The following is a 229,863-nucleotide window of genomic DNA, read 5'->3' as shown; positions in this document are numbered from 1 at the left end:
TGTTCATATGGTGTTTACACAGGGCCAAAGAAAACCCTACATTGTTAATACTCAAGACTTGACAGGTCCCTTTGTGCAACTAGGTCTTGAACATTACATTGTCTTGGGTGAATTGTTGTGCTCTGCACTGAAGCCCTGATTGGTTTCTTGCAAAGTGTGAAATCCAATTCTGCCTGGTTTCAGAGCTAGATACATTTTTCTTTTCTATGGCTTCAATTCTTAAACGGCTTTTTGTGTTCAGGCCAATTGATTGCGCTGGGACTGGAAGATGGGTCTGAGAAATGAACTTTATAAATCTCCCTGAACTGCAATCTTGAAATGTTATGTTGCGTTTTTTCTTTCTTTCTGGAAAGAGTTCCTATTGATTCTGCTTCACTGAAGCCATATATGGAGTAAATTCGGTTGATTGTGTTTTCCCAATACCACAAAACCGTGCAACTTATCTGCTTCTCGGCTGGAAGTACTGAAACCAAGTTAAAATCGCCTTCTGCCTGCACTGAGGTTCTGTAATCAAGCCAGTGGTTTTAAAGGCACCTCGGTTTCACCAGTTCTCTGAACTCACTGCTGTACTTATTCCAGACTGCCCTGGAGTGTCTACACCTGTTACGTGTCATAACCCAGATTGCTGTGTGAGCACCATCATCACACACATACCACAGAAGTGTAGATAAGATTCATATACAGTGGTACCTCGGGTTACAGACGCTTCAGGTTACAGACTCTGCTAACCCAGAAATAGTACCTTGGGTTAAGAACTTTGCTTCAGGATGAGAACAGAAATTGTATGGCGGCAGCAGCGGGAGGCCCCATTAGCTAAAGTGGTACCTCAGGTTAAGAACAGTTTCAGGTTAAGAACAGACCTCCAGAATGAATTAACCCGAGGTACCACTGTATTATCATTTGCACCGGCACCTACGGGCCAATGTTTTTTTGAGGGGGCTGCCCCCGCTCAGTGTTCAGAGGGTGCTGGGCTTGTCCCCCTGGCTCCTCAAGACGTCATACATGTGATGTCAGGATGTGGTTCTTTTGCTTATTTCCTCTACTATTGCCCTCCAGAAGGGTGCAATTTCTTCACATAACACCACATAGAAACATGGTTCCCCATTCTTTACATCCTCTCCAACCCTGGGTGAGAAGATCCCATTACTCTGCTATGTGCACATGGAATAAGATACCACCCAAGTATTCATTTTAATTCTAAAATAAATAGATTCCATTTCATTTAAACAGCCTAAAACTGATTTGCTCTACCATTCAGCTAAAACGCCTTCATACTTTCTATTGCCTTGAACACTCTTTAGCCTCAGAATACCAGGCAAAGCAGACAGAATACAAACAGCTATTAGAACGAGCCATCACTGGGCCTTACACGGAAAAATGTCTTTGGCTCTGCTTCGCTCGTGATGAGTAATGCTTTGTATGGGGACTTTAGGAAATTGAGGGCTGAAAGAACAGGAATCAGGACTTACTTAGCAGGTCCACGGCTGCGAAAACAACATTCCTGACTGTAGCCTTTGTTTACTGTCCCCCTTCTAAAACAGCTCCTTTCCTCCTTCTTGATGTGTGGCTATAAAAAGGTCATATATATAAACTCAGTGGGGTTGCTGATTTCAGCACACATTTTCCATTCCTGTCTGAGTTTTAAAAAGCTGCATTTTGCTTTTCCCTTTTAAACGTATTTCTCAAAATTGACCAATTTGTGGGGGTTGGGGGGGGGGGAACCACACACAACAACACAAAGCATTTGACAGGTTCTTATAGTCACTGTTGTTTGGGAAGTTGTTGTGTTGGCAGGGTGACCTTAGCTGCAGAACGCACTAATTGTCGGTAACATTTAATTAAAAGCTCGCTGCTGATGAAGTTTCCTTGACAAGCCTCAACTTCACCTGTTTTGTAGAACTGATTTAAGAAATTGCGCAGTGTGAGACTTACAGTTCGGTCCCACTGTTTTGCACATGTCCCTGTGGGGTAGGAAGGTTTATTCATATCATCAATGCTTACCAACAGATTTTCTAAAGGACAATGACCACGAAAGACATATGACTTATATGTAAGTCATATAAGATTGTTTCTGACTAATATGCCACAATTTATAATTCTATATCAGGCAGGGCTAGTTGCGGTGGCGTAGAATCGGGGTGGAGGGTGGGGCTGAGGGAACCATCACCCAAGGTGCAATTTTTTGGGGGCTTTTGCGAGCAGTGCTGTGAGTTGGTGAGGACAAAGAAGTCTGCGCAGGGACTACTGAGCTGCTAAATGAGGTTACGATTACAATTGTGGTTTAAAGGTGGGAGAGGGAAAAGAGGAATGAAGTATGTTGACATTACATAACAGGAGGAGTAGGGGGAAAATGGTTAAGTTGCCTAGGTAACTAGTCTTCCAGAAATGACTTCACACTTAAGATATGGCTTAAAACATTCACAATGCTTTTATTTTAATGAAACTTTTTGTTCTCTGGAAAGAACCGGTATACAACAGGGGTTCCAGCAAATCAAAAGGTTTTTGTTAATTTCTATGCCACACACACATCCTACGTTCAACGATATGTTCTTTAAAAAGGATATTGCAAGATTCCTGTTTACTGTCTCAATCATTCTTTTATATATTTAATATAAATACTGCGATATAAACACAATATAAATATTGTGATATAAATACAATATAAATATATGATATAAATACAATTTAAAAATTCATTCCTATCCCACGTCATCAAAATAATTTTTCAATACGGCTTACTTCATAAAGCCATTTATTTATTAATAGCATAATCCTATGTGTGTCTTCTCAGAAGTAAGTTCCACTGGGTTCAGTTGGTGTGACTCTCAGGTACATGTGCACAATAGGATTAGAGCATAATTTATTTAAAGTATGTATAAGCCACCGTTTTGACTTAAAATATCCAAAGCAGTTTACAACATAAAGGATTATTTAGAAAAGAAAAGAAATTATTAGCAACATGCTACCTAGAAGCCATATTAAAATGGTGAGAATAGTAGCAATAATAAATGACACTTTAAAATCCTAAAGACAGCAATCGATAAACACAAAAAACCCCAACACAAATTAAAACGTAGGAGCAAATGTTAACATTTTTTCCTGGTGCCTAAAACTCATGATCTCAAGTCCCAGCCTATTGATCAAAGTAGGGTGTTTCACAGCTAGGGTCCTACAATGCATTGTAGTAGTCAACACATTGCTCTTCTGGTTTATTGTTGTTATGGTACGGTTGTACTCACTTCCATTTGTGAGTACATTTGTGAATGTAGCTTGCATTCATTTCAGTGGGACACATGTGTATTCTGCGTAACATTTGCAGCCGAAAGAACAACAGGCACATTAGTTGGAAGAGAACAGAGAATTGTACTGAGATCCACTATGGTGTAGCAATTGGATTGCTGATTCAGGGTATGAACACCCAAGTTCATATCCCCACTTGGCCATGAAGTTCACGGGATGACATTGGCCAGCAACACTCTCTCTCTCTCTCTCTCTCTCTCTCTCTCTCTCTCTCTGCCTAACCTACCTCACAGGGTTGTTGTGAAGGTACTTACAGGGAAAGAAAATCAGTTATGCTGCCTCGAGGTTGCTTGAAATCTATATGCTACGAAAATACCTTCACATACCCACACCCAAACAGAGCATAACCTGGAAGGAAGATGCAGTAACAACTGTGCCATTGTTGCAGTTAAAAATCACTTGCAAAGCTCCCAAGTCACACACATATGAGCTGTCATGTGCAGAAGCCTTCCCTGTAAACATGTTGTGAGAACCTTCCGCGGCACTTGCAGTCAAGAGCTGACTGTTGGTGTCTCTGCTGTCATAGCGTGATCTGGTGGGAATGAATGACAAGGCAGAGTCTAGGAACTGGAGCTTTAATAGAGTGCTTGAGCAGTGATGTCATCAGCATGCAGTTCTTTTCTGTTATATTTATTATTAGGACTTGGCTGGACTTCGTCAGTTTCTTGTCAAACCTAATTATCATCGTGATTTCAGCAAGGGGCATTAGAGAAACTTGTCACTGGGTTGGACAGAGTTGACTGGTTTGCTTCCTCTGGCATTTCAAAAGGATAGACAACCTGAACTGAACAGGAGGACTTAATATCTTCCTGAATGAGAGTGTGGCCGCGCTTTCCCAGAATCTTTGCATATTAGCATCTTTTTAGAAAACGTGCAGAGAGTATGGGACAGAAAACAACGGTTCCATTTAAGACAGATCTTTGCTCTGAAGTGGAGGGTTAGGACACTTCATCACCTGAAACACAGCCATGCTTTGAAATTCACACTTCTTTGAATTTTGCAAGTAATGCATTTGCCAAGTAATGTGCACAAAAATGCATATGCTAGGTTAAAGTGTGCATGTTACTGGAAAATAGCATAAAGATATGCATAACAGTAGGGGAAATTGCTTGGCAAAAATATGTATACAGTGGTAACTCGGGTTAAGAACTTAATTCGTTCTGGAGGCCCGTTCTTAACCTGAAACTGTTCTTAACCTGAGGTACCACTTTAGCTAATGGGGCCTCCCACTGCCGCCGCGCAATTTCTGTTCTCATCCTGAAGCAAAGTTCTTAACCCGAGGTACTATTTCTGGGTTAGCGGAGTCTGTAACCTGAAGCGTCTGTAACCTGAAGCGTCTGTAACCCGAGGTACCACTGTATTGTGGAACAGAAATGTTTATATTTTGGTGGGACATTAACACTAAAATGCTGATGAATATTCATGATAAGTTTTTAAAAACAACAACACAGAGAATGATGCGGAAATGTGGAGAACTGTACTTAAAAACGATGAACTGAAATGGGAAGATTTGCCCTTCCTTGCTGGGCATACGTGAAAGCTAACGGGGAGCCTAAGCCCTGCCTCTTCTGCACTGGACCACAGATCTCCTACCTACCCTTTTAAAACTTTGCTTACAGGTTTGTTGGCTGCCCTGCAAAGTACAGTGCTGGTGAGACCCTCCCTAGCCCCCTGCCATCTTCAGTGGCCCACTGGAAATTCTGTCATGGGCCAGTGACCCACGACTTTTCAGTGCCTCACAGTGCCCCTGCCCCCAGATGAGCAGAAAGGACTGGAGCCTTTCTTCTACGAGAGCAATTATGGATTCCTGGCATGGCTCAATGTATCTTGCTTGAAAAAACAAGGCTGTGCTTAGCTCTCATGCATGCTAGTCTGACTCAGAAGTAAGTGTCGCTGTGCACAATGGAGCCTACTCCCAGATAACTGTGCAGAGGGTTGCAGAGTAGGAGATCACCAAATAGTGACATGTCACCCCCCCCTCCTTCCTCGAGTTTCTTTGTAACTTGCAGCTTCCCTCCCTTTGTCCTGCTTCTTTTGGCCTTGACTGAGCAGCTGGCTGACCTTTTATTTCGTTTTCCTGGATAGGTTGGCCTGTTGTGCAGCCAATATCCTTGGTCCAAGGGGGCCTCTTGCTATTTTTGTTCCAGTCACAAAACATTATTTCCACCCTTCCCCCTCCTTGAGTTGTACTCACCCCCAGCCTCCCATGCTGGGCTGGGCTGCCCCCCCCCCCCCCGATACTGCTTGTCGAAACAGCATCCTGCCTGACTTTTCACATTTATTTGATTCTCCCCCTTTCTTCCACGCAGCCCGCTGAAAAATCCAGAAGAAAGGAGGTGGCCTTTCTTCTCAAAAAAAGAGAAAGTATTTATTTGCATATTGGCCTCCTCCCAAGGAGCAGGCAACTAGGTATGACAGCCCAGCTCTCTCTCTCTCTATTCCATCCATCACAAGCAGGGGAGGTTGTGATGGTGCTGGAGCCTTGCCTGGAAGCACCGGGGGGCTAGATGGGGGCCAAAAAATGGGGCTGAATCCTGGTAAGCTGAAGGGGGTTGGGGGGTTGGGGCTCCCACAGTCTGGGAGTTAGGCATGCTACCTGCTCTCAGAGGTGAGGTGTTTTCCTGATGATAATGCATAAGGTAAATAAACATTATAGTTCAAATTGTTGAAAATGCCAGAAGACTCACTGCTCTACTTTGATGCCCTTTCCCTGTGGAAATATTTTCAATCTGAAAGAGGATGGCTGGGTACCACTAAAGAGCTCTAGTGCTTCCACACTGTGAAAGCACTGCTTTCCCACAATTAGCTGGAAGCAGAATTAAATGGCACTGCCTCCCAGTACTTAATACTGTGCTATATCGTTTAGCAATCCCACGTCCAAGTATCATGTTTACTCACAAGTAAGTCATTTACAGGAAGAGGCTTCTATATTGTTGATTAAATGTTTCCTTCTTTCAGGTTCAGTCCTGTCTGGCATGGCTGGGGGATTTGTGATGACTTGACCCTTAATTATTCATTTTCTGTCTATCAGGAAAGGACTTTAATGCAGGTTTCCTTGTTTTGATAAAAAATAAACGGGGAAATTCATCAACCAAACAAGTAATCCTCCCCTGGGTAGAAACTGATGAATTAAAGGGCATCACGTGCAGTTGAACGGAATAGGAAGCAATTGCATGAGCTGAACATGCAAGAAGGAGGTTTTTGTTTAAAGGCACAATTCTATACCAAAGGACTAATATACAAGCAATCTGGTCCAAGAAGTGCAAAATGGTCCTGAGTTCAGTGGCTCTCTACTGCTGCAAATTACAATGCAGTGATGAACTTCCATTAGCCAGAGTTTCTTTACACATTAAATACTTTTTCATTGCCTCATGAGACCAGGGCCCTGCAGGATCTGATTTCTTTCCGCAGGGCCTGTAAGACAGAGTTGTTCCGCCTGGCCTTTGGCTTGGAGCCAATTTATTCCCTCCCTCCCTCCCTCTCTCTTTTTTCTTTTTTCTTTTCCTTCTCCTCCTGCGATGAGGCTACATTTTAATATTTTAATGTTCCATTATTTTAGTGTTGTATTTTATTTTTGTTTTTAAATTGTAATCATTCATCTTGTTTTTATTTTGCTTGTAAGCCGCTCTGAGCCCGGCCTTGGCTGGGGAGGGCGGGGTATAAATAAATAATAATAATAATAATAATAATAATAATAATAATAATAATAATTATTTTGTGGTTAATGGTCAGGATCTGCTGTAAAACCTCTGTTATGTATGCAGTGCCAATATTTTCGCTTTGGCCATTGAGCTGCTTAAGGGTGGCTCTGGCTGCAACTGATTTCCATGCTTTATTCATTCCTAATTACAGGCTATTTGCATGAATACAGGTTTTCATGCTTGTAGAAGAACCGAATAGGCTTCAGAATACAATTGTCTCATTAATCTACTCAACGTAAAACAAATGTTTTCCTAATTATCTCAGTTCCCAAGAGAGGTTTTTGGAGGCAGGATAATATTTATAGGAAAACTACAGGAGGTGTGATGTATGTATAATACAGTTTATATTCCTATGCATATTGCCGGTATACAAATTAAGAGAGATATGCATATGTATTGACAGTCACCCACCTATAAAGAAATGACAGGTAATATTCATTCATTCTTTCATTTACTACCCTTTTGTCTACCTTGATCACATCCTTGGTTTTTATTTCCACATCCAAGATGATTACTCTGCAGAGACTCCAATTAGCACAAGGTCTGGGCTGACTTTCCTCTTCTGGAGCTTTGCATCAAAGACTTAAGAGATTTCAAAGAGAACCTTGATGTGAGCAGGGTCCTGATTGCATATGAACGACCCAACATTTCAGAAATGAAAACAGGGACTTGCTTGTAACTCTCCTAAGCATCACTGTCTGAACCACCAAAACAGCCAGCACTGTTACACATTGCTGAACCTCCGCTGTCTCTTGTATACTGTATTCATTTACCCTGCAACAGTCTGATCTCTGGTAATTTAAAAGGCAAAGCAGTACTTGTTCTTTTGGTTAAAGATGTACTAGAAAAACACGATCTGTTCAAAAGTTGTAGCAGCAACTGCAGCTGTAATAGCAGGCTGTATAACGTACAATGCTTGGGTGTTCGTAGCCATTTATACGCAGGACTTCATAGCCATTTATATAATAATAATAATAATAATAATAATAATAATAATAATAATAATAATTTATTATTTATACCCCGCCCATCTGGCTGGGCTTCCCCATCCACTCTGGGCAGCTTCCAAAAAAATATTAAAATACTGTAATACATCAAACATTAAAAGCTTCCCTAAACAGGGCTGCCTTCAAATGTCTTCTAAAATCTGGTAGTTGTTGTTCTCTTTGACATCTGGTGGGAGGGCGTTCCACAGGGAGGGTGCCACTACCGAGAAGGCCCTCTACCTGGTTCCCTGCATCCAGAATTTGCTGGAACTCAGTTCCGGCACCTCTTTTTCTACAAAAATAGCACTGTTGTACTCACATTTGGCCAGGACAAGAAGCACACACTGCCATCCTCACTCAGAGATTTGCAGTGCAATCCTATATACAGCTGCTCAAATTGCATTGACTTCAGCGGGCTCACTCCCAGGTAAGTAGGGGTAGCCCAGCCCGTTTCACCACCTGAGACAAAACAAGAATTGCCATCTCCTGACCTGCCACACTGTGCTCGACTTCTGCTGCCACTGCTGCACCCCAGCTCTTGTCAAACCGAAGGGAGTAGGGGGAGCCAAGGAGAAAATGGTGCACTGCATAGGAACACCAGTGGCAGATCCACGTGCCGGAACACCTCCCTCATGGTGGTGGAAGTGGTGAGGCAGGTGGAGAGCCACCACTTTCGCTTTTGCTGCCGTCTCTGCAGGCAAGTGTACAGTTCCCTCATCCCTGAGCATTGGCAATGCTGACTGGGAATGGTAGGAGTTATAGTCTGACATCTTGAGGGCCACAGTTTCCTCACCCCAGATTTGGTAACTGAACGGTGGAGTCCAGGGTTGTCCATTCCACGTTTAAACAAAACAAAACACCATGCATTGACTTAACATTTCTTTTGGCTAGAAGAGTCTTCTTTTCTCAGGAACTGCAGCAGCAATAGTGGCAACTGTCAAGTTGTAGGTGAACATATCAGATGACACAGCGATTCTTCAAACAGCTCTTGTTTATTCACAGGCCAGAACAGAACTGAACTGAAGGGTTCCACCAGCCTGCTTATCTAGAGCTCCACTAGAACGCAACAGTAACCACTTTCTGTAACTATCCAATCACTGAACGTCACTTTCAATCCCTTATTTGCATATGTGGACCTGAGTGAAAACTATCTACAGTATCCCCCTGCTGGCCCAGGGTGAGAACTTCAGTACATAACAGCAACAGCAAAAAAGAAAAGAAAAGAAAAGAAAAGAAAAGAAAAGAAAAGAAAAGAAAAGAAAAGAAAAAGAAAAAGTGGGCAGTTGAAGAACCCCCAGTGTTGACAGTGAGAACCTACCAGATCTCTACTGGTTCCTGAACCTAGATTTCTTCTCTGTTCTTTCTTCTCCCTTCCCAAGCATTTTTCTTTACTGCTTGGAAACAGAACTGAGTGCGCATTCCAAGGGGGAAATGTGCAAAACTACCTTGCCCCCCCCCTCTCTCTCTTTCTTTCTTTCTTTCTTTCTTTCTTTCTTTCTTTCTTTCTGTGTCTATATCTGTACAAAGCTTGTGCCCTTTTGTTCAGCTTTAAGAATACATCCCAGCAGTAAAATCTGGGGGATGCAATTGCAAGAGAGGAGAGAGCCTTTTTGTGACTTTGGGGACACCAGCGACACTAACAGATCAGGGTGATTAAATAATGGCGCGTTTTGATAGAATAAAAATGCCACTTATTTCATGGCTGAAAACCATTAGTGCAGAATGCTTTCAGGGCAGACAGCTAGGAGACTTCTAGGCATTTGTGTGAATTTGTCTGCTCTTAAAATAGCTTACAGGAACAAAGAGGAGGTAAAATGACTTCAGCTAATATTTCCCATTCTCCGTCACTCATCTGGCTGATCTGCTCTGGTTCAGGAATGGTATATCTTCTGTTTGTCTAGAAATTGACTCTGAAAAGCTTTTTTTTTTAAAGAAGAAAAAAGCTGTGCTGTGGTGCTTTTGCTTGAATGAGAAGGGATAGGGAGTCTTAGTGCACATTTTCACAAGCAATTTCCCCATAAAGATGCATTTTCAACATTATATTTTCACCCTGACATGTTAATGCACACTTATGCAGACATGGCTGAAAGTTCAAATTAGGCAGTGTTGATGGAAATGGCAGAAATGACGGGCAGAATACGAGATCAGGGAGAAGAGTTGTTGGAAGAAGATTGGAAGAAATTTAAAATCTACCTACAAAAACACTGTAAAATTTTTGAATGTTGATAACATTGAAATGAAATGAAGGGGTTCTAGTAAAAAAAGGTAAAAATATGAAAGAAGGGATAGATATTAGACAAAAATTAGGAACTAACAATATGAGAAGAGAGATAATCAAGGATAAAATTAATAAGAAGGAATTTGCTAATTAATTTTAAATTGGAATACAAGAAAGGGGGGCGTGAGGAAGTCAGGAAAATAGGTTTATGAATGGTAAGAAATTAAAGAGAGGGATTTTCTTTCTTTTTTTCTTTTTTTGATTTTTTCTTTTTTTATGTGTTAACTGTCTGTTTTATTGTACTCTGATGTTCTTTGTTGTTTATATATTTTATGTTTTTCTTTATGTAACTTTTTTCTCTGATAAAACTTAATAAAATATTATTAAAAACACACACAAATTAGGCAGTGTTGCATTAAAATTAAAACCAAAGCAGATCTCTCCCCCATCCTTAGCCTTGACCCTCCCCCATTGCTTCAGCTGGAATGTCTGCCTTAAACAGATGAAACATTTGTTACCTTAAAAAAATACCCAGCCCATTCTAACCAAATTACAAAACTTTCTTCAGAGAAGAGGCAAGGAGTTTAGTTTGTGGCACTCTACTAGGCTCTCTGCACAGCCAATTTTTGGAGCAAATTTGCAGAAATAGGTTTTTTTATGGATGCCAACTTTGGAAAAAGTTCTCCAAGAAGAACACAGTGCACACATTTTCAGACCAACCCTGCTATGCAGAGTAAGTTTTTATTCGTACACTGCCGAAGAATCACCAACCACCAAAGAGTAATTGAGAGTGTGAATGTTCAGTGAGGCGCCAGTTTCTAGGGTCTTGGAATCCCACTTTCTGTGCTGTAGCCAATCTAGTTTCTTTCTGGGTCAGCCAAGTAAGAATCAATGTTTTGGCTGCTTGAGCATTGCAGATCCCCAGCAGCTGGGCCCCAGGCAAGCCTGATTAACAAATCTAGGTCACCTGCCCCCAAGCATCAGAGCTCCAAGGGTCTGAATTTTGAAAAATTAACTGCTAACGAATTTTCATATTTTTAGCTATATCAGTGCCACCCACATAAGATCTCTTGCCACTCTAGTCATTCTGTCTTGCAGTGTCTCGAAATGCAGCTGTGGTGGCGGCCTCCTCACCCCCCCCCATTATCTGACCTTTTCTGTCCATATTTCAATACTGAAGCAGATGTTAGGAAGTTGGAAGTGCTGAATGACCCTGGGGGGTGGAGATCCTAGTGGTACAGGGCAGATGATATTGGGATCCAAGAAGTGCTTGAGCCTCAGGAGAGGGCCAGTAATCCAGTTTAGACCTCACTTTTGGGGATTTCTGTAATAGCAATCTCTAAGAGTAGTCTCTGGGCAAATAATGTGCATTCACACACATGCACATGACCAGTAAACATGTTTTTTTAAATATATATATATATATCTCACATCATACATATAGTTGTTCTTTCTCTTCTGTGGATGATGAAACTGCTCAAAGTGATCTTTTAAATTTTGATAGCTGCCACTTCACTTTTAGGTCTATGGCATTGCCCATTCAGTTGTCTGTTAGAGTTTCATTGTTTATATAGGCTGACAAGGTCAGAGAGGGGGGTTGATGCACATTTGCAAAGCTGTGTCCCTCATGAACAGAATGACAGTATCCTCCAAAAGAGTTCTAAGGAACAGCGCCAACAAAAATCTTCACATGACAACATCCTGCAGGCCCTGTAGCAAAGTTACAATATGTCAAACCGCTATGGTGAGCATATTTGCATTATTTTTTTATTTAAAATGACCTTCCCTGTAAACAAATCCCCACTCTATTGTACACACATGCAGTTGAGCCTTCTGATTATGTTTTATCGCGAACATGTTGAAAAGAAGGAAAGACCAAGATTACAAATAATGACTGCAATGGCACTAGAATCTGAGTTCAGCAGTGTGGTAAGGAAAAATTATCTGAAGTGGATACAATGCAAAGAAAGGAGTCATAGCAGGTTCCTTCCCTGAGGCAGGAGCCCACATTCGTATGACAGATGTGCTTACCCATGAAGTGTATACTTCTTCAGCTGTCAGTCTTGCCATCTACCCCACCCCCATCGTGTTTCAAAAGTATCTGTGTTGATGGAGAATCTCTACCACTTTTCAAACTTGTATTTGTCCACTTACTCAAGACTTCATGGTATGGTGTACACATACATACACACACATGCATGCACACACGTATACTAAAAAACAAACAAACCACAAGCTAGGTGCCCACTCCAGCACGAAATTGGGTATGACAAAATCCCATCTCAGTAGGACTTACTTGTGACCATCTTTTGCTGAATTATGCCTTTGCAAAGGATGAGGTTTGCATGCTGGTATGGTTACATTATTTGAAATTACAGTCATATCTCGGAAGTCGAACGCCTTGCAAGTCAATCATTTTGGCTCCCAAACGCCGCAAACCCAGAAGTGAGTGTTCCAGTTTGTGAACGTTCTTTGGAACCCGAACTTCTGACGCGGGTTCCATGGGTTCCGATTGGCTTCAGCAGCTTCTTGCAGCCAATCGGAAGCTGCACCTTGGTTTCTTTTTTTTCTTTTTTCATAAATTTTATTTTCAGTGCAAAATTACAACAAAAATTACAAACATTGAATCCAAAATAAAACTATACAAACAAGAAAGAAAAACAGAACACAAAAAAGATAACAAAAGAAAAAGCAAACATCTACAAATAAAACCATAACTTCATTCTAATCTAGTCATTACATACATATATACATATATTGACTTCCTTTGTTCTAAGACCTCAAGAAATTTACTCTTTCTAAATTGTTGTGTCTAATCTTGGTGACTTCCTTTCTTGTAAGCTCTTCTCTTTCTCATCTGTATATATAATGATAATGTGTATACCGCTTAATGCCAAAGCAGACCATTAGTGAATCTAATATCTGCTGTTGACTCCTCTTTTTTTTTTTAATAATTTTTTATTAAACTTTTCCATAAAATCTCCAATCATACATAATTCCACATCACATATTTTAGCTTATTGGACCTCCCTCAACTTCTCTGACAATCATTCGTAGTTAAATTTCTATCTTCACATTCCTTAATTTTGATATTGCCTTTAAGTACAATATTTCTGTCCTCATTTACATTCTTGCAATATTCCTTATTTTTTTCACAAAGCTTCTTTAAAACACACTAGCGTTGTATGTTCCTCACATACAGTTTTCAAATATTCTCTAAATTTTCCCCAGTCCTCTAAAAACTTATGGTCCCTTTGAAATCTGATTTTTCCAGTTAGTTTATCCAGTTCTGCATAGTCTATTAGTTTTGTTCTCCATTCTTCCAAGGTCGGTACTTCTTGTTTCCATTTTTGAGCCATCAATATTCACGCTGCTGTTGTTGCATACTGAAAGAGTTTACAGTCCCTCTTATTTATGTTCGTTCTAGTTATTCCCAGCAAGAAGGTTTCTGGTTTCTTAACAAAGCTATATTTCAGCATTTTCTTTAACTCGTTATAAATCATTTCCCAGAACCCCTTTACTTTCTTACATTCCCACCACATATGCATAAATGTACCTTCTTTCTCTTTACATTTCCAACATTTGTTACAAGTTTTGTACATTTTTGCTAATTTGGCTGGTGTCATATACCAACTATATACCATTTTCATAACATTTTCTTTTAATGTAGTACATGCTGTAAACCTCAGATTTCCATTCCATATTTTTTGCCAGTCATCCATATCTATATTATACCCTAAATCTCTGGCCCATTGAATCATTACCACTTTTACTTCCTCATCTAACGTGTGCCATTCCAATAAAATTTTGTACATTTTTGAAATTATCTTACAATCATTATTGACAATTTCTGTTTGGAATTTTGAATCTTTTTCTTTATACCCTTTTTCTTTCACATCTTTTTTAAACATATCACTTATCTGGTAATAGTGCAACCAATCATATACATGTTCTTTTACTTGCTCATATGGTTTCAGTCTCCATTTCTCTCCTTCTTTCACCACCAAATCTCCATAAGTAATCCATTCACTCCTCATATTAATTTTTTTAATACCTATAACCTCTAATGGGGATAACCAATGTGGGACCCCCATTTCTAGTATATTTTTGTATCTGTCCCAAACTTCAATTAACGATCTCCGGAAGATATGGTTTTCAAACGATTTGTAACACTTTTTCTTTTCTTTCCATAGATGCGCATGCCACCCAAATCTGTTATCAAATCCTTCTAAGTCCAGGAGTTTTGTGTTTTTAAGTTTTATCCATTCTTTTAACCAGCAAAGACATGATGCCTCATAGTATAGCTTCAGATCTGGCAGGGTAAAGCCTCCTCTTTCTTTTGCATCTGTTAATAATTTATATTTAATTCTCGGCTTTTTACCCTGCCAGATATATCTTGAAATCATTCTTTGCCATTCCTTGAAAATCGTCACTCCTTTTAGTATTGGGATCATCTGAAATAAGAATAACATCTTTGGTAGCACCGACATCTTAACCATTGAAATTCTACCCCAAAAGGATGGTTTTAACCTTCCCCATACCTCCAGATCCTTCTTAATACCATTCCAGACCGGAACGTAATTATTTTGAAACAAGTCAGTATTTTTTGGAGTTAACCATATTCCCAAATATTTAACCTTTTTAACAATTTCAATACCCGTTTGTTGTTGCAACACTTCCATCATTGTTTTTTCCATATTTTTGGTTATAATTTTTGTTTTCTTCCTGTTTATTATGAAACCTGCCACCTCACCAAATTTTTCAATTTCCTCTAATATCTCAGCTGCATTCTCCATCGGTTCTTCCACCGTTATAACCAAATCATCGGCAAAGGCTTTAACTTTATATTGATTTTGGCCTACTGTCACCCCCTTTATCCTTTCATTTTTCCTAATTGAGTGCAGAAAGACTTCCAGGACCATTATAAACAGTAGTGGTGAGAGCGGACAACCCTGTCTAGTGCCTTTTGATATTTTAATTTCTTCTGTTATCACATTGTTTACTATCAGCTTCGCCCTTTGTTCTGAATATATTGCCTTAATCCCATTAAGGAAGTCATTCCCCATTTCCCTCTGTTCTATATTTTTCAGCATAAAATCCCATGATACATTATCGAATGCTTTTTCGGCGTCCACAAACATTAACATTGCTTGTTTCTCATTCCTGGCTGTCAGGTATTCCAAAATATTTATAATGTTCCTCACGTTATCTCTCATTTGTCTGCCAGGAAGGAAACCCGCTTGATCCTCATGAATGATTTCTTGTAAAACCTTTTTTAGTCTTTTTGCCATTATTCCTGCAAAGATTTTATAGTCCGTATTTAATAAAGAAATTGGTCTGTAATTCTTTACTTCTGGTAAGTCCGCATCCTCTTTTGGGATCAAGGTTATAAATGCATCTTTCCAAGTCTCCGGAATCTCTCTCTCCTTTAAGATATTGTTCATTACTACTTTTAATGGTGTCATTAGGATTGTTCTCATCTCTTTATAATACCTTGCTGTAAAACCATCTGGCCCTGGGGCTTTCCCATTTTTCAGTTCTATTATTACTTCCTTGATCTCCTCGATGTCAATTGGGGTATTCAGCCTCTCTATTGCTTCTGTCGGGATCTTTTGCACCTCTTTCTCTTTTAGATATCTTTCTATTTTCCTCATATTGTTCTTTTCTTTGTGTCTATACAGTTGTCTGTAAAAGTCCAAGAATCCTTTTCTAATATCTTTAGGGTTGGTTATCTCTTCTCCTTCCACTTTAATTTTATTTATTGTACTTTGCTCTTTTCTTTTCTTAATCTGCCAAGCAAGCCACTTTCCTGATTTATTTGCGAATTCAAAATTCTTCTGTCTTAGTTTTTTAATATTCCATTCCACCTCTTTGTTTATTATCATTGCAAATTGGGTTTGTAAAACCTTAATACTTTGTTTAATTCTCACATTGTTTGGTTTTTGGATTAGTTTTTGTTCGTTTTCCATGATTTGTTTTAAGATCTCTTTCTTTTCTTTCTCTCTCTTTTTTTTTAATTGAATTCTGTTGTATAAAAAACCCTCTCATCACCGCCTTGCTTGCATCCCACACTATACTCATCTTCGTTCCTTTGTTGCAATTGTCCTCAAAATATTCTTTCAGTTTCTTCTGTGCCTTTTGTACAACTTTTTGGTCGTCAAATAGAAAATCATTCATTCTCCATCTGAATGTTCTTTCTTCAAAGCCTTTGAGTTCTAACTTGATAGGGCTATGATCTGAGATTACTCTTGGTTCAATTTCCACTTGAAGAATTCTTGGAGTTAATTCATTTGAAATCCAGATTTGATCAATTCTAGACATTGACTGATTTGGTTCTGAATAGAATGTAAATTGTTTTCCCAGTGGGTGTCTTAACATCCAGATGTCTATTAAATTGCAATTTTTAACCATTTCAAAGAATGTTTTGGGTAGTTTACCTTCTTTCGATCCATTGTTTCTCAGTCTATCCATTTCTGAAGAAACTACCCCATTCATATCTCCCATCACAATTATTTTTTGATCCACATATTCCAACAATTTTTCTTCCAAATTTTTATAAAAATCAGTTTTATTTCCATTAGGTGCGTAGATCCCGACAATTATTAATTTTTCACCTTGCCAATTAATTTGAACAGCAATGATTCTTCCTTCATCATCCTTAAAAATTTGCTGGGCTTCAATTTTACTTTTTACATACAGAATCACTCCTCTTTTCTTTTCCTTATCTGAAGATATAAATTCATTTCCAAGTCTTTTATTAATCAGAATTTTCCTGTGCCTTTTTGCTACGTGTGTCTCCTGCAGACAAATTATATCTAAATTCTTTTTCTTTAAAAATTGTTCCACCTTATTCCGTTTTTTTTTTCATTCAATCCGTTAATATTCCAGTTCCATATCTTTAGTGCCATATTGTTTCCAATTAATAAAAATAAAAATTCCTCTAATTTATTTTGTTATAATCTTTCCTCTTCTTCCTCTTCTTCTTCTCCTTCTTCTATCTCCTCTTCTTCATCTAGTTGTCCTCCAATTTTCTTCTTTACATCCACTCCTCCTGTTGCTCCTTTAACTTCTTCTTCTTCCTCAGCTGTTAATTCTTTGTATTTTCTCTGGAATTTGCCTATCTCCTCCGGGCTGGTCAATCTGTGTCTCTTATTTTTGTAAATAAAAGAGATCCCTTCCGGGAACTCCCACTTGAATTCTATGTTGTTCTTTTTGAGCACTTGCACTTGTGATTTGTAAGGGTCTCTCCGTTTCAACAGTCTAATTGGAATGTCTTTAAAGATAATTATGTAGCAACCATCTATAGACAATCTTTTTTCTCTGTTTTTCTGAAGAACCAAATTTCTCATATCTCTATCCTTAAAAGTTATAAGGCAATCCCCTGGAAATTTCCTTGCTTTGGTCGTTCTCACTTTCATTCTGAAAGCATTCTGCACTGTATTTGCCACCTCCTTTTCCTGAAGCTCCAACCACTGTGCCAATTCTATTTTTTGTCTAATATTCTCACCTTGACTTTCTGGTATCCCTCTCAACCTTAAGTTAACTTCCCATTGTCGAAGTTCATTCATGGAGATCGCATCCCACATTTCTTCTTGTGATTTATTAGTTTCCAGGAGACCAACCCTGATTTTGTCATCTTCACGTTTTAGCTCCTTCATTTCCAATTTTGTCCTTTTCATTCCTTCTTCTAACACATGGGTTCTTTTAGATACCTCTTTAATTTGTCCTTTCAACTCATTTACTGTTTCGTCTATTTTCTTATCCATTTTCCCAATCTTTGAGTCCACCTGTTCAATCTTAGTTTCTAAGTTCTTCTCACTCTGTCTGATCTCTGCAAACATTTTTAGTATTTCAGATCTAAATTCTGATTCTTGCTTGGACCCCTTTCTTTCTGCCGGGGTCCCCCCATCCGCACCTTTCTTTGGTACATGCGACATTTTACACAATTATATTAATAACACATCAATTAAATATAAAGCCTATTTCAATATTCAAATTCCAATTACCTATCCCGAAAAAAGGAAATTATAAATTAATTTTTCCAATTTTTCCAAAATTCAAATCAAAATTCAATCATTTAAGATCAAAAAAGATCATCAGAGTTCAATATATTTTGTCCTAATATGGTTATAATAAGTCTTTTTAATTAAATGTCCAATATTTTCATCTTCTTGCCACCAATTAGGCTAATCCACCAAATAAGATAATCCAAGAGCCAAAGAAAGGTTTAGGTTATTCCTTACAGAGTAACTTGTTTATTTTTTTTTTAAACCACTCTTAATCTTCTTGCCCTCAATTGGGCTAAATCCCACAGAGACTCAGATTGGCGAAAAGTTCCGAAAAAGATACAGGCAGGTTGGAATTCCTCACCCAAAAGTCAAAAATAAAAAAAAACCGGCTTCAAACACAGCAGGCCAGTCCAGAGAATCAAACCAAAACCAGAAAAACAACTTGTAGTTTCTCCCTCATCCACCAGGAGTCCACCATCCGACACAAAGGAAAAAAAAGAAGAGAACAAAAAAAGAAAAATGCCCAACTTTTAATTTAGATTTCCCAAGACAATGGCAGTAATAGCCTGTCAGTAAAAGTTATTTAAAGTTGTTTGAAGTTATTTAAAGTTGTTTGAAGTTATTTAAAGTAAAGGTACTGTACAAAACAAGGCTTCTTCCCCCTCCTTCTTCTTCCAGGCACACGAAAACAGTGAGCAATGGAGTCTCATTAACACAGTGGAATCTTCCGTTGCGCAGAACTTTCAAAAGTGAAACTAAGTTTCCCTTCTTTTCCCACCGTCACAAAGAGGACTGAAAGTAGCAAAAGAAAGATAGCTAAAAATAGCAAAATATTGTCCTTTTGATCCCCCTCTACTTTCCTCTTCTGTCAGTTATTTTGTTTCTTCAAATATAATCCGGAAAAGTTAGAGAGGAGAGAGAAACTTATCCGCTAGCGTCACTCACATTTTTCACCGCTTTGTTTAGATCTCTGCGTCCGCGATGATTCCAGATGGAAATTGAGCTCTGTTTGACTTCCTTTTGTTCGAATCTTTCCTTAAATAAAGTCCGCATTAATCCATCCTTATTTGAGCTCAAATTTGGTTTTTTTGAGAATCCAGCGCTTCTTCTACAGGCTCGGGGCTTCACTTTTTCGGAGACAGCTATGGCTTCCCTTAGCCCGCTTCTCCCCCCCGCCGTACTCTTCACTCCAAAACGGAGCTACCTGACGGCCGAGAGGTCAGCGATTTGGCTCCGTGGGAACCAGTGTATCTGAACACCCTCCAGATACTTTTCAGGGGACCACGGCGCCCTGTGGAACCCCTATTTTCTCCAAAAAGCTCGGGATTCTCCGCTAGGAAGAAATCCCCGGCTGAGTCGGAGTCGCGCTGAACCGGAAGTCCAGCTGCACCTTGGTTTCTGCATGTTTTGGAAGTCGAATGGACTTCCAGAATGGATTCCGTTCGACTTCCGGTACGACTGTAGACGCACAAATTCATCATAACAATTTAAAAATAAATAAAGAATGTTATCCCTCTTTTCAGCCTGAGTGACTTACATAAAGTCAGTTAAAACAGTGTCTCCTTACAGGCTTACAACCTAAAGGCTACAACCCCCAAGGGGGTGGGGAAAAGCAAACTCAATCACCAGTTTCTAAAGTGATGTGGTTCTTATAATGACCAGCTGAATTAGCTACAGTTCCAGAGAGAGAAGAAGTCAAATGTAGTCTCTTGGCAGAGTCAACAGAATGCAGGCTCATGGGAAATAAATTCAGGAGTAATTTAATTATCCTGTGTTCTCCCTCCTAGGGCTAATAATCTGTTGGGAGACCTTGCAGGTGGTTGCCAGACTTAAGAACTACTTTGTGTGTAGTAAGACCCTTGGGTAAAGGCCTTCCCTTTAAATAAGCTGTCTTATTATTTAGCTACCAAGATTTAGTGCTTGCCTGTTTTAATAACGGATGGTGGAGTTTCATTCTTCTTGCTGTTTTTAACTGATTTTTTTTACTTCCTTTATTTTATTGTTCACTTTACACTGCTGCTAGGAGACAGTTACGGGATGAGTCTGATGGGTCTAGACTCTCAGCAGAGCCAATGGCGAGGCCTTGTGGTCCCAATCTCTTGCTCCTCTATCAGACTATAGCGGAGTGAGAGATGGGACTGCAAAGCCTCTCAATTGGTTCTGCTGAGAGCCCAATTCCATCAGGCTCATCCCGCAACTGTCGCTTAGCAACAGCCATTCCATGAGGCTGTGCGGCGAAGGGAGACCAGAAACCTTTGTGTGCTCACTTCGGCAGCACATATACTAAAATTGGAATGATACAGAGAAGATTAGCATGGCCCCTGTGCAAGAATGACACGCAAATTTGTGAAGCGTTCCATATTTTTAAGTTTAAAGTATATTTGAAAAAATATGTTAATATTTAAATCTTAGAATAGCTTTGGAAGGGAATATAAGCTGTAGGGTTAGAAGTAGAAGACAGTGTATTTTAAAATATTATTATTTGGTTTTTTTTTTTCTTTTCCAAGTAAATTTTTATTGTTTTCCTTACATATTCTTTTCCAACAAACCATATTAATGCCATACATTTCCTTTGACTCTGCCGAGTCGCAACTCCCCCCCTCCCTGCAATTGGTATATTTAACCCCTTTCTATCGCGCAAATCATTCTCACAATAGTACTATTATACATTGAAGGTATTATGTCAATCCTGCTAGTGTCTTGACCTCTTTACAATTCTCCTTTAAATATTCAATAAATTTACTCCAGTTATTTTGGTATCTTTGGTCTTCCTGGTCCCGGATCCTTCCTGACAATTTGGCAAGTTCTGCATATTCTGTCAACTTCACCTGCCACTCCTGGATGGTTGGTATGTCTTGTGTTTTCCATCTTTGGGCCTAAAATAGTATTATTTGTAAGTGATAATATGTGAAGATTTTTATGGTACAAGTAAGCGTGATTTTAAAAAACGGTTAGAAATTATGATATATGTAAACTGCTAAAGATGAGGTAAAATGAAAATCAGATAGGGGGGACTTGGGGAAGCCCACGTAACAATGTTTAGAAAAAATAAGGATAAGACAAGAATTTGTTTGTATTGTTTGTTTTTCTGTTTGTGTCCTTTGGTTGCGTTATAAAATGAATAAAAAAATTGGGGGGGGGAGAGAGAGACAATAAACCTTTGGCTCCTCCTCTTCTGGAACTGTTTCCATTTCTAGCTGTTCACTACAAGAATGGAGTTTTGTTTTTTCCCTTCTCCCTCACAACCACTTTACTTTTTGTGGAGTGTTTCTTTTTTCACGTTGTAAACTTGCAGGCAGAGATAGAATTATCATTAATACCTGTAAGCCGCTCTGGGAGCCTCTTTCGGCTGAAGGTCGAGATTTAAAAAGGAGAGCTTCAATTAAATAAATAAACACATCCTGTGTTATTATCGTACGGCTTAGCCAGGAAATTGAGTATAAATAAGAGAAAATGAACAATAAACATCTTAGCGTCGTTCTGTTCTTTGAACACTACTGGGCATTCCCAATCGCCACTTCCAATCTCCCAAAATCAGATATAATTTTGCTTTCCCTTGCTCTGTAAATATAATTATTTGTTTTTTAAAGTAATTTTAATGAAGGAAAATTCATTAAGTCATGGCAGATTTGCCTCTGGGTTCCATTTGGTAGATTCTAATTGACAGGAGCCAGATAAGTTCTCTGACAATAAGTAAAAGAAATTGCCTTTATTAGTCTTAAATGACTAGCTGAGACAACATTGCCTCTCCTATTTGCAGCTTTGGAGTGTTTTTCGTAGCTCTTTTATGTTTAATTAGCTATTGTCAGGATCAAAGATAACCATTGTTATAGGAATACTTATAACACCACCGTGTTCATAAAAGTGTGAACATTGACTTCTCTTTTATAGCAGACGATGTATCTATCTAGAAATATCTATCCAAAGAGTCTCTTCCTTTCTGGGGTAACTTGTGACTCATTTTAACTCCCTTCACTATTTAGACCCTCATTTTCAGTTTTGCTCCTATGCTTCCTGTGTTATTGTTGCTAATCGACAAAGAGGCCAGTAATTCAATAAAACTGGCCTCCTGGCAGCATGAAACTCACAGGCATATGCATGTAGACATTCGTCCTCAGTTAATTTCCCCCCCAGCAGGTTGAATTTTGGATCTTTTCTTTATTTTTCCATTGTGTGGTTCTTAAAACGTGTATTGCAGAGGGTGAAATAACTGCCCACCAGGCAACTCTTTTTGTACCTTTTATGTATTTGTTTTTTCTGGCTTCCTTAAATGTGCTTCTGAGCCTTCACAAACTCTCTAGCAAGGAATGAGATATTATTAAGCAAAAAGGCTGGGCTTACAGCTAGCTCTATGCACAGACGAAAAATAAAAACATTTCATCAAGTGAACAAGTATATGGCAGGCTCTAAATGTGAGGGTCTGGGGCTTGTGGCCAAACACTTAAAAATGAAGTTTACACAATGGAGACCTGCGGCCAAAGATTTCAGCGGACAGTTTAAATCAATGTGTGAGCCTCTCAGACTCCAAAGCTGGCTTGTCTGATCTTCTGTTCCTAGTAAAGAGCTAGTGTGATATTGGTGGTTAGGTCATCAGAGGAGGACTGGGAGTTCAATGTTCAAATGCTCTCTCAGCCATGAAACACACGATCTCTCAAATGGAATCTACACACATATAAAAATGCTGTGAAAATGCTTTTAAAAAAAAAGTTTTGAAAAATATATTGAATTTGCCATAGCTCACTCTCGCCATCTAGTGTCACATTTGTATATTGCACTTTACAACACACTTAAAACGTTTTATTTGCAGCTTTATAGCTGAGTCCTCAGCCTAAATGGGAACCATGTGCGGTGTCTTGAGTTCCTTGGAGAAAAGCTGGGATACAGATGAAATACTTTTATTTACTTTCTTATAACCTGCCCCTCATCATTCACACTATCCCATGGAGAGAGGCACAGGAAGCGTACAGCTTCCGGGTCATGTTACCAGCATGACTAAGCTGCTTCTGGCGAACCAGACCAGTGCACGGAAACACCATTTACCTTCCCGCCGGAGCGGTGCCTATTTATCTACTTGCACTTTGACGTACTTTCAAACTGCTGGGTTGGCAGGAGCAGGGACCGAGCAACGGGAGCTCACCCCGTCACGGGGATTCAAACCGCCGACCTTCTGATCGGCAAGCCCTAGGCTCTGTGGTTTAACCCACAGTGCCTAGAGAGACTTAAAAAGGATGACATTTGGCCCTCAGCTCTCTTGTTCATAGCTCCTACATTGTCTCCAACCTACCTTTATAATCTCTCCCTCTCTCCCTCAACTCTTTTTCTCCTCTCCTATGTTTATCTTGACTTCCGTCACCTCTACTTCCTCAAGTAGTTGTGTGCCACACCTGCAAGAGAAATGCCAGCTGCAATTCCATTCCCCCCGCCCAACACCACATTTTCCATGGAAAATGCATTGAGCTGTTCAGATTCTGGCCAGTCCTGGTTGCATTTCCCTTCCGTCAATATTTTATCAACTCCTTCACAGCACCTGCCCTTAATCCAGTATGCCAAACCAGTTCTCTTGTTTGTTTTGGATATCCTTCTTTGGATACCCTATCTAGACTTTAGGCTGATTTTGTGCACATGTCAGGTAGTTTTTTCTTTAATAAATAGACTCACAGGCATCTGTGCATGCCAGCTTTACTGAAGTGCCAAATATGGGGAAAGGGAATCTGAGGCTCTGTGAGATTTGGAAAGAGTGTGCTATGCACAGTGCTAGGAAGGCTAAGAAAGGGCAGAAAATAAAATTTAGAAGCACTATTGTGCAGATATTTTACTTTCTATCTTTAAAAAGGCCAGTCCTTCAAAAATTAAAATATCATTTAAAAATAAAATAGAATCGAACAAATGTCTATTTAAGATGGCAATCTGCAGTTTATGTGCTGTTTACTGGTACATGGAATAATTATTGCTCTGCTAACTCATCCGCTGCTCTGCATCCATCCCCGTTTCAAAACAAAACCAAACCTCAAAATGTTCATCATGGGATGCAGGTTGCAATAATCATTCAGGTAATTTTCTGCTACAAAATGAAAGAACAAGCAAAAAAGCCGGTGCAGATATTCATATCTTAAATCAAGGTGGGGAGGGGAAATGGATTTCATCCTTGCAGTTTTAGAGAATGGAGGGAGACTGTAAACATAACAAGATAATGAAGGAAATGCAATTGCAAAGAGAAGTTCTTGCAGATAGACGTTAAGGGGATTGTAAGGGGAGCAGCTAATGTGCACAGCAACTGGCCATTGTGCACACCCATGAGGCCTCATGGAGAATGTGCACATAACCCTTTCATGAAGAGGGACTTGTGCGCATTTCCTGGTCAATATACATAATCTCCAGCAGGCATGGGAAATGTGCATATTTCGGCTGAATTTTGCACATTCTATAGCCAACATATAGTGGTTAGAATGCTGGAATAGGATGCAGGAGAACAATGTTCAAATCCTCACTCAGCCTTGAAGCTCACTGGGTGTCCTTGGACTGTCCTAACCTACCTCACACGGTTGTCACAGTGATAAAATGGAGATCAGGGTAGAGAACTACGTGTGCAATCTGGAGCTTCTTGGAGGATAGGTGGGATGTAGGTGTAATAAATACTGTAAACAACTCATGTAGAACTCTGGAAGTTCAGGGCTCTAAATCACATGGGGAGCTTACTCAAGAGCATCAGGCTCCCCAGTGGACATCACAGAACGGCCTCTACCACAGATCACAGTGAGCTGGGCAGCCTGTATGGGAGAAGACAACCATTCATAGAATCATAGAATCATAGAATCATAGAGTTGGAAGAGACCACAAGGGCCATCGAGTCCAACCCCCTGCCAAGCAGGAAACACCATCAGAGCACTCCTGACATTCAGATAACCTGCTCCCAAGGTGTTTAGGGCCTTATGAGTCAAAATTAATACCTTAAACCATGGGTAGCCAACCTGATTCCCTACAGATGTTATGGACTACAGCCCCATTCCGCATTGCCAATGGCCGGGGGTGCTAATAGTTGTCATCTAAAACATCTGGAGCAGACCATGTTGGCTACCCCAGCCTTAAAGCTAATATCCATTTGATTGGATTCCACATTGCTTGTGTTGTGCCTGGTACAACGAAGCACCAACAGTGCGGTATTTATTCTCTTGCTTGGCTTTTAAAAAACCTTCAAGAAATACCTGTCCACTTAGATAGCTTTCAGGGGGTACCTACCTACAGGATACCTACCCACTTCATGCATCTGTCAAAATAGACTCAAGTCCATAGAGGTTTTTGGCTCAAAGTGAATTTTACCTTCTAAAAATGTGTTTTTATTGAAGGAGCCCCCACAGTCTTGTTTTTGTTCAGCCACCACTTTGGAAAAGAGAATTAGTTATCTCAGGCTAGTGAATGGGTGGCTGTGGATCATGGTTTTTAGAGCCTTTTCAAACTTTTACTTAGCACTGTTTCTGCAATGAACCTGTTAGCTTTTGAACATTATGCGTAAAAATATCCTTTTGCTAGACAGTAAGGGGGATGGCTATTCAATTGACACTCCAAACCAGATGCCTCATGCTTCTTCTTCTTCCATTATTATTTCCTCTGTGGATTCTACATGATGTGACATTTTATCTGTTATCTTTCCAGGCACGGGGGAAGCAAACGAGGGAGCTGATTAACAGAACCCCGTGCGCAACTAGGAAGCACCGTTCCTCAAGTGCTGAGATGCACAACTGAGCTTTTCAGGCTAATTTGAATGGTGGTGATTGTGTAATGAGAAGGAAGAAAACTGAGAAACATTTATGATTTACTCCGACAGCTGGAATGTACTTATCCAGCCAACGGAGAGGGGGGAAATATTGCTGCTTTTAGTGAAGAAGAGCATAAGTCAAAGTGAAGAAAAACACAGCAATGTTGTGATCAGCACAGGGAAGGAGAAAACAGCCTCAGTTGGTTGGGGTGTCCAAATTCAATACAGATGATATTTGTCTCCGTTAGCTAAAGAATGCCTTAGGAGACAGAGTGAAAGGTCAGGATAGATGTAATCGAGAGAGACAGCAGTTACTCCATTTTCTCATAATAGGGATTCCATTGATAGCTTGCTCACACATCTGTACACACTCGTTTGAAGCGATTCCAGATAATTGGCTAGGTGCTGGCCTCGCTGTGATGGAAATGGCTCAACATGGCCAAATGTTTCTCACAATGGAACATACAGAAAGCAAAGTGTGAAAAATATCCTGGGTAAAGGGAAAAACCTTGTTGAATATGCTTTAGGTGGGAAGCTAACTCCTGATCAGTGCCCTTGGAGGGCCAGTGGGGCCTTCAGAATCATAGCTTACCTGCCTGGGTGTGAACAGCAATTCTGGCAATTTGAATTTTGAGTTACTGGCCCCTCCAGTCTCTGCCAAGAGGTGCAAGATTACAGAGATTTTGGCACTTAACCATGGTTTGTGTTTCCAATGGAAAATGAGGCACAGCGGAGACTGTAGTGTCTTTATGAATTTTTTTTTTGCACATATTTACATCTGAGTTTCGATGAGGAGTGGGTTCTGAGCATCCCAACTCCAGAGGGGCTTGCTCCCTGCAGCGGAGCAACATTCGATTCAAAGGCACCCAAAACACTATCTCTGTGTCTCCTCCACATGATTTGTACGTCCATTGGCCTGCATGCCATCTGGCTCTACCCTTCTTTTTCTCATATCCCCTTGCTAAAATGCAACCCAAGCCTCTTGAAAAAAAGAAGACTTTCTGTGGTGACATCACACCCCCTGTGACCCTGGCAACCTTCCTCTCCCAACTCTGCTCTTGTATTTTGCTAACTAACACATAACTGGGGGAGGGACTCCATTTTGTCTCAATGGTTCACTTTTTGTCAGGGTAATGACTCTGCCATCACCTCTTTTGTTCTTTGATGGTACCTCTCTCAGCCGATCTCCTGAGGAAGCTGGTTTGACTTCTTTTTTAGGCCTTGTGAAATCCATTAATCAAACCCTACATTGACTAATTTCAGAAATTATGGGGACAACCTGGCAGCCAGGAATCTTAGGGGATCCTTGTACCCTGCAAACCCATTATACTAGGTAGAGAAAAGCAGTCTGAAGGTGGCTCCATACTGTCAGTATTTTGGAGCGGGGATTCAAGTGAAAGTTGGTCATTCCCTGTGTTGGCGAGGCTCATTTGACAACAACAAGAAACCAAGCCTTCGTGTCATTGACCCAGCATTGTGGAACACTCTGCCAACAGAGATTCAGCAGGTGTCTTCAAGTTTTAAATGCATGCTGAAAACTTGTCTATTCCATTGGGCTTTTACAGGCGGTTAAGAATAACTCCACAATACATAGGTGATTTTTGATTTCAACTTTCTATATGGTTTTTATTGTGTGGTTTGATGTGCTATTGTTGCAAACCACTCTGATTTTTTATGAATAGTGGTATATAAAGTTTAATATATAAGTAAAAGCAAAAGAATAGATTGTGTAGCTGTCTATCATTCTACGTGCACGCACACACACATACACATTGCTATTAATAACTTCTTTCTCTTTGCAATAACCTTACTGTGAGCCACAAATCTCAGAAGCAAATACAAACATATTGCCACATTAGAGACAGTGGGAATAAAGTGCTCCTGAGTGGCTTGTGGACAGCAGCCTGCCGTTTGTGACTCTTTGACCAGCCATAAAGCTTAAGCGCTGGTGCTGACCACCCATGAGCTGGTTGCAACATTTCTGCAGAGGATTTTAAAATGTTTCTCATTGCCAAGAGCTAATCTGTCTTTAAGTGCTTTAGAGTAATGGAAAGTCCTGTGCCAGAAGCGAGAAAGGAAACATAGCATAACATGCTTGGGTCTGGATGTGGTCAATTAAGCATAGCAGCTAAAAAAGGCTGCTAACTTGCTTTCTTAAAATAAAAACAGGCGATCAGTGGGCCAGTTTATGTAAGCACGCTGTGCGATGCAAAACAGAATGTGAGCATTGGGAAAATTCATAAATGTTAAGTAATACTTGCTGTTTAAATATGATCCATATACATGTATAAGTATACTAGTACACATATATACACAATAAGCAAGTACAGGTTTAGGTAAGCGATGTTCCAGAAGACCACCTTGTGGTTGCCACTAATTATTATTATTATTATTATTATTATTATTATTATTATTATTATTATTATTACAGTGGTACCTCAGGTTACATACGCTTACATGTTGTTGTTGTTTAGTCGTTTAGTCGTGTCCGACTCTTTGTGACCCCATGGACCAGAGAACGCCAGGCACTCCTGTCTTCCACTGCCTCCCGCAGCTTGGTCAGACTCATGCTGGTAACCTCGAAAACACTTCTCCTTGTGCCCTCCATCTTTCCCAACATCAGGGTCTTCTCCAGGGAGTCTTCTCTTCTCAACGTGATCCACCTGGAGGAGGAACCGGCAAGCCACTCCAGTATCCCTGCCAAGAAAACTCCATGGACAAAGACAACAGGCATACGCTTACATAGACTCCGCTAACCCAAAAATAGTTCCTCGGGTTAAGAACTTTGCTTCAGGATGAGAACAGAAATCGTGCTCTGGTGGCGTGGTGGCACAGGAGGCCCCATTAGCTAAAGTGGTGCTTTAGGTTAAGAACAGTTTCAGGTTAAGAACAGGCCTCCGAAATGAATTAAGTACTTAACCCGAGGTACCAGTGTATTATATTGCATTTGCACCCCACCTTTTTCTCCAATGAACTCAAAGTGGCACCTACAGTTATCCCCCTCCTCATTCAATCCCCACAACAACTCTGTAAAGTTGGTTAGGCTAAGAAGTAGTGACTGGCCCAAGGTGAGCTTCAAAGCCAAGTGGGGATTTGAATCCTGGTCTCCCAGGCTGTAACCCAACACTTTGGTCTTGCTTAATTTAAAGCAACACCCCAAGAAAGAGGGGGGGGAGCAGGGGAGAGTGCCAGCATGGTATGGTGGTTAAGAGCGGTAGTCTTGTAATCTGGTGAACCGGGTTCGCGTCTCCGCTCCTCCACCTGCAGCTGCTGGGTGACCTTGGGCTAGTCACACTTCTCTGAAGTCTCTCAGCCCCACTCACCTCATAGAGTGTTTGTTGTGGGGGAGGAAGGGAAAGGAGAATGTTAGCCGCTTTGAGACTCCTTCGGGTAGTGATAAAGCGGGATATCAAATCCAAACTCCTCTTCTTCTTCTCTAAGATTGTTCTTCCTACCTGCACTTTTTAATAAGCACTTGTATTAAACAATTATGCTGTCCGATTAATCACAACACTTTTAAATCCATTTTGCTTTTGGCATGTGGTCCCCAGAAGGTTGCTTATAAAGTTCATCTTCTTCTATGGTGATCACTAAAAGCTGAATAAGATTGTCTTCCATGAGCACGGTCTTAACAGTGACTGTGGAGGCCAGTTCTGGATCCACACATCCTTCCACAGTGGGGACATAGGTTTCCGGGCAGGAGTTGATCACGGTGATGGTTTGCCAAGCGGGTTTGTAGCTTACAAAGTTATATGGCCCTTGGCCATAGGAAAACCGCCTTCATATGGTTCCCTTCCCTGGTCATAATGGAACAACCCAACAGAACCATGAGGTTTGTGCATAGTTATCATAACCATGGAATGTTGGGGGGGGGGGGAGGAGAGAGAAAAGAAAAGTGGGTGAATAATACATCCTATTTGAGCTCCTTACAGCTTATATTACCCTGGAGAAGGGAATGAACAGGAGCTCTCCTGCTAAAGAGCGAGGAAGATACACACTGCAACATTTTGTTGCAACTTGTTTCTCCTATAACAGTAATACCTTAAAACAGGGCAGTTCTCTTCTTTTCCAAGAAAGATTTCCAGCTACAACTCTCCCACAATACAGCTGGTCCATAGCTATAAGTACAAATGGTGGCTCATCAGAGAATAGCTCCCTGGGAACTGAAAGCAGCAGTACTATAGGCAGGAACCAAAATGGTTAGCTTGGGACTTTCCTTAAAGTGCTGTATTCATAGGGGATTACCTTCCACCTGAGTTGACTCAAACAGTCATTCCTTTATCAGAAAATATACAGCATATGAAAAACCACGATTTTTAAAATAGCTTTTGTTTCAAAGCTTTCATGGCTTGAAACACCTTCTTACCTGTCTGATAAAATAAAATGCATTTTCTTAACCCAAGGTACCACTGTATTGTGATGGTATAAAATCTCTATCCAATCTCTTTATTGCAACAAATCCAGTTATGCCATTTTAGACACAATGTTACTGATAAGAATGTCAAATTTACGCATTGGCTTTGGGTACAGAACACTTTGTGCACTTTGCATACAAAAAAAGTTATTCTTAATAGTTGTTGTATTTTTTAAAAATGTTTGCCCTGCCAGTTACTTTTAGTATTCGAGAGGCATGGTTATTCTATAAAGTGAGATACACACCTACAAGTTTTGTGCTTTGCATATACAGTGGTACCTCGGGTTAAGTACTTAATTCGTTCCGGAGGTCCGTTCTTAACCTGAAACTGTTCTTAACCTGAAGCACCACTTTAGCTAATGGGGCCTCCTGCTGCTGCCGCGCCTCTGGAGCATGATTTCTGTTCTCATCCTGAAGCAAAGTTCTTAACCTGAAGTACTATTTCTGGGTTAATGGAGTCTGTAACCTGAAGCATATGTAACCTGAAGCGTATGTAACCCGTGGTACCACTGTAGAAGTAGACAAGCTCCCATCTTTAGGTTAAGGGCAGAAGGAAGCAGAAAGTGAGGAGTGGGCTGCTCAGCTGTGCAGATGGTAAAATTGTTCTTTGGTTGTATCAGTTCAGAATGTAGAGCAGGAGGAGTGGAAGACACATGTCTGAATGTTCTCCCAAGCAAATTATTATTATTATTATTATTATTATTATTATTATTATTATTATTATTATTCACATGGAAGACTAACAAGACTGGGGAGCAGTAGGTTTAGAACTATTCTCTATAATATCTTATCTAGATATCTATGGGACCCTCCAAGCATCCTTTCTATAATACGTTCATGATTATTTGTGCTCAGAATGATATTGAGGTTGTTATACACAATCCTGCTTTCAATACTATTTGTACCTGAAAAAAATTCAGGGTTCATTTGCAATCAGTGCATGTTTTATACCTTCCTGCTGAAATCCTGGAACTGTTCATTCTACAAATTTTCCAGGGTGGGTTGTGGTGGGGTTGTTTTTTTTTGGGGGGGGGTGTTCCACTTTTGTTGTGCTATAGTGCAAGAGTCCCCCTCCAGTTGGCAATAATGCAGTAACACTGAAGAAGCATCACAGAAGAACATGTGGACTATCCAGTATAAATCCACCACTAGTACACTATTATTGCAGCAGCCAGGATCGTCTTGGGGCTCAATTCCCACATATTTTGTAGAGAAAAGAGATGATTCAAATGAGGGCTGCAAGAATGATTGGAATCAGTTTTTTAATCAATGGCAATTTTAACTGATTCATCAGTGAAGGTCAAATTTAATCACTGGGACTGCGAGTTATCTTGCTGCCGCCCAGGTTGTGTTGACCCTGTAACAAGTGGTTGTAAGCACAACTTCCGTTTCGAGGCAATGTTGCAGGGAATGCCTGCTTCGGACATGAACAAAGACTAAAGACCACGCATCCTGCCTGCCAGACCAGCAGGAAATAGATAAAGTCAAAACACCTTGTAAGGGGGAGTAAGACAGTTTGAGGTATCAGGCGTGATCCTGCCCAGTCAGCAAGCCTTGAGGGCTCAAATTTCAGTGGCAACCTGTGTGACACCAAAATTTGGTGCCCTCCTGCCTCTCAACTTCCATTCTACATTATAGTTGTGATGCCCCTGAGGTTCAGCACTAGGACTGGGCGATACATCAATATATGAGAAGCATATGTATGATGTATGATGATATGTATTGATGTATGAGAAGCAGACTGCGATGTCGGTTTCACTCAGCCGTATATCGCTGGTGAAACCGCCGCCGCCACTCCTGAGTCTCTCTGCTAGCAGCATCCACTGTAGGGAGTCAAGATTTTCTTCCTCTCCAGTGGGCACTGCTAGCAGAGGAACTCAGGAGCGGCAGCGGTTTCACCAGCGATATATCGCTGGTGAAACCTCCATCCTACTCTGCCCTCATACAATGAAGAGGGAGAAACAAGTTGTATCGGCAAGGCTCCAATACAGCTTCTTCTTCCCTCTGCATCTTTAAACTGCTCAACGGAGGAGTGTGTAGCTGCCCCTGCCTCAGTCAAGCAGTTAAAGGAGCCCCCAGTCCAGTGCTGGCTTCTGCAAGCCTGCAATGGGGTGGGGGCTCTGTGAAAATGCTCAGCTGAGGGGAGTGTGTCACCGCTCCCTGCAGTGAGCAGTTAAAGGAGCCCCAATGCTTCGCCCGCTCGCAGCAAGAGCACTAGGGCTGTCTCAGCTGGGGGGGGAGGGACATTCCCTCCCCGCAGCTGAACAGCACAAACAAGCTGTGTTGTCCCAGCTTGCAAGCCTGGGTGAAACCAACTCTGCTCTCGAGGTGAGGGCTGGGGCAGTTTCACCCGCTGTCTCGCGGGCAGAGGCCAATGCACCTTGTTTTTTCAACATTGCGGTGTATCGCCAAACCATGATGTTTGGTTGGCAAATACACTGCTGTGTTGAAAAGCTGATATCTCCCAGGCCTACCGAGCATCCAGTGCTACCAAAGTGCTCGTGCTTCCCTAAATCTGCCTCTGCTGCCTGGCCTTGAGGAAAGGTGTGTAATACAATTTGGGTATTGATGAGGAGTTTCTCTCTGCCTGTCAGGTCGAAGAGGAGCACCACCAGCTCCCCTGACCAGAAAAGGTGGGAGCCAGAAAAAGACAGCGCTGGACACTGAGGGAACACTGCACACTTGCCTGACCCGGAAAAGGGCAAGCCAGAAGCAGAGGTTCAGGGCTTCCTGTTTCCGGTGGTGAGAAATGGCTGACTCCCACATGATCGGACCTCAGTTGTGCCGGTAGTTCAGGGTGATATGGGGGTAATTAGCCCTGGCAGACTCCCCAGGGTGGGGGAGGACTGTCTCATAGACCCGCAGATCGTCCGAGATTGTCAGCTGGCATCAAGGTGCAAGTGGCAGGACCCTGGGTCCCAGAGCACGACATGGCTGGCACTCTCCTATATATCATTCTCATAGCCGGAAATATCTCTTTGATAAAATGATTGAATTTGGACAATAAACAGACATAGTCTGGACCGAAGAAAACTAAGGAAAAACCTGCATAACTGTACAGTCCCTGGTGTTTAAGTTTAAGCTCAGACTTCAAAGAGATTCTCATCATGGTGTGTGGATTACAGAGATGTTTGGTGTGTCTTTTGTTTCTTCTTAACAACTACAACTAGTTTTCTATGCCAAGCCTCATTAAGAAACCTTTAAAAAAAACGGAGTACATATGGACTTCTATTTATGATTAAGTATTCAGCTGCACAGCTTTACTTAGACTTGATAAAGATAAAAGAAGAAACAAGATGGCGTTTGTTAGTATGACGCAGCACGGGAAAATGAGAATTCTTCCCTTTTTTGAGGGAAGTGGGAAATACAATGGTACCTCGGGTTACATACGCTTCAGATTACATACACTTCAGGTTACAGACTCCGCTAACCTAGAAATATTACCTCGGGTTAAGAACTTTGCTTCAGGATAAGAACAGAAATCGTGCTCCGGTGGCACGGCGGCAGCAGGAGGCCCCATTAGCTAAAAAAATGCCCTACTCGAGAAATAATAGTTAAGAGTAAAGAGGGTGGAGGCAAAGGAAACTTCTTATTGTGTCAAGAATGGCTCAACCTGCTATAACTTGGTTATGAGCAAAATGAAAAGCCAGGTTGCCACACCTACCACCCCCCCCCCCGAAGTGAGAGGCAAGGGGGAGGAAAAAAATTTTGGAAATGATTTTTATTGGTTTTACAAAATAAATCTCACAGTTAGCACATTTAAGTTTTAAAATCAAGCAAGACTCTTCAGACTTCCCTCCTCCCCTCCGTGGGTCCCTTGTATATCTAAATCAACTGCATATTATAATTCATCTGCATTATAGTCTTCCAAAATATCCAAAGTCTATGTAACGTTGCAAGAGTTATTTTAAGCCTGCCAAAGAGCTCAAATGATTACAGTGTTCTTTTAAGTACAATCTGTATTTGCCCCATTCTCTATTGAAGTTTTGATCCTCCCAATTTCTGATTTTTCCAGTCAGTCTCGCCATCTCTGCATAATCTAGTATTTTCATCTGCCAGTCCGCTTTTGTCGGCATCTTATCCTCTTTCCGATCAAGCGATGTAAATTTGTGTGTGTGAAATACCATAAATAAACAAATGACAATGATCCAGGAGGCAAGTAGATGTATCCCTCACCACTTACAAATTCCTTAATATGGCATCCCAAGATGAAGAAAATAAAACGGATATATAATGGACCACTTACACTATGGGAGGAGAATTTCTATTGAAGATTCGTAAGTAAAATTTCCCAAAATACAGAGGGCGCATGCTGGATTTGTGCACATCGTCCGACCCATTAAATAGAACAGGGGTCAGCAAACATTTTCAGCAGGGGCCAGTCCACTGTCCCTCAGACCTTGGGGGGGGCTATATTTTTTGGGGGGGAAATGAACGAATTCCTATGCCCCACAAATAACCCAGAGATGCATTTTAAATAAAAGCACACATTCTACTCATGTAAAAACATGCTGATTCCTGGACAGTCTATGGGCTGGATTTAGAAGGCGATTGGGCCGGATCCGGGCCCCGGGCCTTAGCTTGCCTACCCATGAAATAGAAGGAACCCTTCTAGTAGGGATACCTGTGTCTTTGTCAGATTCTGTTCTTGAATTTCCACTAAACTGGAATTTAACACCCCTAAATATGACTAAGGACAGTATCTGGTTCTAGGTGGAAAGACTGTTGGACCAGAAAATTCATTGGAAAAGGGTGGATCCAATGAATCCAATCAGGTTATCAAATGGCACCAACTATGTTCTCAAACATAACCTTCATATCCCCGAGGATGAAGAGTCAGAGCCAGCGGATTGGTGGTGGGACACTGAGGAGAGGTCAGAGGGAGAAGATTGGGAGGAGGGGCTGGATGCTGAAGGGGCAACAGGGTTTAGTGAGCAGGAAGAGCCTGCGGCAGGGAGCAGTTCAGACTCTGAGGCTGAAGCAGAGGAAGGGGATCAAGAGGCTGCTGAAGAATCTAGGGAGTCTCCTTCTCCCGCTGCAACAAGCTCCCCTCTCCCCTGGTCTCCATGAAAGCACAGAATAATGAGGAGAACAGACCAGAGGCGCACAGATACAGTTTGAGACTGCTTGGAAAACATCCAGGAGAGGAGACACTGTAGAGAAGGTGGAAGAGTGGGTTTTCAGTCCTGGCAACTGCTCCATAGGGGCAAGACCTACTGGGAATTGCTGTTGAGACCACTAGGTTGAGTTGTATGTTCATTTCCTTGAATAGTTAACTTCATTGTCAATGCAGATCTCCTTCCTTTATTGCTGACCTGAGTCTGACTCCAGCTGTTACACATACGTTCAGATTGCTTGATCGCGGTCAGGGCCTTTTTTCATCTGAAACCCCCTGGAACTGAGTCCCAGCACCTCTTTGTAGCGTACCAGCAGCTGTATAACGGCATGGCGCCCCGGGCTGCATGTCAGAGGCTTCGGGCTACATGCCTTTCATGGCTTTGTGTCAGAGGTTATGGGGCAGCGAGGCGGAGGCGACGCTTTAATGTGGCCGCAGCGGGTTGTCCATCAAAAAAAAAAAAAAAAAGTGGGAGTTCCTGCACCTTTTTCTAGAAAAAATAATACAGCATAATACCGTACTTTTGGAAAGTAAGATGCAAGCTAGTTTGTTGACATTTATCTCAAATCTCAGGTGCCTGGAATAGCATTTTTCTGAGGGCTGCCCATCATTTCATGTTCTGTACTCCTGGTACAGATACCCACACAAAAGCACATCTAATAATGTATGTGCGGCACACGTCCGTTTAAATTCTGTCAACTGAATAAAGGCCTTCTGTCGTTGTTTTAAACCTATCTGAGGCTGATTATTTAATTTTAGGCTGTGCATACCTTCCTTGAAACCAAAGGTAACACACATCACTAACCACCTTTAGTTCTTCCTAGTTTCATCTGATCAGGCTGTGGGACATTCTATCAGTGGACGTATTTCTGAGATTTTATACCTTGCTTTTCTATCTGATGCTTTTCATTCATTTCTTTTTAGATTAACATTTATAAGCTGCTTTCCCCATCTCCCGAAAAGTGCAAAGCAAGATGCGGCAGCATAACGAAACGAAATGGGATTAAAAAAGAACCTCACACACCCAATTAAACAGATGCAATATAAAAAAATAAAAAGTAAAATCTGGCTTGTACGTTCCCGACCGTGGGCTTTGGTCTGCCTGCCTGTTGGAAGACTTCCTCCTGGACAACATTTCTGGTCCCTTGCCGTGGAGTAGCCCGACCAGATCCCCGGACGGGTTCCAACGTGCACACACACCCGTGCACACACACCCGCGTGTGTGTGTGTGTGTGTGTGTGACAAACGACCTATTGAAATGGCTTCCGCGCGCCGTGCTGCGGTTGCCACGACAACCAATGCTCTTTTGGTTTTGCATCGGGCCATGTGACAGCGACTTTGACGTCAGCCGGAGGCAGGCGATGTGGTGGGAGCTTGGCGAGCCGGGGGAGAGTGAGAATCTCTCCGCTGGCGGTGGAGGCTGCCGGGCTTATCTCGCTCGCTCGCTCTTGCGCGCGCTCGCCGCCGCCTGCCTGCCTGCCTGCCTGCCTCGGGCTGCCGGAGCATGGAGCACTGAAGAGCTGCCTTTCTGCACGGTGAGGTAAAGAAAGCATTATTAGTATTAGTATTATTATTAGCATTGTTCTCTCCCCGCGCGCCAGGGCAATTCCACGCCTCGCTTTCCTGCCCGCCACTATTGCGCTTGTTTCGGCTGCTTGGCGAGTTTCCCGCTAGAGGAGCCGCGGAAGAGGCGCTTGGACTTCTCCCTCCACGCACTTGAACCGGCGGCAGCGGCGGAGGGAAATGAAGCGGAGGGATCCCAGGCGGGACACTTCTCAAGCCTCCCGGGATAAAGCGCGTGTGTATGTCTGGGTGGGGGAAACACGAGTTGTGTCTGGAGCCACGCTTCCGCCCAGCTTCCCCAAGGCTTCGGGGGAGCCTCGGAGCTTTAGGTCGAGGCTTTCAGTGCGCGCTCATGAATTTGCCTTCCTGATCCGACTTGGCCGAGGGCTCTCTTTTTACGCAGCGCCTTGGCGGCGCTTGCCCGAAGGGGGCCCCGATCCTCGGTGTGTGGGGGGCTTCCTCGCCCAGGTTACGGGCTAGACTGCAACCTGAGCAGGGGTTTCCTGGGGAGGAAGTCCCGTTGAATGCCCTGGGAGCGAACTTCTCAGGGCGCGCAAGTGTAAGGAGGCACCACCGGCTGATGGGGAAAGGAAGGAGGTTAGCAAAACCAACGCTGGAAGCTGCATTCTCTCCCCTTCCCCGGTAGGCGAGATTTTGTTTCAGTTTGCAGAAGCATCTTATTTTTGCAAGGGGAAAGGGTGGTAAACAGGCTGTAAGCAGCAGGGAAGGGGGTCTCAGGAGCAGCCTGACAGCGTAATCTGAAATGTGTGCTGCTGAGATACTAGATGAAAAGTAGTGAACTGTGTGGCTCTTTTCCCACTCTGCCAATCCCACTTGTAGCTTCGCCTTTCAAGTTCTTCTGCGGCGGAAAAGTTGCAAGAGCTAAAAAAAGGATACCTCAGTGGAACATTATTTTCTTCTTTGAATAAGTAGAAGGCTGCTTCCTCCAGTCCCCTTTGTTAAAGGAAGGGTGGGGGAAGATGGTTGTATTATGTGCAGAAATATTATTTGCAGAAACCTTGATAATGGAGGGTATGAATATGATTGGATATGGGTGTTTGCCGATGTTTTCCACCTTCAGAACGGAGGAAGGCTCATGAATTAGAACAAAGATACAATGCACTGCTTGTCTTTTTCTAACCAAAAGTGTAGGGCTTTATTATTACTAGCAATAAAAGAAACCACATTTCTTTGAAAAGTCTTGTGGATCTCTACACTGCATTTGAAACATAGCTGGCAATTTAAGTGTGCACGCATGCACTAGTTAAACAAAGGTGTGAAAGTAATGTGGTTAAACTTTTCAGGGATATGAATGAAAGCAGCTTTGAAAAATTATTGCAAGTTATCTTGCTTTGGTGTGAAGATTTAAGTGAGAAAGCAACTGTAGATTTGATTTTCTGGGAGTTGGAGAAATAAATGCATCGTCTTTCTCAACATGCTTATGCTGAAACTTATTCAAGTTGTTGTTTTATATTAACTTGTGAATGGTGTTCTTTTTTAAAACTGCATTTTTTTGTGTTTGGCCCATTTGTGAACATTGGGGGTTGCTGCCCAGCTTCCCTGCTTAGGTAAAATGTAGCTAAGCAATCTCAATGATTGCAGCTGTTTCAAAGTACCACAGGGAATGTAATTTTACTGATCTATTAAAATTCTACATGGAGTCCCTCCAGGGACAAACAAAGCCTTTTAAACGCCCCACTGTGTGTATTAATCAGTTCCTAGACTTGAAGGCAGGACTGTGAGCCCCTTTTGCCTACAAACAGTAGACCAGTTGTTCAGTTGTAGGGAAATATTGCTTTGAATAATTGCTTTCAAGTGTAGAAACTTTATACAGTAGTCTAGCCCTTTGACTTCCTGAATTGCTGCACAGTACTTGAAATCCACAGTCCTTTATTTGCTTGAAAATAGTCCTGTTGGGTTGCATCCTCAGCTCTGTATTTACTCTGAAGTAGCCCTGCTCCAAAGCAGTGAGTTGTGGAACTGAAATGAATGTAGGAGTTGTAGCAACTAGCTCAACATTTATTAAACCTCAGACTTCTGGGCTTGTGGCCAGACCTTGTAAACTCACACTTTTGAATACAACCACACTCTGCATCTGAAGTTCAGTTGAGCAGATGAGTTATTTGGTTTATTATTGAAATCCTTTTTGTGGCTAGTGCACATGTATGTTGTAGATTTATAGAATTTCTATCTGAAGTCCACTAAAAGGGTTCCCTTGAAACAAGGATGGGGAACCTGCTTGGGAATTCAACACCCACCAGCCCTGACCAGTATGGGCATTGCTAAGACAGGAGCCGTCATGCAACAACCTCAGGAGTGCCACAGGTTCCCCATTCTTGAAACTGAAGTGGCTGTTTAACACAACCCACACCTAATCCCAGATTGGTCCCTTTGTTGGAGGACAAATGTTGTTGTAGTTGCTCACCAAGTGTTAGATTTGCTGGTTGGAAACAGAAGTAACTGTGGGCGCTTATGTTCTCAATCAGGGTTTCACAAACCTGGGTCTCCAGCTGTTTTTGGACTACAGTTCCCATCATCCCTGACCACTGGTCCTGCTAGCTAGGGGTGATGAGAGTTGTAGTAAAAAAAAACAAAACAGCTGGAGACCCAAGTTTTGGAAACCCTGTTCTAAATCCAAAAAGTATTCAGACACCAGAGTTCTTCCACTCTGCCAGCTCCTGTTGTATAATAACCCCAAGTTCCAATGGATGTTATGCAGGGAACATGGGATGAGTTTGTGATTTTTTTTCAGGGTTACAACATCAGAAAGCGATGGAGTGCTGTCTCCCTGGAATGGGGGATGCTGTGATGTGGACGTCAAACCTGTTGCATGTCAACCAGTCATGTCCTAGTGAAGAAGCTGGGGAGGGGTGGGGGACCATCTTAACCATACCTCCTCCTTTATCATGCAGCATGGCATGCTTGCTTGAAACATCTATTTTTGTTCTACTATGCCCAGTTTCAAAAACTTCAATTCAAAAACTTCTGAATAGTGGTAACCCTGTCTAGGGGGCACCATGCATGCCATCCACGTCTCGTGTGAATTTGCCCGCTTGCGTAGTTAAGCCAAACCTGGACTATTGGTGGTGGCATGGAGCCTGTGCACGAGGCTGGGCAATCCAGATGGGCAAAACGATTAACTATATTGCAGTGTCCATATTGCAGCTTCCATAAAATGGACCAAGCCAGCTTTCACCCACCTGGTGCCCTCCAGGTGTTTTGGATTACAACTCCCATCTGCTCTGGGTTCAGTAGAGTTTGATAGGGATTTCTACCTTGTATCTAGACAGGGTCTGTTTGTGAGACATCATTGGACAATAATACACTGTCACTTGGTCAGACATGTTCCAGTGTGCTCGATCCTCCTTAAATTCTTGTTGGCAGGAGTAGATGAGATCATTTCAGTATATTTCAAAAACCTAACGATGCCACTCATGATTATTATTCATGTATAATTCAGTTTGGTTTCATTTCCATATTGGCCACCGGCTATAATAGAAATGCAAAACGCAATGCATAACATTTTAACAAAATCCATATTTTACAGATTGTTATGAAGGGCAACGGAAGTGTCAACCAAAATTAATTGTCATCATAGCAGCCGCAGCTTGAATTTCAATGAAAGTTGTATGAGTTGAATGTAAGCTGCTGACTTGAGTGATACTTCTTGATATCTGTTAGCTAACAAAATTAATGAGCTGATCAAAGCATGATTAAGCATGATTAAGTAGGATTAAACATGTTTGGTTTGTACTAACAAAGTAGGTGCTCATTTTGTGTATGTGGAAAAACAGTCATTGTGTTGTCCTACTTGCAAGTGATTTGAAAGCAAAACTAGTCATTTCTTTTGGCTGTGTTCACACATAACATTAAACCATAGTTAATGTTTAATTATGTTTAACTGTGTCTCAATAAAATGAGCAGTGTCCCTACCTCATTCCTCTCTTCCTCGCCACAACTTTTGGCCTGTCACACCACTTGAAACTGAGCTCAGGGTTTGTTTTCCCCAAATAAATGATGAGCAGGAAGCCAGCAACAAACTATGGCTACCACCTGCAGCTTGCTTGGAGAGCCGTAAACCATGAGCCCAAGTTCAGATAACAAAGACTCGTCATTTGTCGTTCATGGTGTGACCAAGATTGGGGGAGAAGAGAAATAGGGATATTTAAACACTGTGTGCCATCTTGCTGCTTGTTCATGTTGAACCATAGCTAAACATAAAATGTTAAACTTTGATACGATGTGTGAACCATTCCATAGACTGGTAAGAGAGTGCAACCAACCAAATGTTATGCAACCTTCATTCACTTCCATGGGCCTAAAATCCCATTCAAATGGGAGGCTGCACATTTGGGAGGCTGCACCATATGTGTTATCAATTTCTGCATAATTCCAGCTAGTTATGGGGCTTTGTTACTGTGGCTTTATTGCTGCTATGATCGTACGAAACAAGCAGTGGTCATCCAACAGGGATAGAGAGAGCTGGAACAAACCAGGCACATGGCTGCCCAGCATCTAATTATTTGAAGCTGTTGCCTTAGCATTTGAGCAGTTAGTTCAACTGTGGATAGAGCTATCCCCCTCTGCCCCAATGCAATGGTGGCTCCTAGGAGTCAGAAGAGTTTCTACACCTGTGTTCAAAGTGGGATGGGCTGGTGGGTGGTTCTCAAAAGACTTCAGTAAGGAATAACCCAAAAATTCTTCTTCTTCTTCTTCTTCTTCTTCTTCTTCTTCTTCTTCTTCGGCGATCACTCGTAGCCAAGTAAGATTGTCTTCCATAAACACGGTTTTAACAATGAGTCCGTAAGTGACTGTGGAGGCCAATTCTGGATCCACACATCCTTCCACAGCGGGGACATTGGTTTCCGGGTGGGAGTTGATCACAGTGTGGATTTGCCAATCGTGCCTTCCTCTTAGCACGTTTCTCCCTTGTGTCCTGAGTTTGAGTGTCTTCAAAGCCCATGACATCTTTGATAAAGGCTGTTCTCCAACTGGAGCACTCGTTTCCCAGTTGTCAGTGTTTATACTACATTTTTTTTTTTAGATTTGCCTTGAGACAGTCTTTAAACCTCTTTTGTTGACCACCAGCTGTTTCCCAGGTATAATAAGCATCAGCATTGCACAGGACAGAAATGACTTCTGGCAATCAGATTTCTTACCATATAGTGAAACCAAGTTTGTCTGCAAGTACAGCACTGGTTCCTGCAGATTTAGTCCAGGAGGCAATGGCCATGGGATAGACTGTACTTCTCAGGGGTGGCGTGTCTTGGGAGAAGAATACCACGTTGCCATCTCCCTTATGGTGCAGACACCACCTGGCAATTATGCAAGTATGTACCCATTTGTCTACTGTGCATCCCTGTGTGGGGACATATTATAGAAGTCAACCCACTTGGTTGTGGCTCACCATGATTTTATAGCCTGATTTGCAAGTAAGGCTGGATACTGTAGAGTTTCTTGGAGTTCTTCAGTGGGATAGACCCCCCCCTCCCCAGTTTATTTTATAAATACCAGGGCTTGCTGTTTTGGCAAAATATTGAGTACTTAAGAAAGCTGGCTATTGGACCATTTAGCTCAGTGTTGTCTGCACTGATTGACAGTAGCTTTCCAGCATTTCGTACAGGGGTTCCCCCCACCCCAGCCGTCCCTTGAAATGTCCGGGGTTGAATCTAAGGCCCTTTTCAAGGAAAACATTTGGTCCTTCATAGAACTGCAGCCCCCTGGTCTTATCTAACAGGGTTCTGAAGTGTGGGCACAATTCTCACACATATGGTGAAAGCTATATATACTTGTTAACCCTGCTTTTAATTTTTGCCTTCAACTGCATAATCATTTGCATCAATGGAGTCACAAAAGAATGTTACATTTAATGATTTTTTATGTCCGCATGTTCCTGTGCATTTTGGGGAGGAGGCCATGCTGCTGATAGTCCATGGCAAAGACCTGTTAGCTTGCCAAAGCCCATACTCCAGACCTCTGAGGTGGTCTGCTGTATACCATGCTCTCTGCCACAGGGCTGTGCAACTCTTCACCGAGAGTGGTTTTGAACATTATGGAATAGCAGGTGAGGAGGAGGAATTTGTATCCAATTTTTAATTTATTACTTATTTACGATATTTGTAGCCCAGTCTTCATTGAACATTTCCTGTCCCAGAGTGGGAAAGTAAAGTAATAAAAATAAACCAAGATACAAAAAAAAAAGATACAAAAATTACCAAATCATATAAGCAGGTCCAGTAAATAACATATTAACAGTTTTGTCCTAAGATAAACAAGCAAAAACAAAACAACAAGCATTAAAATTCCCAGTTCAGATACCTAGGTGAACACACACACACACACACACACACACACACACACACACACGATTCAAACGGATTAAGCAACTAGCATTCTTAGCAGCAGTTCCCACCCTGTTTTCCCCTCATGGCAGCCCACTCACTTCCCCTCTGTCTTTCACATTAAGAGGGCCCCACTCTGTGGCATCTGACTATCGGTAAATCTGGCTCCTTCTGCACTACACAGTTAAAGCAACATCATACAACTATAAACAGTCATGTCTTCCTGGGAACTGTGGATTGTTAAGAGTGCTGAGAGTTGTTAGGAGACCCCCCCCCCAAGCTACAATTCCCAAAGTAGGATAATAGTTAATCCCTCGCCCCAAGGAACTCTGGCATAGCAAAAGGATTAAATTTATTTATTTATTTATTTCTTGAATGCAAAAAAACCCCCCTCTTGCATTGACTTAGTGCACTAGCAAACATTACTTGGGGCAGGATTCTCCCCTTCCCCCCACACCTCCAAAATTGGCAGGGGGACCCCCATATCAGTGTGTGGGGAGAGAGGAGGAAGAATTCTTCCATCTGGCAAGCTGATTTTCTTGCACATACAGAATGTCTGCAATAGCGTGACGTTGAATTTCACTTGGTCACTATTCTGTGACATATTGGTTGCTCCTACCAAAGGGGTTACAGTTGAGGATTCTGGGTTGCCCCCTTCTATGGACCATCATGGCTGTCTATGTATTCCCTAGATAAAAACACGGTCCTCCCCCACCTTTCTATATGGCTTCCTTGGCATTATTTATCCCACAGGTTACACAAGGATTTGGCACGTGTCCCTCCCATTAGTCTTAATTCGAGGTGCACGTGCCAATCCTTTGCACGCACTCTGGGATGAATCTGCCTGCTTCACATATCACCTCTTTTTATCCATGGAGATGACAGAGTCTTAGTCATCATTATAAGAGACACGGAGCATGGTTTATAGCGCTTTCCCTTAAATAAAATATCAGCCAAAAAAACAAAACAAAACAAAACCCATCATAAAATCTCACCTGCTCTCATACACTGAGTTTATTAAAACCAGACAGAATTTGCAAACAGGCTCAAATTCTGAACGTAGTTGACCTGGTTATTACTGTGCTTTGTTTAATAGGTGTATGCATGTGATGACCTTTGATGGGGGAGGTCAGTGGCAATAAATAAAACGTCAGTCCGGTTTCTCAGCTACATAGGAAGCTGCCTTTATACTAAGTCAGACCATTGGTACTGTATAGCAGTGGCTTTCGTTGGATTTCAGACAGGAGTATTTCCCAGCCTTACCTGGAGATTCAGGGATTGAATCCAGGGGCTTCTGCAGTTTCAGCCTTTCTGCAAATAGCACAAGTAACCCACACATTTGTGCATGGGATGGAGCAGGACTGCAAGGTATCACCATGTGAGGTATAGATGGGTCTCACATTCAGTGTGCTTGGCCTGAATTAAGGGGTGAAAGGCGGCGCGAGTTAAGAGTTTCAAATGGCTCAATAGGGCCCTGTGGGGATCTGCAACCATGTGTACACAATGTATCATCTATGTGTTGTTGTTGTTGTTTAGTCGTTCAGTCGTGTCCGACTCTTCGTGACCCCATGGACCAGAGCACGCCAGGCACTTCTGTCTTCCACTGCCTCCCGCAGTTTGGTCAAACTCATGCTGGTAGCTTCGAGAACACTATCCAACCGTCTCGTCCTCTGTCATCCCCTTCTCCTTGTGCCCTCCATCTTTCCCAACATCCAGGTCTTTTCCAGGGAGTCTTCTCTTCTCATGAGGTGGCCAAAGTATTGGAGCCTCAGTTTCACAATCTGTCCTTCCAGTGAGCACTCAAGGCTGATTTCCTTGTTTTAAGGAAATCATCTATGTAGTTTTATGTATATTTTAAGAAGAAGCCTTTCGATAATATTTTTGTTGAGCTTGCAAAGGCAGTCGGTTCCGTACTTAGTTGCACCTGTTTCATTTATTGCCTTTTCTAATAAGTGTGTAACTAGGCTGTTATAAGGAAACTTAATTTTAACAAGTGTAACTTAGCATACCAGGAGAATGAAAGGAATCTAATACTTTTTTTGAGTTTTAAAAAATGAGCAGATATTTGACGCCTTTCACCAACCAGTTTTAACCACAACCGGACCTCTGTGGAGTTTGCAACAATCAAGACTCACTTTATAAATCAATCCCAGATGCAGTGCATCTGGCATTCAGTCATTACCTCATGGTCTCTTGGAACCCCAAGTACAAAAATTGAACCCCGGAATATTTTTGGTTTTCATCTCCTCAGGAGACTGTTCTGCAGAAGTCTCTGCTGCGACAGTTGATTGCTGCAACAGATTATTAGGAAAAGAGGCTGTTGGGGCTGTATTCTTGCTGCAGTTTAATAGAGCAATACCATTTTGCCAAGGCAGGAGGGAATTGCCTTGTTACTACATCAATGAAAGGGCTGCTGTATCCCATACATGCCCAGGGGGAAACTAGAAAAGACCAAAATGACCATCTGCCATCCCTGGAAACTTCACCAGTGCCCACCAATCAGGAGTTATGCTGGCAATGAGGTCACACATAGTGGGAATCAGTTAACTCCTTCCTTCCTTCCTTCCTTCCTTCCTTCTATATAATGCTTAACACTCTGCTCTCTAAGCAATACACAATGGATTTCAAAATATAAGATCAGTTAAAACTAACCACAAAATCAGAAAAGCTTGCTTAAGATTCCTGCTGATTTTTTAAAAAGTCTTCACCAAGTGCCTGAAGTTTAGTTGGGAGAAGGTGTCTCTCTGATAACAGCTGGGTGGGAGTTCCACAGAACTGAAACCACAAGACAGAATTGCACAGCATCCTGGCTCTGTACATCTGAGCCAAGTCACTGACCGTGACTCTCCCGAAGACCTCAGTGACTGGTCAGGCATACAAGGAATAAGGCAGTATCCCAGGCCCAAGTTATTTAGGACCTTGTAGATTAATTCAAGAACCTTGAACTTGGCCAAGAAGATTAATGTGCTGGAGACTCCTATTTTGAGTCTCCCTACAGCAGGAGAGAAAGAAGTTCCCCTTCAATGCCACACTAAAGCCTATCGACAGGACGACACCATGAACCTGTAACCTGGCTCCCCTTGCAGCCCCTCTGCCCTGGCCATCCATGTAAGCACTTTCTGTTTCGCCTAACAGACCAGCCCAACCACCAGTGGTGAGTCCCACCAGCATGACTGAAGTGTTCTGCTGATGAGTTGTCTTGGCAATGGCCAAGAAGCTTGCTATTTGCTTCTGCCAAATCCACCTCAGCTGGTGGATCTTGAGTATAGCGTTTCATCTCCCTAAACAGTAGGGAATAAAAACTGAAGTTAGAAGATCAGCAATTTTGCAATCATTTTATACCCATCCAATAATTTATGTAGTCAGATTTGCATTTCAGAAAGAGATATGTTATGGAAATATAATTAGAAACCGGAGCTCAAGGATGATGGAATGTAGCATTTCCCAGAGGAAGCCTTGTGGAGAAGCATCTCTCATCATAATACGGGCTGAAATTCTATAGTTAGAGGAAAGGAATGTGCTCTTATGGTATTCCTTTCTTTTATGTGATCTCCCTGTTTCTTTTGGCTGGTTTATCTTCATTCTTTGGGTAAACTTTACATCCACAAAATCATTTATATAACATTCAAGATCCCCCTCCCCATACTGGCGTTCACCTTGATGTTTGCGACAGGATTTCAGTTGTCGCTATAGTGTTGGAGATTCTAGTTACAGGTAGGTAGCCGTGTTGGTCTGCCGTAGTCGAAACAAAATAAAAAATTTCCTTCCAGTAGCACCTTAGAGACCAACTAAGTTTGTTATTGGTAAGAGCTTTCCACACAAAAACTCATACCAATAACAAACTTGGTCTCTAAGGTGCTACTGGAAGGAAATTTTTTATTTTGTGTTGGAGCTTGTTAGGAGTTTGACTAGCAGCCTGATTTTAGCAGCTCTCTGAATACAACTGAACTATTACAATCTTTCCCAGATTTTGCTTTGGTGCAGTGGTTACTCACTTGCGGTGCATCATCTAGACCAGGGGGAGCTAACATGGTTCCTTCCAGAGATTGATGGCCTACAAATCCCATCATTTCTGACCATTGGCCATGCTGACTGAGGCCGATGAGAGTTGTAGCTCAACAACTTCCAGAAGACACTCAGTTTGTGGATACATTGCAAGTGGGAGAAGTAGCTCTCAGAACTCAGGAAGTACAGAAGTTGTTTGGAAATTGCTGCATTAGTGCCATGGGTCTTCGCCAGCTGATACCTGTATAGTTGCCCTGGGCAAGGCAAGCTGGAAAGTGGATTTGTGCATACCTGGTCATATGTATATTAGGACTGAGTAATATTTGGTTGTGATATATCACCAGCTAAACATCGCGATATACCAATATATCACAGTGTCTGACATAAGGATGCTATATAGAGGCACTGGCTGGCTTCACGGCTTTCCCCACATTGTGTTTTTATCACAACACACACACACACACACACACACACATCATGATTCACAATATATTGCCAGGTCAAAAATTATGAAACCGATACCACGATATGGACTTCAAATTGGTTTTGGATGATATATCACCCAACCCAAATGTATACAGTTGCTGCATCAGGCAGAGAGAACAATTTCCATGAAATAAATATAGAGCAGCCCTGCCCAACTTCTGACCTCCAGTCCTGAATTCAGCCCATCTGCTGTGTGCCTTCTCTATGATTTTACAACTCCTCTATGCTTATGCTCATGCTTGCTCCAAGTGCCGGGCTGATAACACAGTAAGAATATCAAGCCCTATACAGGGCTGCTGAGCTCCATACAGCCTTCTGGGTCAAAAGCTGGGTGGGCCTGGGATAGTAGATGCATAAAGTTATCTGCCAGTTTGGACTCCTTGGGAAAACCTGCCTTGAGTAAACATGGGAGGGCTATGGGCCGATGGATGTGAAAACCTGATGTTGCAATTGGTGTGCCTGCACAGAATGGCATTTTATCTTTTCTGCAGTTGTGCTATATTACTTTTCTGGGCTCAAATCCGACATGAAACATAAAGCTAACTGAAATACACAAGAAAGCAGCCCAAACTTCTGTAGCTTTTAGTGAGTTGCAAATGTACAAATAGCTCAATGCTATCTTCCTGGGAATGTTTAAAATAGAAACATTCTATTTATTCCAGAGCTCAAAAAACAGTGGTGAACTCCAAACATAATAGCTCTAGCAGGTGCTGCTGAGGAACTATTTGCTTCATGCTGTCCTACGTGATATTTTTTTTAACAGTGGGAATCTGAAATGACACCATTAATTATAGGTATCAATTATATTATATAATTAGGCAAGGATGTAAAACAATTCCAGTTGCCAGCCCTTCTGTTGCTGAGTAGAAGATGGAAATGTTGAATCTAGATCATCGCTGAATTTTTGGTATTTAAGATTCTTTCTTTTTAAAAAATAATAATAATAATATTTATTCGAATTTTAAGAATTACAAAAAGAAAAAAAGAGAAAAAAGAAAAACAAACAAAAACAGAAAAAATACAAACAATAAAAAAGAACAGATCAAACCTTTACATGGCTTTCTTTCCTTTACTTATTTCCTTGACCTCCTCACACCTCCCATTTTTGTATTCTAAATCAATTTGTTATTTCAGCAAATCCTTCCAACCTTGTTTTTATCTTAATAATTTATCTTAATATACTATAGTTTTACATTCTCTCTTTCACCAATTCATTTTTACTTAATCCTTTATGTCATTTCTGCTAAAACGACATAATTTTCTTTTCCCAACATCTTTCTAGCAATCCTTAATTTTACAATATTTTTGAAGATAAACTTTAAATTTTTTCCAATCTTCTTCCACCGACTCTTCTCCTTGGTCCTGGATTCTGCCAGTCATCTCAGCCAATTCCATGTATTCCATCACCTTCACCTGCCATTCTTCCCGGGTGGGTAGATCTTGTGTTTTCCAATACTTTGCAATGAGTATTCTTGCTGCTGTTGTGGCGTACATAAAAAAAGTTCTATCCTCCTTTCGCACCAATTGGCCGACCATGCCCAAGAGAAAGGCCTCTGGTTTCTTCTGGAAGGTATATTTAAATACCTTTTTCATTTTGTTATAGATCATCTCCCAGAAGGTCTTAATCTTTGGGCATGTCCACCAAAGGTGAAAGAATGTACCTTCAATCTCTTTACATTTCCAACATTTATTATCGGGCAAATGATAAATTTTTGCAAGCTTGACTGGTGTCAAGTACCACCTGTACATCATTTTCATTATATTCTCTCTTAAGGCATTACATGCCGTAAACTTCATACCTGTGGTCCATAACTTTTCCCAGTCAGCCATCATAATGTTATGTCCAACGTCTTGTGCCCATTTAATCATAACAGATTTAACCATTTCATCCTGTGTATTCCATTTCAACAGCAAGGTATTTAGGATTCTTTCTACTAGCAAAGGCAGAGTCATGGAAACAAATGTTCTGAACCAACTGGCAGGTGTTTTTTGTTTTTGTTTTAATAAAAAAAAGGGTTTTAGAATTTTCAAATACTCCCCAGGAAGTTGAGCCCTTGAAATATTTCCTTTCGATAAAGAAATCCCTCATGAGCTTGTGTTGCCAGTGTTTGAAACTCCCATTGTTCTAGGCACATTTTGTGACACAGAATTTCATTAGCTCAAGCAGTTTCTGAGCTCTGGGCACATTACTACACCTAAGATTTCAGATTAAAACTACAGAGTGGAAGGAAAGGAGGACCTTTTTCTGCCTCCCGACTTCCCGCTACTCTCTGAAGGCTGGAGAAGAGACTCCCTTAAGAATATTAGTGGGGTGGGCAGGGGAAGGACTAGACAATATGAAAAATGAACATAATTTTAAAGCTGCATTTCATTCATTTTCAGTTTTGTATTCTTGTTATAAAAAAGCACGCCTAGACATTCCGTTGTTATGCCCATAACCTAAGTTTAAGGTGCTGTTTAGCTCCTAGCTTTCATATCTCGGTTTCTAACACTGTGTGTTGCGTAATAAATTCCAGTTCCATGTTGTTGGAGAAATGGAAGCTGAGGTTGTTGATGCGTTCTCCAACTCATTTGTGCACCATCCATTCCTCTGTTCTTTTGTGTGGAGCGACAGCTGCGTAACAGGGTTCTCTCAATCACTGGCTTTGCCGTTTGGGTTAATGCAAGTCCAATTAGTGCAATTATATTTCGGCAGTGAAGCTAGACTCTGCCTTCTGTCAAGGCCTTCCCTGCCCTCATCACAGTTGTTTGACGGGTCACTGAGAAACCATTTTGACCTCGTTGATATATTCTCATTGAGAAGCTGGTTTGTGTTTTTTATACATGGTCTCTTATGGCCAAGGTCTTCTTTAAGGAAGAAAAATGGTTGGCCTTTTGTAAGAAACCTGAGCCCTGTTCATTTGTTCGAAGAATGCATGGAAGTGGGGGTTTTTTTCCAGCTGGAACATGCCGGAACTCAGTTCTGACACCTCTCAGGTAGGTATCATTGTCATTATGAGAGAACAAGGGAGAACAATGAAGGCATTCATTGTGAGTTCTGGCACCTCTTTTTCTAGAGAAATAGCACTGCGTGGAAGTATAAAGTTTGAAGGGGATGTGATGCTGCATGTGCCAGCCTTGCTCCCAAGATCACCATCTTCACCGATGGTACCTATGACCTTCCTGCATTGAACAGGAATGTCTGAAGGAGGGTTTCCTTTGTTTGGGTGGACATGCTTGCAGTCCTCCCCCTATAATTGGAAACCCTACATTATATGGGTTCCCAGTCACATGGAGGATTCTTAGCACATCCAGCCAACTCCACAAAGAATCCCCCTTCATCTTTCCACTCACCGTGGGACGTTCAGAGTGGTGCCAGTGAGGACAGAGTCACTGGGGGCAGTAGGAGTTTGTGTGGTGATGGCAGAGCTGTACCTGACACTGGTGTTGATGCAACTTGCCTGGATGAAGCTGAGACGGGACACGGTGGCAGTGAGATCAAAGATCCTTGATTGGAGCTGTGATAAAGCCAGTCTACCACTCCTGCTAGGGCACCCAGGCATCCCCAAACCGGCCACCACCCCCTGCCATCCCCAGCATCAACCAGGAAACCTGCAACAATGCTGGTGTTGGGAGGGTGGCTCTGTCTCATCATCCAGGCTGCTACTGATCGTGCACAGGGATAGGCCCACTTCCCTTCCCAACTCTATGCCCCCCTATGACCACATCCTTTGATGAAAAGTCTCCTGCTAAAAGCCAACTCATGCAATGCTTGACTTTATTCCAAACCACTTGGGTTTTGGTTTGTCACCTAGGCTCGAACTGGTTCATAGCGATTGGTTGCGTGAATAAAAGTTTGTTATAATTGCCTCCCAAAGCAATAAGGGAGGCATAGGCTCAGCCCTCAGGTTTGTGAACTAAGAAGAAGGCAGAAAACAGAAAGGGAAGGGGGAGTAGAGGGGAAAGGTAGATGAAGGAGATCAGTTTGGCAAATCCTGGATGAAGTAAAAGGTAAAGGGACCCCTGACCATTAGGTCCAGCCATGGCTGACTCTGGGATTGCGGTTCTCATCTTGCTTTATTGGCCGAGGGAGCCGGTGTACAGCTTCCGGGTCATGTGGCCAGCATGACTAAGCTGCTTCTGGTGAACCAGAGCAGCGCACGGAAATGCTGTTTACCTACCTATTTATCTACTTGCACTTTGATGTGCTTTCAAACTGCTTGGTTGGCAGGAGCAGGGACCAAGCAACGGGAGCTCACCCCATCACGGGTATTCAAACCACCAACCTTCTGATTGGCAAGTCCTAGGCTCTGTGGTTTAACCCACAGCATCCCTCTGGATGAAGTAGTGAGTTGTATATAGACATTTGGCTTGTAACCTCTTGAGACCTGGCTGATATTCCCTTGCTGGTCCAGAATGTTCTTCCCATCAGACTGGGATGCAGCCATTAGCCTCTTGCCTGTGCAGGTGGAGCCACAGTTTTAGCTTCTCAACAGCTCTTTACTGGGAGGGGACAGGTTGAAATGCCAGGGAGAACAGTGCAGATTTGATTGGCTCAGCTGATGTGCCCACCTTTAGATCAGGCGACTCTCAAGGCAGTTTTACAACAGATTGCAACAATGCAAAGCAAACGATTAGAAATGGATATGCAGCCCAGCATCTTTCCCACCGTACATTTAAAGCACAAAGCTACATATTCCAGCCCCCTGAACAAACTACAGTCCCAGGATTCTTTGGAGGAAGGCATGTGCTTTAATTGTATGCGTGGATGTGACCTGCTTCCCTTCAGCTCTTTGGATTTTCCAAGAGCACCTGAGCACTGATGTAAAAATCTGTAAAATCTCTATTTTGCCCAACATGGGGCTCAAATCCATGACCTGGAGATTTAAGAGTCTCATGTTCTACCAACTGAGCTATCAAGGTGGAATTTCTGGCAGAGAAAAGGGAAGTCAAGCTCCCGACAGCTGCTCTGTCTCTAGATGATGAATAGGGTCTGGCTGGTCTTCTCCTTGCCTTGATGTTCTTTCTGGGAGGCCAGTGGTTCAATCTCCCAGTGGACATTAGATCTATGACTGAGGGATGAAGCCAGAGTGTGTTTTCCTTCAGATCAGTATCAGATTTTCTTTCATGCCAAACTTAGACCCTTTGTGAAATGCTTTACCTAGTTTTCTGTTTCTTCTTACTCTTGGGTGTGGGTGTGGTATTTATTTGTTTACAGCATTTATGACCCCACCCTCTAGCCAAAAAGACTTTCAGAGTAGCTTAAAAAAAAAAAAAACCTGTTCTAAGATGGTCCCTACCCAGGTTCACAGTCTTAAGAGACATGACACATGAGGAAAAAGAAACAGGAGGGAGAAGGGAAAACCAGGCTCAAACACAGTTTAAAGTGGCAGTGCTTAAAGTTATGGGCAAAGTCAACTGCAGTTCCGACTGTCCTGCCCTTGATAAAGAGCAGTCCCTCCCCTGAAGCACTTGCCCCCCCAGAGCAGATCCAGGAGCATTCCTGGTGACAACAGGGCAGCTCCTGCCCCATAGTTCTTCCCTCTGACAGCTGACTTGATGGCAGTTACAATAGTCACAGGAGAGGGCTTGTTCTTGGAGGCAACCTCCTGCAGAGCAGCTGTCTTACCTATATTGAATTGTATTGTTTTTGTGGTGGCGAAACCTGTGACTGATGGCTTGACCTGGTACCTGCTGCAATGTCACAGAACCTTCATGAATATTCCTGCTTCTCAGTGTTATCGGAATGTTTGCGTTTGGATTCTGTGAGGGGAAGTTGTCAGTTTGGCTGGGATTAAAACTCATTCAAAGCCCAGGGGACTTGAATCTGGTTGTACCTCCTATGCAAAAAGCCATGGCCCTCTTTCTTTTGTTTTTGTTCTTACCTTTACCTTCTAGCTCCAGGTCATTCTAGGACTGGGTGGTGGTGCTAAGACATCATAGAAATGGGGGATGTAAAAGATAGCACCAGCACATTCATTTACATATAATTAGCATCTTTAATGGAGACATTTATCGTGTATCATGGTTGGCTCTTTTCCCAAACATGTTTCTACCTGTGGTTTCAATGCAGGCGTATACAGAGGAGTTTTATTAGTTTTGTTTGAAGATCACTTAATCTTATTTCCCTGTGTTGTGGTAAAGGGCACCCTTCAGGTGTTCTCGTTTATTGTTCTAAGGATCCACTTTATGGAGGAAGCAAATACAGAAACATGAGCAAAGGCAATTAAATAGTATCACACCCTTTCGTACTTTGTAGTTGTTCTACAGAAGACTATTTTTAAACTTGTTGCCGTGATAGGCGTGTTTTATTCCGTAAAGACAAGGACCCAGTTCCTCATTGTCCGTTCTATTGATGTCATATAGACTTCCACTACATTGTGCGCAACTTGGTCTAACATATATTACAACAAATGACAGGGCCAATGTGTAATCTTCTGTTCTGTTTTGGCAGCGCTTGCATGTCTCTCTCTAATAAATCAGTATTTGAGTTCACAGTGAGGCACATGATGTTATTTGCCAAAGTATTCACACCAGTACGTAGCTGCCCCATCTACATTCCTGGAAAAATATGGTCTTCCCTAATCATAACAAAAGGTTAAACAATGAGAGCCCAAGATAATGGTTTGTAGGGAGAGTGGGCTCACTACTAATCTCAGTCTCCCTTCAGCCAGCCTCTGTCTGCCTGCCTTCTTATTTACAACCAGAAGAGAGAGTGGCACTGCCGGTTAGTTCTTTCTCCTTAGTCTCAGTGTTGCAGTGGTAGAACTGAATAGGAAGGAGGTTGGGAACCAATTTAGAATTAGTTGGCTCTGTCTGTCATTGTGTCATGGGGGCGTGTGGATCAGTAATCACCCAGTTGAAAGATGGAGTTAACTTTTTATTAGCAAAACCACAATCTCCATAGACTTGGTTGAGTGTCAGGCCTAATGAGCAGAGCAGATCATTCCCAGTGGTGGTCCTCCATGAAAATCAGTTGCGTAGATTGAAAGTCTCTGCCTCCTCACAGCCATCTAAATCCTTTCCTCTCCAAGGCCTTTTCCAAACAATTGGAAACCATGCCTGTGTGTAGCCTCTGCTCTGCCCTTTTCATGCCTCTTCTGGTATGGGAAACCAGGGGAGAAGGCACCTTGTCACAGCAGGAGGGGGAGACACTCATGACTCTTCACCAGCCAAACTCATGTCTGCCTCTTGGCTTCCCAATTTCCTGCTTCAGCTTCAGCTTCAGCTTCTGCCTCTGATTCTGGACTTCTTTCTGCCACAGACTCTTCTCTGCTCTCTAAGCCCAGTTACCTCTTTAGCTTCCAACACTGCCTCCTCCCAGTCTTCTCCCTCTGACCCCTCATCATTGTCCCACCACCACTCCCCAGGCTCTGAGCCTCCACCTTCTGAGGCTTCCCCAGCTGGTTTCTCCTACTATTCCTCTGCATCCAACCAGTCCATGATGCATTGACTCTGACTGCATCTATGGCTGGTCTTCCTACCTTCTGACTTATGAGTGCCAGTGGGCACCAGATGCCACTGCCAGACCCAGAGGGCACAAATTCCAGCCATGTTCTGAAACCCAAGCTTTAAAAACATTAAATTCGCCCCCCTCCATTTTAAAATTAAGTTGTTTGCAGTAGCTGCCCTGGGAATGATGGAAATTTGGAAACAATACACGACAGTGATACATTTGGTAATAAAACCTTGTCATCTGCCCTTCTGTTTCATTGGTGTGTTAGTACACGTTGTTCTTCACAAATTAAATTTAGCTGAGGCCTTTCTGTTAAGCTGACAGTATTAACCAACTTGCAAATGATTCACTGTCCATCATTCACTATTCCTTCTTAATTAAGTGTGCCTGCTTTTGCAGGTGGACATTGTTGTTGTTGTTGTTTATATCATATTGGTTCTAAATTCATATATGTTAACAAAATGATTGTGTGCTCTCTCTCCTCCTGCCTCAGTATGGTGATAGTTTGCTTCTTCTTTCAGTACTTCTTCTACGGCTAAGCAATGATACCTTGAGAGGTAAATATTAGAGATTTCCATAAAAGGCTCTGGGAGGCAGGGAAAGTACTCATTGGCTCGGGGGTGGGGGAAGTACTCATTGGCTATGATTTTATTGACTATCCAACAAAATGGGCAGGTTTCATTTATTTGAAACATTTCGACACCACCTTTCCATAACAGCTCCCAACCCTGGAATGAAACCACAATGAAACAATAAAACCAACTGCTCAAACAAATCTATATGACAAAACGGTGCTGGAGAACATTACTCGCGAAGCCACTTCAGGCAGCCATAGATAGCTGGCAGCAAAGAGGCAGCGTTATTATATGCTCAGATTTGTTCTGGGGTGGAATCTACACACACATTAAAAACGTTCTGAAAATGCTTTTTTTACAGTGTTTTTTTAAAAAACACATTGCTCACCATCACCACCTAGTGTTACATTGTATATTACGCTTAAAACACACTTTGAACATTTTATTTGCAGCTGAGTAGCTGAATCCTTAGTATCTCATAATTGCCTAAAGACCAGGACAGAGGACACCTTGTTCTCGCATGCCCTTGATTTAGCTCCTCTTGGGGGGCAGGGGGGGTGCGTGAGAAAGAGAAAGAGAGAGAGGAAGAGAGAAAAGAAAGGGAGCAGGGGACATTCATTGCCACTAACCCTCAGGTGTTTCAATGGGACAGTGTAGCCCCTTGGCCGGAAAAGATTAGCCATTCTTGTTCTAAGATATCAAGGTCCCAGGTTGTGATTGGCATTTGATGACCAAAGGTAGCACCTTGAATTGGACCTGGAAGCCAACTGTTGGCCTGTGCAGTTGCTGTCAAACCATCATATTGATCTGCACACATCTAAAAGTATCCAGCAGCATTCTGCACTAGCTGCTTACATCATAATAATGGGATATTTGGCCTCAACAAGCAGAAACAGAGGAAATCTAACTCCCCAATCAGTACGAAAACAGTACCGTGAATAAAGCCCAATTTTTAAAATCCCGGTGTGTGGCTGTTTGGGCCTGGGGGTCAAATACAGACCTCCAGATCTCTCTTCCTGGCCCTTGGGACTCTCCTCAGTGACACCCCGCACTGGTGCTGCTCTGCACCCCTTTCTAGTGCTTTAGCCTGGCTGGATTGTGTATTTCAAATGGTAATAATGCCTCTTGCTTGGATGGATGGATGGATGGATGGATGGATGGATGGATTTAGAAACCTGTGACTGGCTGCGTGGATTTAGAAACCTGTGACTGGCTGGAGTGTAACTGTGCAAAGGTAAAATATGCATTGGTTGCCCCACCCACTTCTGCCTCTGGCCCAATCCACCATTGGCATGGAGCCCCTGGAAGATTGCCCACCAGGGAATGACACCCTCAGGCTGAAGAAGAAGAAAGGCTTTTCACCCCTGCTTTTAAGCCGTTGAAACATGACCCTTAATCTCTGCGTTACAGCCCGCCGAACTTCGATTCCAAATACCGTTGTCTCAGACAGACAGTAGTAAAATTGCCTGTTGAACAACAGAGGAACCTTGTCCATAAAGCGTGCTAAAACTAATTGGGTTTTGGCTATCTAATGGGAACACTGGATAATTCAATTACACTCTCCCTGTAAGACATTGGCATCAGTTGGGCTCCTTTACCTTTTTGTTTGCTTCGTTTTTTTGTTTGCTTGATAATGGCTTGCTACTGAATGGATTAATAGTTGCCAACAGTACAACCCCCCCCCCCCCGCCACCTCCCGCCTTGGAGAAATTAATTAATTTGGGCAGTGTTACTTTGCCAACAGGAATGCATAATGTTCAGCTGCTACCTTACTCCTTGGTTCAACCAAGTTCAATTTCAGGAGTTGACATTGATTAGTGTCCATTTAAATCAATGACCCTAAACCAGCTTAAGTCCTAGTACTTTGCAGCTGATTTTTTTGTTTTTAAAAAAGAATTCAGTAAGCTGTATTGTGTTGGCCCCATATCCCTGTAAAATAGTAACATGCTTTGTGTGTTTGGACTAGAACATACCCCCCAACATTTCTCTGATGAAAATAGGAACATCCTATTTAATAATAATAATAATAATAATAATAATAATAATAATTTGTATTCCATGCCCATCTGACTGGGTTGCTGCAGCCACTCTGGGTGGCTTACAACATATATAAAAGCATAATAAAACATTAAACAACTTCCCTTCAGATGTTTTATAATGGTTGTAAAGGTACTTATCTACTTGGCTTGGGGGGTCACCTAACTTCATGCCCTCCAACTTTTCTCCAGTGAAAATAGGGATGTCCTAAGGAAAAGTTGGATTTTCCGGGATCAAATCAGAAACCGAGACAGCTTCTGCATATCTGGAACTTTTGGAGTTTCCAGGAGGTACAGGGGTAGGTTGGGAGAATTGAACCCCTAGCAAATCGCAGTTTGTGTGTGCGTTTGGAAAAATTTCGGGAGGGCAAACTCACCATCCTCTGCCTGGGCTCCTCCTTCTGCTGGCTTGTGGCCAGTCCTAGTTTTTCCCCCAAGCCCCTGTGAATGATAGTGCTCAGGATGCTGTAGTGTCACTCTGATAGGAGCTTCTGATGGGGGTGGGCGGAGATGGCAGGTTCCACTGCAGGAACTTTGTCAGAGAGCACCTGTAAACATTTCCATAAAAATCAGGCAAAATGTCCTCCTCATTTCACTGCCTGTAAATGGAATGGTGCCACTTGGTGGTGCATTTCGACTGGGCCCTAGTGTTAAGTGTACCCCCCCAAAAAAAAACCAAGCAAAGATTTGGTTTTATAATTAAAGGCAGATTGGGCACAATCCTGCCAGAATTAAGCCCTTGAAAGTCTTCTTGCTTTCAATGAGAGAATCAAGCTTTTGTGACCGTTCTCTGCCTTTGTAGTCAATGGGACTCAGAAGCACTTCCCTTGGGCTGGATTGCGTCCATCGGTTTTGCAAACTTGGACAGTGCATTGTAAAATGCCACGTTGGTGCCAAGGGTTAAGTCTGTCCGGCTGTGTTTTTGTTTGAGATTACTTTAAATCCTAATTTCAATTAAATTTTGTACTAATGGCATTGCCACATCTAATGCTCTCTAATGCTTGAACTGACACAACATGCCGACTCTTTTGACCTTTCCACTTCGCTTTGGCATGCAACCCTCCTCTTACGTAATGCTGCTTGTGCACTTCCAGTGCAATGCTGCGTTTGTTGGCTTATAATGATTAGAAGCCTGTCCGTTGGCGGAATAGGGTATCACGAAGAAACCAAAATAAAAATAATTTAAGACGCGTTACTGGTGCTGGGATAGGCTGTTGAGTGGCAGTTGTGGAAACACTGCCGAAGTGGCTCCATGTTTGCAAGTCGCTTCTAGTTTGTGGACTGGAATGCAGAAAAATGAGGAACCATTTTTCTGGTGTGCTTATTCTGTTTGAAACTCTAGCAGTTGATGCTTTACATTCATTATTGCTAATAGAAAATTTTCATTTAGTACAGGGAGCTTTGTTCATAATTTGCCCAATTTGTTGTGCTTTTCTTATTCAAACATCTGTTGTTTCACTCTGTCATTTTCTTCGCTACTTCAAAAAAGGCTGTTAAGACAAAACTGAATAGATCTGTTGCCGATCTTCTTCAGGAAGACGTAAGGTGGACCTGGGGGTCCCTAATGACTCTGTGGCCCAAATCAGATGTGCTGCTACACTCATAGCATTATGAAAATAGGTCTCCGTGAGTCTTGGGCTCAAGCCCTTTCTGCAAGAGAGGAGGAAATGTAAATGTCTATCTCATCCAAATAAGAGAAACCGTATCAGAAGCTATTCTATGAGATCCAGCCTGGTGTCATGCATAGGTGGGGAACCCCACAAATGATGTCATATATAACATCAAGCAGGTGGAGACACAGCTGCCAATGTGCTCCCTGTTGTGCATTGGCAAGAGAGGCTTGTCCTCAGCACCAATCAGCTGATTGGTGGTGTCAGCAAGGCAGCTAGGTTTGGCTGTGCTGCTGAGTTTCCCCATGGGGAACTTGGTAGCCAGCTGGTACTTGAAGAAAAATGGAGCTTGAAGTGAGCTGATTGGTGCTCACTGCAAGCTCCCTAGGATTGGCTGCACTACAGGGTTCCCCATGGGCAACTCAGTAGCGCAGCCGAACTTAGCTGGCTTACTCTCACTACCAATCAGCTGGGAATTGCCTGTGCAATCAGCACAGCCCTGTTAGCTGGGGCTGATGGGAGTTGTAGTCCAAAATGATCTGGAGGGCACCAAGTTGACAAAGGCTGCGCTAGGCAGTCCACAACATTGATGCTGTATGTTGAGTGGTCTTTTTCTATCTCCGTGGTTTTCCAAATACAAACACAGCTGGTCCTTGCACTTCCTGCCGTGCTGGGACAGCAGAAAAGGAAAAGGCAGGCGCAGCCTAATAACTTTACAACAGGCATGGCAGCTCCAAACTACCCTCTATTTTTAGAATGAAGATCCATCAGTAGTTTACCTCTCACAGAGTTACAATTCCCAGCAAACTACTCTTAACAAACCACAGTGCATAGAATTCTTTGAGGGGAATGATGTGCTTTGAGTGTGCTTTTAAAGGTATGGCGCGTGCACTGCCCTAGTCCCAATTCTCTTTGCTCACACCAGCTCTCCATTGGTGCTTGGTCCCATCCAGTGAATAAAACAAAGCAAGCCGTGGGGCTTCCCAAAGCTCCTGAACCCTAGGCTAGACTGAGGCACTCTGAAGGCTGTGCAAACTTTCTTGGTTCCCTTTCTTAACTCCCTCAGCCCCAGACTGATTGGAGAAGAACGGAAACCGGCAACTGGCTTTTCTGTTGCCAGAAAGTGGAAATACTTTTTCAACATGCATAAAAAGGGGTGGTGGTGAGTGAATGGAATCCAGGGTTAAAAGGAGAAGGAATGAGGTGCACCAGCAACCCCAAAACAAAACCTGCCCTCACCTTATTGACAGAATGAGTTCATGTTTCCATCCATTATAGGCATTGCTAGGAGATTCAGCTGCTAGGCCAATACATTTGCTGACCTAATTCTGAGAATCACAAATGCTTCAGTTAAGCAGTGGGCAGGGGGAGGGCTCACAGCCTCCAATTTCCCCCTATTCATAATGCTTCAGAGGAGCAGTAAACCCAGGCTTCCCCCAGGTAGCTGTTAAGCCGCTAGAATGTCCTCTTTGTTGCAATGAGGGGGAAACATAAGTCTGTCTCGCAGGAGAAAGTAAATAGAGCAGCAATAAAAAGTCCCCTCCCTTTGCACCTTAGCATCTGCTGTAACTTTTTGACAGCTCAGATCTGAGAGTAAAATGCAGAGCAAAGGAACAGTAGGGGTGGTTCCCTGTGGATAAAAGTCATCCCAGGCTTCTCTCCATTCAAGATAACGGAAGCAACAATGTGGGTTTTTTAAGGTTCAGAACACAAACACTTCTGTTGTCTTCACCTTCATTTCCAACATAGGAATGTGCTGAACTCAGGCCATTGGCCCGATATTAGTCTGCTTTGAGTGGTAGCAGCATTTCATGGATCTCGTCGGACAAAGGTCTCCCTTTGCCAGGCTAAGCTGAGATCCTCTGACTGGGAAGATGCCAGACTCACCTACAGTCCACACTAGACTCAGTATACCTTGTTTATGCAAACGAGGCTTTGATGGCCAAAGTACAACTGGATAACATACCCCTCAACTGTCCTGATTTGACTGAGACATTTCAGAATTACAGAAGCCATCCCGGAATTGGATCCCGGAATGTCCCATTTTGGCTTCCATGAGAGTGTGGCCCCAAAGGATGTCTGTCACCACAGATCTGATCTAGAGTGCCGCCACCCCCAGTAGCTAATTGCATCAGGCTTGCCATCGCCTCCTGCTGTTGAATTCATACATAGCATTAGGGATACCCAAGGAAGTGGATACCTGCCTATTTTGATGCATACCTACCTGATCGGTATCTACCTCCTGGACAAAGATGCAGATGAGAGCATATGTCTTTCGGATTTTGCACTTCCCCAAATTTTGTGATAGTTCTTGGCTTAGAATACTGAAATGCATTAAAATTCATATTTTAGGATAAAAAGTGTAGAAATTCATACATACATATATGTATGTATTTTATGATTTAAAGGTAAAGGTATCCCTGCCCGTACGGGCCAGTCTTGACAGACTCTAGGGTTGTGTGCTCATCTCACTCTAGAGGCCGGGAGCCAGCACTGTCCGCAGACACTTCCGGGTCACGTGGCCAGCGTGACAAAGCTGCTCTGGCGAACCGGCACCAGAGCAGCACATGGAAACGCCATTTACCTTCCCACTATAAAGCGGTACCTATTTATCTACTTGCACTTAAGGGTGCTTTCGAACTGCTAGGTGGGCAGGAGCTGGGACCGAACGACGGGAGCTCACCCCGCTGCAGGGATTCGAACCGCCGACCATGCGATCGGCAAGTCCTAGGCACTGAGGTTTTACCACAGCGCCACCCGCGTCCCTTTTTTTTGGGGGGGGGCGGTTTATGATATAGTACTTCCATAAACAATTTTTGTGTGCCTCTAAATACCAGTTGCTGGGGATCATAAACAGGTCTGGGTGATACTTGGTTTTCAACATCATGACATATCGATACATCAGGATGTCTGAAATAAGGATGGAACTACCTAGCGAACAGTAGGGCTGGGCGATACCTGTTTTTCAGCATCGTGATATATCACCAGCTAAACATTGCAATATACTGATACATCGCAATGTCTGAAATAAGGATGGAGCTCTGTAGAGGGATTGGTTAGCTTCATGGTTTCCCCCACTTTTTGATTTTTTTTCATACCACACACACACATCAAGATTTGCGATATATTGCCAGCTCAAAAATTATGAAACCGATATCACGAAATGGATTTGAAACCAGTTTTGGATGATATATCAATATATAGCCCAGCCCTAATCATAAATGGGAGCATGTGTGCTCATGCCCATGTCTTGCTTGTGGGCTTCCCAAAGGCATTTGGTTGGCAACTGTGAGAACAGAATGCTGGACTAGGTGGTCCTTTGGGATCCAGTGGAACTCTTCCTACGTAGCATTGTTTTGTACCACCTAAGGCAGGGAACTGGACTGTAGCTCCCATCATCCTCAACCATTGGCTATGTTGTTTGGGGTTGATGGGAGTTGGAGTCCAACAACGTAAGAACATACAGAGAGGCTGCTGGGTTAGGTTAATGGCCCACAGGGCCACAGGTTCTCTAGCCCTCACCTAAAAGGTCCTATATCTGTTTACATATTTTCTCTACATTCCTATTCTTTCGGAATCCTTAGCATTACTACCATCATCCACCAATACAAATAATTTTTATTTATTTTTTGGTGTAGTATTAAAAGGAAAGGCATTTATTCTTCCATGTTGGGTTTTTTTTTTCCTACCTGGGAAAAAAATGAGATGTTTTACCTTGAATAGTCATTGCATTTTTCTCCATATTGCTTAGGCTAGTGTGTCTGTTACCATGACTACAACCTTCACCATATTGTGCTTGTTTTACAGTCATTAATAAGAGTAAAAGAGCAGATGTATAATTATGCTGTTCTTATTTAATCCATTAGACTGCAGATGGCATTAGAAAAACCTTTCCATTTAAAAGAATTCATTTTTGGAGGGGTTTTTTTTTATTAAATACGGTAATTCTGTACTGACAGATGCTTCACTTAACTCCAGAAGTACTTGTAGAGAGATTTCTACATACGACGTAAAGGTGAGAGGAAGATGCAGCATAATCTGCTTAATATCCCCCCAACCCCACCCCGCAAAAAGAAAACAAAGCCTTCAAAATAATTCTCTTTTCAGATTTTGCACTGTGACTGCTAGGGAAGAATCAGTTTATTTCCAGTGAGTGTTAGTTTTGCATGCATTCATTGCCTAAATCTGGACCCGTCTGCACTATAAATTAAAAGAAGTATAATACCACTTTAAACACTCATAACTTCCCCCTAAGAATCCTGTTGTCTGTTAAAGGAGCTGAGAGTTGATATGACACCCCTATTCCTCACATAGAAAGGCAATTCCCAGGGTAGATTAACAATCAATCCCTCTTCCCAGGAAACTCTGGGATGTGTAGCTCTGCGTCATAATGTCTAGCGGTGAAATAGACCCACATGATGAGGAAACAACTGATGGGCCAGCCAGAGTCCTTGCGTTCTTAGGGGTGACTTCACATGTACCATCTGGGTTTATTTTTTGTCTGGGTTTCGCTACCGACCATGTAGAGGAGTCTTGGTTGCACATAGGAGATACCTCACCAAAGATAATTTGCTCTGTATACACACAGAGAGAGACACATATACACCTGTGGACATTTGCTTCTTCTGTGAGCAAAATCCAGAAGATTTTGTGAATAAGTTGGCTTTACTTATTTCTGTCTTGCTATGCTATGGTTCCGATTTAGCCAAAGCATGAACCTGTGTAAAAGGTAAAGGGACCCCTGATCATTAGGTCCAGTTGTGGCCGACTCTGGGGTTGCGGCGCTCATCTCGCTTTATTGGCCAAGGGAGCCGGCGTACAGCTTCCGGGTCATGTGGCCAGCATGACTAAGCCGCTTCTGGCGAACCAGAGCAGCGCACGGAAACGCCGTTTACCTTCCCACTGGAGCGGTACCTATTTATCTACTTGCACTTTGACGTGCTTTTGAACTGCTAGGTTGACAGGAGCAGGGACCGAGCAACAGGAGCTCACCCCGTTGCGGGGATTTGAACTGCCGACCTTCTGATCAGCAAGTCCTAGGCTCTGTGGTTTAACCCACAGCGCCACCCACGTCCTTAAAACCTCGTGTAGGTCCATACAATTATCCATAACTCATAGAAGGGAGAAGTTACATAAATCATCATCTGTGGCTGAAGTTGCAGTGATATTAGAGGTTCTTGGTGTGCAACTGATGAATTCCAAACTGGAAACGAAATGGAGAAGCCATCCATTTAGTGCTTATTCAACAACAGAACAGAACAATGGAAGTTAGGCAAGATTCTCAGCCGGGCAGAAACGTGAGCTTCCAACTGAATGCATCTTTATTCACTAGTAATTGGGCAACTATAATGATATATCCTATTATTAGTCTAAGTAGTAGGCGGAATGAGATGGCTGCTAATTTCAGACTGAAAGATTTTGATCCTTATTAAAATTAAAGATGCGGAGCCAAGCCTGCCATTTGGGTTATTGCTGTAACTCTTACTTCCTTCTCTCACATCTCTGAACCTAAGGCTGTACTACTAAACATATACAGTGGTACCACAGGTTACAGACGCTTCAGGTTACAGACTCCGCTAAACCAGAAATAGTACCTCGGGTTAAGAACTTTGCTTCAGGATGAGAACAGAAATTGTGGGGCGGCGGTGGTGGAAGGCCCCATTAGCTAAAGTGGTACCTCAGGTTAAGGACAGTCTCAGGTTAAGAACAGACCTCCAGAATGAATTAAGTTCTTAACCCAAGGTACCACTGTATTTAAAAGCAACATCCATTACAGTAAATGAAAGCTTTCTCACATAGCTGTGCCTCCCTAATGCTCAGGAGTGACTCGGGAATGTTAGGAAATGTATCAGGTCAGGTCAATAAACCATCTAGCCTAGTAGTATTCACCCCATTGCCAGCAGGTCTCTAAGATCAGTAGAGCAGTTGCTCTACCACCAAACTGTGGTCTCTATGTGTGTAAGAGCAGGGACTTCTCAGTGGTGGTGCAGTTGTGAAAGAATTTTGGTACCCTGTTTGGAAATAGTATTTTTATGTTGTGTGCATACTGCTCTATTGATGATGTGATTTTAGATGTTTTAAGTTATAATAGTATAACACTGCTTCAAGCATTTTAAGAACAGGCATGCCAACAAAAACTAAATGCATTAGTGTACTGAGGATCAGGGTGCAAAAATCCTGACTTTACTGTTTTTGGAGTGGTTAAAATGGAGATACACAGACTTGCTCCATAGGACTTGGGAAGCAGCAGCAGCAACGAATGAAGTGGGCTCTTCTTGTAGGATGACTAGATGCAGAGAGGGACAGGGCACCTGCCCATTTCAAACCTGTGTAAAAGATGGAATTTTGGCAGCTGAGGAATCCCAGGAATGCTATTTGTTAGCTTGGCTCTCTGAGCTCTTTTTTTCGTGGAGTTACTTAATTTATTATTGTAATTGGTGGGGTGACCAGGTGCAAATGAGGGCAGGGATCTTGCACCATTAATAGTTTTGTGGAAGAAGGCATTTCAGCAGTTGTAGCTTGTTGTGATAAATACATAAACAGTATACTATTAAAGGTGTACAAACCCTGACCTTTTTAAAATAGGACTGCAGCCTTGGTCTCTTTTCAGAATGCATAACTGAACTGACTTGTCACTTTCCCAGTCAAAACAACAGCCCAAACTAGATACGCTCCATTTTCAACCAGGTGACTAAATATGAAGGATTCTGGGGCTCTTAAAAGTTGTAGAAGAAGGAAATTGGGTAAGCACAGCTCATCCTGCAGTATGATGAAGAAAACTGCAAAGATCATTTCAAAAAACTGAAATGTTTCAAGACTGCAGTTCTGAAAGACACCGGAACTCTGTTTTCATTTGCATTCTTCCTCACCATTTTGTTGACCGGTCTGATTGGAGATCAGCCCCAGTCTTAACTTGAATTCACCTCTCACTCAGAGCAAATTATTTCGCTGGGTAGCTGTAATGGGTTTATTTATTTGCTCCCACCTGACATTACGAGGGCAACTGCACTGCAGAAGCTTGGCGGATCTGCGGCTTGAAGGTCATGTCAAGGCTCACTCAGCTCTTGAGAAAGCAGCTTTGGCAGTTAACCTCAGACCTGGCCTCCTCCAGGAGATTTGCAAAAGCCTCGTGTGCCTCTCCTCTCACGCTGGCAATGCATTACTGCCAGGGCTTGGCAGTGCCCAGTCAGGAGGCGCCAGTGTTACAGGATGTATTTTGACCTCCATTATTCAAGTTCCCGTGCCCTCTAAGTAGGGATGGGCAAATATGTTGCTTTCAGTTTCTCATTTCCCCAATCTTCACTTCTCATAATGTCAGCATCAGTTTGTGATCTATTTATTTTTTGATTTTTTTAGTTCTCACGAAAACTCATCAGCATTTTTGTGCAAATCTCTTCTAACATTTCCATTTCTGTGTGCAGTTTTGCCTAATACAGTGATACCTCGCGTTACATACGCTTCAGGTTATAGACTCCGCTAACCCAGAAATAGTACCTCGGGTTAAGAACTTTGCTTCAGGATAAGAACAGAAATCGTGCTCCGGCGGCGCAGCAGCAGTGGGAGGCCCCATGAAGTGGTACTTCAGGTTAAGAACAGTTTCAGGTTAAGAACGGACCTCTGGAACAAATTAAGTACTTAACCTGAGGTACCACTGTATAATGCACTTTTGCCACGCAGTCATCCCTAATATAATGCATTGGTGCATCTTATTTTCACTATTATATGCATTTATACGCAGTTTTCTCTACTACGTATGCATTTGTGCACACATTTCTTGGCTGGAGAACAGCTTTGCAAAATTCAGGGAAGGGCAAATATCAAAGGATGACATTGCTTTGGATAGTGTGATTTAGGCAAGTTTGCCTTTCCTATCTCTGGAGCAGCCTTTACCAACCTACTGCTCTTGCATGCCACCTCTTCCTTTCTCTGTGTCACGTGTTTTCATTTCCTGTACTTCTGCTTCTCTCTCTCTCTCTCTCTCTCTCTCTCTCTCTCTCTCGTTAGCACGGGACAGGAAGAGGTGCAAGGAAAGCGAAACCAAAACGACGACATGAGTTAAAAAAAAGACAAATGAAGGGAGGATGGGTAGCAGAGGTTTAGGGAGCAATCCTGTGCACCAGGAGCTGACGAAAAGTAAGCCAGTGTAAATTAAGCTTGGTGGTAAAGGTAAAAGTAAAGGGACCCCTGACCATTAGGTCCAGTCATGACCGACTCTGGGGTTGTGGCGCTCATCTCGCTTTATTGGCCGAGAAAGCTGGCGTACAGCTTCCAGGTCATGTGGCCAGCATGACTAAGCCGCTTCTGGCGAACCAGAGCAGCGAACGGAAACGGTACCTTCCCGCTGGATGTGCTTTCGAACTGCTAGATTGGCAGGAGCAGGGACCGAGCAACGGGAGCTCACCCCGTCACGGGGATTCAAACCGCCAGCCTTCTGATCAGCAAGCCCTAGGCTTTGTGGTTTAACCCACAGAGCCACCCACGTCCCTAAGCTTGGTGTTACACTAGAGCTAAACCACATTCAATATCCAGGCTGCGGCTGCTGCTCTGCCTAAGCCTGTCAGAAGGAAAACAAGCCTTTAAAATAGTGTTTTGGGTTGGTTTGCCAGGTCACATGGCCATGGTGAATCAGCTTAGGGTCCAACCTAAGTCCCTTTCCCTCTGGTCCCGCCCCCATCACACCCCTGGAACACCCCTTTTGGGGGGACTTACACCAGATTTGACTCAGCCAGCTTTGGCTCAGGTTAACCCAGTGTATCTTTAACTGAGCTTTGGTTGGGGACCTAATGGCACCTGAGACCAGCTGAGCCATGAATCAGCTGAATGAGTTGGAGATCCACTGCACCCTAAGTTGTTCATTCCTGTGGACAGGCCCATGCAGAGGGAGGCGGGCAGCCAGGTACACCGGCTGCTTTTTTTGTTTGAGTTTATAACCCTTTATAACCCTTTTACCAAGACTCTCGGCCCTGGGAAGAGACAAGATCAATATTTTTTTAAAAAAAACCCCAGACACATACACAACAAAATTACATGTCTAAGCATGTGATAAAAGGGATTTTAGCAGGCTTCAAAAAACCATATAGCAAAGGTGCCTGCCTAATTTTAAAAGAGAGTAGGAGCTGCCACACTAAAAAAAATAAATCAATTTATTGCAAGTGCTGAATAAACACCAAGTTTTAGTTTTACAGACTGAAGCAGTCAAGTAGGCATATCATTTATAAAATTATAGATAGTGCGGAGAAAACCTTCGCTCTTCCTCTCTCACAGTATGAGAAGAGCGGCTGAAGGAAAAAAAGAAATGTTCTTCAAACGGTATGTAGATAATTTGTGAAATTTGCTGTCACAAAAGCCCAGATCTGGCATCCAGAATCTGTGAAGAAGAATGACGTGAGGGGAAGTCATGTGCTCTAGCAGGTCTCCTTGCTGTTTTCACTGCCTTCTGCAAGTTGGAGGGCAATGTTCTTGCTCCTGGAACATTCTGGAACTCAGAGGGAGCCTAGATGGTTGGAAGGCTCCTTCTTTTCCATGCTTCAGAAGGTCACCCACCAACTTGTGGGGGACAGCCGAGATGATGAGATGGGGGTGAGGTGGAGCCAGCATGCTCATCCCTATGGTTGTCCCTTGTGTGATTACTTCACAGATTCTGAACACCTTTAGGAGGGCCAAGATGTGGTGGTGATGGCTGCTGCCTCAGAGAGCTTTAATAGAGGAGGAAGCTCCCAGAAGCCACTAGCCATGATAGCTAAATGTCCAGAGGCCATTGGTTGAATGCCAGTTGTGGGAGCAGTATCTGAGAACAGAAGAGACAGTGGGGTCCCTGTGGGGTTCAGGGAGAAGAAGATACAGTGCTACAGAGTAGAGCGAGGCAAAGCAAAAACAACACCACAGTGAGAGGTTCAGAGAGATCTGTAGTGGTATAGAAAGAAGAGAACCCTCAGGATGAGAGATGGTTAAAATTTAAAAAAAATGGATTAAAATTTAACAAAATGCCTCCCCGCATCCATGGTTAATGCATTTGTGTTAGCACAAACACAGAATTGGCCTTCAGAGTGATCTGAGTTGTGTACCCTTTACCAACACTAATAAGAGCTTAAGGGCAGTAACTAGACAATCCGTCATTGTCATCTACAAAGTGCAAATTGTTGCTTTAGCTCATGCAAATGAATTGTTATTGTCAACACACCAATAATTTTACTTCAGCGATGCTGTGCATTTGTTAAGAGTTCCGGGCTGATTTTCAAATTCAGTCTTTTTACATTTTTTTATATATAAAAACACACCCTTTGAGCCAGTGTCGGCTCATGGGCTAGAACACAGGACATTTCCTGAAGGAGTCCTCTCATATACTAGCGATTTGCAAAGGACAATATACACATTAATCTGTTGTAGCAAAACCAAGAGTGTCCTCAGGTATCTTTAAATCTAATGGGGCACTCCTATGCATGTTTTGTCAGACGCAAGTAAGGTGGTCAGAGACATAGGAGGACAGGGCTCTTGCATCTTGGATGGTTGTATAGAAGATGGAATTTCAGCAGGTGTAGCTTGCATGACAAGTTTGCCTCTCGCTGTCCTATCTACGGATGTCAGAGAATTGTGTCAGAAACGTAAATCTCTGTAATTCACATATTTGCCCCAGTCAATAATGGAAATCTTACAAGCAAACAGTTATTGTAATATTTGATTTTTTAAAAAATGTATTTATTAAACATCAAGTTGGCATATACAGAGTATTTATACTTACATTACACCAGCAAACTCTCATTTTGCGTAAGTTGAAACTAAAATTCAATAAAGAAGAAAAAGCAACAAAAGAACGAAATAAAGAATAGTCTACCTGTTTATGCTTCTCCTTTTGCTCTTATTATTTTGTTCAATGGAAACAGTGAACTCACATGAAAATTAAGATTTGCAGCCAGGCAAAATAGAAGATGAAATGATTAAGTAGGCTTGGTCTTGCCGCTGAATAGGTATGGAGAGGCTCCGAATATCATGAAACTGTGGGCTTGTGTGCTATGAGATGAACTTGCACAGTTCTCCTGAAGGTTTCTTGAGAGTTCCCCAGGTTGGCTGATGCAAGGAACCAATGGTCCGGTGCAGATTACATGCTACATGTTGGCTTCAGTTGATACCCAACAGCTCCTGCAAAAGAACCGAGACATCATTAAGCACCGGAAGGAAAAATGAAGATCAGAATATCAGTAGGCCTCGAGTGCGTTACAATTTTTTCCTTTTACATTGAGGAGGAAGTTTCGAATAACGGCCTTTGATTGTATGTCTGTGTCAGACAATGGCTTCTCAGGCAACCCAATCAGGGCAGGATTTGGGGGCAGTGGGGCTAGCTTACTACAGTTTAAAGCAAGTGAAGCAGCGCACATTTAACCTCTGAAGGGGTGGAGGGTGAGGTTCCCTGTAAGACTGCTAAGTCCAGAATCTACAATTACCTAGCTGAACCACTGGTATTGGATCCTGAGCCCTTGGGAGTGTATCCTTGGTCGTTTGGAAGAGTTTTCTAAATTAATTGTCTAAAGCCATTCAGGTTCCTAAGTTTTTCCCATCACAGAAGCCAGAAGGAATCACTTTTTCTTCTTTTTTTAAAAGCACCTGTCAGTGTGGCCTTGATACACAGCCTTCTTTTGAAAGCATGGCACAAGTCATGGCCAGCTGGAATGAGGAGAGGGGTTTTGCCAGCTCCCCTGCTGTGATCTTGACTCTCCTGCCTTTCCTGCGCTTTAGCGAAACAGATGAAGGTACAAAAGTTGTGCGCGTTCCCATCAGAGTTCCCATCATATAGTATTATGGTCCGACAGTCACTTTGTTCCCTGTAATGATCAGCCTGTAGCAACGGATTCTATAAAAACAGCTGATTTTCTAGTATCTTAAAACCCAGCTCTCCGGGAGACAGAAAAGCATTTTGTGTTTATTCACATGACCACATAGATTTCCTTTAGACATTGCAATGCTCTTGCTGCTTGGGTCTTAAATTCTGTTTTTAGATTGTGTGTGTGGGGGGGGGGTTCAACTTTGTTTTAATGCCACAGCACTAATTTAGTTGCTGCTTTGTTGTGTTTTTATGATTGGAGTCTTTGGGGTTTTTTATTTTGAATATATCTTACCTTTCCCCCCATAACCAGGACTCAAGGCAGCTCACAAAAATTAAAACGCACATGGCTAAAAACATTAAAAGTTATGGTTGAAAAATAATTAAACTATCTGTGCTTTGAAGATTGCGCAGTTGAAAAAAGTGGCATATCAATATTTTGCTAAGTTTATCCCATGGAACTCCTACAACAATGAACAGCTCCTCATTCTATGGATAGGGCCATCATACCTCAGGTTACAGACACTTTGGGTTGTGTGACTTCGGGTTGCGCACCACGCCAAACCCGGAAGTACCGGAACGGGTTACTTCCAGGTTTTGGCGCTTGCGCAGAAGTGCTAAATCCCACTTTGCGCATGCGCAGAAGTGCCGAATTGCAATCCGCGTGTGTGCAGATGCGACACTGCGGGTTGCGGGCATGCTTCCTGCACGGATCACGTTCGCAACCCGAGCATCCACTGTATATCGTTTGAGATCTCTCTCTCTCTCTCTCTCTCTCTCTCTCTCTCTCACACACACACACACACACACACACACACACTGGCAGGATGACAATTTCTGATCCATGTTTTTTCATACATAAGTTTGATTTATTCATATAATCTGTGGAAATACATAATTCAAATATTATTAGTACTACGGTACTGTCATTATTGTTTAAATAACTGTTCTCACGAAGTAAGCATTTCTAAATGTAATGTAATCCTTATATACATTTTATATGCATTTTGGTACATTTATTCTGAGCTGAGAATTGCATAACAAAATTCAGAGAAGGGCAGAGTCTGCAGGGTAGCAGCTGTATTCTGATCCACGGGTTAGGAGTCCAGGAGGTATAGCTCAGGCCGATTCACATTGGAATTTACAAACAATAAAAAATGGTTTGAGTAACCTTAAGGTCCTGCATTTCAACTTTTCAGCAGGTGCATAGGATGATCCCACAGAAAAGCAGCTTCCACAGCCCAGCTGTGATATCGGAAGGGCACCTTGCTCTATTGTTAGCAGTTGATTGCTCTTAGCAAGTTAAAGCCGGGCTTTATAGATTCGTTCCTGTGCAGCCTGGGCCAATCAACAAATAAGATCTGCAGGCAACAGGGAAGAATTTGCTAATCTACACTTGGGAAAAGATAGTTCTATGGTGGGGGACTGGGGATCTCTAGCAGAGACTTCTCAGCACACTCACCAAACTACAGTCCCCCAAGATTCTTTGGAAGAAACCATAACATACTGGTATCAAAAGAGATACAAAATGGTCATGTTAGATGTACCCCAATGGTGATGGGCTGTGGGAACATGGGTGATTCTCAGCTGGTTGACAAGAGTATTTTATAGCAGTGTGCATTCCTGCTTCTCTGCTATTTTCATGGTGAGGAAATTAGAGAGCAAAATTATGTCTGAAGGACCACAACTAAGTTTTTATCCCATATGTTTGAGAGAGTAGAACAGATTTTCATGAAATCTGCCCAAGCAGTGTTTGGGGGAATCAAGCTAAGCTTGTCAAGATTGAACTCTGATTATGACAATATGTTGGGGTTTTCTCTACATTAGCTTTATTCCCACTGGAGAATTTTGAGTCCGCATGCTCAAGAATGTTAGTTCAATCTCCAAAAAGTACCATATTTGCTGAATGCCGGAAGGGTAGCTGTACTGTATTCATCTGTTATGAAACACACACACACACACAGTGGCACCTTAAAAATCTAGCAGATTTATTGTGGCATGTGTTACATGAAGCTGTTATCCTCAAGCCTTTGGGTCTCACTGTTTACAGCTCCCTGACACACACACACACACACACACACACACACACGTGTGTGTGTGTATCTATCTGTCTATAACACTTCGTGCATTCAAGGAAATTTAATCTAGCCCACAAAAGGTGACTCCACTATGTGTCTTTTACGCTGGCAGTCCTTTAGAAACTGTTTCTTATATTTACTTTGAAATCTCGAAAATGGATTCAATCTCCATCAGAGTTAGCTGCAGAGGCTAGATTTTCTATCTAACAAAAATGAAAACACTGTTAAAATTATGTGGAGATTAGGGAGGAGCTGAAATTGCTCAGAAGATGACATTCTTCTGAGAAAATTGCTTACCTGCTTGAAAAAGAAAAGCCACGCTGTACAGAATATTCCTTTGAAAATTCCACGCCATTTTTTGTGTGGTGGTTGCTATTCACCTCCCCTCCAATACCCCAGAACGATGCTTAGTCTTGGCCCTTTCGGATGATGCAAAACAGCGGACAGGGTAACAATGCATTTCCTGTAAAGAAAGAATGACAACCTACATAAAAAGGGAGGGGGGAAACTTATGCCACTGCTGCTGGGAGAACTTCCCCTCTCCCTGCAGAAATTCATTTTGATTCCTACCCCCACTCATTTCTGGAGTATTTCATGAGACCATTTCAGCAAGGCTGTGGTAGGATCTACAACAGCAAGAAATCAATGTGCATGTTAGGCTTTAACAAATTTAGTCTGTAATAAACTTACATTGTGAGGTGGCCTGTTTTGCTAGTGCTTGGTGCATCAGTACCAGCAATGCAAGCGTGAATGGGATTGACAATGATTTGAAATGAGCTGGTGGATGTCTAAGTTGCAGAGTACTGCCATCCTGCCATATCCAACTGTAATATTATAGCCATGAATGAAAGAATATAGTGAGCAACTGAAATAATGGGAGTTCCTAAGTTTTAATCAGAGTAGACCCACTAAGATGAGCAGACATGAAGAAGTTAGCTCCATTAATTTCAGTGGGCTCCTGAGTAAAACTTAGCTTAATACTTCCCAATGTTTAATATTGTATTTTTAAATTGCTGTAGCCTATCCCAGGACCTTATGGTGAGGGACAGGTAAGAAATCAAATACCAGTAAATAAATAGGTCACCAAACTGATTGAGGCTGTTAAGAAATATCTTCTATAAATTGAATTGCAATAGAAAGCAAGAAATCATCGACTGCAAAAAGATTTTCAGGGGGAAAAGAAAAGTAATGGGGGGGGGGGGAGACTACAATGGAAAGTGCAATCACTTGAGGGCAGAGGCACCAGCTTCTCCAGAGGACCAGCAGGGGCTGATGCATCGTGACGCAACATCCTCTGAATATTGATGGAGCCTGGAAGCCTGGATCCCTAAAAAAATATGGGGGGATGAAACTGCCTCAGCCCCTAGGAGCCAGCACCTATGCTTGAGTGCAAACATGGTATAACCCTCTGCAGATTTTGTGCAAAACCAATCAATATGTGTTTCAACTGGAAGCAAGCTATGGGTTGTATTCGGAGCTGATCCACCGAAATTAATGAACGTAAGTTAGTCAGGTCCATTAACTGTTCTGAGTAGGACTAGCGTTGAATACCACCCTGTGTACCTGCATCCGTGAAGTCTGAAAACTCTTTGCTACACAGTACTCAGGTGATCTGTCCTGATTCTAAAGTCGCATCCTCCCCGCTGATGAAAGCACTGCTGCTGCTGCTGCTGCTGTTCCCCAGCCTCCTGCCAGGAGAGCACAAAAGAATGATAAGGAGAAGTAAGAGACAGCATAGAGCAGCTGTAGCACATCCATGCCAGAGTAAATCTAAAGGGACAAAGGCTTCTCTTTTGATGTTGGAATCCATAAACATCCCTAAGCTGGTTAAAAAAAGAAGAAGATGGATGTGTGCAGCTGCTCCTGTTTGAACTATCCTCTTTTCCCCCTTCTTTTTTAAAGGACAAAGACTTGGGAGCTGGGGGGGGGGTTTGCTTTTAGGTTGTGCACAGCGTGAGCCAACATGAGCAAATAACAATGTGCAATTTCATGGTAGCAACACAGTTCCTGCCCAGAGGAACGGTAAACATGCACACTTTTAACGAGTGGAGAATCTTTCTTCCTTTATATGATGTTACAGTCTTATTTCCTAGCATTTCATTGGAGCTATAAGGGGGGAAATCTTTGCATGATGTGAATTACCGCTAGAGTTTTGTTTGTTTCTTAAGTCTTAATTTTAAGAACACGTTTTAGCTTTCTAAAAATGTAGTTCAACCACAGTGTGGCATTTATTGCTCTTCTGGCAGTGTAGCTGCCTGTGCTTGGTTCATATTGTGCCATTATCTAAATGTCTAGGGTAGGAAATACTGGGAAAACACAGACAATATTTTATTATTACTTGGCAAGCTCAGCCATTGTATTGTCCTACCAAGCACCAAGAAAGGAAATCCTACACCAGTTCAGAAATCTGGAAAACAGGGACCCTGTTCAGAAGTAATGCTCATGCAGGGCTGTCGACTCCTAGGGGCCGAGGCAGTTTTGGGCCCCTGAATATATTTTTTGAGGTGGCTGGGCCCTGAGCTTCCCTTCCAGTCCCTCACAGCAAGTGAGCAGCTGAGAGCAACTTCTAGGCAGCAGCCCCAAGCAAGGGAAGGTGTGCAGTCTCCCATCTATTTATTTATTTAGCGGCAACCCTCTTAAAAGCGGCCGTGCACAAGTATAGCATGTGTAATACAATATTCCTGTATTGGAATAAGATGGGGAATGACGGTAACGTTCCATTCAACATATGGCAGGAAGCTACAGATGATGGATTTTTTTGTTGGGGTTATGTGCAGCGAGGCAAATTTCTGCTATGCTGGCACAATTAATACTCAAAGCATTGCAATTACAAGGATGCTAATGCCATCACTATAGGCTGCTAGGAACAAAACACTTATAATAGTTGGGTACAATTCATAAATCCTCCTAATCTTTGCTTAGAGCAGAGCTGCTGAAATAAATGGACCTACGTTAAGTCATGTTGGTTGATTCCAATGGGAGCACTGTGAGTAGGATTATCGTTGGAGCCAGCCTTATATCTCCCGTGTTGCCGGCCACCATGGGGCTTGGAGTCCCAAATGTTTTTTTCTTCTGGTGTTGTTTTCATTCTGCTTGTTTTTCATCCATAGCAAATGCTTCTTGTTTGCCACTTGTGGTGGGAGAAAGACTTGCCACTAGGAATGCATGGGCGTTGCTGGTGTAATAAATGCAGTGCTAGAAGTAAAAAGGTAAAGGACCCCTGACAGTTAAGTCCAATCGCAAACAACTCTGGGGTTGCGGCGCTCATCTCGCTTTACAGGCCGAGGGAGCCATTGTTTGTCTGCTCTGCAGACAGTTTTTCCGGGTCATGTGGCCAGCATGACTAAGCCGCTTCTGGCGCAACGGAACACTGAAACCAGAGCAGCGCACGGAAACGCCGTTTACCTTCCTGCCAGAGCAGTATCCATTTATCTACTTGCACTTTTTGGGGAGCTTTCGAACTTCTAGGTTAACAGGAGCTGGGACAGAGCAACAGGAGCTCACCCCGTTGCAGGGATTTGAACTGCTGACCTCCTGATCTAATCTGGTCCGTGACCGTTTAATAAAATTTGATTTGATTTGATTTGATTTGATTTGACCTCCTGATCGGGAAGCCCAAGAGGCTCAGTGGTTTAGACCACAGCGCCACCCATGTCCCATGTTAGAAGTAGATTTAAAGTAAAGGCTTTCAATATATTATGAGATTTCACCTTTGTTAAAAGCACTTTTTCCATAAGCAGGCTAAATTCTCCTCTGAAAACACCAGGCTGGAAAATTAAGCAGACCCCCTTAAACTCCAGTGGAAATTCTGGAGTGGATCTGAAGTGCTTGTAATGGACTGAAACATTAAGTCCTGGGAAGCCTTGCCAGACATCGTTTCCAGTTTGTTAGCTGTGCTTTGGTTGAGCGCCCCTCCCCGAAGCAGAAGTGAGCAGCTGCTAAAGGTAATAATACCCTGAGCTTATGAACAGCGACAAGATAGAGAATGAGAGGAGAAACTGGAGAGCTTGAAATTTACTCCGATAGCCTGTTGTGAATTATTGACACACATTCTTTTGGATTGGTTTGCAGTGTTAATTGTCCTATCTCGGAGAGCGAGAGTTTGTGGTGTGCAATGGCTCGATGTACTGCACATGATGAGGTGCAGAGAGCATTGACTGTGTGCTGTTGGAGTGAGTCTGCATTAACGATCAAGTCCCGGACACATCAGAATTAGAAGCTATTGGGAGAGAAAGGAAGAAGCTGTTTGAGAGGAAAATATATTGATGTCGCTAGGTGCATCGTTTGAACAGAGAAGCCATGTTGAGCATCATTAAGCAGCTCAAGGCAGTGAATGCTACCGCCAAAACCCTCTATGTACGGCATTGCCTGGTCTAGTTCTACAAAGGAACTGCAAGTATTTTGGAAGGGGAAGTAGAAGGGGAATATCCTACACACACTCACCCAATAAACTGTTGGGGTCCAAAGGAGATGTGCAATTGTTATCACAGAGCAAAATGCTTCAGAGGATCAATCTACTCTTAAGAGGTGATGCAAGGACAGTGATTTGATGGATTCTTGTCTGTGCCCTTTTCCTGATGACTTTGCTCACACAGTGACTCAGTATCTGGTTCTCTCCAGATTTTGTGGACTACAACTCCCATCAGCCATAGCCAGCATGGCTAATGGCTTGGGATGATGGGAACTGCAATTCAACAATACCTGGGAAGGCCCCACATTGACTACCCCTGTGATAAATATGGTTCTTGATCGTTGGCTGTGGAGCTCAGTCAGAGATCTATGCCTGTCTCCAAATGCCTGGTGCACTAGCTGTGATGATATCTGGAGCCAAAGTTCACGAAAACACCTTAGTGCAAATGTGTTGTAAGTGGCTGTGGCGAGAGGCTTGTGTTCAGTGTGGCCATGGGCTCCTGGAAGGAGGGGTCAGATTGGCTGAGCAATTTGCCTTTTCAAGCAGGCAATCTGTGATCCTAGGCAGTGTTTCTCAAACTTGGGTCCCCAGCTGTTGTTGGACTACAACTCCCATCATCCCTGACTATTAGCCTTTTTAGTTGTGGATGATGGGAGTTGTAGTCCAACAACAGCTGGAGACCCAAGTTTGAGAAACACTTTGGCAGAATATGGTTCTATCTTCAAAAGCCCTCTGCCTGAGATGCAGAATAAGACAGCACCTTTATTTCAGATACGGAAGATTGTTGGGTTGGCAGTTGAATCGGATTTTGACACTGGTTGTGGGCCATTCTCCTTCTGAGAGTAACACGGCAGCTTAGGGGGCAGAGGGGGGCTATCTTCCCACACTGCCCCTCCCTGTCCCGCAAGATCTTCCCCCTGAAGCAACCCCCTGACTCTGCCTTATGAGAGGGCCGGCCCTCGATCTTTGGGCTCTCATCCTGATTAAGCACAGCATTGGAGGGATGCACAATCGGAGGTAGCAGGTTACTTTAGGTTTATGTCTATGCCCATTGTTTTCCTTCTAGCCTTTTGTAGTGGGTTACCTGAGCTGCCCCTGTGAGGTAGGTTCTGCTGAAACTTGGCATTTGGTTTCCTCGTGTTTCCTTCCTTTGCTGCTGAGTTTTCTTGGTTGGAGAAATGCACTGCATAGCAACCACACCTGCCCTGTCCTGGCTTAGCTTAAGGCATCCAGGAGAGCCTCGATTGAAGCTGTGGCACTTACTGGAACGGCAAGCAGGTCACATCCAGGAGAACAGAGTCAAGCCAAGGTAGGCTGTGCCAGATCACAACCAGCAGAGCTCTATCTGTCCAGATCCTATGTAGGTCACTTTGGCTTAAACTCACCCACTGAGAACTGATATCTCAGTAGCGTGGAGAGGCCTTACCAGTGTCAGCTGGTCTGGACCTGCTGTCAAGTGCACCCCTTCTGAGGACCTTTCTGTTTCTTCAAGGTCCATTGCCCGATTCTCTAGCTTTTGGCCCAGACAGCGTGGCAGCAATGAGGATTGCATTGGGTTGGGTGTTCTCTGATCTGAAGACTCAAATGTAAAGTAAAGGTAAAGGTAAAGGTACCCCTGCCCGTACGGGCCAGTCTTGACAGACTCTGGGGTTGTGCGCCCATCTCACTTAAGAGGCCAGGGGCCAGCGCTGTCCGGAGACACTTCCGGGTCACGTGGCCAGCGTGACATCACTGCTCTGGCAAGCCAGAGCCGCACACGGAAACGCCGTTTACCTTCCCGCTAGTAAGCGGTCCCTATTTATCTACTTGCACCCAGGGGTGCTTTCGAACTGCTAGGTTGGCAGGCGCTGGGACTGAACGACGGGAGCGCACCCCGCCGCAGGGATTCGAACTGCCGACCTTTCGATCGGCAAGCCCTAGGCGCTGAGGCTTTTACCCACAGCGCCACCTGCGTCCCTCTCAAATGTAAAGTAGGGTTGCCATATTTCAAAAAGTGAAAATCCTTACACAAAAGTTGTTGAGCTTTAAATCACCCCCCAAAAATGAAGTTTTTGCGCTATTTTTTAGGAAATTGGCCAAAATATCAACACTTCCAACATGGGTTCCAATATGGCTGGGTTTTCCGAAGAATGCATCCCGGATATATCTGGGAAATCCCAGACGTATGGCAGCCCTAGGTGAAGTCTGTCCTCTGACCTAGAATCCTGGAATGGGGGCAAGGGGGTTATGGGTGATGCCTCCCCCCCTTCTGAGTCTTCCTCTGAGCCAAAGGGGGGCATTGAGGCCAGAGGCTATGACAAGAGCTGCTTTGAGAGTCAATCCAGTTGCTGTAAGGAAGGGTTGCTGAGTGAGACCTCAGTGGTGGTGACCCAGTGCTCAAGTGGAGATAGAAAAGTTAGACAGATAGAGTTTTGCTGCAAGCAGGGAAGGCCAAGAAAATAAAGACAGAATTTTAGCAAACATTTCCTAGATTTCTTGAGCCTGCCCTCACATACTAAAATCAAATAAATAAACATTAAAAACCCAGTAAGAGTCGGTGTGATGTAGCTTAACGTGTCAGACTGGAACTCCTGGGCTGCAGTCTCCAATTGGCCATGAAATTATCTCAGTGACCATAGGCCAGTCGCCACTTCTCAGGCTACCCTACCTCAAAGGTTTGGAGGAAAGTGGGATATTTATGGAATGAAAAATAGAAGATCTGCTGGGTGGGGGCAATTCAGTGTTTTTGCCTTCAGAGTCACATGTACACAACTTGCTGATAGTCCCCACTTTAAAATACATTTAATTATAAATGTGCTTTTAATACACAATTTGTGGCATTCATTTGTCCAATTCATTTTTTTCTGATCACAGGGGAAAAAAGTACATTGGTACCTTGGGTTACAGATGCTTCAGGTTACAGACACTTCAGATTACAGACTCCACTAACCCAGAAATAGTACCTCGGGTTAAGAACTTTGCTTCAGGGTGAGAACAGAAATCATGCTCCGGTGACGCGGCAGCAGCAGGAGGCCCCATTAGCTAAAGTGGTACCTCAGGTTAAGAACAGTTTCAGGTTAAGAACGGACCCCCGGAACGAATTAAGTTCTTAACCCGAGGTACCACTGTATTCCATAAGGTAGTTATGTCCTGGGAGATGGCAGAACTAATTACTGGGGAATAATCAGTATCCAAAGGAATGTTGTTGTGTTTTTTAAAAACAACAACAACAACAATGGAATTGAGGGGCCCTTTCTAAGCGTCCTGTTTTTGGAACTCTTTGGAAAATTAATTAAACTGCCCTTTAATGCAAAGAGTTTGCCTTCTGAAACAATGTTTAATGGTTGAAGGCACTGCTCTTTGCTGGACCCATTTTGCAACGTGGATGTAGCAATTTTCGTTCCATGGAAGTAGCTCTGATGATTTAATTGAAAAAATTGGATATTAGAGCTGCATTTGGGTATTTAATGGTTAATTTAAGGAAAAAAGGCTTTCCAGTTTTATCAGTGCTATACTTCTTATTGGCTGGGCTTTTTAAAAAAGAGATTTTTAAAGAATCTTGCCTAAACCAATTATAGCTACTAATTGGTTTTGAAACCTGACCCATGAGGGATATGCAGGGAATGAAAAATACATTTCATGTTTAATCCTTAATCTTCTGCCCTAATGACATCCCATAACTTTGATTTCTACCTTAAAAGAATTATGCATAAGAAAAAAGTAATCTCATGAGCTTCTGACTGTAATATTTATAGGAGCCTGATGAAGAACATAATCTTGGTATTGGTATTTGAAATAACATTCCACATTCTACAGTGGAAATGTAATTTTTACAGCAGATTAGTATTGCTAGACCAATTGGTGCTTAGTATGATTTTGCAATAATTTATATAGCTGTCAAAAGAGCATAGAAAGAAACTGCTTAAATCCTGAGTCAGACGACTGCTCCACCACCCAGCTCAGCATTATTTACAATCTTTGCAGTGACTGGCAGTGGCCCTCCAAGATTTCCAGTGGGAATCTTCCCCACTGCTGCTTGGAGTTGCTGCAGATTCAACCAAGAACCTCTTGCATGCAAAGGCCATGTTCTACCACTAAAGCATAGAATCGAGGGGTTGGAAGGGACCCAAGGATCATCTAGTCCAAACCCCTGCAATACAGGGATCTCAGCATAACATTCAGCCACTTTTGAAACTCCAAAAAAGGAGGGCGACAGAAGACGCAGATTTGCATAAAACGTGTGTGCTGATTTATATGTACAAATTCAAACTTGGAAATAAGTGCAGTACAGTGGTACCTTGGGTTACAGATGCTTACAGACTATGCTAACCCAGAAATATTACCTCGGGTTAAGAACTTTGCTTCAGGATGAGAACAGAAATCGTGCGGCGGTGGCAGTGGGAGGCCCCATTAGCTAAAGTGGTACCTCAGGTTAAGAACAGTTTCAGGTTAAGAAAGGACCTCCAGAACAAATTAAGTTCTTAACCTGAGGTACCACTGTAGTTTAAATAGAAATACAACGTTCCATTGTAGTGAGGAAATCTCACCGGCTGACAACTCAGTCTGCTGTCCAGGGTCTAGCTGTTGATGGACAACTTCAAGGCCTTGTTAGCTGGGCTGATCCTGCCTTGCCCAGGGCCTCACCTCAAGAAATGTCTTCTTCTTGTATGAAGAAAGCAGAAAGACTGGGGGGGGGGGGCACAGTTATTTGGCCAGAGAGACTGAGAGGCAGAATTTTGCATATTGATTCAAATGACTAGTGGGGAAATCTTAGTGGCAGTCTTGTATTCAGTTTTTAAAGCTAGTATTTTATTGAAGCCTCCTATATCATTGTATTACACAGTGGTACCTCGGGTTACAGACACTTCAAAACATAGATGCTTCAGGTTACAGACTCTGCTAACCCAGAAATAGTACCTCGGGTTAAGAACTTTGCTTCAGGGTGTGAACAGAAATCGCGCAGCAGTGGCGCAGCGGCAGCGGGAGGCCCCATTAGCTAAAGTGGTGCTTCAGGTTAAGAACAGTTTCAGGTTAAGAAGGGACCTTTGGAACAAATTAAGTACCGTATTTTTTGCTCTATAACACGCACCTGACCATAACACGCACGTAGTTTTTAGAGGAGGAAAATCCGTAGGCATGCCACCCGTAGGCATTTCCTCCATAACACGCACAGACATTTCCCCTTACTTTCTAGGAGGAAAAAAGTGAGTGTTATGGTGCAAAAAATACGGTACTTAACCCGAGGTACCACTGTACAGGAACTTGCAATGTGCCCTATTTTGCAATCAATCATTAATTGAAGTGTGGTCTCCTTGCAATACATAGTGCTTTACTTGTAGGCGCCAGGACATCCCCAGCTGCTTCCTACTGCAATCTCTCATGACACCACCCAAGTCTCCTGAAGTAGCTTTTGAGGGGAAATAGTCAGCAATGAAGGTCAGCTTGTCTTCATTTGCAGACACAGGCCTCTTTGAGATCCTGGCTTGAGATGCTACACCAAGGGGCACCCTGAGCTGGTTCAACAAAACTGTTAATTCAAATCAACCCTTTATCAGACTGTTTGAAGGCCCACAACGTTCATCACCGGCCTCCGGTTTTGTAAGCAATTCATTAACTTGCTTTTCTCTCCACCTCCCTTCCTTAGATAAGATCCCGACTTCAACATGGGGAAACAGAACAGCAAGTTGCGCCCCGAAGTCATGCAGGATTTGCTAGAAAGCACAGATTTTACAGAACACGAAATCCAGGAATGGTACAAAGGCTTTCTGAGAGACTGTCCAAGCGGACATTTGTCCATGGAGGAGTTTAAGAAAATCTATGGGAATTTTTTCCCTTACGGGGACGCTTCTAAATTTGCCGAACACGTCTTCCGCACGTTTGATGCGAACGGCGACGGAACGATAGACTTCAGAGAATTTATCATTGCCTTGAGCGTAACATCCCGAGGGAAACTGGAGCAGAAGCTGAAATGGGCATTCAGCATGTATGACCTGGATGGAAATGGCTACATCAGCAAGGCAGAGATGTTGGAAATAGTTCAGGTAGGTGTTACTTCCAAGATGTTTGTTCTTTCCTTCAAAAAGAAAAAGAAAGAAAGAATGCCGTTTAATGAACAATGATTGAGCAATAAAGCCTTCAGTATGCTTGGTCTTCCATAGGTTTTTGTTGTTGTTTAGTCGTTTAGTCGTGTCCGACTCTTCGTGACCCCATGGACCAGAGCATGCCAGGCACTCCTGTCTTCCACTGCCTCCCGCAGTTTGGTGAAACTCATGCTGGTAGCTTTGAGAACACCATCCAACCATCTCGTCCTCTGTCGTCCCCTTCTCCTTGTGCCCTCCATCTTTCCCAACATCAGGGTCTTTTCCAGGGAGTCTTCTCTTCTCATGAGGTGGCCAAAGTATTGGAGCCTCAGCTTCAGGATCTGTCCTTCCAGTGAGCACTCAGGGCTGATTTCTTTAAGAATGGAGAGGTTTGATCTTCTTGCAGTCCATGGGACTCTCAAGAGTCTCCTCCAGCACCATAATTCAAAAGCATCAATTCTTCGGCGATCAGCCTTCTTTATGGTCCAGCTCTCACTTCCATACTGGGAAAACCATAGCTTTTACTATACGGACATTTGTTGGCAAGGTGATGTCTCTACTTCTTAAGATGCTGTCTAGGTTTGTCATTGCTCATCTTTAACAACTGCAGGGCTGGAGAACCCGTGGCCCACCAGAGAGTGTTGAGCTCCCAACTCCCTTCAATCGTAGCCAGTATGACCATTGTTTAGGGATGATGGGATCTGAAGTCCAACAGTCTGGATGACCACAGGTTTCCCCATACCTGAAAAGTAAAACACCCAGACCTGCCTAGATCTTTGAATATGCACCTCCCTGGAGTTGTACCTGTCACTGCAAATAGACTCTTGGAATAAGCTGTGTCTTACCTAACAGCTTCCTTCCTCTGGTTCAACACATCAAGCTAATAAATTGTAAGGCTCTTTGTCAGCTAGAATTCCTATCTCTGTGACCGCAGGACAGATCTCTTGTCTGTTTCATGAATAGGGATGGACAAATCTGTCCATTTTGGTTTCTTTCCACTTCTCATTTTCTCAATCTTAAATTCAGCTCTCCCCATTTCCACAGTTTCCTAATTTTTATTTTGAAAGACCATGTAAAAAATTTATATGCATGTGTGTGTGTGTGTGTGTGTGTGTGTGTGTGTTTGTTTGTTTCTCCTTCGTGCTCAATGCTCAATCATTGCAAGCAATTTCCTCTAATATAATTTGCACTAATAAAGGAATATTTGTGTGCACTTTAAGTAATTTCCCCTCCCCCCAAACCTTAGTTGTTGATGGAATATTAATTGCACATCTGTAGAAATGATTTTCTTGTGTTTAGAAAGTGTTTTTTTTTTTGTATTTTATCTTTATCTTTTTTATCATGATCCTTTATTTTTGACTGCTTTGATGGCCTCAGGCTGTGGAGCAGCTTATCAATTTGAAAAGTAAATAAAACAAAATACACTTTATCTGATTCAGAGAAAGCCGTGTTACCCTTAGTTAGAAAAATACGTTGTCGTTCTTGTTTCCAAATGGGAGTTTAATCAGAAAAAAACTATAGTAGAAAGCAGCCATAAAACTCTTGGTACCCTTTCAAAGTGTGAGAGCCAATGAATGACTGTTTATACTGGTGTATGCCTGGAACCCTGGGCTGTATGTAGAAGGGGAGGAGGAATCTACTCTGCTCAGATTCCAAAGTGGATTCATCTGATCTCATCCAGGTGCACCATGACCCAGGTTGCATCAGTGGTCCATTTCAGAATCCACAGGATGCTGAACTAGATGGGTGTTAGTCGGATCCAGCAGGGATCTTCCTAACATTCTTATCTAGCTAATTCTATCCAGTACAGTGGTACTTCGGGTTCCATACGCTTCAGCTTACAGACTCCGCTAACCCAGAAATAGTACCTCGGCTTAAGAACTTTGCTTCAGGATGAGAACAGAAATTGCGCAGCAGTGGCGCGGCGGCAGCGGAAGACCCCATTAGCTAAAGTGGTGTTTCAGGTTAAGAACAGTTTCAGGTTAAGAACGGACCTCCAGAACAAATTAAGTATGTAACCAGAGGTACCACTGTATCCTGAACCCCATTCGGAGTGAAGATTGCTGTGCAGCTCATCTGCTGTAGATAGCAAACCTCTCCAGCTTGTTCTCATGCACACAACAGAGTTTGTCTTGAGTTTCATTACTTTTGACAGTCTGTGCCATGCTGGTTTAAATTTTCCCAAGGTAATGGCAGGAGCTAGAGGAGCACTGGAGCAGAGCATCTGCTCCTGCCCAGCAGGTAGCACTCACCAATCTTTCACCTGCTCCACATTGTTCTAAACTCTGTGGAGCAAGTTTGCCTTTTCGGGTAAGTTTGCATAGCAGTCATAGATTGCAGGGTCACGATTTATGAAATATGCATATGTGTGTGTGTGCCAATTTAGAAAAGAGTGCTATAACTTAAATAGAAATGCAATACCTCTTGCCATGGTGGGGAAGACTGGACAGAAGAGCCCTTCAAATAAAGGCTGCCTTCAGATAGAAAAGTGGGGCGCTTGGCCACCCTGATATGTTGCAGTGGGTTGAAATAGAAATCAACATGCTCTGGATAAAACATAGTGACTGCCTTGGAATCTTTTTTCCCCTGTATCTCTGCTGCATTTTGCTTTTGAAACTGTTTTTGTGGGTTTCGGGCCATAATAAAGAATGTATGTGTACAATGGGAAGAAACTTAAAACAGCTCAGGACCTCAGGGACTGCCTCTCCCCGTATAAACACACCGGGACTCTGTGTTCATCATCTGAGGCCCTTTTGGTGTGCCTCCTTTATTACGTTGTGGGTGGACATGGCAGTCAACACAGAGATTTCTCCAAGTAGTTCTTTATAGTAAGTTGGAACTGAACTAAACAGCTCAGCCGGCCTGCTTTTATAGGCTTTCCCGCCTAAATTAACTTACGTGGACCTGAGTGAAAACTATATACAGTGATACCTCGGGTTACATATGCTTCAGGTTACATACGCTTCAGGTTACAGACTCCGCTAACCCAGAAATAGTACCTCGGGTTAAGAACTTTGCTTCAGGATGAGAACAGAAATCGTGCTCCGGCGGCGCAGCGGCAGCAGGAGGCCCCATTAGCTAAAGTGGTGCTTCAGGTTCAGAACAGTTTCAGGTTAAGAACGGACCTCCAGAACGAATTAAGTACTTAACCCGAGGTACCACTGTACACAATACCCCTGGTGACCAGGGTGAGAACTTCAATGCATAACATCCTTTAAATGTATTTGTAGGAGACGGGGTTATTTTTGTTGGTTTGTTCCTGTTTTAACTATTTATTTGTGCTTTTATTGCGTGTTTTTATCTTGTGAACTGGCCTAAGATCTTTTGATGAAGGGCAGTGTATAAATCCAATAGACCGACCGACAGATAGATAGATATGTGCTCCTGAAGAGGCACGGTAGACCACATTTTACAGTAGATTTAAAGGATAGTACAGCGGACTTAAGGGGCAATCCTATGCATAAGAAGCTGGCATAAAACAAGCCATTGTAAGTTAAGCCAGTTAAAAGTTACACCTGTCTCAAACACCGCTTAGTGGTGTCTCTACTGCTGCTGCTTCTGCTATGCCTAAGCGTGGCAGAGGGGAAACAAGCCTTTAAAATAGTGTTCTATGATTCTTTGGGGAAAACTTACATTGGCCTTGGCTCAGCCAGCTGAGCTGGGATGAGCAAGGTACACAGAGGTATTTTTGGATGAGCCAGGGTTGGAGACTTAACACCAGCTGAGCTAGGATCCAGCCCATTGTATCAGAGATCAGTTGTATCCAGAGTTGCTCATCCTGGTGGATCTTCCTTGTTCCTTAATGGAAAAGAACAGAACTGCTCATGGGTTGGAGAGCTCTGGGTAGTCATCAGAGCCTCTGGAACATGTAAGAGATAGCAGTTGTTCAAGCTGGTACAATTTTAACATGCTTATGAGTCTTCATCAAAACGATTAAAAAAAAAAGATTAAAAAACACACACAAGTCAGATAAGGTGTTATTTGTTTTATGGTTGCATATTTTGTAAGCTGCCTTGAAAATATTAATTTAATGGCAGGATAGAACAAATCCTTAAATATATAAATGCTGTTGCCTCCAACAAATAACGATAATTTTAATTGCAGAATATGCCTGTTGTTTCTGCACCTGGCTTCAATTAATGCCAATATTTCATTTGCTCATCCCACATTATTTTTCATAACTTTGGGGTGACTGAAGGAAAACTGTTGTTACAATGCCAGCTGCTGATGGAGGCAAGAGAGAAATACTTGACTATATTAACCAAGCATTAATTTTCCATTAAACTGATAAATGCCTTTCTGCGCACATATTGGTCCTCTCTGTTTAAAGTATAACAGGGCTGGAAGGTGTACTGGGTCGGTAAGCAGAAGTAAAAAAGCTAGAAATCTGGGGTAGTTGTGAGCTTGGTGGGAATTAAGGCTTGCAATCCTATGCATGTTTAATTTGGGAGTAAGCCTCATTGAATTCAATAGGACCTGCTTCTGAGTAAACATGCATTGCATTGCCCTGCGCTTGTTCCCCAGTGCTGCACCAACAGTCCCTGATTAACATTGTCTTCCGTCATGTCACTTAACTTGCTGTTCTGCATCTCCCAGAAAATATGATTTAATAAGGTCGACTGGAGCAGTGACATTTTCTCGTTTGATGAAGACAATATTTTATTGAGGCAAAGCTATTTTGGATTAAATTTTGCATAAATGAGAACTTCAGGCTAATTTGGAGAATCTTGCTTGAACAAAACTTCAGAGTTTCCATTCGGCTGGTTCCAAGTAGCAGCTTTCTGGACTTACTGAAATTCTCAAGAGGTCTTCAAAGGCTGATTCATTTTCATGACAACTTTTTTTTTTAAAAGCACAGCACAAACTGATGTGGAAATGTGGAGGACTGAATTTAATATTAGAAAAATCAGGAACTGAGAGAAACTTTGTCCCACCCTTACCTGGGCGCCACCCAAGAGGAGGGACATTGCTAGGCACTTAGGCAGTTTGAGATGCTGATCCTTGACACAAACAGGCATAAAATTTGCATATGCTAATTGGTACTCATAGATGCCTTTGAGCAAATTAGATTGAGGAGAGGCCAGGGTCTCCTTCAGCAATGTAATGTGCCTTGCTGCCCTGGGAGCAAAGTAATGATGAATAAATAAATGGGAAAGGAACAGGCAATTGGGGTCCAGCGTAAAGGAATGGGGGCACGGACCCCCCACATCCTAGAGTAGTCTCTGGAATCACAACAGTGATCATCACTACCTTGTGTCCCACTTCTTAGGCAATCTACAAGATGGTTTCTTCGGTTATGAAGATGCCAGAAGACGAATCGACACCCGAGAAAAGAACAGAGAAAATCTTCCGCCAGATGGACACCAACCGGGACGGTAAATAGCCTTTGTATGCTCTCTCTTTAGCTTGCTGGCCTCTGCTTGTTCTGATCTCTCAAACACCTGTCAAACAGCTGGAGTGACTGAATAAACAGAAGGAAGTCCATGCTAATGAGGCCCCTGATATGTATGTAGCAATTGGGCTCTCAAGGTTCTGTGCAGTGCTGACTGTTTACACTATTATGAGAAAGCCGTAGAAGGTCAAACTATGCTTTTTTGGGTAGCTTTTGCAGGTTAGCAGTTTGGCCCATAATTTCTGGAAGCAATCACAGCTGAATAGAAGCCTACAGGAAGCACAGGTCACAAATCAGGGCTCTGATGGCACAACAGGAGGCTGTCTTGGGAGTTATTGTGCTAGAAACCTCCTTCCTGGTCCTTCGAACCCTGGATCTGCTCCCAGGTCAGGTGCTAGGAAACCACTCTAAATGTTTTTTCCTTCTTTCTCCAATTCATCCCAAGCCCACTGTCACTCAGAGCTGAACCAAATTTTACTAAACTCTGGGAAAGTGACTGGTGCCCACATATTTATCTTACAACGCTGGTGATGTTGAGATCTGAAGTCAGAAATATATTAAAAGTCTATGAAAGGTGTAGGTGTCCTTGTTGTGGGGGAGGGAGGGAGGGAGAAAAGAAAGGGAAGGGAAGGGAAGGGAAGGGAAGGGAAGGGAAGGGAAGGGAAGGGAGTCAATCCTGGTGTAAGAGTTTTTATAATGCCTTGGCTGACTCAAAATATTATTTTTCTCCTGTATTATAGATAATTCCTAATGCAGCAGATCAGTTTCAGAAAGGCTTTTGGAAGTGGGTTAAAGGTGATAGTGCTCATTGGTTTAGTGGTGGGATAAACCTTTGCTGAGTTGCAGCCTGTGAGAATTGCCCAATCAGAACTGTTTCAACAAAAAAGAAACCATGCATTTTGTGAATGAGAAGCTTTCGTATGCATGGGAGTCATCCCAGGTGCATTTACCTATGGCAGCGTCTTCAGTCTTTTCCGAAACATGCAGGAATGAATGTTGTGTGTGAAGTGGCTCTTAAGATGCTTTGTCCACTATAGAATTCCAAAACAGCATCTCTGTTTATTTTCTAGGAAAACTTTCTCTGGAAGAGTTTATTCGAGGAGCCAAGAGTGACCCATCCATCGTCCGTCTCCTTCAGTGTGACCCCAGCAGCGCTGGGCAGTTCTAAAACAGTTGCTTGGATTATTTCATGTCTCTGGGGGTTTTTTTTATTTCTTTTCTCTCTCTCTCTCTCTCTCTCTCTCTCTCTCTCTCTCTCTCTTTTTGCCAAAACAACATTCATGGTGGCATTGCCTCTGTCTGGCCAACTATGCCTTCTTTTGTGGCACCTTTCGCTTTCGTTGTGGCAGATCAGGTAGAAGTTGTGCTAGGAAAACACTCTCCCAAATGCATCCTGGGACACAGAGAGAGCTGCCTGCACAACTATGTCAGTTTTCAAATGGTTGTCACAATCTGCACAGCCTGGTCCTCAATCAGTTTGCCTGGGAGCAAATCCCACTGGGTTTGAACAGGACTTCCTTCCAAGCATGCTTAGGACTGAAGCCTTAAGTTTTGATTTGTCTGTCAATTCCAAGCTAAAAAAAAGAAATGCGGAAGGGACGAGAGCCCTTTGCCAGAAGTATGTAGGGTTCTGAGGCATGCATGGAGTAGTGTGCAAGAAATATCTCCCGTGTTCCCTTCAGTGCTGGGGAATGCTGAAGAACATTCTCTGGCATTGCAGCAAATGAAGAAGCCTCTTTCAGAGCTCCATGTGTGCACCAGTGATGCTAGCAGCAGGGTTTGGATCACAGTCAGACCAAGTAATTTAACATTCCTGGCGGCATTCAGCTACGTTTTAATCAGAATGGACCCACTGAGATTCATAGAATTGTAGAGTTGGAAGAGACCCCAAGGGTCATCTAGTCCAACCCCCCGCAACGCAGGAATCACAACTAAAGCATCCCTCACTGATGTCCCTCAAACTTCTGCTTAAAAACCTTCAGTGAAGGGAGAGTCCACCACCTTCCGAAGGGGTCCACACCAACATCAAATAGCTTTTGCCGTCTGAAAGGTCTTCCTAAAGTTTAGTCAGAATCTCCTTTCTTGTCATTTGAATTGATTGGTTTGGGTCATGCCCCCTGGAGCAGGAGAAAACAAGCTTCCAACTTCCATGTGATCCCCTTCAGATATTTGAAGATGGCTATCGTATCGCCTCCTTTTCTCCAGGCTTAAGCATTCTTCACAAGGCTTGGTTTCCAGACCCTTGCTCATCTTGGTCACCTAACATGACTAATGTCCATTCCTTTCAATGGGTCTACTCCGAGTAAAGCATAGTTGAATGCCACCATCTGTCTCCATGTTATGCAAGAGATGGGCTGCTGCAACAAACCTCTGTAAGGTCCCTGCTTATCTCTAATAAAATTACCTGTGGTCACTGCTTAGAGGTAAGCATGAAGGTTTCTAGAGTTAAACACAGCCCTTAGTTCCTAGTACAGCAGCCAAATGAGTTCTGTGCACAAATCCTAAGTAATGTGTGCCTGGCAGGTGTGAAATTTGCTGTTCTAATCATTCAGCCTCAATAAACACAATCAGGGGTGCCATTTGATACATTGGGTGTAGATTTAACCCATGGACAATTCCTTTTGGCGGCCAAGGTGCGAGTTAGAGGAGAAGGCAGGGGGGAAAGCGATAGGCACCAGTGCTAACATGACACACACAAAGGACAGCGCACCTTGCCTATCGGTGATGCCTTCACAGCGCTGGGAAGCTCTGAATGCTTCTGTAAGATGAAGGTGCAGTGGGTGGGGGAGAGAGAAGAAAGGTTGTTCAGCTGCCTTCTCTGGGTGATGCGACTGCATTTCTTCTTAAAAGGAGGACATGCATTTGGAGAGAGGGCAGAAGAAAATGCCACGCGGCAGTTGTGATGCTGGTCGTTGGTTACCATTTGGGATCAGGGAAGGCAACTTGTGTATTTGGAAAACTTGAGTTGAGGAAATCCATCCCTTGGAGCAAAGTGAATGTTTTGGTGGGCTGATGATAAAGAAGAAGCACCTACAACTCAAAGGCCACTTGCAGGGAAGAGAGCAACAAGGAAATGGCAGGATTTGGTGGTTAGAAGACAGAGAAATATTTGAGAAGGTGTTCTTTTTCTCTTAGACAGAAGAAAGTTGACGAGAGTCGGGTGGATCTATGGTATGCCAGCAAACGTGTTTCCTAAACACGTGCCTGCCAACTTTTGGGAAGGCAGGATGCAGTTTTCAGGGGGAGAATAGCTTAGCACTCCTTGCACTTGCCAATTCTCCCCTACAAACGCCCCTCCAAGGTCGTAGAAATCATAGCGTCAGAAGGCACCTTGGAGGTCATATTGTCCAACTCCCTGCTTTTGCAAAGCAGAATGCAGCTCATCATCTCTGCCAGATGTTCACCCAGCTTCTGCATCAATACCTCTAGCAAAGAAGAGCTTGTTGCCTACTGAGGCAGGCTGTTCCGCTGTTCCATTTTCCCCTGCCTTCTTCTGGGCTTGGAACCAGATTGGCGGAAGAACAGTGGGATCGATAGGGCAGCATTTGCAGAGGAGAATCAGCAGAGTTAAATCCCCCCCCCCCCACGCACACCACTTCCCTCCTGCAAATGCTCTGCCCCTGCATCAGAGATAAACTCAGTACTGGGAACCTGGTGTTTGATTTGTAACGTGGTTCTGTCCTGAAGAAGCAGCAGAAAAACCCCCCCACAAAATTGCATGTGGAAGAAAAGCAGTGGAGGAGTCACTTCAGCTCAAGCTCTCAAAATCACAGCACAATTTGAGCAGCTGACACGGAGGGAAGCATGTTGATTTGGGTGCGGTTTGGTTTCACCATTGCAGAGGGGAGAAAACTCACCAGCCAGGTGTCTCTTTCTCCCTGGGTGTCCACATTGTAAAGTGGTCTTGTGAAATGGCTAGGTTTGTTTTGGTTTCTGGTTTTCACGTGATCTCGCCATGTGGTTGCACTTTCACAACACCATCTGAATCACACCTCAGAAGTGGCTGTGTGAATCAGCCTCAAAACTTATCTATATCCTGGGTTGGTTGGTTGGTTTTTTTAGGCAGGGCACACCTGGGACCATGGGAAACGCTAGCATCCCGTATTGTTCAGATATTAAATTGTAGGACTCATGCATCAGTACACCACCATGGTCTGTACTGAAACATGGAAATGGTACCATTTGTGATATATTTATATATACTTAAATATATATTAAAATATTTTTTTAAAATATAAAAAAACTATAGGAGAAAGATTTTGGATTTTTATCTCTTTTTTTACTTTCTTTTGCCTGAAGGCAATTGATTATTTTGTTTTTCCTCTTCTTCTTCTTTAGACCTCAGATAGTTAGATGGGGAAAAGCAGAATCAAAAGAATAAGCACAATTTAAGCTCACAAACAAGAATATGAAAACCCCCCAGTTGCTCGGGAAAAGGGTTGGAGGAACCTGTGCCCCCCCCCATTTTTTGGTTAGATTCCAACTCCTGTTCATCCCAGCCAGCATAGCCAATGGTCAGGGATGAGGGGACTTGCCATTCATCAGCATCTACATTGCACCAGAATGAAGGTTGGCAGAAGGTAGATCAGAAACTGTCGGTTGATCTTGGGGTGATTTGCAGGAGATTGGCAGGTGTTTCTTCTCTCCCAACGGTTTGTTTAACAATAGCAAAGGCTAGCATGACCCTCTCCTGCAGCCCCACCTGAAATTAGGCTGTTTTGATGAATGGAGCTTGAAGAGAAGGCAGCTGTGAATCCCTCTGTGTGTGAAAGAGCTGTGAGATCAGTCCCTGGCCCTTAACACAAAGCATACAGAAGCCTAGCCAACTCTCCATTTTGTGCCAGCGGATGGACCTCCCAAGTTCCAGTAAAAATGAAATGGATCCATCAAGCCTCAAGCCCGGAGCCATCTGGCCAGCTGTTCTGATGCAGGGTAAGGGAATAGAGCTGCTTGATTATGGGAGCATCCACAGGGGTCTACGGGTGCTGCATGGGAGTGCTGGCATCTGCAAGTGCTCCATCTTTTGCTCTGGCACCTAGAGGGAAGAATGCCAGGGTCGGTTGCATCTGCAGGTGTGATGGGGGAGCTAGCAGAGTGCTGTCTTGCAGGCTGACGGGGGTCTCATTTGAGAACTGTATGCACAATGGGGGTGAAAGCTGGCAATGGCTCCTCTCCCTTCAGACTCTCACAGTTGCTTAGCTAGGAAAACCAGAACCCCAAACTCTGCACCACTTGGGTCACAGGGGCACCATTTCACATCACAGTGGAGGAGAGATTCCCAGCAAGATTAGATTGCAGAAACTAAAGCAGTGAGTTTTAGGAACATTTCTTGCGGCCACAGGGTACCTTGTAAGAGAACAGCAGCTATGTTATTAACAAAAGCAAAGCGGGCATTGCCTACCTTCTTAAGTGAGGGATTCTTTTTTTGCTTCTGACTTGCAAACCTAATCCATGGGTCCATTTCATTGGTGTGATAACAAAGGCCAGTGAACTGGTCCGATATTGGTCTTCCTGAGGAATAGTCCAGTGTGATCTAAAACAGGGCACCTGTCTTTCATTTCCCCCCTCCCCATATGCAAATCTGGCAGACTTTTGAGATAGTTTGTCACTTATTGAGGCTATATATCTATAGAACTAGCCATATGCCCTGAGAGGAGGAGGAGAAGGAGCTTCCTGGGATTTGTCAAAAGTGACCTTGTGGAGACAGAGTGCAGCTGAGCCTTAATGCAAAGCAAGGTTAGTTCTGCTGCTGCTGACATTACATGGTCTATCCTGGAGTATAAGCAGCAACTATTGTTGACTAGATGTTTAGTGAGACTGGCAGTGATCCTTTGTACCATGTGGGTAGCAGAACATATATTCACTCCCAAAGCAACCAAGTCCCCGAAGAGATGTCCCAGTGCAATGTGTTCTTCTCTACCATCCAAGCTGCCTACTGGCTGTTTATCAGAGCCAAAACAAAGCTTCTCCCGATGATTCCTGTCTAGAAATAACTAACAAGGTGATAGTCAAGTCATACTAAACTAAGGCAACTGCTATGCCCCTAACCTTAGGGGCCGTGTCAAAATTACTCAACGGTATTGCTAGGGGACGTTCCCCAAATACCCATCACAGATACATCCGCATGATACAACCCTCTGCCTTGCTAGTTCCAAATTATTCTTTTGCCAGCAGCTTGTGGCCATGTGACTCCAGAATAGGGTTGCCACCTGTCCTGTGTGATACAGGATCATCCTGTATTTCAGTGTAAAATGCTATGTCCTATGTTGATTCAATACAAGACACAATTTGCCCTGTATTTCCTCTATTTCTGTTTTGTTGTGCTCTTTTGCTTTCACTCCCTTGGCCAAGTTAGGGATCTCCCCCCCCCCCCGCCTCACCCTCTTTCTTGGCCATGTTAGGGTTCTTCTCCACATGCCCCCCTCTGCTACTGCAGGGAAGGCATGGATCCAAGTGGTTTTTCTTTGGTCCCGCCATTTTCCCTGGGAAAACCCGCTGTTTCCCCCTGAATTGAAACAAAGGTTAATTGGGTTTTCAACAGATTGACAATTCTTCCAATTCAGCAGTAAATGGCGGGCTTACCAGGGGAAAGCAGTGAGACAAAAAAGCAAAACTGTTCAGACCCCATCCACTGTCCTGTGCCAAGAAATTGTGGCATGAACAGAAGTCTGAATGAGCCCTCAGACGTATCATGAAACACATGTCATTGTTTCCAGTAGCTAACTGACTTGTAAAGTCATTTTTAGTGGCCACACACAAATTGACACTGGTATAATTCTAAATGAATACAGTGGTACCTCAGGTTAAGAACTTAATTCATTCTGGAAATCCGTTCTTAACCTGAAACTGTTCTTAACCTGAGGTGCCACTTTAGCTAATGGGGCCTCCTGCTGCTGCTGCGCCGTTGTCTGTTCTCGTCCTGAAGCAAAGTTCTTAACCCGAGGTATTATTTCTGGGTTAGCGGAGTCTGTAACCGGAAGCATCTGTAACCTGAAGCATCTGTAACCCAAGGTACCACTGTAGTTTGCATGGAGCAATAAGCAAGGCATTAGCATATATATGTATAGATATCATTGCAGTTACGTTGGTTTTTTTTGTATCTGTTCCTGTAGTCGCTGGGAAATTCTGTTTAAATTCCCACTGCCTCGCATAGCTTGCATGCAGCAATGGTGACCTATTAGGCAACCGTTACTTGGATGGTACCACAGGGTTTGACTTGAGCATAGATAGCCATTCTTCATTTCATATAACGTAGGGCCAGAAACACACCCTTCATTATTTTTATGTCTTGAAAACTTGTGCGACTATTATGAAATAGTAAGAGTTTGGCCCATCCTGTTTGATAAAATCTTGAGAGATGTTCCTGACTGCAGAGGCCTGAGTTTGGGCATATTGGTTAGTATATAGAGAATGATCACCTCTGAAACTTCCGCCAGTGTCTTCCCATGCGTTTTGTCAATTCCACCAGAGTGGCAGTTGATTGATGCCACCATACACATGTTTGTACCGGGGTTACAAAACCGAGAGTCTCTTTTATTAATTTCATAGTTCCAAATTAGACTAAAAGCCCATCTTGAAGTTGCATCCAATCTAGCTATGAAGCCACGTTGTAAACGGTGTTTGTCACATGGCAAGTTCTTCTGCTGCCTGTTGGAAAACAGGATTTTGACACACGTAGTAATTCAACTGGATGAGGCGGCTGCTACAGCAGAGCTACAAAATTTGTGAAGGAGGTTTCTGATGGAGAGCCTATGGTTGTTTTTTTCAAAATGCCACACATCCTCCTGCTATCATTCATCAGCAGGAACAGGGGAGTGTTGCTTCCCAATGCAAAGGTTGCCGCTGCTAACTAAGGGGTGATGTGGCAGGGAGGTCCATGTGGGCAATGTGGCAGAGCCAATCTGTCACTCCCGAGGCTGCCCCTTGCCCCTCTCCCTCTTGGTTGCCGACAGCGACTTCTGCATTGGGAAGCCAAGTAAGTAACCTGTTTGGAAATGTGCTCCAAGTGCCATCACAAAATGGCTGCCGTGGTGTGCGGCATAACACAAAATGGCTGCCACATCTAAAAGAGCGGGGAGGGGAGAGGAACACAAAATGGTGTGGGCATGTTTCTCCTCAATGAGAAAAAGCATTTACACCAGCTACCTACCTCCATGCTTGCTCACAGAGAGGAAGTGTTTTGCTCTGTTCTGAAGGAAGGGTGGGAATGAAATGTCATGTTGAAGGAAGCATATTCAGTGTGGGAGAAACCAAACCAGGGCAAAGAGGAATTGAGCAGGAAGAGCAAATAGTCTGCCACGCATTGTGGATTTTTGAGGGGATAATTACTGAGATCCTTCACAGCTGGCATAGGAGGTAATTGTGGGCACACTGGCACCAGGTTGGTAACCGTCGAATTGATCCAATTGCCTGTTGCGTTTGGAGCACACACTCTTTTCCAAAGGTGGCAAAATTAGCTCTCAAAGTCTAAATTACTTCCATCCTATTGTAATTCCCATAAATGCTTTAGGGTAGGATCTAGCCACATCTTCACTGATGGAATTTCCAAAACATGAAGCATAACCCTGTCACGAAGTGTTTTAAAGCCCCATCATCGCTGGAGCATGGAGAAAGGGCTCTGTTTGTACGGAGGCTTAAGACTTGACCTGAGGGGAGATTCAGTTCGGTTCTCATTTAAACACAGGTCTGTGTAATTTGCACTTCCTGAAACGCACAAACTGATACACAGCCGTCCTTCAAGATTTGCACTCCTTTGAATTTTGCAATGCAGTTCCCCAGCCAAATACAAAAGATGTATATATTAGGGGAAAGTGTGCATTAAAATGCATATATTAGTGAAAATGACATAGAGGAATGTGTATATTTGACTAAACTGCATACAGAAATGTGTGTATTAGGAGAAATTCACATTAAAATGCTGGAAAATATTTCATGAGGACTCATTTGGGGGGTGGGAATTGTGAAATGTGGAAATGTGAAGAGCTGCACTTGAGACTGGGAAAATGAGAAACACTCTTAGTTTCTCTAAAATTAACAGATTTGTCTGTCCATCATCAAGAATCATACAATTATTAGTTTCAACCCTAGGCCATCAGTGCAGACTTGGAAGATACAAAGTAAAGCTAATAGACCTTTAGTTGAAATCACAAAAGGCCGTGGCCACAAGGCGTTGCTTCTAAAAGGCAAGCAGATGTCTTCTTAAAATGTTGCTTTTCATTAAGCAGCTCACCCATTTTGGCTCAGAGCCTTGTTGCCCACTTTAGGGACACGGCATGTGGTTCCTTCTCTGCTATGTTAAAACCAGAATAGAGTCAATTTTGATATTCATATGTGAAAACAGGCCAAAGGCAGAAGGCCAGAAACAGCTGCACATAACAGAAATAGGTGGAGTTGTTTTTTACACACATTTTGCAGCCCAAGCCTATACACAATTACAGTGGTACTTCGGTTTTCGAATGTAATCCATTCTGGAAGACCGTTCGAGTTCCAAAACGTTTGAAAACCAAAAACTCAATACGGAAGCCTCAATATGGAAAACTCAATATGGAAGCTGCGTTTTATGTTTGACTTCTGAGGTACGTTCGAAAACCGAAACATTTATTTCTGGGCTTAGAGTGTTCGAGTTCCAAAATGTTCCTCAACGGATGGAGCCCTGCTTGTCACATGGCCAGATGTGGCCCCCCAAAAATAGTTGATTTAAAGTCATTGCTGTTTCTAGATGGAGGTTTATAGTGGGATCAGGACTCCTTTCTACGGGGGGCGGGGACTGTGGTCAATGGCAACAATATGCAATAGCCCAATGATCAGTTTGCAAATTAAGTCCCCATATGGAAGCACCCTGCAAATCATGCCTTCCTTGTAGCAATGAATGACACTTCTCCTTCCTGTTGCATGCCCCCCACAGCTACTTTTGAGGTGGGTGACCCTCTGGAATGCCATGGGATGTGGCATGGGGGGCGGGACTATAGCAGGAAGGGAAAATGGATGCATACTGCTTGCATAAAAAGTGGTTTCTGCTAACATCGTGGGATCCAAACCAATCTCTTTTGCGTCTCCCCTAGTTCTCATGTGAAAATCCACAAACTATATGAAGATCCCAATTCCTGCTTTTTTAAGAGTTCATGACCCCAGTACAGAAAGGCACATATACACCTTGCTAGATGAGGAAGTCTGTGTGTAATGGTGCAGCACTCACCTGCCTTGGTTCAACCCATCACCCAAGGTAGCAGTAGCACCTATCAGCACTTCCAGAGGGGGAAGCATCAGACTGCATTTGGTTCCATCTCTTGTCACACTGGTAGAAGAGCTGGAGAAAGCATTTTAGCAGCTACTGGGTTGTTTCCAAGACCAACAATGAGCCCTGTCTAACTTGAAAGCTTGCATACTCACTCTGACCTTGTTCCAATAAAAGAGATAGCTGCTGAGAATCCAGTGGGAATAAATTGCGGGCGCCTACTGACTTTCCTGTTGTGCCTCCTTGTTTCTTATGCAGCCTAAAGGCAAGCCATCAGATGAACATTTTGGAGCGCAGGCAGCTGTGTTATAGACACCTAGGCCTTGTGCAGACCCATGGTTAATTGACTAATAAATCATCCTAGCTGATGTGCCATCAGAGAGACAGTTGGCTCTTGATCATAGCTGTCTTTGCTTAGATAAATTGGCTGTGGTGGTGACAAAGGCTGAGGAGATGTAATGGTATTTCCCCTTCCTTCCTTCCTTCCTTCCTTCCTTCCTTCCTTCCTTCCTTCCTTCCTTCCTTCCTTCCTTCCTTCCTTGCCAGTCCAGTGAGAACAAGCACTTTCAGGTCAAGTCTTTAGCAGTTTTGACACATGCATGCGTACACAGGCATGTCCACACACAGGCACGCTACGAAGACATTTAGCATTCTTTAAACAAGTATTAAATCTATAATACTGATGGTGAATAGACTTCCAGTTGTCTCTGTAGCATTTTATTAAAGCCTTTTGGAATTGCTAGGTAGTAGGGATGTCGTTTTTTTGTGGGGTCATACGTTTCCTCCATTCTCATGTTTATGGGCATGAACCACAAAATCACAGAGCTGCACCAGGTAGGCTCGGGAACAAACTCAGGATATAAGTCAGGCTGCTTCACGGGTTACCAGATTTCCATTTCAGTGACGACAGAAACATGCACTTAGACCCATGCTGGCCTCAACCCAGAGATACCTGATCGGGATTAAGTTTCACTGAAGGGAGCAAATTAGTCGTGACTTGGATCACCCGATCTGGATCAGGGCACAAGAGCAATGCAAATGGGGGACTGCATCTCATGCCTGAAATTTGAATGTGCATCTGCCATGCCTCAATTTGCATGTTGCAAATTAGCCATGCATCCATTTGCTCATCAATATACCCTATCTGCTTAGCATGGTTCCAGATCTAGCAAGGCCTGGAAAACCACCTGTGGACATTGCTTCTGTTGGTGTATCTCCCTTCTTGCGTCAGGTTGAAGTATATCTCGTTTTTAAATGTTCAGCATGATGGGTTAAAGCCAACCTGTAGAACAAGCACGGTATAGTCAGTCAAAGAATAGAGAAGATTTGGTGAATGGTAGTAAATTCTGTGTTCCCAAGCATGGCCACTGTTTTATGCGTCCTTTTCTAGAGTTCTGTGTGTGGAAGGAACGAATTTTTTTTTCTTATATACTGACAAATGCACTTGTATTTATTGTTCAGAGAATGACTTTGATCTGTACCCATTGTAGTTTCCTATCAGTTGAGACTCCCCAACCCCTCCCTCCCTATACATATAATATGCAGATTCTGTGCCAGTCTTACCAGTATTGGTTGCATTTTTAAGACAGTACTTCTGTGTGATCCTACTGTGTGTCGGTAGCGGCAACTTTGTTGTAAAATGTAAGCGGGGGGAAGAAACTTAAAACTGAATTCTTGTGTTCGTGTTTGGCTTGTAGAAACAGTACTGAGACTTGCATGTTCATGATATTGCAGCCTTCACCACCCTGAGGCCCTCCAAATGTTTTGGACTACAAAACCCAGTACCCCTTGCCAGCGCATGCGCTGATGGGTTTGGTAGTCCAAAGCATCTGGAGAGTCCCAAGTTGGCGAAAGCTATTGTACCGATTATTTCCCCTCCTCATTGCTAGTTGTTGCACAGTTATGCAATTGTTTTCAGTTGTATAGGAAACTTGCGTTCCTTGTTTGTTTGCTTGTTTGTTTTAAAATGGGGATTTGTTACAATCTAATTTTTTTAATAATCTGTTTGATTGCGTTTGTGTGTGTGTTTTTTAAACCACACCTGCTCTTTGCTGCTCAGGGGTTGTTGCCAGGAGAACATTTTGTTCCCCAAACATGGTGGTTTTCATGGATTCCTATCTTGCATGGTAGGGCGACACCACTGCTTTGCTCAAAGTTAGAGGAGGTCCCTGTCCATGGGACGTTGGCTCTAGGTTTTCCTTGTGCCGGTAGCTGAGACTGGGAACCAGCCACCCTTGTCAATTTCCCACAATGCTTTGGGACAGCCTTTTCTGACCTTGGGTCCTCGGGTGTTGTTGGACCTCAACTCCCATCAGCCCCAGCCAGCATGGCCAATAGTCATGAATGATTGGCACTGTAGTTCCACAATATCTGGGGAAGGCCTGCTCTAGGGCACTGTGGACTATCTGAACTGGCAGGCAGGTTCATAAAACAAGGGCGGGAAGAAGGGCTAAAGGAAGAGGCTTGTGAAGTCTGCTGAACTGCTGGGGATCTCATGTAATGGTGCCAAGCCTAGCTTCATTCAACAGCCTCCCCAATAAGAACGTAAGAGTCTGTTGGATCAGGCCCTTGTAGTCCAGTATCCTGATCAGACAGTGGCGAATCAGATGCCCATCGGGAAACCATAAGCAGGGTCCCCAAAGCCCCCATCCCTTTCATGATCTCACACACAAATATTCCATCACCAGCCACTCAATCGCTTGCTCAGCTCTATCCGGTCTCCTCATTCTTAGGAAGGCTGTAGATTAGAGCTGGAGCTTTCGTTCCCCCTTGCTTAACTTCTGTGGTTAAAAAAAGTACATACTTTAGGAATTGAATGCAGACTTACTATGCTGTCCCAACCAAGCTCTATTGAATTCAATGGGACTTGCTCCCAGGTAAGTGAGACTAGGCTTGCAGCCTTAATCATAGACCCCCTGAAAACCATAAGCCTACTCTAAGTGTGACTTAAGTATGAATCCAACCCATTAAAAAGGGTTGCCCAGGGTGTTTTGCCCAGTGTAACATTTCTGAGATGTTTGCTCGGTTATCACCATGTTAACTTTTGACATGTAAAGTTGCCATACACAGTTATTTTTCAATCATTCCAGGTTCCTAAATTAAGTATTTTTAATCCGTCATCCTTATCAGACAAGAGGCAGTATTTACAATGCGCATGATCCAAATCAAAATGAAGCACCTTTAAGGCTACAATCCTACGCACACTTATTCAGTGGAACTTGCTGCAAAGGAAATGCATATTATGGAGTGGCAAAGGCATCAGCTGGTGGGGGGACTGTGAGGTGAGGGCCTCCAAGTGCCCACATGCTCAACCTATGGGGAGTTTGGATCCAAACTTTTTGGAGTGGGCCTATTGTTTAATTCACCTGTTTCCGCACTTGGATGGAATCCCTTGTGGACTGCATGCTACGGTCAGGCATAATGTCTGTTGTTGTTGTTGTTGTTTTAAAATGTGAAAATTGTAGCCAAGTATAGCCCATAAATATTTTGAAAGCAGCAAAGTGTGTTGGTTTAAAAAAAGAAGAGGGAGATGCATTTGTGACAATGTCTTTTACAGTGCCAAACAGATGAACAGTATTGTTTTGAAGGAAGTTGAGACTTTTTTTACTGTATTATTGAACAAATATTGTTTTTAAATGTTAGATTTTGAATAATTTTGTATTGTAAACTTGTTTTGTGACATGGTGCTTTTTCATACTGGAATTACTGATTGCACCTGACTATAATTATTCTGTTTTCTTATATGAATACATAACCTCAAACAAATCTTTATGAAAACCAGTGTATGGCTGAGACCTGAGGTTTGCAAATATAAAGTCCTCCATAAAGCCCCTAAATGTTATTGCCTCTAATAAATATTCTGCTGCAGCCAGGCTTTCTGGAAAGTTCCACTGCATTTCTCTGGGGGAGGGAGGAAACAGGCAAAGAATATAGTAGCCATTGTGAGGAAACAGCTAGGTAACTCCCATGATTCTGACCCTGCCAATGCCAGTGAAGCCCCCTCTTCAATAATAATAATAATAATAATAATGATAAATATTTGTACCCCATCCATCTGACTGGATTGCCCCAATCACTCTGGGCGGCTTCCAACAAATATAAAAGCTTAATAAAACATCCAACATTAAAAGCTTTCCTATACAGGACTGCCTTCAGATGTCATCTAAAAGTCGAAGTTATTTATCTTCTTGACATCTGATGGGGGGGGGTATTCCACAGGGCAGGCGCCACTACTGAGAAGGCCTTCTGCCTGGTTCCCTGTAACCTCACTTCTCACAATGAGGGAACCGCCAGAAGGCCCTTGGCGCTGGACCTCAGTGTCCGGGCAGTGTCCTGGACTGAGACCATTTAGGGTTTTAAAGGCCAGCACCAACATTTATTGATTTAGTAATTCATTAACATTTTTATCCCACTCTTCCTCCAAAGAACTCAGGGCAGCTGACATGGTTCTTACCTCTACCTCTTAAAAACAGAATAAAATCCTTTCAACAACCCTGTGACGTAGGTTAGGAAGAGAGAGAAGAGGGTTGGCTCAATATCACCCACATGAGCAGGTTCAAATCCGGGTCATCTGTAGAAATTTCAGTACTGTGCCAATATGTAATTGCTCCGTAAGAGAAAAAGGAGAAATGGGAGTTGGAATATGAGAACTCACTTACATGCCGCCTCCTTGCTTTTGCTGCCTCTTCTTCAAGTACAAGAAGAGTGGGAAGACAAGGAGAAGGTACAGCCACCTCTCTTTCCAGGTAGTGGTACAAGCATTAACTACAGTGGTACCTCGGGTTAAGTATTTAATTCGTTCCAGAGGTCCGTTCTTAACCTGAAACTGTTCTTAGCCTGAAGCACCACTTTAGCTAATGGGGCCTCCTGCTGCCACTGCGCCACTGCCGGAGCACAATTCCTGTTCTCATCCTGAAGCAAAGTTCTTAACCTAAGGTACTATTTCTGGGTTAGCGGAGTCTGTAACCTGAAGCGTATGTAACCTGAAGCGTATGTAACCCGAGGTACCACTGTAATGTGAAGCACTTGCTTGATACAAAGTCATGAATGGACATTTTCTCTTGCCTCCAATCTTCCACTCCAGCACCTATACTCAGGGGTGTGGGGGTGTGTATTCTGTGTGCGCGCGCACACACACACACACACACATGGGTGATCTTAACTTTTGTGTTTCAGGACCAAATATGTCCAAGGCTGGCCCAACACCCCCCCCCCAAACCGTGCACTGGAGGATTAGCTTTCATTTACTTAATAAAGGACAAGGTGGCAAATTCAGTAAGTTCCCCATCACAAAAGTGCAAGCCCGTTCAAGCAAATCTGAGTCAATATTCAAAATGCTTCAGTGTGGGGCCAAATTATCAAACACCAGTAAGGAAAGAAAGAAAAGAAAAGGTGGTTATATCTTACGAATATTTATTTCTTTCCCTCTTAAAAATGTACAAAAAATAAAATAAACCTGTATGTTTATAGATTTCCCTCTCCCATTTACAAAAAAAACTATTAAGTTACACAGACTAGTTTTCTTAGAATAAAATAGCACACAGTGTTTATACATGGAGTTTTCTAGCTTTCCAGCTAATGGGAACTATGCACAGATTTATTTATTTTTTTGGCACAAACAAATCCTCCTGTTTGCATCATGTCACCCTAATCTGGGAGAAACATTGAGGGGAGGCAGGGAAGGGGAAGGGTTACAAGAAAAACAAACATTTTACATGGCTGCACACTTTTAAAAACTTTAAACAAGTCTATTCATTTCCAGTCCTGCATGATGCTGCTGATTGAATCCATAACAACAGCTTTTCAGTTTCCTCTCTAATAATAATAAAAACTCAAGCAGCTATGTTAATTTTGCAACTTTCCAACTGGTCTACAGAGATCAGAACAACAGGACCAAGTGCTGGGGGAAATGGCTTAATTCATAAATCACATGTTTCTGTGTACATATCTAAGTCATTTATGTTTAGGAACAGACATTTGTTAGCAACAATGAAAGATGGTAAAAGCTCCCTCTTCTTTTATGCCCATCAAAAGTAAAATATGATTTTTTTAAAAATTGGTAGGCTAGGTAGACTCTATGTGATTTATTTAAAATGTGTGTATAGGAAGAAGACTGAAGCAGGCCTTATTACCCTAGTAATTGTTATAGCCATGTCAATATTAGTAACGTATCAGTGGATGGACAAGCAGAACATCTACATATAATTGCAGCCTGTGATAGTCAGAGTGTTATCACTCTGCAGTTCTTATACAAATGCAGCTTATATAGGACTAGGTGTTTTCTTTCCTCTCTGAAAACAAACAAACACCTAAGTTTCTAGCCCTTATTGACTAGAAAGGCACAGAGGGCTAAACTCATTAAATACAACAATATTTATCTCTGGATAGATAAAGGGGGCACCAGCCAGTCTCAAAAAATAGGCACAGTCTTCACAGGGTAGAGCTTTATTTCAGAAGACAGCAGTAAGGGTGATTTTTGTTATGTGGCCTTCTTCAAATTTTTCACCTTTCTAAAATGTCTGGCATGCCAAGGTACTCATGAAGATTTACCCCTCAACACCCGTAAATGGTTCTGAGGCCAGTGATCTGAGAGCGAAACCTTGCGCATACCTGATCTTTGTCTGTCTAAGGCTACCCATTGTTTGAGGTCAGTAATGGAAGGACAGCTACCAAATTGGCCCTTGGGGACTGCTTGAAGATACCCAAGCTTCTAAGGGATCCTATTGGCTCCCCAAAACAAAGTCTGAATGCCCACTTTTAGATTGCTTTGGAATGATCATTATGCTTAAGTGCTAAACCACAGAACAGAAGGGGTAAGTTATCATTTCTTTCTGGGTTGCATGGCAACGCCATGGTTACATAGAACATTGGGAGCTGCGCCTTTGCCAGCCACCAAGAGATGTTCAACAGGTGCAATTTTACCTATCACTCCATGATGGGCATAAAGAAGAAGAAGAAGAATGCAATTCTTGATTTTCACCCTGCCAGGCAGTTTGGCAGTGAATTATCAGTTTGCTGTAAAAATGGCTCTGTAAGCTCAATTGATTCTGAAGCAATGCTAAATCAGCATGTTATTCACTTCAGATATATCAGTCAGCATAGCTTTACATGACTACAAGGGACATACATGCTTATGCAAGTATACACAAATGAAGAGGGTGTTTATTCTCTCATGCATTTTGCATACAGTGCAGATTTAGGACAACTATTCTGGCTCCTCTCCCCCTTTGAGAATCAATATTGGTGGAACTCAGAAATGCAAGATAGAGACCAAAATAAATTGACCTTAAAACCATTGAACGAAACAGTTTTTTTAAAAAATGCATGCATCTCATAATGCAGCGTTTGGCATTTTTCCTGTAACATTTGAAACTTTGAAGAAATAGAAAAGGACTAAGCTGCTAAAAGAGTATCGGCAGAAGCAAACACTCCTGAAATTTAGGCCAAGTTAATTTACATACCAGAAACCTTTTAAGAAACATTCATCTCCATAGCACCATTTTGCTTGAGCAAGGAACCTCACTCTTTGAAGCTCTGACTGCCCCAATCAAAGGAGTGCTTGAACTACATTTGCTTTCCAAAGTTATTAAACGAATTACAGGGTTTCATCTCAGATTCCTATTTCATAATCTCAGGGTTGCCTTAAAAAAGCCTTAAACAGAGTCCGGCTGCTCAGTATCTACAGGTGTTGTTGGATTGCAAGTGCTATCATTCCTAGCTGGCTTAGGGATGATGAGAGTTGTAGTCCTGGGTTGAAGAAGGCTGACCAACACTGGCTGGCAGCAAGTCTCCAGGGTTTCAGCCAGAAGCACTGCTGGAAATAGTGGCAATCAACTCTTTGACCTTATCCAAGCAAACCACGTTTTGCTACCAATCTCTGGCCATTCCCAGCAGCCCCATGGATGGAAGTGCAATGAAAAAAATGTCTACTACATACCGATTAAGACAGGCTGAGTAATATGATCATACAAAAACAAAGTCTATAGAGTCAGGACTTGATATGTACATTCAGACCAAAGTCAAGGGAGGCTTATGTACATTTTTACATTTACAGCGAGACCCATCAGGGGGCACGAGGACGTTCAACAAAATGAGCAGAGGATCCATTCATCCAAGAAATTTGTTCCATTCCTGCCACAACTCCTGGGAAGTTGAATGGGCAAGGGAATGGCAACCAGGGATGAGGTGGGTTGGGGGAGTGTCAGAAGGGCAGGGAAAGGAGACAGCAAAGATTAAAGGAGCTGAACAAGGGGCAGGGAAGCTGAGGTGAGTCCCCAGGGCATGGGAGCATAGGCTGCATCCTTTTTCAACTGCAACAAAACTGCCCTGCCTCTCTGGCTTCCTGGGACTGTAGGGATGGACTGTAGGGATGCAGTTCCCAACATCAGCTCTTCTGAGGATGGGAGGGATAGAACAATGCCTCTTCAGGCACATGTCACCCATCCCCATCATGACCAGACGTGTCCAGATTCCCTTTCTTGGCACCATTCACGCTGTGCACATGCATGCAGATTGCATCCCCAGATCTGTTCCTGAAATTTGTACATTGTGCGAACGGGGATCTTGGCTATTCATTGATTTCATTAAAAAAAGAAAAGGTATACCAGCAAGCACCTGCTCAGCTGGTCTCGAACGGTGTTTGCTGAACCAAATCCACCCACCTATTAAGGGGGGACACGATGGCTGTCTTCAAATACCTGAAGGGCTGTGATGAAGAAGAGGGAGCAGAGTTGAACTCCATTGCTGCTCCGGACAGCAGGATTAGGAGCAACGGGTGGGAATTGCAGGGAACTGGATTTCAACTGAACATTCGAAGAAGCTTCCTAAAAGGACAAGCTGCAGAACAGGCTGCCTCAGGAAGTGGTGGGTTCTCCTTTGCTGGAGGATAGAAGCAAAAATGTCCATCTGTTGCAGGTGTTGTAGTTGCACCTTGCAAGCTGCATGCAGATCCTGCAATGAGCAACAGGCTGGACTCGATGACCTCCAGCTCTACGGTTTCATGTTTTTATGACTTGCTATAAATAATAATAATAATAATAAGAAAGACCTTCTGGCTCAGTTTAGGCTTGGCTCCAGCTTGCCAGAGGCTCCCAAGGAAGAGGTGAGCTGAATGGAGATATATCTTCTGAAAGCCCAAAGTCAGAATCGGAAGCAGGCATGGAGGGAGGAGAGTGTTGGTGGTATTGGCACTGCCTCAGTTCTCGCTGCATGCAGAAAATGGAGGGTCTCATCCAACAAGGATGCAGAAGACCAAAGGCTGAAATCCAAGGGTGCAAAGAAAGCATAAATATTTCAGAAACCGGAAGACAAATAATTTGGAAACTAGAAGACAATGTGGTATCCTTGCACAGAAATGGGCACGAGGGGGTGAACGAGACCCACAAGCTGGTGGTGCAAATGTCGGATGTACCACTGGAAGGAGAATTTTAACGTTCTAATACGGATGCTGGAGAAGCCACTCAAGAAAAGGTATGGAAACGTCACTGAATAGCTAATGGCAGAATCTCTCTCCTCAGCGAGAGTTGCCTGACAGCTTCTAATCCCAGGATTAGAAACAAGAGTGGCAGTAAACACATCCACACAGGTAGGAAAAATATATTATTACATATTATAAACATTATATACAAAGGTTAAAACGGATGGTGCTTTACTTACAAATGACACGCCATCCAAGTCCCTTACTTACAGTCCTCAATTGCCCTGTGCTGGGAAGGATATGGCTAACCTACACCTACACATTTGTTTGCTGGTAGTTTTGTACCAGTGAACATGATCGACCAGTTTCCTTGCCATGGATTAGAAGATCAAATCTTCAAGCAATTTATTCTTGAAACTTTCAGTTTTAACTATTAAGTCCCAGGTGAACTAATGCAATTCCACAATTTCATTTTCTTCCACATTAACTCTTTTTTAAAAAGTCACCGTTTCTCCCCTGCGGTGGGCGAGAGGCGATGTCTGCAGTCTGCTATGTACAGATTGCAGCGTGAGGAGCAATAAATAAGGAACTTTGTAGAGGTATGTTAGTTCATCTTGAACGGACTGGTCAATGACAACTGGGCTTGTTTCCTCGCTTCCAGTGGAGTTTTGTAACAGCCTCTCTTCTTGGCATCCATGAGTCATCAGGGCTTTAGAAGAATGGTCCCCTTCCTTAAGATGAGGGTGAAATGCTATGACTTCACTAGGCTGCGTTCTGATCTGGGCTAGATTTCCGTCAACGTGACCTTGTAGCCTTCCCCCAGGCTCTCCATGTTGAGGATGAACGTGTCTTCATTGGAATAATGTTCAATGATGTTATCATCCATATTTACCAAAATCCTGGAATCGGAAAGGAGTGTCAGTAAAATCCCCCTAGTTTCACATATCAGGATAGATTCAGATGGCGAATCTGCCATGGGGTAAGGGATGTGTCTGTCTGTCTGTGTATTTGCCATTTGTGTGAATGCTTTGACACAAGCCATAGCACAGCTCATTGTCTCCAGGAGGTTCCAGCGAACTTTTAAGTGTCAGTGAACAAAGTAGTACTTCTTTTTGAGTAAATATGCATAGGATTCTAAAGTTAGACATAAAATCACAGTTGGAAGGGGCCATGAAAGTCATCTAGCCCCAACCCTTGCAATGTAGGAATCTTTCACCCAACATGGGGCTTGAACCCACAACCTTGGGATTAAGGGTCTCATGCTCTACCAGCTGATCTATCCAGCCTCATTGCAAAATCTACAGATAAATCCAAACCAATGTAACCCCACTGAAACATCACAGTTCAACCAAATGTTGAACTGGAAAGTTGCTTGGGCTATATGGATCAACTTCTTCTTCTTCTTCTTATTATTATTATTACTACTACTACAGATATTTGCTTGCTGCTCAGGGAGACTTTTTGGCTGAAAAGCAGGTTACAGAGGAGGCATACGAAGAAGGGCCTCAATGATGACCGCAGGCTCTGGGTTGGTTCATATGGGGAGAGGCGGTCCTTGAGGTATTGTGGTCCAGAGCTGTTTAAGGCTTTATAGGTCAAAACCAGCACTTTGACCGGCTAATTAAACCTTTCCTGGGTATCCAGCCAGGGAAACAAGATAGCAAAGGTGGAGGGGTATTAGGTGCTGGGCAGCCAATTAATGCCACAGCATAGACAAATTCATTGATGTGATAGTGTTGTAGTCCTATTATCTTTTCTTCCTACTCATCTCCCTTGTTTGAGGAATACTGAAACTCCAGATTACAGAGGCTTCATTTTTCCCCCTGTTGCCGCCGTTCAATCTTGGAGGTAATTAAAATACTAATTATCCTCTATTTAATTTGAAACACAACTGAATTATATTGTACTTGTCAGACGACCTCTTCTCATGTTGCAGTAGTGTTGAGAGAGCTGCTGCAGAATTGTTGTCTCTACCCAAACTGTTTGGGTAGTGTGAGAAGTCCTAAGTCAGTATGAAATGTCCCGGGGTCAATGCTTCCCCCCTGCCCTCCCCCCACAGGGGAGGGGGAGAAGGAGCCACAATGCAGGCTAGTCCCACCTGAGCCCAGGGCACATCACATGACTTGAGGGGTCTGGGAGTTGCTCACCAAGGACACCTAGAATCTAGGGCAGCTGAGGTCTCAAGACACTGTAAAAAATAAATAAATAAAAAAGTGACTCGGAGCCGAGGTGAGATTTTGTTTCCCTTACTTACCCCTTTTTGCTCTTCTTGTACAGCTTTGTAATCTTTTCAGCTGGAAGACCGTATTTCTCAGAAATCTGAATTTAAAATTTAAAAAGAAGAAAGAGCAATTATTAAAAGCAGAAACTGGTACCACCAGCTTCAATTAAGGAGTGTGGAAGAGTTTGTGTGCACCCAACTTCTCAGCACTTCTAAAAATCAGGCTTAATGACCTGAAGAAATGTAGAGCTTCTTGCCATTTTGAAAAAGTTTTGCACCTACAGTGTAAAAATGCATTATATTAGGAGAAGTGCAGATTAGTCGAAAACTGCTGACAGAAGTGTGTCAGGAAAAATTCACAGTACAATGCTGAAGAATGTTCATGACGATTAAAACAACAACAACCACATGTAGTTCTTTGCCTAAATGCAGAGAATTGAATTTAAGATTGGAAAATTGAGAAGCCAAGACAACCAAAATTGACAGATCTTTCCATTGCTACTCATAGCACATCCAAAAACAGTCTTGCACAACCCCCACTAAATTTTGTACAAAAGTCATTCCCAAAAGCGCTTCTCTCTTTGCAGATGCAAACATCTCATTAGTGTTCACATCACACCTTTCCTTGTGACTCAGCCTCAGGGGAAAGAAAGAGATCTAGGCCCATCCAAAGACACTCACAAGGCACTTGGCAACCAGCTGACTAGTAAGTCATCTTAATTTACAAGGTCTTGATGGGGGGGGGGGGGATCCAAACCGCAGAAGTCTTTACAAAACAAAGCAGGAGGCTTTGGGTATGAAAAGGACTGGCTGAATAACTGGTATTTCAATCAGCTCTGAATGGAGAACATCCAATAGGTTTTATTGATATTTTCGAAGAAGAAGCACTGCTGGGAAATTAGTTGAAAATAAGGACTCAGAGTCACCACCTGGCCACCTGATGGCAATTTCCAGTTACCAATTTCAACAAGGCAGTACAGTGGTGCCTCGCAAGACAAAACAATCCGTTCCGCGAGTCTCTTCGTCTAGCGGTTTTTTCGTCTTGCGAAGCAAGCCCATTGACGGCTTAGCGGATTAGCGCTATTAGTGGTTTAGCGGCTTTTAGAGGCTTAGCGGATAAGCGGCTTAGAAAAAGGGGGGGGGAAGGGGAAAAAACCGCAGGAACTTGAAAGACATTTTCGTCTTGCGAAGCAAGCCCATAGGAAATTCGTTTTGCGAAGCACCTCCAAAACGGAAAACTCTTTTGTCTAGCAAGTTTTCCGTCTTGCGAGGCATTCGTCTTGCAGGGCACCACTGTATGTTAAAAGCAATACTTAAAATACCCAGTTTAAGTCACTGGGTGGCTCTTCCCTGTTTAGGGAAGTTTTTAATGTTTGATGTTTTATTGTGTTTTTAATATCCTGTTGGAGCGGGGTATACGTAATAAATTATTTTATTTATTTGTTTGTTTATTTATTTATTTATTATTGACAGTTACCTTCTAGCGATGCAATCTTATATATGTGTGCTCAGAAGTATGTCAGATAAGTATGTGTAGGACTACAGTCTAAGTGGTGTAGAAATCTCTTGATCCTTCTGATACTCGCTTGAGTATGTACCAACATCTTTTTATACACCTCTAGAACATTTCAGTTTGCTTGGACCGGTCTCTCTTACTTCACAGTCAGGGCTTTTAAGAGAAATCTTTCAAAGAAAGAAATCTGGAGTGGGGCAGCTGAGAATCGGAATACATAAACAAATCTGATCACACTTTTTCAGGTCATGGATCAGGGTTAGAGGAAGTTCTGTCCCAACGAAAGTTGCCTCTGCTGATCCTTACTTGTCAAAAATGCTTTATTCCTCAAAAACAATGTGTTATGTACAGCAGCCATGCTCTTGGTCCTTCTAAGATGTTTGACGAAGCAGGATATTGTCACTGAGAGCTCATGTTAAACAGCTGCTCTCTAAGGCGCCATAGTACTTTCTTGTCACCAGAAGAAGCCTAATTGCAAAGATAAACTGTCTGCTCCTCTGGGAAATAATAGCAAATGGGAGAAGAATGAAGCAAATTCCAAATATGAGAAAATAAACAAGGGGAAAATGTGCAACTTGTAAACAATGGAACTTCCTTTTAATATGTTATGCTCTTGCTGGGATGAAAGCTTTTGAAAACAACGTTGCTAAAATGAGGCACACGGCACTGCCAAACACAAGTGTGTGTGCTTCTATGTGAACTGAAACATGTTTTGAACGCTTTACATTTTCAAGGTATTTTTCATATCTTGCCAAGGGCAAAATCATGCCTGGGTCAATACGCAATGAAGGGTGAGGGAAGTCAGGGTGGCTCCAGTGCAAATGTTTGCAGTAGCAGAGCACTGGAGTGTAAGTGAGAAACCTTGGCTCTTTCCATAAGGGTTCATGTTCAAAACCTCTCCTGTGAGAGATTTCTGTTTTCTAAACTCCACCATGTCCCTTTGTGGCAGGCAAACACATATACAGGTACCCTGATCTAACAGGAAGAATCCATGCACTCACTGCCCTTCTGGAGAAGGCTGCTTGCACATGTAAAATAGTGATGTGCAAACAAGGTGTGCAGAAATCTTCTAATCTGGTTTGTCCTGACCCTATACCAGGGGTCCTTGAAGGGGCAGGGCTGTCTACACTATTGCCTGTGGAGATCTCTCTCCACCCCACAGTCAGCATATTGTTGGCCAAGGGTGCAGGGTCTTCTTATAGCACTCTCCTCTACAATATCTACAAATCTGGAGATGCAACCCACTTTTTGACTAGAGTCCCCACGACAGCTCGCAACATTCATAAAGGGCAACACTTCCCACAAAACCATACGCTTTGAAATTTGAAACTATCATAAGGAAAGATATTTGAGGTGGAGGAGGAAACAGGAGAGCATAACTTTAAAATCTTGGTGCTCCCTTCCCATAGCTGACCTGGCAAGGAACAGGACAGTCTGAGTGAACCAGCAGCAGGCATGGTGATGGGGCCTGTTTTTCCATGGATTTCCTCCTTATTCCAGCGTGAACGTCTTTTAAGATTTTAGATGTGAACAGGAAACCATGGGTATTGATTGGGCACATATTTTTACAGGGAGAAGGGAACCAACAAATATGCATGATAGAATAAACAGTTCAGCTGAAGAATGGGAACCACATTATCTCTGACGCCAGGGGAGATTTGCCAGTACAAAGAAACTGAAGATTGGGCTGCCTGCTCTTAGAACTAGTCTGCTATCTTCTCTAGCATATGCTGCCTTGTGAATAACTATGGAGATGAAAAGAAACCTCAGTGCCAGAATTTAAGGTGCTAGGAACACACACACACTAGCGTGCTCACAAACTGCACCCATTTTCTACAAATGCATTGCAAGCAACCACATCCACGGAATCTTGCAAAGGCGCAATGCATCATGGGGACAACATCCATGTGGTACTTTTGGCCTTTGGAAACTTCGGAGTGCTTTTGTTTGAGAGTCCCTGGAGCTTCCCTTGGTAGTTCTACGTTCTCCGCCTTGTGATTTGATCTCTCTGTTGGCTCTGTCTCATTGGATGACAAGCCCTGGTGCCTCAGTGGGCCTGCGCGGGCAGGGAGGTGACAGCAGGGAGGTGCTCTGGTGTTTTGCAATAACGAAACAGCACGGTAAGATAAGAGGCTTGCCAGGGCCACCTCGTGAGTTCACAGCACAGGTGAGATTTAAACCAGGACCTTGTACTTTACAGCTCAATCTCTGCTTTAGCTCCAGTACAATATTCTAGGTGCATCTGTGAGCTAAGGTGGCATGGGTGCAATCTCTTGGCCGCTACCCTACACTACAAGCTTTTTCAAAAGAAGGACTTGCATGCCCTAGGGTGCTAACGTATACCACAGGACACAGAGTCCAAATTCGCGATGAATTCTGGATGCAGTATTCTTTTCAAATTTTCTTCTACAGACCTCTTTTTTTCCAAAACGAGATCATTTACCTTTGCTGAAAACAAAAGCAACTGCAACGCAACGCAACGCAGCCTGGGCCCTGCTCAACTGGCAGGACAAACATTCCCATGACCTGCACTGCACAATGCAGTCCCAAGTGTAAATGAATGGTTTCCAGGCTGGAAATGCCCCCCTGGACCCCCACTCCTGATGTGGCAACTCTCCCTTCATGGCCTAGGACCCTTGTACCTACGGGACCACCTCTCCTGGTATGCCCCACGGAGAGCCTCAAGGTCCATAAATAGCAACACCCTAGAGGTCCCGGGCCCTAAGGAAGTTAGACTGGCTTCAACCAGAGCCAGGGCCTTTTCAACACTGGCTCCGGCCTAGTAGAACGCTCCGTCTCATGAGACCAGGGCCCTGCAGGATCTGATTTCTTTCCGCAGGGCCTGTAAGACAGAGTTGTTCTGCCTGGCCTTTGGCTTGGATCAGCTTGATCCCCTCCCCCTCTTTCCTTTTGTGATGGAACTCCTATTTGGGGACTTTCCTGGCTTTTTTCTGGCCCACTTAGGACCAGTCTGGATAGTTGGCCTTGGTGAAGATTTGACGCTTTCATCCCCAAAAAGTTTTTGATTTGAGTTTCTACTGAAATATGGCTGCATTTTAATGTTGTATTTTAATCTAGTTTTTAAGTTGTATTTTAATCAATTGTTTTTATACCTGGTATTAGCCGCCCTGAGCCCGGTCTTTGCTGGGGAGGGTGGGGTATAAATAAAAATATTATTATTATTATTATTATTATTATTATTATTATTATTATTATTATTATTACATTGGAGGCTAGGGTCATTTGGAGGAAAGAAAGTGGTAGCCACCCACCTTTGACTTTTTTCCTTTCAGTGCTGGGCCCTTAAAAGAAAAGAAATGTTTGCAGGAGAACATAGGAAGAGCCTGCCAGATCAGAAAGACTGTGCAGCATCCTGTTCTTACCGTGGCCAAACAGATACCTATGAGGAGCCTGAAAGCAGGACCTGAGGGCAACAGCGCTCTCCCCACTTGTGAGCCCTGGCAACTGGCATTCAGAACAGACAGCACCTCCCAAAATGCCTTCCTTCTCTCCTCCACTCTGGGAAGCCTAAACCTTTGCGATGAGGATTTTGCAGAGAGCTGCGATGTGACCCTGTACATCAAGGATGGGGAAACTCAGACCCTCCAGGTGCTGCTGGACTCCAACTCCCATCAGCCCCAGTGTGGCCAGTGTTCAGGGATGATAGGCGTTGTAGTCCTTTTAAATGTGTTGCCTTTTAAAAATGTGTTGTTCTTATTTTTATTATGTATTTTGTGCCTTCATATTGTGCTTTTATGTTGCGAACCGCCCTGAGACCTTTGAGTATAGGGCGGCATACAAATTTTAATAATAATAATAATAATAATAATAATAATAATAATAATCCAGAAATATCCATCAGGCCACAAGTTCACCATCCCAAGGAGTCCAAGCTCTCCCTCTTCACACACAAATACCCTTTTCTTATAATGATGTCGGTTTGCTTGTCAACAACCTCAGCACAGTTTTGCACAAATATAAAATGCAAAATTGGGACGCAGGTGGCGCTGTGGGTTAAAGCCTCAGCGCCTAGGGCTTGCCGATCGAAAGGTCGGCGGTTCGAATCCCTGCGGCGGGGTGCGCTCCCGCTGCTCGGTCCCAGCGCCTGCCAACCTAGCAGTTCTAAAGCACCTCCGGGTGCAAGTAGATAAATAGGGACCGCTTACCAGCGGGAAGGTAAACGGCGTTTCCGTGTGCGGCTCTGGCTCGCCAGAGCAGCGATGTCACGCTGGCCACGTGACCCGGAAGTGTCTCCGGACAGCGCTGGCCCCTGGCCTCTTAAGTGAGATGGGCGCACAACCCCAGAGTCTGTCAAGACTGGCCCGTACGGGCAGGGGTACCTTTACCTTTACCTTTAAAATGCAAAATTGTTTTCCTTTCTACGAGGAAGTTAAAGCAGACTGCATGCTGTTGTTGCTTTCTTCAACTGCCCACGATAAATGAAATTGAGATGACAGATACTTACCGCTTCCATTAGTCCCTTTACAGTGGGTGATTTTAACATCAAAGCATCAAACACTTCGTCAGCCTCTTTCCTCACGTAAAGCAGCACTGAAAGGATGAGAAGCAAATTTTTGGAATAGACACAGAACATTCCCACAAGCAAACTACTCCCTCTTGGACAGAAAACTATTCCTCTCCAACAAATGACAAGTGAAAAAGGCCAGAGACTCGTGTTAAAAATAAAACTATCCCATGTCACAGAACAGGAGGAGAATGTGCCAATTTCAAAATATCCAGAGGAAAATGATGTGTTCTTTCCACAAACTGCGCCACCCCCACAGGAAGCAGTTGTAAACAGTCACACCCATTTTCCATTTCAGTTGGGTGATAGGCAGAAATATACTGACCAGTAAGTGGAACTAATTTCCTTGTCACGCTAAGCAACCCCACAAGCAAAATAGCTATTCTCATCAAAAGTCGGAATTTCCTGGAATTCAAACGGTGGGTTCAGCTGTTGGCAGAACCAGAATTTTGCAGTTGGAAGGAGGTCTTTCAGTCTCTCGCTTAATGGAGGAATCTTGCAAGTGCAGCAACCCTGACAGCTGTCTGTTTAGCTCTTCCTTTGAAGGACATGCCACCTTCCTCCAAGGCAGTCCGCACCACAGTTGAACAGTGCAAACCATTAGGAGGTTTCTGTAACGTTTAACCCTTGCTGTTTCCACACATTAATTCTAATCCCGCCGGTCCTCTAGGAAACACAGAAGCAGTCTGCTCAGCCTTTTATTTAACAGCCCCTCAGATACCCAAAGGACGCGGGTGGAGCTGTGGTCTAATCCACAGAGCCTAGGGCTTGCCAATCAAAAGGTCGGCAGTTCGAATCCCCGTGACGGGGTGAGCTCCCGTTGCTCAGTCCCAGCTCCTGCCAACCTAGCAGTTCTAAAGCACATCAAAGTGCAAGTAGATAAATAGGTACCGCTCCGGCGGGAAGGTAAACGGCATTTCCGTGCACTGCTCTGGTTCACCAGAAATGGCTTAGTCATGTTGGCCACATGACCCGGAAGCTGTACGCCGGCTCCCTCGGCCAATAAAGCGAGATGAGTGCCGCAACCCCAGAGTTGGCCATGACTTGACCTAATGGTCAGGGGTCCTTTACAAATACTCAAAGACGGCTATCAAGTCTCTCCATAATCTTATCTAGCTCTTTCAACTGTTCCTCGTAGGACTTCATTTCTAGACCCCTCACCCTCCTCTCATGTGATGGAAGACACATGTCTTTCACGTAGAGGTGGACACCCCCTTCACTACTTCTTTTGTGGTGCTCAAAGAGCAGCGCCAGCAAATAGCACATATGCAACATGTAGTTTTAGATGCAAGCATGTGCATGCTGGTGTAGCTGGTCCAGAGGTAAAATGCATGACCAGTCAACCGCCTTATATGATGCTAGACTTCAGAAGGGGGTCAAATGTCTCCAGTGTTAAGATGGTCAGAGGGGGGCCTGCTTGGTAGCTCCATCACCCTCAGAACTCCAGGGTATGGCAGCGCAGAAGATGGCATTTTCTGTGGCAGCCCCTAAGCTGCCTCTCCACAGATTTGCACCTGTCACCTTCATTGTGCAGTTTTTGCCGTATGTGCCTCTTTATTCTGGCCTTTGTTGTTGATCATGCTGGCACCCGCCTGTCTCGGGAGACAATGAAGGAGTGTGCCTTTGCGGGTGAAGTCATGCCTGCTGTGGCTGTAGACCCTGATATGGGAGAGACATGTTTTGTTGCAGCTGGGGCAGATGAAGGCATCTGGTTGTTGTGATGCTGCAGATGCACCAGGGCGTTTCTGCGTTCCTCCCAGCGGTCATTTCTCCTTTGGTCAGCACTGTGGATGCACAACCTGGCTGTATATCTCCAGGCACTGTGGCTGTCTGCAAGGGATTCCCACACATGTTGTCAGCCTTCATATCACATTTGCAGACATCTTTGTGACTCGGAGTTGGTCCGCCAACAGGCCTGGTGCCTGAAGCCAGCGCCTCGTACAGCATGCCTTTGGGGATCCTGCCATCTTCCATTGTGTGCACATGACCAAGGCAGCATAGACATTGCTGAGACTTCGGCATAATTCAGAACCATATTTCCATTCTGATTTTTTCCTTCCCAATGACTTTCACATGAATTCTGACTTAGGGAAAACTGAGAATAAACTGCTACCTCTTTTCGTTCCTTCTTCTTTTATTTGCTTCAGCGGTGGTGAGCTGAAGTCTTCTTCTACTGGCCGGAATATCCTTTTAGCCAAGATGCTACTGTAGGGAGAGAAAAATGAGAAAGATGTACCAGATTTATAGTACTGGGGGTGGAATTGTTACCCATAACTTGTTCTCCTAATTGTAGCTGGGAGGCTGTGCTACATTGTGGTTGCACTGGCCAAGACTTTTGTCTTAGTACTTGTGACAGGCCTAATCTAAAAAGCAAGGTTACAGTTTAATTTCATGACTGTGTATTATGTTGATTTACTACTACAGCTATACAAGAAGCTGCATGTATTCTACAAACAGAAAACAGTACCCTAAGAATCTAAGCACACACAACTTGTTTCTAGCAATTATGGATCACAAAAAATAAAATAACAAATAAAATAATATATACAATATGTCTTAATTTTCATGTAGCATAAACAGATCACAAAGTTCAGCTTTCTGAACTACAGAATTTGGGTTACATTTTGCAAATATATATATATATGCTTTTTTGTCAAGCACACACAGCCTTGAAATAAATACCAAGACTATTGTTATATGAAGACACACAACTATGTGTATGATTAAAAGGACAACAGTTTGCTTCTAGTGCAAGGCAACAGGAACTGGAACAAAGTAAAGAAATCTGCCTCTGCCATGACAAACATTAAAACACTGGAATTTAAACTGCATCGGAACTTCAGTACTTGATTATTACTACTATTATTTTGTCAAGGGGGTTGAAATCCTGCCTGCAAAATTTACAAGACAAAAAAAATGACTTACCCTTCTCGCTCATCATCTGTGTTATAGTAAGCCTGTAAGAGCAGACAAAGAACAGATTCATTATTGTAATTTCACCAGGTGTTGCGACACAGAAGTGCTAATGGAGAGACAGAGCGGTTGCATGCATGCCAATCAGATGGTTAGTACAGAATTAGACTATTGCTCCATCCAGTATGGTATTGCCTGCGTCAAGGATAAGAAACTGGTTTTTTTGCCCAAAGTCCACATTCTCTCATGGGCAACTTCCCAGAAGCCTTGTACCAGTGGTGTGGCAGGGCCGATGCGTAAGTGGATGGAGCAAATGGATGTGACTCTTGCGTTTGTGCAAAAATTACATTCCAGACATAGATCAAATTACATTCCAGCCATAGATCATGCATATTTCTCCATCTTCCCTCTACACCAGCAAGAGTCACTATTACAGTCCAAGGGCACATTCCAAGCAGGCCTAAGCATTCAAGCTATGTGTGGCCCAGAGGGCTGCATTTGGGCCTCTGGTTCTCCACCCCTGGTCTACGTTGACTAGCAGTGGTCTTCTGGAACTTGAGACAAGAACTGTTTCAAGATGCCAGAGATTAAATATGTCCATTTCTGTTACCCCCCGTTATTTTTCCAGACTTCAGTTCACTCTATTTCTCCATCCGTTTGTGATTAAAAAATAAATCGTGAAAATTCACACACATTTTTGGTATACAATTGTGCCTGACTTACATTCTGGCAAATTGTTTGCTCTAGCACCCTGCTTTTTTGCACATTGTTTGCACCTATACAATGGTACCTCGGGTTAAGAACTTAATTCGTTCTGGAGGTCCGTTTTTAACCTGAAACTGTTCTTAACCTGAGGTACCACTTTAGCTAGTGGGGCCTAGCACTGCCGCTGCACGATTTCTGTTCTCATCCTGAAGCAAAGTTCTTAACCCAAGGTACTATTTCTGGGTTAGCGGAGTCTGTAACCTGAAACATCTGTAACCTGAAGCATCTGTTACCCAAGGTACCACTGTATACACATCTTTATATACACTTTCCCCTAACACATAATGTTTTTGGCCACAGAGCTGCCCTGCAACATTCAGGAAAGTGGCAAGTTCAGAGAGCCCCTCGCGCCGGGCAGACATCCGCAGCGTGGGGAGCCCTGCAGGAGTTCCCCGCAGGGCTCCCCACACTGCGGATAGCAGCCTGCCGCCCGGCGGGCAGGGTGCCCTGAAGCAGAGCGCCCCGAGCGCCGGGCAGACATCGTCCAACCCCACAAGCTCGGGGGACAGCAGGGAGGTGCAGCGCCGCCATCCCGCTGTTCCTCGACCTGGTTCGGTTGCCCCCACCTGGTTTTGGGGGGGAAATAAAGGGGGGGGAATTCCTTTATTTCCCCCCCCAAAAAAAAAACTCGGTGCGTCCTATGGGACGGAGCGTCCTATGGGACGAAAAATACGGTATATTTTCCCACTGAACAGAGATATATGTATGGTGTATCATGCAGTCATAAATCGTTTCATCGGAAAGCTATATGCAATCTTTCTTAGGTTAAAGCATGATTTTGGCTGAAACTGTGCTGACATCTTCTACTGCATTTAGTCTCTTTCTGTGCAGGAAAAAATATTTTTAGCTGACAGCTATTAGCACAGTGTCTAGGGTGCTAATACCTTCTAAATGATGGCTGATTAAAGGAAATTAATGGTAAACTCCCACCCCTGTCAATTTAAGCTTTGTTATGCTGAGCATTCTAGGCAGATCTGATAGCTCTGTTCATCATGTTGTCTGCCTTAATATTATTTAGACTCTGAGAGATATTAACAGAGTGCGATTAAACAGAGGCGGGGGGGGGGGGGGGGATATGGAAGTAAAATCTGTTTTCCCTAGGATAGACAATCACACTGAGTTCTTTGAATACAGTTTATGTATTCAGCATTATTTTAATTATACTCTCTTCCTAGATACATTGGCTCTGCCCATCTATTATACTTGGGCCATAGGGGGTGGTGGAGATTACAATCCAACCAGTCAGGTTTCCCACCGCTGATATGCACAAAGAAGAAGGGAGCACGTTAAGTGACTTTTGATTGTGTAAACTTAGACGCTTAAAATTTTATGATTTTTTAAAAATTTCTTGTACAAATCAAAATAAATAGACCTTATTCACTGTTAACAGGCTATTAGGAACCATTCGTTTCAACCGCACTGAGCAATGACAGAGCAGATGATCTGTACCATGGGTAGGCAAACTTAGGCCCGGGGGCCAGATCTGGCCCAATCGCCTTCTAAATCTGGCTCACGGACGGTCCGGGAATCAGCATGTTTTTACATAATAATAATAATAATAATAATAATAATAATAATAATATTTTTTATTTATACCCCGCCCTCCCCAGCCAAGGCCGGGCTCAGAGCGGCTTACAAACAATAATAAAAACAAGAAGAATGATTACAACTTAAAAACAAAAATAAAATACAACATTAAAATAATGGAACATTAAAATATTAAAATGTAGCCTCATCTCAGGAGGAGAAGGAAAAGAAAGAAAAAGAGAGAGAGAGAGAGAGAGAGAGGGAATCAAATTGGCTCCAAGCCAAAGGCCAGGCGGAACAACTCTGTCTTACAGGCCCTGCGGAAAGAAATCAGATCCTGCAGGGCCCTGGTCTCATGAGGCAGAGTGTTCCACCAGGCCGGAGCCAGAGTTGAAAAGGCCCTGGCTCTGGTTGAAGCCAATCTAACTTCCTTAGGGCCCGGGACCACTAAGGTGTTGCTATTTATGGACCTTGAGGCTCTCTGTGGGGCATACCGGGAGAGGCGGTCCCGTAGGTATGAGGGTCCTAGGCCGTGAAGGGCTTTAAAGGTCAAAAACAGCACCTTAAATCTGACCCTGTACTCCACTGGGAGCCTGTGCAGCTTGAAAAGCACTGGGTGAATATGCTCCCATGGCAGAGACCCCGTGAGGAGCCTCGCTGCAGCATTCTGTACCCGCTGGAGTTTCTGGGACAGCTTCAAGGGCAGCCCCGCATAGAGCGAATTACAGTAGTCAAGCCTGGAGATGACCGTCGCATGGATCACTGTGGCCAGGTCAGGGCGGGAAAGGTAAGGGACCAACTGCTTGATGCGGCGAAGGTGGAAAAATGTCGCCTTGGCTGTTGCTGTAACCTGCGCCTCCATGGAAAGGGAGGCGTCAAGGATTACACCCAAACTCTTAACGGAAGGCAATGGCACTAATTGGGCCCCCGCAAGAGAAGGGAGTTGGTCCCTCATCCCCATGCCATCCCGACCTAGCCATAGGACCTCTGTCTTTGAAGGATTTAGTTTCAATCGGCTCCCACGAAACCATCCAGCCACAGCTTCCAAGCATCTGGTCAGTGTGTTCGGGGTCGAGTCGGTGGGGCCATCCATCAGCAGATAGAGCTGAGTGTCATCAGCATATTGGTGACAGCCCAGCCCAAAGCTCCGGATAATCTGGGCAAGGGGGCGCATAAAGATGTTAAAAAGCATCGGGGAGAGAATTGCGCCCTGCGGCACTCCACACACCAAGGAGTGGTGCGATGACATTTCCCTCCCTAGTGCCACCCTCTGTCCCCGACCAGAGATAAAAGAGCACAACCAGTTACGGGCTATGCCCTGTATCCCCACGTCTGCGAGGCGGTGGTCCAGAAGATCATGATCGACCATGTCAAAGGCTGCTGACAAATCTAAAAGGATCAGCAGTCCTGACCCGCCTCAATCCAGGTGTCTACGGAGATCATCTGTTAGGACAACCAGAGCCGTCTCCGTCCCAAAACCAGGACGGAAACCGGACTGAAATGGATCTAATGCCGATGTTTCCTACATGAGTAGAATGTGTCTTTTTATTTAAAATGCATCTCTGGGTTATTTGTGGGACATTGGAATTCGTTTGTTTTTCTTCTTCGAAATATAGTCCAGCCCCCCACAAAGTCTGAGGGACAGTGGACCGGCCCCCTGCTGAAAATGTTTGCTGACCCCTGATCTGTACAAAGAAGGTCTCTGGTTCAATCTTTGGCATCCTTAGTAGGATTAGGTAGCAGGCGATGGTACCCATGGAAGGGCCATGCCAGTCACAGTAAATAATAGTGGAGTGGAGTAAATAATAGTGGAGTAAAATAATAGTGGAGGCCTACTCTCAGGCAGCTTCCTAACTCTCAAACTGAAATCAACAAAATACAAAAAGGGGGCTACGTTGGCTGGATCATGCCCATTGGGTTCAGAACTTCCGATAGCAAAGGTGGAGAACCTATAGCCCTCCAGATGTTGTTGGATTGTAGGTCCCACCAGTCCAAGTCAGCATGGTCAATGTTCAGATATGGGAGCTGCAGTCCAACAATGTCTGGAGGAACACAGGATCCCCGTCCCTGCTCCACAGCACCTCAGTGTTGCAGATGTGAAAATATATCCTCCAGGAGCATGGACCAAAAAGCCCGCTAGGATTTTATGCAGTTCTGTAAAGAATCTGGCAGTGGCGCCTTTCCTTATCCCTTACCTGCCCAGTTCTTTGCAGGTTCCCAAAATGAACGTCTGGTATGAAGAGAACGGGCTGCGAGTCCAGGTCAGCCATGGTTTTGAAGTAGGTGATGTCGCTCTTCTTCTGGAGTGGGACAGTGCTCAGTTTCCCTTCAGCTGTTCAGGAGAGATGGGCGGAAAAGTTCAGGAGTGGGGCAAGCTGGGAAGTACAACCGAGCACAATGCAAACCAGACTACAATCCTGATGCTTTGGCCTACAACTCCCAGCAGCCCCTGGCTGCGTAGCCATGGAAGCTGTAGCCCCAAACACCTGGAGGGAACCAGTCTGGCCAAGGCTGAAGGAAGGGCATATCTCCCTCACCATTACTACACGGAGGTTGCGACAGCTGGCCTTTTGCTTTCTTCCTATTTTGCTTCCTTTCTTCATCCCGGATTTTCCTCTCGGCTCCCTGTCATGAGAAACACAGATATTGATGAGTCTACTGTGCACGGCACCTCCCTCCAACAGGGATAACTGGCTCCCTGCTGTTATAGCCGGCCCAATTCATTCATCCCATTATTCCTGTGTCGCTTCGGGGGGTCTAGCCCACCCAAGGCAGCTCACAATATCAGAAAGGCACCATAAGAGGCGCGATCTAAAATAATCAAAATGAACAAAGGCCATAGCATTAGCACATCTGAAAAAGGCCAGTTAAAACACTTATGACTAAGAGGACAACTAAATAGAGGTGGGTTATATAACACAACTCTGTGGAAAAGGTCGTTAGCAAAAGGCAGTTTGAAAAAGTTGGGTTTTGAAAAATGGTTTAACAATCCAGAACATGGAGGCCATTTACATCTATCAAGGGTAGGAGAATTCCAGAGTCCTGGATTACCCTCATTCAATGTGGGAGGGATTAAATTAGGGTTTCTGCAATTAAAACTCCTACTTCTTTAAAAATTTACATTCCGTGGTAAGGAAACTGATAGTATAATGTGGGGTAAGAATAAACTGACATCCCTCTTCTGCTGCTGCTCTGAACCTTGTTTCGTTGCTCCTTCCTTCCACATCCTTTTTTTTCCCCATGAGAAAAGAGTTTAAAAATGCTTAATTCAGTCCAGCTTAGCAATGCTTTTGGCTACATCTCTGCCAGGCCCTTCTGAATTGATCAAGTGGATCAATTTTCTATTTAGAAAACCATCCAGAGCATGGCAGAACCAAACACCAACTCGCAAGCCTCAAGGTTCATTGCCACCTTATTTTGCAGCCGACACACAGTGAAACAAAGTATATAAGGGAAATAAATGAAACGGGGCGCATAACTTTGCAGAGAGACAATGCTGGCGCACTATCAGATTATGCCCGCTGTCCTGAGGCACCCGCTGGGGTTGTCTGCATCCAGCCCTTAATCCCTTTCCCCCAAGAGGCACAGGACGAATGTATTAATACCAGCAACAAAAATAGAGCTATAATGAGGACAATTAAGGGAGCCTGCAAACGAGTACATCCAAGCTCACAAACAAAAATTAAAAAATGCAGATGTGTCCCGTGGGATTTAAACACTCTCTCTGTTGACCTGCTGAGCCATTCTGTAGCCGCTGCTCTACAATAATGTAAATACATAATGAAGGAATTCCATGCTGCTATGTGTACGATAAGGAGCTGAGCATTTAGCTGGCAATTAAACTATAATTCAGTGAAGAAACAGAAATCTGACCTGTTCCATACATCAAAATGCTCAGAAAGTTACTTGTTGGGGCTAATACTTCTAAGACATAGGTGGGGAACCTTTGGCCCAGAGGTCTAACCAGGCCTCCCCATTTGGCCCAGATACAATTTCGGCCTAGTCACAACTAACTGCCCTACCTACACCAGTGGGAAGTGGGGTAGGGTGGGGTGGCGTGGGGTGGCGTGGCTGAAAGGGGATTTGCAGGCACTACCAATCAGCTGCTCATTGATGCCAGTTCAAAGAGACAGCACATTGAAAGGGGTTTCTGAAGACCTGACATCAGCTGAATCGAAGACCATTGGCAGACAGGTGTAGAAACAGGGAAAATCCAGGAAAAAGAATAATATGAGCTGATAGGACAAGATAAAAGGAAGGGAGAAGGGAGGAAAGGGGCAAAGCCAAACATCAACAAAATGGAAAACAGCAAAACTGAAAATGTAAATTAGACAAAAATAGCTATAACTTTAAAAGGTAAAGGTAAGGGACCCCTGACAGTTAAGTCCAGTCGCAGACGACTCTGGGGTTGTGGTGCTCATCTCGCTTTACAGGCCGAAGGAGACGGTGTTTGTCTGCAGACAGTTCTTCCGATTCATGTGGCCAGCATGACTAAGCTGCTTCTGGTGCAACAGAACACCGAAACCAGAGCAGTGCACGGAAACGCCGTTTACCTTCCTGCAGAGCAGTACCAATTTATCTACTTGCCCTTTTTGGTGTGCTTTCAAACTGCTAGGTTGGCAGGAGCAGGGACCGAGCAACAGGAGCTCACCCTGGCGCAGGGATTTGAACCGCCAACCTTCTGATCGGCAAGCCCAAGAGGCTCAGTGGTTTAGATGACAGTGCCACCCGCGTCCCTTAGCTATAACTTACTCATTACTTAATTCAACACTTAACCTAAAGTCCATTATTTAGCCCAAAGCAATTAATATCTCCTCCCTCCTGGTATGACTTTGGGTTCAGCCAACCCTGTTGAAGATGAATGGCCAAACAACATGTCTTTTTAAGGGGGGGGGGGGAGCGTGCTGAACCTGGCCGCTTTTATTTTGAAGAAAAGCACTCCGAGGTCCCCAGTCTGTAATATATTCTTAGTTGGATCGGGGTCTCATACCAGTTTCCTACTGTCAGGCTGCTATATGACCTCAATGATCTGTGTGCAGTAAACAGCACCTTAGGGGGCAAATAGCAACTGGGGAAAATATGTTTCCTGAGAAAACAGTTTACAATCAACAGAGGGCCAACACAGCCCAGGCTGGTCTCTCCGTGATCCTACCTGTCACCTCTAGTCTGAAATATAATTAAGGATTAACATAGGCAGAAATCTCCATAGGTCTAGACTGTGGCAGGAGATGGGAGGAGGGTTTCAGGTGCATAAACCCTGGACAGTTAAGTCCAGGCAAAGGAGACTATGGGGCTGTGACGCTCATCTCACTTTCAGGCCGAGGAAGCAGGCGTTTGTCCACAGACAGCCTTCTGGGTCATGTGGCCAGCATGACTAAACCGCTTCTGGTGCAAGGGAACACTGTGACGGAAACCAGAGTGCACAGAAACGCTGTTTGCCTCCTCACCGCAGCAGTACCTATTTATCTACTTGCACTGACATGCTTTCAAACTGCTAGGTTGGCAGGAGCTGGGACAGAGCAACGAGAGCACACTCTGTCGTGGGGATTCGAACCGCCGACCTTCTGATCGGCAAGCCCAAGAGGCTCAGTGGTTTAGACCACAGTGCCACCCACGTCCCACAATGCTAGGAAGCATTGGAACGATATCAAACCCCTTCAAAGCTGCAACTTCAAGCCTTGCTGGATGAAGAAGAGTGATTTTAGAAACTATTCACCCAATCACTTCATTCTCGCCAAATGATTCCAGGGTGCAATCTACTTTAAGCACGGGTTTTTTTATATAAAAAAAATATTTTCTGAACTTGGCTCATTTGCCACTGTGTGGATGTCAAGACTCTGAAGTTCCTGATTGCAATTAACGTCCAGGGAGCCAGACACTTGATGGGATGGAGGATTTACGAGGAGTAAAATGAGATCAGCTTCACATGTGATTCTCTCTCCTCCTCCCTCCAGTTTTCTGACATAGAAACCTGCAGTACAGCTGTTCAGACCAGGGCATATTGGAAATTCAGTGAAATGAAAGGAATAGCACCCAATTGTTCTGATGGTCTTGGTTTCAGCTTAAAAATAAGATGCTATTGAGCCATCTAGCTCAATATGCTGACTGTCAGCAAGTCTCAAAATTCCAGACTGGGGCCTCTCCCAGCTCTAATGCCCCTTCCGACCTTCAGGAGGAGGGGGGGTTGTGGGATCACGACCCCGCCCACACTCTGCGAGGCTGGCGTCAGCCTCGCAGGAGACAGGGATTCACCCAATTAGCATACCCTGTGGCGCCAGCCAATTGGCTGGCGGCAGGGGCGGGCCTTCCTAGGGCCACTTAAGGTCAGGGCAGCCCCTGGCTCACCCCCTTTCTTCCCTGGAGACGTCGCAGCATGAGCCTTTCCCTGCCGATTTTGACTCAACATGTGGGCTGCGTTTAGTGAGTTATAACGGGCAGCTGGTCTAGTAGCTATCTCCTTGTTAGCCTGCCGTGTGCCTTATATTCAGCAGCCTTTTACCCGCTTTCTGTTTCTGGTGTTGAGCCTTATTTCCTGATTTATTCCCCCCTCCTTAAGTTTCCACTTCGTGTAGTCCTTTACTCTTACATTTTATTTCCTTCTTTCAGTCTGACTCATTCTGCTGCCTGGTTTAAGAAATCCCATCACAATTGTCCCGGCTTCCAGGCAGTATACATTGTCGCTTAACGACAGGCAGTTCGTCCTACATTGTTAATTCAGGTACCTAGTGGATGGCCAATCAAGGATACATTGTCTTTGGCAGCATTTTCCTTCTGCTGGGCCTCCAGCATAACCTTTTGTTTTTCAAAGTGTTAGTTAAAGGGACAATTCCCAGAGAGCGATTTTCTTTGATTCCATTTGATTGCAGGTGGGGCTGCCTATTGTTCCATCCCTATATGCTTGTGAGTTATTTAGCTGTGTCTATCTGCCTGACCCTTTGTTAGAAGGCAAATAAATAAATTTATAGGCAAATACAAACCAAACAGTCAAGTGAAGAATAATTATTTCATATCATCATTAGTTATGGTAGACAATTTATAGCATATCATCATTAGTTATGGTAGACAATTTATAGCATCATCAATTAATTCTACTTACAGTGGTAATTAATTGAACAAAAAATACTGGCATAGATCGTAATAAATAACAATAACAATAAATAATAGAATAATAATAACAACAAATAAATAAAAATGAATAGATAAATTATAGAATAATAAAAAAAGAAAGACTACTAATAATAAATAAAATAAGTGGATTTAAATTTAATAATTTTTTTTTAAAAAAATATTATAATAAATAAAAATTAATAATGATAATATACATTATAATAATAAAAGAGAATAAGTGGAATGATGTCACATACCAAGATTAAATTGATTAATTAATTGAACAAATCTATAGATAAATATATAAATAAACAAATAAAATAAAATAAAATTCATTAATAATAAATAATTTACATATATTTCGGAACCGTCAGTTGGTTAGAGCGTGGCGACAATAATGCCAAGGTTGCAGGTTTGATCCCTGTATGGAACAATTACATATTCCTGCTTTGCAAGGGGTTGGACTAAATGACCCTTGGGGTCCCACACAATTCTAGAGAGCCTGGATAGCTCATTGGTTAGAGCATGGTGCCTATAATGCCAAGGTTGCTGGTTTGATCCCTGTACGGGACCGCAGCATATTCTGCATTGCAGGGGTTTGAATGAGATATTATAATATGAAGTAGGAAGCATCTTTATATATATATTAATAAATTAATATATTAATAAATTAATAAATTATTAATTATTAATAAATATAAAATATTAATAAATGCATCCCGGATACGCCACCTAACGTTGTGGACCGCCCTGGCACCTCCGCGGCCACCGCAGCAGTGCTGAGAGCAGCCAATGATTCAACAGTGGGTCCTGTGTCCAAGATGGGTCTGGGTAGCCTCCTGTGCCCTGCAACCCACAGGCCTAGTCAGTGTTTCCTCTGTTTTGGAAACCTTTTACCAACAATTCAGGCCCATGGTCACTACGGCCTCTTCCGAAATAGTGAGGAGCTCCTTTGCACTTTGGCCTCCTTATTTAGGGTTCCACATTCGGGTAGCAATCCATTTATGCATCCTCACACATAATTACAGTCTACATGTCCTTGGGTTTCCAATGACAGATCCTCGGGAGGTAGGGCTCATGCTTACAATTATAACCTTTCTGCCTCTCAGAAACTGCCTCCCCAGACTTTCCCAGTATTCCACAAGGAATACTGTGGAAGGGAGAAAGAAGTCTAAGTAAGAAGAAGCATTCGGCCAAGAAGAGCAAAAGAAGTAAGCCTTCTGATGCTGAGGACGATTCAGAAAAGCTTCCTGCTGCCCACCACCTGCTGTGTTCCGAGCGACCAGAATTACTGGATGGAGCACATGGGTCCCTATGTGGAAAAAGGAAAGTCGGAAAATTTGAAGCCAAGCGAGTCCCTCACCATGAGGTTTGCTGGGAGTACAACACGGGTGTGTGCCAAGGGCCAAATTGTAAGTATGTGCATGAATGTGAGAAGTGCCTAGGTAACCACCCAACGTCTTCATGTTTTAAAGGTAAACAGCCTTTTCCGGGCAGCAGGGGGCATTTCCATCAGGGGTCTTGAAAAGCTCACAGACCCGCCAAAAAGAACAGCCAGAAACTGGTATGAATTTGGCCCTTGACTGGCATGTTCTCTTCTGTTGAGCTCTCACCTCTTAGAACCCTTCTTGATAGATACCCTAAAATAGAGGCAGCAAAGAGTTTCTCTTATGGCTTCAGGATCCTCATTTCATTACCCCCTAACTCGGGGAACCCCCCCCCCAAACCAAAGAATCAGTTCGGGAAGTGTCCCGTCTAAACAATTATCGCACTCCTAGAGTGGCAAACCTGTCCCGGACCTTTGTCCTTTAGTGCTTAGAAATAAACATCTACTTCTCTAACAAATTTACCCCTGGGGTTAACAAGGGCATCACGGATGCACAGGTGCAGCGAATTGCCACAGCCATTCCGGGAGCACCTTTGGAGCCTTGGGAACATGATGTCCTGAAGGGAGTATTAGCTTCAGGAGCCAAGCCCACGCTTAGATCTTTTAAAAGGGCTTGGGTGGACTTTATGGAGTTTCAAGGCAAACTTATAAAATAATAATAATAAAATATGATAATGATAATAATAATAATGACAATAATAATAATAGTAAAAAACAAAACAAAACAAAAAAAAACAAAAAAAAAACCTACGCTTGACACACCTCAAGGTAAATTAAAAAATCCTAAGCTTCACACGCCTCCTACCAAGGCTGAAGCTCTGCAATACTTGGTACATTGGAGGGTGCTGGGTCGTGCAGCAAAGACTCTTAAACATCCAGTAGGCGGCAATCTCTTTTTTCTGTAAGGTTGTTTAATCCAGAGACCCTGGTGTGGCCTTCTTAGTGTGAAGAGCACTATGGGGCTGGCGCAGGCCGCAGCCTCCTAAAAGTGATGGTAGAAGGCCCTTAACTTATGACATTCTATGCTAATTCATAAATAAATAAATAAATAAATAAATAAATGTAAAATAATAATAATAATAATAATAATAATAATAATAATAATAAACCATTTAAAAAAAACAAAACAAGAAGAAAGAAAATTAAGAAGTATCTGTTGGTCCAAGGACAAGGCCAAGTTATTTACAGCTGCATACTCCATTGCCTTTGGTGTTATGCGCAGTGGCGAAGTGGTTTGTAAGGCCCAACCAGATTCCATTGCCCGAGGTAGTTTGAGAGACCTGACCTTGTTCAGATCCAATTTAGTCCTGCATGTCCAATGTTCCAAAACCGATCAGCAGTAAAGGACACTAAACAATTCATGTACATGGGACCAACCGTCTCAGGTCCATTCCTCGAACATTGGGATGGCTCCGGCCTTGCACGGCATCAGTCCATGCACGTTATACGAAGGGCGATTGCTGCCTGAGGTTTACCCTCAGCTAAATTCACGGTTAACTCCTTTCGGATTGGGGCCGCCACCACAGCAGTGCATTTGGGACTCTCATCTGAAAGGATGAAGGACTTGGGGGCAGTGGAAGTCTGATGCATTAAGGGAAGTCTGATGCATATAAAGGATATATTCATAAGACATTGTGATTGTTCACAGTATACCTGACCTGGCTTCGTTACCTTCTTTTGCTTTCAGGTGACGTTGTGATGCATATTTGGAGTATAGGCCCTGCACCGTCCACTGGTATATAAACCATGCCGTTAATGGGGACCTAGGGTGCAGGAGCTACGAGGGCGCGCATCTGGATAATCGGGCACAGCATGGTGCATTGGGCCAGGGTCCGCGCCATCAATTCCGGTCTCGGGCCGCACCTTAGCTACATAAATATATCTTGGATCTCTCGAAGGAGAATGCGCTGGGCCAAAAATGTTGCCTGCTATTAGGGCCAGAGCGGCGGCGGAGGGGCCCCCAGATGCTTTAGTTATCCAATTAGGCGAAAAGTGTTAGCTTACAGAAAGGCAGTCGACTTGATGTGGCATATCTTTAGTGACTTGGAGGAACTTAAGGCCTCTTACCCAAACGTCACTACTATTTTTATCTGGGCCTCGTGGATGGAGAGGCGGGTTTGGAGAGATTGCAGGTGCCCGATAGCCATAAACAGGGCTAGGAAAGCCTGGCATTGGGCGGTGGTGCGTAGAGTGGCAGCCCTGGGTGGGAGTGGCATTGAGGGCCCACCCAGTGCCATGGTCATCCAGCTGAGCGAGAACGACTTGGCGTATTGGAAAGCGGTGGACTTGATATGGAACATTATCAATGACTTGGAATTGTTGAGGGCATCCCATGAAAACATTACAATAATCTGGTCATCTTTGCTGGAAAGGCGATGTTGGCGGGATGCAGAAAAACCCGTGGCTGTGAACAAAGCTAGGAGGATTGTGGAGTGCACGGTGGCTCGTGGAGTGGCCGCATGGGGCGGTCGGGTCATTCAGCACCCATGCATATGGTTTGACAAGGAAATGCTTTATCACTGGGATGGCGTGCATACGGTTTGACAAGGAAATGCTTTATCACTGGGATGGCGTGCATCTATCTGATGCTGGAATGCTATTTGGTTGGCAGATAATTTTCAAGGCGTTAGGGATTGGTTACAGGTCTGAGGGTATTGGCGGCGAGCCGGCTTGCGGCTCGGTGGCGGTAGGCATTGGCCGGGGTATTATTATGCAGATGAGGTTGGGGGGGAGGAACGCCATCACCTCCCCCAATGCTTGAAGGGTAGTTCGTTAAAGGACTCCGAGGGGCGACGCCTCGTCCGAAACCTACGGAGGCTAGGGCCTAAAGCGCGCCCCCGAGCGGTAACCCCTTGGGGAGCGCCCAGGGATATGCATCTCGGGTGGCTCCCCCTGTTGGTGTTTAACCCTTCCCGGTCAGACCGGATAGTCGGTTAGGGCCAATGCCTAAAGCCAATACCCTTCTTTCCTGTAATCAATAAAGTTGTGGCCATTTTTCGCCCATTAACCTAAAACTCTGTGTCCGTTGTCTTCATTTATTCCACCTGTGGGGGGGAGGGAATAGCCACACAATGCCCCTTCCGACCTTCAGGAGGAGGGGGGGTTGTGGGATCACGACCCCGCCCACACTCTGCGAGGCTGGCGTCAGCCTCGCAGGAGACAGGGATTCACCCAATTAGCATACCCTGTGGCGCCAGCCAATTGGCTGGCGGCAGGGGCGGGCCTTCCTAGGGCCACTTAAGGTCAGGGCAGCCCCTGGCTCACCCCCTTTCTTCCCTGGAGACGTCGCAGTTTCCCACCCACCCGCCCTTTAGGTTTTGCCACTGACCTTGCTATGGGCTTCGGCTGGTCGTCGCAAGGGGCCTGGTAGGAGTTTTTCCATTTGGCTAATTGGCTGGTTTTGTGAGCCACTTGGTTTTTTCGCCTACCTCGTAGCAAATCGTCACAACTCCCTCGGTTTTGGCGGTAGGCATTGGCCGGGGTATTATTATGCAGATGAGGTTGGGGGGGAGGAACGCCATCACCTCCCCCAATGCTTGAAGGGTAGTTCGTTAAAGGACTCCGAGGGGCGACGCCTCGTCCGAAACCTACGGAGGCTAGGGCCTAAAGCGCGCCCCCGAGCGGTAACCCCTTGGGGAGCGCCCAGGGATATGCATCTCGGGTGGCTCCCCCTGTTGGTGTTTAACCCTTCCCGGTCAGACCGGATAGTCGGTTAGGGCCAATGCCTAAAGCCAATACCCTTCTTTCCTGTAATCAATAAAGTTGTGGCCATTTTTCGCCCATTAACCTAAAACTCTGTGTCCGTTGTCTTCATTTATTCCACCTGTGGGGGGGAGGGAATAGCCACACAACCAGAGATGCTGGGGAACTTGCAACCTTTCACATGCAAAGCTGATGCCCTGTTACTGAGCTACAGGGGCTCTCGCCCATAAAAACCTGCCAAATTGAAGCAAATGTATAAAAGTGCATTTGCCCATAGTTGGAAGGGACCCCCCCCCCAAGCCATTTAATCCCACTCTTTGCTTTGAGGCAGGGCTGGGCAGTTCTAAGTCCCCAACACTAAGGCATTCAGTGTTAAATAAGCCTTTTGTTCATCACCATAGACTGCAACGATATGAAGGATTTTGGCACCCATCGGCCTGTAGCGATGATCTCCCAGCTTGACACCAAAGCCTCTATTACGCAGCCATGTAATTCCGGTCTGCATGCCGCTGCCTTGCACTTTGCGTTACTATTTAAGTTGGTGCCAAATCTGCGAATAAACAAGCTACCCTTTCTGTAGCATTTTATTCTCACTTAGCAGGTACAGAAAGTGGGGCGTAAGCCGGTGGGAACCATGTGAAGATCTTATGGATTTAAGATGCTAATGCAGGTGGCGTCCGGGCGGCGTCACAGCACAAATTCTGCATAACAGAAGCTCTTCCCTGCTGAGTTTTGAATGGCTGAACCTTTGAATGCTAATATTTGTCATGCTCCGTTAGTCATCTGCGTATTATCTTAATCATTCCAAGTCCCGAGCACACTAATGTTGGAAGTAATTTTTGCAGGAATCTCATAAGCGCACATGCTGCTCCCAGCAGCTTTCCTTTTTTCATTTTTCCCTATTACTTGACACTGTAATGCACCTGGGACTAGGCTTGGAGGCTATTATTTACATCAACTGTGTCAAAATCAAATCTGTTTGTAGTCGGGAGCCCATAGAATCACAGGATTTTAGAGTTGTAAGGAAGGGCGGAGGATAAAATCAATTCGGTTTGCATTGAAAGCCGAATTCAGCATATTTGCGCTTCCTGAAACAGTGTGAGAACCGGAACTCATCCATCCTTCAAAATTCACATGAAGCCAAATCTTGCAATGCCGTGATCTCTGAATAGCCTTTGGGGAGAGTCTCCCAGATGATTTGCAAAATTAGATACAGATGCATCTTAAGAACAAAAGAAGAGCCTGCTGGATCAGGCCAACGGCCCATCTAGTCCAGTATCCTGTCCCCACAGTGCCCAACCAGACACACCTGTGGGGAACCCTCAAGCCAGATCCAAGCACACAAGCATTCTCCCTTCCTGTGGTCTCCAGCATCACCATCATGGCTTGTAGCCATCAATGGCCTCCTCTTCCTCCTCCTCCATCCATTTGTCCAGTCCTCTTTTAGAACCACCTTCAATATGTGCTTCATAGTCAGAAGTGAAATATTTTAGCTCCACCTGGTACTGCGGCAAAGCACTACTGGTACCGTTCCTGGAGGCAGTATGCTTCCAATTCCAGTTGCTGGAACCACAGGAGAGGCAAGTGCTGTTGTGCTCAGGTCCTGGTTCCCATAGGAATATGGGTGGCCACTGTGAGAATAGGATAAGGGACTAGATGGGCCTTTGGCCAGATCCAAAAGGACTCTTTGTTTCTTCTTAGCTGGCAGTCAGAACTAGGGCTGGGCGGTTTATCAATATATTGTCCAAAACTGGTTTTAAGTCCATATTGTGATATTAGTTTCATAGTTTTTGACATGGCAATATATTGCGAATCATGACGTGTGTTAGGGCTGGACGATATATTGTCCAAAACTGGTTTCAAGTCCATTTCATGATATTGGTTTCATATTTTTTGACCTAGCAATATATTGGGGGCAGGGAGGGGGTGATGCAAAAATCACAAAGTTGGGGAAACCGTGAAGCCGGCCAGTGCATCTACATAGCTCCATCCTTATTGCAGACACTGTGATATATCAGTATATTGCAATGATTAGCTGGTGATATCGGGATGTTGAAAACCAGATATCGCTCAGCCCTAGTCAGAACCTTCAGAGGTTCACGGGTCTTAAGTTACAAGAGGGTGAAGCCTGCGAAAGCATTTTTCCTACCCATGAGTAAATTTGCAGGTGTGCTCATTCTGATAAAGGGCATCCCTAAGTGCTAAAAATTCTCTATTTTAATCTGTCCACATGACAGAAGGACAGAAGGCACAGTAGTTAAGATACCGGCGATAAATAGAGATGAAGGATCGCAATAGTTTTTATGAGTAGAATAGATCAGATCTTTTTTTTAAAGACCATAATAAGTGACACACAAAAAAAAAACACCACCCCACCCCCACTATTAATTCTACCCTACTCCCTTGCAAGAGATTTATGTTAAACTGACTCAGTGTTGTGGCTGATGTTTCCTTGACAACCTACTTAATGCTATTTAAAGCATTACAAAACAGCCTATCATCTTAAGATAATAAGAAATAACTGTTCTCCAGAAAGTGCAAGGGCATCGAGGGCAGCAGGAATAACACGGAGAGGAAGCAAATCTCAGAACCGCACCTGCCTAATGCGGCAGAGTCAAACACAGGGAGGCATTTGTTTTGCAAATAGATTGTGCGCATATGACTGCCCTTTTAAAAAGAGAGCCTATGATCACAATGTATATTATGATGCATGCTCCTACAGGCTCTGGGCTTGGCTACTGCAACATGCTTGAAGACCACTTAGAAGCATGGGCTAGCACAAAACGTTATAGCAGGCCAGCTGCTAAATATCATGATGGGGAACAGGTGTTGAGGTGAGGCATTGTTGCCACACTGTTGTCTTGGCTGCAGCAGCAATGCCACTCAGGAGGACTGGGATGGGGCAGGGGAAGCAGCAGGTACAGGTGTGATTGCATCTTTGCCCACCATTGGCAACCTGGCTGGTTCTAAGTTCTATGTGGCTAGGGACCCACACGTACAAAGATTTCTCTCTTACATCAGATCTCCCACTTACTTAATCACACCAGACTTCATTTCATTTGTTCCGGACAAACACCTGCAGCCAAAAAGGAGTGCCTTCCCAGTCATGGCTGCCAGGGTATGGAATAACATGCCTCTGGAATTGAGGAGTTGTTCCTCTTTCCATAGAAAAAGACCTTTCTTTTTCATTAGGGTTTTCTGGTTTCTCCCTACAGCAGCTTTTCTGGCAGGCTGATATATTTCTGAATTGATTTATGATACTTCAAATTTTAAAAAATTTTTTTTTGGTAATTTTAATTTCTCTCTGTGTACACACTGTGAGCTGCTCTAAAGACTTGCTGCAAGAGCAAGATATGAATTTTATTTATTTATTAAACTCGTTTGCCGCCCTTCATCCAAAGATCACAGGGCGGTCCACAACATAAAAATTCAAAATGGCAACATGAAATACATAATAAAACAATAACAATAACCAATAACCAATATTTTGTTGAAATAAGCAAGCAAACAAATATATTGGATCCACCATTCATTCTCTCTCCCTCTCTCCTTGAGATGCTTGGGAGAAAGACAGGATTGTGAGGGTAATAATTAAAATAAATGTTCCTTATTCACTTTGCAGCTTATGCAGCCCTTTATTGCTCTCGATGGAGGTGAGTGAAAGAGCTGGTTGTAATTTGTATTTCATACTGTAAGTAACCCACGCTGGGACCCTTATGGTGAAGGACGGGTACGGAATCTTACATAGAAATAAAGTTGGCATGGATTTTGTTTTTAGACCAGATGTACACTTTGTGACAAATGACTGCCTGGGAATCGGCTGTGTTTTGGGTATGGCTGGTAGGAACAGCTGAGAGTATGCGGGAAAGTGCTAAGGATGGGTTTGGCAGATGTGTTGGTAGAAGGACATATGGGTGCAGCTTCTATCTCCCCGGCTGTTTTGATTTAACTGCGAATGAGGTTTTAATCTGTGATTTGTGTGTGTGTATTTTTTGCATTTGAATCCTGCTCGTCATTTCCCCTCCCCTTCTAAGATAATATTTTGCTTCCTTGCTAAACACGCTGCTTCAAATACGGGTCTTTACTGTACCTTGCATTTCATTTGTGATGTTTTATTTTGATATTTTGCAACATTTATGTGTCTAAAGAGATGTTGTGAACTGCTCAGAGATAACACCCTGCGCTCAGAATGGTAAAGAAGTATACCGAAATGCTCTAAAGAAAGAAAGAAATCTTTAAACGTTGGTCTTTGTTTATCAAAACAAAGAGCATTCTCATACAATGCCACTAGATGGCATAAACAGACTTATGGAGGTAAAACAGGTACATTCAAAATTGGGCCCCTGGCCTGCCACAGGCTCACTATCCACTACGCTGACTCCTAGGGAAACGGAGATCCCATGGATCCAAGGTCACAACAATTCCTCTGAACTGGGTGTCAATGCAGTTGGAGAAGCATCAGATTAACATGCTCCAAAACGGACCGATTCTGCCAAGGCAACAGCATTCTGCAGCCAGTTGCAGTTTACAAATGCTCCTCAAAGTCTGCATGCTGCAACAGTCTAACCTGGGTGTACCAGAGCAGGTGGGACGGGGGGGAGATCTGCCTTCCCAAGAAAAGGGAGCAGTTGGTGCACCAGCTGAAACAGCACAAAGGGACAGCTGAGTATCCGGGAGCCAGAGGACTTGAAAAAGACTCCCACACTGCACACTTGATTCTCCGGAGGAAGCACTGTCCAGAGGAAGAGGAGAAATTTCCCCGTCTCTCTGCCACAAGTCCTGAGTCACGTTTTAAGAGCATCTAGTCTCCTGGAATACCCGGTGTCTTGTGCATTTAACGATTTGGCCTGAAAACTCCCAGCCTGAGGCTGCGAATGTGAGTGAGATTATAACTGCACATTATGGGGGAAGGAAACGTAGGACATTCTAAGGATGCTTTCTGTGTAAATTCACAGCTGTTTGCTGTCCTGGCCTCTCAGCTTAATGAACATAAGAATGCAAGAATAGACTGCTGGATCAGACCAATGGTCCATTTAGTCCTCACAGTGACCAGAGCACTCTCCCCTCTTGTGGTTTCCAGCAACTAGTATTTAAAAGTATGCCTAGTAGCCATTGATAGCTGTCTCCTCCACAAATTTGTATGACCCTTCTAGTGATGCTTGGCCCAGAGGAACAGGTGGGAGGTTGGTGGAGGTTGTGACAGCAGCAGGTAACCGGAGACTTCAATGGGACACTTTTTGAACCGAAAGCCCTTATGGACAAAGAGCATCACATCACTTCTGTGACTTACACAACTTCCAATCTGATCTTTATCATTTTTACTGAGAAATAAGCCAGATTGAATTCATTGGACTTTACTTCCTATGAACTTTGCTTAGCATGGAGCCCACCGGCAGGTGTGGAAACCTATTTAAGCCCAAAGGCCAAATTAAACTCATGGGCAACCTTCCAGTGCTTGTATGTCAATGGTGGGTGTGGCCAGAAGCAAAGTGGGTAGAGCAAGGGATGTGACCTTTTACCTTTGTGCAGTAGGCTGTACTGCAGACTCACACAATCCAGATTTTTACTTATACACACACACACACACACACACACACACTCCATCCAGGTAAGGAAGAGACCTGGAGAAGAGGCCTGAGAATCTGAGTTCCCACCTGTTATTCTAGATATGGTGGTACAGAAAAGGTAAAGGGACCCCTGACCATTAGGTCCAGTCATGGCCGACTCTGGGGTTGCGGCGCTCATCTCACTTTATTGGCTGAGCGAGCTGGCGTACAGCTTCCGGGTCATGTGGCCAGCATGACTAACCCAGATATGGTGGTAAACAGTAGTAAATATCTGATGATACTCCGTTTCACCATTGGCCCTGATTTACACAGCCCCATTGAAGATAAGAGTTGAGTTTTAATTGTTGTTCATGACTGTTTGCTCTCAGGGACCACTCCACTGGGACTGCCAGATGTTGTTGGACTACAAATCCATCATCAGTTGCTCATTTGGTGTGGTGCTTCAAATCGTGGTGTTTTTGCTGCAAAATTCTGCAAAAACTCTTGCCAGACTTTGGTACTGGCTTGGAGTGAACTGGACAACGTTGGGTTTTGAGCTAATAACTATGGCCCTAGGTTTGAGTAGCAATTGCTCTGTTAGTGGGGCACTGCAAAACACAGAGTTTTTGCTGCAAATCAACACCAAAAAAACCCTTCAAAACTTTGGCACAGGTTTGGAGAGCATCCCAAATTGTGGGGTTCATAGTTAATTTTCCTATCATCTTTGTCCGTTAGCCATGCTGGCTGGGGTTGATGGGAGTTGGAGTCAACAACATCTGCGAGGCCACAGGTTCCCTATTCCAGTTATAAACTATATTTTATTGCCATGTTCTTTAAGGCAATACTGCCCAGAAAAGTTATCAGCTCCCGATCACTAGACTATGGATAAAAATAAACCAATAACAAGAGGTTGCAGAATGTTACAGGTAGAAGCAATCCTTAGCCACTTGCTGCCTCAGGCCAGTGTTTGCATGGTTGACCGCATATATCCTATTTTAAGACTCAGTGAGCTATCCAGTCTCCGGGTTTGATAAGGGTAACATTTTAACTACTCCTGTGCTCTTTTCTCCTACTTTTAAGATGGCTTTGATTAGATCTGTCAACACTCATTTCCTTCTCCCCAACCATGAAATGTGAAGTATCAATTAAACGGATAGATAGTCAAAGCAATGAATATGTATAATTCAAAGGGCTCAGCTCCTTGTCGTCTGTAGGTCACTTCTGATGGGGCCCATGCTCTTAAGATCTTTCTTCCCCGCCTTCCCCTCATTACTTTTCAAAAACTGGGTGGGGGTGGGGGGAGCCCCTACTCAAGCCTTTGAAATTTACTGAGATTTTGAGCAGGCAGCTGTATCTTCAGATTACTACAAATATCTGACCTTTACAAATGATAATATAGCACTTAAAATTCATTGCTTCGATATATATTTTTAAAGGTTGCTAATCATGGCTGATAAGGAAAGAAGGAAGATCTGGCTGTTTGCACAGCACACTTTTTTTTTGCCTGTTCCCACTAATATCCTTATATTGAGGTTAGAGGACTTGGGTATTAAACACCACTACCAGACCAGACCAGAGCCAAAGAGGTCATGTCCAGAGGAAAACACAGAGAGGCCTACTCCCAGGCCTGAGCCTGATTTTAGATTTTATGGCTTTCTTCATCTATTTCCCACCCCCCACCCCCCGGTTTTGCAATGATTTTGTTATATTTTTATAATCGCGGACGCCAAAGGAAGCCAGGAATAAAGCAGCTTCCCAAGACATTCTAGGAAGTTAAAATGGCGGCCAAACTAAAAAGTAGAAGGAAACAGCAACAAAAGTAAAGGAAAATGAATGCAATGAAACAAATATACAAATAAATGAACAAATGAGGTCTTTGATGACTAAAATAATTGATAAGCGAACAAAAAAAGTCCTGCTCACCCCTCTCCTCTTTTCAGCAGTGAGTAACGTATCATCTTACCTTGTCACAGAAAACCTTGATCTGGCAGAAGGCACGATGGATAGGTTTATTGCTGCGATTATTGTAGCTGTACGTGTCAATCTGAATCATCAATGGAAGCCCCTTGACTCCTTTCTGAGAAGAGAAGTCTGTGCTCAGGCAGTTCACCGTGATGAAAATCTAATTTAGAGAAGAAGAAAGTTTAAAGTTAAACTGGTACAGAAGTGGTTGTTATCCATGAAGAGAATTCAATGAAGTCCTGCCTCTATTTAATATTTAAACTTCCACTTGCAGCACCATTTGAGAAATCGATCCCTGCTCAATAGAGGTTTGGAATTAGTGTTTTAAGGGTTTTTCCAACAGTGAAGTGATTTGATGAAGCCAACTCAGCTATTCAGCTCAACTCACCTGTTCACACATGTGATACATTAGAATCAATAAAAGAATATTACTATAAGAATTGGCTGACTCATTCTAATCAATATGTGAAATCCCCACCTTTCTCCACAACCATTTCCTGATCACTCAGCACTGTGGGAATAGTCACCATATGCAGTCTTTTTCTGTACAGTTATTAAAAGGTGCAACTTTTTAAAAGGCCCAAACTCTAAGCCCCATAGCATTTTGGCTACCATATTTTTCGCTCTATAAGACACACTTTTCCCCTCCTAAAAAGTAAGGGGAAATGTTGTGTGCGTCTTATGGAGCGAATGCAGGCGGAAGGCTCTGCTGAGCGCTTCCTTTAAAGAGCCGTGTGGAGCATGTGTGCGGCTTTTCCCTGAGGAGGGAGAAGGGCTGCCCCCAATACACTCCGTGCGCTCTTTAAAGGGAGTGCGGCACTTGGGGGAGCCTCAGCCGTGCACAGCCTCTCACGGACAGGGGATGAAGGCTCCCCTTGCCCAGGAGAGGCTGTGTGCAGCCAAGCAAGTAGCCAGGACAGCCAGCGGGATCGCAGGGATCCCGCTGGCTGTCTTGGCTTCTTGTTTAGCCACGTGCAGCCTCCCCAGCCCACGCTAAACAAGAAGCCAGGACTGAGCGGGATCGGGCGCTGAGATCCCACTGGCTGTCCTGGCTTCTGGCTTAGCCGCACGAAGCCTCCACAGGGCACGGGGAGCCTTCATCCCCATGCCCTGCGGAGCCTTTGCGGGGCCATCCAAAAGTAACTGTCTGAATAGCCCTGGAGCTGCCAGTCTACAATACTGAGATAGAAGGCTCAATGGTCAGATTCAGTGTAGGGTGGCTTCCTACTTTCCAGTGGGCCTTATGGGGGCACTGCCGATGGCTAAGAATACTAGCAAAACACACAATTATGCAAAGACTTAAGAAAATCCACTTACATTTTTCCCCTATGCAATGACATTTGTTCAGAAAATGAAAGATGTGGGGAAAGGAAGACTAAAGAAAAAAGAAGACGGATCTCAGGGAGATATAGCTAATGTGCCTTACAGGGAGAAATTAACAGCATTCATCTGATTACAGAAGTCGATATTACTGTCCGTTTTTTTATGGTGCAGCCGTCTCAGCTTGTTTGCTCGACCCAGCTAATAGCACAGCGGCATTTCTGTACCTGATGGTATCACAACGCTGTGCTTGCAAACAATGCAGTTGAACTTTAACTGATGTGAGGGAAGTGGTCTGGGAGAAATCCACTTTAGTGGGACGTGCAAAATGGACTGCATTTCCTGTCTTAACGTAAGCCTCGTGCAGGGATTTCTGCACGGATGATGCACTTTTGAAGAAGTGGGGCAGCAAGACTGTCCCCTCCCCACATCCTGCATTGCACTGAGCATGCCCCCTAGCTGTCTGCATAGGGAAAATGAAGGAGCAGCCTTCAAGTGGCTGGAACACTGTGAGGTCATCCAGTGGGCGTGGCCAGTGCTGCCCTCCTCTGAACACATAGGATTGCATGCATGCAGAATACCTGAATGGGGCTATACGGAGGTGGGGATTTTTCTTTCCCCAGTCCAAGGACCACATTCCATCTAGAGGGAAACTTTCAGGTGGCTAGAATGCAAGGCTGAGCAGAGCAAGGACTAGGACGTTTACCTTTCTACAGCAGGCTACATTTCTACATGGCAAAGCCAGAGGTTTAAACACGATGTCTGTTCAACCAGGGATGGAGAACTTATGGCTCTCCAGATGATGCTCTATAACCTCAACATCCCTGGCCATGCTAGCTGGGGTTGACGGGACATGGAATCCAACAACATCTGGAGGGTCTCCCCATCTGTGCCCTACACATTATGAGAACAGCTTATTATAATTCCAACCATCTCTGACTACCAAAGAATACATGCTACATATGCAAGGATACTGTGCATTGGGTCAAAATGCCTGAATCTCAAATACAGGAGCACTAACAAGAGGAAAATTCAAGCAAGAAACTTTCAGATAGCTGCCCTGAGCTTGGAAAAGCAGGATACAAACCAGTTAGATAAATAAATTCAGCTGCAGCAAAATTATATTGATGGAGAAGTGGAGATAGCTGAGTGATGGTAATTGATGACTACAAAAGGCCATCATTTTAGAAGATGGAATATCATCCTCCTGACACCTTAATAGATCAAGTCTCTTTAACAATCAATAATTTTAAACTTATGGCAAGCCCCTACACACAGAGGGGTGGGGGCAAAAGCTGTTGTATCAGTATTAATGCTGTGTTATTTTGCATTATAGGAACTGGGCTAGAATTAAGGAAGACCAGTGACTTTTGCAAGGTTTTATGCCTCGCTACACTGCCTTACTAGCCTCCTTTAGAAACAGTGGGGAGGGAGGGGGCTTTTAACTCGAAAAGGCCATTCACAAGAATGTGACACTGAAGCTATAAAATATGCTTTGAGTGTGCTTTTAGTTTTAATTTAGCTTCATGGCCAAGATGACATCAATGCTCTATCACCTTTCCTTCTGAAAGATGACTGATGCTCAATTATCTAGATTCTCAGGAGCCTTTCAGGGATGTCTCAGAGCATCATTTATTCTCATGCTTCAGAAATCTGCTCTAGGTAGAAGGGCATTTTGATGCCACAGTGACAGATGCTCTGGAATAAGGGAGGCTGGAGGGAAGGTGGCAGAGATTAGAACAACCAAACATCACACTAGTCAGCAGAGAAAGATGTACCTCTGATTGCAAAATACAGCTAGTGAATAATTACGTGCCTTTGATAAAATTCTTTCCCCCTCTATTCCACAGCAAATTGTGCATGTTCTTGGGAACACTTATGATCCGTGGAATAACAACACAGTGGTCATTGGAAATGGCCCACAACGGGCAGAGAGGAGAGAAGCAGTCTATCCAGCAGCCATAGTAGAGAATGCAGACATGTTCTCACCAGAATTTTCCTCTGCAGGAAAATGCATGGACTCCTTCCTACTATATGAGGAAAGAAAACAATATGGGGCACTGAGTGCATATTGGTACAGAAATGGACACCCAGCTGCAATACTTTTGCTATGGCTGTCATCACTGGGTTGGGTCAAGTACAGATTATAATAGAACATAGGCATTAGGAACCTAGGAAGTTGTACTGTACAGTCTGACCAGTGGTCCATCTACTTAATTTTGTCCAGTTAGCATTGTAGCTGCTCTACAGGGTTTGATCCCTACCTAGAGATATCAGAGACTGAACCAAGGGCCATCCTGCTCCACCCCAAACTTCAACTGCTGGGTCCAAAACTCTGGCCTGAAGTAGTCATACATGCTCAGGCTCAAAGAGGAATAGCTGAGGGCTTCTACGTGGAGAAGCATCATTTGAGGGACCACAGGTTCTCCATCCCATGCAGTGGCAGAAGAAGGGGACTCCCAGAGGACTTTCCCCTAAAGGCAAACCTGCTGCAAGTTGCAAGCCTTAAGGTTACACTGCACAGCTTCCGTCTCTTTTCCTTCGAAAGCAGATACTACAAGGCAGCATGGTGACAAGTGTTGGTATCTAATCTGCAGAAGAGAGATAGTCGAAAGATGTATGTGGGTAATTTCGACTCTCAAACGTCAATACCCAAGCTCCATTGCCTCAGGGCTTGGCACTAATTAGAGAGATAAAGATAAAGTTTGCTGGCATTTGAAAAAGGGGGGAAAAACACTGAGAAAACAGAGACAACGTGTACAGATGGGAGAAGAGATAGGTTGGATTTTGGCTCAGGGCACTGCAGATATATGATCACAGGGCGGAGTGGGAGAGAGATCCACATATACTTATCTCTTGTGTGTGAAAATACAGTCAGCTCTATTTAGAATCTAAACTGTATAAAAGTCTTAAGATTTAAATGGCAGGAAAATAGCAATAGGCCTTAGGTTTGCTTAGGCAATCTCCCATCCTCATTTGCAATTCTTAAATATAAAAAGGGCCCTCTTTATCAGTCGAAATGTGGCACTTCCCCAATCTTTGCCATGCATAACGTACTGACAGAAAGGGCAGGTAGAGGCTAGAGTAGCCACACGTTATTTAATAATTGTATTTTTTGTATTTGAGACACTTTAATATACTGGTTTTTATCTGCTCTCCACAGAGGCTGTATGTGACATGAATCAGGGTAATATTAATGAGGATTTAGGGCGATATTACTCGCAGCATAACCATTCAAATGAATGTGCCAAACTTAAGTCATGTTTATTCATCTCAGTGGTTAGAAGACTCAAAACTGATAAAAGGTTTTGCTGAAATTAAAAAAAAGGACTTTATTGTTCAAAACAATAAAAGGCTGAGGGGAGACAACTAAATAGAAGCTGTGGGGGCAGGAAGAGACTCTTTGGTGAATTTGAGACAAAAGGATGTTTCATAGGTGTATAGCGCAGCACAAGTATTTAGTTTACTACATTATCCAGGCAACCACTACAAGTCTCCATGTAGGAGAAAGATACATGTGTAAAATGAGAATTAACATTTGATTTTGCACAATATATACAGTGAAGTCACTGGCTGTACAGCAGGCTTCATAGTGCCTTCCAGATGTTTTGTTTCCAGATGTTAGCTTAGCGAGGAACAACTCACATACCAAAACTGATGTGGAAGCCACTGTCAGAAGTAAAAAAGATAGCTAGGAAATGGTTTTGACAGACTTGCTTTGCTTTCTCATTCAGAAAATCTCAGTGTTCCCACGTTCACTTATTACAAGCTGAAACCTACGAAGTTGGTAACATCAGAAATATGGACAGAAATATTACAACACACATAGAAGAAGAGGAGGAGGAGGAGGAGGAGGAGGAGGAGTTTGGATTTGATATCCCACTTTATCACTACCCTAAGGAGTCTCAAAGTGGCTAACAATCTCCTTTTCCCTTCTTCCCCAACAACTAACACTCTGTGAGGTGAGTGAGGCTGAGAGACTTCAAAGAAGTGCGACTAGCCCAAGGTCACCCAGCAGCTGCATGTAGAGGAGCGGGGACGCGAACCCGGTTCACCAGATTATGAGTCCACTGCTCTTAACCACTACACCACACTGGCTCTCATACTGTTTTGTGTTTGATTTATTACAGTCACAGATGCTGTTCAGAGGACTACATTTCTGACAGCATGCCACGTTTTACAATAAATATAAAAACTCTGAACTGAAAGTGGTTTTTCCCTGCTTTCAGAATTTTTCTAGCCAGAGTGTCTCCTACATCAGTCTTAAAAAATTTTTGTTATAGGCCTTCAGTTATAATGATAATAAAAACACGTTAAACACAACCTTTTTGCTTATTTTCTTAAATCAACAATCAGCTGCTTAAATAATGAAGAAGAAAATACAGAAGGCCTAAATGGTCTGGTGTAATAAATTCCTGAGATAAATTTGAGACTAGGTTTCTAATACCTACGGTTTGGAAACATAGGAACCCACTGTTTACCAAAGGCAACCATTTATCCATCTAACACAGTATTTTATTCTCTGGCTTCCAGTGGCACATCGCTGTCTGCAGGAGCTTGTGTCTCCCAAGCCAAAGCAATAGTCTCCCAGCAGGGGCCACTTATTGGGAGGACATGGGAAACATGGAGGGGGGCTGTGTGAATGTGCTGGTAGGAGCACTTGACTCGCTTCTGAGGTCTAGCTGTGAGGGCCTTCTGGCAGTTCCCTCCCTGCAAGAAGTGAGGTAGTAGGGAACCAGGCAGAGGGCCTTCTTGGTAGTGGCACCTGCCCTGTGGAACGCCTTCCTAACAGATGTCAAGGAAATAAACAACTATCTGACTTTTAGAAGGAAGACATTTGAAGGCAGCCCTGTTTAGGGATGTTTTTAATGTTAGATGTTTTATTGTGCTTTTAATTCTGTTGGGAGCTGCCCATATGGGCGGGGCATAAATTATTATTATTATTATTATTAATAATAATAATAATAATAATAATAATAATAATAATAATAATATTCTGCCGAACCACCCTCCTCCTGCAAGTAGCAATGGTGCCCCTGCCAGCAGGTTGCCACTAAAGGCAAGATGCTCCTATTTCATCTGGGACCTTCATCACACTTCATGAACCTTCATGACCTTCTTCATGCTTTATTTATTCTTTATTATTATTATTACTACAGCTATTAGCCCATAAAATATGTACAAACATAAAAGCACAGAAGCATAAAAAACCAATACATCTAACAACAGAAGGGGAACACCACGATGCAAGGGTGGGTCATTGAGCAGTGACAAATAACAGCTTGGGGCCCGGAAAGATCCAAGGGATGGTTCACAGAAAGGATGGTTCACAGAAAGGAAAACTGGAGGCGAGATCCGTCATGCACTCTCATCATAACTGTCCGATTAGTTTTTGTTGTTGTTGGTTTTTTTTGGTGGGGTTTTTTGGTGGTTTTTGTGTGTGAAATAACCGCATTCAGGAATCTCACCACCTGCAGAGTTACAGAAGGGTCTGTGTCCTGCAAAAGCAGTGCGGCATGTGACTCAACGGGCCTGCCAACCCAGCTTAAAACAGCAAGGAACTGGATAGCCCATCACCTGTTCCAACATTGTTGTTGTTTTAAAGGAGAAGCTGTATCATCTGTATAACAATTATTTATTGTTACAGGTCATCTAATCAGCTCCAAAAGTACAATTTCACAGGACTGCACGGTCAGGCACTCACAAGATGCTTTAAATATATTTTCGCCTAAAAAGAATGACTCTGTTCAGAGTTCAAGCCAGCCATTGCCTCTAAGCAGGGAGTTCCATTTCACACAGACACATGCTTCATTTTCCTGACATTACCAGTTGAAACGATGAGCTGGATTTGTCTTGGTCTTGAATCAACGACTGGGCCATTTCTCAGGTTCTGGACAAGGACTAAAACAGACTAAGATGGATGTTGGGCGGAATTGCTGTGAAACTGAAGTAGCCTCCTCCTCAAACTAGGTTTACAGAAATGTGTTGATGCTGTATATTTCATCTGTGGTAAGCTATCCTACTGGAGTTGTTTTTCAGGATGAGGGGGTGGAAAAGGAGGATTTGGCAGGTCGTGATATTTATTTAACAGTTCTTATCAGGGAATTCTTTGGGTTTGTTTTTTGCAACTTATTTCTTGAAATAAAATTATGATGATGATCAGCTAGCAGGTGGTGCAAAAGGCTTTAACCCTGTAACTTGGAGAACCACTCTCAGGCAGAAAATATAATTCAAAGATAGATGGACAAATAGTCTGATGTGGCAGAAGGCAGCTTCCCATGTTCCTAGCAACTTTTGTATGTTAAAAACAAGCATCCTTTTGTTTGTTTGGGCAAAGAACTGTATATTCAACTCTAGGAAGTTCTATCTTCATGCCATAAAATAAATTAAGAGATCCACTGCTAACATTTTAAATTTTAAACAAAACTATCAACCCATTATATTTTAATCATTTGTTTTTGTTTCTGGTTTTTAGAATCTTGCTGCTAGTCCCAAGCCCTAAACACTGGGCACAGTAGAGCTTTAAATAAACAAAACTCCTTTGTGCAGAGTAAGTGCAGCTTTTATAGTTTCTTTTGACATCCGTTACCTTATAAATTCATGCAAAGTCAACGCCTTTGTTCTAGCTCAATACCAATGTCTCCAGCAAATGTTTACCTTTCCCTTTAAGAAGCTTCCTTTACCCTGCACCACACCCCAGCAACTACATAAAAACTCGGTTTGCTGCAAATGGTAGGTGCACACCTGTTCGGCCATTCGTATACCTTGCAGTTGCTAGATGCATTGCAACCACAGCGTTTTATTTAAAACACCCTGCTTTATGTGCAATTTAAAGAACCCTGCCTCTCAGCCAAATACTACACTAATTTTGGTAGTGGTGCTTATACACCGTTTCTTCTTTTCTAATTTTTAAAGTACTGAATGTTAACGGAAATTATACATTTTTGTACATGTTAACAAGAAAAAATTAAATACACACACATGCATAGCCGCACAAACCAAAGGTTGCAAATTATGAGGTTCTGCAGGTTTGGTAGGGATCTCTACTCATATTAGAAGCTGCTTACCCTTGCAAAACTACAGGGTCAGGAAACGCTTTAGCAGGGTTGATCACACTGTTAGGCAGAATGAGGCAGCTGCATCAGGTGGCAGCTGCTGGAGGGCAGGAAAAAGCAGTGAGGGGTTGGAGGGCAGAACTCTATGTGCCACATTGCCTGTCCTGACCCCCTCTAAGTTAGTCTACTGCCTTGACATGTGGTGGGGCACTGGTGTTGAAATTCAATTCAATGCCTTCGCCCTGCTCCCATTACACCCTCTTCGGGGTCAGCAAAAAGCACAGGTGTGCACAAGCTTTGAATGCACGTAAAATGGTCATTCCCTGTATGTGGAAGTGTGTATGTGTGTGCATGCTCATAAGCTCCATGTTATCCTTTGCCTCAGGCAGCAAAATATATTTGGCCAGACCTGAGCTTAAAATTAAAGAGTTATCAGATGTATGATGGGTTTATACACACATACACAGGTACCAGGCAAAGGGAAGATGCAATTCAGCCCAATGCAATTCTGGGCTGCATCAATAGGAGTATAGCATCTAGATCAAGGGAAGTAATAGTGCCACTGTATTCTGCTCTGGTCAGACCTCACCTGGAGTACTGTGTCCAGTTCTGGGCACCACAGTTCAAGAAGGACACTGACAAACTGGAACATGTCCAGAGGAGGGCAACCAAAATGGTCAAAGGCCTGGAAACGATGCCTTATGAGGAACGGCTAAGGGAGCTGGGCATGTTTAGCCTGGAGAAGAGGAGGTTAAGGGGTGATATGATAGCCATGTTCAAATATATAAAAGGATGTCACATAGAGGAGGGAGAAAGGTTGTTTTCTGCTGCTCCAGAGAAGCGGACACGGAGCAATGGTTCCAAACTACAAGAAAGAAGATTCCACCTAAACATTAGGAAGAACTTCCTGACAGTAAGAGCTGTTCGACAGTGGAATTTGCTGCCAAGGAGTGTGGTGGAGTCTCCTTCTTTGGAGGTCTTTAAGCAGAGGCTTGACAACCATATGTCAGGAGTGCTCTGATGGTGTTTCCTGCTTGGCAGGGGGTTGGACTCGATGGCCCTTGTGATCTCTTCCAACTCTATGATTCTATGATTCTAAGATGTTATTACAAAGCGAAGGCCAAAGGCCCAGCAATGTTAAGGGCACAGGAATTGTGTCACAACTCTCCATTCAAAAGAGCCCATCAGAATAAGAGTTATCGACTGCCAACAAAAGAAGATGAATGGTGCACTAAAGACCAAAATAAGAACATTTCTGTTCCTTCCAAATATTGCCCCTCGCAAGGCTTCTCTGGTGCCACCAGCAAACTAATCTGGTGCCAGGAGGCAGCACAGATGTGCTAATCTTGTGACGTGAGTACGAGTTTTGTGGGTGGAAAGGGAAAGGATGCAGTTCCTCTAAGGCCGTCTTTCCCAATCTGGTGCCTCCAGATGTCTTGGGCTGATGAAAGGTGTAGTGTAATCCAAAACATCTGGAGGCACCAGGATAGGGAAGGCTATTCAAAGGCCAATTCTCTCCCTCCCTATGATTTTTCATGGGTTATACATAATAATAGGGACAAGGTCAACTATGGAAACAAGCTTTTTATCAAGGATGAGGGACACACGCCTAATCTGGTACATGTTGCACTAAAATATTCTAAAGCAGTGCTTCTCAACTTGTGATAGTTCACAGTATGGGTCACGTGGTATAGTGCTTAAAAAGATCCACAGCAATCTAAAGATCTAAACAAGCAACTCTGCCCACATGGAAGTAGCTTCCCAATGGTATGGATGAGTCCCAGTTGGTTGGATTTTGTATTTACTCATTATCTTTATATAACATTTTTCCTCCAAAGAGCTCAAGGTGTCATACTAGGTCCTCCCCTCCCTATTTTATACAGAGTAACCCTACAACAGGCATCCCCAAACCTGGTCCTCCAGCTGTTTTGGGACTACAGTTCCCATCATCCCTAACCACTGGTCCTGTTAGCTAGGGATGATGGGAGTTGTAGTTCCAAAACAGCTGGTGGGCCGAGTTTGGGGATGCCTGCCCTACGAGGTAGGTTCAGCTGAGAGGCACTCCCTGGCTCAAGACTACCCCGTGAGCTTCACAGGTGAGTGGGAATTTGAACCTGGGTCTTCCCAGTGCTGGCCCAAGACTCTTAACAACCACAACACAGAAAAGTCCATGACCTGTGTTATCAGTCTGGCTCCTGTGGATGACACATTCGCACATGCCTCAGCACTCTTGAGACTGCACTATATAGGCTTCCATGTTGCTAGGGGTGTCACTGAGCACAGTGAATATGATGGTATCACTATGAAGATCCCTTCTCCTTCAAAAGTCGCTAGGATAAAATATATTCCGCTTTAAGAAAGTGTTTTTTTCCCACATTCAACTCCAGGCGGTGCTCTGGTACACTGACCCTTGAATCTTAATTTCCGTAAGAGAGGCCTTTGTATGGGTGAAATTCATTTTAATCTCAAAATTGTGGGAAAAGAGGGAAATGGCCCTGGAACAATGGAACCAGTTTAAAAAACTATCCTTAAAGGAGGCTATAATTAAAGCTTCCAGCTCTCTGGAGTGAGGTAATTGTGGAGTGGGGTGGGGGTGGGGAGCCTCCTCCACAGGAGGGAATCTTATCTGCAAATGACTAGGTGAGCGAGAATGAGTTAATGCCCAGATATGGAAACAGCTCACCAGATGATCTTTCAAGCATTATGCCTCACATGAAGCTATGGGAGGTAGGAATAGTATTGCAGTGTGAAGGGTGAGGAACACAAATCAGTGGGCGTTTCCTCCCCCCCCCCCAAGACCTGCAACCCCGAATTATTATTATTACAAGCTAATTCTTGTCAAAATACTTGGGTTATCAGTGCACACCTGTAGTCAGAGATAGTTGATACCTATGAAAGTAATGTTCACGAATCGCCGTAAGAAGATGCTACAGCAGAAATGGCAGGCACCTCGACTGCCACAACTGCTGGTGTCAGGGTGACCAAAGGGTAGGAATGTCAGAAGCTGTCTCATAGGGTCCATCTAGCTCAGGATCGCCAACACTGACTTGTCAGCAGCTCCCTCCGATTTCAGATTTTCTCCAGCCCTACCTGGAGAAGCCAAGGAGGAGGAGGAGTTTGGATTTGATATCCCGCTTTATCACTACCCGAAAGAGTCTCAAAGCGGCCAACATTCTCCTTTCCCTTCCCCCCCCCATAACAAACACTCTGTGAGGTAAGTGGGGCTGAGAGACTTCACAGAAGTGTGACTAGCCCAAGGTCACCCAGCAGCTGCATGTGGAGGAGCGGGGACGCGAACCCAGTTCACCAGATTACGAGTCCACCGCTCTTAACCACTACACCACACCGAGACCTTTCGACTGCTAAGCAGATGCTCCTCCATACATTAGCCGCAAAATAGCCTGAGCACTTAAGTAAAACACATTTTAAATGCCCCAACAATTGCTCAAAAATAAAGAGACGCTCTATGCTGCTAACGAGGGAGAAAAGTGATGAAGGAAACAGGACTGGTGTTAGGCCATGTGTTAAAATGAGGTACCTCCTTCCCTCAAGCCTGGCAACATCCACTGAGTTCTCCATCAACCCAGTCCCATGGCTACAACATCCATTTGTTTCTTGCTGTGCATCCCTACTCTGCTCCCTTCCTATGCTTGTCACCTGAGGAGATTCAGGTGAACAGCTGAACATCATGACACAGGTGGAGCCATCCAGCAGAGGCTGTGTGGCTGTACTTGCCCAGCTCTGCCATGTGGGAACAGCTCTGCTTGCCACCCCCCTTGCTTGCAAAACATGTCAAAGAATACTAGGAGGAACAAATCTCTAGTCGCATCCCTTGGCAATGAGTGTTCAGTGCACTTACATCAACTGCCACCTATGCTCTTCCATCTGAATTTACCTTTAGCAAGCTCTGCCTATTTGCTGCAGTAGGTCGACAATGCCCAGCCTCACATCAATTCCCAAACCAATAGGGCCTCCTGGCAGGTGCTACAGGGCTTGTACTAGGACATGGGTAGGCAAACTAAGGCCCAGGGGCCGGATCCGGCCCAATCGCCTTTTAAATCTGGCCCGTGATTGCTCCTGGAATCAGCGTGTTTTTACATGAGTAGAATGTGTGCTTTTATTTAAAATGCATCTCTGGGTTATTTGTGGGGCATAGGAATTCATTCATATATTATTTTTTTTCAAAACATGGTCCGGCCCACCACAAGGTCTGAGGGACAGTGGACTGGCCCCTTGCTGAAAAAGTTTGCTGACCCCTGTACTAGGACCTTGGCAGATCATGCACTGGTTCCCTGCTGGTTAGAGGGCAGAACTACAGGTAGTTCCTGCTGAAACTTTCAGATAGCACTCCATAATCCTCTTCACTTGTGATGTTAGGTGATGATAGTGGAACAATCAGGTGCCTCCATGGGAAAGGCATTCCAAAGGTGGGATGCCACCAATGGAAGCACTCTCTTCTCCCACCTTTGGCTCCCTCATGTCAGAGGGAGAGGCCACCCAGAGGACCTTAGTAATGACCTTAGCAATGACCTTAGTAATGGGCAGGCTAATGTGGCCTAGGTGATCCTGGGGGACTCAGGTCCCAAATCATATAGAGCATTACTGGCAGGCACTATTACCTTTATTTGTGCTCTAAAAATGGACAAGGAACCGGTGAGACTGTTGAAACACTGGAAATATATCTCCCACCCACCCACCCATTGCCTGGTTTGTTAGCAGCCTAGCTTGTTTTTGGACTACCGTAACTGGGTGGTGCTGTGGTCTAAACCGCAGAGCCTAAGGCTTACTGATCAGAAGGTTGGCGGTTCGAATCCCCACGATGGGATGAGCTCCTGTTGCTCAGTCCCAGCTCCTGCCCACCTAGCAGTTCGAAAGCACGTCAAAGCGCAAGTAGATAAATAGGTACTGCTCCGGCGGGAAGGCAAGCGGCGTTTCCATGCGCTGCTCTGGTTTGCCAGAAGCAGCTTTGTCATGCCGGCCACATGACCCGGAAGCTGTCTGCGGACAAACGCCGTCTCTCTCGGCCTATAGAGCGAGATGAGCGCCGCAACCCCAGAGTTGTCCACGACTGGACCTAATGGTCAGGGGTACCTTTACCTTTAACTGTTTTTGGACTAGCTTGTTTTTGGACTAACCCAGCCTAGCAGGGCTTCTGGTTAGTCTTCAAAGGCAGCCCCACAGACAGTGCTTCATAGTAGCCTGAACTCTGCTGGAAAGGACTGTGGGACAGTTAAGAGTAAAATCCCACCTGTGTTTCTCAAACCAGGATAATACTTCATTTTCAATCAATACAAAACCGTAATAGCAATTGCTATTTTTGTTTTGTGAGTTGCAATAGGTTACTGAGGTTCCCGCAGGATATTTGCTTCATACCATGGAGACCAGGGTCAGGCCGACCTGGGCTGCAACTTAATAGCGCTGATTGAAGTAAAAGGCATTTCAACAGCAGGCTTGCAATTTCTGGTTAACACTATTAGCCAGCATTTATCTGCAGGTAGGAATGATCTGAACTGCAACCCTGCAGACAAACACTGACAACGCCGAGGCAGGCCGAGGATGCTATGAAGCTAGTTATCCGGGGGAGGAAATGCACAGAGTAATGATGTCAAGTTGTGTGTTATGTCAGGCTTAGATGCTTCAGTAAGAGTAGAGCATCCCTGTTTCTTGTAATGTTTCCTTTTGCTTTACAGAAGGATGGAAGGAGGCAAGTTATGCACACATGCTAAGGGCTATTTTGTTTGTCTGTTCGTTTTGTAGGAAGTGGGTAATAGTTTAATTTATTATTATTATTATTATTTGGTGCAATGGACCTAACGGTCAGGGGTCCCTTTACCTTTATCTTTTATGCCCAGCACTTTTAAAAGTTCCCTCCTATGTTATTAACATCTTTTCAATAAAATGCTAACATTCTTCTGCAGGCAAACGACTCACGCACAATGGGGGATTTGTCTCACTAAGCACAGCAGGATGTACTCTTTCATCAGCAAACATGAATAGCCCAAAATCACTCAGGCTATCAATGAAAGCTTTTCTGAACTCTTCTGCAAATGGACTTCCTTCGCTCAGTATTAAGACAGTCCTTCTGCTCCTTGTGTCAAAGAGAACATTTCAGCAGCCCTTCAAAGTAACATTTTATAATATAGTTCCCAAGTCAGAAATCCCTCAAATTTCAGTAAAATATCAAAACCAGATATTTCTAAGCTTTAAATCAAGCATGACTACAAATCCTATTTTCTGAGCAGCCCTAATAAGTACAAGTAAAAGGTAAAGGTAAAGGGACTCCTGACCATTAGGTCCAGTTGTGGCCGACTCTGGGGTTGCGGCACTCATCTCGCTTTATTGGCCAAGGGAGCCGGCGTACAGCTTCCGGGTTATGTGGCCAGCATGACTAAGCCACTTCTGGCGAACCAGAGCAGCGCACGGAAACGCCGTTTACCTTCCTGCCGGAGCGGTACCTATTTATCTACTTGCACTTTGACGTGCTTTCAAACTGCTAGGTTGGCCAGAAGCAGGGACAGAGCAACGGGAGCTCACCCCGTCACGGGGATTCGAACCACCGATCTTCTGATCGGCAAGTCCTAGGCTCTGTGGTTTAACCCACAGCGCCACCCGCGTCCCTAATAAGAACAAGTACATTTCAATTAAGTTTGCTGGGGGATGATGCCTTACCTTTGCTTCTTCATTTACATCCCAAGTAAAAGATATGGCATTATAAGCGATTTCTTCTATATTCCCGATTGTGTTAAAACTCTCCTTGTAGTCAGCTGCAAAAAAGAGCAGATCACAGATCATTTTGTAAAATTTAGATTTTTGTGTTTTTACTCAGGCATGTTTTCACATTCCACATCACATGAGTTTCACTTATGGTGACTACAATATGTTACAATATCTATACGTATGTGTCACTTGGTTGATCATAATCCAGGTGTAACTTCTGTTTAATTCCTTTTGTTTTACTGAAGATGCCTTGATGATGCCTCACAGAACATTTCCCCATGATTCCCTGGGAAGGGGGAATAACAATTAACACGATTGAATCGCCTTAGAAATAAGGCCAATTGTGGTCACTGGGAATTGCCAACTAAGAGTGTGCAAGATTGCAGCCAAAAACAGTTTACAGCTGTGGTATAGATAAGCCCCGAGTCCTCAAGTGCCTTATCCTTATCTCATTTTGCACACCCAAAATTCATGCATAAATATCATAGGCAATATTGTATGCAAAAGCACAAAAGACCCACTTAATAGCTCTTGGGTGGAAGCATCTTGCATGACATTAAATAGGAAAATTATATCCAGGACAACATATATAGTTAGGCTGTGCTGCTCTGGCTCACACAGGGCAGCAAGATCTGTTCAGTTTAGGTCACTCCAACTGAGAGTTAAAACGTGACAAAAGGTTTAAGAGAAAGGCTGATTACAACTGATACAAATATAGCCTAGGGGAAAGGGAGGGTACAGTATGACAGTATCTTTTAAATATGTTAAGATTGCCATAAATAAGGGGGGAAGCCATGACTAGTGCCAAAAGCTAGGCAAGCTGAATAGCCATGGGGCATCTCTGCTCTGAAAAGCAAAAATGGGTACAATTCTGCTCAAATGGTGAGGGAGAGGTCATGGAGAGGAAAGAGAATGGGAGAGAGAAAATGGCTGATGGCCCAATGCCCCGGTTACTCCCAAATTCTGAGCCTATTTCGGGGGGGAGGAAATAATAATAATAATAATAATAATAATAATAATAATAATAATAATGGAGATGGGCTGATAGTTCATTGCCCTGAAGCCAGAACAAGAGATAAAAACCAATGTGGGAGTAAGATATAACATGAGCCAAATAATAGGAAAAGCTTCTGAGAAATGCAAGCCTACTGAATCACTGGTTTTCCGTTGACGAGGCAGGACTTACAAGTGAGTTACAACATGACCTAAAGCAGGTCATAATGGCAATGGTACTAGCATTATCTTTTGTTTACATTTCTAAAAAGAAGGAGAATGGAGAGGAAAATGAGAAACAAGAGGCAACAAGAAAAGAGAAAATGTACATGTAAGCTTGACAAAAGTCAAGTAGGTTCTATGATGTAAGTCAGCAATAAAGTTAGAAATGAATTCAGTACAGCACTGCTAAATGCAACAACTGGACCAGGGCAGTCCAATACCAAACTTGCACTCAGTGACCAGACTGGAGTGATCCAACAGCAAACTGATGGGTCACTAACTGGCTATCCCTGCTCTACAACGAAAACAGCTTTCTGGTGCCTGCACTTATTCCCCTACCGGAAACCTCCAATGTTACAAAAAGGCACCAGTGAGCATGGATGCTCACAGGACTGCTTTCTCACTCACCAATGTCAAGGACCCTTTGCTTTGCTGTGTGCTGCCGAGAATGCCAGTATTTCCAATGCTTCAGCTGTTCGTCGCGGTTTTTATCCTCACTGAACACAACCATGATCACACTCTGGAAAGACAACAGAAAAACCTTAAGATGGTTGATGGGGTTGACCAAGCATGAATACTAAGCCAGATAAATCCTTAAACACTTTTTGTCTTGCCATTTGTACCTGCCTGGAGTACATTTTGCTCCTATTTTTCTGATAGGGAAATAAATATATAGCTGGACTCTCGTATCCACAGATGTGCCAGGGAGGGACTTGCAAGTCTTAATGAAACCACATTCAACTGTCATGGCATTTGTGACATTGGCAAGCACAGAGATCTCCCATAGGCTGCCTCCTGTATTCACTTATTTTAAAACATTATACATCTCTTTTCAAAACAAGTTTCAAAGAGGCATACCGGGGGCGGGGGGGGGGGTGACCCACCAATTCCATCAAAACTGACATTTTAAAAAAAGAACAGAAAATAAAATTATTATTAGTATTATTATTTATTTATACCCCGCCCATCTGACTGGGTTTCCCCAGCCACTCTGGGCGGCTTCCAACAAAACACTAAAATACAATAACCTATTAAACATTAAAAGCTTCCCTAAACAGGATCTCAGCTATTGAAGGCTTCTTGAAAAGGTCTTACAGCCCAACTAGACATGTTGTGTGTCACCCTTGAATACAATCACCCATGACTTATTTCTAGAAATAAATATATCAGTGGGGTAGGTTGAATTCAGCTTGGGAGTTCAGGCGCTGGGTGAGGAGAGGTTAATTCCCTCCTCCACACTGTTTTCCCAGTGAAAAAAGCCCTATATGGCGTCTGTATGTTTTGTCCCACTCGGCAACTAACAATTTCATGTTTTCATTGGGGAAACAGTGTGTGGGAGGGCAGAGACTAAAACCCTCTCATCCAGTGCTGAAGCACCAAGCTCCTAAAATCCATTTTAAAAACTTAACAGGGAATCCTATGCACATATCTCTCTGGTCACATCTAGTTTGCCTCCCACGCCTTGCCCTTGAAAGCTCTTTTTAAAGTCAAGATGCTTTTATCATTACTTAGCATTTGTATGCTCAAAGCACTAAGGATTGGCCATATCCAAGCTGCTGCAGCATGGAGGTGCAGAAATCCCCCATGGCGCTGTTACACTTTCTGCCTGAGGCAGGTTTTGATGCAGCACACCATCGAAACTGATTGTAACCAATGCCCTTGTGCTGACTTTGTGGCTTTCTGTGGATTTTAAAATATTTTGTCTCGTTGTTTTACTGTTCAGGACTATACAGTGGTACCTCGGGTTAAGTACTTAATTCGTTCCGGAGGTCCGTTCTTAACCTGAAACTGTTCTTAACCTGAAGCACCACTTTAGCTAATGGGGTCTCCTGCTGCCGCCGCGCCGCCGGAGCACGATTTCTGTTCTTATCCTGAAGCAAAGTTCTTAACCTGAGGTAATATTTCTGGGTTAGCGGAGCCTGTAACCAGAAGCGTATGTAACCTGAAGCGTATGTAACCTGAGGTACCACTGTATGCTGCCCTAGGAGCTTTTTTAAACTGAAGGATGATCTCTTTCCAATAAATAAACAAATGGGAACGAAGATAACTTAGTAGTCCATTAAACTTTGCTAGAGGAGTTCTGATGGTTTTTTTTTTTTAAGAAAAAAGCAGATCCAACCTGTTTCAGCTAACTGCTTCGTAAGTCTGTTGACAGAAATGAGTGGCCATGTCAACAAGTGTGTTTGGAGACAGGGTGAACACAAAAACACACAGAGAGAGAGAGAGAGTGCACCATTAGTTTATCACTATTACCAATCTCATAAAGACCAGCCGTACCCTGACTTTGCTGATGGGATGTCTGAAGCATTTGTTGTCTCCAGTCTCGCTCAGAGTTATGGCATAGAACTGTCCTTTGTTTAAGTACGTCATTGGTCCTTCTCCTTGCTTTTGACGCAGGGATTTGGTCGCTTCCAAAGTATAACGGAATGTGCTGCTATGTGAAGAAAGTGAGAACACAACACCAACGGCATTAATAACAGAAGCCACTAAGTTCTAAAATGCAGATATTAGGCTTTTATTGAGTTGTATAAATGGCTGCAGTTCAAGAACTAGCCTGGCACAGCTAGCCTGGAAATAGGAAATACAGATTCAGCTCTGCCATCAGGTGTGAAGCTCAGCTGGTGGCCTTGAAAAAGCCGCCATTCCCTCTCAGCCTAACTTATCACACAGGGATGCAAGGCTAAGAAGAACAGTTCCGAGCCCCTTGGAGGAAGGAGAGGTGTGGGCAGAATAAAAGTGAAACAAAAATAAACAAAAGGTCTAGGTAACTGCCATGGTATTTACGTCAGAGCCTGTAATGTTGTCATAATGGAATTTATTGGCCACAAAGCAAACACAGCACACACCCATCCCTAGAGTGATTTATTATAGCATTCCGTATTTTTACATAGATAGAAGTGTTTATTTTATTTTATAAAGAAAGGTGGGGGGTATGGTTTGTTTGTTTGTTTGTTTGCGTATTTATAAGCTGCTTCCCAACAAATGTTTCTGAAGCATTGCAGCACTAAACACACACACATAGCAAAAATATATACGTGATAACCTAAGAAGCATTGAGAGTTGCTGCCATTCAGTGTATACAGTATGGAGCAAAATGGTCCAATGGCCTGACTCAGAATAAGGAAGATTCCTATATTCCTATGGTTTCAAGGAAAATTTATTTACTATGGATAATTTATTTACACTCCTGTTTTCAACAGGAGCGCCTGGGCTTCTTGCGGTACTACTGTGTTGTCTCTTTTACAGAAGCTAAAGTGGGAGATATATATATATATATATAGACATAGATATAGATATAGATATAGATATAGATATAGATATAGATATAGATATAGATATAGATATATAGATAGATATATATAATCTATAATAATAATAATTTATTATTTATACCACGCCCATCTGGCTGAATCTCCCCAGCCACTCTGGGCGGCTTCCAATCAAGTGTTAAAAACAGTACAGCGTTAAATATTCCCTGAACAGGGCTGCCTTCAGATGTCTTTTAAAGATAGGATAGCTGCTTATTTCCTTCACATCTGAAGGGAGGGTGTTCCACAGGGTGGGCGCCACTGCCGAGAAAATATATATATATATTACAGCCTCATCTATGCAACTGCTGACATACCCCTTTCTAAGCATCAATGCCCTGGCACAGCAGATGTTAGAAAAGGGCTGCAGGAGTCCAGTGAATGCAGAACATTACGCAAGTGAATCAAAACTTCCTCTCTTTTTAGTACTGCATTTCCTAGAAACCAGCTTGCGTGACGTTTGATCACCAACAGGCAACATGCTGCTACTGGCTGGAGAGGAACAAGAAATGGCGGCCGCAAGCCACGGGAGGTGACCCCTAACTATTCTCCCCCACAGTGACTTGCTGTCGCTCTCGCTAGGACAAAAATTGAGCTTTGAACGTAATGCTGCAGCTACAGGAAAAGGAGCACGCAAAAACTGCAACCCCAAGGTGTCAGAGAGGCGAAAAGGTAATAAGCAGCCTGCTGATGCTATACAAGGGTTTGTGGCAGGCCCAGAGCTAAGGTGACATACAGTGGCAAGAGGTGCGAGATTCCAGGGTTTGTGTGAACCGAGGCACAGAGGAGACTGGGTGTCTTTATTTAAGCCTTGGGACCTAAATACCTATAGGAGTGTCTCCATCCATACTAAAATAACCATGTGTTAAGATCATCATGGGAGGCCCTGCTGCTTATGCCGCAGCCAATGCAGATCTACTAATTCGGGAAAAGGCTTTCTCTGTAGCGGCGCCCCAACTATGTAATGCCCTCACCTCAAGAGATGAAGCAGGTGCCGACATGGCAAACTGCGGAGAAGGCTAGGGAGAAAGTTATTGCCGTTGAACCTAAAGTAACACAATTGGAGAGAGAGAGAGTCCCAGCCTTACAGATGCAGTTTGATGACCATAAGTTGATGCCTGCTATGATTGAATTTAAAGAAAATCAGATTTCGAGGATCAGAGCCCTACCTGAACTGGAGAAGGAAAGTTTGATAGATTTCCTTACACAGGAATTTGATGACTTTTGGGACTGGGACTTGGGTCAAGAAGAGATTAAAACTGTGAGGGCTCTTGGACTTGGAAGAGGAGGGGAAAAAGAGAAGAACAAAATAAGAGACTGTTGGAACTACCAGAGGAACTTAGAAGAACAACAGTCAAGAGTGGAAATTTTGAAAGACGTCCTGAAATACCTTTCGGATCTTAGATTTAACTATGGAGATTTGGTTGCCCTGTCGAGAAGGAATGAAATCATCTTTAGGTGGGAGTTTCCCTGAGATCTACTCTTTAGCCTCAAAGGAAGGAAAATAAAAATAAGATCAGTGGAAGACAAAGTAAAGTTCATGTATAAATATGAAGAAGACTCGCAGAAGGGACTTGGAAAAGAGTTAAGAGCATCGGACAGAAGATCACCAGGTTGATGGACTATAGGGAATTGGCGGATATGACTGGCAGAATCCGGGACCAGGGAGAAGAGTCGGTGGAAGAAGATTGGAAAAAGTTTAAAGACTATTTATAAAAATATTGTAAAATTAATGAGTGTTAGAAAAATGTTGGAAAGGAGCTATATGGCTTTAGTAGAAATGTTACAAGGAATTAAGTACAAATAGATTATTAGAGTATTAAAGGGAAAATAAAGTTAAAATATGTTAAGACAATTATATATTAAAGGGAAAAATAAGGTTAGAATATGTTAAGATAAATTACAAGACAGAAAACAGAGGAAGATGGAAAGGAATTGCTGAAACAGTTAATTAAAGTGGAATACAAAAAGGGAGGTGTGAGGAGGTCGTTGAAACAAGTAAATGAAAGTTAAGATACTGAACTTATTAGATGTGTTTTAAATTGTGTTTGTTTGGTTTTGTTAATTTAATATTTGGGGGTTGGTGTTGTGTGGTGTTTTTGTTTTTGTATTGTATTGTTTTGTTTAATTCTTTGTCTTTATTTTGCAGTCTTTAAAACTTTAATAAATATTATTTTTTTAAAAAAAGAAAGAGATGAAGCAGGTGCCAACTTTTCTGAACTCACCAGCAGCCTAAGGGCTACTGATTGGCCCAGGCCTTTGTAGGGGTTTTGTACCGGGTCAGTTGACAAGCAGCTTTATTCTGTATTAATCTGTTTTATATTTGGCAGTGTTTGATGTTTTAGCCAGCCTGTTTTATGAGACTTATTGATGTGGTTTTACCTATTTTTGGGCCCCGCCCTTGGATAGCTGTGTGGTGATGAACAGCGGGTGAGAAATACTTTTAAGCAAACCAACAAACCAGCTCTTAAAAGTAACACAATTGATTTGCTGAAAACTGACACTTGATCTTCACATGCGTTTTGTGAGGCCTTCCCTTTCTCAAATCAAAGTCTTCAGTTTTAATGCTCTAAAGGAAACAATAATTCAGGAAGGTTTGGAGCACAAATTCCTAAAACCTTTTTCTACTTAAACGTAAGAGCTTCAGTCATAGTGTTTGGAGCATAAGCCCGGACAGGGTTAGGAATAGCAAATTGTGAACAGACTTTTCTGACAATGTTCTTAAAACTCAGAATATACCTGACCAAAATTGTAATTTCTTTCCTGACCAAAACTGTAATTTCTTTCCTAAAGCACAAGGGAAATTTCTTCCATCCCATTGATCGTGCCCTAGAGTAGGAGGAGTTATACAGAGAGCAATTCCAATTTTTTATTATTTTACTCTTACCTGGCTGCAAGGTCTAAGAAGCCAGTTGTCAGGGGTTCAGGAGCAGAGGCACAGGGAGGAGAGGAGATGGAGAGCCAGGGGGAGGAATCCGAGGGGAGCATAGGAGAAGAGGACAGTGAACTGAGGGATTCCATGAGCCTCTCCAGCGAATCGGAAGATTCACAGAAGGGGGCGCCAGTGGCCAGGGGTAGGGGGTTCCCAAGGGGAACGTCCCAGGAGCAAGGGGACAGCAGGGACTCCCAGAGCAGTATTTGGAAATCAGGACCAGGTTCCCCACCAGAGCAGAGTGGGGGGGAAGAGTCCCAAGGATCGGGGCCAGTGCATTCCCCACCAGGGAGAGAAGATAAGGCAGGGCTGGCCACACCTCCATCGGAGAGTCAGACAACGGAGGGGAGGTCAGATCCGGCCAGTGTGCCAGAAGAGGGAAGCAGTGACAGAAGTAGTGTAACGGTCAGGAGGAAGGTCACTGGGTTGGCGCGAGAGGCAAGTTCAAATGTACAGGAGCGCGGGACAGCAGAGAATGAGGATTGGGAACCGGGTCCTAAAGCCCGCAGGAGGCAGGGGGAGGAGCTAAGCGACTCAGCGTCGGAAGAGTCCAGAAAGGGCAATGCCCCAGCGGGCAGGAGGACCCAGAGGAGGAGAGAGCAGCGTAAAAGGTGGAGCCGGGCTAGGATCTTAAACTGGTGTCATAGGGGAGGAGACTCAGACGGTACTTCGCCGGTCTAGGCTTTAAGACGTAGAGCTGCGCGCTACGGCTTTGAAATGGAAACTGAACCTCAATAAAGACTTTTGTACATAACTACAGCCTAGCGTTGGTCCTCTGTGAGCTGGGACCTAGGGGCAGCTCTGACACCAGTGTAATTCAAAATCAGCAGAAATGCCCCCTCTAATCTTAGTGGGTGTTGGATTCAAACTCTGCTCCTTTTTTAAAGTGAATAATTCATTTTTGTCTAGGAAGGTACTAAAACTGTAAGGCTTTAAACCTTTTGCCTCACTGTGTTAGGGTTCTTTGAAGATGATGTTTTTTTGGCCAATGGGGGGGAGATCATTTCCTCGTAATCAGCTTCATGTTGTGTTGGTGAGGTATGAAAGGTTATCCATACATTGCTATCTCTCATGTTAGCATGGCCAACCAGAATGCTTTCCTAAGGCACATTTCACACACACCCTTTTTAAAAGTTTATTGTTCTAGCCAAAGGCCTGAGTGTGAATAACGCAATCATGGAAATAGAGCCAGTCACAAAGGTCTGTCCTGCCTGATCATCACCCTTCTCCCTGGTGGGGTGGCATCTGGCTGTGAAAGAGCTTTGCAGGATACACACCTGTGAATAATGCATCCACTGTTCTTATTTTGGCATTTATTTTGCTTAGGCATTTTAAGCATCCTTCATTATTGTTTTTGCCCACTTTTTAACTGCCTCTGTTGCTGATAAGCTCATTTTATGGTTGTTCATCTACACGTCGGTTGCTTATTTTAAGCTGCACCATGCACTGCAGTCTAGACTGCAGAAAGAAGAGATGTAGATATTTTAAATAAATAAATATTAAGTGCACCAGTGATGGCCACTGTCACAACATAGACATGAGAAATGAAAGAGCAAGAGCTTTAATAACACCACATTTTCAGCATTATTTATACTAACTGTGCCTTGAAAGACAAGTGTACCAAATTTCAGCCTCCTATTCACTGAGAAAGCGCCTTTACAATTTTGATACCTTCACCAGCTGGTGAGAGAGGCACAAGGAAAAAAGAAGGAATGCTGAAAGGAGACCATCACACTTTCCTGGATGATGGAGTAGGCACCAAGGATGGGCCCTGCATGCCCTCTGTTTACACCTGACGCAAATCAGGAGAGTCCAGCGCACTGCTGTTACTTACTTGGCTGTTTGTTCGTAAATGTATTCCTCAGGCCCCACAGATCCACTGCGGTATTTCTGGAAAACACAGAGGAAAAGAGTCAAATCAAATCACTCAAAGGATTACTGATACGGTTAATCAGGTACTTCATTAATTACATTTGCATATGGCTAAAACAACATTTGTACACCACAGTAAGCCAAAGGAGGGCTTACTACTGTGACCATGAAAATGTGCAGGATTCTTGAGACAAACTTGCCTCTGCTTTGCTCCCTGGGCTTTTAACCCCATCGCAGTGCAGCAGCTAAGCCAAGTTTTGGCTGACTGTGTCGTCCAACCTGGTTTTCTCCACCTGATCTACAATCTGTAGCCATAGGACAAACCTTGTTTACAGATCACGATTAAGGAAGAAGGACCTTAATCACGATTCCCTGGTTTGGGTGACATGCTGCACGGGAGTTGAAAGCCTGGGGAAGAGCAAAGCAGAAGTGAGCTGGCTTCTGGAGGGCATGCTAAGATATAAACATGGCCAATATTTTTGAACGCCAGAAATAGGCTTTGTTTTCCATGTGAAGCCCAAGAATAGGACATTACCTCAGAAGAGGTATTCCCTTCTTTGTGGCAGAAGAGGAATTCCCTTCTTTGTGGCAGAAACTAGGGAATGCCTCTTTTAAGCTTGGCATTTGCAGTTCTTATAAAAATAACAAGTTGGCTCCAGCCTGTTAGTTGAAATCAGTGGGACTAAGATTCATTAGTCACTTATGATTTTGAGGACACCCAAAATCAACTGATTTCCTATGCATCCAAACAAGGTATATATAAAAGAAATCTGCTGTCCATCTATGCAGGTGACAAAAGAATAAAAAAGGCTGCAATCCTAATCCTATTTACCTGGGCACTGTGGTCTAAACCACAGAGCCTAGGGCTTGCTGATCAGAAGGTCGGCGGTTCGAATCCCCGTGACGGGGTGAGCTCCCGTTGCTCGGTCCCTGCTCCTGCCAACCTAGCAGTTCGAAAGCACGTCAAAGTGTAAGTAGATAAATAGGTACCACTCCGGCGGGAAGGTAAACGGCATTTCCGTGCACTGCTCTGGTTTGCCAGAAGCGGCTTAGTCATGCTGGCCACATAACCCGGAAGCTGTACGCCGGCTCCCTCGGCCAGTAAAGCGAAATGAGTGCCGCAACCCCAGAGTCGTTCATGACCGGACCTAATGGTGAGGGGTCCCTTTACCTTTACTAAACCCCACTGAATTCAATAGGGCTTTTCCTCTGCTGAATAGGCCTGGCTAGGATAGTGCTGTTGGTCAGTACTGCCATACCGACAGCAGCCCAGCTGAAAGACATACCTCTGCCCCTCCATCTTTGAAAGTTTCGCTGTAAGTGCTATCGGGAGTACTCCGCTGGTCATCTTTCAGGTAGGTTGAATGGGGCATGATGCTGGGCACCTCATAATGCGCATGCTCAAATATAACACTCCGGTGCTCCTCATTTTCTCCCCTTGCGTAATGCGCCGATGGAGCCACATAAACAGGGGTGTACTCTTCTGCTTTCACCACCATCACCCCCGTCACAGAAATGGAAGTCGGGCTTCCGGATACGCTGGAACTAAACTGCTCCCTTTTCGAAGTCTCCAGCTGCTCCTGATTCAAAGAAAGGTTCACCGGCACTGTTTTCAAAACCTGGACTCTGTTTTCCCCACCGCTGGCCAAGTTGCTCTGAGCTTCACTGGTGGAAAGGCAACTTCTGGGGAAAGAAATGTGAATAAAAGGTCATGGGCTAAGTTTAGTAACTACAGGTAACCAGTGTGGTGCAGTGGTTAGTGCTGGACCAGTACTAGGAGGACCTGGGTTCAAATCCCCCCTTGGCCATGAAGCTCGTTGTGTGGCCTTGAGCCAGTCTTACTCTTTTCTCAGCTTTATAGGGATATTCTGAGGGAACTATTAACTGCTCTCTCTCTTGCTCTCTCTGTGTGCATATGTGTGTGTGGACACATGCACAGGGAGAACCATGGACCAACCTGTGCTCCTTGGAAGAAAGATGGGCTATAAATAAATAAGAGTCCACTTTTCTGGCTTCATGTTTATATTGTTTTGGCTTTATATTGGGGCATTATTGCTTTTAATTGCACTGTTACCCACCCTGAAATAAGCTGAATAAAAGGCATATGCAAATAAAAAAAATTGAAAAAATAAAACATGTAATATGAGGTGTAATAGTTATTAATGCATAAAGTTTCATACTGTTTAAGCTGATTGGCTTGGATCCCTAAGATGCAATTGTTTTAATTGCTTTTATACATGCAACTATTTTATAAATCTTTTTGTTGTGTTGCGAAATTGCTTTGAGATACTTCACAGGAAGCAATTCATAAATGAAATAAACAGTATTTATACTGCATGGTGAACAGGAGCAGATCCAGGAGGCTCTTGCTATGTGGGTGCCCTACCATGGTGAATCTTGACCCCAGCCCTGATCATAAGCCATCTTGCTACTTTTTAAAACTCATACTCCAGCAAGTATTCCACCCCCACCCCACCCCACCCCGCTTAGAAGCAGCCTATTGATGTGCTTTTAAAATAATAATATAATACTGTACCTTTTATCTTGGTCTTCTTGATTATCACTCACTTTGTTAAGAGACAACACCCTTTTATCTCTAGGAACCTGAAACAACAGGATTCACATTATGCGACTATGATAATGATGCCAAGGGGTAAGATTAGCCCGCTGGACCAAATTTGACTCTCAAAGCAATCTTATCTGTTCCCTGTAAAAGGTAAAGGTAAAGGGACCCCTGACTGTTAAGTCCAGTCTCAAACGGCTCTGGGGTTGCGGCACTCATCTCGCTTTACAGGCTGAGGGAGCTGGCGTTTGTCCGCAGACAGATTTTCCGGGTCATGTGGCCAGCATGACTAAGCCGCTTCTGGCGAACCAGAGCAGTGAACGGAAACACCGTTTACCTTCCCGCCAGAGAGGTACCTATTTATCTACTTGCACTTTGACGTGCTTTCGAACTGCTAGGTTGGCAGGAGCTGGGACCGAGCCACGGGAGCTCACCCCGTTGCAGGGATTCAAACCGCTGACCTTCTGATTGGTAAGTCTTAGGCTCTGTGGTTTAACCCACAGCGCCACCCGCGTCCCTATTTATGTATTTAGGAATTTAGATATCCCAGTTTTTGAGGCACCTTGCAATATACGCTTAGCATACAATAAAATCAAAGAATGACAAGACAGCAAAACCCAAACAAAACATGAAAGCAAAGCAACACTAAAAACTATCCAGAGCATCAAGGCAAAATATATACAACCCAAGCCCTGGAAGAATTTTTAAAATCTCAGTTATTCATCTAAAGCAGGGGTGGACTAATCTGTGTCCCTTCAAATGCTGCTGAACTTCAACTCCCTTCGGTCTCAAACAGTGAAGCCAATGATCAGGGATGCTGGGAGTTATGGTCCAACAACATCTGGATGGCCACAGGGTAGCAACTCCTGGACTTAAAGGCTAAATGAGAGGCAGTTAGCCAAGCCACCATAAGAAGGACATTCACAACCTCGGTGCCACTACCAGAAAGGCCGTGTTCTGTGTCCCAGCGAAGCAAACTTCCAGAGGTTGAAAGATGGACAACACCGCAGATGACCACTATAGAGAGTGAGCAGATTCATGCAGGAGGAGGCAGTTCTTCAAATAAGCTGGCCCCAGGACACCGAGGGCTTTATAGGTCATAAAACACAAGTTGAATTTTGCCAGAAGTCAGTGCAGCTTGATTAATCCTCGTTTGAACTCCCTACCTTGTAATAATCGTACAGTAATCCAAGAGCAGCTGCACTGTCCTCGTCCCCATTGATGCTCATCATAGCCTTTGTAGCTGCTGTTAAGGGATTTTCCAGATAAGATTTCCAGGCTTCATCTTCACTCGTGTAAGCCCTCCTGGTATTGAATGGAGCATCACTTGGCACCACAGTCACAAGCCGGTTTTTACTGCAGAAGGAACAGGCAAACATAAACACAGGCAGTGGTACCCAAAGAGACCTCTCATTCTGCAAAGGCAGGCAAATTTCAGTAGCACAATTCATCCTAGACAGAATAAGAAAACATGTGGCTTTTTGATCATCCAAAAGAGGCAACTTTTTTTTTTATTTAAAAGGGTTACGTTAAGGACTTGAGGAAAAGTCACTTGATCCAGGGGCAGTCCACCTATATATTGACCTATTCCTACCTCTTTTTCGTAATGGTGACACAGACCATAAAGTGAGAATATTCTTCACAACTGTGAGCAGTGCAGTGCGGTTGGGTAAGTGAAGACAAGCTACAACAATCAACTATAAGGTTGTTCACTGCTCCTGCTCAGGCTGCACAGAAAAAGCATTTTGATTCCTGAGATTCATTCTGATTTCACAGATAAAATCTAAGGGATAGAATTCTACAGGATGTGTTGCTAATGTGCGAAAACAGTCAAGATCCAATGATCCCCAGGTACACATCTCCAGATGGTGGAGATGTCAGGCGCCATCCAAGCATCTTCACTTGGTTGCACGTGGCCGATACCCAGGTGCAAAATGCACCTGGCGCCTGGTTAATTTCAAACACTGAGTACAGGAGAGGAATTCTTTCGGATACCTGGGCTCCAAGTCATTTAGGGCATTATATGTCAATAGCAGCACCTTAAATACAGCCCAGAAACAAAGACATGGCCAGCGAAGATCCTTCAAGACTGATGTTATCTCATCTGGCTGCCCCAGTCAATATAAGTTTCCTGCCCATGTTTAAGGGCAGCCCCACATAAAGCACATTACAGTCATCCAAACAGAACATTCCCAGAGCTTGAGTTGCTACAGCAAGGCTATCTCTCTCTTTTCCTCCAGGAATGGCCATAATTGCTTCGAGTGGAAATACCTATTTAGCAGTACTAACTAGCATGAAATTTGCCCCCAACTTCCTACAAATCCTCAAACAAATATACTCCCAAGCCTCAGCAAAATGCAGAACTAACAATATGGACTCTAATACCATAGCAATCCAAAGAGGCACATTTTTTTGTTAATGTGCAGATTATGAATTTGTAAATAATTAAATATATATGGAAGCCGCTGGGGGAGGTCACCGGCCACAAAACAAGGATGCCCACTGTCTCCCTTCTTATTTATCCTGGCTCTGGGAACCCTTAGCAATCTGAATCCGAGCGGCCACAGACATCAAGGGAGTGGAAATAAAAGGCAGAACCTACAAATTAGGGCTTTTTGCAGATGGTCACAACACCAGACCCCATAAACACAGCAACCTCCCTAAACAGAGAACTCAACACATTTGCAATGGTGTCAGGCCTACAAATAAATTTTGCAAAGTCAGAAGCTATGTGCTTCAACACCCTTCCTCACACCCAAAAAGAACTCACTAATGTCACCAAGATAAAGCTTTGCCACACCAAGTTCAGATACCATGGGGTACAAGTAACTAGAAACCTCAATAAATTATACCTCCACAACTACAAGCCCCTGTGGCGACAAATAAACAAAGACCTAAAGAGATGGAACAACATGAATTTCACTCTCTCAGACAAAATAGCCATGATCAAAATGATCACCCTCCCAAAACTAACCTACTTATTCCAAACTAGTGAACCTGCCATAGCTCAAAGAAAGCATTCTGTGGCTTTGAGGCTACCTGAGCCTCCAGAGATAGTGTTGGATCAAGGAGTAGCCTTAGACTATGTACCTGCTCTTTCAGGGAGCCAAGCTCCCATTCAGAAGAGGCTGCCTACACACTTCCTGGATCCAAGAATCACCAACCCACAATGCTTCCATCTTGTCATGATTTAGTCTCAGTTTATTGGCCCTCATTGTCCATTCCAGCCCAGCACCGGAAGAGATTCCCCTTATTCTTAAGATAACAAAAAATAGAGATGGGTATCATCAGCATACTACTGACACCACGTTCCAATTAAATTGGATTGCTAAGGGTTCCCAGAGCCAGGATAAATAAGAAGGGAGACAGTAGGCATCCTTGTTTTGTGCCCAGTGACCTCCCCCAGCGGCTTCCATATATATTTAATTATTTACAAATTCATAATCTGCACATTAACAAAAAAATATAGCAAGGAAGAGTACAACTTATAATTATGAAAAGCAACAGAATAACCCAGAATAACCTCATTAAAAATAAATAAATACAGATTAAGAAAAATCATGCCATAAAGACCTAAGTAAAAAGGTTTTCAAAAGACATTTGGCTTCCCTTCTCTCAAAAAATCCTGGGAACCGTAGTATGCTAAAAGTGCTGGGAATTGTAGCTGTTAGGGAGTCTCCTAATTAGTCTCGGCACCCTTAACAAACTACAGTTCCCAAGACTCTTTGGGAGAAATCATAGCTGTTACAAGTGGTACAAGAGTACACTTTAAATGTATGGTACAGAGACAACCACGTTCATTTCTGGCTCTCCCTACGACTAGCGAATGCATAGCAAAATGCATGATATAAATCATGTGCCCTTGCTGCAGCGACACAATTCATAGTTTGCGGAACTGAGCTTCCCTAGATTACTTTAGTGAAATGTGCTTTTTCTTTCGTTTAGTGTTGAATACAGAGCACACACCGGTCAACAATTTCACTCAGTGCTTAAGCCTCCCCCTGCCCGCCCGCCCCAAAAAACAACAACACTGTACTGTCATTTTTCTCCCTGTAACTACTGAGTATTGACGCTCTCCCCTGGACGTTTGAAAAAGAGTTCCTTGCTGCTTATCTCACCACGCTTCATTGAAATAACTTTTTATAGGTACCATTTCCTGAGAGTGAGTGGCAGAAGGAACATGGGGGAGGAAGATAAGAGGCGGGAGGAGATGATAAAAATGTGGGGGAGAGCCCAATGATTACATTTTCAATGGCGCTCTCCAACGGCACACTGCAGCAGCTCTGCCAAGTGCAGAGAAGGCGCAGAGCCATTCCTCCTCGCCCTCCCTCTTCCAACAGCTCCTGCCTGCCCCATAGAAAAGGCCTCTTAAGAAGGCCAGAGATCTTGATGCAGCCAATCTCAACCTAGCCTTGACCCTTCCCCTAGGGCTAGGCTTCGAGAGCTTTGATGTAGCAGCTAATTGAGAATGACCCCGGAGGTAGATGCCAATCTATAAATTAAGAAAGTCAAAACCACCTTCAAACGCAGCACACACAGAAACACACACACACACACACACAAACAGACGAGACTAATCCAAAGGCTTGTTGTTATTTAGAAAAAATATTTCTATATCACTATTCATAAAAAATATCAGTGTAGCTCACCATGATGACACACACAAAAAAAATAAACAAATAACTCATGCAATAAAGAAGTTAACACCAGAAACGAGTTCACTATTACGGAAAGATGTGTTCTTAGGTGCCTGTATAAGCCTGCACAGGTTTCCAGCAGGTGTGTAAAAGCTGAGTGTGAAACTGGCAAGGACTTCAAGAGTGGTAGAATTTCGAGAGTGACCCACAAGACAAGTTGTGGCTGGGGGGGGGGGGGTCTCTCTTGATCTCTCCGCCTGAAATTCCAACGGGGGATTCTGAAAGCTGGAGAAACCAACCACCTCTGGTGGGGTACTCAGGAGAGGCTATTGCAGGAAAAGCAACTAAGAGTCTTCTGGAGAAAAGATCTGCTCTGTTTGTGTCTTTTGGGGTGATGATGTCAACATTTTTAATATTAGTTTGATCCGCAGGTTCTTAGGATTGCCCATGGAGGCACTGGATAATTCTTACACACCCATCAAACCCTTGGTTGTGGGGAGCAACTGGTGAGCTCAGAAGGAAGAGCAAGTTTAAAGAAAGTTTGAGAAACATCATATTAATTCTTCTCAAATCACCACAGAATAGAGGTAATCAGACATTTTCAGACCACTGGAGAGAATATTCTTAGAGCGCTTGGCAGGGCATCCTTAGAAACTCAGTCATGGCATGCTATCCTTTGAACACAGTTTCTTTACTTTTATGCAGGGCACTACCTATTTAAATATCTATCCTAGTTTTGTTTTGCAGCAGAGATGGGGAAGCTGTGGCTTGCTGAACTACAGATCCCATCATCCCTGACCACTGGCCATGTTGGCTTGGGTTGATTGGACTTGGAAGTCTAACAACACCTGGAAAGCCACAGGTTCCCCGTCTGTGCTTCACAGCCTGCCAGGAATGGCTACAGGTCTCAAGAGATCCTTGGCAGGATGTCTTAGTGATCCTCATCACCATCTCCTTGCTTGCACAGAGCCACTGGCAAGCAAGCATGCACACAAACAGACAATGGAAGCAAGGATCAGGGAGTCAAGGGTAGGTAGCCGTCTTTTCAAAACTCCAAGACATCAGAAACTGCCTGAGGATGCCAAGGTCTAACACTGATCCTCCTACACCTTGTATTGGGAGGTAAAGGTAAAGGTAAAGGTACCCCTGCCCGTACGGGCCAGTCTTGACAGACTCTGGGGTTGTGCGCCCATCTCACTTAAGAGGCCAGGGGCCAGCGCTGTCCGGAGACACTTCCGGGTCACGTGGCCAGCGTGACATCGCTGCTCTGGCCAGAGCCAGAGCCAGAGCCAGAGCCGCACACGGAAACGCCGTTTACCTTCCCGCTGGTAAGCGGTCCCTATTTATCTACTTGCACCCGGAGGTGCTTTCGAACTGCTAGGTTGGCAGGCGCTGGGACCGAGCAGCGGGAGCGCACCCCGCCGCAGGGATTCGAACCGCCGACCTTTCGATCGGCAAGCCCTAGGCGCTGAGGCTTTAACCCACAGCGCCACCTGCGTCCCTGTATTGGGAGGTAGGGCAGGGGAATTTGGCAGGTATGTGGGCAAGACAGATCATTATTCTGCACAGATATGCTGGAGAAAGAACTTCACTGCTAACTTCTATACATATCTGAGCCTGGCATCATTACCAAGAAATCACTCCCTGCCTGCCAAGATTAATTAGAGATGGAGCAATTCAATAAATATTTAATTACGAAACAAACTTTTGAAAAAAATAATTATTTTATTTGGGCTGCTTGTTTGTTTTGTGGCAAGATGATACCAGACAAACAGGAGGAGGAAAGTGTTTAAATAAGTCTCATAAATAATAAGCTGTAAGAAAAGCTGTAAGGCACCAATACATTTCCACCAGGGAAAATGTGAACAGCGGTTATGAGGTCATTTCATTGTTATGCTGTTTCTAGACTTGGCACAGGGGTGGAAGGCAGGTGGGCTCCATCTTCTTTCAGAAAACAGAGTCTAAGTCTGGTTTGATCACTGCTAGAAACCCCTGTCTCCTCTGCCTGCTTTCTCAAGGTTTTCTGGGGTTGCCTTTCTTCCATTCACCATCATCAGGAGTGAGTATTAGTGGATGACGCAGGGGGGCCTTGCTGCTTACCTGACCTCCCTCTGACAAGTCAAGGCTGGAGGGAGGGAGGTCAGGTAAGTGGTGCAGGCCCACTCAGTTGAGGTTGGTTACATCTCTCTGTAGGGATGTCTTGGTGATGCTCTCACATCTATGAACAGCATACAATATGGGAAAGGGCCATGGCTCAGGATGAGAGCACACACATTGCCTGCAAAAGATCCAAGGTTCAGTCTCAAGTATCTCCGGGCAGGGCTGGGAGAGATCCTACCCAAAATTCTAGGCACATTTGGAAATCTAAGAAAATGTTGTGAGCAGCACAATGTATCCATTTCACAGAATAAAAACTAGTGATGGTCAGAACACACTTAACTTTAAAGTCATTTATATCAATGGCTCTACTGCTAGTATTACAAATTCATATATATAATCGAGGCGCTGAATGGCTCCTTAAACCATCACCAAAATGGAATGCCTAGTTGCCATTTTTGGGCCAGGCGGATTGGAAGTCATATTTCTCAATATGACTTTTTGGTTCCTGAGGTATTCTGATTGTGCAGATAAAACACAACAGATAGAATTCCACAGGATGTGTTGCTAGCGTGTGAAAACAGTCAAGATCCAAGGATCCCCAGGCATGCACTTCTAGATCCTGGCGCCTGGGTATCTTCACTTGGTCGCAAGTGCAGAATGGGTCTGCAGCCTAGCAAATTTTGAATGCTAGTTTGGCACAATCAATGCATCCCTAATTATTATTATTGTACAATTATAAGATTACTATATAATCTTGGAAAGTTTATAGTCTTAGGAAGCGTGTGGCCGTGACTATTGTGGGGGGACCAGACATTTCTTAATTTGCCACTATGCTACTGATTAAAAGGTAAAGGTACCCCTGCCCGTACGGGCCAGTCGTGTCCGACTCTAGGGTTGTGCGCCCATCTCACTTAAGAGGCCGGGGACCAGCGCTGTCCGGAGACACTTCCGGGTCACATGGCCAGCGTGACAAAGCTGCATCTGGCGAGCCAGCACAGCACACAGAAACGCCATTTACCTTCCCGTCAGTAAGCGGTCCCTATTTATCTACTTGCACCCGGGGGTGCTTTCGAACTGCTAGGTTGGCAGGTGCTGGGACCGAGCAACGGGAGCGCACCCCGCCGCAGGGATTCGAACCGCCGACCTTTCGATCAGCAAGTCCTAGGTACTGAGGCTTTTACCCACAGCGCCACCCGCGTGGGTACGACCAACCAAAAATGCCACAGAACAGTAAGCAATCTTTTGAGTCGATTAGAGCACTTCAGCAACCTGAACTTTGAACAAAGTATGGGGGGAGAAGCAGAAGGGAAAGGAATAGTAATAGTAATTATTATAATTATTATTATAATATTATTTATACCCCACCCATCTGGCTGGGTTTCCCCATTCACTCAGGGCGGCTTACGACATATCTAAAAACATCAATCCTTAAAAACCTCCCTAAAAAGGGCTGCCTTCAGATGTCTTCTAAAAGTCAGGTAGTTGTTTACTTCCTTGACATCTGAAGGGAGGGCATTCCACAGGGCGTGCGCCACTACCGAGAAGACCCTCTGCCTGGTTCCTTGTAACCTCACTTCTCACAGTGAGGGAACCAGCAGAAGGCCCTCAGAGCTGGACTTCAGTGTCTGGGCTGAGCAATGTGTGTGGAGACACTGGGCTGAGGCCATTTAGGAGTTTAAAGGTCAGCACCAACACTTTGAAATGTTCTCGGAAACGTTCTGGAAGCCAATGAAGATCCTTTAGGACCAATGTTATATGGTCCTGGCAGCCACTCCCAGTCACCAGTCTAGCTGCCGCATTCTGGATTAGTTGTAGTTTCCAGGTCACCTTCAAAGGTAGCCCCACATAGAGCGCATTGCAGTAGTCCAAGCGGGAGATAACCAGAGCATGCACCACTCTGGCAAGACAGTCCGCGGGCAGGTAAGGTCTCAGCCTGCATACCAGATGGAGCTGGTAGACAGCTGCCCTAGACACAGAATTCACCCGAACCTCCATGAAAGAAAAGAGCTGGCTTGATATTGGTGCCACAGTACAGTGGTACCTCAGGTTACAGATGCTTCAGGTTGCAGACTCTGCTAATGCAGAAATAGTACCTCGTGTTAAGAACTTCACCTCAGGATGAGAACAGAAATCGTGTGGTGGCAGCGGGAGGCCACGTTAGCTAAAGTGGTACCTCAGGTTAAGAACAGTTTCAGGTTAAGAACGGACCTCCAGAACGAATTAAGTTCTTAACCTGAGGTATCACTGTATCTGCTTTAGTCAAAAGTTCGTTTTTATGTTGCAGTCTTAGAAAAGGCAAGCTATGGGGACATGACTATGGGGATTGGAATAAAGAGTGCCTGCACTTCAGAATTAACCACAACACCTTGCTAACCTTGCATTTCCAAATTCTTTCCCCACCCTGGCTTTGTTGCCTGCTTACCTCTAGCCCTGCTAAATTATAAGTTCCTCTAGGCAGGGGTCCATCCCCCCCCCTTGTGTTACTCGGTAAATCACTGTGTAAAGTGACAAAGATTTAAAAAATGATTTCTTGCGATTTTGAGAAAAAACACTGTGCTGTGCTGTGCTTCCTGGGGCTGATGGGAATGGTTGTCCCAAACCTTTGGAGGGCACCAGGTTGTCAAGCGCCAGGTTGTCAAGTGCTGCTGTGCAACAGCATTCTCCAACATTTAGTCCACCAGTGTTGCTGGACTGCAGCCCCAGTCAACTAAGCCAGGTGTACTCCAACAACACCTAAGAATGGAGAATAGCACTCTGCAGTATATTAGTACATGGATCACATGCTACACTTGAGGCTGTGGCAAGACTCCAGCTTCCCCCAGGAAGTACGGCAATGCTTAGGAGGCAGGGAAAACAGTACTTTGAGTTTAGATCATGGGTAGACAGACTAAGGCCCGGGGGCCGGATCTGGCCCAATCGCCTTCTAAATCCGGCCCGCAGACGGTCTAGGAATCAGCGTGTTTTTACATTAGTAGAATGTGTCCTTTTATTTAAAATGCATCTCTGGGTTATTTGTGGGGCATAGGAATTCGTTCACCCCCCCAAAAAAAATACAGTGGTACCTCTGGTTACGTACTTAATTCGTTCCAAAGGTCCGTTCTTAACCTAAACTGTTCTTAACCTGAAGCACCACTTTAGCTAATGGGGCCGCCCGCTGCTACTGCGCCGCCGCCACGCGATTTCTGTTCTCATCCTGAAGCAAAGTTCTTAAGCCGAGGTATTATTTCTGGGTTAGCGGAGTCTGTAACCTGAAGCGTATGTAACCTGAAGTTTATGTAACCCGAGGTACCACTGTATAGTCCGGCCCCCCACAAGGTCTGAGGGACAGTAGACCAGCCCCCTGCTGAAAAAGTTTGCTGACCCCTGGTCTAGATGATGGTTTGTATTGGACTACCCAGCAGCAAGTCTCTGTAGCCTAGCAGCAAGCCTTGCAAGTGTCACACATGATAAAGTGTGAATGACACCTGCAAATCTCTTTGCCTAGAAGCCACCAAAGTGCAGGAATCATCTCTGCTCCCTTCTCACCCCTGCTTTAGCACTAACTTTGCTCGCCCACTGGAATCTAAATCGTTTAAAACTGCAAAAGGAATTCAGGCGAGACAGCTTTTAGACTGCAGGGCTCCAATGAAGGAGATACCGTCAAAATAGCTCCAGGGACAAAGCCATGTTTCCTTATCCGAATAGTGACAGAATAGAAATCCTTTCTCGAGGGTTAGAAGGTTTCTCTGTGCTTTCCAGGCTTGTCTTTTAAGCTTGGGAAATTGGGAAACATCTAGAATGCACTGTTTTAAAGTTTGAACTATTTTTGTTTCTGTGTGCGTGGGGGCAGGGATTATGTTTCTTGTTTTAAAACCTCTGGGCCAGAAATGTACTTCTTCACACAAGGAAGTGGGGCTATAAATATTTATTGGAGGTTAAATATAGTGGGGAAGCCACCCAAATACGAGCAATTTCAAGCAATCATCTTCAGTGAACCCCAGTAAAGTTGCAAGACAAGCTTTGTTGTAGCAGCTTAAATTCCACTCAAACTAAATACACATAAAAAACTAGAAGTACGTAAGGAAAAGTTGGACCCTCCTACTTAAAATACGTACAGACAGATGATGCGTTTCAAAATGCCCTGGTTTCACATATTTTGTTTGTTGCGATTCTTTAAACAGCCTTCCATTCATGCACCTTTCGCTGGTATTTTGGGCAAAACTGGGATCTGAATAAAGCAGGGCTTCCAATTTCAGTCACACCAGCATCCCAAACTCAAAACCATCATCCTCATCCCCATATCCTATTGTCACTATTTACTGATTACATTTATATCCAAGAAGCTCAAGGTGGAGTAATTGGTTCTCCTCCACATTTCATTCTCCCGACAACACCTTGAGATAGGTGAAACTGAGAGAGTGTGACTGGCCCAAGGTCACCCAGTAAGTTTCATGGTTGATCAGGGATTTAAAGGTTTCATGGTTGACCAGACCAACACTCTAACCACTACACCACACTGGCTCCAACTAGCAACACAAAATTATGGAAGTTTGGTCAGGGGTTCCACTGTGTTCAGTGGGGCCAACTACCTAGTAAGCGTGTCTGAAGATATCGTGTCCCTGTTTTCCAGGGACAGTCCCAGATTTACAGAAGCCATCCCAGTTTCTGATTTGATCCCAGAAAGTCCCAGTTTTCCTTAGGACACCCCTATTTTCATCAGAGAAATGATCATTGGATAAATGTTTCATCAGAGAAATGTTGGAGTGCATGGAGTTATCCGATCCCTAAGCCAGCTGAAGGCAGCCCTGTATCGGGAAGGTTTTTAAAAAAATGTTTAATGTTTTTGTATATGTTGGAAGCCGCCCAGAGTGGCTGGGGCAACCCAGTCGGATGGGTGGGGTATAAACAGAAAAATTATTACTATTATTATTATTATTGAATAGGATGTCCCTATTTTCATCAGATAAATATTGGAGGGCATGCAAGCAGAGGTAACAGAAAGAAACACATATACTTCTGTAGCAGATTCCTTCTTCCATGACCCTGCCCTTCCTCCACAGGTCTCCCCATATTGAAATTTCAGTGTTAAGTTCCCTGCAAAAGCTGTAAGAAGTTTCCAAATATCTGCAAAATACTACCTTTATTTGCTCTAGAACACAGGAGGTATATAAAATTTTTGCTGTTTGAACTTTTCAAAATATTACATGAAAGAGAGTATAACATTTTGAAATGCTGATCCAAATCTCGCTCTGCAAAACCTTTTTCTGACCTCAGTGCTGGGCTCTTTTTTTTTATCCTGCATTCATGTCTTCCAGTCTGTTTCCTACTGCCCTCAACCATCAACAATGACGCCTGGAGTATTTCATAATATACAAAGACAACCTCAATTAAACGGACGTGAACTGACATGACGGTAAGCTACTACTCTCTCTCTTTAAACATTCAGGATTCCACTCCTTCCCCACCCCAGATAAACGCTATAAAGAAAATGCTATTATTTGGGTGAAAACAAAGATATGTTTTGTGCATGATACATTATAACAACACGGTTACCAACAAGACACAAAATATTTTCCTCTACATGGAAGCACACCACAGCACCAAACCTATCCCAGTTTTTCCCACTTAGAGGTAATTAAACATATATACCACATAGCACTATAATTGCTCCCCTGCAGTATTTATTTATTTATTTATTTATCTCTCTCAAGGGCAGTTCAAATGTACATAACATTTCCCTTCATGGGAGAATTTAAAAAATAATTCTCATGGAGGAATTACTATTACAGTATTATGGAAACATTCAAACTGATTTGGAAAACCTTGGTAGCCTTGCAGCAAAGATTCCCAAGCAGGATATTCAATTCCCACTAGCTTCTGGTATTGGATTCTTCCCCCCACCGCAGTAATTCCACATGAATTAAAATTCCAACACAGTCTTCTACTCCCTTGCACATATCAAGAGGGCAAGTGTGATCTATTGGATCAAAATCTGGACTTGAATTTGGGCACGGTGCTGCTAAAGTTAAGCACTGTAAATCTCATTCAATGGAAGAGAATTAAGTACACGCTTAACTTCTAATTTCTTTAAAAGTTTGCTTACTTCAGCTGTGCAAGTTTTAAAGAGACATTGACTGTGAGGTCAAACTTGTGGAATGAAGTACAGAAGAAGGGGGGAAAGCAAATCCAGAAAGGAGAAAATGCTGCACAAAGGCTTCCATCCTTATGCTGATTTAAGAGCAAACAAGTCAGTATAAGAGCCCATTACAGACCCGCCCTCATTCTGTTTTTCTTTTATGCTTTTCATCCATGAGGTCACCAAATTCTATTGACTTTCCTACTTTTAATTTGGCTTTCAGTTCAAAACAATCAAGCCACTAGGAGACGCAAATTCAGAAACCTCTAGCCAGTCTTATCTTATATACCTTCAAGCTGTCTTTTAACAAACAATACTCCTCCCACCCCGGATTGGCCAAAGACATCTTGGCACCTGACACAGACCCCCAAATAGCTACCAGTCAGCTAAGAAGGGGTCAGGGAAGATCTGCACCAGGAACAAGGGGGTAAGAAGGTTCGACATCAGGAACTGCTGCTCTGGTGGGACCCTTCACCTTGCCTCATGGGCAGGCTGGCCCTGCTCCCAACCCCAAATAAATGAAACCCCTTCTTGAGATGATTGCCCCTCTGTCCAGGATATCACAACTGCATGGTACAAAATGTGCACCCCTCAGGACCTAACACAATGTAATGGTTTCCACTATACCCTATATACAACCATGCCATGCTTGCCTATAACAATAATGACGTTCATATTATTTGTTTGTTTGGTGCCAGCAATGCACATGGTGCTTTGCAAAGTATGAGAGCAGGTCCCTGCCCCAAGGAGCTCACAATCAAAAATTCAACACAGAGAAATCAACAGAGGAGGGCAAAGGAGTATGCAGCTGCTTCAGCTGCATGTGACGAGATTTAGTTACACGGGCATTATGGGATTATGCCAAAAGCTTCGTGGAAAAGGTGGGTTTTGAGAAGGGATTTCAACGGGGCTTTTTTTTCAGCCTGAACTCACCAGAACTCAGTTCCGGCACCTCTCAGGTGGGTGCCCTTGCCATCCAAAGCGAACAATGGAGGCGTTCATGTTGAGTTCCGGGGCCTCTTTTTCTAGAAAAAACAGCACTGTATACACCTTAGTCGTCATCCCCCCACCGTTTTTCTAAACTAAAGGTAAAGGTAAAGGTACTCCTGCCCATACGGGCCAGTCTTGACAGACTCTGGGGTTGTGCGCCCATCTCACTTAAGAGGCCAGGGGCCAGCGCTGTCCGGAGACACTTCCGGGTCACGTGGCCAGCGTGACATCGCTGCTCTGGCGAGCCAGAGCCGCACACGGAAACGCCGTTTACCTTCCCGCCGGTAAGCGGTCCCTATTTATCTACTTGCACCCGGAGGTGCTTTCGAACTGCTAGGTTGGCAGGCGCTGGGACCGAGCAGCGGGAGCGCACCCCGCCGCAGGGATTCGAACCGCCGACCTTTCGATCGGCAAGCCCTAGGCGCTGAGGCTTTAACCCACAGCGCCACCTGCGTTCCTTTTTCTAAACTACTGACCCCCAAATCTTGCAACCCTTCCTTATAGGAGAGTTGCGCCAGCACACTGATCATTTCCACCACTCTTTTCTACAGCTGCAGGATCTGTCCATGTTCAGGATGAAAGATACCCACTTCCTTGTCCTGCAACCTTTGACAAAATATGTTGATACGTTATCTTTCTATTGAATATATCCATTCTCTTCCATTCTCACAGTCTACTCAGAACAAGAATGATGGTGAAGCCGTCTTCTCAGATTGTCACTTAGGGCCAATTTGTACAATTTATTTTTTTCTGGCAGGGCTCTTTGCCTTTCACAGCGGTAGGAGAAGCAGAAATTCAGCAAGCGAAGCTTCTACCAGCATACGGATGTAAAGCACATGCAGATGTCCTGCAGAACATTCAAAACTTTAAAATAAATCTGACATGTACCTTAAAGTGCCACAGTATTCCTTGTAGGTTTTTTGCTACAACAGACTAACATAGGTCGCCCCTTTGATGCAGCAATGGGAAATTCACCTGTCAGGCAGGTGTTAAGTTCCCTGGATGTTGAATCATAGCATTCTAGAGCTGGAAGGGACCCTGAGGATCATCTGGTCCAACCCCGTGTAATGCAAGAATATGCAGCTGTCCCTTACGGGAATCGAACCTGCAACCTTGGCATTATCAGCACCATGCTCTAAGCAACTGAGCTATTTCTCAGGTTTGAAGCTTTCCCTAAAAAACAAATTGGCAATGCCATTGCAACTCAATGCACACCTAAATGTATTTGATGGTATTCAACCCATGTGGTGAAATTGTCCAGTAGCAACTGGCATTCACTCATCAGCACTCAATAAGGTTTATACACCTTTACCTTACATCACCATGTAGGGATGGGCAAACTGAACAGTGACATCAGAAAGCCACCTCTTCATGCAGTCAGGTTGAATGATCCACTCAAGCAGCCTATCTACAGAGTTGTGTAAATCAGCCTTTGTTCTCATCCCTCTGTTCCTCAGCTCTCTAGCGGTTCTTTCTTTCCAAGAGGTGAAAAAGGCCAATAAACATCATGGGGGGGGGGGAGCAGTGCAGAAAAAATAGCTTTCACAAAAATAATGAGTGCAATCACTTTGAAAGATATCACAAAATAATGCATATTATATTCTTAGACTGTGGCTTTTCAAGTAGTGCATAAGAGAAGAGAATTAACAAGCAAATTCTGAAGACCTTTTCAAGAGACAAATACATATGATAATTGAACTAAATCCCCCCCCCCCATCCAATCCACCCATAGGCATAGCCAAGGGAGGGCAGGGAGGCAGCTGCCCCCTAAATCAATCAAAATCAATACAAATCAATACAAATCTGAGGTTCTGCCCCCCCAACAAAAGCCTGCCCCCCAACAAAACTCCTGGCTACAGCCATGAATCCACCGCTTAAATAGTTGTGCCTTGACATATGGCTTCAAGATCTGCTATGAGTGCGGACATAGCAATGTCTATACTCTACCTAACTTCATTTCCCTGCATCCTTACAAGTTCAATGCAGCTGTACCAGAGTGCAAAAGAAGCTGATGTTTAATTCAGAAGCCTTTCAAGATGCTTCCATTGAATAAGATGATGGAAGAAAATGTGGTATCCATCATACAAAGACTAAGAATCTCTACTGGTACAACCAACCTGGAATAGGTGACAGTGAGCATAGTGATGTAAAAATCATCACGTGAGATTTTTATTTTTACCACTTTTTTCAGTATAGTAATATGAAAAGAATTCTATGTGTCTTACCGCAAATGCAAATAACTATAAATACTTGATGGCCTAACTGAAAACATTTAGCACCTTCATGAAGTTAAAAAAACAACAACATTTCTCTAATAAAGAGGTATTCAAATCTTTGTATCAATTCTTACATCAAGTAAATGACAACTCCTTAATGGTAATATATGTCTGGCAGACCAATCCTGTGCAAAATTATTCAGAAAGTCCCACAAACGCAGTGGGTCATAGTATCAAGTTAAGTAATCAAGGATAATGCAGCCTAAATGCTACACAAATTAAGTTTTGGCACTAGACCAAAATGTGTATCATGAATATATGAATCGCCATAGCCATAGTCACAGAGGGTGAAATGCACTATACTGTATTTCAAAAAACAAACCAGCCTACACCTGTTTCTTCCCTTCTACCAAAAAGAGTAGAATGTTCAAAACTCTCAATACATTTTGACTGACTCACATTTGAGCACATTTCAGATATGCACGTTCCAGATACTGATCAAAATCCTTATTTTAAATTATTGTCCCTCATACCAGAACGTAAGGGACACAGCTTATTTTGTAACACAAAAGTACCACAGACAAAAACCATCAACTTCCAGTTGTCCCAAGGGGTGATGAAACTGTATACCCCTTCATTCTGGATTATGAAACCAAAATTACCATCACCTTTCAGCTCACAATCTCTAACACAATTTAGTCGGTACCATGTATTGAAATGCACACTTGAACAACCTTCTTATGGAGTTCTTTAAAAACTGACAGTGCAACAAAATGCAGTTGAGTGGTCGTAATACACCCATTTATTTTGAAACTTTGACCATACACAAGTAAATTCCCAACACAAACATTGGGCAGAGGGGGTACAATACAGTTATTTTCTTGTTACAAAACTTCATGTGCCTCGGCTCTCAACCCAGCCAGTCTCCCCCAACCTAACAACCTTCTCATGTTAGAGATTTGTCAGATACCGCACCCTCTGTCTGTGGTCAGAACCACCACTTTGCTTAATAACACCCTCCCTCTTTTCTTCCTCCCTCTTTCCAGATGTATGTTGTAGGTCAGCCTAGGCCACAGCTCCAGTGAGGGACTTTCTTCCCACTGCACATGTGTGTGTGTAGCAGGGAGGTGAACAAGCTCAGAAGAACAATTCAAGGTAAATATATATCTATACTACTCCAGATCTTAAGTTCCAGCCCACTGCAAGGTGCTGGCCTCTCCTTTGCATCAAGAGCATGATCTGATCTGAAGTCACCAGTGAGAAAGGAGCCAGCAATGTCCGCTGAAAAGGAAAAATAATACAATTGGGGTGGAGGAGGAGAAGCGGCCTATGAAAAACTTCCTATCTTTCCTCACTTTGCACATGCAGGTAAGCAGGAACAGGCAAGAGGCTAAAGGAGAAGTAACTAGATGAAGCCAATCTACAGTGTGTACACACACACATGCACACACTAGTCCCAGGATCATGATGTCCTTCACAGTTGCTATGTTAAAGTTCAAGGAAGCTTTTATGCTAACGCTACTTGGATTTGTTTTAAACTTCCTTAAGGCTGCCATGCTTATTTCAAGGTGTCCTTATGTTATGATTTCCCTAACCATTCCAACTTCTTTAATCAAGACCCACTATGTACAAATCACAAGTGTGCTGGCTCTTAAGGAAGAGAACTTTACAGAAGTTTTCATCTGGTGTAGAAACCCTCAATGTCATGCTGATTGGGATTTTTTCCCTTTTTTTAATGACAAGCAATCTGTTGAAAAACGGAGACAAAACTTTTGCATGAAATCACTTCCTCTTACTGCGTATGGGAGAACAAACACGGTCATTTTTCCTATGCACCCTTCGACAATGCAGTTATTTTATGATATTTTCACACACACACCCCAAAAAAGAGTGGCTTGGAATAAAATGATTTCAATGAGCTCCATCTTCTACTTCTTTCTGTCCCACACAGGTACAGAAGTGCCAAGAGAAGGGGAAGAAGATGGCCGTGTTTCTGATCCGGTATATAAAAGCTCTTTTGTTGCATTCACACACAAAAGCCAAGAATCGCTTTTCATCTCTAGGCCCTGAAGGAAAGGGAAGAAATTGCAAAAAGAAGCAGCAAAGTTCTCCCAAAAGTTTGTGAAGGGACATTGGGAGTTCAGAACGAACAACAATCAATAAATAAAAAAGATTGGAAAAGGAATGGGGAAAGCAAGGTGAAATCCAGCAGTTCTCCTGTGGGTGCAATTCAACCTCTTTTATGCCTTGTATAAAAGAGGAAATGTAATCCCAGTAGGTCCACCACCGAGATTGCTTTTTTTTTTTCTCCTTCCCCTTTCTTTTTAAGGGGGGGTTAAAAAAAGAAAACACAACCAACCAGTTGATCCGTTCAGGAGCAGCAAAAGTAGCAAGCTGGCTGTGATCACTTACTTGTCCGTCTCTTGTGACATGTTTGATCCAATGAACTCTCTCCCCTTTTCCAGATGCCTCAGTCTCTCTGGTGAAACTGGACTTTCAAGTCTGTGCAGGTAAAGGTGTGTGTGTGCGCGCGTGAGCGAGCGAGCGAGCGAGAGCAAGCGAGCGCCCGGGACGGCAGAACCAGAGCTACTGGTAATTCTGCTTTTCTTCCCCCCCTCTTACTTCTCCCTCAGCCAGCCGCGGAGGTAGGAGTGGGACAGGTAAAGCCCCCTTCTGCCCGCCCCTCGCATGTGAAAAGGAGACTGGCTAGGCTCGCCTGCCCGCCCTCCCTCCCTCTGCCGTTTAGGGCACCGCGCCGGGAAGCAACAAAAACCCAAAGGCGCCTACAGGTAAACTTTCCCAAGAGGACTTGAATTCTTTCACTGAAGGATACAAGGCAAGAGGGACGAGCTGCGAGCTGATTGGGCCGAGCGGGGCCTCAGGTGAGCAGCCATTGGAAGAGGCGCGCTCAGGTAAGGCCCTTCGCTTAGAACGCCGAGCGAAGCCGCCTCGTTGGGAAAGCGGCGCCGGAATGGTTGAGGGAGAGCGCTAGCTGCAGGCCCAGAGGCGGGCTGCGTGCGGGAGCCATGCCGGGGCACGCGAGGCCTGGCCGGCTGGAGAAGGCTCTCGGGGCCGCGCTGGGTGCTTGACGACGCTCGAGGGGAGGCCGTGGCGGCGGTGGGAGGGGAATAAAGGGGCGCAAGGCGCCTTTGAGATACCTGTGCGAAGAAAGCCCTCATGAGCGTGAGGCAAAGAGCGGGGCTTAGAGGCACTCGCCAACTCTGCCTTGGCTTGGGCCCGTTTTCTCGGAGCCCAGCAGCCGCCTCCGCCACTCTCGTCCAGCCAAGGGGAAGGTGGAAGATTGCCGACCAACGTGGAATCTACCGAGAAGACCACAGCTGACCACCATCTCGCTTATGGACCTATGCAAGAGGAGTTGTGGGACAGAAACAGCCGGGCCTAAAGCGCCTTTCTTCCACAAGTCGTTACTTCCTTGTAATTTGGGACTTAGATTTGCAGGCCTGCCCAGGGCCATAAAAGGCTCCAATGAATACTTCTGCTCAGCTCTAAATCTCATTTTGTATGGAGTGGCATGCTTTGGGCTGCTAAAGCCAGGGAAGAGAAAAGGAAGCCAATCTCATTTCTCCCTATTCTTGAGTTTCTCCCAGGCTAAGAGAGAATTGAATTTATTGCATCTCTCTCTCTTCCTCTCGCAATTTCAGTAACGTTTTAGTTGGTACTCACTAAGCTCCGAGGTTATGGATATGTGGCTGAAATATTATTTGAAACATCTATATTCTGCCTTACTGCTGGACAACAAGCTTCCAGTGTGGCAGACAATAAGTGAAAATCAATGCACAACACAACTTTAAAGGTAGTGTTGACATATGAAGGAAAATGCCCACTCCCCAAGGGTTTTGATTCTTACTCTGCACCTGTCTGCCTTCAAGAGTATTCACTAAGTGCGCATCTCTTATTTGTAAATGTTTTCATGACCTGCCAATGAAATACAGAGTTCCCCTACATTTTTTTTTCTCCAAGAGAGGCAATTTTGTTCTGGCTATATCAGCCTTCTCTTCAGGCAGAGGCTTGGCAGTCAGCAATTCAGCCTGCAATTCTGTGCCTGCTTATTTGGGATTAAGCCAATTTGAATGCAGTGAGACTTGCCTTTCAGGAAAACATGGATAGGTTTAGGGTGCATTTATTGTAAATAGTCACTAACTAGCTCACTGATCTGTGGTGCATAAAGATAGGCAACCAAGATAGGGAAGGCATTGTAAACTTAATGAGAAAGAGGGTTTTGTTCCAGACTATTTGCTGATGTGCCACAAATGACACAAACTGGTATTCTTTATTAGGTGGGCTTGTAAAAATGTGGACTGTTAACTTTTATGGTCTGGCTTGCAAAGCAGAAGTAATTATGAAATTTACTACCCCAAAATGTGCTAGTGGTCACTGGTTGGATTTTTATTTTTTAAAAAAAAACGATTAGACAACATAGTGGGGATAGCCTTGTAATTTGGGGGTTAAATAGAAACTAATTGAACTTCAGTTTATAGAGACAGTTTACTTCTGAGTACCAAACACTGGGGCCAAACAAATGGGGACAAAGGATTGCATGCTAATCCTACTCAAAGTAGACCAATTGAAATTGGTAAACCTAACTCATGCCCATTAACTTCAATGCATCTACTGTGACCAGGACTAGCATTGGCTCCCATTCATCATACTAATTTGGGTGGCTTTTTGGCCTGATCTATCAAACGTTAATGTGTTTTTAAATAAAATTAAACTTTAATTCCAAACATGTTTTATTTGGAAGTGAGATCTGTTGAATTCAGTAAAACATGTTTCCAAATAATGTGAGTTTAGGATCACAGCCTAACACCCTAATCTTAAACGCATGTGGATGAAAGTCCCATTGAAATTTAGGTTCCATCTGCTGCTTGACTTTAAATACTTGTTGATTCATGCTTCAAGTTGTAAATCAAGAAAAGCTGTACAGTGCAACTTTCCTTTCCAGAAGTCTACCACATCCCTGTAACTTTTTTTTTTATCTGCCACTGAACCTGCTGCTCAGTAAAGTAAACATTTTCTCACCGGAGTGAGTGCTGCAAGAGATCAAACTAGTAGAGTAAGTCTGCAGTCCTGTGCATGCTTCAGGTGGGAGTAAGCACCAGTAAAGAGAGCAGGACTTGCTTAGGAACAGGTTGCACAAATTTTATTTACTCTTCCGGTTCACAATCATTTCTCATACTTTCACTTTGGCTAGTTTCTTCATCGAACATCTGTAGCTGCTGTCACATTGCTTTGCTGAAAGGAAACAAGTTAAAAGGCAACTGTCTTCACACATCAGCCTACTTTATGTGTGCATATTTTGCTCCATTTAGTAATGGTATTGTTTGGACTTGCCAGTTGAGGACAGAGAATCAGGTATTCAAATAAGGTTTAACTAAGGTTACAGATTATACTTATAATTATAAGCACCTAAAATTATGTGTTATGAAAACTGCTAAAACAAATCTATGGGATAACAGGTGCTAATGGCTTGTGCTTGTATCAAAGCAATGCTGTTAACAAGTTCAATGCAAAAGAGCAGATGTTTGATGTTGCATTGTCTTAGTGCTGGGGGAGGCTTATCATGTGTTTGCACGTATGATAGCTTTTGTGCCAGATTTCAGTTAGGAGCACCAGACACAAAGCCAGCTGCTAATTTTGCAACAGGTAGCACTTACTGTTAATCCTTCCTACATCTTAAAACTTAGCAACCGTCTTTCTTTATTATTAGGGACTTCTGTGACTCATTATGTCCAAGAAGGGCTCTTTCTTTCTTTCTTTCTTTCTCAGATGCATTGCAGGGAGTTGGACTAGATGACCCTCTGAGTCCCTTCCAATCCTATGATTCTATGTAAGCTTGACTTAGTTTCTCCAGTCATATGATCCTTGGTAACTCCTGCTTTCAGGCCTTGTGGCACTCATAAATAAACCTGGGGGATGGGAGAATTATGTAGCTGCTTCTGACTTGGGGAAGGGCAAAATGTCACATTTTAGGATCTGATCAAAGCATATTTACATAATTGGTTTAGATATTACTGACTTTATGTCTCATCCTAAAATGTTTACACAGAAATAAAACCCCATTGAGCATTTCCTAGTAAATGGATTTATGACTACAGTGTTGCTCTGTTGACTTTTGTTGTCCCCATATGCCTAATCAAATACAGTCAAGTATCAAGGGAACATAGCCAATATTTTTTTTAGTTCAGGAAGAACCACTCTATTACAGTGGAAACACTACCATTATTGTTGGTTTCTTCTGCTTTTATATTGGACGAGATTGGCTTTCTCAGTGTAAGAGGTAGACCATATAAGCATTAGCATTAAAGATTGCCCTTTATGGCAAATTGCTACCTGCATTTGTTTAATGAAAGCAGCTGTATATAGAATGTGAAGACTAAAAAGTGGAAATGCATTTTGGTCATAGATATGAGCACAGGTATCAGGAAGGCTAAAAAAAATCATGCTAAAAAATATGCTAAAAGGGAGGAAGGCATAGAAAGCATCAGGCCTCCTCTAGTCAGACCGTCTCTCCCATCTCCCTCCCCCAGAACCAACAGACACCATGGTGGATGCTCTTTAACTGCACTCTCGACACAAATCTGAATTTTTCAAGCTTCTTTTTTAACTGAGTAAATCCTTTAAATGCTTTGTCAATAAACAATGCTGCTATTGAAGGATTTGCTTCCTTATTCCAGTAAAGAAAGCAAACACCTCAGAATAAACATGCTTATGTTTACACTTTCCACAATTCTTCTGCCTCTACATTCTATTATACGTTTTAATTTCCCAGGATTTCTTGCTTGGTTCATGTAAATGCTTTGTTTCTCCAACACATAAAATTAGTTTGATACATTTCTAACCTACAGATATTCTACACATATGTTTTTAGTCTACTTAATTAAACAGGTGGGCAAAGCGATCCTAACCCCCAGTCTACACTGCTGGAGGGTACTAGGATACAGCAGAGGTTGTAGACACCCCCACTGCAACCACCAACAGCACAGCCTGTTGACAGGCCACCAGCCAGTAGAAGGCCCTTAAATATGCCAGGGCAGCCAGTTACAGTGGTACCTCGGGTTACATATGCTTCAGGTTATAGACTCCGCTAACCCAGAAATATTACCTTGGGTTAAGAACTTTGCTTCAGGATGAGAACAGGAATCGTGCAGCAGCAGCACGGTGGCAGCAGGAGGCCCCATTAGCTAAAGTGGTGCTTCAGGTTAAGAACAGTTTCAGGTTAAGAACAGATCTCCAGAACGAATTAAATTCTTAACCCGAGGTACCACTGTATTTGCTGGATCCTGCCAGAGAACTGCCTAATCTAGATAGTCTTAGTACTCCCATCCATCACATTTAGTTAAGTAGGGGAGCAATCCCAGCACCATGCATTTGAATGCCTTACAGTCACACTGACTAGGACAGAAGGTATGTGGGCGAGGTCTTAATGCTTCAAGTCTCATAATGCAGTTGATGTGCATATAAATCTGTGCACCACATTGATTTCAATAGCCTTTCAATCTGGAATGAGCTGCTGCAAGTTGTACAAATTTGGCAAAACTTGTTTGCCAGTGCAACAGCCCATGTGTGAGACAGCAAGCATGATGCCTTACTGGCAAGACATAATTTGTCTGCTGTCAAGTATGTCATACCCATGAGTTTTAGAATTATTTTCTCTAGTCAGATAACAGACAAAGAAGCATACTGGTCCAGCTTTGAGCTTACAACATTGCCAGGTGTTTCATGAATTGTTCGGTTCTTTATTTGTGTCTGTGTGGGTAATATTTGCAGTGGCCGAGAGCGTTTGTGGTGATTCAAGCTTGCATCTTCTTTTTTATTATTTACTTCATTTCCATCTCACTCTTTTGCCATAGAGCTTAAAGGTTACACATGGGTTTCTTAACTCACCTGCCCCCAAACTTCATCTTCACAGTAATCGTTTGGAGAAGGTTAGGCTAACCAACTGTGTAGCTTTGGGATGCAGTTGGGGGAGTTCTTTGTTTGAAAGCACTTGCATGTCAAAAGTCTCCATTAACATGGACAGTTAGAAGGTTTCTAGCCTAAATTTGCATCCTGCTATATTAGCTTCTGCATACAAACCTATTTTTCTATTTAAATAATGGGGGCTTATTTAATTTATTCATAAGACTTCAGCAAAGCTTCCAGGGCAGTTTACGAAAAGAAGGTAAAATTCCTATAGTTCCATCTCAGCTCGAAAGTGATAGCGGGAAAGATTCCTGAGTAGCTGATGTAAACTATACAGATACTTATTCGCCTTTTTAAGAGGGGAATGATTTCCGATGGGAAATACTCAGAAACTTTTAGGCAAAATTAAAGGGGGTGTGCTCAAACCACATGACAAATGATGAGAAAAACTGCTTGATTCTTTTTTTAAGACAACACTTAAAAGGGATTGGTCATAATTTTCTTGGAAATTGCTTTCCAGCTATAGTTAACAATAGCCTGACACTAAGTTTAGAAGTCAAAGTGCCTCTGGCCTCAGTTGAATATTGTTTCAGCCATCTGGAAAGATAAGCTGCCTGCATGGCATACAAATGGGAAATGAAGCTATGCTGGGAGAGATGACGTAGATAAGACCGCACTGTAGGAACATGGGGTCCTTGGTAAACATAGTGATAGATGCACCATGTGACTGTTGTTGGTTGGGCAGAGGTGAACTGCTTATAGTAGACTGTTAGCAAATTACACCATCATCTAGCATTAGGATGTTCTGCACTGCAGTCTGTTGAGAGTGTTTGTCCATGGCTGTGTCTTTAGGCTTGTCCACACTTCATTTGTCCTGTGTCTGGAAAGCATAGAATCAATAGGTTTTCATTTTTGTCCCATACTTTATAGGCACAGGTCCAAAAGGTTTTCTGTTTCCCCCACTGCTTTCTCCTGGAAATCCCACAAACATCAATTCGTAGAAAACCCAGTTGATGTTTACTCCAATTCAGTGGTAAAGAGCAGCTTTTCCCAGGGGAAAGGGGCAGGACAAGTGGAAACGTGAATGGCCTCATTCGCTGTAAAGGCCGTGTGTGTGGAAAACATGTGCATATTTGTTTCTACTTTCAACTGTGCTTGGATCAATCTCTTCTTGGAATTTCCATGCATGAACAAGATGTGTTCCTTCACTATTTACATAACATTGCCTTCTGGCTGTCATCCAGAGACAGTCAATTTCTCCTCTGTTTTTATATTACTTTTGTTGAAGATAAATTCCGAAGTCTGTCTCTCAGGTAAGTGTACTTCATATTGAGGTGTCAGCTTAGTAGTTTTAAAGACATAGCTCCCTGTTTTATATGCTATGCAAATGCACTTTAGGAGCATATTATTCCTACTGCCTTCAAGCGACCACTAGAGTATGGCAATTGAAGTCACTGGCATACTCTGGAATTGGCATACTCTGGAAACAGCAATGTTTACTGTTAGTCTCCTCTGAAAATCTGTAAGATTAAATTGTATTTGAAGGGTTGATGTTTTTATTATGTTTTTAGATTTGTTGTAAGCCACCCAGAGTGGCTGGGGTATAATAAAATTATTAATGTTATTATTGTTATTGTTATTACAGTGGTACCTTGGTTCTCAAACTTAATCCATTCCGGAAGTCTGTTTCAAAACCAAAGCGTTGCAAAACCAAGACGTACTTTATCATAGAAAGTAAAGCAAAACAGATTAATCTGTTCCAGACTTTTAAAAACAATCCCTAAAACAGCAATTTAACATGAACTTTACTATCTAACGAGACCATTGATCCATAAAATGAAAGCAATAATCAAAGTAGTGTACTATAAAATAAATAAGACAGTACTGTAGATGATAAAAATAAATTTTTATTTTTTTTCTTACCTGCACTGATGATAGTCATTGTTTGGATGGGGGGCTTTTACCCATTTCCGCAGTCACACAATCAACCAACTAACCAATCAGTAGCTGAACAAGTGTTGTGATGCTAATTGGCAAGTCACAAAATGATGCCTTGCTCATGTGTGGGAATTTCATTCTGTGGGATTAGTCACTAATTAGTGGCTGACAGTTGACTGCACCTCTCCCAGTCTCCACCTAAACCAAGCTTAGCACACTCAGAGAGGCCCCATGCGATCCAACATTACCGTTGCTAAGAGCAATTAAGCAAATGCATTTTGGCAACAGAAAACTATAGTGTGATTGTGTGGATATTAAAAGTGGGTTGCAGTGCCCAAGTCGCAGAACAATGAACTATATAATTAGATATGGTGCTAAATGTTTACACAGACATTTTGCAACTTCAAAACCATGGGGAATGTTCTGCAGTAGCAAAGAAGCCTGTTTGTCTGCAAAGCCAAACAATTCTTCCTTCTCCCCCTGTTTTGTAGCTTTAGAATGAAGTAAAATATATAATACACATCAGAAGAATCTAAATCTGAAACTGGATTTTATCCAGAATAAGAAAAGAACATACAGTATAATCATAATTTTCAGCACCTGCTTAAAACATTTTTGTTTAGGCAAGCCTATCCAGACACACAGATATTTATGTGCTTTTATCTCTCTTGCTTTTAATTACTTGTAAATGTTTTATTGACAATTTTAATATTATTGTAAGCCACTTAGAGGTTTTTGTAAAATCAGGCAGCATATAAAATTTGTTAAATATGAATAGAACCCCTGTCTACAGTAGAATTACTGGTATTCCCTCACGCTTGAGTGATTGACCTCTAGTGTACATGGAAACTGGTGTGTGGCCTCATTTAAATGGGTCATTGGGTCTGCAGAAATGATCTGCAAGCTCAGGATTCCCTATCCCTCTCATTTTAATCAGATCGGCAGTCCTTTGTGCATGCTAGTATTTGAGGGGATGTGCCATGGGGACATGCCTTTTTGATGTGCAAAAAGTGTGCAGATATGGGATGATAATTTTTAAATATGGCACCAGCCATGTAGGCCTGGGTGGGGAACCTCTGGCCCTCCAGATATTGTTGGACACCACCTCTCACCAACCTCAGCCAATGTGGCTAATGGTCAGGGATGATGGGAATTGCTGTCCAAGAATATCCAGAGAACAGCAGGTTCCCCACCCCTCATACTGACACTCCACGCCAGATCTTCTTTTCAGCATGCCCAGTAGTGCTTGTAAAATCAAGGCTTATTATGGGATTCACCCGGAGAAATGGGGAATTTGAAGAAATCCAGGCAACTTAATTCTACATTTGTCTGCTCAGCAAAAGCTGAGCATCTACATTTCCATACCCACATATAAAACCCTATCAGAATGACCTCTTAGGGTGGCTACTGAAGCATCACAAAAAGAGGAAATGTATCACCCCAAAATGAGAACAGAGTAGGACACAGATTTGCATAAATATTTTGATTTATATATAGGTGCCAATTTAGAGAAGATTACTATAACTTACATAGAAATACAATATTTCTCACAAGAGTGAGGAAGATTGTGACTGGGTGATCTCTTTGCCAGCTCAGTCTGCTGCTCAGGTGCTAACTTCATGGGCAACATCAAGGTACCTGCTTTGTGGGTTTTGTTGTTGTTCTCTTAAACCGGACTTGAACCAGGCAGTCCTTCAGACAAAGAACTGTCCTTTTAAAAAGTAGGCTACATGGCCCCTTTAGATCCTATTTCAACAATACTAATTTAACCGAACTCTTGATTATCCAAGGATGGTGGTATCTGACTATTTGCACTGCCTCAAGATCTGTTGGATAAACACAGTTAAACAAACACATGACTAATTTAGTCTTCTCATGATGTACAAATACCAGCATAAGCATTCGTGGATCAAGGAAGGATGGTACAGCCATGTCTTAGCACTATACAAAATCCAAAAACTTGCTTTGTTTTTCCCAACTCTGCATGAAACAATTCATGTGTCAGCCTCTCTAGGTATGGCTATTGCTATGTCAGCAAAGATGATCTAAAATGTTATAGAGTGCTCTTTGTTTGAATGAAGCAAATCAATCACCTGGATCCTCAGTAAAATGAGGGTGAAAAAAATATAGACGAGATGTTGTTGTGTAATACCTGAGTAAGCATAATTGTTCCAGCATTAGGTGCTTTCCATCACGTTTGATGTTTTACAGTCTTGTCTGCTTTTCACAGTCTTAATTTAGTCCTCCTGCACCTTGTAAAAAGCACTCTACTGATCTCATATTGGGATAAAACGGGACCCAACTAAAGCATTATAGGGGTCCCTTAAGCCCAAGCAGCTCCTGCACATCTAGGGCGCCATTTAAATAACTCACGCAGATTGAACCTGGCCATGGCATCTCTGATGGAATTGGCATCCATTCCTTCAGACCTCGTGCTGATTGCATGGGGAAATGTCATGCAGTTGAAGTCCTGCCCACATCACAGAGTTATTGAGTATTCTCCCAGCCATGCAGGTGGCATTGTGAGCTACTTAGAAGCCCATGGCGCAAATTTGCATAAAATTTGCATGTGCTAATTTATAGCTATAGATACAGATTTACACTTTGGAGTGAATTAAGATGGTGGGTGACTGGTCTCACAAGCACTGTGCTTTGCAGTATGTCCAGGCCCACAGTAAGCAGTGTGTGTGTGTGTGTGTGTGTGTGTGTGTGTGTGTGTAGTTTTCAGAAAGGAGGGAAGGGGCCACATCTTTGGTATGCCCCTGCTTACAGATAAGTGGCTTTCAAATAGCTAGGAGACAAGCTAAAGCAGGGTTCCCCACAATTGTGTCTCGCAGCTGTTTTTGGACTACAATTCCCATCATCCCTGCTAGCTAGGGATGATGGGAGTTGTAGTCCAAAAACAGCTGGAGGCACAAGTGTGGGAAACCCTGATCTAAAGAGTTCTGCACTCATAGTTTAAGAAATAAACCCAGTGAGGCAGATTTGGGGAAGGGCAATAACCCGGTGGTAGAGCATGTGTTTTGCATGTAGGTCACAAGTTCAGTCCCTGGCCTTTCCAAGTGGAGCTAAGAAGGACTCCTGTTTGATACCCTGGAAAACCACTGCTAGTCCTTGGAACTAATACTAGCTAGAGTGGCAATTAGGTCTCATTCTGTCCAGTATTTCATTCGTTGCTTAACAAATACCACTGGCCTGCACTTAGACCTCATATACGTGCTGCTTTATTTGACACTAAAGGAATTGTTGCCCTTATTTTTTGATGCACCTGCATCATACAACGGGCCCACTTTGCTTCCCCTTAACTGCCAGGTACCACGTTGCATTCCTGTTTTTAAAATGGAACAGAAAACCAACTGCACAATAGCACACCTATTGCGTTAGTCTCCGTTTGGAAACCCACTTCTTCTGAGCAAGTCGATCCTGTTGTTCTGTTGCTTTCCGTCGGACAAGCCTGAACTGGAAGAAAGGAAAGAACAAGAAGTGCCTGTTCCACCTTTCCTAAATGCTGCTTTGTAGCAGAACTTGTTCAGCCGCAGGAAACCTGACAGATTTGCACCGCAGTGTCAGTGAATCAGACGGAGGAATCAGATGCTGGTCGTTCTAGCCGCAGCCATACAGACAATGAGCTTTGGTTTCAGATAGGACTGTTATTATCATGCTTAGCAACCTGCTGCTCCTTTCTGGCAGGCTGTGGTCATGCCACGCTTCGCTGTAGGAATGATTGTGGGCAATTCCGTTTTTGCCACAGCCTTCTCTTGCTACCACTCAAGAGTACAGTTGCTTTAAAAAAAAAAAAACACCCAAAAAACCAGCCCTGGTTAAATTCATATGTGGCCCTGCAGTGAGGTCAAAGGTTGGGAGGTTTAGGATTTCATGGGAACATGCCCTTGTTTGGACTTGGCCCAAGAGCTTAGTTTACCTGTTTGACAGGTAGCAATTAGAGAGTAATAGCTTGCCAAGCTGGAATGTCACTGCTGAGGCCCTTTGCTGAGGATCTGGTTTACCTGTTCAGCAGGTGTGGGCTGTAGGGCTCAGATAAGTATGTGCACACACAGCATTCCAGAGAATCAATTTTCTCTTAAAAGACACAGCCATGACTGCAGGGCACAAAAGGGCTGGGCTAACTCCCACTGGAAGATGGTTGGTTATTTGCACGGCAAAGAAGCAAAATAAATAGTGGCACAGAATATAAGCAAAGGCAAAAGACTGACGGCAGCACAAGGCTCTTTTCTCTCTTCCTCCTTTTTCTTCTTGTCTGGCGAGAAAAACAAATGTTTGTATAGTGAATGGAACAAATGGAAATCTCGGGGCACTTTTCACGTCCTACGCAGAGGATTTACATGGTACTTTCTTCTCCCCATCCTTCACGGATCTGTGAACATCTTCCCTGAGTTGAGTTTTGCAGGGGTGGTGTGATTTTGTCCTTCTGAGGACAAGGTCACAAAATTGAGCAGTTTATTTTTTTTTATTTTTTTTTTTAAATCTTTTTATTAACTTTCATTTATCATATACACACAACAACAAAAAAACAAGACCATTTAAAACAACAACTAAGACAGAAAAGAAAAAGAAAAAAAAATACATTAAATCCAACACTTATTAAATTAAATAACAGGAAAAAAAGCGACAAGAAAAAAAAAACACGCCAAGAAAATAAGAATAAAAATGAACTAATACATAACACATGCTAACTGACTTCCTCCCTCCTGAGTTCGGGTTCTTAATTTTAAGAGTTTCATTTTTGCAGCTGGTGTTAATTAATTGATCTATCTATACATCGAAAGTTTCATAACAAGCCTGCTATATTTGGTATGTTACTATAGTTACCTTCAATATATGTCATAAATTTACTCCAATCGTCATTTAACTTTGTATTCTTTTGGTTTCTAATTCTCTGTGTCATTTTAGCTAGTTCGACGAAGTTATATAGTTTCGATTGCCATTCCCTCACCGTTGGTATATTTCTATTTTTCCAATTTTGGGCAATTAACATTCTGGCCGCTGCTGTTGAATATTGAAATAAAACTCTATCTTCTTTCTTAATTTCTTTTCCAATGATACCTAATAAGAAGGCCTCTGGCTTTTTAGGGAATGTGTATCTAAATATTTTTTTTAGTTCATTATATATCGTGTCCCAAAATTTTTTTATTTCTTCACATGTCCACCACATGTGTATAAAATTGCCCTCCTTCATTTTGCATTTCCAGCAGGCCTTATTTCCAGTCTTATACATCCTACTTAACTTCTCTGGCGTAATATACCATCTGTATATCATCTTCTCTAGGTTCTCTCTAATTGCAACACTCGCCGTGAATTTTATTCCCTCATTCCACAATTTTGACCATTTTTCATACTCTATGTTATGCCCCAAATCTATTGCCCATTTAACCATAACTTCCTTAATTTCTTCATCTTTTGTATCCCATTCCAATAATAAATTGTACATTTTAGATAATAATTTAGATTTACTTTCTACTATTTCAATTTGAAATTTGGATTTCTTTTCATTCATTCCAGTTTTTTTATCTTTTAACCAAATTGCATTGATTTGATGATACTGTAACCAGCTTGTCAACTTTCCCTTCAACTCCTCATATGGCTTTAGTTTCCAGCTGTCTTCCGATCTTATCAATAGATCTTCATATGTTAATTTCTGCTCCTCCATATTTATTTTTTTAATAGTTAGGATATTTATTGGGGACAACCACCAGGGTGTTTTCCATTCAAGCAATTTTTTATTTTTTTCCCAAACTTCATATAGTGGACCCCTAATGATGTGATTTGAGAAACCTTTATGAGCCTTCTCTTTATTTGCCCATAGGTAGGCATGCCATCCGAACCTATTGTCTGCCCCTTCAAGGTCCAATAAGTCGGTATTTTCCAAGGTTATCCAATCTTTAACCCAGCATAGGCAGGCAGCCTCGTAATATAATTTTAAGTTAGGGACTGCAAGTCCCCCTCTCTCCTTTCGATCCGTAAGTAATTTAAATCTAATCCTTGGCCTCCTTCCCTGCCAAATAAATCGTGAAAGAATTTTCTGCCAATCTTTGAATAATTTTACCCCTCTGATTACCGGTATGTTTTGGAACAAGAACAGCATTCTTGGAAGAACATTCATTTTTATTGTCTCCATCCTGCCCATCCACGAGAGGTTAATTCTATTCCAAACCTCCAAATCCTTTTTTATTTCTTTCCATGTTATCGTATAATTATCTTCAATTAAATTTATATTTTTTGGTGTAAGCCATATTCCTAAATACTTTATTTTTTTAACCACCTTTATCCCATGTTTTCTCTCCAGTTCTTCTCTTTCCTCAGCACCCAGGTTTTTTGTCAACATCTTAGTTTTTAATTTGTTCAATTTAAAACCGGATAGTTTACCATATTCTTCTAAGATCTCCAGCGCCTTATCCAAACTACCTTGCGGTTCTTCCAAAGATAGCATTAGGTCGTCCGCGTAAGCTCTTAATTTAAATTCCTTCGTTCCTATTTTAATTCCTTGTATCTCTCGTTTCGATCTTATTCTATTCGCCAATACTTCTAATACTATAATAAATAATAGCGGGGAGAGGGGACACCCCTGTCTTGTACCCTTCTCGATTTTAAATATGTTTGTAAGGTTGTTATTTATTACCAATTTGGCGAATTGGGTTGAATATATTGCCTGTATACCTTTCAAAAATTCACCTTGTATCCCTGCCGCCTCCAGAGCTTTTATTAAAAACAACCAAGAGACATTATCGAACGCCTTTTCGGCATCTATGAAAATCAATGCCGCAGGTATATCGTTGTTAATCTCCAGATGTTCAATTATGTTTATAATGTGTCTCAAATTATCTTTCATAAACCTATTTGGGAGGAAACCCACCTGGTCCTTATGGATTAGCTTTATTAAACATTTTTTCAATCTATTTGCCATGATATCTGCATATATTTTGTAGTCGTTATTTAATAAAGATATTGGCCTATAGTTCTTAATGTTCAATTTGTCTGTGTCCGGTTTTGGAATTAACGTTATATTAGCCTCTCTCCAGGACTCAGGTATCTTTCCTCCTCTTAATATATTATTCATGGTCTCACAAAGCGTTGTTGCCAATTCATCCCCCAGAACTTTATAGTATTTTGCCGATAAGCCATCCGGTCCCGGTGCTTTCCCTAATTTCATTTTTTTTATCGCATTCTGGATCTCCTCTATCCTTATAGGTCTGTTTAATTGAGATTTTTCTTCTTCCGTTATGGCCTTCCCTTTACAGTTCTCCAGATACCTATCTATTTGTGTTGGGTCTTCTTCTCCTTTTTTGTATAGTTCCTCATAAAATTTAAGAAAATTTTTTTGTATCCTTTTTGGGTCTTCTATCAATTCTTCTTCTACTTTTATTTTGTTTATCACATTTTGCTTTTGCCTTTTCCTCAATTGCCAAGCCAATAATTTTCCAGTTTTATTTGCTGATTCGAAATATCTTTGCTTCGTTTGCCTGATTTTCCATTCAATTTCTTGGTTCGTTAACATCGAATATTGTGTTTGTAATATTTTTATAGTTTGTATACTTTGTTCATCTTTCGGGTTCTCTATTAATTTTTTTTCAGACTCTCTTATCTGTCTAAGGATTTCTTCCTTTTTTTGCTGTCTCATTTTCTTCTTATAGTTATTTTGTTGGATAAAAAAACCTCTTAGGACCGCCTTACTGGCATCCCAAACCACTTCTAAGCTTGTTTCTGTATTGAGGTTCAGGTCAAAATACTCTTTTAATGTAGCTTTAGCTTTTTCTATAACCTCCTCATTATCTAACAAGTATTCGTTTAACCTCCATCTGAAACCCCCTTGTGAAGTACCCTTTAATTCCAATATTATTGAATTATGGTCAGAGAGAGTTCTCGGTTGGATTTCACATTTTGTGGCTCTTAAGGTTAGCTCCCTTGAGGTCCAAATTTGGTCTATTCTGGCCCAGCTTTTATGTACCTCTGAAAAGAAAGTAAACTGCTTTTCTATTGGGTGCTTGTGTCTCCATATGTCTATTAAGTCCATATTCTCTTCCAGGTCCCGGAATGATTTTGGTAACTTCCCTTGGTTTCGTTTTCCCTTTTCTGTTTGTCTGTCAACCTCTGGTGTTGGCACCGCATTGAAGTCTCCCAATAATATCGTCCTATTGTTTTCTAAATTCATCAAAACTTGTTCTAATTTCTTGAAAAACTCTGGCCTATTAGAATTTGGGGCATATATGTTTACCACATTAATCTTTTCCCCCTGAAAGTTGATTTGCACCCCCAATATCCTTCCTTCCTTGTCCTTGTATATCAATTTAGGTTCCCATTTTACGTTTACGTATATTACTACTCCCCTTTTTTTCTCTGCCATGGAGCTTATAAATTCTGTTCCTAAATTCTTATTTGACAATACATGTTTGTGCTTTTTGGCTACATGTGTCTCTTGAATACAGATTACGTCCAATTTTTTCTTTTTCAAAACATTTACAATTTTATTCCTTTTATTTTTGTCATTCAAACCATTTACGTTCCATGTTAGAATTTTAAGATTCATTATAATATTTATCTACAATTGAGTCAGTAAATTACCAAATTGAGTTTCACCGATTTAAATTCGGGTGGTTTTACTTTCTGTACCTTCTTCCTCCTCGTCTACTTCTTCGATTCCTGTGTCTCCCTCCCTCTCCCCCCCGCCCTCCCCCCCTACACCCCCCAATCCCACATCATCCTCCTCCTCCATCCTCCCAAGTTCTTTCTCATATCTACGTAGGAATTTACTGACTTCCTGACTTTCAGTAATTTTGAATCTTTTTTCTTTGTAAAAAAAGGAAATCCCTTCTGGGAATTCCCATCTGTGTTGTATACCATTCTTTTTTAGAATGTTGACTAACTGTTTATAGCCTTCTCTCTTTCGAAGAAGTCTAATCGGAATCTCTTTAAAAATGATGATTGGTCTTCCATCAATTATAAGTTTCTTCTGGTAACTCTTTCGCAATATTGTATTTCTCAATTCTATCGATTTGAAAATTACTAGACAGTCTCCTGGAACCTTTTTCAGTTTGTTTTGTTTAGATCTTATTTTTATTCTGAAAGCATTTTCTATAGCTTGTGCTACTTCTTCTTCCTTTAAGGTTAACCATTTCGCCAGTTCTTTAGTCATTTTCCCTTTAATGTCTTCGTTGACTTCCTCCCCTACCCCTCTAAATTTTAAATTTGCCTGCTTTTGTTTCATTTCCATCAATGCTAAGTTGTCCAGAACTTGGTCCTGACTCTTACTCAATTCTCTAGAATTTTCCTTCATTTTCTCAACTTCCTTTCTCTGATCTCTCATCTCTCTTTGCATTTTTTTGCTAGAGTCTTCTAAGGACTTTGTTCGGGTTGTTAGCTCTTTAATCTTATTTGACAATTCTCCTACCACACCATCTATTTTTTTATCGATTGAATCCTGCATCTCTCCTAACTTTTTCTCCATGTGGATTTCATTCTGTTTAAATTCTTCTTTTATTTTCAGCCATAATACATCTAGGTCTTTAATTTCTTCTTGTCGTGAGGCTTTTCTCTCTATCGGTGTTCCTATTGACTTCTTCCCCTCCTTTCCCGCCATCCCCTCCACCCCCGTCCCCCTCTCCCCCCTCTTAAATTAAGAACAAAGTTTTGAATTGGTTTCTTATGGCTCTCCCCTAAGGGGCGCACAATCTTAAATAAATCTAGTCAGTTCAAATACTTTGCCAAACTGCCTTTGAGCCGGCTCTAAATACTGTATTTTAGATCCAATTATCACTACCTTATTCAAAATGTCAATCCTCTTTCTTTCTTTTTTCCACAATATCTCATCTACTGCTCATCTGATTCCCAATAGTCAAGTAAATTTGTGGGCTATTTGGTAGTACACTACCGCCTGGGAGTTATTACCTGCGTGTTAAGGAAGCAATCATAAAGAAAAAAAAAAAAAAGGTGAAAAAGAGAATTAAGAAAATTAAGAAAAAAGAGGGGTAGGGGGAGAGAGGTAGGGAAGGGAGGTGAGCTAGGGGCACGGGATCAGATAAGAAATAAAGAACTGTAGTTATATTCCCTTCCTTTGGTCAGGCTTCAGCCACTTGTTTGGCCTAATCCATTTTCACGTACTGGGAATGATTATTGAATAATTATTAAATGGTTATTAAATGATTATTGAAAATTATTGAAGAGATTCTCTCAATTGTGCTCTTGTCGGGGTTGAAAAAAGGTTGAGAAAAAAAAGAGGGGGGGAGGGAGGGGGTAGAGGCAAAGAGAGAAAGCGGAGGGAAGGCAAATGGGGGGGGGTAGGGAAGGGTCCAAGGAGTTAAAGATTCGGAGATTTCTACGGGAAGTGGTACGTCAAAGGAAGAAGGAGATCTTAGATTTAAAACCTTTCAAGGTCTCTTTGTAGTCCACAAGTGATCCAAGTCCTTTTGTAGTACGCCGATATTCCACGGAGGGCAGAAAGGAAAAGAGGCGTTCCAGTTTTTTAGCTTTGCACTTCTCTACTGGAACCTTCAGTTCGCAATTGTCTTTTATTTATCCGACGATAGGAGAAGAGTCATAAGTGAGGCTCCTGTTTCCCCTGAAAATATTGTTCTGGTCACGGGTCGATTGAATCCTAACAGCGTTGTTGGAGTATTTCTACCTTCGTCGCGTGGGTTATTTTCTAGGTATATTTTTAATTTAGTCCCTTACGGACCAGCAGGATACATCAAGTCCAACTGGGTTACTGGGTTCGAAAGCGTGCTCTAGCGGATCATATTACTTTTAAACCGCCAGGCAAGTGGAGAAGGGAGAAATATTTAATTCAACGCCGTTTACTTCGGCCCTTTTTGTTCCGCTCTCCCCTTCCCCCTCTTGTTTTCTCCACTCCGTTTGACGCTCTGTCTTTCCGTAACCCTTTCTCTCCTCTTATATTCAACGCATTTCTTCACATTCACCCAAAATGCAACAAAGTCTTTAAGAGTTTTCTTTAGTTTAGCTACTTTCTTTCAATTGTTTTCTTGCCCCGCTGAGCTACCGGCGGGGACTTTCACTTTTCTGTTGCTACAGCGGGCGAATAGCAGTCTCTTTATTTCACTCTTCCGATTTCGGTTCCAGCGCCATCTTAAAGCCGAAAACAGGTCGGGCTCTTTTAGATTAATCTCTTAACATCCTTCGCTCCTTGGTTCTCTCTTTCAAATTTCAGTCCCCACATTTATTCACCAAGGGCGTCTGGTTTTAGAATTGCAGAGGTTTGTCGCTTTTTCAAAGGGAGCTAGAGGCATTACCGCATGGGGTCCGCAGAGCTTACCGGAATGCGTTTCTCGATCCCGTCGCTTCCCGAGCTATCCCCAAGAAGAATAGGGAAGCCCGAGTAAGCTTCTGGACCACTCCAACGCTGCTGGTTGCACTTCTCTCAAGGGGGCCCCCCTTGAGATTTTGGGGTCGCAGTGCCTATGCGTTGCCCCTCAGAAACCCCATGAAGTTCGGAGAAGCTTCTCCGCGCTCCCTCACTGCCAGCGATCCAAACCGGAAGTCACAAAATTGAGCAGTTTAAATGGCATTGATGGCGAGAGTTAAATTTCAAAATGTTTCTACTGCAAGAGTTAAGGTTGCTGTTGTTTTTAAAGTATCCCCTTTCTACTATTTTGATAACATTTTTATCCCATTTTCTCTCCAAGGGAACAAACATGTTTTTGCTCTTTTCATTTTATCCACACAAAATCCCTGTGTGGAAGGTTGGACTGAAAGTGACTAGCCCTTGGTCATTATGGCTGAGTGGAGATCTGAACCTCAGTCTCTGTGGTCCTAGTCCAGCCCCCTAGCCACTACGCCACACTGCCTCATCATCACTGCTGATGAAGTAAGACATCTTGTCTTACAACGGATCTATCACCATTTCGTGTGCCGCAAAAATTCCAAGTTGAATGTCAAAAGGAAAATCTGAAGATGTGTGAAGTTTGAATACTGAAACTCTTCCAGATGTGGAATTCTGTGGCAGCTATTGTTGAAATCAGGTTCATCTAGAAATCCAAATCATGCACAAAAGCTAAATTTGGGGTTCTTTAATATGCACATGGTAGCTGCAGCAAAGAGAATGTATTTGCTCCTGTCTCAGAAAAAGTAACATGGCGAAGGCATTATGTTGGTCACACATCTCAATGCTATGAAGAGTATAATACAAACAGATTAGAAGGACATATCATTTGCAAGATGCCTTTCCAATTGTTTTCTGCTACTGAAAATTCACATTTTCTTTCAGTGAGGATAGAATGACAGAAGAAGTTCAGAACAAGTCCATATGGTGGCTGGAATATCCCATTTTCAACTTCAAAGACTGGAGAAGCTGCACAGTCAGTGTAAGCCAATGGTGAGATACTAATGGCCCTTCAAATACTGGTGGACTTCAAGGCCCATCAGTCACAGCCAACATAGCTAATGGTTAGAGATGGTGAGAGTCTAACAGGTTCTGGAAAGGCCACAGGTTTACCATTCCTGGTGTAAACAAACTGAGCAAATGAGGCTTTCATTTTTTCCGTGCAGATTCTCCGACTGGAATCCTAAGCAGGCATTTTTCTGGAACTGATTGGATTCAGATAACATGTTAGAGAATCCACATTCTGTTAGCAAGATGGTTGAGCCAACCATACTGTCAGGCAAGAGATAGTATGTTGGGTCAGCGCAGTTTGACGCCTGCTCCCTGTGGAAGCCGCCAGTCCACCCTAGAATCTCCAAGAGACATTGCAGGTGTTGCAGAGTATCAGTTTGTGTAGGGATTCACTTGCCTTACACTGCTGCTTTCTGTACCGCAACACCCTAGCTGGTGTGAAAGAGCCAAAGTCCCTACTACCTGGGAGATTTTGTTTCAACCGAAATGTCACAGCGAGGTGCTGCCAGGTTGTTTTGGAGTAGAGAGGAGTTATGAGACACCCCCACCACATGGCTTTCCTGATCAAAACTGTCACCACTGCAAACTGATGTTTGCAAAATTGTTTGCAATTTTGGGGCAAACAGCAGCTTGCAGTTTGGTGCAAATTTGCCAGGGAAATGCACAGAGGGGAAATGTTAAAAATCCTTCTGCACCAGCTGTTCCTCCAAACAAATGCAACTGCATTTTCAATGTGTGCATTAACATCGGCAGAACTATTATGGATCTGCCCTGTAATGTGTAGTTTGAGCCATGCAGTACAGTCATATACATGTTTGCTGAAAAGTAAACATGAGTTCAATGGGCATTACTCCTAATCCCAAGTATGTAGGAGGGTAGCCTAGCTCTTAGAGCCTGGGTTGAACTATATAACACACAGGGAGGGAGGAATCCTGTTATGTTTTATAAATTGACATTTTAGAAGTGAAATGAACCACCAGTGCATTTAATATTGCCTCTCCAAAGCCACTTGAGACTTGGCTTCGCCTTTTAATTGCCTTAGAAGAAACCACAAGAGCAACTGTTTGCTTTATTTCACTACAGCAACTGGAGAAGAGACAATGTTCAATTGCTCAGGTGTTTTTCCTCTTCCAAAAATGCTTTCGAAAAAGAATGCTTTTAAGGCTTGCTTCATACGATACTTTTTGTACTTAGTTACTTCAAAGTCCCCTTCATGGATCACAATAGTCAAAGCTATTGCCTGGCTCAGTTATGAAAAGCACATAAATGTCTAATTTGGAACATATCCCTTCCAAATAAAGAGCACAGTCCTTCCCCAGCAACAAATTACATAAGTGTGAAACCGCAAACCTCGTGGTCTTCATAGATCAGTTGTTCACATATTGTAATTTATTGACCAACCCAGACTGAAGGCTCAAGTTGGCTATGAAAACCAGCCCTAAGGTCTTCAGAGGAGGTCCTTCTCATAGTTTCACCATTGGAAGATACATCTTCTATGTGGAGATACAAGAAAAGGTCTTCTCAGTGATGGCCCCCTGGTTGTGGAGCCTCCTCCCCTCAGAACTATGTTGGGTACCTACTTTTCTTTCATTTTAGCACGAAGTAAAAGCCCATTTGTTTGCACAGGAATTTGTAGGATATCAATTTAAGTCAGTTCATGCCTGGAAGTTGTAGACTGCTTTGTGACTTAAATGTTGTCTTTATGGTTTTCGTTGTGCTTGTTTTATCTGTTCTGGTTACTGCTACTACTACTGTACTACTACTACTACTAATAATAATAATAATAAATTTTATTATTTGTACCCCACCAATCTGTCTGGGTTGCTGCAGCCATTCTGGACAGCTTCCAATAAAATATAAAAAACACATCAAACATTAAAAATATTAAAACTGAGGTGTGTTTTTTTTAATTGACCTGTGTTTTAATTACAATTGTGCTCCAACCTGAGATCAGCTATAATGGAGGGCAGGGTAGAAGTATACTAATTTAATAACACACATACATTCCGTCATAATAGATTAATCAGATTCATTGAAATTTCCCCACCCTGTCCATACTCAATCCCCAGCGGCTAAATCAAAAAGCGGATTCTTATCTTTATTAGATAGACTCTTATAAAATACCAATATGAACTGGCGCTGTCACCCAATTAAAGTAATCCTAGTCAATTAAATCAAATGTTTTAATTGATGGTGGAATCACAGCTTCTAACTCCTACTGGACTCACACTGGCCAGGATGGGAGATACGGGTCAGATTGTTACCTTTTTCTTCATTTTTACTCACCAGTTTTTTATTTCCTTTTTTCTTGGTTCCAATGTAAGGGGAAATAATTTCAACTACACCAGAGCTAGTCTAGTTTTATGCCTCTTCTGGGGACACACCTGGGCAATTAGGGGCCTTTAAATCAAGTGAATACATTGTGCATAAAGCCCAAACTCAAAAGGAAACAATTAGTTAGAATGCTTTGTAAATGCTAAGTCAGCAAAAGGCATGCCTCCTCTGGCATGCTATTGCATCTCAACTTTTTTTAATGAAACTTGTTTCCAAGTGAGCATGCTTAGGAAGACCACAGCCTTAGAGAGACAGTATGGTGTAGCAGTTTCAGACTAGGGCCCTAGGAGATCAGAGTTCAAAAGCCAACTTAGCCATGAAGCTCACTGAGTGACCTTGGGCATGTCACTGCCACTCAGCCCAACCGACATCGCAAGGTTGTTGCTGTGGCGATTAAATCAGGAAGGGAAGAAGAACCATGTACGCCACCTGCCGCGCCTTGGAGAAAAGGGTGGGATATAAATGCAAAAAATAAATCTGATTTGTGTCAATATGGTATGACTGAGGCAAATCAAGTTCCTGCAAAGAAGAGGATTGCCATCTGCCCACATCCTATTAGAAGGCGGTTGCCTAAAGGACAGGCCTAAGTGAAAATAGTTGCAGGATCCATTTTACACAGGAAAAGAGTTCTTTTTGGCTACTGAGGCTTTGCTTTCATTTTGACATATGTGTCCAGAATTACCTAAATTTAACCTGTGATCTCTGGGCTCCACATACCATGCTAGGCACATAATGCTGTCTACGTCTTGCTTAATAAATCCCTTCTTTAGTCTGAGAGACGTCAATTGAACAAGCCTGAGCTTATCTGATGTAGTTACCTGTAGCAAAGAGCATTGATCGCTTTTGATTTTCTTTTTTAATCCTTTTTTCTTCTTTTCCGCCCGCCCCTCCCCAAAACCAGCCCATTTCCACCATGTCAGACCTGTAATCCATAGGGTTTCACCTGGGCTTAAATCCTGACACTTCAGGAAAGAGAATGGCTTCCCTGCATTCATTCACAAAAGAGGGAGAACGAGTAAAATATCTTCATGTCAGCATTTCTTGCAACCCGCAGTCTTTTTGTATTGCCTCCAAAGCTACTGTTCTGTAAGGGGGGTGGGGGGGTGGCACAGGTGCCATTATGGAAAGATGAAACTGGAATAAAATAAAGCAAATATTGGTATCACCAAATCCATATTTCCATACCTACAGTATCCTACCTATAAAAGAAAAAAAAAGCACCAAAATTGAGCCTGGAGGAAAGTTCTGCTAGGTATGAATGCTGGGTGTAGTAAATCAAAACTTAGTATCCTTACATAGTGAGACTTACTGCCTGCGAAATCAATTAAAGATTGCTAGTGACAGACACCCGCCATGTCAGAATGTTAGCTGACTAGAGATGGAAGGAAGATACAATCCCAACCAGAGAAGAATGGCGAACCAAGTTGATGGACTATGCCGAAATGGGAAGCTCAGAAATCAAGAAGAAAAGAACTTTTAAAAAAGAATGAGAAAAGTTTATACATTTATTTATGAGACCACTGTAAGCAGGTTAAAACAGCAGGGTTTTAACCACACTTGTAAAGTAATGGAAAGTATGGTTGATTTAGAAGGATAAAAAATTGGATAAGTATTGATATGCAGCTGTAAATATTAACATTAGGACCCATGGAAGGGGTGAAGTCGAGATTCAGAATAATCTCAATATTTGGATTTTGAATTGTTTTTTGTTGTATGTTGATAGATAGATAGATAGATAGATAGATAGATAGATAGATAGATAGATAGATATGAATGAATTGTAAGTGAGAGACCAAAGCCAAAACCTATGAAGGAACCTTCACAAGCGCACAGATGCTTTGAAAGGGTTTGCATGCAATACACCCGGACAGAAATGCTCAAGTTGCAGACAGTATCAGGGAAAGATATGCAGACCGTATGAGTGCATCTCCACTTATCTTTCAAAGAGGGGAGAAAAGTACCTTCTCTGCTTTCCATTATTCCTGTTGATTGTGGGGTGCTGCCGTATCGATGGTGTGCCCCAAGGGTGCAGCCAGACAATCAATATTTTCCCAATGTGCTGAGATCCTTTTGCATAATCACCAAGCGCTGGGATTCAATGGTAACAAGGTTGTTTGAAGGGATCCCATCTTCAGTGAACACCGCTCCAGTTGTTTCCACAGTTGTGTAGGAATTCTGCAAAAACGTTATTGGCTTAAATAGTGGTGGCAGTGTGTACCTTGATCTCCTACGATCACTTCCGGCCTGTTGAATTCTGCCGCTTGTTGAAGGCATTGCACAAAATGGTGACTTAAATGTGTACCCAGAAATTTGACAACTAAGCTGGCAGTCTTTAATCTGATCCAACCTGACAATAAAATCCATATGAGTTATTAGCCCACAGACATGTCTATTAGTCCTCCTGCCCATGCACATGTTTGTGTGGGTTATTTGTGTCACATGGACAGTCCAGAAAGAAGGGGGAAAGACCTATCAAATAACTGTCTTCACTCCTATAAATAGGGCTGGCTATTTTGAGGGGTCCAAGTTTGAGGGCTCCCCTGGCAAAGTCTGCCAAGAGTCCCATAACTCCCCACTGGTAAGAATGAGAGAGGGGCAGAGGGCTTTCTGGCAGTTGATAGCAGTAGTTCAGTCTGTGCCAGCAGCTCCAAGCTGCCTGCTATTTAATGGCCCACAGTGCCCCAAGCACCAGAGTTTTGTGGGAAATTTATAATGGGTGGGTGGCTCACAGCTCTACTGCTGCTGCTATTAGTAAAAAGTAAAAACCAGGTGAGTGGCTGGCCTGCATATTTATTTATCTCTCTGTTTATTCCAGTGTTTTTTTTTCCTAAAAAAATGTTTAGGGGTGCTCTCATTTTCCTACTCATATTGAAATACTGCCCCTCAATGAGGCCAAACTTAGATTCACAAAATGTTTTGGGGTATGCGTGCCCCCAGAAAAAAAAGCACTGTTTTATTTTATTTCTGTAGCTGCCCCTCAAAATATTTACTGTATGTTTTTTATTATTTCATAAGATAATGCATTTGGTAAATTTATTGTGAGCCACTGATGTGTATTTGTACAAAAATACGATGTATAAACATTTTAAATAAAATATTTAAATGAGCTATCCAATCAGCTTTAGATTTATTTTCAGACCTGTGTTGTTTTCATCGTGGATTGTCTTGGTTGGTTTTTATTGCTAGCCAACATGGGAGTCATTGTGGCGGAGAGGCTGTCTATAAACACAGTCAGTAAAAAATGAATTAACATCTCTAGCTGGTCACCTAGCAGGGATCCTTTCTTGTCGCAAGGAACAACTAACAGGGGTGGCCAACTCCCAAGAGATTGCGATCTACTCACAGAGTTAAAAACTGCAGTGATCTACCCCCTTTTGGGGGGTTTGGGTCAAAGTTGTTGAGTTTTTTCAGGGAGGAGGTAAAATGTTGAGCTTTTTTTAGGGGAGCCACAGTTGTTCAGCTTCTTTGGGGGGAGCCAGTGATCTACCACAGAAGTCAAGTGATCACAATCTACCTGTTGGACATGCCTGAACTGGGTGAATGGCCATTTGCAAGCTTGCAAACATCCTCCAAGAAAGGCCGTGAAGTTTTATTAACCAACGCTTTCATGGTTATCCCAATGAAGCAGGATCTAGGACGCAAAAAGAATCCCTTTGCATGTTCCAACATGTAGCCCTCAATGCCTGAGACACATAGAGGCAGAATCATAATGTAAACATTCTCCTTTCCAAAGCAAAGCTAATCACAGTGGCACCAATGCGAAAAAATATGTGACACGGCCTTGATGAAGTCTGTTCTCAAATGCAGATGTGATGTATTCAGTCCCATTATTCTATCTGATCTTTGATTTTTAATCACCTTGTCTAGAATGAGCTGTTTAAAATATACAATATATTACTTCAGAGAAAAAGGAGGTCATTATTTTCTCTCCCTCTTCCCCTAGTGCCTAACAGGATAGACAAAATAAAGCAATGTAGCACATACAGTATTTGACTTGCAGAATTAGCTTTCATAGGATGTGAAAGTGACTAATAATAATTTTATTATTTGTACCCCATCCATCTGACTGGGTTGCCCCAGCCACTCTGGGTGGCTTCCAACAAAAATAAAAGCATAATCGCTTCCATTCGTAAGCATCATAAATGTTTTCAGGATGTAATGTTATAAATGTTACTATTCTACTTGTATGTGGCTTTAGACCAGGGCAAGGGAACTTGCAGCTTTCCAGACATTGTTGGATGGGATGATGGTAGATGTAGTCCAGCAATATCTGGAGAGCCACCAGTTCCATATCCCTGCTTTGGACAAATTCACAGAGAACAGGTCTGTTAGCATTAGTTTTTTGTCATGATAGCTAAATGGATCTTCCCTATTTAGAAACTGTACCTCCAAATATCAGTTACTGGGAGAGACCGAATCACACGGTTGGTCCATCCTACTGCCTACGTTGACTAGCAACAGCTCTGCAGTTTCATTTAGGACATTCTCTGCTCTACCTGGAGATGTCAGGAATTTAACTGAACCTGGAACCACGTTGTCAGAGCTGCCCGAGGTCCCAGCTCACAAAGGACCAACGCCAGTTCGTTGTTATATACAAAAGTCTTTATTGACGTTCAGTTTTGATTTCAAAGCCGCGCCGTGCAGCTCTACGTCTCAAACTCTAGACCGCTGAAGCTCCGTCTGAATCTCCTCCCCCCAGACACCAGTTTAAGACTCTAGCCTTGCTCCACCTCTTCCTTTGCTCTTTCCTCCTCTGGGTCCGCCTGTCCGCTGGGGTCTTGCCCTTTCTAGACTCTTCTGACGCTGAGTCCCCTGAGTCTTCCCCCTGCCTCCGGCGGGCTTTAGGACCTGGTTCCCAATCCGGGTTTTCTGCTGTCCCGCGCGCCTGTACATTCGAACTTGGCGCGCGCGCCCAGCCGGCAACCTTTCTCCTGACCGTTACACTGCTCCTGTCACTGCTTCCCCCTTCGGGGAGGCTAGCTGGACCTGACTTCCCCTCCGTTCCCTCACTCTCTGATAGAGGCGTGGTCAGTCCTGACTCATCTTCTCTCCCTGCTGGAGGAGACGCTGGCCCTGATACATGGGACTCTTCCCCCCCCACTACGCTCTGGTGGGGGAGCTGGTCCTGATCTCCCGCTGCTGCTTTGGGAGTCCCCGCTGGCCCCTTGCTTCTGGTGCATCCCCCCTGGGACCCCCCTTGCCCTGGCCCTCGGCGCCCCCCTCTGGGAATCTTCTGATTCGCTGGAGAAGCTCATGGAATCTCTCGTGCCACTGTCATACTCCCCTACGCTGCCCTCAGATTCTTCCCCTTCGCTCTCCATTTCCTCTCTCCCCTGTGCCTCTGCTCCTGAGCCCCTGACACACGTACATGCACATACATGTAAACTATGGCCCTGTCACCTTCATGTCCTGCTTATAGACTTCCCAAAGGCACTTACTTGGCCAGTGTGGGAAATGGAATACTGTACTAAATGTCCCTTGGACCGATCTGGAATATGCTTCTTCAGGGCTCATGTTCTAGACATGGAGCAGTGTTAAGTTGCTCCACCTTATCCAGGGATGGACAGCCAGATGTTGTTGGACTACCACTCCCATCCTTCTTGACCATAGGTGATGCTGACTGGGGCTGGTAGGAGTTGAGAGTCCAACTGTACCTGAAGAGTCACAACTTCCCCATCCTTGACCTAGTCGGATGTCTTGAGCAATCTGCGATGAACAATGATAATCCTTATGGCTGATTTATGTTGGGCACCATAGTTGTAGCAGCTGGAAGGAAAACCATAAACAATGCAAAAAAATATGGTCGGTTCAATGAAAAGTTCTTGTAGCTCCTTTAATTTTATTCTTATGATCTAGGGTATAACCAACCCAGTGAAACTTCTGTATTGAAGCCTTATTGAAGAAATGATGGAGTGCACTAAGACCTGCACCAGCCGTTGGTACTTCTAGGAGGCTGGGGAAGAGACTTCCCATCATTGCTCTCCTCAACATTTGCATTTTGATGCTGTCAGCCTCCTCTGGAGGAGAGATGTGGGAGACAGGCTATATATCATCTACTCTGCTCTGAACTGTATACAAGCCAGGTTCCTTGAAGGGCAGCAAAACCCATACCAGAAACTTTATTGCTATATATTAATGTACTCAAGCTTAGATTGTTTTTTTTCCTTTGGTAATAATGAATTTATTTTGTGTTTGCTGTTGATTTTTGGTTGTTTAGAATTTACTGACATGTTCTGTGTTATATATATATTTTCTCTGTTTTAATGTATTGAACGGTTGCTGGAGGTAAAATCAAATCGGCAGGAGCAGGATTGGGAAGGTAAGATCAAAAGACATGGGTTGTCGGACTATAATCCAAACAATCATCGGGGATTATGGGAGCTGTAGTCCAACTTCTGGAGGGAAATATGGTGGCTACCTTGGACGCAGCGAAAGGCTTTCCACAATGAAGTAAGATTTACAAATTTATGTACCTATAAGAACATCAAAATAGTCCTGCTGCATCAGGCCAGTGGACCAACAAATCAAGCATCTTGTTCTCACAGTGGACAACCGAATGCCCATAGGTAGCTCACAAGCTGAACCTGAGCACAACAGCAGTGTCCCTTCCTGCAGTTTCCAGCAACTGATATTCAGAAGCATTACTGCCTTTGATCGTGGAGGGAGAGTATACCCACCATTTCCAAATCTAATCTTATCTTCCCCAGATGCAAAGTAAAACCATACATCTAATATTCCTCAAGCTGCAAAAAGAAGTCAGACACTCTGTCCAGAACGGAATCTTCTGTTAACATCTTAATTCTCAAATGCCTGCTGTTGCCTCATTAGAACTCTTAGGATGTGCCTTTATTCCTTAAAAGAAAGGCTAGTGCCTCAAAATAGACTGGAAGTAAAAATAGAAAATAAAAACTGATTCCATTTAATCATTCATCTCGTTCCAGAGGAATGCAAAGGTTAGGCTAGCAGCTAGAACATGTTCGTCGCTGGGAGGGAGGAGGAGGAGGAGGAGAGGAGCCAGCCCTTCTGGCAGCAGATTTTATTAGCAGAGTCCTTTGAAATGACTCAGTAGCTTAAGGTAAAAGGGTGGCAAGGCTTTGATTTGGAAAATGAGGCAGCACAGCTACCAAACGGTGGACCATGGTCTCGTGCGCAACAAGGAAATCTTACTAACTTACTAACATAATTTTTAATATTAAAAAATTGAATTCCCCACGATTTTTTTTAAAAAAAACCTTTATTTAGGTTTGTTTAGTTTATTTATTTTATTTAGAGACCAGCTTTCATCACAAAAGATCTCTGAGCAGTTTGCATAACTGTGTCAAAAAAACTACAGTGGCCTAAAATCAAACGGAACAAGACACTATTTGAGAATAGCAGACTAAGTTCTAGAGTCCCTAAAAGGCCTGGGAATATTAAATGAGTTTTGCCTGAAGCTGGGATAGCTCAGTCAGTAGAGCATGAGACTCTTAATCTCAGGGTTGTAGGTTTGAGCCTCACATTGGCAAAAAGATACCTGCAGGGGGTTGGATTAGATGACCCTCGTGGTCCCTTCCAGTTCTATAATTCTGGTAAGAAGAAAAGGGATTGTGAGGCATTCCCAAGGGATCCCTGCAAACTGGGTAAATGGGCATCACAATGGCAAAAGTGATCCAATGTAGGGAAAATTGTGTTTTACTGGTTTCATTCCTTAGGAGCATATACTTTTAATGTCTACTGCTTAGGATAAAGTGCTTAAATTAAAAAGTAATATTCCTCATTCTGTCTAGATGCTTACTATTACAGTTGGCTTGTTTGATAGCCGCTGAAAATCTTGACCCTTTTCGCCACCCTTTTCGCTGATGAAATCATCAGCTTTACTGTGGACACCAAAGCCACAGGCACCTGGTTTCATTTAGCTGGTTTTCCTTTTATTTTGCAAATGAACACCCCACTGGTTTCAGTCTCATCATCCTTGCTAACAAAGGCTCTAAAACCAAAGATATTTGGAGATTAAACTCCGTGATGCAATTAGACCATAGATAGTTGGGGATGGCGACTCCCTCTTCACTTCCTTTCTTATGCCTAGAGCAGCAGAAGTAAAGGTCAGATAACCAAGTCCATACTCCTTGGGGGTGAGTTACAACAAAGGCAGGTTCAGGTATTTTGGAAAAGTTTATGTATATCACTTTGATCTGGCATCAGCCTAGAAGATCCAGGATAATGGCTTTTTCATGTAAAACAGTTATTGATAGTGTAAGTAAATACACTCACACACAAAAAATCCAGAGCAGGCAGGGTGGGGTGAGTATCAGGGTGAAACAAAAACTTTGTTCACACCTGCTTTATGCAGAGGTGGGGGTGAAATGGTTTTCTTCCCAGGTTGTGATATAGTATAGGGATTTTTAAAAATGTTTAACGTTTTATGTTTTGAAATATGCTGGAACAACTCAGTCAGATGGGTGGGTTATTATTATTATTAAATCCAACATGGTTACCATCTTGAATTAAATTCAGTTACACACACATTAGGGAAAACTGCCAAACTAAGCTGAAAGTATGTGCATAAGCCTGCTTTGAGACTTGTAAAATCCAGGTGAGACGACTGATTCACTGGTGTTTCATTGCCACATCCCATTCAGTGTCAGAGGGTGGATTCTCTGTTAACGAGGAAAAATGAGGAAACCATGTCCAAGGATTGTATCCTTCACATGGACAGGGCAGGGCAGCCAATAATATGGAATAAGTGATAATCCAAAAAGCGCAATACCCATTCAGCCAGGGCATATTAGTTTACACCAGGGGAGGAGTAATGCATGTCACTCTTAACATTAGAAGCAGGCTACATTCTAGCCACGCAAAAGCCAAAGGTTTCTACATATCCACATGACTCTCCATCTTTCATCCAAATCAACAAGAGGTATCACAGTTCAGAGACGTATTTCACTCAGGCAAAAACATTTGAGGGGGGCACGAAACAGGTCTGGTGAGGGGTGTGGCCAGGGTAGGAAGGTTGTGGCCTGAGAGGCCTTCCTGCAGTCTGTGAGCCTGAGATTCCCCACCCTTGCATTGCGCTTACGCTAACAGTGATGCCCATTCTGAGTGTCAGTCTTTATGTAGTCGGAAAAGGCATCACACATACAAACACACACAAACCCCATGCATAAGAGGGAGGTATCAGCAGGCTTGGAATAACCCCAAGGTTTGCAGAATTATGAAAACATTTAGAAAAAGAAAACTTCAGTGGTTACAAAGCAAACCCTCAAATAGCCCAAAGAGGGCTGTGCATGCTCAGTGGCATGAAATGCTGATTGTGAGGTGGGTGGAAAACCAGGTGAGAGCAGGTGTGGCATAGAATGGCTGGGTTCCTGAACAGAGAGCTCCAAACTTCAACAGTTTATTGTATAGTGCTGGATTGCCAAATAGGCAGAGCAGGCACCGGCCTATTTCGTTCCTGCTCCCACCCCGCCATCTTGCCTCCGGTCCCGACGTGCACGCCTTTTAGGGGCCCAGCGACAATGGATCAAAATAATACTGATTTGATCTTGAAAGAAAATCACAATCAAGCTATCTTAGTTTTAGGAGATAAGATAATTTCTTAGTTTTAGGGGAGAATTTTCAGAGATTTATTTCGGCACTGTTATCGTAGGTTCCTCTTGCTATACCAATGGGTAGTCTACTTGGGTATTGCCCTACCAAATGAGATTTCAAGCAGTTTTTTTAATAAAAAAAAAGTATTCTCCAAAGTATTCCCTGCCCACACATACTTATACTCACTCTCCCATTTTCTGGCCAATCAGCTCCCTGCACCACTCAACCAAATTGATTCCCAAACAGTCTTGCTATGGCCCAGATATTCTTGAACTCCAACTCCCAACAGCTCCAACCAGCTTGGCCAACGGACAGGGATTATGGGAGTTGAGGTCCAATACATCATGTTGACTCCCCCTGTCTCAGATCTCCTTCCAACATAATGTTTTCTTAGACTGATAGACTCCCCCCCCCCCAGTCATATACATGGGAACTCATTTAACGTTTCCTGGATAGATACACAAATAGGGATGGATACACAAACAGGACCCTCAATTTCTGTTGCACAATTACTTTGCCAAGAAATGTTCCTTGCAAAATTTGTCCATGAGAAAAGAAGCCCAGGTAGAGAATTACAGTTACAGGACAGGTGACTCAGTACAGTTTGGAAGTGAATTCTCAGCCGCTCTGGTAAATATCAAGACCTGTAGAATCTTCCATAGTAAATATTTGGTGATTGCACAATGCTTCCAAAAGTTGTTTAACTCCCAGAGGCATTTTTAACTTGTGCCCCATCCTGCTTTGCCAATTTCCCTCGCCTCTCATTATGCATTCCTGAACTCTGCATGTCGTATCATGATGGCTAAGCCCATTTTTGCTGTATTTCTGCGAGTTCTTTTCCAGATGAACTCAAAAATCACATTCTTTCCTTAAGCAGGAAATCATTGAAGGAAAACCCAGGATCTTCCTCATAGATTTTGCTGCTGAAACCTGTTCAGAATGGAGAAGCTGTAAATTTGTGCATGTACACGACACTTCTGTGGTCCTTTACTGAGAATAGATCAATACATTGTATGTGTAAGAAGCACATCGGTTTCTCATTTCTTTCACAACATTTAAGGCGGTTCTTTAAGCAGCTCAGTCCAGGCTCTTTAGTCAAAATGAGATTCAGTTGGTTACATTTGTGGCTGTTGTATCACAGGGATGGGGAAATCTGTCGTCTTCCAGACTGCTGGACTCCAACTGCTATCAGTCCTGGTCCACATGACCAATGGTCAAGTATACTGGGAACTGTAGTCCAACAAGGACATACATTTTACACATAAAACAGATATTGCCCTCCTGTGAAGATTAACTGGACCTGCGGTACCGCAATCATTAGGAGATCTGAGTATGTTTTTATTCCACCAGGCTTTGGGAGAACTAAGATTGAAATAGTAACACGAAATTATCTACTGGTGGCATTCGTGACTTTTGTACATACTGCATGTTGCAAAAGAATATTATTGTGATGCTATATTATTGTAGAAGTCTTTCAGGGCCCCCATCACCAAAAAGCAGCCTGAAATCTAATCAAAAAAGGAAGAAGGGAAGAAAGATTTGAATGACCTGCATACCCTCTAGAATTCAGAAGGGTAGATCCAAAGGAAAGTTACACCAGGCCCTGGAAAGAAAATGCAAGTACCGTATTTTTTGCTCTATAAGACTCACTTTTTCCCTCCTAAAAAGTAAGGGGAAATGTGTGTGCGTCTTATGGAGCGAATGCAGGCTGCGCAGCTATCACAGAAGCCAGAACAGCAAGAGGGATTGCTGCTTTCATTGCACAGCGATCCCTCTTGCTGTTCTGGCTTCTGAGATTCAGAATATTTTTTTTCTTGTTTTCCTCCTCCAAAAACTAGGTGCGTCTTGTGGTCTGGTGCATCTTATAGAGCGAAAAATACGGTAGGTACTCATGCCTCCAATGCATTTTTCGGGTGCTTTGTAGTGCTAATGAAAATTGTATAGGTTCTGGTAATCATCAACATGTCAGAGTTTTTAATGTGCCGAGTTGACTGTTCAAACAACTGAAGCACTGAAAGAGAACCTCAAATGAGATTGCCCAATCCTGAACCAAACAGCTTTCCAAGACTATTACTATGCAAATCACCAGGTAAGAGTCATTTTGTTCAAGCACACACACGTCCTGCAGAGTAGCCACAAGCTCACACGGACCCGAATGTGCTATCGCAGTTCCAACAGCAGCAGCAGTTCCAGGGCAAACTAACTTGAGAATCATGAGTCTCAGCGTAACCAGAGCAACCATTTCATTTCACTGAGAACCCAGCAGTGCATATGGAGATCTGCAAATAAACTATATTACTTTATTATCTGCTCCTGATTCACCATAACCCAAGAGCATAATTATTAGCCAAAAGGCCCATACAACTCATGTCTGTCGACTCACAGGTAAGTCAATTCAGCAAGGCTTACATCCAATTGAATGTGCATCGTATTGCAGCCAGAGACTCTCTTGAAATTCCCTGTGTAAATAGAGGAAGGCTTGCCTCTGTCATGGACTGAGTATGTTTCAGCTGCTAAGCCCTACTCCCTTATCTTGGAGGTCCTGTGTTCTCTTTTCTTCCTCCACGGCCAGAGCCATTATGCTTCTGAATGCCAGCTGCTGGGAATGTGCTCATGTCCGGCTTGCAGGCTTCCCACAGGCATCTGGTGGACCACAGTGAGAACAGGACGTGGGACTAGATGGGTCATTGGCCCGATCTAGCAGACTCATCTTCTGTCCTTCATGAGCAGGGGTGGCTTTGACTTTTAGAAGACATCTGAAGGATCCCCCTGTATAGGGAAGTTGTTAATGTTTGGTGCTTTATTGTGTTTTTAATATTTTGTTGGGAGCTGTTCAGAGTGGTTGGGGAAACCCAGTCAGATGGGTGGCATATAAATAATAAAATAATAATTATTATTATTATTATTATTACCTCAGGTTAGTTATCTCATGCATTTATCCTGCCAGGGAGGCACATGTGGGATTTTTAACCCCAGGTGCCAAAATAGCTTTCCCTGCCTAGGGTTCTGTGCCCCTTGACTTGCAAGAGGGGGCAACAGCTGCTCTGCCTCAGGCAGCGAAATATCTTGAGCCAGCCCTAAGTTTCGCAGAAACAAATGTCAGTTAAAATACTTGGAATATATTGTTGTTTGGCTTCATGCCACTGAAAGAATGTGTGCATTGTCTGCAACGATGCAGATTTTTGAAGCCCCCCCCCCCAAGCAAGACACTGTCACACCCACACCATGCACTTAAAGCACTTGGCTTCCCCCCAAAGAATCCTGGGAACTGTAGTTTGCTAAGGATTCTGGGAACTGTAGCTCAGTGAGGGGTAAACTACAGTCCCCATGTGAAGCTGTACACCGGCTGCCTCAGCCAGTAAAGTGAGATGAGCGCCGCAACCCCAGAGTCGTCTGCGACTGGACCTAATGAAGGACAGAAGATGATTTAAGTGTATTTTAAATGGATGGTGTGGGTGTGACCACAATCTAGACAGCCCCTTATAAAAAGTCATACAATCAACCCCAAGTAAGATGGCCTTTCTAACATTTATTATAGTACACGTATATCCCACCTGTTCTTCCAAGGAAGTCAAGATGGTGTACATGGTTCACCTGCTCCCCATTTTAGCGTCACAACAACCCTGTGAGGCTGGTTAAGCTGAAAAACAGTGACTGGTCCAAGGCCACCCAGAGAGCTCCAAGGCTGAGTGGGGATTTGAACCCCCGTCTCCCAGGTCTCAGTCCAACACTCTGCCCAACACCCATATGTATCGTCCTACATTATTTGTTTGCCACTGGCAGCTCTATTTCAGATTCCTCAATGCTGAGAGGCCCAGCTGGCAGCTACCAAGCACTGCTAAATGCAGCTGCCTGCCTATTGTTTTAGGGAGAAAGAAAGCTTTGTCATTCGAAAACAGCTTACACAGAATTTATATTTAATGGAGGAGCTGAGGCTTTGTGGATTAATGGGTACATTTAAGATACTGCTAATTTCAGCCACCGCCACCACCCTTTTTGATATTTTACTTCTCTTTTACACACCATTCTAACCAGGACTGTTGAAGGGAAAACTGACAAGAACCGGGACTCTTCTTGCCTGATTGGAAGGCAGTTTCTGTTCCGGTGTGTTGGGCCTGGAGGAAACTCTGGACCACAAAAGGGTTGTTTGAGTTTCACATTGGTGGGTGCGTTTTACACCACTGGCGATTAACTTCTTAAGCTCCATGGATGGGCTGACCTTCAGCTGAGCGACATTTGTTTCTGCCAGCCGTTATTCGGCTGAGACAGAGTCACAATAAAGAGTTTCTATGGCCCGTGTCCTTCGCAGATATCGATGTCATACATTACAAGGTGTAATGGGTAACCGGATGGTCACCTGGAGGTCAAGGCCTCCTTTTATTCCACACACTTCTGAGGTAAAAGAGTGTGCTTGAATTCTTCAGCTAAATAGCTTTCCATCTTCAATTAAGATAAAATGAGAATAATTTCTGGCACTGAATGTGCTACCTAAATTTCCCATCTGGTTTTAAAATTATTACTACAGTATTACTATTTTCAAGTATTTGGCCTGATCTTATGTTCCTCCATCAGTGAACAAAAGCTTTATTGGTGATAACCATGGAGACAGACAGTTCAATCGGTTGGGATAGGAATGAGCCACTAGTGAAAATGGTGAACTTCTGTAAGATGGAGAATTGCCTTGAGATATCAAGGAGTCCCATTTATAGAAAGGATCATCAACAACTACTCTTTTAGCTTCTTCTATGGCTCTCCATCATCTCATTTAACACTTACCTTGAGATTCTGTCATGCCCAATCTACGTTCAGTGAGGTTTGTTTAAGTAACTAGCCACAAGGAGATTACAGTGGCTCATTCCTAGTCTTGGCTCTGATTAGCGCTTGTAGCATCAGTAAACAGCACAAGTTTCATGTAAGCAACTCAGGTATCCCATGTGTCACAACTGTTTTACTGACAACAAACGAGATGCAGGATGAAAGTGATGCAGAGAATTCCATGACATGGACTCTCCCACTGCTCCTCAGCCACTGTTGGGTTTTTTCTCCACTAACAGGAACAATTGGGCTGCCTCTCACTGGAGTTTTCCAGCACATGAGACCATACTCAGGGCCAGCCCAAGACTTTTTGCTGCCTGAGGTAAAAGGCAGGGTGACACCTTTCCCTTCTGTCCCATGTACTGAAAATTCAGCTGCATCTTTGACACTGGCAATGGGGCAGCCTCTTCCACTGCATCTGAAGACAGATGGTTCCCTTGGGTTACGGAGGGGGTGGGGAGCCTCAGGCCTGTGGGCCAAAAGCAGGACATGAGTATCACAGTGCTCTTCCCAAAGGTGATTCACAGAGACTGGGATTAAGAGAAGAAGAAGAAGAAGAAGAAGAAGAAGAAGAAGAAGAAGAAGAAGAGTAGTAGTTTGGATTTGATATCCCGCTTTATCACTACCCGAAGGAGTCTCAAAGCGGCTAACATTCTCCTTTCCCTTCCTCCCCCACAACAAACACTCTGTGAGGTGAGTGGGGCTGAGAGACTTCAAAGAAGTGTGACTGGCCCAAGGTCACCCAGCAGCTGCATGTGGAGGAGTGGAGACTCGAACCCGGTTCCCCAGATTACGAGACTACCACTCTTAACCACTACACCACACTGGCTCTCGTATAACCTCTTGATACTGGAGGTAGTGCTTAGCCATCATGGCTAGTCCTCATAGCTATCCTTAGGTAAAGGTAAAGGGACCCCTGACCGTTAGGTCCAGTCGCAGACGACTCTGGGGTTGCGGCGCTCATCTCACTTTACTGGCTGAGGCAGCCGGTGTACAGCTTCCAGGTCATGTGGCTAGCATGACTAAGCCGCTTCTGGCGAACCAGAGCAGCGCACAGAAACACCATTTACCTTCCCGCCGGAGCGGTACCTATTTATCTACTTGCACTTTGATGTGCTTTCGATCTGCTAGGTTGGCAGGAGCCAGGGACCGAGCAACGGGAGCTCACCCCATCGCAGGGATTCGAACTGCCAACCTTCTGATCGGCAAGCCCTAGGCTCTGTGGTTATCCTTATCCTCCATTAAATTGTATAGTCTTTTAAAGTCAACCAAGTTGGCGGCCATCACTACATCTTCTAGGAGCAAATTCCATTGTTTACCTATGCACTCTGCAAAAAGGACTTCTTTTAGTCTTCCCTGAATCTTCCAATATTCACCTTCATTGTGTGTTCCTAAATCCTAGTATTATAAAAAAAGGTAAAGGTAAAGGACCCCTGGATGGTTAAGTTCAGTCAAAGGCAACTATGGGGTTGCGGTGCTCATCTCGCTTTCAGGCCGAGGGAGCCGGCGTTTGTCCACAGACAGCTTTCCAGGTCATGTGGCCAGCATGACTAAACCGCTTCTGGCACAACGGAACACCATGATGGAAATCAGAGCACATGGAAACACCATTTACCTTCCTGCTGCAGTGCTACCTATTTATCTACTTGTCCTGACGTGCTTTCGAACTGCTAGGTTGGCAGAAGCTGGGACCGAGCAATGGGAGCTCACTCCATTGCGGGAATTCGAACTGCCGATCTTCCGATCGGAGGGTTCATCCATAGTCTTACGTGTTAGAAGCAAACACAGATATTGAGCAAGCTGTCTACAGAACCAGCTCTACACAGACTCAGTGAGGGTGATCAAAGCTTACTTACCACTGAGAAAAGATGGTTGCTTTGGTGATCAATAAGGGCCATGATCCTTAAATACAATATAAATAGTGGCACTAAGCAAACAGTTGTGTTTAGGCCTCTAGTTTAATATGTACAGTGGTTAAGTATCGTAAGCTGAGCAGGACTGAGAGATTGCAAACACCCTCTATTCAACCTGAACCAATATCCCGAAGCGAATGTATTGTTTGCATTCAGTTTCCCCTCCCTGTGCTTCATTTCATAACAACTGCCCCCAAAGATGCACCAAGCAAGGTGTGGCTAAGAGACCGCAATCTGCCATGGGGCAGCAACGGAGTCAGTTCAGCAACGATGGGGGAGCAGAGAGGATGCATGAGACCCAAATGCCTCTGCAGTGCTGGAACAAACGAAGTGGAACACGCATTGCCCTTCTTAAAGACTCTGAATTTCTTGAGAGGATGTTGCAAGTGCAACTGAACGAGCCAGAATGGCATTGCCCTAGGAATAACTCATATTCTTCCAGCACTTAAACCTTCACCCAAGATTCTGGATGAAAAATAAGTCTTACGCACACTTGGTATGTCTGAAGCAACTGATGATGGCTGCTTCATATGTGGCAGTTGGCAGGGTATTCCATTGTAGGCTCTGGATATACTAGAAAGACGCTGGGCAATGTTTGCTGAAATTTCAGAGGCCAGATGATGGCTAATCAAGATAGTCTGGTGGCTGGGTGTGGAGTTTCAGTGTCTGAGCCCTTCCCCATCAGTCGCTAAACAGGATAAATTATGCAAAATAAGAAATCGTATTTAAATTTGCACAATTGATTCAGACCACACACAACTGAGCTTGCTGCAGAATTCAATCCCACTGAATGCATTTTATTTACTTCTCCCCAAAAGGCGAAACCAGGGACAATGATTTACTCAGGACAGAAACCAGATAATAGGGATTTTTTAGGACAGTTGGAATATATAGCACAAATAGCCTTGCCTGTTGGTTGTTGAACAGGGGAGGTGCACCCCCAAGCCTCTTCTCTGTCTGCTCCGCACCATTTTCCAAAGCCTGCTGGTTTATTTATGACTTCCCATATTTCAAACCTTCAGAACAGAGTCCCAGAGAGCCCAGGGGCAAATTAAGGCCCACTTAATGCTCATCAAGGGTCCTCAGAAACTGTTACAGTACAGCTCCCTCTCCAAAGGGCAGGGTGCCATCCCTTCGCTTGTGACATATTGAAGGATGGATGTGCACTTGCATGGTGCTAAGATCAATGCATGCCAAAGGTGTGTGTGTGTGTGTGTATTTTCAGCCATAATAAATGGCTGCCTAAGGTCCAGAGAGTCTAATGACTAACCGGTTGAGATATTACAGGAAGTATAATAAACAAAAGCTACTAGTGAAGGCCATATTTAATTGTGGCCATCTTCAATATTTTCCAATTCCATTAACATCTCAGAACATTGATAGTGCAAATATAAACAAGCGTGTGCATCACTCCCAGCCCCACTTATGAAACTTGATCCCCACTGATCAACCAAAGGGCTGTGAGAGGTGGTATAAAGCAGCAGCTATGAACCAGAAAGTCCCCCATTTGCATCCTCTTATAGCCAGGAGTTCAGGAAGCTGCTTTCTTACTGCCTCAGCCTCACACCAGCTGTCTGCGACATAGGGATAAAATACAGGCCGACTGTATGGGTCTTTACCTCTGGCCCACTCAAGATTACAAGAGAATATTCATGTTAAAATAAAAATCCCCACCCCATGCCCAGCTGCTATTTTCCTCCTGGGACCAAGCGAGGAGTAAGAACAGGGAAGGCAAAACAAGGTAAGAGTCAGAGCCAATGGAATTTATCCATTCCCAGGCCAAGTCTCAGCCTGAACAGGGAAACCTTTTTAACCCTTCCTGGGGAGTAGCTAGCCTGAGTGGGCAGAGCATTCCTGTACCTGGGATCCATTTGCTGCCCAAGGAGGTGCTCCAACCTGCAACCGCACAATGACCCAAATTTAGCAGCTTCCAGGTCTAGCCCCAGCAGGCCCTGAGTGCAACCGACAGATATTTTGCCATGTATTGGCCAAGAACCAGATGCTTCATAAGAATGCTGCCTTGTAGTACAGAGTAATTGGAGGTACTGTTGCCAGCTTCTATTAGTGTAGAATGCTGCAGCGTGATTGTTGGCAGGTTCTTATTGCATTCTTATGAGTCTTTTCCAGCTCTACCTGTAGATGCTAGAGACTGGACCTGAGATCTGGAGAAAAAAACAGTTTACACTCCCTCTGTCACAGATCAACAAGCCTTACATCTTTCTCAGTATGTAGAGGCTAAGGCCAGTTCTATATAGGAAGTGGCTGTGCACTTTGGGCCTATGTGTGTTGGTTCCAATGCACATAACAACTCTGCAAACAGGATGCCCAACACAGGGGTATCTGGTGTCAGAAGTGAGCCGGCAGTAAATCACACAGAGTAGGTGAAGTTAACTCTTTATTAGAAACAACCAGGATATGCACAAGAGTGTCAGGCCTAAGGAGCACGGCGACTCAGCTCTGATAGGTCTTGTCCCTATGCGGCAGTTGTGGAGACTGAAGGTTCCTGCCTTTCCTCAGCTGCCTAAGTGTCCTCCTGTCCAGGGTTTCCCCAAGAAATCTGAGACTGCCCCAGCGTGTCTTCCTTTGCTCCTCCCACTTCATACCTCTCCTGGTCCTGAAAGACAAGAAAAGAGGGCAGCTTATCTCAGCAAGAGGGGGAGACACCTTGGCTTCTTCATCAGCCTGACTCACCTCTGCCTCTTGGCCTCCCTCATCTCCTACCAGTCCATGACAGGTGTGGAAACAGGACTTAAACACCCACCACGTATGGCTGGGAAGTACAGTCCCACATCTCCATCACACATCATCTCCTCACACTTGGAAACCTCATAGACCCATAAGAGGTAGGCGACTATTTTAGTTCTGAGGGCCGCACTCACTTATGGGAAATTTTCTGTGGGCCACACACCAGTAACGAGTGGATTCAGAGGTCAAAAGTGGGCAGAGCAATGAATGTCAACAGTACATTTGTATACAATAGGCAAGTTTCCACACACACACACTCCTATAATCACTATCAAGGAAAGTATCTGGACACCATCAGAGTACAGGGACATATTACAGTCAGGCTCTCCCTCCAAAACCCCTCAGGGGGTGAGGGAAGGTTGTTGAGGGATGTGGCCTGCAGGGAGGTGGTGTGGCCGGCCTGGGGAGAGTCTCAGGGGCCAGACAGAGAGAGTTATAGGGCTGGATATGGTTCCTTGGCCCGCAGGATGCTGCCTGCTGAGAAAGTGAAACATTCTGTGCTCTATTAAGGTAGTAATAGGCAGGGAGCAAAAGCAGGGTGCTCCCAGGATGAAAACTGTGGGAGAAATTCATCCTTCAAGGTGCCTCTGACATCGCTGCTTTCCTTCTCTGCTATGGGTCTGCATTTAAATTTGCACCTCTTTCCCCTACAGGCTAAAGATGGCTCTGTTCCAAGCGAGTTTTGTCTGAGAAAATAATTAGTATATTGGGGAAAGCATCCTGGCGTCTCCAGTACATGTTTATCTTCCCACTCCTTTTCATTCTTCCTTCATGCCTCTCTGGGGCTCCCGGTTCCCAACTCTCCCTTTTGCTCTGCGCTCGCTGCTTGATGAATGAGTCAGGCTTTCTCCTCATTCCCTCCACTGCCTGGGCATTATTATTAAGGAGCAGGTCATCTGGAGAGGTGTTTAATTGTGCCAGCTAATGGAAGCAGCAGTGGGAGGGATCACGGCCATTTGCGGTGAGCGTATTTGGTTGTTTCTAAAATGGGTAACTCGCTTTTCCGTGGAAAGGGACCATTTGATAGAACTGAAGTAGCTAATGTGGTTCCCCCCAGAAATTGCTAGACTGTAACTCCCAGACACCCCTAAACATTACCCATGCTGGCTG

At 43.4% G+C, this 229,863-nt stretch overlaps 2 protein-coding genes and 1 long non-coding RNA gene across 12 annotated transcripts; 2 read left to right on the top strand and 1 right to left on the bottom strand.

Moving 5' to 3' along the window:
* Positions 1 to 36,848: 36,848 nt before the first annotated feature.
* On the top strand, positions 36,849 to 99,168 carry NCALD (neurocalcin delta). Of its 5 annotated transcripts, none has more exons than XM_079984847.1 (4): positions 36,849 to 37,032; positions 83,476 to 83,872; positions 89,181 to 89,286; positions 90,374 to 99,168. In XM_079984847.1, exons 2-4 carry the CDS (start codon positions 83,495 to 83,497, stop codon positions 90,469 to 90,471), a joined length of 582 nt encoding a protein of 193 aa, XP_079840973.1. In that variant the 5' UTR covers positions 36,849 to 37,032; positions 83,476 to 83,494; the 3' UTR covers positions 90,472 to 99,168. The 5 variants fall into 5 exon arrangements, with proteins under 5 accessions (XP_079840973.1, XP_079840972.1, XP_079840976.1 ...); XM_079984846.1 differs by having other exon boundaries at positions 36,851 to 37,037; XM_079984850.1 differs by lacking the exon at positions 36,849 to 37,032 and adding an exon at positions 37,278 to 37,299.
* Positions 99,169 to 104,932: 5,764 nt separating this feature from the next.
* On the bottom strand, positions 104,933 to 187,734 carry GRHL2 (grainyhead like transcription factor 2). Of its 2 annotated transcripts, none has more exons than XM_079984828.1 (17): positions 187,573 to 187,734; positions 170,269 to 170,458; positions 169,076 to 169,143; positions 167,826 to 168,222; positions 166,502 to 166,557; positions 160,705 to 160,858; positions 158,836 to 158,947; positions 157,165 to 157,259; positions 142,122 to 142,280; positions 124,954 to 125,041; positions 124,612 to 124,748; positions 120,137 to 120,168; positions 119,325 to 119,416; positions 117,152 to 117,237; positions 111,207 to 111,271; positions 107,920 to 109,851; positions 104,933 to 107,870 (listed from the first exon to the last, which is right to left on the bottom strand). In XM_079984828.1, exons 1-16 carry the CDS (start codon positions 187,590 to 187,592, stop codon positions 109,737 to 109,739), a joined length of 1,866 nt encoding a protein of 621 aa, XP_079840954.1. In that variant the 5' UTR covers positions 187,593 to 187,734; the 3' UTR covers positions 104,933 to 107,870; positions 107,920 to 109,736. The 2 variants fall into 2 exon arrangements, with proteins under 2 accessions (XP_079840954.1, XP_079840953.1); XM_079984827.1 differs by having other exon boundaries at positions 160,705 to 160,861; positions 187,573 to 187,733.
* LOC307220789 lies at positions 187,701 to 212,828 on the top strand. Of its 5 annotated transcripts, none has more exons than XR_013841095.1 (2): positions 187,701 to 187,752; positions 207,254 to 212,828. It is a non-coding gene; the product is annotated as an uncharacterized lncRNA (long non-coding RNA). The 5 variants fall into 5 exon arrangements; XR_013841096.1 differs by lacking the exon at positions 187,701 to 187,752 and adding an exon at positions 187,908 to 188,042; XR_013841097.1 differs by lacking the exon at positions 187,701 to 187,752 and adding an exon at positions 187,940 to 188,072.
* The last annotated feature ends 17,035 nt before the right edge of the window (positions 212,829 to 229,863 follow it).

The sequence above is a fragment of the Podarcis cretensis genome, assembly GCF_951804945.1.
Source record: "Podarcis cretensis genome assembly, chromosome: 7".
Taxonomy (NCBI): domain Eukaryota; kingdom Metazoa; phylum Chordata; class Lepidosauria; order Squamata; family Lacertidae; genus Podarcis; species Podarcis cretensis.
The sequence above is the reverse complement of the archived record's forward strand: the minus strand, read 5'-3'. Positions and strand labels throughout refer to the sequence as shown.

What these genes read in the sequence shown, in the direction of transcription:
- NCALD (XM_079984847.1), top strand. Translation starts at nt 83,495, where the DNA reads ATGGGGAAACAGAACAGCAAGTTGCGCCCCGAAGTCATGCAGGATTTG. An exon ending in AGATGTTGGAAATAGTTCAG is followed by an intron (nt 83,873 to 89,180) that starts GTAGGTGTTACT and finishes CCCACTTCTTAG; the next exon opens with GCAATCTACAAGATGGTTTC. An exon ending in GATGGACACCAACCGGGACG is followed by an intron (nt 89,287 to 90,373) that starts GTAAATAGCCTT and finishes TTTATTTTCTAG; the next exon opens with GAAAACTTTCTCTGGAAGAG.
- GRHL2 (XM_079984827.1), bottom strand. Translation starts at nt 187,592, where the DNA reads ATGTCACAAGAGACGGACAA. An exon ending in GCAACCTCCGTGTAGTAATG is followed by an intron (nt 124,749 to 124,953) that starts GTGAGGGAGATA and finishes TCTCCTGAACAG; the next exon opens with CTGAAGGGAAACTGAGCACT. An exon ending in TAAAGGGACTAATGGAAGCG is followed by an intron (nt 111,272 to 117,151) that starts GTAAGTATCTGT and finishes TTTTAAATTCAG; the next exon opens with ATTTCTGAGAAATACGGTCT.